Here is a 288,358-nt window from a genome sequence, read left to right on the forward strand (position 1 = left end):
CTGGAAATGATCCCAAGACCAACTCAAAACTACAAAGTTTTCCAGAGCTTATTTACATTATAAGCTATATGTCTACATGTGAGTGTACATTCATCTAAAGACATAAGTGATTCACTTTTTTAAATCTATAAATAAGATCTGAGTCCTGAAGACCTTCCTCTGGAGCCTCAGTAAATTTACTTAATCTAAATGGGTCCAGGTGCTGGGGTGATTACCCTTATCTTGTTTCCTGCTAAATCATGGAGGTTTGGGGACTTCCTTCAGACCCCCCAGTAAACTTGTTTGTGGAGGCCTTCAGACCCCCTCAATAAGTTCCTTCAGACCCCCAATAAAACTTGTTTAATCCTAAATGGGTTCCTTTGTTATCTTGTCATGCTTCAAGGCCCAGAAAAGGCCTGGGCAAAACCCTTGGTGGCCTTTTGTTACATTCTAGCCTTTGTATAAGGGCCCTCACTCTTTCAGCTTTTAATATTTAACTTAACCACTCAGTTAGTGCTGAAACAGTTGTTATGGAGGCCTGCGTTATTGAGATCTGGCCTGCCACGGTACGGGTAGAAAAAAACTAGAAAGAGCTGTTGCAGATGAGATTGGATTTGGTGCCCATGTTGAAGATGAAGATATCTGCAGGGGCCATCAACCAACATAAAGGCCTCCATATGAATTGCTTTTCTGAGACAACTAAAAGACCGGGACCACAGGCATGAGTGCTGAGTAGAGAACCACCAACTAGCTAGCTGTCAAGACTGTTACCAAGACTGTTCTCAACAAGCTGACCTGGTTACCAGTGTCGGTAGACCTTTGTCTTATTAGGAAGCTCAGGTGATTATGCTCTCATTTAAAACAGAACCAGTGGAGAGAGACTAAGGGAAGAGGAATTTTTTAATACGGCTGATCTAACATGGACTAGAGGACAAAAACTGCAGGCCCCTCCCAGGTCCTGAGTAGTTAGTAGACCCTATCCTGTTTATTCTGTCCAATGGAAGCTGCTAGAATGCTCTAGTTTCATTGTGGCTTAGAATAAGGGGAAAAATATGCCCCGCTAAGTGAGGGTCAATGGTCAGTAAGTAATTGTTCTTACTGGCCATTGGCTCTCATCCCAAACCCTACAGATCATCAAACTGGGACTCAGCTGTGACTGACTGGCTGTTCTCTGGACTTTTTAAGTGTCTGTCTCACATTATGTAACTCCAGTACAGGAGCTGCTCTCTCTCCCAGCCCATTTCAGTTTTCAATTCTTCCATGTTCGTAGGACTCCTTTGTGATCAGGATATCTGGAGTGAGGAGCCAGGGGAATATTCCTGGTTGGCAAGGAAAAGAGGGCCTTAAACATAAATCCCAGAAGGACACTGTTGATCACTTATGCACAGGGGTCTGTTAATAAGCAAAGAGTGGCTATGGACAAGAGGATTTCCTCAAAGCACCCCACAGGGAAGGACCTTGACAATTTGTAGTCATACTTGAAAGATCACTAAAAACAGCCCTCCTGTTATTTTTCTTCTAATTCAGACCTGTTGTTCTATTTGTCTTCCATATCATAGCAACCAGTACCACACCCATATTCATTTAATACCAAAACAACTGTCAACATTTATCACTATGTGCAGGACACTGGTAGATATGCTATGTGCAGTGTCACTTAGTCTTCCTGTTTTTGTTAATGATTATCTCTGTTTTACAAGAAAATAGAGGCTCAAAATGATTGAATCATGTCCACAACTATTAAGTAGAAAGAATACAGGCTGGAATCCAGGATGGTTTGACTCTAAAGCATGCATACTTTACCATTTTTGTTGTACTGCTACTTACCACAACACTGGGAGTCGAATGTGACCAATTTTGCCATTCCATTTAATTAGTCTCCAAATCCTATCCCCAAAACTTTTTTTTTTTTTGAGATGGAGTTGCGCTCTGTCGCCCAGGCTGGAGTGCAGTGGCGCAATCTCGGCTCGCTGCAACCTCCACCTCCCGGGTTCAAGTAATTCTGCCTCAGCCTCCCTAGTAGCTGGGATTACAGGTGCCCATCACCAATGCACGGCTAATTTTTGTATTTTTAGTAGAGATGGGGTTTCCCCACGTTGGCCAGGCTGGTCTCGAACTCCTGACCTCAGGTGATCCGCCCGCCTTGGCCTCCCAAGTGTTTGGATTACAGGCATGAGCCACCGTGCCTGGCCCCAAAACTTTTAAAAATCCCTTCTTTCAGAGCTGACAACATTGCCACAGCCCACGTGCTTCCTCCCTAATCTGGCTGACCATAACAGCATCCTGTCTTCATTTTTCCATCCTCCTCGCTCCAGTATATCTTCTGTACTACCTCAGGATTATCTGTGGAAGACCTGTCTCATGCCTCCTCTACCTAAAATTTTACAGTGGTTTCTCCATTACCGCAGAATAAAACTTTTTTTTCTTTTTTTTGAGACGGAGTCTTGTTCTGTCGCCCAGGCTGGAGTGCAGTGGCGCGATCTTGGCTCACTGCAACCGCCGCCTCCTGGGTTCACGCGATTCTCCTGCCTCAGCCTCCCCAAATAGCTGGGGTTACAGGCGCACACCACCACCCCCGGCTAATTTTTTGTGTATTTTTAGTAGAGGGGCTTTCACTATGTTGGCCAGACTGGTCTCGAACTCCTGACCTCGTGATCCGCCCGCCTTGGCCTCCCAAAGTGCTGAGATTACAGGTGTGAGCCACTGCGCCGGGCCAAAACTCTTAAAGTTTGTAAGCCTGCCACTCCGGGACATTCTTGGTCCTATTCCAGCTCCTCCATTCTCATTTTGGCTCCTGTCACATGAACTATTGGCCATTCTCTTTTTTGCTTCTGGGATTGTAATCTGTTAAAATCCTTTCACTCCTCTCAGTCTGGTTTTCCATGGGCAAGACAGTGGTGATTCTTCCAGTGCTTATCTTCCAGGATGTTTTAGGGTCCAGTCTCTGCAGCACTTCTTCCCCTTGCTAAATGCTTTCCTAATGTTTCCAGCATTCAATAGAAATTCCTTTGGATCCAGTCCTTTTAAAAATTTATTTTGAAATAATTTTACATTTACAGAGCTGTTGCAAAAATGGTTAAGAGTTCCTGCACAGTCTTCACCCAGCTTTCTCCAATGTTATGATCCCACATAACCATACTAGAATTACCAAAACTAATAAATTAACACTGGTAAAAATAACACTAAACTACAGCCCTTACTCAGATTTCACCAATTTTCCCACCCATGTTATTTTTCTTTCTCCTTACTCCTCTAATCTGTGACAGTTCCGCATTCATTCCTTGCTTTCATGACTTTGAGATTTTGGGGGGCGGGGGCGGGGTACAGGTATCTTGTAGAACATCCCTCACACTGGATTTAGTGAAGTTTTCTCATGGTTTAAGGCTGGGAGTTTTTGTGGAAAATGACTCGGAGGTGATGTGCCCTTAACGCATTTTTATCGGGGCACACGGCATCAATATCTCCCCTTGCCAGTAATACTAACTTTGATCTGGTTACGGTGGTGTCTGCTAGGTTTCTTCGCAGTAAAGTCAATCCTCTTAACATGCAGACACTCCTGGAAGGAGAACCAAATCCTTCCTCACTGAAGAGCAGCTACTGTGGAATGAAACTTTGGAGTTAGATCATCGTTGAATCCAGCAAGCTACAGTGCCTGGGAGAAACAGCATTTATAAAGTATCGAGGTTACCGATACTTCCCTGAAGCTACCGGAGATAACGTTATGTGCGTGTTCAGCACAGTAATGTGGCACAGGGTTCACTAAACGGCAGCATGTTTTAACAGAAGTTATTTACTCCTAGAGGACCCAGAAACGTTTGCGGCCTGCGGGAACAGGACAACACAGGGCTCTGGGAAGAGTCCCCCTTTCAGAGGTGAGAACAAGACAGAACACACAGATGTGAAGTGCCTTCTGCTAGGTAACGCGAGGCGGGGCTGAGCTCGGATTCTAAAGATTCCCAGGCCAGCCCTAACCAATTCATCTCCGAGCTTGCACGGCATCTTACCCGGAGACTCCAGAGGTACCGGACTCCAGCCCCACCCCAGGCCTGCCCGATCCCGAAGCGCATTTTGGCCCTGGGCCTCTCTCTGCCTCAGTCTGGGCGCAAAGCGGGTCTCAGCAACCGTCCCACTTGCCTTCATACCCTCCCACCACGCTCCACTCAGGGACTCCAGAACCAGCTTAGACCTCCATTGAGAGCTGAAAGCCTCTTCCGATACCGAGAACCAGCACTGAAAGCCTCTTCCGATACCGAGAACCAGCATGGTTTTTGTTTTGTTTTGTTTTAGTCAGGGTCTCTTGCTCTGTCGCCCAGGCTGGAGTGCAGTGGCGCAATCTCGGCTCACTGCAGCCTCGAACTCCTGGTCAGGCGATCCTCCTACCTCAGCCTCTGGAGTAGCTGGAACTACACGAGCGCGCCACCACGCCCGGCTAATTTTGTTTATTTTTTAGTAGAGAAGGGGTCTCTCCATGTTGCCCAGGCTGATCTCGAACTCTTGGGCTCAAGCAATCCTTCCGACTCGGCCTCCCAAAGTGCTGGAATTACAGGCGTAAGCCACCGCGTCCAGCCAGAACCAGCATCTTTTCTGCACGGCTAGAGTTGGGAATTTTCCACAGCTTAGCGCACTACTCCTTAGCTTTTCGCTTTGCCACAGTGGAAAGCAGATTTTCCAAGAATCCTGGCGGAGCCAAGATCGGCTCGCCCGCCCCCGCCTCACGCTGGCTCCTGATAGGCAGCTAGAGCTGTCCGTTTTGACAGAAACCTTTGCGCAGGCGCAGAAAGGCACAGGACTGGGCTAAGTGTTCGCTACGCGGGGCTACCGGATCGGTCGGAAATGGTGAGCGTGCGCCGGGGTCTTGTGGCTGGCGGCCGCCCACCACCCCACGCCAGGCTTTCAGTCTTCCGAGGATGAGGGGATCTCAGAGCTCCGGACAGGGAATCGGTGGTGGCTGGGCGTGGCCGGGCCCGGGCCCCAGCCGACTTGAGGGTGGAACCCGGCGGCGGAGGCCTCTAGAGCCTGACCGAGGCGGGGCCGCCGGATCCCGCTGCCCCTTGACCGGAAGCAGGAGCCCAGCCTCGGCCAGGAAGAGATGATGGGCGAGGGGTGGGCGGCGGCCCTGCAGCCTAGAGTTTTGGGGCCTTGGTGCGCGATGGCAACCTTGCCAACGTTTCCCGGGAGCTCAGTTTGTGGCAGGCTCTGCCAAGCACTTTATGTATCTTGTATTTCCTCCGCCTCCTCCCAGCTCTGTGAGGTAGATACAATCTTTAGTCCCATTTTGTTATACATATCTGTTATTCAGCGCCCCGAGAAGCCAAGTGCTTTGCCCCAGAAAATAGTGGAGATGGATTTGAACCCTAGAAGCTTGACGGCCGCCACTCTGTCGGCGTGGTTCTTTCTAGCCGCTGGGACTGGGTGCCAGAGTCAGGAACGGGCGGGGTCTGCTCTTGGGGATCCCAAAGCTTGCTTTCTACCTTGCTTGCTGCAGTTGTGGGTTCTCAACGCCATTACAGGTTTTGTGTTTGTAATCCTCACAGCTTGGGCAAAATTTGAAAAAGTTTTAAATTTTAAGCCATGTGAACATATTACTTTTTCAAAAATATTATTTAGAAATCTAGAGCTTGTAATAAAAAAATTGAAAAAAGAAACCGTGTCATCACCTAGAGGCAACCACTTACAGTAGTCATATGACTTCTAGTCTTTTTTGCTTGTTTTTGGTTTATACAGTTTAGCCCCTATTGAATGTGCAATTGTGGGTTCTGTGTTTTTCATTATTACACCACAATATCTCCACATCATTACAAACATGTAATAATGCTTCAAATATGTATAACTTCATTTTTCACATCACTTCTTAAGCTGTAAAAAAAATTGATATATAATAGTTGTACACATTTATGTTGTAGATATACATGTAATATTTTGATACATGCATATGATGTGTAATGATCAAATCAGGCTATATTTATTATAGAATATCCATCACCTTAAACATTCTTTTTTTTTTTTTTTTTTGAGATGGAGTGTCTCTCTGTCGCTCAGGCTGGAGTGCAGTGGCACCATCTTAGTTCACTGCCACCTCCGCCTCCCAGGTTCAAGTGATTCTCCCGCCTCAGCCTCCCGAGTAGCTGGGACTACAGGCGCCCACCACCACGCCCAGCTAATTTTTTGTATTTTTAGTAGAGACGGGGTTTCACCGTGTTAGTCCGCCTCAACACGGTGGTCTCGATCTCCTGACCTCGTGGTCTGCTCGCCTCAGCCTCCCAAAGTGCTGGGATTACAGGCGTGAGCCACCACGCCTGGCCCACATTTTCTTTATCCATTTACCTATTGATGGACGCTAATTCCATAATTTAGCTATTATGAATAGTGCTGCAATATGAACATGAGGATGTAGGGATGCCTTTGATGTACTAATTTCCGTTCCTTTGAATAAATACCCAGTAGTGGTATTGCTGATTTATGGTAGGTTTTTTTTTTCGTTTTTGTTGTTGTTTTTGTTTTGTTTTGTTTTGTTTTTTCGATGCCTTTGTCGAAAATCAGTTGGCCGTAAATAAGTGGATTTATTTCTGGGTCCTCTATTCTGTTCCATTGGTCTGTGTTTTATACCAATACCATGCTCTTTTGGTTACTATACCTTTCTGGTATATTTTGAAATCAGGTAGTGTGATACCTCAAGCTTTGTTCTTTTCGTCCAGGCTTCTTTTGGCTTTTCTGAGTCTTTTGTGGTTCCATACGAATTTTAGGATTGTTTACAGGTAATACTTGCACACAGTAAAAAAATAAATGATGTAAAAGGATCTAAGTGAAAAATAAAATTCCCACTCTCCTAACCCCCAGTCTCAGTCTCTCCTCCTTTAGAAACAACCATTGTCAGTTTCTTTTTTTTTTTTCTTGCAACCTTGACCCTCCTGGGCTCAAGTGATCCTCCTGCCTTAATTCCCCAAGTATCTGGGACTACTGGTGCACACCACCACACCCTGCTAATTTTTTTGTATTTTTTTTGTAGAGTTGGGGTTTTGCCGTGTTGCCCAGGCTGGTCTTGAACTCCTGGGCTCAAGTGATTCACCCACGTTGGCCTCCCAAAGTGTTAGGATTACAGGCGTGAGCCACCACACCCAGCTGTTAGTTTCTTATACATCTATACAAGCACTTAAATGGCCCCCCTTTTTCTTACTTAAACTGTAGCTTACTAGAACCTGTATTATGCTACTCCGTGGTTATACTCATAAAAGCAATACAAATTTAGATGCCTAGTTTAACTTTTTTTTTTTTTCTTTTGAAACAGAGTCTTGCCCTTTCGCCCAGGCTGGAGTGCAGTGGTGTGATCTGAGCTCACTGCAACCTCTGCCTCCCGGGTTTGAGTGATTCTCCTGCCTCAGCCTCCGGAGTAGCTGGGACTACAGGAGCATGTCACCATGCCTGGCTAATTTTTCTATTTTTGGTAGAGACAGGGTTTTTTTTCTATTTTTAGTAGAGACAGGGTTTCACCATGTTGACCAGGCTGGTCTCAAACTCATGACCTCAGGTGATCCGCCCACCTCCGCCTCCAAAAGTGCTGGGATTATGGGCGTAAACCACCATGCATGTTAACAATTTGAAGCAGTACCAGAGGATATAATATAGAAAGTTTATGTGGTCCCCATCTTACTACCCCGTGGTAACTTCTGTTGGCAGTTGGGTGTGTTTCCTTCCAGATGTGTTTGGTGCATAAGCACATTTATGTATAAGCTGTTTATTAGATGAAACTGGAATATATATATATTTATATATGTTAAGTTTACTTTAAGGCTGAAGTGGAGAGATCGCCTGAGCCCAGGAGGTCAAGGCTACAGTGAGCCGTGATTGCACCACTGCACTCCACCCTGGGTGAGAAAAAAATAAGAGAAAACAGAAGTTGACTTTAAGATATATATGTATATATCTTATTCTGCAACTTGTTCTGTTCACTTAAAAATATCACACATTTTTCTGTGTTATTATATGCAGGTCCACTTCATTCTTTTTAAGGTCTGTATTGTATCCTAGTCCCATATGTACATTTAGGTGGTGTATAGTTTTTTTATTCCAGACACTGCTGCAGTAACTGTTCTTGTCTTTTTTGCATTCATGCTAGTGGTTATGTAGGATAGATTTCTACAAGTGGCACTTTTGGCTTGCATATTTTACATTTTAGGTGGAAACTGACCTTTAGAATAATGATATAAAAATCATCTATAATTGGCCGGACACAATGGCTGACGCATACAATCCCAGCACGTTGGGAGGCCAAGGTGGGCAGATCACTTGAGGTCAGGAGTTGGAGACCAGCCTGGGCAACATGGTGAAACTCTGTCTCTACTAAAAATACGAAAAGTAGCCGGAAGCCGTGCATCTGTAATTCCAGCTGCTCAGGAGGCTGAGGCACTAGAATCGCTTGAACCCGGGAGGCGGGGGTTGCAGTGATCCGAGACCAGGCCAGTGCACTCCAGCCTGGGCAACAGAGCAAGACTCTGTCTCAAAATAAATAAATAAAATTAAAATTAAAAAATAATCACATATAATTCTCCTCGTCCAGTTTCACTGTGCCACATAACTATTTTCATCTTTGTATGTTCTCCTTCCTCTTTTGTTCACATATGCATATTTTCCAAGATAATGCATGCTGAGTTTTGGGGGGATTTTTTTCTTTTTTTGTTGTTTTAATATCCAAAAACATTTAACCTTGTTGTCATATCAGCTTTGTGATTAACTACTTAGTGACTACATAATACTCGGTGAAATAGTTGTACCATAATTGGCCAAATATCTTACCTGTGTACATTTGGGTTGCTCCCATTTCTTTTTGGTTTGTTTGTTTTAGAGATGGAGTCTCACTCTGTTGCCCAGACTGGAGTTCAGTGGCTCAATCTCAGCTCACTGCAACCTCTGCCTCCCAGGTTCAAGTGATTTTCCTGCCTCAGCCTCCTGAGTAGCTGGGATTAACAGGTGTGCACCATGACGCCCAGCTAATTTTTGTATTTTTTAGTAGAAACAGGGTTTCGCCATGTTGGCCAGGCTGGTCTCAAACTCCTGACCTCAGGTGATCCGCCTGCCTCAGCCTCCCAAAGTGCCAGGATTACAGGCATGAGCCACCATACCTGGCTGCTTCCATTTCTTAATTAGTAGAAATAGTGCTGTGATGATGCTTCTGTGAATATCTGGTTTTGTTTCATTTTAACTTACTTATTAGATTATTTCCTCAGGATAAAATTCTTAGGAAAATAATTTCTGAGGCGGAAGAACCAGTGCTTTTATGGTTCTTGCAATATATTGTCCTGTAGCTTTGTCAAGATTGTATTGCCCTTGCACCTGCCAGTTTTGTAATAACAATGCCAGCATTTAAAAATAAACCTCAGCATTGCTATAATTTTTCATTTCTGTCTCTTTTTTTTGAAATGGAATCTCACTCTGTTGCCCAGGCTGGAGGGCACGATCTCAGCTCACTACAAACTCTGCCTCCCAGGTTCAAGCAATTTTCCTGCCTCAGCCTCCTGAGTAGCTGGGATTACAGGCCCATGCCACCATGACGGCTAATTTTTGTATTTTTAGTAGAGACAGGGTTTCCCCATGTTGGCCAGGCTGGTCTCAAACTCCTGACCTCAAGTGATTCACCCACCTCAGTTTCCCAAAGTGCTGAGATTACAGGTGTGAGCACCACGCCCAGCTGAATTTTTCATTTGTTTGTGAGGAATGATGACCATAGTTTGATGTGATTGTAATTTCTCGTAGGCATATTTTCTACTAGTATTCTTTTGTGCACTACCTACTAGAGACTTGCTATTGTTCTTAGTCATTTTGTGTTTTTTTTTTTATTTTGTCTGTTATATTTGATGCAAATACTTTTCTATCCTGTTAGATTAGTTATTCTTATACAGAAGTTAAGTTTTATGTTTAGTGGTCAAATTGGTCATAGTTCTTTGTCAGTCATTTGCTTCCAGTGGTCATCCCTCCTATGCTGAGCCAATGGATCCTCCTGGATCTTTATTGTTGCTTGTTTTTCCATGTGTCAGGAATGTGCATCTGGGAACTAGAGAATTGGGGAGCCTTGTCTCCATCATCCCATTGCCCAGAGTGCATTTCTTTCTCATCATTTGATTCTTGGCTTAAAGATGACATACTTATGGCCGAGAATGGTGGCTCACGCCTGTAGTCCCAACAGTTTGGGAGGCCAAGGCAGTAGATCACTTGAGCCCAGGAGTTCAAGACCAGCCTGGGCAACATGTCGAAACCCCATCTCTACAAAAAATTAGCTGGGTTTGGCAGTACACATCAGTAGTCCCACGTGTTCGGGAGGCTGAAGTGGGAGGATCACTTGAGCCTGGGAGGTCAAGGCTGCAGTGAGCCATGATCGAACCATGGCACGCCTGGGTGACAGAGTGAAACCCTATCTCAAAAAAAAAAAGATTACATCTCCTCAGGTGTTCCTGACCACATTAGCCAGAGTAGCATCCCTTGCCCCACAGCCTAGTCCCTGTATCCTGCAAGAATCTTGTTCACTTGTTTAAGTCTCTTTCACCAGAATGTGAGCTCCCTGAGGGCAGGGACCTCCTCAGTTGTGGTCACCAGTATATTCAGCTCTTCTGTTGACCTGCAATGTGTTCTTGGGCAAAACCCTTCTCCTTTCCAAACCTGTTTCCCCATCACTAACATGGAGATCATACTAACCCATGAATGGGAGTTTCAGAAGAGAGCATGTGTCTGAAAGCAATATATGACCCATAGTAGGTGCTGAGTAGGGAAATTATACCTATGTGTCCTCCCATTCCTGATAGATGTGTGAGATGTGTGTTTACTTTTCTTTTTTCTTTCTTTCTTTTTTCTTTTTCTTTTTTTCTTTTTCTTTTTTTTGATGAGTCTTACACTCTGTTGTCCAGGCTGGAGTGCAATGGCGCGATCATGGCTCACTGCAGCCTCGACCTCCTGGGCTCAAGCAATCCTTTCACCTCAGCCTCCCAACTAGCTGGGACTACAGGCACACGACACCACGCATGGTTAATTTTTTTTATCTTTTGTAGAGACGAAGCTTCACCATGTTGCCCAGGCTGGTCTCAAACTCCTGGGCTCAAGCAGTCTACCTGCTTTGGTCCCCCAAAGTGCTGGGATTACAGGCATGAGCCACTGTGCCCAGCCCATGTTTACTTTTAAACAGCCAGATCTTAGTGTCTGGTTCTCATTGAGTTTCAGATCACCTAAACCTTAGCTCTTTTTCACACTGTGGACTGTGAGGCCATGTCCCCCTCCTGTACTTAAAAAGGTTGATTTCGTGAAACATAGTTGCAGAAATGCTTTTTATTTGTTCCTTCAGTATTTATTGAGCCTATCCTATGTGAGGTACTGGGGCTATAAAGTCTGGTCTGGTTTCCTGTTTGCAGGGTGCCTTGCGTCTGGAGGAGGAGACGAATGTGACCTAAACAGTTGCACTGCATTGTGGTCAGTGCTGCGAAGGCTGGGGGCCTCGGTGCCCAGTAGAGGGGCTGATGTCAGAGAAGCCTCCTGCGGGCTCTGGAGCTGAGTCCAAAGGGTTGGGAGGTAGTTACATCAAGCAGTGAGTGAAGGAGGGAAGCTTGTTTCCTTCAGACCGAGAGCAGCACCTGGCAGGGCAGGGGTAGGAGGCTTCCGCAGGCTGTGTTCGCCCCCTGCTGTCCCTTCTCCCCACAGCAGCCAGAGCCGTCCTTTGGAAGCATCAGGTCTTGTCACTCTTTACCTCAAAACTTGACAGTGGCTCCATGAATCACGCCCAGTGAAAACCAAGTTCAACACTTGATCTGCCAGGCCGTCTGTGGTCTGGTCCCGGATCCCAGCTGCTGTCCCTCCCCTGCTCCCTGCCCTTCAGCCACAGTGGCCCCTTTGCTTTTCCCCCTGAACATACCGGACGCTTGCCCACCCCAGGGCTTTTGTGCTTGCTCTTGGTGCTGTCTGGAACACTCCCCAGAAACCGGCATGGCTAACTCCCTCATTTCCTTCAGATGTCTACTCACTATCGCCTTGGTGAGCCTTCTCTGATGATGTATTTCACATTCCCATCACCCCTGCATTCCAGGTCCGGTTTCCCTGCTGTAGCTGACATTTATGTTTTACTTCTTTTTGCTTATTTAATGTCCTTTCCCACAAATGTCAGTTTCGTGACATGGGATTTTTGTTATATTTTGTTCACTGCATCATCACAGGCCTAGAACAATGTCTGGCACATGGAAGGTTGCCATGTAGTTACTAAATGAATAGCAGTCTTAAGAAATTTCATCTTTTTCATTTCAGCCCCATTCTCCAATCTCTGGGGGCTGTTTTGGATTTAGATTCTGACATCTCGGTTTTCACTTTCTTTCCCCTTTCTTTCCGGGTTGATTGCAGATTGAGCTGTCCTAAATTGTCATCCAAGTTATTCTTACATCTTATTCTGACAACATTGAGTGTATCAGAGCCTTGTGGCCCCTGTATCATAGACTTCTTTTGGATGCATAGATGGGGGGTTAAAATGTTTTTAAATAGAAACAATACAGTAGAATGAAAAAGGGTGTTTTGAAAAAAAGAAAATAAAACCTTTCTATAATTCCTTGCCCTTAATGTGGCTCTTTTTTCATAATCTCCTGTAACCTTGTTTTCATGTGATTGCAGTCACCAAAGCACTTTATTTTTGCATTTTGCTGTTTTCACTTAACATTATAGCACACACCTTTTGTGATGGTATAACATGGTCTAATCACCATGGTTAATATGTGTATTCCTGTTAGTGGATGTTCCATAATCTACTTGGCCTTTTCCCTAATTGTTAGGCATTTTTAGTTCTTTCTGCATTCTGCTATTGCAAATGTCACTGTACTTTGGTCCATGATGAATTTCCAGGAGGGCGAGCAGGGTAGACTGAGTACTGTCCAGTGAGTACTGTCCAGCAGTGACCACTATTGTGCCCCACTCCTCCCCTTCAGAATAGCCGTTGGCATACAGTAGGAGCTCAGTGAGTGTGTTGACTGACATTCGATCTCATACACGCATGACCCACTGCATTGTACTCTCACGTCCACAGAGCCCTGTCATTGTACCCAGGCTCCAGATCTTAGAGGCATAAGTCCATTTTCCACTTTTTTTTTTGTTTTTTTTTTTGGAAATGGAGTCCCAGTCACCCATGCTGGAGTGCAGTGGTGCGATCTCGGTTTACTGCAAGCTCCGCCCCGCGGGTTCACGCCATTCTTCTGCCTCAGCCTCCCCAGTGGCTGGGACTACAGGCGCCCGCCACTACGCCCGGCTAATTTTTTTTGTATTTTCAGGAGAGACGGAGTTTCACCGTGTTAGCCAGAATGGTTTCTATCTCCTGACCTCATGATCCGCCCATCTCGGCCTCCCAAAGTGCTGGGATTACAGGCATGAGCCGCCGCACCGGCCCCATTTGCCACTTTATAGGAGGAGCTTATTTACCCTTCCCTCCAGTGTTCGAGAGTATTCTGTCACAGGGGAGTGGGTGGCAGTGACTGGATTGTCAGCCTTGTGCCTTCCAGAAAAACAAGAATTCATTGTGCTGTCTCCACCCAGTGTTGAGGATCCCCCCCTCCCCATTTCTTTTGGTGAATGGAGCCTCTGTTTCTAACAACTCTCAGCCTTTGAGGGGCTTCTGACTGGATTCTAGACCAGTCTGGAAGGGGCCGCCTGAGAACAGGTATACCTCAGGGCTAGTTTCCATCCACAGGAAGAATTAAGCCTAGTTCAGTTAAGCGGTGTTTATCACACTTCCACTCCACAGACCTTTTTAGAGTCTCTTAAGAAATAGACATAGTACCTAATGCGTGTCCCAGAGAGGCACACCCAGGGATCTGGGGAGTCACACGTAGGCAGACTCCATCAACTGGGGGATCAGTAAAGGCTTCGCGGAGGAGATGATGTCTTAGATGGTCAAGAGGAGTTTGTTGGATTTCAGCAGAGAAGAGGCCTTGTGGGATAAAAAGATGTAGAGAGAGGGAGGTGTGCCACGGAGCTGCAGAGTGGAGGGAGGGGTAGGGCAGGAGTGGCAGGAGGCCTGGCATGGCAGAATGAGGACCCAAACTGCGACTGCCCCTCCACTTACAGATGCCATATGCAAGAGTAGCCCACCAGAGCAGTTTCTGGGTAATCAAGATTAATGAGCCCCTTCCCAAGGCACACTTCTTACAGCTGAGTGCTGTGCGTCACACTATCTCAGATGCCTGCCGCAGTCACTGAGTCTATCCTCATGTGCTGTTTGGGCCACAAATGACAAAGTGTTGTCTTCCTGTTAGATACTACTCTCTGAGTTTTCTTAAATCAACAGAGTCCCATCCCCCAGCTATGCCAAATATGTGAGTCATGGACATGTATATACATGGGAATGGTGTTTATATTCTGCTCCCCAACAGCTGAGGAGGGTGGGATAATAGTGCCTGGTGGGCAGAGCGCCAGGAGCAGCCCTGTCCTGCGTGGGGGTGTGAGCGGATGCTCTGGGCACTGGTGGTGGCCGGAGGAGCACGTCAGATCAGCCTGGGGAACTTTGAGGGTGTGCCAGGTGCCTGAGTATTACTTGTTTGTTGTTGGAAGACAAACGTATGATTCATCTGCCTGGGGTATGAGGAAGTTAATCCTGCCTATCGGCCTCTCTCCTAACCTTGGTCTTGTTTTCTGGCAGGCAGAGGTGGAGGAGACACTGAAGCGACTGCAGAGCCAGAAGGGAGTGCAGGGAATCATCGTCGTGAACACAGAAGGTACGCCCTCCCTCCCGCCATGACCCGCACCCAGGCAGGCCCAGAAGCAGCCATAACACAGCATAGCACTTGCTGTTCACTAAGCCCTTCATGAACCTGATCTAATTTTAGGCCTTTTTAATTTTTAACACCTCCAGTGTTCTTTTTTTTTTTTTTTCATTAAGGCTAGTCAGGTGAAGCAGCGGGAGTGGAGAAGGGACAAAGAAATCGGTAACTGGTTGTGAGCAATTAGTTGTAAACTGCATTCAGACCAGCCACCTCCAGCGTCCTCACAAAGGGAAAATCTGCTCAATCCCACCGCCCTGACAGATCACACTTCAGTCTTCCATGCTTACTCAGCCTCGTCCGGCACAGTTCCAGAGGATCATAATCATAGTTGTTACCCTTGGGCATCTGTTTACACTTGAGCTTTTTAAAATATTGCTTCATGGTTTACATAAACAAATTAAGTGCCACGACAATGTTCATTAGCCCAATTTTGTTGTTTCTACTTTTTAGTAAATCCATTAAGTGGATATTACATCCCCATTTGTGTTGATTCTGCTTTATTGGCTGGATAGTTCTCTAGTTAACTCCTCTGTGCCTGCAGCTCCCCTCCACCCCGACAACCCTTTCTGAGTGGTATCTGTGTAGGTAGAAGGGTACAGATACTAACTTTCCCAGACTGCACTGGACAGGAAGGGAGCTAGCATTTATCACATACCCGCTCTGTGCCAGGATTCTGGCTGGTGCTCCACATACTCTTTCTTATAGTCTTTAAGCAGGCCTGTCGTCTGCATTTTGCAATGGAGAAAACTGAGTCTAGAAATGTAATTGATCTGCCTACCATCACACAGTCGAGATTTAAATCCAAGCCCGTCTGAGTGCACTTGGGTGCTTTCTCCCGCGCCAGGCTGTAAAGAACCAGAATGGCCCCCAGGCCCTCGCGCTCCAGGCAGCAGTAAGGACAGGGACTCTGGAATCCAGCAGTTGTGAGTTTGAATTCTGCCTCATCTCCTGACTAGCTTTGTGACCTTGGCCAAGTTGCTTAAGCCTGTAAATGGGGATAATACTTATATCTACCTCATAAGTTGAAGAGTAACTAAGAATGAACAGCGTAAAGCATGTAGTACAGTATTGTCACCATCTGTTTTGAGCTGTGAGGCATTTGTTCATACAAACTCTGATTTACCTGATTGGGTTCCCCTGTTGGGTTGGGAGCATCCACATGCTTCATGCCTCTAGGCCACAGTGTTTCCCACACGTATTCATTCTTTGAAATCACCCGGGGGTCCTGTTAAACATAGCTTTCCAGGCCTCTGCACCAAAAAGTCTAATTTATTAGAGCCAAAGCAAGACCTGAGGAATCTGTGTGTTTACGAAGCACCCCAGGAGATTCTTATGATCAGACAGGTTTAGAAAATTCTGCTTTAGGGGATAGATTCTAATCAGAAGAGGCTGCAGTGAGAGCCACAGGCCTAAGATTCACAGCAGTTCTGTCTCCTTCCGAAGGCCTTCCTTTGGAGAGACTGCCTCAGATCATGTTTTCAGGGCTGTGGTCCTTAAACCCAGGGGTCCTGTGCTACCCTGGGAGTAGAGGTAGAGGCTGGGGTTCCTGTCCTCCACTTCAGTCAGAGCACACACACTAAGAACCATCAGTTCATGTTTCTACATTGGTTTTAATTTGGGAAGGGGTTTGGCCAATTTAAAAACTACCCTACTGGAGTTTACAAAAATAACATAAACCAGTTTATGTGAGACTGGGAGGAGAGGAGTCCACTGAGACACTGCTGCTGATAGAGCAGCGTGACCAGTGAAGGAAGACCAGGACCATGCCTGACTCACCTCTGTTCCCGTGTCATTCACCACAGGCTGCAGAGTCAGGTCAGTGAACGTTAAATGAACCAACCACAGTGGGTGTTGCCATCAGCCCCTTTGATTTGGTAATTCCTGAGGACTGTGTTGAGAGGAAATAATCCCAAAGGAAAAAACCTGAAATTTTTGCAAGCATGTTAGATGCCATAATCAGTAGATTAATAATTGTTATAATGGCTGGGCGTGGTGCATGGTTGCTCACACCTGTTCTCAGCACTTTGGGAGGCCATGGCAGGACGATTGCTTGAGCCAAGGGGTTCAAGACGAGCCTGGGCAATGTAGTGAGACCCCGAACTCCACAAAAAAAAAAGAAAAATTAGGCAGGTGTGGCGGCACACGCCTGTAGTCTTAGCTACTCAGGATGCTAAGACAGGAGGATTCCTTGAGCCCGGGAGTTCAAGGCTGCAGTTTGCTTCAAGGCTTCTTGCTCAAAGCTTTGATTGCACTCCAGCACAGAGCAAGACCTTGTCTCTTTAAAAAAAAAAAAAAAACAAAAAGTAACAATGAAGTGTGTAGGCCCTTCAGTGCCCAGCCCAGGGGCTGCTCCCACAGGCCAGGATTTACCAGCAGCCCTGTGGGTGGAAGTGGTACAGCAGTGCCTGTGTCTGTCACATGTCTGGTGTGCTGCCAGGCACGGTTTGTTTATGTGTTTCTTGGCTGCCTCGTAGGGTAGACATTATTGCGGCCACCTTTACAGACACACTTGGACATCCCAAGAGGTCAGGCCATGCCCGGTTGCGGGGCCCCCCAAATTCTCTAGCCCAGTGTATTCAGTGGGCTCTAATTTGTTCAGTGCTCTTAGAGAGCCTCTTATGTGTGTCTTCAGTCTAGGCCTTGTTTTGGAGAAGCAGAGTTCTCAGCAATTCCTACTTAAGCAGAATGAAAGCCATCAAGGGCAACAAAGTGGAGGTGCTGTGTCCTTGGATAGAATGTTGATTTCCAGCCGGGCGTGGTGGCTCACGCCTGTAATCTCAGCCCTTTGGGAGGCCGAGGCGGGCGTATCACCTGAGGTCAGGAGTTCGAGACCAGCCTGGCCAACATGGTGAAACCTTGTCTCTACTAAAAATACAAAAATTAGCCTGGCGTGGTGGCGGGCACCTGTAATCCCAGCTATTCGGGAGGCTGAGGCAGGAGAATCGCTTGAACCAAGGAGGCAGAGGTTGCAATGAGCCGAGATCACACCACTGCACTCCAGCCTGGACGACAAGAATGAAACTCGGTCTCAAAAAAAAAAAAAATGTTGATTTCCAAGTCAGCAGAGCCCTGGCAAGCACAGAGCTAGACAGAACGTGCTCCCCAGCCCTGTCTAGTTCTGATTAAACCATGTGGTCATTTCATTTACAGGAGGCTGGCAGCCCTTGGGACACTGTGGAGGCAGGAGCAGGCCCCCTGCTCAGGGCTGCCCCTGATCAGTTGGGTGGCCTGAGGCAACTCCTTTCCCCGCTTCAGCCCTCAACTGCCTCAAGTCCTGCGATGGTCCAGGGAATCTCTTTTGGGCACTTCTTGCTCTAAGACCTGAAAGACTTTTGTCACTAAGAGAGAAACTGTCTTCTGGGACTGGACATTTTGACTCCAAGGAGACAACCCCAGGGGCCAACAGCCCCAGCTGTGACCCCCAGGCTTCCACATGAACTCACAAAGGAGAGGCCCTCATTCTTGCCTTAAAACTGCCCCTAAAGCCAAGCCTTTTCACTGGGAAGCCCTAGCTGCTTACCTTTTGGATACTAGTGAGTGCTGCTTTTTTGTATACTCATGGGGCTGATCGCACCATAGCTGAGAACGTGGAATGCAGAATGAGCCCACCTGGCTTTGAATCTGGGCCCTACTTAACTTATCAGCTATGTGGTTTTGGGCATAAGCCACTTTCTCTGTTAAGTTTTCTCATTTGTAAAATGTGGGTCATAATTCTGCCTTCCTCTAGGGGAAGCTTTTAGAATAGTGCCTGGCATGAAATGCCTATGAATGTCTCAGTTAGTGTGTGTGTGTCTTTAACTTGCGTCCCATTCTCAGGGCCCCCACATCAGTGTCTCGTTTACATCTCACACAGTGACCCTGCGAGGCAAGGGTTTGCCCAGTTTGCAGATGAGAAACCCAAAGCTGAGAGAGGTGTGGGGAACCGCCCAAGGTCACCCAGCTGTGAATGAACGTGGTCAGAACACAGAATCTGAGTTGGTCACACTTCCCACTGATCCATGGGGCCTTTAAGCCCTCTGGAAGCTTCCATTAAAGATGATTATTTGAGGATAATTGTATTGGGATGCCTATGATCTTATCTAGGGTTTTCCTACCCATCCCCAACATTCAGCTCAGCTGCCTCTTTCTTCAGGACACCCTCACTGATCACCCCAGCCCAGAGTGGTTGCTCCTGCTCCTGCCCCTGAACCTATGACATACCCAAGTCCCAATACTTTCGAGCCATCTGCCACTGCCTTTTGACATCTCTGCCTTGGCTAGATTCAAATGGTGTTTCATAATAAAAGTCTGAGTTTAAGCAGCTTTACCGAAAACGCAAGGGAAGTTTCATTCCATTTATACTTCTCCAGACCCCCTGCCATCCTCTGCTGCTACCCACACAGGCAGAATAAAAGGCTTAAATGTGTAAGTCTCATGAAGGCAAAGATTGGTCTCTTGTGTTCACTGCTATCTGTAGTACTTAGGATGGTGTTGGCCCAGAGTTGGTGTTTGATTAAAGTATCTGTTGAATTTTTTAGATGTTTTTTATCACTTGAAGGGACTGGGTGTGGTGGAAGGGCCTGGGGGTGTATCCCAGTAGATCAGAGCCCCAAGTTAGAAATTGTGCCTCCCAGATAACCAGCTACTTCTGCAGGCTACACAGTGTTCATTTGTGAAGACAGAGGCAGGGAGCAGGTGGCCTAATAACTAGGCCGTCTCAGGTCTTCTCCAGCTCCAGCATCCAGTGAATCTGGAATTAACCTTTGTCCTTGTTTTAATTTCTTCCCGGTTTTGGTCCTTGGCCCTGTACTTCCACGTTTTCTTTTGTTTTTGGAGTGAGCCAGTAGATGTTTAGTTTCTTGTCTGTTTTACACAGCTCCCGCTTATATGGATGTGATCAGACTCCTCATGCCAATATCTGTCCAAACTAGTAAAAGTAGACCCTTTGACCACTCACTTACCAATAGCAATAAAAGCTTAATGCTGTCTCTCTAGGGACACTAGTGAGCAAATCAGACTTGCTCAAGCCCTTGGGGAGCTTACATTGTGGTGGGAGATGGAATAATGATCACTTTGTAATGGTGCAGTGTCAACCTGGAAAAACTGCGTGGTGCTGGGATGGTGCCAGTGGGGATGGGAAGTGTCACCCGAAGATGGAGACCTCAGGGACCAAAGTGGAAATCATGAGTGAATAGGGGAAGGAAAGAAAGTTCCAGGCAGAGGGATCTGTGAGAAGGTGGCTTCGTGGTGTGTAAAAAGAGGTTAGGGGTTCTGATCACCCAAACCATGCCAAGCCTTGGGACTGTGGGCCTCTTACCATTGGGGCCCAAAGGTGAGCTAAGGGGCGGGTTCCCGGCCAGGTAGCAAGAACAGCCAACCCAGGGCTCTACCTGGGCTCTGGTCCTGGCCCTCGGTGGGTGGGCTGTGTTTTAGCAAGGCCCTTGCGGGTTTAAGCAATAGTCACATCCCTTCAGATTAATGGAAATGGCATTTACTGTGTGAGTGGTGTTTATTAACATTTATTAAGTGTACTCTTGCTAAACATTCTTAAATGAATTAAGCAGTATTCAGCCCGCCCAGCAGCACTTCGAAGCACAGATATTATTTAACAGATAAGGCAGTGGAAGCTCAGGAGGTTTCATCACTTGCCCAAGGCTGCATAGCTGTGAAGGGCAGAGCTGGGTGTAAGCCTAGGTCAATTTGGAGCCCAGGACCCTATTAATCTGGTCCATAGCTGCCCAGCCTAGGACACGACTAAAGGCATTCATCAGACTGACTTGCTGGGTGGCAAGAAACTGGCCCAATCTTGTTTTCTTAGGCCCCCAGGAATGCAAGGGTGGGCAGAAAGAGTCGTGGTGGCTCCTACCCCATCGCCGCCCCATCGTGGTTAGATTATAATGGACGCATTCATTACTGCCATCCTCAGGAAGCTTCAACTGTAGAGCAAGGCTTTGCGGGGCCCTGCCATGCACATTGTGGCCATCCAGGAGCCAGCAGCAGCCCTGGTGATCTGGTCATCTTGTCCCTTACAGACAAGTGATGACTGCAACCTATTCTCCTGACTTGACTTGGCTCAAAAAGCCTCTGTGACTCACCTGCTTCTTTTGCCACCGTGTCCTCTTCTGCCCACCCTCACATTCCTGGTGCCCTAGGATGACAAGATTGAGCCAGTTTCTTTACCACTCAGCCAGTCGGCCTGATAACTGCCTTTGGCCGATCCCTAGACTGAGCAGCTGTGGGCAGGATGAGCAGGGTCCTGGGCCCCAAAGCTGGCCACTTCTATGTGAGGAGCTACTTGTGCCACATTCCTCAAGTGCCTGTCAGCTGGCGGGCTCTTGGGGTCCCATGGATGGAGTCTTCTGCTCATATGTCACAGGCAATTCACAGGCACCTGCTGGCCCAATCATGACCTGCGGTGGCTCAGTGTGAGCCGCATGCCTCACCTCTGTGACAGTAGGCACCGTCCAGTGAATAAGTCCACTTAATGGTTCATCTCAAGGAAACAGTCCCCAAACAAAAGGCTTGGTATACGGTGATGTTCACTGCCCAGTTAATTATACTGGTAACAAACCCAGCCCCTAAGTAGCCAACAGTAGGGGCTGGGGAGGTCTGTGGACCGCTCACCTAGTGGGCTCTTTGAAAGAGATAGCAGTGCTGTTTACAAAGGGTCAACATGTTCTATGTTTCTGTGCCTGTTGTACAAACATAGAAACATGCTTTAACTTGGCACGGCCATGTGGACAGTGTGTTTATAGCTGCTACCCAAGCCTCCCTTGGGTGGAAATCATGATGGTTATGTCCCAGCACAAGCTGACTTTTTCTCTTCTACTTTTTAGTGTTTAGAAGTTTGTGGCCGGGCGCGGTGGCTCACGCCTGTAATCCCAGCACTTTGGAAGGCCAAGGCGGGTGGATCATGAGGTCAGGAGTTCAAGACTAGCCTGGCCAGTATGGTGAAACCCCGTCTCTTCTAAAAATACAAAAATCAGCCAGGTGTGGTGGTGCGCGTCTGTAGTTCCAGCTACATAGGAGGCTGAGGCAGGAGAATCACTTGAACCTGGAAGGCGGAGGTTGCAGTGAGCCGAGGTTGCGCCATTGCACTCCAGCCTGGGCGACACAGCAAGACTCCATCTCAAAAAATAAAATAAATAAAAGAAGTTTGTAAGGCAGGGTGCGATGACTCACGCCTGTAATCCCAGCACTTTGGGAGGCCGAGGTGGGCAGATCACCTGAGGTCAGGAGTTCAAGACCAGCCTGGCAAACATGGTGAAACCTTGTCTCTACTAAAAATACAAAAATTAGCTAGCTGGGTGCTGTGGCACGCGCCTGTAATCCCAGATACTTGGGAAACTGAGGCAGGAGAATCACTTGAACCCGGGAGGCGGAGGTTGCAGTGAGCCACTGCACTCCAGCCTGGGCAACAGAGCAAGACTCCGTCTCAAAAAAAAAGAAATTTGTAAAAGCGCTTCCTGGTTTCAATTCTAAGCACTATGAATGAGTCTCTCCTTTTTTGGACAAAAAAATAAAAACCTGATTTTGTTAGTTTTTTAAATCTGTGTCCCTGCATGAATCAGAGCTAGTCTCTCCTTTTACTGCTGGGAACCAATCAGCCCTGGGAAAGGAACCCAGGAGTGAGCCAGCAGGCCTGCATGTGAATCCTGGCCCCACTGTGTGACTACAGACAGGTCGCCTCATCACTCAGAGCTCCTGTTGCCTCATGGGCAAATGAGATGGTGTTGCCACCCACAGAGTAGTTCTAGGGCATGGCACTGGCATGCTTCGGGTGCTCAGCACCATGCCTGTCACATAGCAAGCCCTCTGCGGATGGTGGCATTGACTGAGAACTGCTATTCCAGTTCTCCCCAATTAGGGGTGTGGGTGGGAGCTCGGCAGAAGGGGCTCCACATCCTCTCAGTCTCCGTCTGCTCTCCCCTCAGGCATTCCCATCAAGAGCACCATGGACAACCCCACCACCACCCAGTATGCCAGCCTCATGCACAGCTTCATCCTGAAGGCACGGAGCACCGTGCGTGACATCGACCCCCAGAACGATCTCACCTTCCTTCGAATTCGCTCCAAGAAAAATGAAATTATGGTTGCACCAGGTAAGGGGTCTTCTACCTCCCCATGTAGGAACAGACCTCATGGCACATTCTCTGTGGCTCATCAGGAGTCCTGGCACAGTGGTGTCTCCAGAGGATCCAAGCAGGGCCCGAGGAGTTGAAGGAATTGGGTTGTTGCCTCACTGCCTAGCCAGCCTCCAGCTGGTGTCCCATAGCAGATCCTCCCAGGGACCGGCCCCAGAGGGTAACCCCAGTCTCCTGAGATAGACAGACACGTGAGCATCATGTGTGTCTCCCCTTCCTTGATAGGAGAAAACTCAAAGGCATTTGGGACATAGAGGAGGGTGTGGCCAGGCCTGTCTGGGGCTGTCTGCAAAAGCTTCCCAGAAGAGGGGACACTGGAGCTGAATCTTAAGGGCACCAGGAAGCAGTGTGAGCAAGGCGGAGGGGCGGAAAGCCACGTTTGGAAGAATATTCAGTGATTCTTCTCCAAAATGTAAAGCAAAAGTACTGTATCATTTTATCCTTGAAAACATGTTCTCTGCCCACTTGTAAAGGCCAGGCCTGTCTTTAGGCCCCTTGCAGCCAGCTTTTCCTGCCGCACGGGAGCAGATTGCTGTGTTTCCTTTATGCGAGGTGCTTGCCTTGCATTTGGGGGCTGTGTGGTGCAACCAAGGCCTGTGTTTAGTCCTTAGGATCATTCTCAGGGTGAGGAGATGCTCATTCTGGGAGGAGCCCACAAGGATGGGAGCACAGGAGCGAGCAACAGAGCCACATCTCCTGCCCGGCCCCCTCGCTCTCACTCATGGACTGGGGTGGCAGGCAGAGCCTCCAGGGCCGTCTTTGCATTATTACTTTTTTCTCACTCTGCTTTTTCTTGGCTGAGCCACATAGTTGAGTGTGCGTGCGTCACGTGTGTGCGTGATGGTGCACTCCCGCTGCAGTGCCGCTTATCTAGGGCATCAGGATGTGAGTGGGGAGGAGTGGGAGGTGAGGCTTTGGTCCAGTTTAGAAGGGGCCACAAACACCTAACTCAGTTGCATGGACTTGATCTTGCAAGCAGAGGTTTTTAGGGCAGGAGGTGATAGGATTATGATTAGGACCTGGATAAAGGAAGGCAGTGGGGGGTCTGGGGACACTGAATGCTCTGGACTGGCAACACAGAGGGCAAGGAGGCTGGCCACAGAGTTCTGAGGTAATTTGATGGGAGGTCAGCCACTCCCTGCAGCAGACCAGCATAGGTTCTGTCACCAGGCCTGGAAGGATGGGCAGGAAAGAACTATAGAGCCAGTCACAGCAGCCCACAGGCTCCCTGGGACACTCCCTAGAGGGGTGGGGACAGAGCAGTTCAGTCACAGAGAAGAACATAAGAATAACTCCAGAGTCTTTTATTCCAAAATCACGCTTCTGTGTGTAATGCCTGATCCATCGGGGAGAAAAGACTGCAGGAGGCACAGAATCTGTTTTCCCAGCTTTGCTTCCCACAAGCATGACCCTGGGCAAGTTGCAGAACACCTGCAAATCCACATCTGTAAAGTGTCGAGTAGGGGACTGTGCTGTGCTGATGTCCTGAGCCACCCTGCCTGGTTGAGTGTGTTGACCTGGGTTGGGGGAAAAAGCCTTGGAATCAGATTTAAACTGCAGTTCCTCCCAGGATGTCATGTTGTGTGGCTGCAGAGGACAAAGCTTCACTCCCCAAAAGTCGGGCTGGGATGGGGCGCAGTGACTCACGCCTGTAATCCCAGCACTTTGGGAGGCCAAGGCAGGCGGATCACAAGGTCAGGAGTTCAAGACCAGCCTGACCAACATGGTGAAACCCCGTCTCTACTAAAAATAAAAAAATTAGCTGGGCATGGTGGCGCACACCTGTAATCCCAGGTACTTGGGACGCTGAGGCAGGAGAATCACTTGAACCCAGGAGGCGGAGCTTGCAGTGAGCTGAGATCGCGCCACTGCACTCCAGCCTGGGAAACAGAGCGAGACTCTGTCTCAAAAAAAAAAAAAAAAAAAAAAAAAAGGTTGGGCTGGGAACAATCCCCCTACTCACCCTGTGCACAGCAGACCTTGTGCTCCCCAGTGGCCCACTGGGAGTTCAGGGTATGGGGGAAGGGAGCAAATTACTTGGTCTCCAAATCAGACAAATTCTCCACAGACAGTGTCCCTTGGCATAAAGCTCCTGAGAATGTCTCCTCTGGAAGGACAGTGTCGTCTGAAAGCTCCTGGCCATTCAGGTCTCAACTTGGCAGCGGCGGCGTCTCCAATTTGGCCCTGAAGACCCACAGGCATTCAGAGCCCATGACTGTGGTTGGTGCTTGAGTCCAGAATGGGCAGCTCCCAAGTAGGGGGTTCTCCTTGGGGTTCACAGGCCTGGAGATCCCACAACCTTGTCAGTGGAGGAGGATGAGGTGGCCAGTCCCTCACCTTGGCAGCACTGCAGGGGGCGCCCGTGCTCTCAAGTCACACTGTCTCTCTCCCACACACACGCGGCGCTGTGCTGGAGGACGGTGGCGCGCTGAGCTTGTCTTACAGAGCATGCTTCTTTGGCTCAGCCTCACTGCTGCCACTCAGTCCTTCCTCGTCACCAAATGCTTACCTGCATTTTTAAGGCCATCTACTCCACTTGAGAGTAAGTTCTATGAGGGCAGGGGCTTGTAAGCACATAGTAAGCATCTAGCAAATATCCATTGATTAAATAAATGAATGACTCTGTAAACCTCCCTCCACTGCTGACACCCCACTGATATGGGTCAGAAGTGGGGTCAGCAGTGGGGATGGGGTCAGGGATGTCTGTGGGGCATAGTTTTAGGATGAAAACCAGTGATTTGACACTTTGACATACCCACTTTTACGTGGCCAAGAAAAAATAATTGGGTTTTGGTGCCAGAACTCCTGTGGTCAGGAGCCACCACGCAGAGCCTAGGAGGCCCTGGCGCTGAATTGCCTCAGGATGGCTACAGAACACAGGACCCAGGGGTGGCCACGGGCGTAGAGCAGGCCTGGCTGCTGCTGGAAGTGCCCGTTTGAGACTGTAGTTAGCACCCTACACATCATGGGCAGCCTGGAGCAGCCTGGCCCGGGAGGGAGATCCATGCCTTCCCACCTGCCTGACCTGACCCCATCCAGCTGAGGTACTGCTTCCCAGGCTGCAGACAGCAGCAGGTGTTCCAGACAGTGTGGCTCTCCACATGTGTGCCACATTCACCCCACCCTGGCCCAGAACCGCCCACGTGAACAGGCTTTTTTTTTTTTTTTTTTGAGACAGGGTCTAGCTCTGTTGCCCAGGCTGGAGTACAGTGGTACGATCATGGCTCTCTGCAGCCTCAGCCTCCCTAGTATACTGCTGGGACCACAGGCATGTGTCGCCACACCCAGCATTTTTTTTTTTTTTTTTTTTTTTTTTTTTTTGGTAGAGACAGGGTTTCACTATGTTGCCCAGGCTGGTCTCAAACTCCTAGGCTCAAGCGATTCTCCCACCTGAGCCTCCCAAAGTGCTGGGATTATATGCGTGAGCCACCATGCCCGGCCAAGACATTTTAACACAAACTTTTGTTAGCCGGACATGGTGGCACCAGTATTCCCAGCTACTCGGGAGGCTGAGGCAGGAGGATCGCTTGAGCCTGGGCAGTTGAGGCTGCAGTGAGCCATGATCACGCCACTGCACTCCAGCCTGGGCAACAGCGAGACCCAGTCTCAAAAAACAAAACAAAAAAAACAGACTTCTAGTTTTCACTTATTAACTTCACTAATATTAAAGCTGAGGTAACTAACTCAGCCTACACAACCTTCAACACACACTACCTCTCACAAAGCACTTGAAGTGGTATTATTGGATTTAGGGCTTGATAATTTGGAATAAAAGACACTGATATTACCGATTGTGCCTATTTTTATCAGTGGCTTGTTAATTATTTCTGTTTTCATTAGTGATTTTTATGTATGCAGATTGGTTAGCCATGAAACTGTTAGTCATTTCATTTCTGTTTCTTCCCTGTTGCAACAGCCCATCTTTGTGGGAAGAACCAAGCTTTAGGCTTGGCTCTGAACAGCCACAAAGTGACTTGGCTGAGGTCCTGCCATTTCGCTCATGCTCAGCAGGGGGCAGCAGACCAGGGCAGTTCAGAGTATGGGGTCAAACCCAGGTCCCTGTCCCCACTCCACCTGTGGATTTACCCTGGATTGGGCAAGCCCTTTAACTCTCTGAGGCTCCGTGTTCTCAGAGTGACTCGAGGATTCACTGAGGTGCCGTGTGAGAAGTGGGTGGCCCAGACCCGGACACAAAGAAGCCTTGATCAATGTTTGCAGTTTGATTAAGTGGGTAAATCTGCATATATAAAAATCACTAATGAAAACAAATAATTAACAAGCCACTGATAAAAATAGGCACAATCAGTAACATCAGTGTCTTTTATTCCAAATTATCAAGCCCTAAATCCAACAATACCACTTCTCCAGTTACCTCTTCAGTAAAACGAGAGGCACTCAGGCTCACCTCCAAGGACTTGGACTTGCTGTGATTTAATGGTGGACATTCCTCCTTACAGGGCCAGATCCCTGGAGCTGGAATCCAGGCTGCTTTGTCCCATTTTGAAATTTTCTTATTCAGAAGGTTCTGGAAAGCCAACAAATTGAGTTTGTGACAGAAATTGACATTAACTGGCTGGGTGTGGTTGCTCACACCTATAATCCCAACACTTTGGGAGGCTGAGACAGGAGGATCACTTGAGCCCAGGAGTTTGCAACCAGCTTGGGCAACATAGTGAGACCCCATCTGTACAAAACTTTTTTTTTTTTAATGGAGTCTCACTTTATCACCCAGGCTGGAGTGCAGTGAGGCGATCTGCAACTTCTGCCTCCCAAGTTCAGGCAGATCTCCTGCCTCAGCCTCCCAAGTAGCTGGGATTACAGGCACCTGCCACCAAGCCTGGCTAATTTTTGTATTTTTAGTAGAGATGGGGTTTCACCATGTTGGCCAGGCTGGTCTTGAATTCCTGACCTCAAGTGATCTGCCCACCTTGGCCTCCCAAAGTGCTACGTGAGCCACCACGCCTGACCTTCTACAAAAAACTTTTTAAAAATTTACCCAGGTTTGGTGGGGTGTGCCTGTAGTCCCAGCTATATGGGAGGCTGAGGCGGGAGGATCACCTGAGCCCAGGAGGTCAAGGCTGCAGCGAGTCATGATCGCACCACTGCACTCAGCCTGGGTGACAGAGCAAGACTCTGTCTCGCAGAGGGGAAAAAAAGAGAGAGAAAAAAAAGAAAATGACATTACCCAAGTCCAGTGAAGTATGTCGGAATTCCATCTTTGACACTAAGTAGCTGGGTAACCTTAAGCCAGTGGTCCTCCCACAGCCTACAACATCAGCATCACCTGGGAACTTGTTAGAGAAATGCAAACTCTTGGGCTTTGCCCCAGCCCCACTAAATGATGGTTCTGGGCGTGGAGCCCTCCAGGTGGTTGGGATGCCCGCTAGCTTGAGAACCATGGCCTTAGGCAATTCATTGGAGCTCTTTGAACTGGAGTCCCCCCACCTGGAAAACAGGGGTGAGAATCCTGCCTACCTGCTGCCACTGTCGTGGGGAGGATTAGAAGAGACGACACACTGTAGAGTGCCCGCTGCCCGGTATGGGGAGGCCCCTCTTGCAGGAGCCCCTGCAGGAATCTTAAAGGTTTATCTTCCGTTTTCCCAGCATTTGGAGATGCTGAACGTTGATGCTTTTTGTTGCTTTCTCCCCTTCCTCATTTTATGGTTAGTGATTTAATGGTTTATTTGCTTTCTTGGGTGTTTTTCTCTCATTTTACATTTAGTGATTTTTTTTCATTTTTCTCTTTTGCAGATAAAGACTATTTCCTGATTGTGATTCAGAATCCAACCGAATAAGCCACTCTCTTGACTCCCTGTGTCATTCCTTAATTTAATGCCCCCCAAGAATGTTAATGTCAATCATGTCAGTGGACTAGCACATGGCAGTCGCTTGGAACCCACTCAGACCAATCCAGTGACCGTGTGTGGGCTGGCGGCTTTTCCTCCCCCACCAACGGAACCCCTGTGTGCACCAACCTTCCCCAGAGCTCCGGAGGGCCCTCTCCTCACTTCCAGGTTTTGGAGCAAGAGCTTGCAAGAAGCCCGCACCCAGCTTCCTTCTGACCTTCAGTTCACTTTGTCGCCCTTGGAGAAAGCTGTTTTTCTTTAACTAAAAATAACCAAAATGCTTACCCGTCTGTTGTGTCTTTAAACACTAGGTTGAAAAGGCCTCACTCTTCCTGTGTAATCACACATCGGAGGCCCGGTTGCCTCCTCCAGCCCTGGGGGAGATGATGTTCATGGCGTCCGAGAGGCCTGCTGCTTCTTGTGCCTGTGGCCATACTTAGTGTAGCTTGGTGTATAATTGGTGCTCTGGTTTCTGGGCCTCTTGGCCCTAGTCCTTCTTTTACTGTTTCCCACTGCTGCCAGTGTTGAAAGATTTTTTCTACTATGCTGCACTGGGGAAGAGAGTGGTACTTACTGAGGACCCGGAATGCACCTGGCGTGTAACATACAGTAGCTCTCACCTCACGGTACCATCTGTAGACAGAGTGTTAGGGCCACCTCAGACATGGGGACTTGGGTTTAGAATGGCTTACCTACGCCCTCACAGCCAGGACACAGGTCTCAGACTCAAATAGCCTTGCTCTTCCCACACTATCTGCCCCAGAAATCCTGGAGGGCCCCCGTTCACCCAAGTGAGCCTGTCCTGGGCAAACATCTGCCCCGCAGACTTGGAATTCACCTGCACTCAGATTCCCACCCACCCCTCATCCAGCCACACTCTTGTTTTTTTCCCTCTGAAACCACATGTATTTAATTTTATTAGGGTTTTTCTTTTTATCTTTTGTTTCCTGTTACACAGGAAAAAGACTCGGCACCGTGTAGTGTGAGCCTGGAAATCCCCGTCCTTGTCCTCCCTGCCCCAGAAGTCACCACTGTCTGTGAGTTCTTCCATCTAGCAATCATACTTGCCCAGATTTTCCAGTGAGGCTTCCGCAATGCTATCGGAGGAGTGAAATACATACTCTTGGGAGTTGAGGGGTGTAGTTTATAAGAGCGTGGCAAAATTTCTTCAAAAGCTACTTTAATGAAAGATAATAGGCATTTTCCACTCTATAATATATTCGTGATTATCTTAATATAAAAATAACCCTCTCAAATAGTTTTCCCTGAATCTTCAAGTAACGTTGGTTGTCTGAGAAACACTCTGGTTTCCCCTGTCCCTGCGGACCTAGGAAGCGCCCCCTGAGAGTGGGTGACTGCAGACCCCACGTGGTGATTCTCTGCTAGGTTCCATGCTGCAGACGAACGTGGGGTGTGGCCAGCAGCATCACCCTTGTGTTCTCGGAAGCTGGGATCCAAGTCTGAGGCTCCTCCGTCCTTCTGCTTGAATTTCTCCAAGAAGGATAATGGGGAAGGAGGTCGGAGGAGGAGAGGTCAGGTTTCTAGGACGGCGATCGGGGGTCTGTCCCTGGAGGGAGGAGGCGTTCTGGCTCCAAAGCAAGGGTTCAGAATAGGGCTGAGGGCCTGTCCCTTCCACCTTCCCTTAGTCCCCCTACTACTGCCTCTTGTTTGCCTTAAAGTTCCCCATCCTAAAAGCATTCCATCAAAGTCTTGGGGAAAGTTTCTTATGAAAATAAAGATGCTCCACCTCCCAGTCCCTTGAGCACCAGGATTTTGTACATCAGGAGCCCACCATGTACATCAGGAGTTTGTAATGCAGCAAGGCAAGCATAATTCCTTGGACTCAAGATGTAAAAATCTGGCTGGGTGCGGTGGCTCCTGCCTGTAATCCCAGCACTTTGGGAGGCCAGGGCAGAAGGATTGCTTGAGCCCAGGAGTTCAAGAACAGCCTGGGCGACATGGCAAAACCTTGTCTCCACCAAAAATATGAAAATTAGCTGGGCGTGGTGGCACGCACCTGTAGTCCCAGCTGCTGGGGAAGCTGAGGTGGGAGGATTGCCTGAGGTTGATGCTGCAGCGAGCTATGCGTCCACCACTGCGCTGCAGCCTGGGTGACAAAGTGAGACCTTGTCTCAAAAAAGATGTAAAAATTCATGGCCACAGAGAAGGTTTATGGGGGGGGAAAGAGGTTAAAATTAAGTTTTGTTTTTTGTTTTGTTTTTGAGACAGAGTCTCTCTCTGTCACTCAGGCTGGAGTGCAGTGGCGCGATTTTGGCTCACTGTAACCGCCACCTCCCAGGTTCAAGTGATTCTCCTGCGTCAGCCTCCCAAGTAGCTGGGACTATAAGCGCCCACCACCATGCCTGAGCTAGTTTTTGTATTTTTTTGTAGAGATGGGGTTTCACCATGTTGGCCAGGCTGGTCTCAAACTCCTGGCCTCAGGTGATCCGCCTGCCTTGGCCTCCCAAAGTGCTGGGATTACAGGCGTGAGCCACCATGCCTGGCCAAAATTCAGATTTTTAAGAATCTAAATAATGGTATTCCACATACAAAAACCCTAGTGTTTCTGTACTCAAAAGTAGCGTGTATACTGTCAAGGTTAGAAACTGACAGCTGTCCTAGGCCTAGAGGGAAAAGCATGGGTTCTGAGTTTCAGAAGGACATTTGCCAATACAGCAAAGGTGTGCCCACACCCAGTATTTTTTTATGAAAAATTTCAAACCTACAGAGAATTGAAATAATTGTATATCTTCCATCTCAATTCTACAGTTACTCATTTTGCTATATTTCTGTATCACATAACTTTCCATTCTTCCATCTAACTTATTTTTTTATGGCTTTCTAAGTATATTGCAGGCAGTACCCGCCCCAAGCACTGCCAAGTGTGTATCATTAACTAGTTTGTTTACTGCTTTTGGAGGATGGGTAAGATTTACATAGAGTAAAATGCACAGATCTTCAAAGTGACAAATGTGACCCCTGTGTAACCTCACAGCCGTTTCAGGAAAGCTGCTGCTGCTTCCCAGTTGGCCCAGCCCACTCCCCAGAGGCCACCCTGTTCTGATTTCCTCCAAGTATGATTTCTGCCCTCTAAGGTACACCTCTCACCTGGGCTCCGTGAGCAGGGCCGGCGTTTCAGGGAAGTGGCAGCTTCTCGGGAGGTGCCGCAGCTGCCATCTCCCGTCAGCACTCATGCCTCCGCCTCAGCCCTGGCCACGGCTCCCTGGAATTCTGATCCTCCTCTGTGAGCTGGTATTGCTGTTTTTCCAAAAATTAAAAATGCTCAAAGGATTATAGGTTTTCTCCTCTTTCGTATGTTTGGCTCTGAGACACTGGATGTTGGCACGTTTTTCATTGAGAATCCTGAAAGCCACCTTTCCATACCAAATTCCCATCTGTCTCTACCAAATTACCAGAAAAAGAAAAAATGAGAAATGGAGGTCTCAGATTCTGTCATCACAGCAGGTAGAAATCAAAGTCACTGAATCCATCAAATTAGTAAGCATACCCCACTGTCAGTGAACTTCAGCTGATCAGTTATGTATTGAGAAGGCAAATAACACAATTGCAGAACATGTTCAAAATACTAGTCCTACTGCTATGGTGAACAAGCTCAATCCAATCAAAAGCACCTTTATTTTGGTCTCCCACTGTCTAAATTTACTCTCTAGGGCTTGTTCTCCCGCTGTCCCTAGGTGAGATGTAGAGCAAGCCCTGCCCTGGGCAGGTGAAGTCCCCGCCCAACACAGGAACTACTCCTTCCAGCCGCGTTTGGAGAGAGGCCGCCCCTTCCGCTGTGGGCCCGCGGGGAACCTCGCTCTCTGCAGGGGGAGAGCAGCTTATGTTTGGCCTCGGCCTTATTTTATTTGCCCACTTGGTGCTGTCAGCTCTCTTTCCCAAGTTGCTGAGAGGGGCATGAGGTGGGGAGCAGAAGTTCATCGTTCGCCGATACTGCTGTGAACTGGCTTCGGCCGTGGTGCATTTTCATGCGCTTTCACACGCATGCCCCCTGCCCTCTTCTGTTGGCAGCTCCCTCACTTTGGAGGGTGCGCTCCCTCTGGCCGGCCCTATCTTTGGCTCCTGGCTGTCGGGGTCTCCCCTCTACACACACTCTTCTGTTGAGTCGTGGTGAAGCAGAAACCCCACGCCTTCCTCCATGGGTTACGATAAGATTCATAGCCTCTCGGTGGCCTCTAAAAATGGTCCTCGAACTTCCAGCTCCTTTATAGACCACATTCCCAGCAGAAGTGTGAGCTCGCTTGGGACCACCTGGTGTCACAGTCCAGGCTGCTGCTGGTCCTGCTCCTCTCCGTGGCAGTCGGCCCAGAGACTATGCCTTGGGGGGGTCTCAGCAGAAACTAAGATGAAGGTAATTCAACTTCAACCCCCTAGTTCACAAGAAATATGTTAGTTGTTTTCCCTAAAAAAGGCTAGGTGAAATAGGGAATTTCATGATTTTTTTGTGGGGGGTGGGGGGGGGGGTACACAATCTCCCTCTTTTCACCCAGGCTGGAGTGCAGTGGCCTGATCTCAGCTCACTGCAACCTCTGCCTCCCAGGTTCAAGCAATTCTCCTGCCTCAGCCTCCCAAGGAGCTGGGATTGCAGGTGTGCGCCACCACACCTGGGTAATTTTTCTGTATTTTTAGTAGAGACAGGGTTTCACCATGTTGCTAAAGCTGGGATCCAACTCCTGGGCTCAAGCAATTCTCCTGCCTCAGCCTCCCAAAGTGCTGGGATTACAGGTGCAAGCCACCACGCCTGGCATATTTGATTTTTAAATACTACAAGTATTTGGGTAAAAATTAAATTTAAAAAGTTTGCAATAACCTAACAACAGGCTATAATATGATAAGCCAGGGGCTTCCCAGCCCTTTTCTAATGAAGTAACTGAAGAATGAGGAGCGTTATCTAGAAGTCAGGGTGAATCTGCCAGAGTCAACCAAAGACAGCCCCCTGCAAACATGAACCTGCTCTCTAGAAATGTACACAGGTTTGTGTCCCGGTGGCTCCAGGGAGAATGTGGAGCCGAGTGGAGTCAGGAGCGCAGGCAGCCAGGGAAGAACTGATGGTGGCTTGGGCAAGGGCGGTTTCATGGGGTCGGAAGGGGGGATTCTGAAGGGAGAACGCCAGGACTTGCTGGGGAGGGTTGGAAAGTAAGGAAATGAGACATCAAAGGAGACTCCTCCATGCCTGCTTGGGCAACCAGGTGCTGCCATTTACTGAGAGGAGGCTGACTGGGGACCTTTGTGGGGAAAGAGCACCAGCAATTTGGAAATGGCTTAATCTGAGCCTATTAGATACCCATGTGTTTAGAAAGAATGTCGGATGGACTGTTGAATACCCAACTCTGCCAGGCCTTGCTAGACATAAGGATATGGAGCTATCAGCCTGTTACTGGTATTTAAAGCCAAGAAGGTCAGGTGCAGTGGCTCATGCCTGTAATCCCAGCACTTTGAGAGGCCAAGGCAGGAGATTCTCTTGAGCCCAGGAGTTCGAGACCAGCCTGGGTAACATGGTGAAACCCCATTTCTACTAAAAATACAAAAAACAGCCGGGTGCGGTGGTGAGTACCTGTAGTCCCAGCTACTTGGGAGGCTGAGATGAGAGGATTGCTTGAGCCTGGCAGGTCAAGGCTGCATTGCGCCACTGCACTCCAGCCTGGCCAACAGAGTGAGACCGTGTCTCCAAAAAAAAAGGTTCTGGAGGCTGGGCACGGTGGCTCACGCCTGTAATCCCAGCATTTTGGGAGGCCGAGGAGGGCAGATCACCTGAGGTCAGGAGTTCGAGATCAGCCTGACCAACATGGAGAAACCCTGTGTCTACTAAAAATACAAAAGTAGCCAGGTGTGGTGCACATGCCTGTAATCCCAGCTACTCGGGAAGCTGAGGCAGGAGAATCGCTTGAACCTGGGAGATGGAGGTTGCTGTGAGCCAAGATCGTGCCATTGCACTCCAGCCTGGGCAACAAGAGTGAAACTCTGTCTCAAAACAAAATAAAAAAAGCTTCTGGAGCCCCAGTTATCACGTTCAAGTTCCAGATGGCAGCTGATGGAGGATGGGGATGGCAAAGGATGTACCTTTTCCCTTTAAGGTAATTTCCCAGGAGTCCCATAGGGCACTTCCTACTTAGGCCTAATTAACTGAAGTTCAGCCACCTGCCACTCCTGACTGCATGGAAGCCAGGTGCAGGGCTGCACTAAGAGACACCCAGGGCTCTCTTCGAAGGGGGACTGGGACAGCAGCTGCTGGAGTCGGCTGTCAACCGCCTCTGCCATAAAAGCCACGAGGAGAAAGGATTTTGAGGAGGGGTGAGTCACCAGAACACATTTGTTTGCTGCGGAGAGATCGTAAGCGGCCTCAGGGAGCAAGTCCATGGGGCGTGACGAGGGCTGGCGTCCTGCGCACAGTGGAAGGACTGGCCTTAGGAACAGGGACAGTGATTCCACTCAGCATAGCCAGGGAGAGGCCCAGACGGCAGGGCAAGGTCTCTGTGGAGTGAGGGCAGCAGGGAAGGTGCCTTGCAGGAGAGGAGAGAAAACATACACTTCCCTGGGGACGCGGGCAGGGAGTTTGACGAGTTTGGCAGGTGGCCCTTTTGCAGCATCTTTTTCAGCCGGGGGTACAGCAGTCACCGTACAGCTGAACTTGGCCAGGTTAAGGCGGCAGAAGAAAGAGGGAGTTAGGACTTTTGGAAGTAATTATGATGGCTGTGGAGTCTGTGCTGGGCGAGGAAGGGAAGTGACTGGATAGAGGGTGGCAGTGGAATTTTTTTTTAATTAAAATTTTTTTCCTCCCCAACCCCCCCCCCCCTTTTTTTTTTTTTTAAATAGAGACAGGGTCTGGTTATGTTGCTGATATGGTCTGGCTCTGCCCCACCCAATATCTCATCTTGAATTATAATCCCCATAATCCCCAGGTGTCAAGGGAGAGCCCAGGTGGAGGTGATTGAATCATGGGGGCGGTTCCCCCGTGCTCTTCTCGTGATAGTTCTCACAAGAGCTGATGGTTTGGTAGGTCCTCCTGCGTTCATTCTCTCTCCTGTCGCCTAGCGAAGAAGGTGCCTGCTTCCCCGTCACCTTCCTCCAGGATTGTGAGTTTCCTGAGGCCTCCCCAGCCATGCAGAACTGTGCGTCAGTTAAACCTCTTTCTTTGTAAATTACTCAGGCTCGGGCAGTTCTTCACAGCAGTGTGAGAATGGACAAATAGTTTCCCAGGCTGGTCTTGAGCTCCTGCGGCCTCCCTAAACGCTGGGATTGCAGGTGTGAGCCACCGCACCTGGCCAGAATGAAACTTTGGAAGGGGCTGATTGTTCAGATAGGCGGGGGTCAGTGTGCTCAGCCTTGCTTCTGCAGGGGAGGCACACTGGTGAGGTGCTCTCTAGGGCAGACGAGGGAGGGGGGTTCCCGGAGCAGTGACGGTGGAGACAGGTGGGACGACACAGATGGGCTTGAGAGGACTCAGGACTGCAATGGCAGGTGAGGGGGAGTCCACCTGGGCCTGGACCAGGTGATGGGATGAGAAGGGAGGGGGCGATTAGCTAGAGGCACAGGCTTGGGGAAAGAGATGACTTCCTTTGGATGTGTTGAGTTCGGAGGCAGCCTTTGTTCCAGAGACAGAGCCTGGACCTGACAGCTGGAAGCCAAACTGGAGGTGGGGATTGTATGTCACTCATAGTGGAGGCACTGGTGGGTGTGGAGAGAACCCAGGACCCCATGAGTGGCTAGAGGCTGCGAAGGCCGCAGGGAGCCAACCTCCTCAGGTGACCAGACCGCTCCGAGGGCTTGAGGTCACAGAGGGAGAAGGGTGGCAGCCCTGGCCCTCTCACTCAGGGAGGTGGAGTTAGAGCTGGAGAGGCCTGAGCACGCCCCTGGCTCAAGAGGAGGACAGATATGCGGGTGAGGCCAGGAGGAAGTGAATGGCCAGGTCTGAGGCCCTGCATGGGCTGTGGGGTTGGTGTTCTCAGCCTCCACTTTTCCAGTGAAAGCAGAGGATCTGTGGGGAGCAAGGTGGGGCAGTGTGAGCTCGAGGCCGGAGGACCCCTGAGTGGGTCTCAGTCCCTACAATCTTTGGAGTGTTCCACTTCGCTGCTTTTTTTTTTTTTTTTTTTTTTAAAGATGGAGTCTTGCTCTTGTCTCCCAGGCTGGAGTGCAATGGCACAACCTCGACTCACTAAAACCTCCGCCTCCCGGGTTCAAGCAATTCTCCTGCCTCAGTCTCCCGAGTAGCTGAGACTACAGGCACCCGCCACCATGCCCAGCTAATTTTTGTGTTTTTAGTAGATACAGGGTTTCACCATGTTGGCCAAGCTGGTCTTGAACTCCTGACCTCAGGTGATCCACTCACCTCGGCCTCCTGAAGTGCTGGGATTACAGGTGTGAGCCACCATGCCCAGCCCCACTTTGCTTTTTTGGTTGTGGTTTTTTGGTTTTGTTTTTGTTTTGATAGTCTCTATCACCCAGGCTAGAGGGCAGTGGTGCAATCTTGGCTCACTGCAACCTCCGCCTCCCGGGTTCAAGTGATTCTTCTGCCTCAGCTTCCCAAGTAGCTGGGATTGCAGGCCTGCACCATCATGCCTGGCTAATTTTTGTATTTTTAGTAGAGAAGGGGTTTCGCCGTGTTGGCCAGGCTGGTCTAGAACTCTTGACCTCAGGTGATCAGACCACCTTGGCCTCCCAAAGTGCTGGGATTACAGGCACGAGCCACCATGCTCAGCCTTCACTTTGAGTCTGTAAACGGGAACTGCCAATCCTTCCTTGGAGATAATGACCCTGACTCAGACTTCAGCCCACATGGGTCCTCCCGATATGAGGCCCATTTTTACGAGTTCATCACCTTAAACGAGGCGCCAAGTCACAGCTGTGTTGATGCAGGGCAGGTTCTTTGCCTGGCTCAGGAAGGAATTCAAGAACCAGCCGGTGGTAGAAGAAAACAGCCTGATTGATGGGGTGGCACGTTACGGCCGTGACTGCCCCCGCCATGGGCAGTGTGCGGAGAGTAGCAGCCCAGGGACAGATCTGAATCCGTGCTTATTCCCATTTTTAATGACATCCTAATTCAGGCGGCGGGTTATTCAGAAATAGCTAGAAAATGGGCGGTAACTTTTGAGTGTTGCCATGGCCAGAGGTGGTAACTTCCAGGTGTTGCCATGGCAGTGGTAAACTGCCATGGCACTGGTGGGCGTGTCTTAGGGAGAGGTGATTTCAGCACTTCTGGTTCAGCCAGTCTTCAATCTCGTCCAGAGTCAGTCCCTCCTGCCTCCGTGCTGATTGCAGGCCCTGTTTCCCCCAGGACTCCATGGCTTCCGAGTTGCTGACTGACCCTCCACCTCAGAGGTAGTTCTGACACTGTCTCAGTTTTGCAGATGAAGATGAGATTCTTCAGTTCTCCATGTGGAAAAGCAGCTGTGGACCCAGGTCTGTCTGGCCCGCCTGCCGTCGTGTGAAGGAGCTCAGGGCCTATGGTCTGTCCACACTCGCGGTCATCAGTGGCCAAGCAGGCCAGGGTTGCTCCGCCCGTGTGCCAGGCCGGCCAAGGCCAGTTCTCCACTTTTTCTCAGGCCCACGGGTCCAAGTCCGAAGCCACAGAACGGCAGGAATGAGGGGTGGGAGCAGAGCAGTGGAGGGTGCGCTTGACCGTGGCTGAGACCCCCTGAGCAGAAACGACTCCCCCAACCTCTGCTGATCCTCCTAGCACCCAGCAGCAGTGCTTGGCACAGACTCTGTCCCTGCACATGGTCTAGAGGGGGAGACAGACCTTCTAGATGGCAAATGGCATGGAGAGGTGACTGTGGGGGCCCGGGGGAGGGGTCACTTATCCAAATAATAATTACTGAGCACCCACCATGTGCCACACTCTAAGTCCTGGGGTGTAGCAGGAACCACGCATATGCAGAACTGCCCTTCAAGGGCTTGCACTTTAGTGAGAAGGAAATAAAATTTTATAATATTAAATGTAAAACCACAGTGAGATACCACTACACACCCGCCAAAATGGCGAAACGAAAATGAACACCACCAAACGGTGGCAAGGAGGCAGCGCACCTGGAACTCCCGCACATCGCTGATGGGAGCACAAAATGGAACAGCACTGAAGAGAGGCCTGGCCACTCCTCAAACACACACCTGCCCCCAAAGCCAGCATATCTCCTATTCATCCAAGTGAAACAAAAGAACATATCCCTTAAAGTATAATTAAAAATATATATATCCACACAAACATTGTCACAGAAACGTTCAGAGCAGTTTTATTCACAATCACCAAAAGCTGGAAACAGCCCAGGCATCCATCAATAGAAAAACTGCTACATCCATCCATGGGAACCTACTTGTAGTTTAAAGAAATGGCCTACTTGGGCACGGTGGCTCATGCTTGTAATCTCAGCACTTTAGGAGGCCGAAACCAGTAGATCAGGAGGTCAGGAGTTTGAGACCAGCCTGGGCAATATAGTGAAACCCTGTCTCTACTAAAAATACAAAAAAAAAATTAGCCAGGCCTGGTGGCATGCTCCTGTAATCCCAGCTACTCAGGAGACCAAGGCAGTAGAATCGCTTGAACCCAGAAGGTGGAGGTTGCAGTGAGCCAAGATCTTGCCACTGCACTTCAGCCTGGGTGACAGACTCTGTCTCAAAAAAAAAAAAAAAAAAAAAAGCCTACTGATACCTGCAACAACATGGGTAAGCCTCAAAACTTCATGTTGAATTAAACCAGAGGCACAAGAATACATGCCGTATGATTCCATCTAGAAGAATTTCTAGACCAGGCCAGAATATGGTGAGAAATGAGAATAATGATTGCCTCCGTGGGGCGTGCAGGTAGACTGGTGAGGCCCAAGGAACCTTCCAAGGGGAACGCTGTCTTTTTTTTTTTTTTTTTTTTTTGAGTCTTGCTGTGTTGCCCACAGTCAGGCTGGAGCGCAGTGGCACGATTTCGGCTCACTGCAACCTCTGCCTCCTGGGTTCAAGTGATTCTCCGACTCAGGAGGTAGCTGGGATTACAGGTGCCTGCCATCACGCCTGGCTAATTTTTTCTATCTTTAGTAGAGATGGGGTTTCACCATGTTGGCCAGGCTGGTCTTGAACTCTTGACTTCAGGTGATCTGCCCTTGGCCTCCCGAAGTGCTGGGATTACAGGCGTGAGCCACCGTGCCTGGCCATGTTCTCTATCTTGAAAGGGGTTTGGGTCACATTAGTGAGTGTACTTCTCAGACTCACCAAAGAGTACACTTGACACCTCTGCATTTCATTGTTTGTGAATTTTACCCTGAAAGAAAAAAACCAAATACTGACATGAATGTGAAAGACTGAGGAGAAAGTGAACAGATGTCTGCAACTTACTCTGAAATTCAACAAAAAGGGAAAATGGACAGAGACGTAATAAAGCAGATGGAGCCAACTGTTTTTGAGATGGAATCTCAAAATCTCTGTCACCCAGGCTAGAGTGCAGTGTGCGATCTCGGCTCACTGCAATCTCCACCTTCCAGGTTCAAGCGATTCTCCTGCCTCAGCCTCCCCAGTGGCTGGGATTACAGGCGAGCGCTGCCACACCCAGCTAATTTTTGTATTTTTAGTAGAGACGGGGTTTCGCCAGGTTGGCCACGCTGGTCTCAAATTCCTGACCTCAGGTGATCCACCTGCCTTGGCCTTTGAAAAGTGCTTGGGTTACAGGCGTGAGCCTCTGGACCTGGCAGAGCCAACTGTTAATGGCAGAATGTAACTGGGTGTAAGGGGGACCACTACCATTATTTCAAGTGTGTTTGAACGCTTTCATAATAAAATGCCCAGAGAAATTATATAGCATATTGGAAGGCCTCCCTGAGGGGACACTTGAACCAAAACTCGAGGTGAGGGTGTGAGGGACACAGAGATCCTGGGGAAGGATGTTCCAGGCAAAGGCCCTGGGGCATGAGCCTGACAGGGATTCCTAGAGTAGCCAGGCCAGAGGAGTAGCTGGGAGGCAGATCCCACGGCCTCCTGGGCCACCATCCATCAGCCCTTGGCTCTTACTCTAAGAGGGGTATGTGGGGACAGGACAGCTGTGGTCACTGTCCTGAGAGCGGACTGAAGGAGGCAAGGCCAGGGCAGGAAAACCAGCAAGGAGACAATGGCAGCAGTTCTGCAAGATGTGGTCGGGGCTCTGGCCCTGGTGGCAGTGGCGGCCGTGGTGAGCCATGGTCAGATTCTGGAGAATCTTGAAGGTGGAACAGACAGGATTTGAGGATGGATTGGGTGTGGAGCAGGAGTGGTGGAAGGGTGGTAAAGGAAAGGAAGGAGTCAAGAATGACTCTGAGGAGGCCGGACACAATGGCTCACACCTATAATCCCAGCACTTTGGGAGCCCAAGGCAGGTGTATCGCCTGAGGCCAGGAGTTCGAGACCAGCCTGGCCAACATGGTGAAACCCTGTCTCTACCAAAAATACAAAAATTAGCTGGGCATGGTGACGGGTGCCTGTAATCCCAGCCACTCGGGAGGCTGAGGCAGGAGAATCGCTTGAAGGTGGGTGGCGGAGGTTGCGGTATGCCAATATTGTGCCATTGCACTCCCCACCTAGGTGACAAGAGCAAAATTGCATCTCAAAAATAAAAAATAAATGAAAAAGGTTTTTGGCCTGAAAAGGGGAGACAAAAGATTCCAACTGGAGCACATTTTAGGGGAAGATCATGGGTTTGTTGTGCACAGGTCAAGTTTGAGATGTCTGTCAGACATTCAAGCAGACACATGAAGTAGAGGTCAGGCCACTGGATTCAGGGGCGATGGGGCAGGGGAGGGACTGGAGGGTGAGTCAGCCCTGCTGACTGTCAGGCAGGGGCAGAGCTCAGAGCTTGGGACTTGGGGCCCTCCTCCTCCACGCTGGCCTCAGCTCAGGGCTGAGTCTGACAAAAGACAGGTGTAATCACTTCCCAAGGCTGACCCAGTTCTTTGGCTGCTCTCAATGGGCCTGGTCACATTTAATCTTCTGTGGCACTGTGTGTGTGAGGTTTGTCCAGTTTGACACACAGCTCTGGATCAAAAGTCGGCAAACTAAGGCCCTCAGTTAAGTCTGTCTGTTTTGGCAAATAAAGTTTTATCCAGATCCAGCCAATCCCATTTAGGCTGTCTAAGGCCACTATAGCAGAACCAGGTGGCTGCCAGAGACCACGTGGCCTGCAAAGCCTAAAATATTTACTGTCTGGCCCTTTAAGGGAAACATTTGCCGACTCCTCTCCATCTTTCATTAAACAGGGTGTGGTTCTGTTATAGGAACACACAGCAAGCTATTGAATAAGACATTTAGGTGGTTCCCAACTTTTTGCTATTATGAAAATGTTACAATAAACATTCTTACCCTTGTTTCCCTGGGCTCCTGGGCACACACAGTGGAATTCCTGGTGTGTAGGAAAGACATGGGCATCTTCAGTTTGGGTCAATTTTGCCAAACTGCTCTCCAGTGTAGCTGAGGTCAGTTACACTCCCAGCAGCAGTGGAAAGAGCCCATCTTTCCACGTTCCTCTAAAGTTATTACCTATCAGGTGTCCTCAGCCTTCAGTAGTTACCAGTCTTTCACTGTGTGTAGATTCTCTTGGATTTCCTGGCTGTGAGTGACAGGTTTGCTCTTTTTTTGTCTTGGTGCTCTGGACCCCTGTACACTACTGAATTGTCTTTACTAGCCATTTGTTCCTGGCTTTTAAGAGAATATTTCATGTTTCACCACATAGTATAGTGTTTTACCTTTAAGTACATGTTTACTGTACGTTGGGGTTTTTTTTTTGTTTTTTTTTGTTTGTTTGTTTGAGACAAACTCTCGCTCTGTCACCAGGCTGGAGTGCGGTGGCGTGATCTCAGTTCACTGCAACCTCCGCCTCCCAGGTTCAAGTGATTCTCCTGCCTCAGCCTCCCAAGTAGCTGGGACTACAGACACGTGCCACCATACCCAGCTAATTTTTTTGTATTTTGTACAAAATACAAAATTGTATTTTGTAATTTTTGTATTTTGTATTTTTTGTATTTTTTTTTTTTTTGGTAGAGATGGGGTTTCACCATATTGCCCAGGCTGGTCTACAACTCCTGGACTCAAGTGATCTGCCTGCCTTGGCCTCCCCAAGTGCTGTGATTACAGGTGTGGGCCACCACACCTGGCCTATTTTTTGTTGTTGTTGTTGTTTTTTGTTTGTTTTCAGCATTTTTTGTTTTTCTGAGAAAGGGCCTCTGTCACTCAAACGATCCTTCCTGAGTAGTTGGGACTATAGGTGTGTGCCACCAAAGCCAGCGAATTTTCTTTTTCTTTTTTTTTTTTGAGACAGAGTCTCACTCTTGTCACGCATGCTGGAGTGCAGTGGCATGATCTTGGCTCACTGAAACCTCTGCATCCCGGATTCAAGCAATTCTTGTGCGTTGGCCTCCCAAGTAGCTGAGATTACAGAATGCACCACCACACCCAGCTAACTTCTGTATTTTTAGTAGAGACAGGGTTTTGCCATGTTGGCCAGGCTGGTCTCGAATTCCTGGCCTCAAGTGATCTGCCCACCTCAGCCTCCCAAAGTGTTGGGATTACAGGCGTGAGCCACTGTGCCTGGCCTAATTTTCTCATTTTTGTGGAGACGGGGTCTCACTATGTGGCCCAGGCTGGTCTCAAACTTCTGGGCTCAAATGATTCTCCAACCTGGGCCTCCCAAAGTGCTAGGATTACACTATTACTCCTTCTTAAATTTCTTTGAAACTCTGCTCATGGATTTTCTGTATTTATTATCTAAGTAATACAACTATGTAATAAGGCTATAAATCTGATTTTTTTTTTTTTTAAAGAAATGGATCTTATTTTGTCACCGAGGCTGGAATGCAGAGCTGCAATCACAGCTCACTGCAGCCTTGAACTCTTGGGCTCAAGCAATTCTCCAGTCTGGGCCCCCCAAAGTGCTGGGATTACAGGTATGAACCACCACACCTGGCCTGCTATGGCCCCCCTCCCAAGTTTTCTTTTTTTTTTTTTTTTTTTGATGGAGTCTCGCTCTGTCGCCCAGGCTGGAGTGCAGTGGCGCGATCTCCATTTACTGCAAGCTCCGCATCCCAGGTTCACGCCATTCTCCTACCTCAGCCTCCCGAGTAGCTGGAACTACAGGTGCCCGCCACCACGCCCAGCTAATTTTTTGTATTTTTAGTAGAGACAGGGTTTCACCATGTTAGCCAGGATGGTCTCGATCTCCTGACCTCGTGATCCGCCTGCCTTGGCCTCCCAAAGTGCTGGGATTACAGGCGTGAGCCACTGCGCCCGGCCACCAAGTTTTCTTAGTATATGTATCCTCATTTTTTGTTTGAACTAAATAATTTTTATTTATATATGACTTCATATTTAGAATAGGTTTAAATTTCCACACAGCTGGAGCTTACGCGGCTTTTGTCTGTGGCCCAAGAATATGGTTGAAACTGATTTGATATCTGTTGAGATTTGTCGTGCACCCTAGTAGTTGGGTCATTTTTGTAAATGTTCCTTGTGTGATTGAAAATAATGTGTTGGTCTCACACAGGTCTGAAATTTAAATTTTAAAAGTTAAAAAATTAACTCAGGTTTTCTATTGGGGTTCATTGATCTTGATTAGTAACTGTATTAACATCCTCTATGTCCTTTTTTTTTTGGTTGTTTGGTTTATTAGTTACTCAAAGAGGTCTTAAGTCTCCCTATGATGGAGGACTTGGCAATTTCTCCTTGTGTTCTTAATATATTTTCAGCCTCTTTTTTTTTTTTTTCGAGACAGAGTCTCACTCTGTTGCCCAGGCTGGAGGGCAGTGGCGCAATCTCAGCTCACTGCAACCTCCGCCTAGCAGGTTCAAGCAATTCTTGTGCCTCAGCCACCTGAGTAGTTGGGATGACAGGCGTGCACCACCACGCCCAGCTAGCTAATCTTTGTATTTTTAGTAGAGACAGAGTTTTGCCATGTTGGCCAGGCTGGTCTTGAATTCCCAACCTCTAGTGATCCGCCCACCTTGGCCTCCCAAAGTGCTGGGATTACTGGCATGAGCCACTGCGTCTGGCCTATTTTCAGCCTTAAAAACAAAAACCCTGGAACATAGCAGTTCAGAACTTTCCTCTCTTCACAGAGTTCCTCCTTGCATCATTTCATGTTGATCCTCTTATCCCCAGTGTCTTCTGCCTGAAGGCCTATTTTGTCTGCGTTTTCTATGGGTACATCTTTTGGTTAGTTTTTCTCTAGTACACCTTTTTCCATCGTTTTACTTTTTGGTGCCCTTAGGTTTTAAATGTCCTCTTGTAAATAGCATAGAGCTGCATCTTATTTTTTCTTGGCCAATCTGGTCATCTGTGTTTTAAGAGGTGAATGTAAACCACATTTTCTACCACTGGTTTTGTACTATATATTTACCATCCCTTTTACTTTGCTTCCTTTTTCTCCCTTCCATTATAGTTTTAATACCCATCACTACCCTTTTCTCTGCATTGGCAGTTATAGTTCCGTTTGTATTCTTTTGGTGATCCTCTTAAGTATCTGAAATACACATCTGACTTTACAAAGCCAGACAATGATCAGTCTCTTTATCCCCCTCTCAAATCGAACTTCCTAGAACACCTTAACTCTGATTGCCCTCTCAGTCTTCCATGTTCTTGTGTCTCATGCATCTTGTTTCTGTGGCCCACAAATTAATCATTATTATTCATATTGCATATTAAATGCTTGTTTAGATTCACTCACATGTTTACCAATTTGCTCACCATTTTTCCATCTAATTTCTTCCTTTTGGGTTCCATGTCCTTGTTACTAAACTACATTCTTTAAAAATTATTTCGGCGGCCAGGCGTGGTGGCTCACACCTGTAATCCCAGCACTTTGGGAGGCCGAGGCGAGTGGATCACGAGGTCAGGAGATCGAGACCATCCTGGCCAACATGGTGAAACTCCATCTCTACTAAAAATACAAAAATTAGCTGGGCGTGGTGGCAGGCGCCTGTAATCCCAGCTACTCAGGAGGCTGACTGAGGCAGGAGAATCGCTTGAACCCGGGAGGCAGAGGTTGCAGTGAGCTGAGATCGCACCACTGCACTCCAGCCTGGCAATAGAACGAGACTTCGTCCCCCTCCCCACCCCCAAAAAAATGTTGATCTTCGGTCTGCGCATTCTGCTCTGGATTTTAAGCATCATTTCTGGCAGCTCTTCTTCAGGAACTGTCTGCAGGTCTTTCAGTGTTCGCCTCTGGAGCTCTGCTCGGGCCCGCGAGTTCTCCTGGCGTTGCCATCCGTGGCCTTTTCCTTTTTATTCTCCATCACCTGTCTCTCTGGTGAGCTGCTTCCGATCAGCCTCCAGGTCCACGATTTCTCTTCTGTTGTCCTTTTCTGCCTTCTCACCTCATCCTCTGAGACCTGAATTTCGATGGCTCTACTTTTCAATTATATTATTCTTTTTCAAACCTGGGCGTTCATTTCTAGCATCTTGTTCTATCCTGTGTCTGACTATGCCTCCCGCACCTTCTCCCTTCTCTCGCCCTAAGCCCCGTGAAGGCGCCGGGCCTTTGGCTCCGGCTGTTTCCCACGGCGCCCAGAACCGCGTCAGTCTTGACACAGACTCGGTGAGGGCGGGAAGTGATGCCGTGGGGCTGCAGCCTGGCCCGCCCGCTCCATCGGCCCAGGGCGGCCCCACCGCCCTCCGGGCCTTACCTTGAGTTCGGGCCGCGGGAGAAGCTCCCGCGCTGCCCATGACGTCACGGGGCTGTGACGCGCCCAGAAGCCCCGCCCCTCGCGTCCCGGTCCGCGGACCCAGGCTCTCTGCGCCGTGACGTCACGGGTCCGGGCGGGCGGGTTGTGCGTCGGCCCAATGGGAGCGGCGCACTGGCCTCCCCTTTAAGGAATGTTGTGACCTGACGTCACCGGGCGAGTTACCTCCCGCAGCCGCAGCCGCCGTGCTCAGCGCGAGCCCCGGAGCCCTTGAGCGCGAGGCACGGAGCCCCCGGAGCCCCCAAACCGCAGACACATCCCCGCGCCCCAGAGCCCCGGCCTGCGCGCCCAGCCGGGCCCGCGCGATGCCCTCAGACCGGCCTTTCAAGCAGCGGCGAAGCTTCGGTGAGGCCCGGCAGGCGGGCTGCGAGCTCTGGGCAGGGGTGCCGGAGCGGGGGGGGGGGCGCCGGCCGACCCCGACTGCCGCAGGTGACGTCAGCCACGTGACGTCAGGCTCTGGCTGGACCCTCGGGCTGGGACCAGCTCCGGCCTGGGCGGGGGCTGCCCGCTTCCCCACCGCGATAGGTGCCAGGGGCTGTGGGGCCTGATGGCCCCGGGGGCGGGGGCTGGAGCTGGGGCGTGGCCGGGGGCCGCCCCTCGGGGACAGGCGGGGCGGACCTGGGCCGGCCCGACCCGGCCTCACGGTCTGGCCGCTGTCCGCAGCCGACCGCTGTAAGGAGGTACAGCAGATCCGCGACCAGCACCCCAGCAAAATCCCGGTGAGTCCCGCGCCCCCAGCCCTGCCCCGCCCCCGCCTCGCGCGTCCCCGACACGACCCCCTGCCCGCCCGCCCTGCTCCCAGGTGATCATCGAGCGCTACAAGGGTGAGAAGCAGCTGCCCGTCCTGGACAAGACCAAGTTTTTGGTCCCGGACCATGTCAACATGAGCGAGTTGGTCAAGATCATCCGGTGCGTGGGCAGCTGCCGCCAGGAGGTGGCTAGGGTCGGGAGGGGAGCCGGGTTCCCGCCGAGAAGGGGTGGGAGTGGGGTCAGGGGTGATGGGACTGGGCGGTGGGCCCCTGTTCTGGGGCGGCTGGAAAGGTCAAGGTCGGGGCTGCAGTCGGTGTTGGGTCAGAGGTGACAGCTGGGGTGAGAATGGGTGTGAAAGGCTGGGAATCATTCTGGGGGTCAGGGCTATGTCCGTCCCGCAGCCAAGCCCCTCACAGCTGCATACTCTCCCGCCGGCTGCAGGCGCCGCCTGCAGCTGAACCCCACGCAGGCCTTCTTCCTGCTGGTGAACCAGCACAGCATGGTGAGTGTGTCCACGCCCATCGCGGACATCTACGAGCAGGAGAAAGACGAGGACGGCTTCCTCTACATGGTCTACGCCTCCCAGGAAACCTTCGGCTTCTGAGCCAGCAGTAGGGGGGGTCGGCCTGGTAGTCGGGGGGCCCCGGTCAGGCCCTGCCCAGGGAGCTCCTGGTTCCTGAACTGAGCTGCCTCTACCATGGTGGGCTGGGCAGGCATGTGCCCCCCTAGTCAGAGGGCACCAACCCACCTACTCTGCCCCTGGGTGGATCCTGGGCCGGTCATGTTAGGGTTGTCCCTCTGGGTGCTGGCTGGTGGGATGGGGGAGGGTGGGGAGCAGCTCCCAGCACCCCTGCTGTGTGGTTCATCTTTTTTTTAGGCCCCTGCCTGTCTGCCCATCTGCCCCTCACCCACCCGAGGCTCTGCCCACTGCCTGGACCTGCCCACCCCTGAAAGACTGGCCCCTGGCTCCCCGCCCCTCGGTCTCCACGTGGTGTATGGATCTGTGGTCATTGTCCCTCTGCAGAATAAAGATTGCTCAGGCCTGCCTGGCCCTGTGCCTCCAGCCGCTTGCTTGGGAGTCGGGAGGGTGCTGGTGGGGCTGCCCGCACCATCCCCGGGCTCTGGCGCACAGACTTGTGTTCTGTGGCCGCGGTGCTCGCTCTGGAAACCCACACCTGTGTGTAGTGTTCCAGAACATTATTAGGGGCCACCCCCTCTAGGAGTGCAATGCAGATGTGGTCTCAGGGTAGACTTCATAACAAAAAACAAACATTTATTAAGTAGCCACAATCTAACAAGCCCTGCTCACCTGCCTCTTCTCCTTCCTGTCTGGGAGGGGGCTCCTTGGTGTGCAGAGCCACAAAGTGGGGGTCCAAGTTGGGGAGCTCCCAGTTCTTCCCCATAGGCCTTGCTGTCAGCCATGGGTCCCTTTTGGTACCAGAGACTTGTGACCCTGGACTCGAACCTCTTCTGCCCAAGCACTCGCCTGCTGGCAACTCTGGCCGGAGGGCTTGGCCCAGCTTCTGGCCCCACAGCCCCCTGAGGTCCATGCAGCCCTGTGCCAGCCAGGCCTACTTGAGCACGAGCATGGCCTCTGTGCCATCCTTGGCGGTCAAGTAGAGGCCATGTGTGAGGTAGTACTCCCGCCGCAGGAAGGCATAGAAGTAATCAGAGATGAGCAGGATCTGGGGGGAGAGAGAGGGAGGGTGTGAGGCGCTGCTGGGTACCTCCCCCTGAACCCAGGATCCCTGAACTGCTGGCAGGTGTTGGAAGACAGGAACACCCCTGCCTGGCTCTGGATCACAATCACTGGAGAGGCCCTGCTCAGGGCCCCCACCTCAGGGCCCATAATTGACCCTGCAAGGTCTGGCCTCTCAGAAGCTGCCTGGACTCCCCCTGCCCCCACCGATGGTCTACACCTCCATCCCAGGCTCTGGCCTCGAATGCCAGCCTGGTGCCTGTGCAACCAGAGGCCTCTGCCCCATCCTCCCACAGCCACTTCCATCCCAGCCAGGTCCACATCAAACTCCTCACCTTCCCTCTGTCAAATACACTTCTCCCACTGGGCATCCATGCCCCCATCTTCCGGCCAGGTGCCCAGGCCACAAAATTGCCCTGACACTTCTCTCATACATCGAGCCACCATGACCTGTCAATTCCCCCTAAACTCAAATCCACCCTTTCGATCCATCCCCACAGTCACTACTCTGGACAGAGCCACTGTCATCTCATCTCCTAAACAACAGCAAAGCTTGGTCCTTGGGCTCCCTGCTCTCAAACCTGTGCCCACCCCATTCTCCCTGGCAGCCAGAGGGAGCGTTTCAAAACCCACATCTGATGGTGTTACTTCCAGCCTTCAAATCCTCCAAAGGCTTCCCATGCCTTAGGGCAAAGCTCGAACTCCCTCATGCTCTGAGACCTTGCTAGGGTCCCTGTCTGCCCTCTCCCGGCTCCACCTCACCCCACGGCAGGATCTTTACTGTTTCTTCTGCCTGGAATGTTCTCTCCCCGTTCATCTAGTTGACAGCTGCTTACTCTTCAGGGCTCAGGAAGGATCACTTGCCCCCCAGATTAGGTCTTGGCCCCACTAATCTCTACTCGATAACAGACTCATCGAAAGTGTAATTTTCCATTCAGCTGACAGCCTGACTGTGCCTCCTCCCCTGGCCCGGGGCCTCCATCAGGGCAGGGTCTTCGAATGGTTCTGTCACTATGGTATTTCTGTGCCCAGCTCAGTCTGTCTGTCCCATTCTGGGCCACACACAGAAGAATCAAAGGGAGCCTAGAAGCTCAGCCCACTGTCTCTTCAAGGAGGCCCAGAAAGGAATAGGGATTTGCCAAGGGCCCTATACACCAGACCCGGAGTCTGCAATCCCAGTCAGCCCAAGCTTCCCAAGACCACTGGTCCCTGGAGCAGGTTGGGCAGGGCCCAGCCTCAGAGAAGGATGAGGGGACAGGGGCTCACACTACAGACGCCGCAGCTCTCAGGCACCTCGAGGCCTCAGAGGATTGGCACCAACCACCTGGCACAGATGGGGAGACTGAGGCACAGAGCACTTGGCTATGGTCTTGAGGCAAGACAGGTTGAGCTAAGCCTGGGATCTAGACCTCCAGACCCTGTCCTGGGCAGCTTCTCACTCACCTGAAGGTAACATAACAGCAGCTAAGGAGAGATCAGAGGCGCCTGGAGGAGTTCAGGAAGGTGTCCTGTCACCAGCAGCTCTGATGGCCTCAGGACAAGTACCTGCCATTCTATCACCACAGAAGCCCATCTGGAAGGTTGAACAATCCTCATCTTAAACAGATGGGGAAACTGAGACTCAAAGGGTTCAATGGTTGGCCTAAGGCTACACCTGGAGCACTGGACTAATGGCCATGGACCCAGAAAGGTGGTCTGCCTGGGGCCCAGATCACTGATGAGCACGAGATTGGTCACAGTGTCAGCAAAGCAGACAGAGCTCAGGCAGCCCCTGAGGCCCTGCCCCCAGCTGCCCAGCTGGCAGCTCCAGGCTGGCCCACTGGGGGGCAGTGATCACAGCAAAGGCTGACCTCATACCCTGCAGCCCTTTCTCACCCAGGCCCGAGATGCCATCTGGGCAGGAGGAGCCCAAAGCAGGGGCTGAGCTCAGAGGCTGATCCCTGAACCAGGTCAGCTGAGGGGCAGGTGCAGTCACAATCCACAACAATCAAAACGAAGCAACTCCATGTCACACAATAATCATCTGGACAAGAAGCAGGAAGAAAAAGATTAGGTTATTAGGTTGGACCATATGAAATTGCCAGTTTTGCAGATAAAAAAATGGTTGAATACTGGCAATTTCATATGATCCAACCTAATATAAAACGGAAAAAAGTACACATAGAAGAGTAAGCATGTTATTTAGAAGTACCAACAGAAATAACAGTAAGACTTTAGGTAGCTGTTCTTTTCCCCTATAAGCCTTAACTTTGCAAACTACATACATGTATTCCATTGATAAAAATAAAACTTCGGCGAGGTGCGGTGGCTCATGCCTGTAATCCCAGCACTTTGGGAGGCCGAAGCAGGCGGATCACTTGAGGTTGGGAGTTCGAGACCAGCCTGACCAACATGGAGAAACCCCGTCTCTACTAAAAATACAAAATTAGCCGGGCATGGTGGTGCATGCCTGTAATCCCAGCTACTTGGGAGGCTGAGGCAGGAGAATGGTTTGAACCTGGCAGGCGGACATGCGCCATTGCACTCCAGCCTAGGCAACAAGAGCGAAACTGTGTCTCAAAAAATAATAATAATAAATAAAGCTTCAATTAAAACAAATCAGCCAATAAATCAATAAATCAATACATCAATGGGGGGGAGATAAATCTTCCTTCCAGAAGAATTCCAAACAATGTAGGTAGTTATATCCCCCTCCCACAGAAGGAGCTTAATTCTTGTCCACTCTGCATCCCCTAAGCCTAGGGTGGTCTAGACTTGGTTATTCACTTCCTCCTGAGGAGCAGGGAAAGGGAAAAGAGTAACTTTACAGTGGAGAGACCTGGCCAACACTATCTTAACCACGTGGTGGAGGTTAACATCAGCTTGAAATCACGTGGCTAGCATGTACCCCCAATAGATGTGATGAGAAGGGCACTTTGCCTGGGGTATTCTTTCTAAAAACCCACAACCCCAGGATAATCCTAAGAAAAGCATCAGACAAACCTAAACTGGGGGACAAACCTAAATTGGGTGACATTCTACAAGATACCTGGCCAGCGCTCCTCAACTGTCAAGGTCAAGAGAAGTCAGGAAAGACTAAGAAGAAAAGCAGAAGACACTGGGGAGATGTGACCTTACATGTAACGTGGACCTTTCGATGGGGTCCTGGTAGAGAAAGAGGCTGTGACTGGAACAACAGGAAATCCAAATCCATTCTAGTGTTTCAGACTAATAGTAACGTGTCAGGGTGAGTGTCTTAGTTTTGACAAACACATCATGGTAACATATAAGATGTTAACAACTTAGGCAACTAGGTGGGGGCTTACAGGAACTGTTCTATCTCTGCAACTTTTCTATAAATCTAAAGTGATTCTAAAATAAAAAGTTTATTTAAAAAATAAATGAACTAGCTGGGAATGGTGGCTTGTGCCTGTAATTCCAGCTACTCGGGAAGCCGAGGCAAGGGGATCCCTTAAGCCCAGGAGGTCGACCTGGGCAACAGAGCAAAACTCCAGCTCTTGAAACAGGAAAAAAATTAACAGCAATGACCTATTGTATGTAACAAACTCAAAATATTTTGCTGAGTGAAAGAGAGCTTTGGCAAATGTACACAAAAGATTTGCACTTTTCCCTGTATAATAAATTTTACATAAGAAAATGATACACATGCTGAAATATTTAGCAGGAAATGTACTGATGTCTGCATTTCAATTTGAAATACACTAAAAAAGTAAGATGGACTGAGGGATGATGGAAGAAGTACCTGAAGATGTGAATGGTGGACTCCCGCTGGTGGGTATGTATATGGGTGTCCAGTGCTAAAGCTGTCAGCTCTGCTGTGTGTGTGGAAATCTGGAGGATAAAGGGGGTGGCGGGAAGAGCCCTGTGAGCGGCTTGGGCACACAGCCCCTGGGCGTCATCAGTCCTGAGTGGGCACCCTTCCCCCAGGGAGAGGACACCAGGCTGGCCGAGAGGCCTGGCCCTTTCAGAGGGAAGCCTGTAGCCAGGACAACCTCTTCTGACCTTTCTGACCAAGGAAAGACCTTGGGGCTTTCCATTTGGGCCGTGAGGAGAGCAGGGATTTCCCAGAGGCCCTAGGGTGCAGCCAACACAGCAGCTGCAGACCCAGAGCCCCTTTGCCCAGTCTGGACAGGGGCGAGTTGGGCAAGGGGCTGTGGAATTTGCATGGGCGAGTCAGTGGCTGTGTGATGTTAAGTCTGTTCCTGTCCCCTGGGCTGCATTTTCCTCATCTGGAAAATGACAGTAATAGGCTCTAGCTTGTTACCAACAATGCTGGGCTCCTCTAGTTTTTTTTTTGAGACGAAGTCTCGCTCTGTCACCCAGGCTGGAGTGCAATGGTGTGATCTCAGCTCACTGCAACCTCCGCGGTTCAAGAGATTCTCCTGCCTCAGCCTCCTGAGAAGCTGGGACTACAAGCGTGCGCCACCACGCCTGGCTAGTTTTTTCTTTTTTTGTATTTTTAGTAGAGACGGGGTTTCACCATGATAGCCAGGATGGTCTCGATCTCCCGACCTCATGATCCGCCCACCTCAGCCTCCCAGTGCTGGGATTACAGGCATGAGCCACCGCGCCCGGCCGGGCTCCTCTAGTCTTTGTGCCAGTTAGGACCCCAGAACATGTCACTCTGTGTCCTCAGGTCTCTGGATCCCACCCAATGTGGCTGAAATACTGCCTTGCCAATCCCCTTCTCAGACTTGCCCTCTTCTCTTCCTGCAGCCACCTCTCTGGACACACACACACACACACACACACAGGTGCACACACACGCACACTCACACTGCTCACACATGCTTGCACACAGGTGCACACACATACATGCACGCTTGCACTGCTCACACAGGCTCGCACTGCACTCACACACAGGTGCACACATACACGCATGCTTGCAATGCTTAGACACACATGCTCGCACACACACAGGTGCACACACACATGCTCGCACTGCTCAGACGCGCTCACATTGCACTCACAGGTACACACACATACACGCACACAGGTGCACACATACATGCAAGCTTGCAATGCTTAGACACATGCTTGCACACACAGATGCACACACATACACGCACGCTCTCACTGCTCACACGCTCGCACTGCACTCACACACACACAGATACACACACATACACGCACGCTTGCCTGCTCAGAAGTTCCCTGGCTCCCCCTGCCCTGCCCAGCAGCGCTGCAGCTCCCACCTATCCCTCAGAGGCTCATCTCCTGCCAGGAGTCTTCTCTAACCCTGCATTGTTACATGGACCCTGAAGTGAAGTCACTGCCCACTGGCCTCCCAACCAAATGGGGCTGCATTTGCTCCAGTTCTATGGCCCCAGGCCCGGCACAGGGCCAGCTCTCTCTGAGTTGTTTGCTGGTCTGTACCCTCTCAGTGCTGCCCCCAGGGACGGCTCGGTCCACATTCCTCTCTATGGCAGCCATGAGGGCTCCAGGGCCACCTCCCTCTGGGACCATGATGAAGAGCTCATGGGGCAGCTAGCTGATAAAGGGGTGACCAGGGACAGACAGGATGAATCAGAAGTAGAATGAAACCCTCAGAACATGCTCTAGTGCAGGGCAGGATGGAGAGACAGGGAAATGAATATCTTCTGAGTGTCTGCCCTGGTCCAGGCCCTTTAACAAAAAAACAATATTGTCCCTTTCCAACACCCCAGGGTAGGGCTGACAATGCCTACTTAGAGAAGGGAAGCTCAGGGGTTATGGGCCCTGCAAAAGGTCACATGGTAGGAAGTGAAGAGTTAGGGGCCAGTCCTGCCTGTCAGAGGCCCAACCCTGAGTTCTTCCACAACCCCCTAGGGTCTGCACCCACATGAACTGAGTCCTGCTCAGAACTGAGTCCTGCTCCATGCCAGGCCTGTGCTGACACCTCAGGTACCTTTACACCCTGCGGAGGCTGCTCTCCCCAGTTCACAGCTCTGTCACTCAGTGGAGAGAGACAGAGATTGACTTTTTTTGTGAAAAGCCAGGAGAGGTTGTTAATACAGTGTGTCTTGAAACTACTGGGCTCAGGACAGCAGCCTTGGCCACCACCAGGGCTGCAGATTCCTAGAGAAGCAGGTGCTATCACCCAGGCATGTCCTGGTTCCCCAGGCCTCCTGCTGCTGTTGGGGACACGGACACTGACATTTGACAGTCAGCCCATGCTGGGGGGAATGCATGTGGCCGTCACAGTTGGCAAAGTGCAGCAGCCTCTGCCCACCTGCCTGGGATCCAGGAAGCTGGGAGGCAGAGGAGGCTGGCGGCCGACTGTGGAGCTGGACAGCACTTTGGCGTAACCTGGCAACCCACAGGCCGGAGCGGACATTATGTAGGAGGAAATGGTGGAGGAGAAAACTCCACCCTCCAGCTCTGAAGATGCAAAGTAACAAGTGAAATCCCTGGACCTCAGTTTCAGGGTCTGAGAGGTCACAAGGTGAGACTGAGGATGAGGCTACAAGTAACTGTCCCTTACATGGCACTTTTCACTTACATGGCACTTTTCCCACATTCAGTCCTCACAACCGCCTTCCCAGTTTGAGGAAACTGAGGCCACCACCACCTCCCCCAGATTTCAACCTCCCCTAGCCTTGTCCCTGGTGCCCTGGATGCCAGGCTCACACCTCTTACCTCTGCTCTTCCCAGCAGAGTGAGGTTTTCAGAGCATGGATCTGATCACATTTGTCCTCAGTGCTTAAAGCCAAAGGTGCAGTCTGGACCTCTGCATAAGAGCCCTTGAAGGCCTGTGGTCTGACCACTGCTGTCTGAATTGCCCTCATTCCCTCTCAAGTGGTACAGCCAGTCCCACTGAGCTCCCAGCAGCACGGTGTTCCTCCTTTGCTCCCTCCTTCCTCCTCTCTCTCTCTCTCTCTCTCTCTTCCTCCTTCACCCCCACCCAGGTCTTGCTACCTAAAATCATAGAACCCAGTTAGATCCTACCCATCCCTCAGGACCCCACTTAGAGGCCACCTTCCCCAGGAAGCCTCCTTAACAGCCCAGCTCTGGGCTCCCAGCTCGTCAGGCTGCCCTGTCCTGCCCATGTCTTTTCCTTTCTCTCCACAGACCGAGGGCTCCTTGGAAGCACACGTCTGTCTCATTCACCCCTCGCAGAGTGCCTGGTGAATAGTAGGAACCTAATTAACATTTGCAAATAAATAAATTAGCTTCCCAGGAGTTACGGGATGTGCCTGAGGCCAGCGAGCCAGGACAGATAGGGCTGGAGTTTGGGCTTCCAGAGCCCTGGACTTCTGTGGCCTTTGTCCTGCTGTATGTAGCCTGGGCTCTTCCTGTCACTCTAGTTGTTGCGGAGGAGAATAGGCTGGGAAGGGCCTGTGAGGGACAAGCTTGGGATGCTCAGTGCTGGAAGGACAAAGGAATGAACTAAGACCTTGACAGAATGACACTAGTTGGGAAAAGCAAAATAAACACGCACATCCAGCAGGATGAGGACAAGGGCTCCAGGTTGGCCACAGGCACCGCATGTCGGGAGGAACGAGCCTTCCCACACACAGACCTGGGATCTTGCACAGCCCAGGCCACAGACAACCTGCAGGAAGAAACCTGAAATGGGTCTCGAGCCAACCCCAAATGGGGGCTACACACCACTCAGCCACTAATGACCCACCCAACACGTCTCCAAGCATTTCCTCATAGGTCCCATTTCCCAGAATGACACACCAGGCCAACTGAGAGGCAACTCCGGGAGACAGGATTGTGGTTTCATCTGTGTTGCAGTGAACAGTGAGTCCCAGGCAGGGGACAGGCAGCACGCAGGAGGCTGGTGTCAGACCTCAGGCTTCAGGCCTCACTCAAAACAGAAAGGAGAATGGCCAATGCAAGGCCAGCCCAGTATCTGAGGGTCTGCAGTACAGGGAGGGGTCAGGGCTGGCCCCTCATGGCAAATAGGCAGTGGCTTGAGGAGTAGGGTTCCAGATGATCCAGATCCTGCTTGGAAGGGTGGGTGGTTGGCCAGGTGCGGCAGCTGACACCTGTAATCCTAGCACTTTGGGAGGCTGAGGCAGGAGTTTGGCTTGAGCTCAGGAGTTCGAGCTCGTAACAACATAGCAAGACCCTGTCTCTACCAAAAATTTAAAAAGTAGCCAGGTGTGGGGGTGTGCCTGTAGTTCCAGCTACTTGGGAGGCTGAGGTGGGAGGACCTCTTGAGCCTAAGAGGTTGAGGCTGCAGTGAGCTGTGACTGTGCCACTGCACTCCAGCCTGGGCAACAGAGCAAGACCCTGTCTCAAAAAGAAAAAAAAATGAAATAAAATTAAAAAAAATTTTTTTGAGATAGCATTTTCACTCCTGTCACCCAGGATGGAGTGTAGTGGTGTGATCTCGGCCCACTGCAACCTTCGCCTACCGGGCTTAAGCGATTCTCCTGCCTCAGCCTCCTGAGTAGCTGGGATTACAGGTAGCATGCCACTGCACCCGGTTAATTTTGTATTTTTTTGTAGAGATGGAGTTTTGCCATGTTGCCCAGGCTGGTCTCGAACTCCTAAGCTCAAGCGATCTGCCCACCTCAGCCTCCCAAAGTGTTGGGATTACAGGCATGAACTACTGCAACCGGCCTACTAAAATAAAATTTAAAAAAGGAAGGGCAGGCAGACGAGAAGTCTGCTTTAGATGTAGACACAGGGCAGGAGTGGGGCTCTCAGGCCAGCTACTGGGATACAAGGGTAAGGGGGCTCTGGCTCTGACCCCCTAGGAATCCAGTAGACTAGCCAGAGGCCCAAATCAGACCAAAACAGGGATTGGCACGGGGAGGTCAGGGTGTACAGAATTGTGTTAGAGCATTGGTCATAAAATGTGGTTTCTGATGCCAGCTCATTCAATTTGTCATCAATAAGTAGTCACTGAATATTCTTCTTGGTGCTGGGGATACAGCCATGAAGAAGACAGACCCAGGGCTCGCCCTAATGGAACCCACAGTCTACTAAGAGGATGTGACAAACAAGACTGTGGATAAATACACCCCTTCACAGCTTAGTGAGTTTGGGTAAGTCTCTAACCCTTCCAAGCCTCAGTTTCCTCATTTGTATCATGAGTTAATAATAGTACTTCCTTCAAAGGGCTGTTATGAAGCGTAAATTCCTTATAACTAAAGAAAAAAAGGAAAACAACGTAAAGGGCTGTCAGTAGAGTAGTTACATAAAGTGTGGTGAGTTCACATATGCAGGACTCAAATAAAAAGGAGGTTCCTCTCTCACATATGAGCAAGGAAAGTTCACCAAGACATTTTACTAAAAGGGAAAAAAGTCCTACTTTCATCATTATGTCAATAATAAAACACACATACCCACACACAAATAAGCCTCTCTCTCCATGAGCCTATGAGTTTATGTAAATGCACACAGAATGGTTCGGAAGGCCATCTGAGCACGTGATCAGAAGATTATAGGGATCACGTGGGGCCAGCCCCTAGTAAGCTCTCCTGAAACATGAGCCGCTGTTATTTATTTTTATTTTTATTTTTTTTTTGAGACGCAGTCTCGCTCTGTCGCCCAGGCTGGAGTGCAGTGGCACGATCTTGGCTCACTGCAGCCTCCACCTTCAGGGTTCAAGCGATTCTTCTACCTCAGCCTCCCGAATAGCTGGGACTACAGGCGCGTGCCACCACATCCAGATAATTTTTGTATTTTTAGTAGAGACGGGGTTTCACCGTGTTAGCCAGGATGGTCTTGATCTCCTGACCTCATGATCCCAAAGTGCTGGGATTACAGGTGTGAGCCACCATGCCCGGCCGCATAAGCCACTATTAATTGTAATTTTAGGAGAAGATTTTCTTATGTCCTCTGTTTTTAAACAGAATGAAGGTGAGTGTGACACTTTGCCCTACTCTTTTAAAAAAGCTAAATTTAAACAAGTTCCTTTTAGTTTATATGTAATCCTTGATTAATATTTTCCATCTGCTGGTCACTGACTCACAAAATAAAAGGGTTAAAAAAAAACTGCTTCCTTTGGTTCATGGACTGTCTCTCCAGGAATCTGCTCTGGGTATTTGAAGAGCATGTTGCTCTTGCTGTTTCCCATGTCAACACACATGAGTAATGGCAACAGGACCCACAATTTACGTCCAATCCTCTCAACACCCTGGAAGCTGTGGGTCATCATCCCAGTTTTTGAGATAAGGAGACTGCAACCTAGAGAAGTTAAATCACTTGAGGAAGTGGGGGAGGCCCTCGAGAAATCCACTGGTCTCAATCCCTCCTTCGTTCTCTCACACTCAGGCGCACCCCCCACCATGGATGGTTTACTGTTGTCATTTCCTGTTACTGACTCTGAGGAACAACCATAATTAGCAAATGAACCATGCCACAGGCAGAAAAATAATAGCTCCCAGGGTAAAGGATGGGGCCTTAGTCACTGGTTTACCTGCCGGTATAACTAATAATCCACACATAATTTGTTCTGTAATAGGGTATGGCACTGAACAACTCAAACAGAGCAGGATTTAAAAAACAATCTATAAGCCAAGATGTACTCTATATTCAGCTCTTGATTTCAGCAATGATATCAAGGTTCTAGATACTTCCTTGAAATCTGTACTCATCTGGTTCCTACGAGAGCTCTGCTTTGTCTTGCCCAAGGAGGAGAGAATGAGGCAGGTGAATACCAGGCACCTTCCTAGCTCACAGCAGGATATGGAACTGAGAACATGTCCCCAAATCCCGTACGTCTCGATGGAAGACACAGAAGCAGGGGCTGGGTTTGGGCTGCGCAAGACATGCAAGGCTGAGAAAAAGATAAGTGGGACAAGGGGACCTCGTGAAAGGTCTCTATGAGGAGGTGACACTTCACTCTTAGTAAAACTCGAAATGTCTCATTTTGCACTCTAAGGCTCCCAACAGGTCCAAAGGCAAGGGTGGCATACCTTTCATGAAGAGGGGCTCTCTTACCTCAGTCAGCGCTCTGGGACAAGGACATGCCTCGAGTGACTGCCTCAGTGAGCAAGTGGCCCCATCTGATGCACCCTGTTAGTGACCTGGCAGCAGCAGCAACAAAGTCCAAAGCCAGCAGCCCCAGGAAGTACTTGGACCCCCTGCTGGGAGGCCTGTAGGTTGGTGTGGCCTGCCTGAAGGGCAACTTGGAAATACCTGCCAAAGGCGTAAAATGCATATGCCCCCTGACCCAGCAAATCCCACCACGTGGAATCTACTCTATAAACTCCAGCATGTGTGTACAAGAATATGTGGAGGGATATGCAAGGCTCTTCCATTTTATTTATTTACTATTTATTATTACTTCTTTTATTTACTAATTATTATTTTTATTATTTATTACTATTGACCAGCCTGGTCTCAAACTCCTGACCTCAAGTGATCCTCCCATCTCAGCCTCCCAAAGTGCTGGGATTACAGGCATGAGCCACCAGGCCCGGCTGCAAGGCTCTTACATTTAAAGTGACAAAATAGGCTGGGCACAGTGGCTCACACCTGTAATCGCAGCACTTTGGGAGGTCGAGGCGGGCAAATCACTTGAAGTCAGGAGTTCAAGACCAGCCTAGCTAATGTGGTGAAACCCTGTCTCTACTCTCTACCAAAAATACAAAAATTAGGCGGGCATGGTAGTGCATGCCTATAATCCTGGCTACTCAGGAGGCTGAGGTGAGAGAATTGCTTGAACCCAGGAGGTGGAGGTTGCAGTGAGCCGAGATCACGCCATTGCGCTCTATCCTGGGTGACAGAGTGAGACTCTATCTCAAAAAATAAATATATAAATAAAGTGCCAAAATAACCAAGGGCAACCTCAATGCCCATCAGCAGGGCTGTACCTAGTCCAAACCACTGGATGTTACAGAGCTATTAAAAAATTATCTCAAGACAAAATCATTAAGTGAAAAACAGCAAGCCAAAGAATGCTACTTAAAGGAGAATGCCATTTACCTACATAAACAAACAAACAAAAAACCCTCTTTATGTACCTGTGTCTATAGCTGTCTATAAATGCACAGAGGAAAGTCTGCAAAGACACATACCAAACTGATCCCAAAGGCCACGTCTGCAGAGGAGTAGAAAATGATAGGGGCTCAGGCAGATCTTTTCTTTTCATTGCATAGTCTTTTTATTTTTTATTTTTTGGTAGAGATGGGCTCTTGCTATGTTGCCCAGGCTGTTCTTGAACTCCTAGCCTCAAGTAATCCTTCTACCTTGGTCTCTCAAAGAGCTGGGATTACATGCATGAGCCACCACACTCAGCCCATTCCATATTCTTCTATTTTGTTTGACTTCTTTCCCCCAGCAATAATGAATTCATGTATTCCTTGATGATTTAAAATACATTTTAAAAAGAGATTAAGAAAAAAAAAGGTAAGAGATCATGCCAAGAGTCCAGCTGGTTTCTCTCAGCTATGAACACACTTGATCCACCTGCCTTTGGTTTCCATCCCTAACCCCAATCCCTCTTTCCAATAATTCAGTTTCTCCTGCCTTCAATGGCACCTGACCACTTGCAGACACCCCCCTGTGCTGCTTTAGAGTCCCTTCTCTCAGAAAGGCAGCCACAGAGAAGAAAGCTGTTATCTGGCAAGTTCCATGGATGCTTCATAATCACTGCAACTGTATTTCCAGACCCAAACTTAAGACTAAGACTCATGACAAGACAACAGGCTGTGGACTATTTCTGTGGAGCTTGCCAACCTCCCTAGAGGCCCAGGGCAGGCCCAATGCCCACACATGCCAGCTACCACTGGAAGGTAAGGAAAAGGAAGGAAATCCCAGAAAGGCAGGAGAACCAGGGCAACCTTCTGGATTCCTTCAGGATATGCAATTGAGCCCTGCAGAATTCTGCCTGCGTGGGTCAGAAGTAAGAGAGGCTGCGCATCCACCATCCCTAACTACAGTGTGAGAGACAGAACAGGCCCTCCGGCTGGGCCCCACCCAGGCTACAAGGCCCTCTATCTCTCTTTCTTCTGCTCACAAACCAAGACAACTGGCTGGGCTGAACATTAATCCTCCAGAAATGTCCATGCAGGAAACACCAGTCCCATCACTCACTGAAAAAGCCCTAACTCCTTTCTTTTCCTGCAGCTAACCTTGGAGGCAAGAATTACCCTGGGGATTATTCACTGGCATCATTAGTCTTTCCAGCCAGCCTGCTTCCCATCCAGGCTATTACACATAGGAAATGCCTGGCTGTGCCAATGGCAATTGAAATGGTAAACGGTACAAGTGATTCTCATAAGACTTCCACTACGAGGCCAGAGCCTGACCTGAGAGAAGGCAGCACGTGGAGGAGGGAACTTCCAAGAAGCGTGGGTGAGTCCACCTAGAGTTTGCTAGACCCACTGCCACAGCACCTCTGGAAGAGCTTATTAAAAATATAAATTCCTGACCCTGTATTCCACATTGAATCAACATTTCTGGGAGTGGGATCAGAGAACCTGGCTTTTTAAAACAGAGCCATGTACTTGGGACAGTTGCAACATAATTGCAGAGTTTAAAGCCTGTTAACAGGGAATCTGCATTTTTAACAAGCTCCCTCTGAGGATTTTGATTGAGAATCCTGCTCTGTGGAACAGAGGGACAGGCTTCCCAGCTCAGGGGAAGGCTGAGCTCCTTGCTGGTACTCCTCAGCCTGTGACCACAGCCTCCTCTCCACCGCTCCCAGCCACACAATTTATGCTCAACTCCCCAACGGCCAGATTGGCCCCCTTCTCCTCTTCCTGCCTTTGTTCTTGCTGTCCCGAGAGTCCGCAGAGCCTCTCTCCCCCTTGCCTTGCCCTCTCCCCCTCACTCTATCTACTCCCTATGGGTGCTGGAACCACAGGCACCATTACAGAAAGGGGTGCCTCAGAAATCAAGCCTTATGTGAATTTTGTTCTTGGCTCCTCCAATGACCTTCGAGAAGAGACGACCTCTGCAAGCCTCTGTCCCTCATTTGTAAAGTAGGGCTAACATGCCCTGTCTCCTAGGTTGCTGAGAATACAGCGTGGCTATGGTTCAGTGTGGTGCCCAATACATATCTGCCAGGTTCAGCCTTACGCTGCTCTTACTTCCCCGTCCTCACTGACTGGGAGCTACTTGAGGGGAGTAACTGTGCCTCCTTCACGTCTGCACCCCCGGGTATGCAGAATCCAAGGCCATCGTTGAATGCTTGAGGCTGCAAAATGAATTCCTGTCCCCAAGCTGACCCCCATGCTGTCCCTCTTACCTGCCCAACGTTGAAGGTCAGTGTGATGGCATAAAAGAAATTAGAGTTGGCACTTCCTGCATAAATCCAGAGGTGCCACAGGACAGGGAAGAGCAGGGAACAGACGATGATGATGCAGGTGAGGACAAAGATGTTTCTCAGGACTGCAAAGACAGAGGGTTACAGTTAGCCTGACGCGCTCTCTTTGGCACCCTTTCCCTGCTGCAATGGCCCCCCCGAATGGAGAGGCCCAAGGTGAGCCTCATGTAGCTCAAAGGCAGAGCACCCCCAGAGGTACTGGGGTGCCAAGAAGCAAACCCCAGACTCCTCAGTCAATGGCTCCCCATGCCCACAGCTGGTGGTAGCTCCTGGATTTCGATTATTTCCTCCCACTGTGGGCTTGGCTGGCTGAAGACCAGCTATAGTTAGAAATGCCATGAGCGCCTCGGGGCACCAAACAGGGCATTTCAGGAAGATATTCCCCTCACTTCCTAATCTTGGAGGGTCCAAGAGTATCCCTCTCCCCAAGCAGGGTGCCATCTGGCCATGCGGGATTATGGGTGGGAACCCCAGCATGAACCGTGACGATTAGAGCCCCACTGTGGGTCTCCATGGTGCCACAGTCCTGGGTCTTAGGAACACGTTTTCCATTCTCCTTAACTGGTGTCTTAGGACCCCTGCCTCGCTCTTCAAACATTCCCAACTCTCCCTTAGATGATAAAGGACCTCTTTTTGACACTGTCTCTCACTCCTTGCCCCTAAGGGAATGCCGAATCCCACCAGGAAGAAAGCTCTCCCTGAGGTCTCAGGAAGGACCTACTACTCAAGGGTGATCCAGAGGCAGGCAGGCAGGCTTCAGCCAAACGGGAGTGTAGCATGGCAGCCGGGTACAGACCTTGGTTAAAATCCTGCTCTGCATTTATTAGCAAGTTTCTCTAGACCTCAGCTTCCTCATCTGTAAAATGAGGCTACACACCTAGTATGTACTTACAAAAATTAAAAATTAGGGTGGGCATGGTGGATCATGCCTGTAATCCCAGCACTTTGGGAGGCTGAGGTAGGAAGATTGCTTGAGCCCAGGAGTTCAAGACCAGCCTGGGCAACATACTGAGACCACATCTCTAAAAAAATTTTAAAATTTAAAAATAAAAAATGTTTAAAAATAAAAATAAAATGGGGCTAAAATGCACACTTCATTTGGATTAAACAAGATGACATGTGAAAAAATGACACAGATATATCACTGGCTACATTAGTTTTCCATTGCTACTACAGCAAATTCCCACAAACTTAGTGATTTAAATAATATTCTTTATTATTAAACAGTTCTAGAGGTCAGAAGTTCCAAAATGGGTCTCACAGGCTAAAATCTCTAGAGGAGAACCCCTCGCTTGCCTTTTCCAGCACCCAGAGGCCCCCTGCATTCCTTGGTTCATGACCCCCTTCCAGCTGCAAATCCAGCAATGGTGGATTGAGGCCTTCTCACATTGCATCACTCAGACCTTCTCTTCTGCCTCCCTCTTCCATCTTTTTTTTAAAATAGACTATTTATTTTGAGATGGAATCTCACTACATTGCCCAAGCTGGAGTGGAGTGGCTGGATCATATCTCATTGAAGCCTCGAATTCCTGGGCTCCAGGGATCCTCCTGTCTCAGCCTCCTGAGTAGCTGGAACTACAGGCATGCACAAAGAAGCCCAGTAGACTTTATTTTTTAGGGAAGTTTTAGTTTCACAGCAAAATTGGGCAGAAGATTTCCCATATTCCCCCCCGCCTCCACCTCTTCCACTTTGAGGGACACTTGTGATTACACTGGGGCCACCTGGATTGTCCAGGATAATCTCCCCTCCCAAGGTCTTAAAGTCCCTTTGCCATGTAAGGCGATGTCTTCACAGGTTCTGGGGATTACAACGTGGACATCTTTGTGAGGGGAGGGCTACTACCCTGCCTACCACACTGTACTTTTTCCCCCGTTTTAACTCTCTAGGGGTTATCAGACAGGAGGATTGTCTGTTACTTTTCTTTATCTTTATCATATTTTTAAAAACTAATAAATATCATTTAAAATAATTAAAAGAATACCTTTTTAAAAAGAACTTAGCACTGTGCCTGGTTCCCAGCAGACACTTAATGAATGGAAGTTCCCTTCTCTTCTCTGATACTGACCTTCAGGAAATCCCTTCTCCCAAGTGACAGTTTTGAGAGACTTAAAGGGTGGAGAAACTCCCAAACATTTAGGCCATTTATATTAGTTGTACAACTTAGTAGAGATGCTATACTAGGGGCTCATGCATTGCAAGGGGCCTAGATGATACAGATGATTCTCAACTCCCGCTACAAAACAAAATCACGGCCGGGTATGGTGGCTCACGTCTGTAATCCCAGCACTTTGGGAGGCTGAGGCAGGTAGATCACCTGAGGTCAAGAGTTCGAAACCAGCCTGGCCAACGTGGCAAAACCCCGTCTCTACTAAAAATACAAAAATTAGCCAGGCATGGTGGCGGGTGCCTATAATCCCAGCTACTCAGGAGGCTGAGGCACGAGAATTGCTGGAAGTGGAGAGGCAGAGATTGCACCACTGCACTCCAGCCTGAGCAACAGAGCAAGACTCTGTCTCAAAACAAACAAACAAACAAACAAAACAAAATGAAATCACATGGAGAGCCCTCAGACTAGTCAAAGTCTCTAGGGTGGGGTTCAGGCATCCATATGAGGTTTTAAAAGCTTCCCAGGTAATTCCAATATGCAGTCGAGGCTGCGAACCACTGGATTACAGCTGCAGCCCCTTACAGTCTGCAACAGAGATGCCACCCAACTGTGTCAAAAGGAGAATAATCAGGACACGGTAGTTCACAGTTCTTTGTAAAGCTGAATGTTTTCAAGTTATAGTTCATTCTTTATTGAGAAATGATAGGTATCATTTTGTTGTTGTCATTAAAAAGTCCTTCATTTTATAACATGGGGAAGAATGGCTGGTAGTTGATTGTTTTAATGTCTTCAGCAAAATAAAAAGCTGGCAATCTGTCACCCGAGTTTATTGAAACATTAGTGGTCTAAGAAATCCCACAATTTGGACACTGGCCTGGAGGGCTTGCAAGATCCTCTTTTCTAATCTGAAGTTTCTCAATTCTGGGTTTTCAAAGATGAGAGGCCAAAACCCTGACTCAAGCCTCCTGAGACCTCCCAGGAACAAGGAGTCTTGCAAAGGGACGTTTTCACTGAGAATTACTATTATTATTAAACCATGTTACTACCTCAAGAAGGAGAACAAATGCTTCCCACTCCTCTAACCCAACATCACTATGTACATTTCTCAGTGGTTCTTTCTGATCCCCTGGAAATTATTTTGCTGAAAAGAACACAGACGATTCCCAAAATAAAATGTTTGCAGCCTGCCAGACCAGGTGGTTCTTGTTCTGTGCCTCCAGCCAGGGACACAGATTTCAGACAGGGTGACAGGAAGGAAACCAAGTGCAAAGAGACAAGAGAAGCTCACTGGCAGCCTCTGGGTGCTATCTCGAAGGGCTGCAAAGATACATTCCCATGCGGCTAGAGAACCATCACCAGCATGCAGTTGGCTTCTGGCCTGTGGTGACCTCTGCAGGAATGGGGAGCTGCTATTCACTCTTGCTGGCTGACAGGCCAGAAGATTAAAGCTATATATGCCAGAGCAGATGGAGCTGGAGACCTGGGGTACGGGACAGCTTGTTCCAGGCACCAGAAAGCGTCAGAGGTGACCAGGGCCTAACGAGGTGAAAGGGTTCACCCTTCATCAGACTTGCGAGGCCAGATGGAATCAGGTTCCCCACCACACTCACTGGGTGGCTTATCCAATCTCTGGCACCATGATTGATGAACTGGAACTTCAGGCAAGCCACTTTCCCTTCAGAGCCTCAGGCATTCGGAAAGAAAATCTCACCTGAAAAATCCAGTCCAATCAGAAGGGGAACAGGGGGGATTTGGGGACTTCAAAGGCCATGGTGATATTTCCTTTCTTAAACGAGGTGCCAAAACACGTGGGAATATATTTTATCATGATTCTTTATATGTATATCGATCAACATTCTTTTATCGCTATACAATAGTAATAAAAACAAAACAAACACACACACAAATCCAGCCCTTTGGTAACTGGCTCCTTCTGCTGTACCATGCAGGCTGGCATGGGCTCTGCCAGCAGGCTGTTCCCTAACACCACAATTGTGCGTCTGTATGACTCATCCAAGCTCCAGAGAGTCCAGCGTCTGGGACCTACACTCAGGGAGGGGCCACGTTCCTTTTCTCCTCTCCACTGCACAGGAAAACAGAAAGGTGAATGTGGGAGCATGCATGTTAGCGCTGACAGCTAATGTTTAAATGGAATTCCTAGCCACATTAAATATATTCAACGTAGGCTTAAACATGTCTCAACACATACATCCCACTCATAGGTCCTAAGGACCAGGGCTGATGCTGCTCCCAGCTAATAATGATTCACAGTTGTCAAGCCCCAAGCAGGTTCTCCAAGCACGTGTACTCCCTGCTGCAGGAGCAGTGAAGCAAAGGCGGACAGCTACTGTTCTCTGCAGGATCTTCAGATAACCTGAACCTGCAGACTATGTGCCCTGCCAGCCAGCAAAAGCAACTATTAGATCATTCAGGTTTCTGGAAACCCCATCCTTCTTCTTTGTGCCTCCTCACCCCAGAGGGCATAAAATAGTTTATTCATCTTGAAAAATATGTTTATTCTGATGACTCTGGCTACCAAGCCCGAAGCTCTGATCATGGAACTATGTGAGAGACTCCCCTGCATAATTATTACTCACGATACTAACTGCAGTGCTATTTACAGATATTCTTTCTCAAACTTAACACACTCATGAGTTATTTTATTTGATTAATGGAAAAATCAGACGCTCAGAAAGGTTAAATGATGTGCCGAAGAACACGTGGGGCTCGTAATGGCAATGCCAGGAATCGGAGTCAAGTGACTCTCCAGACTGCTCAGCAAATGGGATGAAAGACAGTCACTGAGGGAGAAAGAGTGCCCAGTGTGGGATGGGCAACCACAAAAATCCATTCTACATTCTTGAAATCCACTATCACAAACTGAGGCATGTCCATGTTTTGGTGGTCTCATGGTTTGTCACTGGCCACTCTGCTGAGGGGCCCCAAGCTGACTCTCAACCTGCTGGACTGGGTGACACTTGTCTGTGCAGAGAGGATGTCACCACAGAAGACACTGCTTCCTCCTCCCAGTCAGGCCAGATGGGTCACAGCCCCACTAGGCCATCACCTGCAGGAGTAGCCCTGGCTCAGCTGCCCACACCACTGTTTACCTTCACTCAGAGGCACACTCCTATAGGTAGGCTGCTTCCCACAGCTAGTCAGTTTCACTTCCTGGTTGACACCCAAAACAACAACAAAGATTCACTTCCTCTGAAGCCTGCACTCCCTAGTTCATTCTTGACACCTTGCTGGACACCCACAGCAGGCAAGGAAAGTTCAACAGCTCCCTTCCATGCCTCGTTTAGAGAATCAGGTGGTGCTGGGCCACTGACACTGCCTCTTTATTGGGGAGGTTTAAAAACCCGCTCCACAAATGTTTGCAAGGTCTTCTATGTGTCAGCTTCAGTCCTGAGTGCTGGGGACACAAAGGTGAATGAGTTGTGATATCTACCCTGACAGAGCCCCCAAACAATGAAAAGAACCCACCATAGAGGGCTAAGAGCACTGGGGGCCTAGGCAGCACAGATAGGTCACCACTAAGCCACCTCTGAAGAGGGGATGGTTAGAGCTTAGAGGGGTTGTCACAGTGGGCAGGGAAGTCTAACTTTGCCCCTCTGCCTTCTAGTAACCTTTGGGTGCAGCGCTGGGGAATGGTTCAAAGCCCAGGGCATAGAGTTCTGCTGTCTAGTATGGTAGCCTAGCTACATGTGGCTTCTGAAATTTAAATTAAAAATTCAGGTTCTCAGGCACACAAGTGGCTAGCTACCCTATTGAACTGTGCAGACAGAGGACTTCTCCATCATCGTAAAGCCCTGCTGGACAGCACTGGCTAGGGGTTCACAGATCTGGATTCCAATCCCGGCTCTTCTAATTAGAAGTCACGTGACTTTGAATGAGTGGCTCTACCTTTCTGTACCTCAGTTTTCTCATCTGCAAAACGTGGATACTTACCTCAAAGGCTGGTGTGAAGATCAAATGAGCTAATTAATGCATGTAACACTGTGAGAGCCACAGTGGCCAGGTACACAGTAAGTGCTCAAAAAATGGCAATTATTTTTATCATCACAAGTCCGCGGCACCTGGAAGCAGATATTGTGCTTCATGCCTCTGCTCCCCTCCTAGTGCTGCCAGCATAACAGGTGCCTGGTAAATGCCTATGAATTCCTTTTCCCTGCAGCAGTCTCATCCAGGCCCAGGCTGACACAAATCTATGGCAGAGGCAGGAGTACTCACATCTGTAGAGATGGTTCCACACGGGGAAGAAGGCCATGTAGAGCGCCACGTCCCCCACTGTCGGGTAGGACTTAAAGATGGCGATGACAGCGATCTGGATAAACATGAAGAAGATGGGGTGCTCCCTGGGGCAGGGCAGGGGAAAGAGAGAGAGAGAGAAAGATGAGTCAGGGACCAGGCCTACCCTAGAGACTCCTGACTCCATCCTTTGAACCAAAAATAATCCTCAGGGGACTTCAGGAAGGGGCTGGCTCTGCTATCCACAAGGCATGGGCCAGGCCCCAGTAGCAGAGCAGAAAACTGCAGGGACCCAGAAATACCCAGAGGTGGTGAGGAGGGCCTGGCAAACACTAGGGAAACAGCCCACAGAGACATTTCCCATCAACAGTCCCCCTCTGCCTCTGCCAGCTCTGGGCCTTCCCCTAGGAGCCACAGAGGAAGAAAACAAATGAAGTCAGCATTCTTTATGACTGGGCTTAAATGACTGCTTGGCAGGATAATTAGGCAGCCTCCCTTGCCAGAGGCCCCTCTGACAATTGGACGCAAGGCAGGAAGTGCCTCCTTGCTGATGCCTTTTTTCTCTAACAACATGGTCAGCAGGGTCTACAGACCCATAGTGCGATGAACTTCTTTCCAGGAAGAGAACTGTGAACTGCACAGAGCTTTTCAGTTCTTAAGGGCTGGGACTATTCTTGTTAACTTAAACTAATAGCAGTTTCAATTATTATTTTAACCTAATAATAAGTGATAGCAATGGGTATCCTCTCCTGAACTCCCTCTGTGTAAAGTCCTTTTCCTGCATCCTCTCATGTGATCCTCACCACACCTCAACCACCCCTCAAGGCAGGCAATCCTGGGCCGGGCGCAGTGGCTCACATCTGTAATCCCAGCACTTCGGGAGGCTGAGGCAGGAGGATGGCTTGAGCCCAGGAGTTTGAGACCAGCCTAGGCAACATAGTGAAATCTCATCTCTACAAAAAATTTAAAAATTAGCCGGGTGTGGTGGCGTATGGCTGTAATCTCAGCTATTCAGGAGGCTGAGGTGGGAGGGTTGCTGGTGCCAGGAGGTTGAGGCTGCAGTGAGCCATGATCAACCACTGCACTCCAGCCTGGATGACACAGTGTGAGACCTTGTCTCAAAAAGAAAAAAAAAAGTAGGCAATCCTCTCACCTGTATTTCACAGATGAGGAAACAGATTCAGAGAAGTGCACTGACTGAGTAGGTTAGTAAGCGATGGAGTTGTCTCCAGAGCTCTTAATCACGCCCAGTACCGTTCTCCTGAGTGCTGATCACACTTCCAAGCTCCGGTCAGGAGAGAGTTGGGGGACAGAGCTCAATCTCAGTGCCCCTCCGAGAGCTGACCAAGTGCTAAAGGGAAGCCAACAGGGAGAGGCTGGATCTATACCCTCCTCAGCTACATTTCAACCACATGCACATGGCCTACTTCTGCACAGTACCTAGATGCCTAGCCCATGAAGGTTTTCTTCAGAGATTAATGACCTTTTTGTCTTGCAGGTCAAAGGTCAGGGTGACTCAATGGGTGTGAATCTGAGATGTGCAGACAAACATGTCCACACCCAGAATGCTCCAGTGCTGCTGTGCAGCAAGTGCCACAGAAACGCAGCTTGGCAAAGGCATGCAGCCCTGTAGCCTCTAAGAAGCATCCAGCTATAGCTCAGTGTGAACATCTTCCTAAACACAATCCACATCACTGGCTTCAGGCTTTTCAGGTAGCTGGTAACAACGGCAACATTTCTATGAAAAGGCTGGTGAAAATGCGGTGACAAAAAAACAGACTACAGCCTCCTGCAGCACTGCACAGGGACTGGGGTGGCCTGAAGGGCCCTGTTCCTACAAAGCTGGCACTGGAAACAAATCTTGCAGGGGGCAGGAGAGCTTAGGTGGAGCTTCATACCCAGGCAGAAGAGAAGACAGCAGGGAGAGCAAGTCTCTTCATATTTTCTGTCCCCACAACTGTGTGGGCCTGGCTCAGGTCATAAAATGGTGACATTATTGCCTACCCAGGAGCAATGTGTGGCTTTGCATGCAGACAATGAAAGCTGCCGGAGAGCTGGCTGCACAGCCAGTGCGGAAAAGTGCCCTGGGCTCCCTGCTCCTCTTCACCCAGTGGCTGGGCCTAACCGGAACAAGGACAGGGAAGGTGGACCACAAACAGCTGGAGAGCTCAGCTGGGCAAGGCTGCCAGAGTTCCGGAGCCTGCCAGGCCATGGAAGGAGGGTGTTCTGTCAGAAGCCAGGCCAAGGCTGTGTCATGGGAAGGAAGCATCAGCTTTTGAGGTTTTACAGAATGGGAACCACGTGCATTGGTGCACAGACCATGGAGAATGGCAGGAAGGTTAGGACAGAGAACTTGAGATCTTGAAATCTAAATCAAACTCTTTCAGGTTCCCCAGACCATCTAGGCATATCTGTACCTGTCTGTGTCTGTTTTCCCTTATCTGAAGCTAGGATAATAGAACCATTTCCGGAGGCTACTACAAGCAATCTCTCCGGAGCTTGGCATGGTGCAGGGGGATAAGCATAGATTCTGGAGCCAGACAAACCTGAGTCTAAATCCCAGCTCCACTGCTTACTAGCTGTGTGACTGGGAAAATCATCCTACCTCTCTGAGCATCGATTTCCTCAACTATAAAATGGGAGTGATAAGAATCTAACGCCTACCTCCAGGAGTTGCTAGGTTAGGTATGATTATGTTTCAGAGGGTCTAGAAAGGCACCTGGAATGGAGCAGGCCTAACATCTGTCAGCTCTCTTAGACTGCAGAAGAGGACTCCACACATCCTTTGGAGGGAAACAGATCAGGAGATTAAACAGTTGCAGGTGGCCAGCCTCCCAACTAAACCATCCAGAGTCCCTGTGGAGGACCTGTCACTGGGCTGTTGATGGAGACATTCCACCAGATACACTTTTTCCAAACACACTCCCCTCCACAACTCCTGTTCTTTTTTTTTTTTTTTTTGAGACATGCACTTCCGCCTGTCATCCAGGCAGAAGTGCGGTGGCACAAGCAGCTCACTGAAGCCTCAAACTCCCGGGCTCAAGTCATCGTCCTGCCTCAGCCTCCCAAGCGGCTGGGACTACAGGGGCACACCACCACACCTGGCTAATTTTTGTTGTTGTTGTTGTTGTTGAGATGGAGTCTTGCTTTTTCGCCCAGGCTGGAGTGCAGTGGCACAATCTTGGCTCATTGTGACCTCTGCCTCCTGGGTTCAAGCAATTCTCCTGTCTGAGCTTCCAGAGTAGCTGGGACTATAGGCACCCGCCACCACACCCGGCAAATTTTTGTATTTTTAGTAGAGACAGGGTTTCACCATATTGGTCAGGCTGGTCTCCAACTCCTGACCTCAGGTAATCCACTGGGATTATATGCGTGAGCCACTGCACCCAGGCCGCCACCTGGCTAATTTTTAAATTTTTTGTAGATACAGGATCTTGCTATGTTGTCCAGGCTGGTCTCAAACTCCTGGCCTCAAGTGACCCTCCTGCCTCAGCCTCCTGAAGTACTGGGATTACAGGCGTGAGCCACCATGCCTGGCCACCACGTGGCTCTAGTCCAAAACAGTGAATGGGCTCAGCAGCAATGTGGACTTGAGCACCTCAGAGTGAGGCCAGGGAAAATGCTGGGGCTCCAAAGCACCCTCACTGCAGCCTGCACCCATGCGACTCTATTGCCTGCTATGGCGCTGGCAACTGCGGCAACTGAAGGCAGGTTCCTTAGGTGAGATGCTCTAAACCTGACAGCAGGTGCTCCACATTTGAAGGCCACCCTCAAGGCTACTAGAGGCAGGGGCTTCTCGGACAGCTCTGTACACACAGCAGCAGCAGGTCCAGCCACTTACTTTAGCTTTATGGCTAAGGGGATGGTGTAGAAGAAGACGTTGATCTGAAACACACATACAAAGAAGAGGCTGAAGTGCTCAAACATCTCTGCAAAGAAGTACCAGAAAAGACCAATGTTTGGAGTGAGATCTGGAACAGAAAGTCTGGAATTAAGAAAACAAAGGGAGAGAAAAAAGACGAAAGTTATAAATTGTCTGCTTTGACCTTGATTTCTCCTGAAGACTTTGGTCACTGCTGGGCAGCCAAGGACGACTTTCTCCCTATAGAGATCAGGATGGGAAGGGCTCTCTAGGTACCCTGGATACAGGTAATTAACAAAAATGAGCAGAGACATATAATGATAACCCATAACAAATATTAGCTAAGCCAAACAAATCTGAAATGAGGCAGGGATTCATCCTAGGAATGAAGAGACTCACCCCTATTTTACTGCGCAAGACAGTTTAAAATCAGGAGATACCCACTACTGTAACAAATGAGTTTTAAAACACACGATCTATTTTGGGCATTCTAAAGACCTGCCTAGAGGACCATGCTCAAAGATCCTGCTCCTCTCCATTCTTACTCCACACCCCACAGCAGGAGCCAGAAAACCGAGTGCCTGAGACCGAAGTGAGACTTCCAGCGGCTTTAGGAACAATTGGTGGGTTCTGGCTAAGATCCCCAGGGTCCTAGTCTTAATTGAGAAATTAGGGTTTAACTGGAAAACTTTTTGTCCAATTAAATCAGACAAATATTTCGCTGCAATTCTGGCTCTTCTAAAGTTTACATTTTTGATTTAAAAAAATATGAAGTTGAAACTGATCTCAATACACAATTCAAAAAGGACAACAAATAGGGCACGCAGAGGGAGAGATGAGCGATGGCTCTTGGTCAGATTTCCCTGACTGAGGCCTCCGCCCAGGTTAACTTTTGCCTCTTGCTATAACTATACCTCCTTTTCTGGGAAATGAGGTAAAGAACACAATCCGTGGCCCAGCAGAAAGAACTCTTCACCTGGCACCGCAACTCCTATCTAAGGCAGAGCATGAAGAGCTGAAGTTAGCAAGTCATTGTTATGCTCAGCCAGGATTTAACACAAATAAGCAGTCCAGAATTCCAAATAGAGTTCTGCCACTCAGATCCCTTCCACACGTGCACAGGTTTAAGAGTCTGTCACCTATTGGGCTGTGAGCTCCCCAAAGCTTAGGGAGCAACCGAGTCTTCGGCACCTACGCAGAGCCTGGCATGCAGAAGGCATTCAGAAATGTTTATAGAATTCATGAATATAAACTCAGACAAGCCTGCAATACTCGAGTCCATTTGAGTTTTCCCTCAAGGTTTGACATGTGGCAGGTGGTATTATTTTCAAACTGTCAGAGGTCCTCTTGCACTAGAGGAACACATCCATTCCTGTTTAGAATTGAGCCCAAATCTCCCAGTTAGAGGCTGGTATTTGCTTTGGATGTTCCCAGGGAGTGCTCTTTAACCCACTTATGCTGGAGGTTGCAAATTTTTTGTGTGAAAAATCAGACCTTGGCGATGACCTTGAGCAGTAGGACATAAATAACTCCCACAAGCTTAGTGTTCCAATAATAGAACACTAGGCATAAATGGGTTAATCCCACCATATCAAAGGTGTGTTTCAGAGTACAGGTTCTCAAAGTGTGTTCCCTAAACCAGCAGGCCAATAGCACTGGCATCACCTGGAAACCGGAGAAATGCAAATTCTTGATCCCTCCCCAAGACCTACTTAATCAGAACCTCTGAGGGTGGGCCCAGCAATCTGGGTTTTAATAAGTCCTGCAGGTGATTCTGATGCACCTTAAGGTTTGAGAACCGCTGCTATTTAATATAAAGGCTTCCTGTGGTCGCTCACCCTCTGAGTCCAGCTAGAGCTATGAAAACCAAATTAGCTTCCAGAGTTTTGTGGGGGGGGGGGTTTTAACTGACAACATATAGTTGTACGAATTTACGGGTGATTTTATGTGATGTTATGATTTCTGAATACAATGTAGAATAATTAAATCTAGCTAGTTAACATTTCCATCACTTCAAATATTAAACATTGTTTGTGGTGGGAACGATTGAAATTTACTCTCTTAGCAATTTTGGTATGTACAATACTCTATTATTAACTATATTCACCACACTGTGCTAGTACTCAAGAAAAGAAAAGAAAAAAACATATTCCTCCTGAGATTTTGTACCCCTTTGACCATTATCTCCCCATTCTCCCACCCTGCCGGCATCGGTAACCACCCTTCTACTCTCTGCTTCTATGAGCATTAATTGTTTTAGAGTCCATATATAAGTGAGAACACATGCGGTATTTGTCTTTCTGTGCCTAGCTCATTCCACTTAGCATCAGATTCTCCAATTCCATCCCTACTACTGTCATAAATGACAGAATTTCCTTTTTTAAGACTGAATAGTATTCCCCTGTGTATATATACCAAATTTTCTTTATCCATTTGTTTGTTGATGGACATTTAGATTGATTCCATAACTTGGCTATTATGAATAATGCTGCAATGAACATGGGAGTGCAGACAAATCTTCAACAAACTGATTTCAAAAATTTTGAGTCACCTGCAATCCCAGCACTTTGGGAGGCCAAGGCAGATGGATCATTGAGACCAGCCTGGCTAACATGGTGAAACCCTGTCTCTACTAAAAATACAAAAATTAGCTGGGCATGGTGGTGCATGCCTGTAGTCCCAGCTACTCGGGGGGCTGAGGCAGGGGAATCACTTGAAACCAGGAGGTGGAGGGTGCAGTGAGCGGAGATGGCCCCACTGCACTCCAGACTGGGCAACAGAGCGACACCCTGTCTCAAAAAAAAAAAAAAAAAAATCCTTTGAGTAAGTAGCCGGAAGTGGGATTGCTGGATCAAATGGTAATTCTATTTTTAGTTGTTTGAGGAATGTTCATACAGTTTTCCATAATGGCTGTACTAATTTACATTCTTGACAACAGTATACAAGGGTTCCCTTTTCCCCACAGCTTCTAGAATTTTCTAACGTGGTCATTACTTACATAAAGCCATAGACTGCGGGGATGAAATCCCAAGAGCTGAGAAGGAAGAAGGAGAGGCAAATGATTACCACTAGGCTTCCCACATACATCATGGCATACTCCCAAGAAAAGATCCAGAAGGCTTTGCTCTTCATTTTCACAGGTATGTACTGCCGCTGGAGAGAAGGCAAAGTGATATAAACTTAGGGATGTAAACAACAGAGGGCAGCTATTAGCTTACACTTAAAGATCCCTCCCGCAAAACCATACTATGATACACAGGTTTATAATTTTGCTTTGGTCTTTAATTAACTAAGAAGGATGTAAGTGTTAAAAAGGTATTACGGGTGCATCCTCTGACCTCAGATCTAGTAACACCATTTCTAGGTATGTATCCAGGAGACAAGTTGCAGAAGATACAAATGGAGGAACATTCATTGCACCATTGTTTGGAATATCAAGAAAAAAATCCTTCAATAGAGGAACAAATAAATTGTGGTATATTGACATATGGTATACTATTTGCCAGGTTAAATGAATATATTGTATCTATAAATGTCAACATGGCTAGATCTAAAAAATATGAGGTTAGTTATAATAGAAAATTGCCAAACAAGCCTATTATATGGAAATACTTATGTGTTCTGAGATTATACCAAATAATACTATTATTTACACACACACACACACACACACACACAATCTGTAAGTTTCATAAAACATAGATTAGAAGGACATATACTAAAGTTATGATAGTATTAGCCTCCTGGGAACCAGAGAGGAAAATATAATTGGAACCTAAGAAACTTCATATAACCTGGCATTCATATGCAAAATGAAAAGAAATAAACAAGTAAAAAAGACTTTAAAAAAACCCAAATTTGGGTTAAAAAAACTTCAACTTTATCTGCTTTCCTTTGTTTGAGACAGAGTCTTGCTGTGTCGCCAAGGTAGAGTGCAGTGGCACGATCTCGGCTCACTGCAACCTCTGCCTCCAGGTTCAAGCAATTCTCCTGCCTCAGCCTCCCAAGTAGCTGGGACTGCAGGTGCACGCCACCACACCCAGTTAATTTTTGTATTTTTAGTAGAGACGGGTTTCACCATGTTGGCCAGGATGGTCTCCATCTCTTGACCTCGTGAATCACCCACCTTGGCCTCCCAAAGTGCTGGGATTATAGGCGTGAGCCACTGCACCTGGCTTTTTTTTTTTTTTTTTTTTTTTGAGACAGAGTTTCGCTCTTGTTGCCCTGGCTGGAGTGCTACGGCGTGATCTCGGCTCACTGCAACCTCCACCTCCCGGGTTCAAGGGATTCTCCTGCCTCACCCTCCTGAGTAGCTGGGACTACAGGTGCCTGCCACCACGCCCAGCTAATTTTTATATTTTCAGTAGAGACAGGGTTTCACCATGTTGGCCAGGCTGGTCTCAAACTCCTGACCTCAGGTGATCTACCTGCCTTGGCCTCCCAAAGTGTTGGGATTACAGGCATGAGCCACTGCGCCTGGCCTCACATACTTTATTAAGTATGACAACAGCAATTATGAAACAATATAGCAAAAATCTTAATATCTGTTTAGTTTGGGCAGTAGACATATGGCTATCATTATACATTTTCTATATTTTTCCTCTCTTAAAAATGTTTTCCTCAAAAAAAAAAAAGATGCTGGGGGAAGAGAAATAATTTATTGTTGTAAGAAAAAGGAAAATAAGAATTACCAGAAAACAAAAAAACCACCCCAGTATGTGAGAAAACAGAAATGAGTTTAAACAAATCACAATCAATTCAAATGAACAAAACTGTATAACTAAAAATCATGTTGTCAGGGACTGGGCATGGTGGCTCATGCCTGTAATCCCAGCACTTTGGGAGGCCGAGGCGGGAACATCACCTGAGGCCAGGAGTTCAAAACCAGCCTGGCTAACATAGCAAAACCCCATCTCTAATGAACATACAAAAATTAGCTGGGTGTGGTGGTGTCCGCCTGTAGTCCCAGCTACTCAGGAGACTAAGGCATGAGAATCACTTGAACCCAGGATGCAGAGGCTGTAATGAGCCGAGATTGCACCACGGCTGCACTCCAGCCTGGGCAACAAAGCGAGACTCTGTCTCAAATAAAATAGCGTAACATAACATAACATAACATAACATAACATAACATAACATAACACAACAACAAAATAAAATAACATAAAATAAATCATGTTGTTAGGAAAAAAATCAGTTATGCAGCTACATGCTATTTACAAGAGATATACCTTAAAATATAAGACACAGAGGCCGGGTGCGGTGGCTCATGCCTGTAATCCCAGCACTTTGGGAGGCTGAGGCAAGCGGATCACGAGGTCAGGAGATCGAGACCATCCTGGCTAACATGGTGAAACCCCGTCTCTACTAAAAATACAAAAATTAGCCAGGTGTGGTGGCAGGTGCCTGTAGTCCCAGCTACTCAGGAGGCTGAGGCAGGAGAATGGCATGAACCCAGGAGGCAGAGCTTGCAGTGAGCCGAGATTGCACCACTGCACTCCAGCCTGGGCAACAGAGCGAGACTCCGTCTCAAAAAAAAGAGAGAGAGAAAAAAAAATATATATATATATGAGACACAGAAAAGCTGAAAATCAAAGGACTTTTTCAGATATGCCACGGAAACATTAAGCAAAAGAAAGCTAGTGTGGTTATACTATTATCAGATAAAATAAGACTTTTATGTAAAAAAGTATTGCAGAGATAAAAATAGTCCAATAATGATAAAAGGCTCCATTCATTGGAAAAATATAACAGTTCTAAATTTGAATGTAACTAATACCAGTCTCAACATATATAAAACAAAAGTGGATTAAGCTACAAAGGAAAAATAGACAAATCCATCATCAATGCATAATTGATAGATCAAGCAGACAAATTAGTAATCAAATAGAAAAAATGAAGCACATTTCACAAGTTTAATCTCATAAGATCTTACAAATCATACTTATATAGAGCAGGGCACCTAATAACTAAGTAATTCACATTCATTTCAAGCATTTTGGGGGTATTTATAAAAACATCACATACTTAAATCAGTCCATAAACCCACATTGACTTCAAGGAATCTTTATCATACAGACTCCAATCTCTGACGATAATGGAATTAATAGAAATTATTAATGAAAAGATAACCTAAAATAAATTAGAAAAAAACTTGCTGACCTCACATATGTATCACTTATTTGTTGTGAGAACACTTAACATCTATTTTCTTAGTAATTTTCAAGTATACAATATATTATTAACTATAGTCATGTTGCATAATAAATCTCTTGAATTGTATTATAAAAAATTAAAACACTTTTCCAAATAACCTAGGAGTCAAAGAGAAATGATGTCAGAAAATACCTCATATTACTATTTGTGTAACGTAGATAAAACAATACTCTGAGGGAAAAGTACAGCCTTAGAAATTTACTTTGGTAGGCCGGCGTGTTGGCTCACGCCTGTAATCCCAGCACTCTGGGAGGCCGAAGCGGGTGGATCGCGAGGTCAGGGGATCGAAACCATCCTGGCTAACGTGGTGAAACTCTGACTCAACTAAAAATACAAAAAAAATTAGCCGGGTGTGGTGGTTGGGCGCCTGTAGTCCCAGCTACTCGGGAGGCTGAGGCAGGAGAATGGCATGAACCTGGGAGGTGGAGCTTGCAGTGAGCCGAGATCACGCCACTGCACTCGAGCCTGGGTGACACAGCAAGACTCCGTCTCAAAAAAAAAAAAAAAAAAGAAATATTAAAGAAAGTTACTTTGGAATAGAAGAAAAATTGAAAATAAATAAGCTAAACACCCATTTTAAGATATTAGAAAAAACAGAATAAACCCCAAAAGAAGGAAGAAAATAATAAAGAACAGAATTTGTTAAAATAGAAAATAAAGGTACAATATAAGGAATCAACAAAACCAAATCTAGTTCTTAGAAATGACTCATGTTATTGATGGCTTTCTAATAAGAATAATTAAGAAAAAAAGACGAACAAATAAACAACATTAGAAATGTAAAAGAGAGCATAACTGTAGATGTATCAGGGAGGAGAAAATATTTAAAAACTTATGCCAATGTATTTTAAAAAAGGTGAAATGGAAACATTCTATGAAAAATATAAATAATTTAAATGATTAAAAATTCCTGTGTAACTAAAAAGAGGTGGAGATCAAAGGACATGACAATGAAATGTAATACATCCTGAACCCCATCCCTTCCCCCAAATCCTATAAAGGTCACATATAAATTGGGGAGTTTGAATTTGGAGAGAATATATTGGATAATGTTATTCTATCAAGGTTAAATTTCTAGGGGTGATAACAGTAGCATGGTTACATAAAGAATGCCTAGTTCTTTTTTTTTTATATATATATATTTTTTTATTATACTTTAAGTTTTAGGGTACATGTGCACATTGTGCAGGTTAGTTACATATGTATACATGTGCCATGCTGGTGCGCTGCACCCACTAACTCGTCATCTAGCATTAGGTATATCTCCCAATGCTATCCCTCCCTGCTCCCCCCACCCCACCACAGTCCCCAGAATGTGATATTCCCCTTCCTGTGTCCATGTGATCTCATTGTTCAATTCCCACCTATGAGTGAGAATATGCGGTGTTTGGTTTTTTGTTCTTGCAATAGTTTACTGAGAATGATGATTTCCAATTTCATCCATGTCCCTACAAAGGACATGAACTCATCATTTTTTATGGCTGCATAGTATTCCATGGTGTATATGTGCCACATTTTCTTAATCCAGTCTATCATTGTTGGACATTTGGGTTGGTTCCAAGTCTTTGCTATTGTGAATAATGCCGCAATAAACATACATGTGCATGTGTCTTTATAGCAGCATGATTTATAGTCATCTGGGTATATACCCAGTAATGGGATGGCTGGGTCAAATGGTATTTCTAGTTCTAGATCCCTGAGGAATCGCCACACTGACTTCCACAATGGTTGAACTAGTTTACAGTCCCACCAACAGTGTAAAAGTGTTCCTATTTCTCCACATCCTCTCCAGCACCTGTTGTTTCCTGACTTTTTAATGATTGCCATTCTAACTGGTGTGAGATGGTATCTCATTGTGGTTTTGATTTGCATTTCTCTCATGGCCAGTGATGATGAGCATTTTAAGAATGCCTAGTTCTTAAGAGTTACCTGCTGAATTAGGGTTGATGTGTCTTGTCTGTAACTTCCAAGCAAGTAATTCAGGGGAAAAAAGAAAAATCAATATATTTACATAGATATACATAATATGGCAAAATGATAACTGAAGAATCTTTAAAAAGGTATTTATTATAGTACTAAATTTTTCTGAAATAATGAAATAAAAAATTAGAGAAAAAACTAATTCACAAGAAAATAGAAAATTGGCCCAGGTGCGATGGCTCATGTCTGTAATCCCAGCACTTTGGGAACCAGAGGAGGGTGGATCACTTGAGCTCAGGAGTTCAAGACCAGCCTGAGCAACATGGCGAAACCCCAACTCTACAACAAATACAAAAATTAGTAGGGCATGGTGGCACATGTCTGTAGTCCCAGCTACTCCAGAGGCTGAAGTGGGAGGATAGCTTGAACCCAGGAAGGGAAGTGGAGGTTGCAGCCAATATCGTGCCACTGCACTCTAGCCTGGGCAACAGAGCGAGACTCTGTCTTAAAGAAAAAAAAAAAAAGCCACCAAGCCACTTTACGTAGATAAAAAGTTCATATGGAAAAACAAACATGCAAGAATAGCTAAGAAAACACTGATTAAAAAAATCATGAAGGGGGACTAGCCTTATCAGACACTGAAATATAAAACCTCTATAATTAAAGCAGTGCAATATTGGCTCATTAATAGAGAAGTAGACTAGTAGAATAAAACAGAAAGTCCAGCACTAGACCAAAATACATATGGCAATTTAGTATATGACAGTGGTGGCATATCACTCTGATAAAAATTGACTTTTTAATCAATGATGCTAGGACAACAAGGTAACCATTTGGAAAAGGTTGAATTAGACCTATCTCTCACACCATTCACAAGAATAAACTCCAAATAGCTGAGGGATCCAAATATATTTTTTAAATGAAATGATAAAGCACTGTACTAGAAAAAAACATGGTGAACTTGTCTTTAACTTTGATGTAGAAAAAAGCTCAACTGTGATTGTGCCACTGCACTCCAGCCTGGGGGACTGAGCAAGAGACCCTGCCTCAAACAAACAAAAAATGCCAGGGATGGTGGCTCATGCCTGTTATCCCAGCACTTTGGGAGGCTGAGGCAGGTGGATCACTTGAGTCCAGGAGTTCAAGACCAGCCTGGGCAACATAGAGAAACCCTATCTCAACAAAAAATACAAAAATTAGCCCTACGTGGTGGTGCACACCTATAGTCCCAGCTATCAGGGAGGCTGAAGTGAGAAGATCACTTGAGCCCAGGAGGTTGAGGCTTCAGTGAGCTGTGATCGTGCCACTGCACTCCAGCCTGGGCTGCAGAGTGAGACCCTGTCTCAAAAAATCAATACAAAACAAAACTACATACATACTTCAATAATTCCACTTTCTAGAAATCTATCTTGAAGATATACCTCCAACAATATGAAAATATGTATATACAAGGTTACTCGCTGAAACATTACTTGTAATTGCAAAATATTGTAAGCAATCTAAATTCCCACACACTGGAGAGAGGCTGAATAAACTATGGTATGTTCACACAGTGGCGTACTACACAGCAGAAAAAAAGAATGAGGACAATCTCTATTCTATCTATACTGATATGGAGGAATTTCCAGGAAATAATGTTAAGTGAAAAAAAGGAAAGCACAAAAGAGTATCTACAGTACGCTACCCTTCATATAAGAAAGGCATATAAGAGGTGGGCAAATCACCTGAGGTCAGCAGTTCGAGACCAGCCTGACCAACATGGTGAAACCCCATCTCTACTAAAAATACAAAACTTAACTGGGCGTGGTGGCAGGCGCCTGTAATCCCAGCTACTCGGGAGGCTGGGGCAGGAGAATCACTTGAACCCAAGAGGTGGAGGTTGCAGTGAGCCAAGATCGTGCTATTGCACTCCAGCTTGGGCGACAAGAGCGAAACTCTGTCGCTAAATAAATAAATAAAGGCATATAAGAAAATATACATATAGGCTGGGCGCAGTGGCTCACGCCTGTAATCCCAGCACTTTGGGAGGCTGAGGCGAGCGGATCACGAGGTCAGGAGATCAAGACCATCCTGGCTAACACGGTGAAACCCCGTCTCTACTAAAAATACAAAAAATTAGCTGGGCATGGTGGCGGGCGCCTGTAGTCCTAGCTACTCGGGAGGCCGAGGCAGGAGAATGGCATGAACCCAGGAGGCGGACGGAGCTTGCCGTGAGCCGAGATCACGCCACTGCACTCCAGCCTGGGAAACAGAGCAAGACTCCGTCTCAAAAAAAAAAAAAAAAAGAAAGAAAAGAAAATATACATATATACATGTATCTATTCACTGGTGTGTGAAAGGAATACAGGAAAGATAAGCCAGAAACTAAAGAGAAGACAGCCCTCCATATCCATGGGTTCCACATCTATGGATTCAATCAACTAAGGATAGGAAATATTCCAAAAAAAATTGTGTCTGTACTGAACATGTAGAGATGTTTTTCTTTCATTATTCCCTGAACAATACAGTATAAGAACTATTTACATTGTATGAAGTATTACAAGTAATCTGGAGATGACTTAAAGCATAGGAGAGGATATGCCTAGGTTATATGCAAATACTATGCCATTTTGTATTAGGGACTTGTACATCCTGAGATTTTGGTACCTGCAGGAGGTCCTGGAACCAATCCACCACAAATACCAAGGGAAGACTGTAATTACCTAGGGTGAGAGGGGAAGGACTAGAAGAACAGGATAGCAGGAATGATGACAGAGTAATACTGCTCTTTTTGTACAGCTGACTCTTAGAACCACAGTAATATTTTACATTCCCTTCACTTACCCCCTCCCCAAATAAACAATTAAAATCAACCAATATGTGGGGAGAATCCAAAATGAATATAAACCCTAACAAATGAACCTAACTATATTACAAATTAAAAACACAACCACACTGAAGGGTTACATGGTGCAAGAAAAGAACTAATCTAAGTAATTATGAAAAACAGGCCAGGCACGGTGGCTCATGCCTTAATCCCAGCACTTTGGAAGGCCAAGGTGGGTGGATCACTTGAAGTCAGGAGTTCAATACCAGCCTGGCCAACTAAAAATACAAAAATTAGCTGGGCGTGGTAGTGCTCGCCTGTAATCCAAGCTACTTGGCAGGCTGAGGCAAGAGGACTGCTTGAGCCCAGTCGGGCGACGGAGCGAGACCTTGTCTCAAAAACAAAACAAAACAAAAAAAGTTACAGTGGAGAAACCTGGCAGACACTAACGTCACCAAGTGATCAAGGTAAACATTACCATTGAGAAGATATGGCAATATCATGAACCCCTCGGTACAGTGCACTGAGGACACAATATGCATTTTTGCCAAAAACATGTAAATTCAGTCCAGTCATGAGAAAACTATGACAATCTAAACTGAGGTACATTTCACAAAAATAACTTCACAAGTCATGAATGACAAGAGAAGACTGAAGAACTGTCTCAGACTAGGACAGACTAAGGAGAGAAAACCACCAAATGCAATGTGGGACCTAAATATGATCCTGAAACAAACAAAAATAGCCTCAGTAGAAAATGCAAAATTCTAATAAGGTCTGTCATTTAGTTAATAATGGTGCATAAATATTAATTTATTTGTTCTTGATAACTGTAGTATGGTTATATAAAATGTTAACATTAGCGGAAGTGGAGTGAGGGATACAAGAAACTCTGTACTATTTTTGCAACTTTTCCGTAGGTCTAAAATTAATTCAAAATAAAAAACTTTTAAAAATGGAGATAAAACCATCTGTTACATGGTTGGTTAAAAAAATAAACACGCAATTTTAAAAATTAGAGCGTTCTACAAGGCCAGTATAAAAAAAAATCAGCCCTTTGCCTTGCCTCTAATCTTCATTAAATCAAGCTTGTTATTGTGATGTTCAAATCGTTTACATAGTTATTAAATATTTTGGCTGTTTAATCTTACTTTAAGAGATTTGTTAAAACTAATTACGATGGCTGATTTATCAATTTCTTCTAGCTGTGTCAATTGTTATTTTCTAAATTTTAAAGATATCTTATTAGTCAAATACAAGTTTGAATTCTCAAAAACAAAGCAAAATAAACAAAAGACAAGCAGAACTTCACAAAGATATACCACTAGAATTGCCAACATTAAAAAGATTGATACCATCAAATGTTAGTGAAGATGTGTGGCAACTAGACTGTCGTATTTGGTTGGGGGGGTTGTAAAATGGTGCAAAAACTTTGAAAAACTGTCTAGTGGATTCTAGCAAAGCTAAACATACACTTGCCCAATGTCCCGAAAATTCTGCTAGGTACTGCTCAAGAGAAACAAAAACGTTAAGTCCACAAAAAAACTTGTACCAGAATGTTCATAGTAGTCTATTTGTAACAGACAAAAACTGGAAATGGGCCCAAGTTTCCATCAATAGGAGAATGGGTAAACAAAACGCTGCACACACAAAAAACACCCAGCAATAAAAAAGAATACATGCAATAACATGGATAAATCTCAAAAACAAGCTGGTTGAAGGAAGCCTTATACAAAATAATCCTATTATTTCATTCCATTTATATGATGTTTTAGAATAGGCCAAACTAATCTATGGTTAAAACAATATTCAGAACAGTTGTGTCTGAGAAAATAGGAGTGGGAATTGATGGGGAAAGGACCCGAGGAAACTTTCTGTATTTTGAGAGGAGTTTGGGTTACACAGGTATTTGTATTAAGATTCATGCACTTCATGGTATGTAAATTCTACCTAAAATGAAAAAGAGTGTAAATAAATAATGAACTCCAGTTGATGCTTATGCTGAATTATTTACAAGGATATGTATGACATCTGCAATTTACTTCAAAATGTATCAAAAATAAGACTGACTGATGGATAGATGGATAGATGGATATGTGATAAAGCAAGTATGGTAAAATATTAACGGAAGAATGTAGGTTATAGGTATATGAGTGTTCGTATTTGTTTTTTCTTTGAAATTTTTCATTACAGAATGTTGGGAAAATGTAAGATTTAATACACTGTTTAGCAAGCCATACATATGTGGTAACACTTTCAAGAAAAGCCAAAGAATGATTAACAAAAAATTCACGGTAGGCCGGGCATGGTGGCTCATGCCTGTAATCCCAGCAATATGGGAGGCTGAGGTGGTGGATCGCCTGAGCCCAGGAGCTCGAGACCAGCCTGGGCAACATGGTGAAACCCCATCACTATATATTTTTAAAAATATATAAATAATAACAAATTCAGGGTAGTCATAACCTCTGAGGTAGAGGGAAGGAGTGCAGTGTAGAAGGAGGACGTACAGGGCTTCTAAAGGACTAGAAATGTTACATTACTTAAGCAGGGTAGTGGAACACAGTGTTGCTTTATTATCTTTTAAACTATGCAAATATTATAAAGCAGAAGGGCATTCAAGACAGATGGGACATCATGGGTATGGGACCTGAGGTGGGATGGAACTTGCCACACTGGAGGAACAGAGAAGGTCTGTGTGGTTTGAGATTTAGGAGTGAGGGGTAAGTGGTATAAGATAAGCATAGAGAGGTAGAGAGCAGCCAAGTCAAGCAGGAGCTAAGCCATTTTGGTAATATACATCTCATAGGCTCTTTAACAGTTGAGAAAAATGTTTCAGGTGGTGAGTGTTAGCACCTCTTTTACAATCTTGTGGCAAAGAAAGCAAGTTCCAGACCAAATTCTAGCACACCTAAAGACATCTATTAAACAGATATTCCTTAGTGAGCCAGGCCCAAAGCAGTTCACACAAACTATTCTAGGAGCTCCATGCTGTCCCAGCTCTTTCTGCCTCTAGTTATTCCAACCACCACTTATGAAAAAGGTTCACTCATGATAGAACTGACAATATCCCAGAGGCAGGGTTCTGTTGCTCTTGGAGTCACATCAGGCAACCAGAAATCCTAACCAAAGGCCAAAGGATCATTAAGGAATTACGCCTCAGGCACCATCTCCAAGGGAAGAAGTTACAGGCCCTGCTAGATTCATATTCCTTCTTCATGCAAGCATAGGAATATTTCAGGGTCTCGCTTTGTTGCCCAGGCTGGTGCAGTGACAGGATCATAGTTCACTGCATTATTTGGGCCCTAACTCCTGGGCCCAAATAATCCTCCTACCTCAGACTCCCGAGTAGCTGGAACTACAGGCACATGCTACCATGCCTGGCTAATTTTTTCATTTTTTGCAGAGATAGGGTCTTGCTCTGTAGCTCATAAGCCACCACATCTGGCCCAATTCTGCTTTTGAATACTTCAGTTTCACTAATGAGAGCCTACTTCTAATACTCATTTTGTTAATCAGTAAGACACTAATCTCACCAGTAAAAATTGGCCAGGTGCAGTGGGCCATGCCTGTAATCCCAGCACTTTGGGAGGCCAAGGTGAGTAGATCACTTGAATCCAGGAGCTTGAGACCAGCCTGGGCAACATGGCAAAACCCTGTCTCTACAAAAAATACAAAAATTAGCAAGACATGCTGGCATGTGCCTGTAGTCCCAGATACTCGGGAGGCTGAGACAGGAGGATTGCTTAAGCCTAGGAGGCAGAGGTTGCAGTGAGCTGAGATCGTGCCATTACGCTCCAGCCTGGGCAACAGAGACCCCCGTCTCAAAAAAACAAAAAAATCCAAGCTGTTTCTGACAGTCACTATGCTAACTAGTAAAGGTGTTGATCAAACTATAGAGAGTGCTGCACTGATGGCAGCCCCTGGAGAGTGCACCCTTGCAGATGTAAAGCTAGGTGACATCATGGAGTGTGGATGCTTCATTAATGTAATTCACATTCCCCTGAAGTTGAGACTGAAACTAACTGGCAAATATATACTATCAGATGGTCTATGAAGAAGTATTTTTAAATAAATTACAGACATCATAACTCCATGATAAAGACTTTAAGGATGATGGAAGTCAGCGAAGACTTTTAAGCTGGAGACAGCATTACTGTTAATAGATCTTAGGTGAGAGGAATCTGACCAACGTTATGGCCCCCTCTCTAAGCTTTACACACATAGCTCTACTCTGACTTCTCCTTGCAACTGTACTGTCCCCTAGCCATATGTGGCTATTCTAATATAAAGTATAACTTAACTAAAACTAAAACTTCAGTTCCTCAGTCCCACTAGCAAATTTCAAGTGCCTGATGGCCACATGTGGCTTGTGTCTTCTGCACTGACAATACAGACACAGAACATTTCCATGGTGACAAAAAGTTCTACTGATACCGCTGATCTAGAAGAATAAAGTTTCAAGAGAATGATAAATTTCTGGGGATGGAAAATAATTCAAGACCAGGCGTGGTGGCTCAGGCCTGTAATTCCAGCACTTTGGGAGGCCGAGGCGGGCGGGTCACTTGAGGTCAGAAGTTCGAGACCAACCTAGCCAACATGGCGAAACCCTGTCTCTACTAAAAATACAAAAATTAGCTGGACTTGGTGGTGGGCATCTGTAATCCCAGCTACTCAGGAGGCTGAGGCAGGAAAGACGCTTGAACCTGGGAGGCGGAGGTTGCAGTGAGCCGAGATCACGCCATTGCACTCCAGCTTGGGCGACAGAGAGACTCTGTCTTGAAAAAAGAAAAAAGAGAAGAGAAGAGAAGAGAGAAAAGAAAAGAAAAAAGAGAAAAGAGAAGAAAAGAATTCAACAAAGAGAAGGCATCCATAGATAAATTCAATGAAGAAAGTATTTAGGTTCTGAGTTAATTCCTTGATCATCTTGATCTTCCTCCTGAAAAAGACTGCCATTTAGCAAAGAAGGGAGGAAGAAAAAAAAGAGGAAGAAAACAGCCCAGGAGAGAAAAAAAAAATTCCCTCTAAAGTAAAAATATTGTTTTGTCTTCCCATTCCACCCTACTGATATTTAAAAAGAAGTATGCCAGGGAATAAAACAACAAGGCCATGAAAAATTGAATCAAGTAGGCTGTTAAAAGCAGTTATTGGCCAGGCACGGTGGCTCACACCTGTAATCCCAGCACTTTGGGAGGCTGAGGCGGGTAGATCACCTGAGGTTGGGAGTTCGAGACCAGCCTGACAAACATGAGAAACCCCGTCTCTACTAAAAATACAAAATTAGCCAGACGTGGTGGCACATGCCTGTAATCCCAGCTATTCGGGAGGCTAAGGCAGGAAAATTGCTTGAACCCAGGAGGTGGAGGTTGCGGTGAGCCGAGATGGTGCCATTGCACTCCAGCCTGGGCAACAAGAACGAAACTGTGTCTCAAAAAAAAAAAAAAAAGCAGTTCTCTTAGGCAAGTCCTAAACACACACTCAGGAAATGAGGTTTCACTCTTTGCAAATCCCATTAGTGGCCCCCAAGTTTCTGTTTGCTACCATTTTTCTCAGTGTTTTATTCGACCTAAAGTGCTCTCAGTGTTAGACTGGAAAATGATTTTTTTTCTTGGCAAACTTGTGATTACAAGATGTGCAATAAATTTTAAGTATAATTCCGTTTTGAAGACATGGTTTTGGAGTCAAGGTTTGCTTGGGGAACAGGGCCCTAAAACGATAAAGTAATTTGAAGTATGTACTGCATCTATTTATAAAAACTGAACTTGCACTTAATCTTGCAGGACTACTCCAGTTACACAGTGAGGCACATCTAAAATTCCTAAAAAAGAAACTCCAGCAATCCCCTGATGGCTTGTTGTTTATAAACACTAGAGCCAAACTTAATCTCGAGGTTGTAAAAGTTGATTATATAAATTGGGTCATTCTTGTCATGTCCAACCAAATCAGGGCCAGGGGAAAGAACACCCAGAGCATACAGCACCTGCTCCAAGAATTAGATTTTCCACAAGCCCAGCTGCTGAAACGACCTGCTGTGACTCTAAGACTACTTTAACCTACCACTGTCTCACCAATCAGAGATTCCCAGCTCCCAAAAACTTGACTTGTGTCAATGAGCTTTCTTTCAAAGCAATACATACTATTTCTTTTTCTAATAAAGCTCCTAACCTTCTGTTTGTTCTTTGGACATACCAAAGACCACCCAGTCTGTGTGTATAACTCAAATTGCAATTCTTGCTTCCCAAATAAAACATTAGAGATTTGTCTCTATATTTTATTTGACTTCAACAAGGTTCACACTGCAAATTTCCCAGTGAACAGATGAGATTTCATCTTACCTCTTTTGCTCCACAGCAAACGCTGACTTAAAACGTGTATGTAAAATGTATGTATGGGCTGGGTATGGTGGCTCACACCTGTAATCCCAAAACTTTGGAAGGCCAAGGCGGGCAGATCACCTGAGGTCAGGAGTTTAAGACCAGCCTGGACAACATGGTGAAACCCCGTCTCCATTAAAAATACAAAAATTAGCCAGGTGTGGTGGTAGGTGCCTGTAATCCCAGCTACTTGGGAGGCTCAGGTGGGAGAATTGCTTGAACCCGGGAGGCAGAGGTTGCAGTGAGCCAAGACTGCGCCAGTGCACTCCAGCCTGGGCAACAGAGCAAGACTCCATTATAAAATAAAATGGAATAAAATAAAATATATGTATGGCTGGGTGCGGTGGCTCACATCTGTAATCCTAGCACTTTGGGAGGCCGAGGTGGGTGGATGACTTGAGGTCAGGAGTTCAAGAACAGCCTGGCCAACATAGTGAATCCCTGTCTCTACTAAAAATACAAAAGTTAGCCAGGCGTGGTGGTGGGTGCCTGTAATCCCAGCTACTCGGGAGGCTGAGGCAGGAAAATCGCTTTAACCTGGGAGGTGGAGGTTGCAGTGAGCTGAGATTGTGCCACAGCACTCCAGCCTGGGCGACACAGCAAGACTCCATCTTAAAAAACAAACAAAAAAACAAAATGTATGTATGTATGTAAGTAGAAGGGTTACAAGAATGATGCCCTAAAAACTCTATCAATTTTTTAAACCATTTTATTACAAACACAAAATGCAGGAAACTACATTGAATATAAAGCTTAATGAATGATTGTAAGGTGAACATCCTTATAACCACTACCAAGGTCGAGAGAAAGAACTTTCCAGGCATTCCCCAAGTTCCTCCATGTTCCCTGATCCAACCACAATCCCCTCCTCCCTCCAAAGTAATCACTACCCTGGCTTTGGTAATAATCACTTCCTTGCATTTCTTTATGGTTTTCCACTTACATGTGCATCCCTTTCTATAGTTTAGGTCTTGCCTATTTTTAAAATTTTTGATACAATTTTTAAGTCTCTTAATTCATAGTTCCTCCACTCCAGCCTACTCCTACCCATATCTTTTTTTTTTTCTTGTTACAATTCATATGTTACAGAATCTGGGACATTTAACCCATATAACACCCCATAATCTGGATTTTCTAATTATGTACCTTGTTTTCAGTATTTCTTGCAAATTGCAGCTATATCCAGAGGCTTGATCAATTTTGGATTTTATCCTTTTGGCAAACTTTGGTGGTGGGTAATGTTCTTTTGTCAGGAGGCTTGGTTTTTGTTTCTGATGTTAGCAGTTATTGATGCTCAGTACCTAGACCATAAGGGGTTGTAAAATGATGCTATCCTATCATTTTGTTTTCATTTGTAAGTTGAAATAATTTTATAAAGATATATTTCTGTCACCTACTATATGGTTATCTAGTGGTACAGGAAAGGCAGGACAAATACTTATTTTTTTCCTTTTATTTATCCAGTTTTCAATACAATGAACTGATTTCTTATCAATTCTCCTAATTTAGCCAAGTAGGTTTCCTTTTTAGTAACATTATGAGTGCCTGGATTTAAATATATTTATGAGTTTTAATCTATTGCAATTCTTATCCTTACTGAAACTCAAATTATCCCTCTTTGGTCAGTGGGAGCCTCTTCAAGTTACATCCTAAGTCCTTTCAAGATGACTCCAGTAGACTTTGATAAACTTTCATGTTATCTGTTATCACAACGTTCTAGGATCATCCTATACACTTCCTGCCCTAAAACCTAGAATTAGCCATTTCCCTAAGAAACCCCAGTTTCTCTAAATGGGTAAATGGTATTTCAAGATCATAATTTGGGCACTAAGAATGTTCACTCATACTGGGTTGGTCATTGTTTCTAGACCTTTTAGTGGACAGACACACACACACACACACACACACACACACACACACACACACACACACACACCCCACACCCCTACAGGGGACCAGGCAGGTAACAAACAAGTGAAGGTGAGAGAAATGAAACAGGGACTGTGGCAATCTGAAGAGGGTACGCTCTGCCTAAAGGGGACAGATCTTACAATTCCTCAAAAGGAGCCAGAAATAAAAAATTTCCAAAATGCTGACTACTAATTTCAAAAAAGTCAAACACCAGGGTCAAATGAACCACATCTGTGGGCCAGATGTGATCCAAGGGTTATGTGCACCCTCAACCTGAAAATGCTGACTCGCAGTTACAATATTCCAGAAGTCACATTGTTGCTAATATATAAAAAATATTTAGGGAAATTAAGAATTCTCAGACTGCTTCAGAAAAACCCCAGCTACATTAAGATTATCTTCCTCTCCCCAAGTCTCTACAGCACTAGGGAGAAAAGCATTTTCTGTACAGAAACCATTTCCTTTCTCAGACACGATGTGAAAGGGAAAAAGCCAGTTATCCAAATAAACTCTTAAAGGGAGTTAACCTAACAATGTTTTTACATGTAAGTTCTTGGAATCACAAGAAGAGATCCAGGAGATATATTTTGCATGACAGATATATTAGAGGAAACAAAACTGGTAGAAAACGTTATTGAAAATGCTTGATCAAGCTCTTGCTTTCATTTTTACCCATTCCAAAAAGAAACAAAGCTAACAGCACTGCTACCTCTGCCCTAGCACCCACCTGGACATAGCAGAAATAACAGAAAGTGACTGGGGAAGAAAAAATAAGGTGTGAAAACTCTAAATATGGCCCCAGAGAAGGCTTGGGGAAGGACCCGTTATCAAGAAATAACTGATTGAGTTTGGCTCCTCTGGTGTAAGCTACCATCACATGACCTGACCCAAGCTCCAGAAAGGATAAAAAAAATCACAAGATTAACGTTTTCAGTTCAAAGACAAGAAAAGGTCAGACTGGATTAAAGCAAAACCAAAAGAGTACTCACGGGGTAATTTCCCCTAGTGTCTGCTACTGTCTTTGAAAGAAAATAAAGGCCTCAAACCATCCAAGGGAATCCAAGGCTTTAGGAATCCCAAGCAAAAGGAAGACGGGAACTAGAAACTTCCCAGACTGCACCATGAGCATCTCGGTAAGCCTCGCCTGGTCTCCCTCGAAGCCTTACAGCTTCAGTTTCTCGGTCCTGTGCACTCGGCTTTCCTTCACTGGAGCCTCCTGCCCCTGAGCATGTTAGGGCTATTTTTTTCCGCATGCTATCAAATCATAACATTTTAAACCTCTCTCTAATTTGGAAACTAGGCTCTCAGCCAAGGTCAGAGAAGGAGTTGAGTTGCCGGATGGAACCAGATGGGCTCAAACTACCATTCTCATAAGTGATTCACCAGGGAGCCAGATGCAGCATTCCCTCCCTTTGATCTTGTGTCTCATGAAGGAAAGGAAGAATAGTTTCACCTCTGGCACTGATCAGACACCAGTACTCTCTAGAAATTCCACCAGCAGAATGGAGGCATGTTTATAGTGTCAAAGGAGGAAGTACAAACTAACTTTTACAGTTCCTTTGACTTCAAAAGATGAATTATTTTCTTTTCCCCTCATCGCCCCACATACTGGTGATCATGTCCTTTCATGAACATTTGAATACTAATAATCATAGCTAACATCTATCAAGCCCTCATCAGACTCTGTTCTAAACACTTGACATGTATTAACCCTTTGCAGTAGGTACTATTATATTATCCCTGTGGAAGCAGAGAAGTTAAATAGTCACTTGCTCAGGGTCACAGAGTTAATAAGTGTCCAAATGAAGACATCAGAGCCTGTACTCTATTTCCCTCTTTTTTATTATAAATTTTTTCAAACATGCAGAAAAGTTGGAAGAGTAATACAATAATTAACCATATATCTGTCTAGATTAAATATTAATACCTTGCCTTATTTTATCTTTCTGCATGCATATATTTATTTTTGCTGAACCATGTAAAAGTTGAACACATCATGACATTTCTCCCCAAAACACTTCTGCACACAGTTGTGCAAAATAAGGACATTCTCCTATATACCATAATACTATCATCACATCCAGGTAATTAACAATTCCCAGCCGGCGCAGTGGCTCACACCTGTAATCCCAGCACTTTGGGAGTCTGAGGCGGGCGGATCACAAGGTCAGGAAATCGAGACCATCCTGGCCAACACGGTGAAACCCCGTCTTTACTAAAAATACAAAAAATTAGCCAGGCGTGGTGGCAGGTGCCTGTAGTCCCAGCTACTTGGGAGGCTGAGGCAGGAGAATTGCTTGAACCTGAGAGGCGGAGGTTGCAGTGAGCCGAGATCGCACCACTGTACTCCAGCCTAGGCGACAGAGTGAGACTCCGTCTCAAAAAAAAAAAAAAAAATCCCTAACATCTAATATCTAATCTATCTTCAAAATTTTCTAGTTGTCCCCCAAAACATCCTTTATAGCTGTTTTTTTCAACCCAAAATCCAATCAAGACTCTCCCATTGCATTCAGTTATTGTGTCTCTTTAGTCCAGAACGGTTTCTCCACTTTTTCTTTTTCATAACATTGACATTTTGAACAGACTCAGACCAGCTTTCTTAAAATACCATAGTACATTCTGGTTTGTCTTACTGCTTCCTTGTGGTGTCACTGAACTCGTTCCTCTGCTCTTTTATTCCCTAAAACCAAAAGTCAGATCTTAAGGCTTCATTAAGGGTAACTTTTTGGGTAAGAATACTTGAGTTGATAATGTGTATTTTGTACTGCATCATGCCAAGCACTATATATATCATGTCAAGTTGTTCCACTATAAGTGATAAGAGTTGGATTACTTAGCTACAGAATACGCCTTTGTAAAGATTTTTGTTTGTTTGTTTTGTTTTGTTTGTTTTTGAGACAGTCTCTTACTCTGTCACCCAGGCTGGAGTGCACTGGTGTGATCTCAGCTCACTGCAACCTCTGCCTCCCGGGTTGAAGCAATTCTCTGCCTCAGCCTCCTGAGTAGCTGGGATTACAGGCACCCGCCACCAAGCCTGGCTAATTTTTGTATTATTAGTAGAGACAGGGTTTCACCACCTTGGCCAGGCTAGTCTTGAACAACTGACCTCGTGATCCACCCGCCTCGGCCTCCCAAAGTGTTGGGATTACAGGCGTGAGCCACCATGCCCGGCCATAAATATGTATTTTTCCCTTTGCTATTAGCAAAGAATCTAGAGGGTGGGGACTAGGGAATAATGTTTTGACACAATGTTTTGTGTCAAATACATTGTTCTCTAAAAACCATTCACCCAGTGATTTTAGCATCCATGTGATATGCACAAGAGGCAGGTAGAAAACTGCCGTTCCTGGCGATGGCCCCACCCTCAAGCCTGGACCCCTGACCTAAAGTGAGAACTTCACATCCCTGTTGCCTTTTCCAAAACCACCCTGGCCTGGCCTGCCCCGCATCCTGTACTCATAAAAACCCCAGGCTCCACTGGCAGTGGAGTGGCAGAGAGGGAGAGAGAAGCAGCAGCCAGAAGTCAGAAGGAAGCAGCTTGATTTCAGATGGACACCTTGATGGCGGGACCTCGGAGAAGAGTTCAGCCAGGAATGACCAAACTGAGGGGAAGACCACCTTCCTGCTCCATCCCCTTTCCAGCTCTCCATCCCATTGACAGCCACTTTCATCAGCAATAAAATCCCCTGCATTTACCATCTCCAATTCATTTGTGCAACCTGATACCTCCTGGATGCCAAACAAGAGGTTGGGATACAGAGGGCTGTCATACTGAGATGTGAAATGCTTAAGCCATCAGAGGATGGCAAAGCTGAAAGAGCACAGTGTAACAAACAACTTCTGTGGCTCCAGGGGTCATGAGTACCCCCCTAGACATTGCTGTGGGACTGCACAGAGTTGTGCACAGAGTCTGTGCCATGGGACTGCACAGAGTTGTGCCCAGACTGGTCTTAAACTCCCGGGATCAAGTGATCCTCCTGCCTCAGCCTCCCTAAGTGCTGGGACTATAGGTGTGAGCCACTGCACCCAGCTATAGTTCCTTTTTAAAAGGCAGAGTAATTGCTTAGTTCTTTCCTTTTAATTATTTACTTTCAGAGTGAGAAACTGGTAAAATAGCCACATCTGATGATGGTCTATGTATTTTTTCTCTTCTTGCCCTTTTAGCGAGCACCACTATGGAGACATGAATTTTTTTTTTTTTTTGAGACAAGAATCTCGCACTGTGGCCCAGGCTGGAGTGCAGTGGTGCGATCTCGGCTCACTGCAACCTCTGCCTCCCAGGTTCAAGCGATTCTCGTGCCTCAGCCTCCCAAGTAGCTGGCATTACAGGCACCCACCACCATGCCTGCCTCATTTTGTATTTTCAGTAGAGAAGGAGTTTCACCATGTTGTCCAGGCTGGTCTGGAACTACTGACTTCAAGTGATCCACCTGCCTTGGCCTCCCAAAGTGCTGGGAATATAGGCGTGAGCCACCGCGCCCAGCCAAACACATGGATTTTTATCCAGTGTTTTATAATTACTTGTTGTCATCCTTTTGATGCTCAGAAATTCCCAAATTTCGGTGGTATGAGCCCCTTTCAGCTGGTACCAGTGTTTTTCTGACTTAGTCCTGTTAAGACTTTGAGGACTATTTTGCTTTTTTTTTTGTTGTAACAAGATGTCCCAGTCAAGCTGTGCTCTTACATACTACATTAGACAACCTTTCCTAGAGGGCTATGCCTACAGAGGGCTTGAAAAAAACTCAGAGAAAAAGATAATGTCAAGAGCAGATGTGTCAGCTCCTAGAGGTTATCAAATCCATTCTGATTTGGAAGTAGAAAGCATTCTGAAGCCGATCAGGGTACAGCCACTCACTCTGGTACTTACAGCTTTGCTACAACTCCCCAACAAGTGGCCATTCAGCCTCTGGCCTAAACACCATGATTCACAGGGAACTGACCTCACTTAGGACATCTCATTCTGTCACAGAACTACCTTATACTAAGCTTCTTGTACCACCCAACCATTAGTTCTAGCTTCCCTCCTTGGAGCCTATGGATCCCTGTGAAACTCAACTCTAAAGGGTCCACTTAGTAGTCTGGCAGAAACTCAGCCCTAAAGAATAATTTTAGGCTGGTTGTGGTGGCTCATGCCTGTAATCCCAGCACTTTGGGAGGCTGAGGCGGGAGGATTGCTGTAGCTCAAGAATTCAAGACCAGCCCGGGCAACAAAGTGAGACCCTGTCTCTAAAAAAAAAGCAAACAAACAAACAAAAAACAAAAAACAAAAAACAAGCCAGCCATGGTGGCACGTGACTGTGGTCCCAGCTACTCAGTAGGCTGAGGCAGAGGGACTGCTTGAACCCAGGAGGTCTAGGCTGCAGTGAGCCATGTTCACAGCACTGCACTCCAACCTAGGTGACAGAGTAAGACCCTGTTACAAAACAAAAAAGAATATTTCCTCTTCTGTTTCCACCTTCACTTTTTTTCACCTTTTTTGTTTTTTTTTTGTTTTTGAGATAGAGTCTCACTCTGTCACCCAGGCTTGAGTGCAGTGGCGCAATCTCGGCTCACTGCAACCTCCACCTTCCGCGTTCAAGCAATTCTCTTGCCTCAGCCTCCTGAGTAGCTAGGATTGCAGGCACATGTCACCATGCCTAGCTAATTTTTGTACTTTTAGTAGAGACGCGGTTTCACTATGTTGGCCAGGCTTGTCTCGAACTCCTAACCTCAGGTGATCCACCCACCTTGGCCTCCCAAAGTGCTGGGATTACAGACATGAGCCACCACACCTGGCTTCTCCTTCATATTTAAACAGGTGGTTTTGTTTCCTGGATGTGACTACACTGATCTTCAAATACCCTACCATGACCCACAAGGCCCAGGTGATATAATTTGGCTGTGTCCCCATTCAAATCTCATCTTGAATTGTTGTTCCCATAATCCCCTCATGTCATGAGAGGGACCCGGTGGGAGGTAATTGAATCACGGGGATGGTTACCCCCAATGCTGCTGTTCTCCTGATAGTGAGTGAGTTCTCACAGGATCTGATGGTTTTATAAGGGTCTTTTCCCTCTTTGCTTGGCACCTCTCCTTCCTGCCATCATGTGAAGGTGGACATGTTTGCTTCCCCTTCGGCTATATTTGTAAGTTTCCTGAGGCCTCCCCAGCCACGTGGAACTGTGAGTCAATTAAACCTCTTTCCTTTATAAATTACCAAGTCTCAATATCATACTGAATGGACAAAAGCTGGAAGCATTCCCTTTGAAAACTGGCACAAGACAAGGATGCCCTCTCTTACCACTCCTATTCAACATAGTATTAGAAGTTCTGGCCAGAGCAATCAGGCAAGAGAAAGAAATAAAGTGTATTCAAATAGGAAAAGAGGAAGTCAAATTGTCTCTGTTTGCAGATGACATGAGTGTATATTTAGAAAACCCCACCGTCTCAGCCCAAAAACTCCTTAAGCTCATAAACAACTTCAACAAAGTCTCAGGATACAAAATCAATGTGCAAAAATCACAAGCATTCCTATATACCAATTACAGACAAGCAAAGCGCCAAATCATGAGTGAACGCCCATTCACAATTGCTACAATGAGAATAAAATATCTAAGAATACAACTTACAAGGGATGTGAAGGACCTCTTCAAGGAGAACTGCAAACCACTGCTCAAGGAAATAAGAGAGGACACGAACAAATGGAAAAAAATTCCTTGCTCATGGATAGGAAGAATCAATATCATGAAAATGGTCATACTGCCCAAAGTAATTTATAGATTCAATGCTATTCCCATCAAGCTACCATTGACTTTCTTCACAGAACTAGAAAAAACTACTTTAAATTTCATATGGAACCCCAAAAGAGCCTGTGTAGCCAAGACAATCCTAAGCAAAAAGAACAAAGTTGGAGGCAACAAGCTACCTGACTTCAAACGATACTGCAAGGCTACAGCACCCAAAACAGCATGCTACTGCTACCAAAACAGAGATATAGACCAATGGAACAGAACAGAGGCCTCAGAAATAATACCACACATCTACAACCATCTGATCTTTGATAAACCTGACAAAAACAAGCAATGGGGAAAGGATTCCCTATTTAATAAATGGTGCTGGGGAAACTGGCTAGCCATATGCAGAAAACAGAAACTGGACCCCTTTGTTACACCTTATACAAAAATTAACTCCAGATGGATTAAAGACTTATACGTAAAACCATAAACCCTAGAAGAAAACCTAGGCAGTACCATTCAGGACATAGGCATGGGCAAAGACTTCATGACTAAAACACCAAAAGCAATTGCAACGAAAGCCAAAATTGACAAATGGGATCTAATTAAACTAAAGAGCTTCTGCACAGCAAAATAAACTATCATCAGAGTGAACAGGCAACCTACAGAATGGGAGAAAATTTTTGCAATCTATCCATCTGCCAAAGGTCTAATATCCAGAATCTACAAGGAACTTAAATTTACAAGAAAAAAACAGGCCAGGTGCGGTGGCTCATGCCTGTAATCTCAGCACTTTGGGAGGCTGAGGCGGGCAGATCATGAGGTCAGGAGATTGAGACCATCCTGGCTAACATGGTGAAACCCCGTCTCTACTAAAAATACAAAAAATTAGCCAGGCATGGTGGCACATGCCTGCAGTCCCAGCTACTTGGGAGGCTGAGGCAGAAGAATCGCTTGAACCTGGGAGGCAGAGGTTGCAGTGAGCTGAGATTGTGTCACCGCACTCCAGCCTGGGCAACAGAGCAAGACTCAAGTCTCAGAAAAAAAAACAAAAAAGACAAAAAAAAAAAACCAAACATCAAAAAGTGGGCAAAGGATATGAACAGACACTTCTCAAAAGAAGAGATTTATGTGGCCAAGAAACGTGAAAAAAGCTCATCATCACTGGTCATTAGAGACATGCAAATCAAAACCACAATGAGATACCATCTCACGCCAGTTGGAATGGCGATCATTAAAGTCTGGAAAAACAGACGCTGGCAAGGATGCGGAAAAATAGGAATGCTTTTACACTTTTGGTGGGAATGTAAATTAGTTCAACCATTGTGGAAGACAGTGTGGCAATTCCTCAAGGATTAGAGCCAGAAATACCATTTGACCCAGCAATCCCATTACTGGGTATATACCCAAAGGATTATAAAGCATTCTACTATAAAGACATATGCACACGTATGTTTACTGCAGCACTACTTACAATAGCAAAGACTTAGAACCAACCCAAATGCCCAGCAATGAGACTGGATAAAGAAATTGTGGCATATATACACCATGGAATACTATGCAGCCATAAAAAAGGAGTTCACGTCCTTTGCAGGGACATGGATGAAGCTGGAAACCATCATCCTTAGCAAACTAACACAGGAACCGAAAACCAAACATCACATGTTCTTACTCATAAGTGGGAGTTGAACAATGGGAACACATGGACACAGGGAGGCAAACATCACACACTGGGGCCTGTCATGGGGTGGCGGACAAGGTGTGGGAGAGCGTTAGGACAAATACCTAATGCATGTGGGGCTTAAAACCTAGATGATGGGTTCATACGTGCAGCACACCATGGCACATTACATAGGTTTGTTATACCTATGTAACAAACCTGCGCATTCAGCACGTGTATTCCAGAACTTAAAGTAAAATTAAAAAAAAAAATTATTTCATGTACCATCAGCAAAAACAAATAAATAAATAACCAAGTCTCGGGTAGTTCTTTTTCTTTCCTTTTCTTTTCTTTTTTTTTTTTTTTTTTTTTGAGACAGAGTGTCACTTCATCACCCAGGCTGGAATGCGGTGGTGCGATCTAGGCTCTCTGCAACCTCTGTCTCCCGGGTTCAAGCAATGTTCCTGCCTCAGCCTCCCGAGTAGCTGGAATTACAGGAACGCTCCCCCATGTCTGGCTAATTTTTGTAGTTTTAGTAGAGACAAGGTTTCGTCATGTTGGCCAGGCTGGTCTCAAACTCCTGACCTCAAGTGGTCCACTTGCCTCAGCCTCTCAAAGTACTGAGATTACAGGTGTGAACTACCACGCCTGGCTCAGGCAGTTCTTCATAGCAGCGTAAGAATGGACTAATACACCAGGCTACTTCATATATTTATAAAAAATATACAAATATAGTAGGAAATGGAGTTTTAATTTCTGCATAAATGGGATCCTGAAGTTCATCTCAAACTCCTTCCACTCCTGTCCCCCACATACAGACGGTTAAGCACAGCCGATTCTACCTCCTAGAATTCCCCTGCATCTAGTCTCTCATCTCTCCATCTCCTCTGACACTGGTTTGGGCCCCCAATTTACCCCTCTGACTTGATCTAGTACAATGTTGTAAGCTTTCCCAACTTCAGCTCTTCCTACTCCCATCTACCCCACAAGCTGCTGCCAAAGCAATCTTCCTGGAGCACTCACCTGCTCAGCATCCTTCAATTGCTTTATGTCTGCAGTCTGGCATAGTATCTAGCACACTATAGGTACTTAGTAAATATTGGTAGAGGAGCTGCTTGACTTCATGAGTCAGTTGTACTGTCCACTAGTGTCAGGAGGAAATTTCCTTTAGTTTTAAACAAAAGTTGTTTTATATAAAGTGGTGCATAGAGATTGGCTTAAGAAACCATTTTTATCTTCTTTTATTTACTTATTCATTTTTTGCAGGTTGGACAAGCTCAGAAACCACTTTTAAATTTCTGGTCCATCCATGTGTATGAATATACTATATTATTTATTTGATACATAGTTGTATAAAAAGTCTGGCTATATATATTCTTAGTGCTTAGACTTTCTAAAGAATAAGCCATAAATAGGAAATAAAAAAGAAAATACAAGCAGCACATTGTTATGTGGAAAAATGCTTCAACTCAGCAAGAATACAGAAAGAAAATCAAAGCAAAATAACTTCACTGTATGGTGACACATCTACCGAACTGGCAATCATAAATCAAACTTGAAAAGTCAGTGCTGGCAGATGGGGAGGTAAGTGGTCCACTTCTCTTTAGATACTGATGGTGGCACTGCAAACTGGCTCAGGCTTTCTGGTGAACAATCTGGTATAATTGCCTAATAAGAACAAAACGACTTTTCACCTTGGGTCCAATGATTTAGCTAAAGCAACATACTTGAAGAAAATAATTTCAAGCTAGGCACAGTGGCTCACACCTGTAATCCCAGCACTTCGGGAGGCCAAGGCAGAAGGATCGCTTGAACCTAGGAGTTTGAGAGCAGCCTGAGCAACATGGCAAAACCCTGTCTCTACAAAAAAATACAAAAATTAGCTGGGTGTGGTGGTGCATGCCTGCAGTCCCAGTTACTTGGGAGGGTGAGGTGAGAGGATTGCTTGCGCCCGGGAGGTTGAGGGTGCAGTGAACCGTGACTGCGGCACTGCACATCCCATCCTGGGCAACAGAGTGAGACCCTGTCTCAAAAATAAGAAAAAGAAAAAGAAAACAAAAAAAAACAAATTTCTGGCTGGGTGAAGTGGCTCATTCCTATAAACCTAGCACTTTGGGAGACCAAGGTGGGTGGGTGGATGGATTGCGTGAACCCAAGAATTCGAGACCAGTCTGGGCAACATGGCGAAACCCCATCTCTACAAAAAATTATCCGGGTGTGGTGGCACACGCCTGTAGTCCCAGTTACTCAGGAGACTAAGGTGAGAGGATCGATTGAGCCTGGGAGATGGAGGCTGCAGTGAGCTGAGATTGTGCCACGGCACTCCAGCCTGGGTGACAGAGCAAGGACCTGCTCTCAAAAAAAAAAAAAAAAATTCTACGTTATTTATATTAGTGACAATATAAATGACATATCTCAAACATAAATAAAGACATATCTCAAATTCCCCAAATAAGAAAAAGATCAAGCAAACCATGAATCATTGTCTGCATCAACACAATATTATGAAATCACTTAAAATAACATGCATATGGCCTATTTCAATAAATGGAATACACACTCAGCTTTAGCAGTGCTTGTGATTAAGAAAGGCTCTGAAATCAGACATTTCTGGCACTGTCACCTGTACACTTTCAAGAAACATTTCTCTTGTAAGAATGGATTTGGACCATGTGGGGCCTGCATGCAGTTACTTCCTCTTGAAGAAACATGTACTATTCTCATTTGAGTAGAACAAGATGATTAGAGAGCACGCTCTGGCATCAGATGGCCATGGTTCATATCTTAGCAATGTCATTCGCTGGTCCTGTGACCTTAAGTGACTTAACCTCCCAACATTCTAGTTTCAATTCATTTGTCTAATATGGCTAATACTAGACTAATATATGGCTAATAATATGACCTACTCCATAAAGTTCTTATGAGGTTAAAATGAGACGATGCCTACAGAGTGCTTAGCATGGTGCCTGACATGTAATCCATTCTCAGTAAATGTCAGCAATTTGCATTCTTAAATTAATGTTTATTGATCAGCCACTATGTTCCAAGCATTGTTTCAGATGCACATACTCCATTTAAGTCCTATAAGAATCTTACAAGGTGAGTGTTATTATAAAGAAAAGTTAAAGAAATGAGCTCAGAGGGGATCATTAGTTGAGAAAAGAAAACTGCAAGATAGTTGCGTTTGCAAATACGTAAAATAAAATGCACTTATACATCCCCAAGGATATGCATATAGTAGTGCCCCCCTTATCTGAGGTTTCACTTTTCATGGTTTCAGTTACCTGTTGTCAACTGTGGTCCTTAAATGGAAAATTCCAGAAACAAACAATTCATAAGTTTTAAATTGTACACCATTCTTAGTGTGATGAAATCTCACGCCGTCCTGCTCTGTCCCACTCGAGACATGAATCACCCCTTTGTCTAGTGTATCCCTGCCTGTTAGTCACTTAGTAGTTGTCTCAGTTATTAGACAGAAAAAACATAATATACGTAGGGTTCGGTACCAAATGCAGTTTCAGGCCTCCATTAGGGGCTTTAGAACATATCCCCTGCAGATATGGGGAGGTCTACTGTAGTTGGGACTTAATGATAATTAAGTCCACTTTGTTTAAAGTTAGTCAAGTTTCTATGTGTTCGTATTTTCAACTGGGAGCAAGCTTCCCACTGCCTTTACTAACACGTGCCCTTCCTTTCCCCCAGCAGGGACCAGGCCATGTATTAAATGTCACTTGGGTGCTGGCTTCTGACCAGCAAGCACTTACCTGGAGGAGATAGAGGAGTCCTGGGACAAACAAGGTGAGTGGGTACAGAGACTGGTATGTCGCTAAGGCAAGAAAAATAGCACTGAGGAAAGCACTGCCTGTAAAAAGAAAGAAATGTATGGAATAATCCAGCCTCATCAATCATGATTAGACTCAGCAAGTCCCTCTCAACACAAAACTTTCCATAACTGCTCAAATAATCACCTGCCAAGTGCCTCCTGGTACACAAGGTGCTATGCAAATTCACACAGTAAGAGCTTCTTGGCTTGATTTCCAATGAAAGGAAACCAAGAAAGTCAAAACCATCTACCTTTGGCAACCTGAGACACTACAGGCATAATTCTTATAAAATTTTGAGACCCAGAACGATTTTACAAAATTTCAACCCGAAGATGTATAAAGGGATCAAGTCTATTAACATCCATGTCCTATCTAATGTACCAATTTATTAAGCCTACAATTATTGCTTATGATATCCAGAGCTGGAAACCCATCCCTTTGACTGTTGCAACATTATCACTCTTTACAACAGCCCTTCCTTACCTGCTGCATCAATTTAGGTCATGTTTTGTTTTTTTTTTCAAATGAAAGTATATTAATTTTGTTAGTAATGTCCTCACTTCCTATATAAAATGGACTACTATGGAATCATTAAACATGAGGCTATTAAGAATTTGCAATGACTTAGAAAGGTGTTTATAATATCCTATTAAATGAAGTTTATAAAAGAGATATATTATCATTTATTTTATTAAAAAAAAATGCACAAACATTTTTTAAAAGATGAAAAGCCAGCAGGCAAAGCAACTCACGCCTATAATCCCAGCACTTTGAGAGGCCGAGTCAGGCAGATCAAGATCAGGAGTTCGAGACCAGCCTAGCCAACATGGTGAAACCTCGTCTCTACTAAAAATACAAACATTAGCCAGGCGTAGTGGTGGTGACCTGTAATCCCAGCTACTCAAGAGGCTGAGGCAGAAGAATTGCTTGAAACTGGGAGGCAGAGGTTGCAGTGAGCTGAGATTGTACCACAGCACTCCAGCCTGGGTGTCCAGGCAAAAGTTTGCAGTAGGGGGCGGAGCCCTCATGGAGAACCTCTGCTAGGGCAATGCGGAAGCGAAATGTGGGGTCGGAGCCCCCACACAGAGTCCCTACTGGGGCACCACCTAGTGGAGCTGAGAAGAGAGTCACTGTCCTCCAGATTCCAGAATGGTAGATCCACCAACAGCTTGCACCGTGGGCCTGGAAAAGCCACAGACACTCAACACCAGCCTGTGAAAGCAGCTGAGAGGGAGGCTATACCCTGCAAAGCCACAAGGGTGGAGCTGCCCAAGACCATGGGAACCCCCCTCTTACATCAGCATGACCCAGATGTGAGACATGGAGTCAAAGAAGATCATTTTGGAACTTTAAGATTTGTCTGCCCTGCTGGATTTCCAACTTGCATGAGGCCTGTAGCCCCTTTGGTTTGGCCAATTTCTCCTATTTGTAACGGATGTATTTACCCAATGCCTATACCCCCATTGTATCTAGGAAGTAACTAATTTGCTTTTGATTTTACAGGCTCATAGGCGGAAGGCACTTGCCTTGTCTCAGATGAGACTTTGGGCTGTGCACTTTTGGGTTAATGCTGAAATGAGTTAAGACTTTGGGGGACTGTTGGGAGGGCATGATTGGTTTTGAAATGTGAGGACATGAGATTTGGAGGGGCTGAGGCAGAATGATATGGTTTGGCTGTGTCCTCACCCAAATCTCAACTTGAATTGTATCTCCCAGAATTCCCATGTAATGTGGGAGGGACCCAGGGGAAGGTAATTGAATCATGGGAGTTGCTGGTCTTTCCCATGCTATTCTCGTAATAGTGAATGAGTCTCACAAGATCTAATGGTTTATCAGGGGTTTCCGCTTTTGCTTCTTCCTCATTCTCTCTTGCCACCACCATGTAAGAAATGCCTTTTGCCCTCCACCATGATTGTGAGACCTTCCCCAGCAATGTGGAACTATAAGTTCAATTAAACCTCTTTCTTTCGTAAATTGCCCAGTCTCAGACTACCAAAAAAATAAAATAAAATAAATAGAAGACTAAAACCTAAGGCCACAAAGTTTATAGTGGTTATCTCTGGGTAGTGGAATTATGAACAATTTTTCATTTTTGCTTCACTGCATTTTTTAAACTTTCTAAAATGAACATGCTTTGTTTTTGTCATTAGAAAAAAGCTAATTTCTTTGAAAAAATAGCTATTCCCTTTCAGATGGCTTAAGACAACAGGATACTCTAAAACTAAGGATAGAGAGCCCTAGTTTACAACAGGAGTTTCCAAGTGGCCTAGAAATCAGTAGGATGCAATTGATGGTCCAAGATATAAAGCCCAACAGGTGTCTTGTAATGATGTTTTTTAAAATGACAATACCCATGCTCACTCTCATTAGTGTGGGGTCAACTATTTACTGAAAATAACAGGTGGGGCATGGTGGTTTACAAATGTAATCCCAGCACTTTGAAAGGCAAAGGTGGGAGGACTGTTTGAACCCAGGAGTTAGAGACTAGCTTGGGCAACATAGTAAAACCCCATCTCTACAAAAATAAAAATAAAAAAATAAGCTGGGTGTGGTGTTACACACCTGTGGTCCCAGCTACTTAGGAGGCTGAGGTGGGAGGATCACTTAAGCCCTAGAGGTTGAGGCTGCAGTGAGCTAAGACTGAACCACTGCACTCCAGCCTGGGTGACAGAGTAAGACCCTGTTTCAAATAAAAAAATAAAAATAACACATCCTCTCAATGGTGTTTCATAAAAGGAGGAACTAGTCACTCCAGTCCAAGGAGTTTTACCCCTCTGCTAATCCAGCTCTAGAGACAAACAGGAAGAGATTATTGATGAGATCTTTCACCACCAAAGTGGTCTGTATACTTGAAACATCTAAAAACTACCTTGGAGGACAGAGGGTTATAAATGTGACAACGTCACAGACGAGAGAGTGGAGAGAAAAGAACTTTGTGTGCTTTATTCTTCAAACCAAGGAAACTCACCAGCTAGAACAACCCTAGTTGACAGAAAGTAGAAGGGAGGCAGAGAAAGAGAGAAGCTAGAAGTAATAAGACAGAATTCTATGGGAAGGTGGGCTGTCTCGCCATATTGACAGTGCCAGTCATGATGTCCTGTATCCAGGGTACTCATAAATATGACTGTGTAGGAACAGGATCACGCCCAGCTAAGCTGTGACACCAGCAGTGGCAAGCACACATCTGCTGAGCCACAGACTCTAAACTCAGAACCAGGTCACTCTGGGATAGGGCAGTGGCAGTAGTAGGAAAGGTGCTGTTCTGGAGCCCAACAGCTAGGGTGGGCTAGGGATTGATTCTTTGATTGGGTCAAAAATCTGAATGATGTTTTGGTGGGAAACTGGCCAAGAGAGGGAAAACACTGAAAATAACTTTTTAACTTAACCTGGTTCTCTACGGATTGGAAGCAGGCGAGAGAAGAGGCCCATGTGTCTGTTACCAGAGGACGGAGGCTAATGCTCCAACTCCATCCATTCCTATAGCATGGTGAAAACAAACACATGACTTTCTCCTCTCTCTCCCAGAGGAGACACAAAGAGTGAAATCAACACAGCCATCTCTTGCCCTAATTGCCTGAGGTTAATAATTGCTTGTCTGAAACTGACTGTTTATGAGGCCCAAGAGAGAAAAAGAGGCTCACAGCCTAGCCAAATGGACTTGTGAGTTTTAGAATACTTGCTCCTAGGATCAGGAAGAAGCAGTCTTCCTTCCATAGACTGAAGTAGTCTTTGGGAAGGAAAAATCTGTTCCTCCTGCTATTCTTTGTCAGTAACTGGCATCAACATCTAGCCAGATACCCTGGCAACCCTTCACCCTTCAGCTCCCATGTTCTTCCTTCCACCAGTCACCAAGCCCTGTGGATCCACCCCTGGAGCATTTATCCTTTCAGTTCTTGCTCTCGTCATCTCTCTCCAGCAGCTTTTCCCCCTCCTCCTTAGCGGTCTCCCAACCGCCTCCCATCCAAATCCATCTACAGAAGCACCAAAGGAACCTTCTAAAACAGTTTAGATCGTGGCAAGCCAGTCTTTAAAGACTTTCGATGGTTCCATTTCATCTATCGGGTTAAGTCTAAACTCCAACAGCAAACAAGACCCTTCACCACTGGGTCTCATTTCTCCAGTTTCACCTCTCACCACTCTTCCACACACGCCCTGTCCTCCAGCTACACTGGCCTATTCCCAATTTCTGAAAACATCATGCTGTTTCATTCTTCTGTGTCTGTTCTTAGGCTATTCCTTCTGCCCAAGCCATCCTTCTCTGCCCGCTTTCTAGTAGAAAGCATTCCTTCGATAGCCAGGTGAAAGGTCACTTTGTCTATGAGCCCAAGCAAAGGTGGTAACAACCGTTGATTATAGTTGACATTTATGGATCACTTGCTAGGTGCCAGGCACGGTACTGTATCCTCTGCATCAAGAACAGTTCCTGACTTGGACAGGCGCGGTGGCTCATGCCTGTAATCCCAGCACTTTGGGAGGCCGAGGTGGGCGGATCACGAGGTCGGGAGATCGAGACCATCCTGACTAACACGGTGAAACCCTGTTTCTACTAAAAATACAAAAAATTAGCCGGGCATGGTGGTGGGAGCCTATAGTCCCAGCTACTCAGGAGGCTGAGGCAGGAGAATGGCGTGAACCCGGGAGGCGGAGCTTGCAGTGAGCCGAGATCGCGCCACTGCACGCGACACAGCAAGACTCCGCCTAAAAAAAACAAAAACAAACAAACAAAAAAACCAAAAAAAACAGTTCCTGACTCAAAAAGGTCCTCAGGAAACATCACAACAGCCCTGTGAAAGCTCTATTTCTGCTTCTTAGAACAGCTTTACTGAGATAAAAACCACACATTCTACCCATTTTACAGGTCAAAAATCAAGACACAGAAACAGAAAGCTTCAGTAATGTGACCAAAACCACATAGCTGACTCCGGTACCCACTCTTAATCCCTGTGTTAATAAGCCTATCTCATTCAATACTGATGCTATCTTATAATAATCTGCATATGTTTCTCTCTCTCCCCATTTCTCTGTGAGTTTCTCAAGGGCAATACATTTATCTTAACTTTGGCTTTCCAGCACCTAGTACAGTTCCTGGCACACGTGATAAATGAACAAATGAAGAAATGAATGAATGAATATCATTCAGCAATACATATGAAATCCTTTTTAAAAATACAAGAATATTAAAGGAAACCAATGTTCTTGAGGAAGAAAAACTTATGAAGTGTAATACACAGAGTCATGAACACAGGCAAAGCGCAAAATAAATCTAACTCAAATAAAGCAGAGCCTGCAGAATAGTGGTTGAGGGTTTGTTGTGGCAGGGGGCTGGCACAGAGAATGCTCTCTGTGGAGTAAACTATTGCATGGCTGAGGCCTGCAGTCTGGGGGCAGAAACACAGTGCTGCAAGAGTCAGTAGGTTGGTGTGTGGGAAGTCTGAGTGTGGGATGCTGGGACAGGTGTGGACAGGGCGGACGCACAGCCAGAGCAAAAGTGAGGGCGAGTATGGAGGCAGGCAGGAGACTCAGAAAGGGCTATGTGTTTTGAAAAAAGCCAGAAGGGGTAAAAAGGAGTTAGGAAGGCAGAGGAGGAATGATATGTGCTTGGGGCAGAGTCAGAGAAGATCAAGGAAAGTGAGAAGTGACTTCAAATATTTTAAACAAACTGTGCAATAAGCAAACATTTCTGGAGTTTGCTCTATACGAAGAGTGTGATGGGTGCCAGGAAACTTGGTGACTCAGATAGTCTCTGTCCTCAGGGAGCTCCCAGTAAACAATTACAAAATACAGGAGGAAAGTACAAAGGAAGCAGACCTAGCCCATCAGGGGAAGCTGACACCTGAGTTTTGAACAATGAGTAGGTGAGGCTGGGCAGTCCAAGGCTGTGCACAGGCTGGAGGGCAAGAGAGAATGGTGTGCTGGGGTGGGGGTGTGTGTACTGTAATTAGCTCAATATAGCCAAAACAGGGCAAGAGCTGGGAGGAGTGACAGGAGAGAGAACACAAAAGGGGCTCCCGTGGATGCTAGTACCACTGTTCCTTAATCTGGGTGCTGGTTACTCAACGTTTCGTGAAAATTCACGTATCTGTACACTAATGAGTTATACATTTTTCCGTATATATGTCATACTTCAATAAAAAGTTACAATCCGGCTGGGCATGGTGGCTCACCCCTGTAATCTCAGCACTTTGGGAGGCCAAGGAGGGTGGATCACAAGGTCAGGAGTTCGAGACCAGCCTGGCCAATATGGTGAAGCCCCATCTCTACTAAAAATACAAAAATTAGCTGGGTGTGGTGGCGGGCGCATGTAGTCCCAGCTACTCGGGAGGCTGAGGCAGGAGAATCGCTTGAACCTGAGAGGTGGAGATTGCAGTGAGCCGAGATCATGCCACTGCACTCCAGCCTGGGCGACAGAGCAAGAGTCCGTCTCAAAAAAAAACAAAAACAAAAAAAAAGTTACAATCCAAAAAGTCTCAGCAAGCAGGTAGGAGTCAGATCACGGAGGGCTAAGCTTGCACAGTCATCCAAAAACATCTACCTACAGGCCCAGACAGGATACCTGAAATCATGTCTGAAATGGCAGCCTCATGTGGGCAAGAGCTAGGGCATCACGCTGGCCTAACCAGAAGGAACTGTGCCAAGAGGACTAAGAGTTTTACCCCAAAATGATATAACCTACCATTTGCTAGGGCAGCCCAGATGCACAGGCACTAGGCTTTCTATATAAGCCTTGATATTTAGCCTTATCCTAGGGATATTAGAGTAAATCAGTCAAATGCGTATGTACATTGGCTGTAGTATCAGGAAATTTCATTATCTACTCAATCTAGCTTTGAATATGTTATGTTTCCTAACTCTCTATTTGTGTCAGGGTGGGGGCCAAAAGCCTCAGCAAGACCGGGGGTAATACTTTGCCTCCAGGGACTGCACCTTACAGCGATCTGGGCCTGGGTGGGTGGCACAGCTACAGGAGTGAGCAGGAATGTAATGAGGTGGGGCCATGGGGACTGGTTCAGGACAGGGACTTCAAGTGGAGTAATCAGAGAATAAAGAGATTGGGTCACAGGTGATGACCTATATCAAGACAGGCAGAAACACACTGGAACGTAGTCAAAAGGACTCAGGTCCCACAGGACTATCAGAAAAGGAAGTTGCACCAGGGTGTGGGGCATCAAGTGAGACTGCCCAGGAGGAGGAGGAGATCCTGGGGGCAGGGCCAATGTATTACATTCCTTGCCAAGTGTGTTCTTTTAATGGGGCAGCCTCTCTCAGAGCAATCCGTACATATCAGTGATAACGATGATAATTTATTGAGCACTTACTCTGTTCCAGCCATGACTGTAAGCACTTTACTTGCCTTAAGCCATTTAGTCTTCTCAATAATTCCATGAAGTGGGTACAATTACTGTCCCCATTTTACAGATAATGAAACTGAAAGACAGAGAAGTTATTTGTCTGGGGTCACGAAACTAGTGAATGAGAGCAATAGGATTTAAACCAAATGGTTTTACTTCAGACCCCATGTTCTGACTGCATCACTGGGCCACCCTCTTGATCTCAATCAAGCACCATAAAAATAACAATAGGCAGAGCAACTAGTTATTGAGTGGATTCTGCTAAGGAAGCACGCTAAGCATTTTATATTTCTTATTTATTCCTCCGCTATCTCTAGGAGGTAGATATTCTGGGATCAAACCGAGGCTCTTGAGGCTGCAAGATTTGCTCAAGGCTACAGAGCTGGTAATTAGAATAAGCAGGCTGTGAAGTTGGGTTGACCTGACAAAAACTGAGTCCTTGAGTCCTCTATGTCTCCTTCTATTGGCAGGGCTTTGGCCTACAGGAACCTCAACTCGAAGTGATGGGATCACCAGGCCTCAGGATCATCACTCTTCCATTGTTCCTCTAAGGCTAGGCTCCAGGAAGAGAACCTCATTGAAACCTCCCAGGTCTCCCTATAAGGCCTATAAGGATGCTAACAATCATGAGGTCTCTTTTATTTTTTAATTTTTTTTACATGGTCTCGCTCTGTTGCCTAGATTGGAGTTCAGTGACACGGTCATAGTTCACTACACTCAAACTCCTGGGCTCGAGTGATCTGAGGGATCTTTTAAAAGGGAGGATACTATTAAAAATAGCAACCAATACCATCTGAGCAGTTATTACACGCCTTCATACCATTCATTCTTTATATTCACTCTATAAGGCAGACACTCTTTCATCCCCATGCTGCAGATAAGGAAACTGAGGCTTAGAATTGTTAAGTGACTTGCCCAAGGTGATAGAGCCAGGAGACAGTGGAGCTGGGATTAGCCACCAGATCTGTCTAACATGAGAGCAGCCTGGGCTCTTAATCATGCTTGAATACCTTCTGATAGCACTGATCCTTCTTTCTCCTTGGCAAGCAAGTCCTGTCACATGGCCTTTTTTGGTGGCATAAGGAAAGCTGGAAGAACCCTTAGGTGGCAAACTTCAAGAATATCTCGCTGTTGACAAACACCAATGGTGAAAAAGCAGGACCATCTATTAGCATCTGTTTGTCTGTTTTCCTTTTTAAAGCCTAATGAAGACTACTTCCCAGGGAAGGAGTTTTTAATTAGCTCACTGAAAGGCAGAGTACACTTTGCCCAAGCAACAGCCTTCAAAGCGAAAATTAAGCTGCTCCACTAAACTAATATCAACCTGCCCAAAGACCTGTGTTTCCCAGCCAACACTACAATAAGGACATCACAATACAATGGCCCGGGCCTTGTCCTGGCCTGCATCTCTCAGAGTGTCCCAGGCAACCCTGGGCTGCCACAAAGGAAGCCAGGGGAAAGCAAGCAGCAAGAGTCAAGGGGACAAAGCAAACAAGGTCACTCCCTTCTGTGGTGTATCTGCTCCATGGAAGTCTGGGGAGCATTGCTAAGTTTACTTCCACTGCCCCTATCGTCTTATCAATCAAGTTAATTTAATTTAGTTTTTAATTATGTACTCACTGAAGAAACTTTGAAAAAAAAAATATGAGGCCGGGCGTGGCGGCTCACGCCTGTAATCCCAGCACTTTGGGAGGCCAAGGCGGGTGGATCACCTGAGGTCGGGAGTACAAGACCAGCCTGACCAACATGGAGAAACCCCGTCTCTACTAAAAATGCAAAATTCGGATGTGGTGGCGCATGCCTGTAATCCCAGCTATTCGGGAAACTGAGGCAGGAGAATCACCTGAACCCGGGAGGCAGAGGTTGCAGTGAGCCGAGATCGTGCCATTGCACTCCAGCCTGGGGAACAAGAGCGAAACTCCATCTCAAAAAAAAGAAAACAAAACAAAACAAAACAAAGCTACATATCTATATGAAAAGGAAATAAAATTCACCCATGAACTTAATCTACAGGAACAAGTATTATCCTTTTGGGATCTATTTTCTAACTATTTTTGTTGCTTTAACATAGTTGAGATTCATTAAAATGCTGGGCACAGTGGCTCACACCTGTAAGCCCAGCACTTTGGAAGGCTGAGGCAGGTGGATTGCTTGAGGCTTAGAGTTCAAGACTAGCCTGGACAACAGAGCAAGATCTGGTCTTTACAAAAAACCTTTAAAATTCCGAGACTGCACCACTGCACTCCAGCCTGGGCAACAGAACAAGACTCTGTCTCAAAAAAAAAAAAAAAGAAAGAAAAAAAAAAGAAAGAAAAAAACCAACTAGGCATGGTGGTGCATGCCTGTCATCTCAGCTACATGGGAGGATGGGGTGGGAGGATCACTTGAGCCTAGGAGTGTGAAGTTACAGTGAGCTATGACTGTGCCACTGCACTTCAGCCTGAGTGGCCTGGGTGACAGAGTAAGACCCTGTCTCCAGAAAACAAAATTAGATTAAAAAAAAAAATACATACACACATACACAATTTTACATTGTTTAAAAAAACATTTATTTTCATGTAGTTTAAAATTATATTTAAATATCATGTGCATAATATTCTACTACATGGGTAAACCATATTTTACTTAACCACTCCTCTCTAAAGTATTTTCTAATTTTTCCAGTGATTATAAATAATTCTGCGATTAATAACTTTGTACCATAAAGCTTTGTGTCTTTATTTCTGCATTACTTTAGGATAGGTTCTCAAAAGTAGAATAAAAATCAAAACTACAAACATTTTATCCCCAGGTGGATAGTGTTAGATAAATAAATGAATAAAATGTTTTAAAACTCCAAACTTTTTTTTTTTTTTTTTGAGACGGAGTTCCGCTTTTGTTGCCCAGGCTGGAGTGCAATGGCGTGATCTCGGCTCACTGCAACCTCCACCTCCCGGGTTCAAGCGATTCTCCTGCCTCAGCCTCCCTAGTAGTTGGGATTACAGGTGCCCGCCACCACACCCTGCTAATTTTTGTATTTTTAGTAGAGACAGGGTCTCACCATGTTGGCCAGGCTAGTCATGAACTCCTGACCTCGGGTGATCCACCTGCCTCGGCATCCCAAAGTGCTGGGAATTACAGGCGTGAGCCACCGCGCCCGGCCAAAAAAACTCCAAACATTTTAAGACTGCCCATGGTTGTACAAATTTATCAGCCAACTTCCATGTGGGAGAATATCGATTTGATAGAACATTTGCCAGAACTGAGAATTAGCTTCTAAAATCTTTACCAATTTCCGAGGCAAAAAAAAAAAAAAAAAGCTTTCAAAAGTTTTTAAATTTCAATTTGCTTTTCTTTATTAATTATCCATGGAGTTGAATATTTTTCCATAATTTTCAGTGATTTATATTCCTTTTCTTGTGAATTTTCTCAAATATTTTCTTTTTTAGGATAAAAAGTAAATTATTCCTTCATTAATTTTATTAAATAATTTTATTAATATTATGTGGTAAAATGTGAACTGTAGAAATATAACTTGCAGAAGTTATAACTGAACTAACTATATTATATATACTGTTAGCAGAGATTACTAAAATACTCAAAGAGCTGGAGTGGTTCAGAGACCTAGCTAAAATAGAACTCTTCAAATATTTTAACAGATTAGAAATGTTGTTTGTGAGGGTCTCTATTTATAGTAGCAAATAATGGAAAACAAATGTCCAACAAAAGAGAAGCGCTGGGACCTCATAACAAATACGCAAGAGGAACTGAAGTGGACGTGCGGCAGAGTGATGAAAGACTTCCTTTCCAATTTATAGGTTTGAATTTCTTTTATTCTTACCAAATGCCTAAACTACTTCCAAAATTAAATTTAAATTTAAAGGAAATGACAAATATGCGACCAATGTCAGACATGATTCATATGAAATAAGTGATAAAAGTAAAACAAAATTATGTATATAACATTACAAAAATGTCTACGAATTCATTAAACAAAAGTCTGGAGTGATATAAAATTTTTTTTGCTCTGTGGAACCAAAAAAAAACCATGGCTGTGAAAGAGATACATATAACTTACTTACATGTTTTTCTTCCCCAAACAAAAACCTTTTCGTTGACTTACAGGTCATAAAATATATTTTTTTAATGGCATACTTTTACATTTTTACGAGCGACTCCTAGGAAAACAAATAAACGTGCACCTTCTGAGGGCATGTCTTCAGTTTCTCTATCTTTGCACTCGGCTATTTTAAAGATGACATTTCCAAAGGCCAGTACTTGGTCCCTTCTGCCAGGCTGCTGCGTATATTGTTTATTTTAATGGACACCAGACACCTTGATAAATGACAACCTATCTGAACCTGCCACTCTGGAAACAGGGATTAAGGCAGGGAGAATTCACAGACAGCAGAGTATTTACTGTTAAGAGTTATTTCTGACAGAATGACCACCACGATCTTCAGAACAAGACAATTCAGGCTATGCAATATCTAGCCATTTTAAGTAACCCAATAATAAATTAAACTAATAGGCCTACAGAAAGACCACTCATAAGCATTCCAAGAGAAACAATCTCTTATAAAGACCTAAGGCATCCTCGGGTGCCACCCCAGAAAAGGTAGGCAAACTGTAAGTAAAAGGTTCTACGTACAACTTTTTACTCTTTACTTCCTGAGTACACAAACTATTTAACAATAGTGTACAAATATAAGGACTCTTACACGCTTCTTATGGGAGTATAAATGTGGCGATACATTTCAGAAATCCGAGTGGTTGTGGTGGTTGACGCCTGTAATATCAGCACTCAAGGAGGTAGAGGTGGGAGGACAGCTTGAGCCCAGGAGTTCAAGACCAGGCTGGGCAACACAGTGAGACCCCATTATCCACAAAAAGGAAAAAAAATCAATAAATTAATTCCAGAAATTGTTAAAAAGTGGCAAATATTTCTATTTCTAGGACAAGAAAATAACTAAACATGAGTGCAAAAATTGCTGTACATTAGAAAGTTAATTGTAATATTTAAACAGCTAAAAACTGGAAAATCACCTAAATATTTAATGATACATACATTGGTTAAAGAATTTCTATATTCATAAAATGAATATGCAGCCATTAAAAATGATAGACTAGAACTGGGCGCAGTGGCTCACACCTGTAACCCCAGCACTTTGGGAGGCCAAGGCAGGCAGATCACTTGAGGTCAGGAGTTCGAGACCAGCCTGACCAACATGGTGAAACCTTGTCTCTGCTAAAAATGCAAAAATTAGCCGGGCGTGGTGGTGCGTGCCTGTAGTCCCAGCTACTTGAGAGGTTGAGGCACAAGAATCACTTGAACCCAGGAGGCAGAGGTTGCAATGAACTGAGATCATGTCACTGCACTCCAACCTGGGCGACAGAGCGAGACTGTCTCAAAAAAAAAGATAGATCAGACATTTATTGATATATGTTATATGTAGTAGGTTGTATTATTGGCCCCAATTTCCCCCCACCATGTCCAGGCCCTTTGCTGTATAACTTTGCAGTGCCTTCCTGTTGTGAACAGCATGGAAATCTCCACCCCTGGGCTCAGCCATGTGTAACTTTTTTTTTTTTTTTAGATGGACTCTCGCTCTGTCGCCCAGGCTGGAGTGCAGTGGCACAGTCTCAGCTCACCGAAACCTCTGCCTCCCAGGTTCAAGCAATTCTCTGCCTCAGCCTCCCAAGTAGCTGGGATTACGGGTGCCTGTCACCACGCCCAGCTAATTTTTGTATTTTTAGTAGAAATGAGGTTTCACCATCTTGGCTAGGCTAGTCTTGAACTCCTGACCTCATGATCCACCCACCTCAGCCTCCCAAAGTGCTGGGATTACAGGCGTGAGCCACCATGCCGGGCCATATATTACATTTTGATCAATGGGATATTAGCACATGTGATGCAACCAGGAACTTAAAAAGTGCATGCCTGACTAGGCTTGCTCACTATTGTGCTTCTGCCATTGCTATGAAAAGAAAATACCTAAGTCTGTCCCCTGGCCCAAGAGAATGACAACCATGTGGAGCAGAGCCCAACCTAGATTAGCCAACTCCAGCCAGCCACTGACGTGAAAATGAAGCCCATGTAACCAGCCAACTGACAAGCCATGTCCAACCTAGATCAGCTGACTCCTTGCTGACTTACAGATGTATGAGCTAAGTAAACACTTGTTGTTGTTTTAAGCTACTGAATTCTGGAATGGCTTATTAGTATTTTTGTGGTACTAGCTAATTGATACAAGATTTAAAAGTCTGGAGGGAAAAATGTTGGGAAAATCTGGAAATATATAACCCAAATGCTTACAGAGGAACTTTTAGTTAAAAATAATAGATTGATCACATGTGTTTATCAACTCTCCCTCCAAAAATCTCATTAAAATGAAAACAAGAGATTAAAACCATATTAAATCACAAAGAAAGTAAGAGGAGATTATAGCAAAACCAACTTTAACACAATAGTGAAAAAATACAAAGCAGATGAGAGAAGAATAAATCACTTGGTGATGTGGAAGAAATTACAGCTCAGTGGCCTACAAAGAGGATTACTAATAAAAATCAGCCAACTCACCCCACAGAACTTCTGAGAAATTCAGCACTAGAGTGCATCAGGTGCTATGGGAGGTGGGGGTATGGCATAGAGAAAAAAATCAAGTTGAAAGTTTATATACAGACCACTGAGAACAACAGGTGTTACCCCAACTATGTGCAGCCAAATGACCATTCCCGCATAACCCATCCCTCTAACTTTCTACTCTACCTGCAGAAGACCTCAGTTCTGGAGAAAGCTAACTAAGGGCACAAGTCTAGGAACTACTTTGCACAGTAATGGGCTGAGGAGAGGTGTGGGCTGAAAAGCAATGAGATTAAATAAAGTCTCCAGACTGAAACCAGCCACCTTCCCTGTTCCTGCTCTCACAACTCCAGCAGCTAGTCTTATGCACCCTCCACCCCACAAAAAAACCCTAACTCTGCTACCCCAGACAGGACTTCAGAGGATTCCTCTTTGGGAAAACTGAATAGTTTCAAAGGAAAATAAAACCTGCAGATGATGACATTTGTAAATGCCCCCGACCCAAAGAAAGAGGCCAGCCCACCGCCTGATTCCCTGTACAGTGAAAATGATCCACCAACAAGCCCTGCCCATGCACGGAGTCTCCAGTCAATATGTCAGTGCCTCATTTAAAAATTTTTTTTATTATTATTTTTTTTTTTACAGATGGCTGTCACCCAAGCTGGAGTACAGTGGCACAATCATAGCTCACTGCAGCCTCAAACTCCTAGACTCAAGCAATCCTTCTGCCTCAGCCTCCTGAGTAGCTGGGACTATAGGCAAGTACCATCACACCAGGCTAATTTCCTTTTTTTGTAGAGACGAGGTCTCACTATGTTGTCCAGGCTGGTCTTGAACTCCTGGCCTCAAGCAATCCTCCCACCTCAGCCTCCCAAAATGCTGGGATTATGGGTGTGAGTCATTGTGCCAGGCCATGTCTCACTCTTAAATAGAAACAGCAAGGATTACCATACATATAAGAAAATCATATGGAAGAAATCCTCCCAAAACAAACAATTAAAAAAAATACCAGGAAGACAAAGAGACTATGCTTGGAACAAATAGAAACTGAAAATATGTATGTATAATCAGAGATGTAATAGAGGATACTGTGGTGATAAAATAAAAATAGGATGCCTCAAAGAAACAACCAGAGACCAGATAAAAATGTATAAAAATGTAATAAATAAAAGTTAAAACTCGATAGAGGAGCTGGAAGATAAAAACAAGGAAATGTCCCAGAAAAAGTAAGAGAAAGTAAGTAAAAATGATGGGAAAAACAATAGAAAATAAAATATGCATACTTGATCAATCAAGAAAATCCAACATCCAATAAACATCCAAAACAAGAGGACAGAGAAAACAGAGGTAGAATTTGGAAAAGTTGTTCAGGAACACCCTCTAGAACTAAAGACACTAGTTTCCATATTGAAAGGGCCTACCAAGTGCTCAGCATAATGAATTTAAAAAGACGCATGTCCAGACATAGCATCATAAAATTTCAAAACGCTCAGGATAAAAAGAAGACACTTAATTTTTCTTCTCCTTTTTTTTTTTTTGAGACAGAGTCTTGCTCTGTTGCCCAGGTTGGAGTGCAGTGGCGCGATCTCGACTCACTGCAAGCTCCGCCTCCTGGGTTCATGCCATTCTCCTGCCTCAGCCTTCTGAGTAGCTGGGACTACAGGTGCCAGCCACCATGTCCGGCTAATTTTATATATATATATATATATATATATATATATATATATTTTTTTTTTTTTTTTTTTTTTAGTAGAGACGGGGTTTCACCGTGTTTTCTTCTCCTTTTCTTGAGGCAGGGTCTTGCTCTGTTGCCCAGGCTACAGTGCAGTGTCACTATCTTGGCTCAATGTAGCCTTAACCTCCTGGGCTCAAGTGACCCTCCTGCCTCAGCCACCCAAGTAGCTAGGACTATAGGCGCGTGCCACCACACCTGGCTAATTTTGCTTATTTTTTGTAAAGATGAGGTCTCACTACGTTGCCCAGGCTGGTCTCAAATTCCTAGGCTCAAGAGATCCTCCTGCTTCAGCCTCCCAAAGTGCTAGGATTACAGGCTTGAGCCACTGTGCTCAATATTTAAGATATTAAATATTTCAGGAAAAAAAAACTGGGTTATATCCATGACCATAAAACTGCTCAATAGCTACCAAGATACTAGAAGACAATGAAGCAATGCCTTCAAAATTCTAAAGGAAAAGTTATTCGAGTTTAAAATTCTTAATCCTACCCAACTATTAATTTGGTGCTAAACCAGAATAAAGATATTTTTTAGACATAGAATAACTCAAAATATATATCTCATATACCCTTTTTTTTTTTTTGAGATGGAGTCTCACTCTGTCGCCCAGGCTGGAGTGCAGTGGCACGATCTTGGCTCACTGCAACCTCTGCCTCCCAGGTTCAAGCAATTCTCTGCCTCAGCCTCCCAAGTAGCTGGGATTACAGGTGCCCACCACCACGCCCAGCTAATTTTTTGTTTTTAGTAGAGATGGGGTTTCACCATCTTGACCAGGCTGGTCTTGAACTCCTGACCTCGTGATCTACCCGCCTCGGCCTCCCAAAGTGCTGGGATTACAGGTGTGAGCCACTGCGCCCAGCCTTCATACACCCTTTCTTAGACAACTACTGAGAAAGTACTTCAGAAAAACAGAAAAAAATCAATAAAAAAGAGAAGGAACTCCAGGAGAGGAGGGATACAGAACAGGAGATTTATGAAGTTAAGTTCCAGTATGACAGCTTTATACCAGGCCCAGAGAACAACCAGGACAGACTGGGGTAGGATAAAAGATGTGTGAGAAAAATCTCCAGAAAAACAATAAAACCTATAAACTATTTGATGTGTTTAAGTGTTGTTAAAAGGAAAAAAAAAAAAAAGAAGAACATTGTTAGGTACTTGACAGATCTAGTGGAGCAACCAGGGAATAAAACAGTGATTGGCACCCACGAACTAAGCAAAAAACCAAACAAGCAATAAAAGACAATTATTAACCCCAGGAAAAATAAAAGGTAGTACATGGAAGAAAAAAGTAGTCATAGTTACTACTTTGCCCAGCAGTGGAATAACACATACAGTGTTGTAAAATATAGGTGCTGATACTGATTCAATAAAAACTATGATGTTGACCAGGTGTGGTGGTTCATGCTTATAGTCCTGGCACTTTGGGAGGCCAAGGAGGGTGGATCGCTTAAGTCCAGGAATTCGACAGCAGCCTGGGCAACATGGCAAAACCCTGTCTCTATAAAAAATACAAAAATTAGCCAGGCATGATGGAGGGTGCTTGTAGTCCTAGCTACTCAGGAGGCTGAAGTGGGAGGATCACCTGAGCTGGGGAGGTCAAGGCTTCCGTGAGCCATGACTGCCACTGCACTCTAGCCCTGAGTGACAGAGTGAGACCCCGTCTCAAAAACAAAACAAGAAAAAACAAAACAAACAAACAAGAAACCATGGTGTAACTACTACAGGAAAATCAGGCAAAGGGGAAAAGGGGATATTGGTACCAAAGAGCTAAATTTTTTTTTTTTTTTGAGATGGAGTCTTGCTCTGTCACCCAGGCTGGAATGCAGTGGCGAGATCTCAGCTCACTGCAACCTCCACCTACCTGGCTCAAACCATTCCCCTGCCTCAGCCTCCTGAGTAGCTGGGATTACAGGCGCACACCACCACACCCGGCTAATTTTTTTCCTATTTTTAGTAGCGATGGGGTTTCACCATGTTGGCAAGACTGGTCAAACTCCTGATCTCAGGCAATCCAACCGCCTTGGCCTCCAAGTGCTGGGATTATAGGAGTGAGCCACTGCACCTGGCCCCAAAGAGCTAAATCTTTATCACTGTCCATGATGGGAGTGCAACAAATAATGTCTAAAATTTATAATTCAGGAAATATAATATAAGGTCTTATTTAGAAATATGGAATACTAGCAAAAGCCAGAAAGTAGTTGCTTCAAAGAAGTTGAACTAGGGGTGGGAAGAAAGAGGAAGGCTGCTATTCTAATCATAAGCCTTTTAGAACCTTTTTTAATTTTTTTTAAGAGATAAGGTCTTACTCTGTCACCCAGGCTGGAGTGCAGTGGCATGATCACAGCTCACTGCAGCCTCAAACTTGCAAGCTCAAGCAATCCTCCTGCCTCAGCCTCCCAAGTAGTTGGGACTACAGGTACATGACACTGTGCCAGGCTAATTTTTTTATGTTTTGCAGAGACAAGCTCTTGCTATGTTCCCCAGGCTGGTCTTAATCTTCTGGGCTCAAGTGATCTTCCTGCCTCGGCTTCCCAAAGTGCTGAGATTACAGGTATGAGCCACCACACCTGGCCTAGAACTTTTTTTTAAAGCTATGTTAACAGTGACTGTCTGAGAAGTTAAGTTTTCAAGATGTTTTAATTTTTTTCTCTTGCCATGACTACATTTTCTAAATAATCTTGTATTACTTGTGTAATTTTTAAAAATGTTTTTAAGTGTTGCATTAAAAAAAAACAAAACAAAACCACAGCACAAGTGTTGCAAAATCTTGCATAAATCAGGGACTGACCTTTGTACTCTCCTTTCAGGGCCTTACCTTTTATCGTAGTCAAAATGAAGAAAGCAATGAGGGTGTTGTTGATGGCACAGGTAGACTTGGCAACACAAGACAAAATCGTGTAAGGATTTAAGAGATAGCTGGGGAAGAACAAACATATTTGGCATTAGTAATCCTGACAAAGGAGCCCTCGCCATTACAGCAAGGAAGTTCCAAGAGATTTATTAAAAGCTTACACAAAGGAAGGCAGCTTCTCAGAAATGAGTTCCCCCAAATAAAAGAGAATAGAGTGGGGGGTGAGGCTGATAAGTAAAAGGTACTGAACATGGACTGCCTATTCTGTTCTATAGGGTATATGGAAAACTGTTGTATTTAATCATCACAGAGATCCTGTAACTCGCAATAACATCATTCCAGTTTTGCAGATGAGGAAACATTTGCAGGTGACATTCAAGAAGCAGCTGAGTCTCAATGGTAAAGCGACTTGCCCAAAATCTCACAAACTAATAAATACATCCAAAATCAGGTCTTTCTAGCTCTATAAATGTTCTTTTTACTATTTCAGATTTCAAAAAATGATAAAATTCTACCAATTCCCACAGAGCCACATATCTCAAGAATAGCTACATTTACCTCTGAGAACCAGGAAAGTACATTTTCCTCAGTCAGGCTCCTAAGCCCTGACACAGGTCATGCCAATCCAAGAGTTAAAGCAGCTTAGATGTAGCCTTCTTGGCAGTTAAACAGAATCCACTGAGCCAGACCCCAAGGACAGAATAAATATCTACTGAGCTCAACAAGTCAAGTGTTACAGAACTTCAAAGGACATCTGGACCCTCACTAGGAAGGAGTTAATAAGCTGAAACACCTAGTGTTTTCCTGAGATGGGAAGGAATGAACTGAGAAAATGAATTCGAAATGCTTGTGAGTAGGGAAATCTTAGATAGCCATAACAAATTGTTTGTATTTATTTCTATCCTGCTTCCACAAAGGATTTGAGGCAGCTAAAATGAGAACAAGCCGGGAGCAGTGGCTCACGCCTGTAATCCCAGCACTTTGGGAGGCCGACACAGGCAGATCACCTGAGGTCGGGAGTTTGAGACCAGCCTGACCAACATGGAGAAACCCTGCCTCTACTAAAAATACAAAATTGGCCAGGCGTGGTGGCACATGCCTGTAATCCCAGCTACTCGGGAGCCTGAGGCAGGAGAATCGCTTGAACCCGGGAGGCTGAGGTTGCAGTGAACCGAGATGACGCCATTGCACTCCAGCCTGGGCAACAAGAGTGAAACTCAGTCTCAAAAAAAAAAAAAGAGAACAGATAATAAAAAATAGGCTGGGCATGGTGGCTCACTCACACCTGTAATCCCAGCACTTTGGGAGGCCAAGGTGGGTGGATCACTTGAGCTCGAGTTCGAGACCAGCCTAGCCAACATGGCGAGACTCTGTCTCTACTAAAAAAAAAAAACACAAAAAAACCCTTAGCCAGGCATGGTAGTACACACCTGTAGTCCCAGATACTTGGGAGGCTGAGGTGGGAGAATCACTTCAGTCCAGGAGGTAGAGGCTGCAGTGAGCCGTGACTGTACCAGTGTACTCCAGCCTGGGTGACAGAGTGAGACTCCATCTCAAAACAACAAAGAACAGATAATAAAAAATAATAGCAAAGTACAAATAGAAATAAAGAATCAGCCAGGAGCAATAACTCATGCCTGTAATCCCAGCACTTTGGGAGGCCGAGGTGGGTGGATCATTTGAGGTCAGGAGTTCAAGACCAGCCTGGCCAACATGGTGAAACCCCGTCTCTGCTAAAAGTACAAAAAAATATCCAGGCGTGGTGGCGGCTACCTGTAGTCCCAGCTACTCGGGAGGCTGAGGCAGGAGAATTGCTTGAACCCAGGAGGTAGAGGTTGCAGTGAGCCGAGATTGCACCACTGCACTCCAGCCTGGGCAACAGAGCAAGACTCCGTCTCATATAAATAAATAAATAATCAAGAGCAAGGAAAACATAAATAAAAGGAGACAGTGAAGGCAATGGAAGGACCACCAAATGGATATTCTACAGCACTATAGTAATCAGCTACAAATTCGGCTCTGAGTTTCCTGGCAGAGAAAGTGAAAAGGTAGACTAGTTACATAATTCTGGTTATCAGATAGGAAGAAACATGCCAGTGTCTCAGGAAGAGATGATGATTATTATTCACAAATAAAGACCTTAAATCCAATACCTCCCACGACTGTGAGATTAGCAGTTCTACAGCCAAAGGCCTAGAAATTGCTGGCGGTTTTTTTCAGCAATTACAGACAGGCTTGTTACATAATCTTTAAAGAAACAGCTGCTGCTATTACAAAGCTACCCCCAGGACACATATAAGTCCATAAGAGATTCATAAAGTTGCTAAATTTCTGGTTCTATTAAGGTAGATCCCACCAATATTTCTGAAATACATAGATTAGAACTGATAGTCCAAAACTATTTGGTGGGAAGAAAAAAAAGCCATTTCTAAATAGCAGGTGACGTTCAAGAAGCAGCTGCATAGACATCTAATAGGGAATAGGAAATCCACACACAAGGCAGAAGGTTGAGTAAACTAGTCTCACAAGGCCCCTTCTAATTCTGAAGTTCTAAGGGCGTGTTTTTCCACGAGGAAACTTGTTTGTCTTGTTTACTGTATATCCCTAGAAACTGGTATATTATTAATATTCAATGACTATTAGTGGATTGAATAATTATTCACATTTGCCTATCTCAGGAAGATAAATGGGAATAACCCAAAAGAGTACAACTTAATGGTAGCACTGGGTACTCCCTAGAGAATTCTTTCATAGAGCCTCAGTAAGTTCCAGTCTTCCACATGGGTCACCCAGCTGGAATGCATCTGTTTGGCACTTCAGTTTTATAAGCTACAAATGGGGGACTATACTGTACACGAAACATAAGAGCTGCTTGAAATGGCAGCCACATAAAAACCAAACTTTTATTCAATCCATACATCACAATTGAAGAACTTTAGAAACACTGGTTATAAGTAGGCTGGAACCCAGATCAGCATGGAGTCAAAAAGCATTTGTGAAGGGTTTGATTGTACACAGCCCTGTGTGAGTCTTTGTCCCAAGAGAGACAGAATGGCTCTGTCTCTTTTGCTGGCCAGAACAACAGAGCCCAGTTGTGCAACAGAACTACAGCAAATACTTGATGACTAAGATTGCAAATCTCCAAAAATACAACAAACAACATGGGAAAGTCTCATCAGATTTTCCTCGCATTTGTTGGCACTAAGCCTGTTTTGTCAGGGAATACTTACAACAGGGCCACTTTCAAAGGGATGTAACGCATTTCCATAGGGGTCCGGATGAGTTCGGCCACATCTGGGGCATACTGGTCCAGTTCTAGGAGGAGTTTCTGCTTTTTAAACTAGAAAAAAAAAAAAAAAGGAAAAGATAAAACACATGAAACAATTCACTTCCCATTGTTTTTATGCTGAAGACAAAAGTCCTTTCCAAGGCCCACATGGCCCTGCCTGGTCTGGCCCTACCTCTCCAGGCTCATCTCACACTCGGCCCTCCCCATCCCCTTTCTGGGTTCCAGCACCATGAACATGCTGTGTCCCTCCTTTTCCCACAACTTTGCATTTGACCTGGAATAATTTCTTCTTCTCTTTCCCTAGTTAACTCCCACACGGTCCTTATATCTCAGTTAAATCATCATTTCCTTAGGAAGGCACACTTTCCCTCACCATCCCACACCCAGGTAAAATCCCCCTGTTATATATGTTCTTTCACATATGTTCACAGTTAGTAACTTTTTCACTTATTTATATGATTGACTAATGTCTGTCTCCCTCATTAGACTAAGAGTTCCATGAGGGCAGGGACCATGTTTATTTGCTTACCATGTATGCCTAACACCTGGCACAGTGGACAAACAATAAATATCTGTTGAATGGCTAAATGAATGACTTGCTGGCAAAGCAAAGTTCATAGCCATTTGAAGAGTTATCATCAGTGGCCTAAAGACTCCAAAGTTCCATCCATGAAGAAGTATTGTCAAGCAAGGTAGAATGATCCCAAATGTCACAGGATCTTGGGTTATGTTTTACTTCCACAGAGGAGGTGTAGAATGGCCATGATGATCAAGAGGAGGAAAGCTGGGTGTGGGTGGGCAGCTGGATAGTTAATAGGGAGTGGGATGGGGGTGGAAAGCTCTTGCCTTCCGCTGGTGTGTCCTAACAAGTTCATGGGTGTGTTCCAGAGTGAAAGAAAGGTAGGCAATCTTATAAGCAAACATGGGTCAGAATATAGATGAGAAAGCCTCTCAAACCAAAATCGGTGGCCCTGTTGATTTAATGATCAAAGAATCTCATTTAGACAATATAAAATCAATGCTGCTATCTATTAGAAAACAGTATTTCAGAGGAGCCAAGATAGCTGTGCTTAACTGTGAAGGATTAAAAATTTAATGATGTAAAAAGCAGATCACACTAGAAAATATACTGCATTGTGACATTTACATGAAGTTAAAAGCATGTAAAATAATACTATGTGTTGGGGGCCAGGCATGGTGGCTCATGCCTGTAATCCCAGCACTTTGGGAGGCCGAGGCAGGCAGATCACAAGGTCAGGAGATCGAGACCATCCTGGCTAACATGGTGAAACCCCGTCTCTACTAAAAATACAAAAAATTAGCCGGGCGTGGTGGCGGGCACCTGTAGTCCCAGCTACTCGGGAGGCTGAGGCAGGAGAATGGCGTGAACCCGGGAGGCGGAGCTTGCAGTGAGCCGAGATTATACCACCGCACTCCAGCCTGGGCGACAGAGCAAGACTCCGTCTCAAAAAAAATAAAAATAAAAAATAATACTATGTGTTATTTAGTAACATATATAATAAAAGTCAAGGCCATGTGTGTGGATGATAACCACTAGATTCAGAACAGTGGTACTGGGTAGGAGGAGAAATAGGGAGATGAAAGTATGAGAGAGAGAGAGCTGTAGGAGTAAATTTTTTTCAGCCCAAAAATAGGTTCAAAAGTATGTACTATGCTTTATCTATTTTTGCATGTCTTAGGTCTTTCAAAATTAAAAAAAAATTAACCAAAAAATATTTTTAGAAGACCATCTTTCAGTTTAAACTTGCACAGGTTTAGGTAGAGGCTTAATCTGAAAACCTGCAACAAACTTCAAAAACCTCCCTTTGATCATCTCTGTTCTTCTCACAGTTGGCAGAGTCCAAGTTAAGCGGTGGGAATGATCAGTAAGATTTATGGTGCCATTCACAGCTGGGGTTGTTTAATTAAAAGGACAAAATATAAACCAAGGTGCTTTTATCACAGAGAAGGGGGCTGGCTCAGCAATCAAGTGCTTAGTGAGGACAGCTGCAGCAGTGGTAGAAGGAAGGAGGCCTCACTAGCTAAGAGGTCTAGAGTTCTGCAGCAAAAACAAGGCCACCTGGAGTGGGTGAGAGCCACAAAGAAGGCTGTGAGAAAGGAACAGAGTTCATCCAGGGGCAGCCAGACAGACAGGTGGGAATGCAGACCTCATTCCCCAGGCTGGAAGCCAGCCAGCAGGGCTGCACTGAGAGAAAGAGGCAACTACCCGGGATGTGTACATCCTGGGCAAAGGTGACACTGTGCCAGCAATGGAAGTACTTCCTTATAACCACAATCTTCTCAAATACTTTAAAACAGAAAGATCTTCTGAAAGGAGTCTCCAGGTGGGAAGGCACACAGATCAGCAATCCCCACATTCTCAGCTTTCTAGTCTCCCTCAATTTCAGCAGCACAGGCGCTATTATGGCTCTCCTCATAGGCCCAATATCAGCTCTCCTAAGTGTAGACAAAATCCCTTTTAAAAATCCCTATTGCATCCAGCTAGAGACAGGAAAGTGGCTAAAATCAATGGAAATTTTTAAAATTATACACACATGTGTGCACGCACACACACACACACACACACACCTTAAGAAAATATAAGTATAAAATGAAGTTAGGGTATATATTAAAATCTGATGATCAATATTTCTAGATACATTCATTAGTCTTGACAATGATAAGATTTAAAACAATGACAGGAGAGATTAAAAGTGATGTGAAGGGTAGTGACCTGGATATCTTACCTTTGTGATCACTAATCAGCTTGTAGACAGATGGTATGCTTTTCCATATGTAAGTTATATTAAAAAATCAAAATGTTTTAATTTTTAAAAATCTCCAGGGTAGAGTCTTCCTTTCCTTCCACCCACTCCTCTATACAGCCCTTTCCTTGTCCCTTGAAAGATAGGTTTTGCAAGGACATAATTCCCCTACTTCAAATAAAGGGCTTTTTTTTTTTGGAGACAGAGTCTTGCTCTGTCACCAGGATGGAGTGCAGTGTTGCGATCTCAGCTCAATGCAACCTCCGCCTCCCAGGTTCAAGTGATTCTCTTGCCTCAGCCACCCGAGTAGGTGGGATTACAGGCGCCCACCACCACGCCCGGCTAATTTTTGTATTTTTAGTAGAGACGGGCTTTCACTACGTTGAAACTCCTGACCAGGCTGGAGTTTCACCAGGCTGGTCTTGAACTCCTGACCTCGTGATCTGCCTGCCTCAGCCTCCCAAAGTGTTGGGATTACAGGCGTGAGCCACAGCGCCCGGCTATAAAGGGCTTTTTCTAATCATTGAAGCTGCATCTACGTTCATTTGCATCCCCAAAAACTATGGTGGGGTCGGGGAGAGGAAACACTCCACCCCTGTCCCTACTCCTCTCCAACTGTTAGCCTCAGCACATTCCAAATTCAGGAGCCTAGCCTCCAAATTTACAACCCTCTAATCATATTAAGGGGACACAGGTTTTTATCATCCATTATCAAACCACCTGCAGCTCTCTTAACATAAATTCTGAGTTCCAAACAAGAAGCACCATCTCAGCAAAGGACAGACTAGATTAACACTGTTTTTGTCAAGTGAGATAGATGTAAAATGTCATGATAACCAACTGGTCACCATCAGCATTCAGTCCGCAGGCTAACAGCTGGAGAGGGGGTGGGGGTGCAGTCCCCTCTCTGCCCTATAGTTCTCCCAGATGCATCTGTGTGTAGACATAGTTTCATTACCAAGGATAAAAAGACTCAAATCCCACCAAGATTTAAATACTTCCCAGACTATGCGATATGAATCCTTCTGACAAAGGGAAGAAGATTTAGAGGAAGACATGCTGCTATCCTACCTAAATCAACAGTAGTATGTTAGTATCATCAAAATCTGCCATTTAAAATGAGTTAATTTTTGACAGAGCATACATAAAACTTCTATTCTGATGAAGAAACCTAATGTTCTAATAGTCTGAACTCTAAAAGTGGAAAAACAAAAACATTCCAAATTTTACTTCAGTCTTGGTAATAACAGAATGTCTTGGTGCACTAAAAACCAGGGTATTGACAACACCGTTTGGCTTTCTCTCTCCCTCTTTAAATCATGCAAAGAAAAAAACCCAAAAATCTCTATATATTTCCAAATAAACTCAGAAATAACAAACAAATTATTGGTGCTCTAAATTAAAGGCATCTCTCCTATTGACATTGAAGCCTGACTTTGTTAGGCAATTAACTGAAACCTAGTTTCATTGCTTCCTCATAAACTAACCCTACCATTAAAAACTGTTTTGTTTTGAGACAGTGTTTCACTCTGTCACTCAGGCGGGAGTGCAGTGGCATGACCACAGCTCACTGCAGCCTTGACCTCCCATGCTCAAGCCATCCTCCTGTCTCAGTCTCCAGAGTAGCTGGGCCTACAGGCACATACCACCACTCCTGGCTAATTTTTTAAAGAATTTTTTGTAGAGACAGGGTCCCACTATGTTGCCCAGGCTGGTCTTAAGCAAAAAATTGTTTTAACTAGGGAGTGTGAGAGGTTTTTTGATGAGAATTGAGCAGGAAAAAAAAAATACATATGGCATTAGCATCTAATCAACTTTCATTAAAACACAGTTCAGTTTTACATTTTGGTTATAAAGATCTGGGTAACTGTGGTCTTAGATGAAAGCTACCAATCCTGCCTCAGCTATTCATATCTATATCACACATATATATATCTCATATATATATATGCACACACACATATATCTCATATATATATATTACATATATATATATATATGCACACACACAAGTTTATTTTTTCCCTAGTCTTTTTTTTTTTTTTTTTTTTGGAGATTCACTTTCAAAAAGTTTCACTCTGTTGCCCAGGCTGGAGTACAGTGGCGCGATCTTGGCTCACTCCAATCTCCACCACCCGGGTTCAATTGATTCTTATGCCTCAGCCTCCCAAGTAGCTGGGATTACAGGTGCACGCCATCACACTTGGCTAATTTTTGTATTATTGGTAGAGACTGTCTACCTACCCAACCTATTTCGGAGAAGAGAATAGTCACTGCTAATTCATCTCTGAATTCCTCAGCTTATGAAACCCATGCCCAATTATTTCATCTACGGCCCTCAAGAGAATCCTGTTAAAGCATTTCATCTCAGCCCCTAAAGTTTTCAAGATATGCTCCATTAGTTTAAGATATATACTCCCTGGTCTTGGTGATACTAAGTCCCTAAAATATAGTTCTTAATTTTAGAGGAAGAGTCAAAGACCACACACCAATAACAGCTATGAACTCTTGGAAACAATGATATACGCACACACACATATAATTCTTCATACCATTTCCACGGTTTTATAGGCCCATTAAGGCTATAAATGAACCCCAAGTTAAGAACCCTCAGTCTAGATATTTTTAAAAATCTCTCTGAAGTCTAAAATTCTAGAATTCACCAGCTTCATCTGTCACTGATGACCAGTGACACAGAAAAGCACACTGCTATTTCTGGTTTTATTAGTAACAAAAGCTAAAATGAACCACAAACAGACAATGCCAATGAGATGCAGCCTTACTTCACCCCAGCCTAAATCTTCTCTCTCAGTGGCTCCCAGCCAATCAAGGAGTGTTGTAGCCATTTAACTACATGGGTAGTACACATGGTTAATCTGTTAACTTTCTCAGACCCCAGGAAAAGAAGAATGGTCCCACTATGCAATTCTCCTTGGCTATTACATATGGATTAAGACTGAAGTTTATATCAGGCATTTAATACATGCCAAATTTTCCAATTAAGATTACTTTCTGCAGGGAGACAGAAATGACATTGAGAATCCAATTTTACCTCAGATAGGCATAACAGTGACTTAAAAGCTGTATTTATCTTCCTATGCAAAAAAAAAAAAAAAAAAAAAAAAGACTGGTGAAAGACTAGAAGATTTTTAAGGGTCCTCATTAACGACAGGTAATATAACTGTTGTTCAGCACTACTCCAGAAGTCTGAACTTGCACAGGTATGTGGATATTAATAGTTATTAATAAGCTACATAGATGAAGCTGGCCCTTCTTTATCTGTTAGTAAAGCTGTCTTGTGGGTTTGGGGTTGATCATTCCAGAGCTGGCTGAACAGGCCAGAAGTTTCACCATCACTTCCTAGCACTTTAAAGCAGCTGGATCCTTAAGTATAAGATCTTTGTAATAACAAAGACCAGAAGGTTACCAAATTCCACCAGCTTTGCTCCACCCACAAACTACTTACCACAACTTTATTGAAGTCCTGGATTGCAAAATACAGGGCAATAGCAGTGAGTGCATCAGTTATCTGTCAAAAGAAAGAGAAATAATAGGAAATGGAACACAGTAAGTGTAAGAGTACTAGAGTGCTACTAGGGCTTGGAGTTTTGAGATAGTGATGGACTACCAAGTACTGGACTCTTACAATCAGGTAGAACTTCAACCCTCACTTTGACTACCCAAAGATAAGGCCCATTCAGGCAGGGTGAACTGGAAATCCCTGAGGATCAGGACCCATCTAGGTTCACTTCAGTTTAGTGGCCCATATCTGCTCTAGAATTGCAAGATACTTATGTTTTTTGTAAAATGGAAATAATACCCACTGCTTTGCATGCCTGATGTATGTCAAGTGCCTAGCACACAGTAGGTCCTCAATAAATAGAGTTTGTTATAATTACTAAGGAAGACCTCAGTGGGCTTCCTGGGTATTTCTTGACTCAAATTTTCAATCCCAGACAAGTGTTTCAAATTGCTATGCTCTCAAAACATAGACCTGTCATCCCAATTCTGAAGCTTCTCGTCCCTGAAAGCCTCAAGCCTGTGTCCTCTTCTTCCATAATGACTCACAGAATCTCTTGGCAAAATGCTTAGGACAAATTCAGAATGCCCTCCACGCCGGCTTCACAATTAAAGCCAATCATAGAATCTCAGAGCTAGAAAATTCAAGACTATATATAGTCCAGAAACCAAATTCTAAAAAAAGTAAGTATTTGGAACTGGTTACACATCAGAAACTATTCCTCACACTTCCATAATACTGCCACAGTTCCATGAATTCAAAGTAAAGACATAAGTTTTTGCTTTTATTTTCTGAGAAACTCCTGAGTTCCTATGTTTTTTGTTTTTTGTTTTTTTCTTAAACACAAGATGACAAGCTGGGCACTGTGTCATGTGTCCATAGTCCCAGCAGCTGAGGAGGCTGAAATGGGAGGACCACTTAAGTCCAGGAGTCCAAGACCAGCCTGGGCAACACAGTGAGACCCCATCTCAAAAAAAAAAAAGAGAGAGAGAGAGAGAGACAATAAACCATAAAATTTAAAAATATATACATATCAATTTTATATGGAAGGTTACTTACCATAAACACCAATTCGGCATAGTCAATTAGGAAATGAAAGAGGTATATTATTAATGGAGTCTGCAGAAAAAAAACAGACATGTAAAAAAAATTAAGTTAAACCTTACTATTATCAGTTTCCAGAGTAGAGAGTGGGGAGAAAACTATTATGTCAGCAAACTATTATGCTAGTATTCTCCTTCCTGGAATACTGTTCTACGCCAGCTGGCCGGTGTGCTTATAGGGGAGAATAATTTAGCACTGCCGGACCATTTTGTGCTGCTGGGACTATCTGTTGAATTGAGTAAAGGAAGTAAAATCTGATGTGTTAAATAACCATTAAAGAATAGTCAACACACTGGCCAGGTGCGGTGGCTCACGCCTGTAATCCCAGCACTTTGGGAGGCTGAGGCGGGCAGATCACCAGGTCAGGAGATGGAGACCATCCTGGCTAACACGGTGAAACCCCCGTCTCTACTAAAAATACAAAAAAATTAGCCGGGCGTGGTGGTGGGCGCCTGTAGTCCCAACTACTAGGGAGGCTGAGGCAGAAGAATGGCGTGAACCCGGGAAGCAGAGCTTGTAGTGAGCCGAGATCGCGCCACTGCACTCCAGCGTGGGCAACAGAGCGAGACTCCGTCTCAAAAATAAATAAATAAATAAAAAATATATAGTCAAGACACTAAAGGTAAGAGGTGAATTGTAGTTCTAAGACATATATAATAGCCGAGGGGAATTCCACAACAGACCAAGATTGCTGATTCCATTTCACTCACAAAATGAGCTTCTTCTGTTCTCTGATAAGTTTGTATAATATTTTTTTCTTTATTTATTTTCTTGAGACTAGTTCAGAAAAGATTAATGTTATTTCTTCCTCAAAGATTTGGGAAAATTCACTCACTGTGAAGCCATCTCTGCCTGGATTTTCTTTGAGAGAAGATTTTAAATCACAGATTCGATTTATTTCATAGATAAAACATTCAGATTTGCTGTTTTTACTTTGTCAATTTAGGTAAGTTGTGTTTTTCCAGGAACTTGTCCATTTCATCTAAATTTTCAAGCTTACTGACAAAATTGTTCATAGTATTTCATTTTTTATTGTTTAAGGCAATAAAGTTTCCTATGAGTATGGCTTTAGTTGTATCACACGAGTTTTGATACGTTGGATTTTTTTGAGATGGAGTCTCGCTCTGTCACCCAGGCTGGAGTGCAGTGGTACGATCTTGGCTCAGAGCAACCTCCGCCTCCTGGGTTCAAGTGATTCTCCTGCCTCAGCCTCCCAAGTAGCTGGGATTACAGGCGCCTGCCACCACGCCCAGCTAATTTTTGTATTTTTAGTAGAGACTGGGTTTCACTATGTTGGCCAGGCTGGTCTGGAACTCCTAACCTCAAGTGATCCACCTGGCTCAGACTCCCGAACTGCTGGCATTACAGGCAGGAGCCACTGTGCCCAGCCATTTTCTTCAATATCATTTAGTTGAAAATATATTCTAACTTCCAGTAACATTTCTTCTTTGAGACTACTTTAAAATGTACCATGTTCAATTTCCAAATACTTAGGAGTTTTCTTTTCTTTTTTTTTTTTTTTTTGAGACAGACTCTCGCACTGTTGCCAGGGCTGGTGTGCAGTGGCTGGATCTCGCTTGCTGCAAGATCCTCCACCTCCAGGGTTCAGATGATTCTCCTGCCTCAGCCTCCCCAGTAGCTAGGATTACAGGTGCCTGCCACCACACCCGGCTAATTTTTTTTGTTATTTATATATTTATTTTGAGGCGGAGTTTCGCTCTTGTTGCTCATGCTGGAGTGCAATGGCACGATCTCAGCTCATCGCAACCTCCGCCTCCCGGGTTCAAGCGATTCTCCTGCCTCAGCCACCATGTTTGGCTAATTTTGTATTTTTAGTAGAGATGGGGTTTCTCCATGTTGGTCAGGCTAGTCTCGAACTCCCGACCTCAGGTGATCCACCCACCTCGGCCTCCCAAAGTGCTGAGATTACAAGTGTGAGCCACCGTGCCCGGCTATTTTTTGTTTGTTTGAGACAGAGTCTTGCTCTGTTGCTAGAGTGCAGTGGCACAATCTCGGCTCACTGTAACCTCCACTTCCCGGGTTCAAGCGATTCTCCTGCCTCAGCCGCCCAAGTAGCTGGGATTACAGCCACGCGCCACCGCACCTGGCTAATTTTTGTATTTTTAGTACAGACGGGGTTTCACCATCTCGGCCAGGCTGGTCTCAAACTCCTGACTTTGTGATCCACCCGCCTCGGCCTCCCAAAGTGCTGGGATTACAAGCGTGAGCCACCATGCCCGGCCTAATTTTTTTTTGTATTTTTAGTATTTTTTGTATTTTTAGTTTCACTATGTTGGCCAGGCTGGTCTCGATCTCCTGACCTCATGATCTGCCTGCCTCGGCCTCCCATTCTTTTTATATTTTTATAATTTCTTTCTGGCTTAACTCTACTGTGGTAATAGAAAATACACTATATGACTGCAATCATTTAAAATGCGTTGTGACTTGCTTAACGGTCCATTATATGGTCAACTTTGGTAAGTGCTGCAGGTACATTCGAATATGCATATTAACACCTATGGTTGCATCATTCTATGTATGACATGTAGGCTCAGTTTGCTAATGATTTGTTCAAATCTTCTACATCCTTATTGATTTTTTTGGTCTGTTTGTTCTTTCACTGACTGAAAGAGGTATGTTAAAAATCTCCCAGTCAGGCACAGTGGCTCATGCCTGTAATCTCAGCACTTTGTGGGGCTGAGGTGGGAGGATCACTTAAGCCTAGGCATTTGAGAACAGCCTGGACAACATAGTGGAACCCTGCCTCTACAAAATATTTAAAAAATTAGCCGGGTGAGGTAGCATGCACCTGTAATCCAAGCTACTTGGGAGGCTGAGTTGGGAGAATTGCTTGAGCCCAGGGAGGCTGAGGCTGCAGTGAGCCTTGTTTGTACCACTGCACTCCAGCCTGGGCAACAAAGTGAGACCCTGTCTCAAAAAAAAAAAAATCCCCCACTGTGACTGCCATTTTTGCTTTATATATTTTGGAGCTATGTAATTAGATGCAGTTCTATGTAGAATTACTATATCTTCTGGGTGCAGTGATCTTTTTATCATTATAAAATAATCCTCTTCATCTCTAGTAAGGTTTCTTGTCTTAAAATATTCTTGATCTGATAGTATAGTTACATCAGCCTCTTTGGGCTGTCGGCATAATACAGTTTTTTCTGTCATTTTACTTTCCAGCTTTCTGTGTCCTTATATGCAAAATTTTTTGTTTTTGTTTTTGGGGTTTTTTCCTGAAACAAAGTCTCACTCTGTCGTCCAGGCAGGAGTGCAGTGGCACGATCATGACTCACTGAAGCCTTGACCTCCCAGACTCAGGTGACCCCCCTACCTTACCCTCCTGAGTAGGTGAGACTACAGATGTGCGCCACCACACCCAGATAATTTTTGTATTTTTTGTAGAGACAGAGTTTTGCCATGTTGCCCAAGCTGGTCTTGAACTCCTGGGCTCAAGTAATCCGCCTGCCTCAGCTTCTCAAAGTGTTAGGATTACAGGCATGAGCCACTGCACCTGACCTAAGATGTGACTGATTGATTGACTGATTGACTGATTTAGAGATGGAGTCTCACTCTGTCCCCAGGCTGGAGTGCAGTGGCGCGATCTCAGCTCACTGCAACCTCCGCCTCCCGGGTTCAAGTAATTCTCCTGCCTCAGCCTCCCGAGTAGCTGGGACTACAGGCACGTGCCACCACACCCAGCTAATTTTTAATATTTTTAGTAGAGATGGGGTTTCACTGTCTTAGTCAGGATGGTCTCGAACTCCTGACCTCGTGATCCGCGCGCCTTGGCCTCCCGAAGTGCTGGGATTACAGGTGTGAGCCACCGCGCCCGGTCTGTTTTATTTTGAACTTATGTTCAAAATTACATGTTTTTCTTTGACCTTCTCCTACTTGGGTTTATAGAGCTTCCTGAATAAAAATCTTGGTAAATGTCGAAAAAAATTTCATCCATAATCTCCTCAAATACTGATTCTGCCTCGTTCTGTCTCTTCTCCCATTCTAGAACTCCACTGATGTATAATTTGGGCTGTTTTACTAAGTTTCAGATCTCTTACTTTTTTTTTTTTTTTCTGTGTTTTCTATCCTTTTCTCTCCAAGTTTGAATCTAGGTATTTTCAACAGACTTTATCTTCCATATTGCTAATCTTCTCTTTAGCTTTGTGTAATCTGCTGCTAAATTCATCTATACATTTTTTTTTTTTTTGAGACGGAGTCTCGCTCTGTCACCCAGGTTGAAGTGCAGTGGCGTGATCTCGGCTCACTGCAACTTCCGCCTCCCAGGTTCAAGTGCCCAGGTTCAAGCGATTCTCCCATCTCAGCCTCCCGAGTAGCTGGGATTACAGGCGTATGCCACCACGCCTGCCTAATTTTTATATTTTTAGTAGAAACAGGGTTTCACCATGTTGGCTAGGCTGGTCTTGAACTCCTGACCTTAAGTGATCTGCCCACCTTGGCCTCCCAAAGTGCTGGTATTACAGGCATAAGCCACTGCGCCCGGCCCATCTATTACATTCTTTTTTTTTTTTTTTTTTTTTTTGAGACGGAGTCTCGCTCTGTCACCCAGGCTGGAGTGCAGTGGCGCGATCTCGGCTCACTGCAAGCTCCGCCTCCCAGGTTCACGCCATTCTCCTGCCTCAGCCTCCCAAGTAGCAGGGACTACAGGCGCCCACCACCATGCCTGGCTACTTTTTTGTATTTTTGGTAGAGACAGGGTTTCACCATGTTGGCCAGGATGGTCTCAATCTCTTGACCTCGTGATCCGCCCGCCTCGGCCTCCCAAAGTGCTGGGATTACAGGCATGAGCCACCGCGCCTGGCCTTACATTCTTAATTTATTATGTTTTCTATTTCTAGAATTTCCATTTGATTCATTTTTTACATACCCTGGTGAAATTATTCTGTTATTTATTTCTTGAACATATTAATCATTGATCATAGCTATTTTTCTTTTTTGGGAGGGGGGAAAGGGTCTCACTTTGTCACCCAGGCTGGAGTGCAACGGCACAATCTCAGCTCACTGCAACCTCCAACTCCTGGGCTCAAGTGATCCTTCCACCTCAGCCTCCCAAGTAGCTGGAACTACAGGCACACACCACCACACCCAGCTACTTTTTGTATTTTTGGTAGATACAGGGTTTCACCATGTTGGCCAGGCTGGTTGAATTCCTGGCCTCAAGTGATCTGCCCATCTTGGCCTTCCAAAGTGCTGGGATTACAAGCGTGAGCCACTGCATCCAGCTGATCACAGCTATTTTAAAGTCCAAGTCGTTTGATAACTTCAATATCTAAATCACCTGTAAATCTGTTTTTATTGTCTATTTTTTTCTGTCTCTTATTATGCTTGGTAATTTTTTTCCTTTTCTTTTTTTCTTTTCTTTTTTCTTTTTTTTTTTTTGAGAAGGAGTCTCATTCTGTCATCCAGTCGGGAATGCAGTGGCGTGATCTTGGCTCACTGCAACCTCTGTCTCCCAGGATCAAGTGATTCTCCTGCCTCAGCCTCCCGAGTAGCTGGGACTACAGGCATGCACCACCATGCCTGGCTAATTTTTGTATTTTTAGTAGAGACAGCGTTTCACTATGTTGCTTAGGTTGGTTTTGAACTCCTGACCTCAGGTGATCCGCCAGCCTCGGCCTCCCAAAGTGCTGGGATTACAGCTGTGAGCCACCATGCCCAGCCAATGGTTGGTAATTTTTTATTGAATGACAGACATTGTGTATGACAAACTACAGCAGCTTGGATGAAGGTATTTTCTTCTGGAAAAGATTTCTTTAAGCTGGTAATTACAATATAGTTGTTTCACTTTAGGGATTGAGCTAATTTGAAGCTGGATTTAGTCTTTGTAAAACTAGTCTATATTGGTCTACCCTTACTCCTAGAGTGTAGTCCTTCAGAAGTTCCAGCCTAAAGGCAAGTCCTTTACCAGAGCCTTGTCATTTTGGTTGGTCCTGCACTCCAATTTGTATTTCCCCAGCACCCTGAGACTGCCAATAGCTCTGCTTAGCTTCTTGGTCTCTAGCCAGCCAATTTCTGTTCTGCTTCTCCACCTGTGTCACTTACAAATTGGTAAATGCTTCAAGGACAAAGCAGCTCAGACTGTTCGTATTACTTTTTGTACTTTCCCCTCTGGGATCTTAATCCCTGGAGTCCTGCTTATCTTGGTACTTTCCAATGCCTTCCAGCAGATGTGGGTTTTTTTTTTTCCTTTTTTCATATTCATCCTGCTTTTCTTGTTGTTCGTGGCAGGTAGGTTGGTCTGCTACTGCAAGCCCGTTCACCAATCCACCAGAACCAGAAGGGAAGTGCATGACCTGGTTTTAGTGAGCCCATGCTGATGACTGAGGAGCACCTCTTCCCATCACTAAACCATATGCACGAATGTGTCCTATAACATTGAGAGGTTATTGACAGACTTTTTAGTGAGAACAAGTTAGCATGGTAGCAAGAACAAAGACTTTGGAGTCAGATTCGCATTTAAATCCAGGTTCCAGACAGCTCCGGTGGCTCACACCTGCAATCACAACACTTTAGGAGGCCGAGGTGGGAGCATCACTTGAGGCCAGGAGGTTGAGACCAGCCTGGGCAACAAAGTGAGACCCCCCATCTCTACAAAAAAAAAAAAAAAATTAGCTGGGCATGGTAGCATGCATCTGTAGTCCCAGCTATTTGGTTTGTTTTTATTTTCGTTTTTTGAGTCATGATTTTACTCTGTTGCCCAGGCTGGGGTGCAGAGGTATAATCATGGCTCACTGCAGCTTAGACCTTCCAGGATCAAGCAATCCTCCTACCTCAGCCTCCTGAGTAACTACAACTACAGGCACATGCCACCACAACCAGCTAATTTTTTTTTCCCCCTGGGGGTAGAAACAGAGTCTCACTATGTTGCCCAGGCTGGTCTTAAACTCCTAGGCTCAAGCAATAGTCCCACCTTGGCCTCCCAAAGTGCTAGGATTACAGATATGAGCCACCGTGCCTGGCCTCAATTTGACAAATTTTGACCTATGTATACATCCATAAAACCATTACAGTCAAGAAAGTGAACATATCCATCATTCCCAAGTTTATCAATTTTAATGCTCATCCCAAGGAACCATCTTTGTTTCAGTGATTTTCACTATTAGTTTTGTTTTCTACCCTTTGTTTCTACTCAGATCTTTATTATTTCTTTTAATCTGCTTACTTTGAGTATAATTTTATCTTTTCCTAGTTTCTTAAGGTAGAAGCTGTGGTCATTGACTTGAGGTCTTCTTTTCTAATATAAGCATTTGGTGCTAAAAGTCTCTCCCTAAGAACTACTTAGTGACATCCCACATATTTTGATGGGTTGTGTTTCATTTTCATTCATTTCAAAATACTTTCTAATTTCCTTTATGATTTATTCTTTGATCTATGGGTTAATTAAGAATATGTTACTCAGTTTCTAAATATTTGGGGATTCTCTAGATATCTTTCTGGTATTTTTTATTTAATTCAATTGTGGTCAGAGAATATATTTTGTATAACTTGAATCCTTTTAAATTTACTGAGCCTTGTTTTATAGACCAGAATGTGGTCTATCTTGCAAATGTTCCGTGTACATTTGAAAAAAATTATGTGTTTTGCTGTTGTTGGATGGAGTGTTCTATAAATGACAACTAGGTCAAGTTGGGTTTTTTTTTTTTTTGAGATGAAGTCTAGGTTTGTTGCCCAGGTTGGAATGCAGTGGCACTATCTCCGCTCACTACAACGTCTGCCTCCCAGGTTCAAGCTATTCTCCTGCCTCAGCCTCCCAAGTAGCTGGGATTACAGGTGCATAACACCACACCCAGCTAATTTTTCTATTTTTAGCAGAGACGGGGTTTCACCATGTTGGTCAGGCTGGTCTCAAACTCCTGGCCTCAATCTACCCGCCTTGGCCTCCCAAAGTGCTGGGATTACAGGCGTGAGCCACCATGTCTGGCCCAAGTTGGTTGTTATTCAAGTCTTTTATACCTTTGCTGATTTTATGTCTGCTTGTTCTACCAATCATTGAGAAAGGGATATTGAAATCTCTGTAATTGTGGATCTATTTCTCCTTGTAGTTCTATCAGTCTTCATATATTTTGAAGCTCTGTAATTTGATACGTAAGCATTTAGTATCGCTCTTTTATCATTATGAAATGTATTTTATCCCTGGTGATACCCTTGGCTCTGAAATTTGTTTCTTTTTTTACTAACTTATTGTCTGTTTCTCTCAGAAGTATAAGCACCATGAAGCCAGGCACTGTGTCTTGTTTTGTATCCCTAACACCTAGCAGAGTAGCTGGCACTTAGTGAATATTTACAAATCTTTACTAAAGGAAGGACAGAAGGGAGGGAAGGATTGTAATGCATATGCTGATAGAGGTAGGCACCAGGAATAAGTGATAAGAAGGGGACAGCACCTGTTTTGAAGACAATATATCATAATGAGTAAAATAAACACAGAGGCAATTTCAAGAGTGTGACACGAGCCAGGAAAAGGATAAGCATAAGATTCTTTGGAAGACTAAGGTGATGAGAGACACCTTTCTTTTTTTTTTTTTTGAGATGGAGTCTTGCTCTGTCACTCAGGCTGGAGTGCAGTGGCACCATCTCGGCTCACTGCAAGCTCCGCCTCCCGTGTTCACGCCATTCTCCTGCCTCAGCCTCCTGAGTAGCTGGGACTACAGCCGCCTGCCACCACGCCTTGCTAATTTTTTGTATTTTTAGTAGAGACGGGGTTTCGCCACATTGGCCAGGCTGGTCTCGAACTCCCGACCTTGTGATCCGCCCGCCTAGGCTTCCCAAAGTGCTGGGATTACAGGCGTGAGCCACCGCGCCCGGCCCTGTATGCTTACTAAGAGTCTCTTGGCCGGGCACAGTGGCTCACGCCTGTAATCCTAGCACTTTGGGAGGCCGAGGCAGGTGGATCACCTGAGATCAGGAGTTCGAGAGCAGCCTGGCCAAGGTGGCAAAACCCCGTCTCTACTAAAAATTCAAAAATTAGCCAGGCGGGGTGGCACACGCCTATAACTCCAGCTACTTGGGATGCTGAGGCAGGACAATCACTTGAATCCAGGGTGGGGGAAGGGGGAGGGGGTTGCAGAGGTTGCAATGAGCCGAGTTGGCACCACTTCACTCCACCTGGGCAAAAGAGCAAAACTCTGTCTCAAAAAAAAAAAACAAAAGTCTCTGAAGTTGTTCCTAACCTGTTTCTGCCAGTAGTTCTTGTTATTGCAGTTTGATTAGATATTAACAGAGATAATAAAATTGAAATGCAAAAGACAGTTGTTATTTCTATGAGGACCAAGTTGAATGCTTTTGAAAGATTAGACAGAAGAGCCAAAAAACAAACAAAAAAAACTGTTCTCAAAGTACATATGAGAGAGATAACTATAAAAATTAAGGCCAGCCAGGAACGGTGACTCACACCTGTAATCCCAGCACTTTGGGAGGCCGAGCAGGCGGATCACCAGGTCAGGAGTTCGAGATCAGCCTGGCCAATATGGTGAAACCCCGTCTCCACTAAAAATACAAAAATTAGCCAGGCATGGTGGCACGTGCCTGTGGTCCCAGCTTCTCGGGAGGCTGAGGCAGAGGAGTCGCTTGAACCCGGGAGGCAGAGGTTGCAGTGAGCTGAGATTGCACCATTGCACTCCATCCTGGGTGACAGAGCGAGACTCCGTCTCAAAAAAAAAAAAAAAATTAAGGCCAAGCACAGTGGCTCATGCCTGTAATCCCAACACTTTCGGAGGCCAAGGCAGGAGGATTACTTGAGTGCAGCAGTTCAAGACCAGCCTGGGCAACATAGCAAGACCCCATCTCTACAAAGAAATTTTTAAAAATTAGCCAGCTGTGGTGGTACATGTCTGTAGTCCTAGCTACTCAGGAGGCTGAGGTGGGAGGATTGCTTGAGCCCAGGAGGTTGAGGCTACAGTAAGCCGTGATCATGCCACCACATTCCAGCCTCGGTGACAGAGCAAGACCCTGTCTTTAAAAAAAAAAAATTAGAAGGTACATTGTCAAATTAGAAAACTTCTTTAAAATGATATGGCCAATAAGAACGGAAAGGGCAGTGGGACGCGGTGGCTCACGCCTGTAATCCCAGCACTTTGGGAGGCCAAGGCAGGCGGATCACAAAGTCAGGAGTTTGAGAGCATCCTGGCTAATATGGTGAAACCCCGTGTCTACTAAAAACACACAAAAAAATTAGCCAGGCGTAGTCACGGGCACCTGTGGTCCCAGCTACTCCGGAGGCTGAGGCAGGAGAATGGCGTGAACCCGGGAGGCAGAGCTTGCAGTGAGCCAAGATCGTGCCACTGCATTCCAGCCTGGGTGACAGAGCGAGACTCTGTCTCAAAAAAATAAAAAAGAATGGAAAGGGCAGTGGAAAGAAATGTGATGGATGTGGTGAGGAGGGTCTTCAGGGCTTTGTATGCCCCTCTAAGGTATCTGGATTTTATCCTGAGGTCAATGGTGAACATTCAAAGGTGCCGAGCAAGACGGTGACAGAAACAGATTCACATTTTAGAAAGATGGCTCTGACTACAGAATAGAGTGAATGAGCAAGACTGAATGCAAAAAGACCGTCAGGAAGCTGTTGCTGTAAACAAGAGATAATCTGGACCTAATTAAGAGTGTTTTCACTATTCCTTTTTCTTTTTTTTTTTTTTGAGATGGAGTCTCACCCTGTGGCCCAGGCTGGAGTGCAATGGTGCAGTCTCGGCTCACTGCAAACTCTGCCTCCTGGGTTCAAACAATTCTCCTGCCTCAGCCTCCCAAGTAGCTGGGATTACAGGCACCTGCCACCATGCCCAGCTATTTTTTGTATGTTTAGTAGAGCTGGGGGTTTACCACGTTGGCCAGGCTGGTCTTGAACTCCTGACCTCGTGATCCGCTTGCGTTGGCCTCCCAAAGTGCTGGGATTACAGGTGTAAGCCACCGCGCCTGGCCTGTTTATAATATTTTTTTTTTTTTTTTTTTTGAGACGGAGTCTTGCTCTGTCACCCAGGCTGGAGTGCAGTGGCGCGATCTCGGCTCACTGCAAACTCCACCTCCCGGGTTCGCGCCATTCTCCTGCTTCAGCCTCCCTAGTAGCTGGGACTACAGGCGCCCACTACCGCGCCCAGCTAATCTTTTGTATTTTCAGTAGAGACGGGGTTTCACCGTGTTAGCCAGGATGGTTTCGATTTCCTGACCTCGTGATCCGCCCACTTTGGCCTCCCAAAGTGCTGGGATTATAGGCATGAGCCACTGCACCCAGCCTGTTTTTACTATTCTTAAGAGCTAATTTTAAATCAAAATTAGCTGGGCATGGGGGTGCACACTTGTGGTCCCTACTACTCAGGAGGCTCAAGTAGGAGGATCACTTGAGCCCAGGAGGTCAAGGCTGCAGTGAACCGTGATTGTGTCACTGCACTCTAGCCTGGGTGACAGAATAAGACCCTGCCAAAAAAAAAAAAAGCTAATTTTATGGGTTAAGTAAGCTTTTGTGGGCTTTCTAAGGAAACAACATTACTGCCATAGTTTTCATGGGAAATCATATTCCAAACAACAAATTACATGCTAATTAGCATACAACCTATTTGCGGACTAAGGACTGTTTGCAACTTATTTGCCATTACAAATGGTAACTTCTACAGAAGCCTCATCTGCTTCCCCAGTTACAATCTTAATCTGGATCATTTCCACTGCAATTGCAAAATCTCTTTCTTATGCAGAGGACATCTAAAAATGGGCTGTTTCTAAATATGATGGTCAAGAATACATCTTTTTAAATGTTTGTACAAAACAGAGGTTAGGCTTTGGTATCTGTGACTGTAAACTACTCTTGGTACCCAGAAAAGAAAATAAGAACACTTACTTCATGAAATACTGCTCCAGAATACGGAGATACTCCCAAGTCCAACAGTGAAAGGCCTTCAACCACTGAAAAATTAGATATACAAGTTCACTCAGACTAAGCAGGCAGCTATAGACCAAATTGTTAGATACCCCCAGAACCAAAAAGGGCCTTAGCGTTTATCTAACCCCCTTTACCTCATCCCCAGCAAGTGGCTTTAAGTCTTGAACATTTCTGATGACAGGAAACTCTCTTTCATGGACAGCATCCTTTTTCATTGCGGGCAGCACTTGTTATAAGACAGTTTTATGTTAAACTATCCGCTTCCTTCTAGTTCCTTGTAACTCTTACCAACTCTCAAAAATGTCTCATTTATGCCTAATCTTCCCCATTCCAAAGCACAATAAGATAACAAATTAGAAGCTGGTGAGAAATGTTGCCATAGTGTGAGGAAATGGGCAGTCACTCTCATATGCTGCTCATTTGAGTGACATTTGTATTAACTTTTTGACAGGGCAATATGTGCTTTCTAAGTGTGTGCCTTCTGACCCAGATATGATACTTCCTAGGGCAGTTTATCCTATGGAAATAACTTGACAAGTACCCAAAGAGGTATGTTCCTTACACTGTTCAGAGTACTGAACAATTAGAAATAATCTGAATGTCCATTAATGAAAATTTATTTCAATGAATTATGATATATATCTCTATATAATGGAATGCTTTATACTTAAAATTATACTGTGTTATAAATAATAAATAAATAAGTGGAAGAGAAAGGAGAGCTTTTCCCTACAGAGAATTCTAAGGATCAAATGTAGAAGGAACAAAGAGACAGAAAATCACCACTTGGCATACTCCATCCATAGTAATAATCACAAAAGGCAAGAATCATCAATGGATGCTAAAATTAGTGGGCAAAAATATGAGAAACAGAATATTTGCAAGGGGAAAAATAATAATTTTACATGGGTGGTGGCTCATGCCTGTAATCCCAGCACTTTGGGAGGCCAAGGCAGGTGGATCACCTGAGGTCAGGAGTTCAAGACCAGCCTGGCCAACACGGCAAAACCCTGTCTCCATTAAAAATACAAAAATTAGCCAGGCATGGTAGCATGCACCTGTAATCCCAGCTACTTGGGAGGGTGAGGCAGGAGAATCGCTTGAACCTGGGAGGCGGAGGTTGCAATGAGCCAAGATTGTGCCACTGCACTCCAGCCTGGGCAACAGAGTGAAACTCCTTCTCAAAAAGCAAACAAACAAAAAAGCATAACCTCAGTCTAACTGTGAGAAGACATCAGGCAGACCCAAATGGAGACATAAAATAACTGGCAAGTACTCTTAAAAATATTAAGCCTATGTACAACTACTAGGTATCCATAAAAATTAAATTTAAAAAATTTTAAATGTTAAGTCTGAGGAAGTATCCCAGATTAGAAGAGACTAAGGCAACAAAACAACTAAGTGCAAAGTGGAATCACAGGTTGGATATTGGACTAGAAATGGACATTAGTGGGGCAAAGTGATAAAATTCTAATAAGGCCTGTAATTAGTTAATAGCATTGTATCAATGTTAATTTTCTGGTTTAGGTCATTGCACTATGGTGATGTAGAATGTTAACATTAGAAAAAGATGAATGAAAGGTAAACAGGAACTCTTGTAACTTTTTTGAAAATCTAAAATTATTTTAAAATTAAGAGTTAAAATTAAAAAGTATACTAGAGATCTATATTTAATGAAGAAAAGCAGCCCATAAAATATTCTTAAATGAAAAGTAGGTCAAAAGACAGCATATAAAATATAATAGGTTTTTTTGGTGATTTTTTTTTAAATGACTATTTTAGCAATTTCTCTTGGCTTTTACTTATTTTCCTTTGCAAATTTTCTGGGGGTTGAGGGGGTACATGTCCAGGTTTGTTACATGGGTAAATTGCATGTCATAGAGGTTTGGAGTGCAGATAATCTCATCGCCCAGGTAATAAGCACAGTACCTGACAGGTAGCTTTTCCATCTTCACCCTCCTCCCACCCTCCACCCTCAAGTAGGCCCAGGTATCTACTGCTACTTTCTTTGTGTCCATGTGTACTCAGTGTTTAGCTTCCACTTATAAGTGAGAATATGCTGTATTTGGTTTTCTGTTCTTGCATTAATTTGCTTAGGATAATGTCTCCAGCTCCATCCATGTTGGTGCAAAGGACATGAGCTCATTCTTTTTTTTTTTTTTTATGCTGCATAGTGTTCCATGGTGTATATGTACCACATTTTCTTTATCCAGTCCACCACTGATGGGCATTCAGGTTAATTCCATGTCTTTGCTATTGTGAATACTGCTGTGATGAACATACACATGCATGCATCTTTAGGGCAGAACAATTTCTATTCCTTTAGGTATATACCTAGTAATGGGATTGCTGGGTCGAATTGCAGTTCTGTTTTAGGATCTTTGAGAAATCTTCAAACTGCTTTCCACGGTGGCTGAATTAATTTATATTCCCACCAGCCGTGTATAAGTGTTTCCTTTTCTCCACAACCTTGCCAGCATCTATTATTTTTTGACTTTTTAATAATGGTCATTCTGACTGGTATGAGATAGTATCTCATTGTGGTTTTGAGATAGTATCTCATTGTGGTTTTGATTTGCATTTCTCTAATGACTAATTATGTTGAGCATTTTTTCATATGCTTGTTGGCCACATGCATGTCTTCTTTTGAGACGTGTCTGTTCATGTCCTGTGCCCCCCGTCAACTGTTTTTCCAAGACAGGGTCTCGCTCTATTGCCCAGGTTGAAGTACAGTGGCATGATCAGGGCTCACTGCAGCCTTGACCTCTCAGGCTCAATCGATCCTCCCACCTCAGCCTCTCGAGCAATTGGGACTTCAGGTGTGCATCACTATGCCTGGCTAATTTTTGTATTTTTTGTAGAGATGGGGTTTCACCATGTTACTCAGGCTGGTCTCAAACTCCTGGGCTCAAGCAATCTTCCTGCCTCAGCCTCCCAAAGTGCTGGAATTACAGTGGTGCTGGAATTACAGGTATGAGCCACCATACCCAGCCCTTTGCCTTTTTTTTTGAGACAGAGTCTCGGTCTGTCACCCAGGCTGGAATGCAGTGGCGTGATCTTGGCTCACTGCAACCTCTGCCTCCTGGGTTCAAGCAATTCTCCTGCCTCAGCCACCCAGTAGCTAGGATTACAGGTGCCTGCCACCAGACCAGCTAATTTTTGTATTTTTAGTGGAGTCGGGGTTTTACTATGTTGGCCAGGCTAGTCTGGAACTCCTGACCTCAAGTGATCTGCCTGCCTCAGCTTTTCAAAATTGCACATTTTTAAATAGGTTTGTTTGTAGAGTTTTATCTTAAACTTTTATAAGCATTCATTTAATTATTTGAAAGAGAGAGAATGAACATGTACTCAATGAGAAATGCCTGGAAAAATAAATATTTAAATGTTCACAATGACCATTTCTAGGTGATAAGATTACAGAAGATGCTTGATTTTTTTCATCTTCATTTTCTGAATCTTTAGCAATGAGGATGTATTATTTTACAATTATTCAAAAGAAATAGTTTTTGTTTTTGTTTTGGAGACAGGGTCTCGCTCTGTCATCCAGACTGGAGTACAGGAATTACAAACGTGGCTCACTGCAGCCTCAACCTCCTGGGCACAAGCGATCATCCCACCTCAGCCTCCCAAGTAGCTGAGAACACAGGCCAACGCCACTACACCCAGCTAAATTTTTTTTTGGTAGAGACAGTGTCTTGCCATGTTGCTCAGGCTGGTCTTGAACTCCTGGGCTCAAGCCATCTTCCCACCTTGACCTCCCAAAGTGGTGGGATTACAGGCGTGAGTCACTGCACCTAGCTACTTTTTATTTTTGAATCATGTGACTGAGTTACCTATTAAAAAGTAGGTAGGCAGGGATTCAAGGAGTTCAAGATCAGCCTGGGCAACATAAGGAGTCCCTGTCTCTATAAAAAAACAAAAATTAGCTGGGGCATGGTGATGTGTGCCTGTGGTCCCAGCTACTTGGGAGGCTGAAGTGGGAAGATCAATTGAGCCCAGGAGGTCAAAGCTGCAGCGAGTCATGATCATGCTACTGCACTCCAGCCTGTATCAGAGGGAAACCCTGTATCAAATAAACAAAAACAGAAAGAAAAGAAAAGAAAAAAGACCACTACATATTTGTAAGGAGTGGGCTATAATTACGACTTTAAACTTTATAGGACTACCCTAAAGAAGGTAGGGTAGTCCTATAATCAATTTTATAATTCATGGTGGCCATAAAATAAAACAAAGCATATTGCTCAAGACCGTTGTAACTGGTCCTTATACTGCAACCAAAAGGAAATCTCAAGGAGCTGCATAAAGAGGTTGCTGTGTAATAGCTATTAAATCCTTCACTAACAGCTTTACTGGAGACCCAAGGAGATGATTCATCAGGTCAAATCACAAGGCATTTCTCAATCTTAGCCAATGGCATCCTACCACAGAGCAGTAAAAAAGCAACTCTACAGGGCACCAGTATGAGGCCGTCCAGGCACATCACTCTCCACTTGTCTGGTTTAATCCAGATGGAAATTTTTGAGACACAGCTTGAGGACAGACTGCACAACTTTTAGGCAATTGCCTAAAATGTAATTCATCTCAGATATGCTTTTGCTAGACATTGTATATCAGTGGATTTGTTAGTGTATTCTCTGGCAAATGCCTGGAGTGTGGCTCTGCTATATTGATGATTAAATATGGCATCATATTACTTAATTGATAACTGATCTGGGCAAAGGGTCAGACTATGTAAAACATGTAAAACATTTTTTTGTCTTTCTTTTTTGAGACTCACTCTGTTGCCCAGGCCGGAGTGTAATGGCTTGATCATAGCTCATTGCAGCCTCAACCTTCCAGGCTCAAGTGATTCTCCCACCCCAGCCTCCCAAGTAGCTGGGACTATAGGTGCATGCCACCACACCCAGCTAATTTTTAAATTTTTTTTGTAGAAACGGGCTCTTGCTATATTGCCCAGGCTGGTAAAAACATTTTTAAAAACCCTACCATTTACTACAATATTAAAAAGTTGGCCGGGCACAGTGGCTCACGCCTGTAATCCCAGCACTTTGGGAGGCCCAGGCGGGTGGATCACCTGAGGTCAAGCATTCAAGACCAGCCTGGCCAACATGGTGAAACCCTGTCTTTACTAAAAATACAAAAATTAGCCTATTTGGGAGGCTGAGGTAGAAGAATCGCTTGAACCTGGGAGGTGGAGGTTGCAGTGAGACGAGATTGTGCCATTGCACTCCAGCCTGGGCAACAAAAGTAAAACTCCATCTCAAAGCATAAAAAATAAAAAAACCAACAAAAAAAAGTATATGGCTGGGCATGGTGGCTCATGCCTGTAATCCCAGCACTTTGAGAGGCCAAGGAGGGTATATCGCTTGAGCTCAGGAATTCGAGACTGGCCTGGAAACATGGTGAAACCCTGTCTCTACCAAAAATACAAAAAATTAGCCAGGCATGGTGGAGAGTGCAGCTACTCAGCAGGCTGAGGTGGGAGGATCACCTGAGCCCAAGAGTTCAAGGCTGCAGTAAGCTGTGATTGTGCCACTATACTCCAGCCTGGGCGACAGAGCCAGACCCCGTCTCAAAAAAAAAAAAAAAAAAAGTATAGGAAGAACATAAACTCAGAATATTTTTTGTTTGTTTGTCTTTGAGACAGAGTCTCACACTCTGTCGCCCACGCTAGAGTGCAGTGGCATGATCTTGGCTCACTGCAACCTTCACCTCCCGGGTTCAAGCAATTCTCCTGCCTCAGCCTCCTGAGTTGCTGGGATTACAGATGCACACCACCATGTATGGCCAATTTTTTTGTATTTTTAGTAGAGGCAGGGTTTTACCATGTTGGCCAGGCTGATCTCACACTCCTGACTTCATGATCTGCCCGCCTCAGCCTCCCAAAGTGCTGGGATTACAGGCGGGAGCCACCACGCCTGGCCCAGAATATTTTTAATGGAATACATTTAGTTTTAATGATAAACTTATTACTATCCTTACTTTTCTAATTTTGGTGCACACGATTAAAAACTGTGACCTGGTCTGCAGTGCATTTGGAAACATCTAAGGTACATAGATGTTTCATCTATGTACATCTAAGGCACATAAAACATACTGGTACAAGAGTACCAATATCCTCTTTAAAATAGTGAATCTACTCTCCATAGAAAAGAATAATCAGGGCTGTCAAATTCTAATATATATAAAAATGTTCCAATAGGCTGAGCACGGTAGTTCATGCCTGTAATCTCAATACTTTGGGAGGCCGAAGTGGGTGGATCACCTGAGGTCAGGAGTTCAAGACCAGCCTGACCAATATGGTGAAACCCCGTCTCTACTAAGAATATAAAAATTAGCCAGGCATGGTGGCTTGCACTTGTAGTCTCAGCTCCTCGGGAGGCTGAGACAGGAGAACTGCTTGAACCCAGAATGCGGAGGTTGTAGTGAGCCAAGATCGTGCCACTGTACTCCAGCCCGGGCGATAGAACAAGACTCCATTTCAAAAAAAAAAGTTCCAATAATATCATGCTGAAAACACTTTAAAGTCAGTTTCACAAAGTGCCTATTAGGGGGAAAAAACAAAAAGACAATAAAGATACCCATAGAACTCAACTTTATGCCTTTCTTTTTCCTGGAGTATCCTCCAAAAATAAAACCTGTGAAAATACACCAGAGCATCCAAGTAACATTTCTCACTTCATGGGACTATTATCTAACAACTAATATAAGAGCTAAATAATTAGGGCCAACTATTGTAAAATGTAAGTTTTTTTTTTTTGATAAAGACTCTCAACTCTTAACTGATAACTAACCCATGAAGCAAGCTTATTTATTTTATTTATTTATTTATTTATTTATTTATTTATTTATTTTTAGAGACAGGGGCCTTAATCTTTTGCCCAGGCTAGAATGCAGTGGCACAATCAGCTCACTGCAGCCTTAACCTCCCGGGCTCAAGCTCAGCCTCCCACGTAGCTGGGACTACCGGAGTGCACCACTGCACCTGACTAATTCTTATTTTTTGTAGAGATGGGGTCCTGCTATGTTGCTCAGGCTGGTCTCAAACTCCCGGCCTCAAGCGATCTACCCACCCTGGCCTCCCAAAGTGCTAAGATTACAGGCATGAGCCACTATGCCTGGCCAATAATTCTTAGTTACCTTGGTATACTTTTCCTATGGGTGATAATAAAAGCATATCATCCTGTATAAGACAAATATTATTTTTCAGTTTCCCGTATCAATAAGGACATAAGCTTGTTCAAAAGCAGTAGTGTCCCTATACTTCTAGCTGAGGGCCTAAGAAGCAGCATCACTCCAGCTGCAATGAACACACCTAGCATTCAGAACTTTGTTTCTAAATAACATTCTCTAATAAAAGGAGCCAGGGCCCTTGAAGAAGTGGTCAATTCCAGGGCTGAACTAAGCAAGATAAACCTGTATCATCTTATAGTTCTAGAATGTAATAAAGTGCTTTAAAAAAAAAAGTGAGATAGAGGTATGGCAAAAGGACAAAGGGGTCAAGATGAAAGCGGTCCCAATGGCCAAAACTAGAATAATCCAAACAACAGAATGAATATAGTATACAGAGTCCAGAGTATAAAATATCCAAATCTATACTGACATAAATAATTAAATAAATGCAAAGAAATGACAACTCTTCCTTACAGAAGAATTTTAATTATTAAATAAAAATGAATGAGAGAAACAGAAAAGTCACCATTGAAACACCTGAGTAATGACTGTTGCAGGCAAGATTAACCTATGAATGCAAAAATTAGTAGGCAAAAATTTAAAAACAGGATATTTGTAGAGCTCCAAAGAATAGCCCCTAAAATGCTGATTAATTACAAAGGGAAACAGTCACTTTATGGTGGAGAAATCTGGCAGACACTACATTAACCAAGGGATTATGGCTGACATCACCAGTATTAGGGCATTTCAATATGCACCCCTGATCCAATGCACTGAGAGGACCATATCATCTCAGGGGTATTCTTCCCCAAAATCCATTACCTCCGTCAAACCACAAGAAAACATTAGACAAAACCAAATTGAGGGACATTCTACAAAATACCTGACCAGAGCTCTTCAAAGTGTCAAGGTCATAAAAGATGAGGAAAAGCTAAGGAACTATCACAGATAAACGACTAAGGAGATATAACAACTAAACGCAATATGTGGCCAGGCGCGGTGGCTCATGCCTGTAATCCCAGCATTTTGGGAGGTCGAGGCAGGTGGATCACCTGAGGTCAGGAATTCGATACCAGCCTGGCCAACATGGTGAAACCCCGTCTCCACTAAAAATACAAAGATTAGCTGGCATGGTGGCAGGGACCTATAATCCCAGCTACTCAGGAGGCTAAGGCAGGAGAATCTCCTGAATCTGGGAGGTGGAGGTTGCAGTGAGCCAAGATCGCGCCACTGCACTCCAGCCTGGGTAACAAGGGCAAGACTCTGTCTCAAAAAAAAAAAAAAAAAAGGGGGGGGCGGGCGCTCTGGCTCACACCCGTAATCCCAGCACTTTGGAGGCTGAAGTGGGCAAATCATGAGGTCAGGAGATCGAAACCATCCTGGCTAACACGGTGAAACCCCATCTCTACTAAAAATATAAGAAATTAGCCAGGCGAGGTGGCGGGCACCTGTAGTCCCAGCTACTCGGGAGGCTGAGGCAGGAGAATGGCGTGAAACCGGAAGGCGGAGCTTGCAGTGAACCAAGATCGTGTCACTGCACTCCAGCCTGGGCGACAGAGCGAGACTCTGACTCAAAAAAATAAATAAATAAATAAATAAATAAATAAATTTAAAAAATAAAAATAAAAATGCAATATGGAATATTAGATCATAGAACAGAAAAAAAATTAGTGAAAGAATGGTAAAACCTTTTTTTTTTTTTTTTTACACAGGGTCTTGCTCTGGTGCCAGGCTACATACAGTGCAGTGGCATGATCATAGCTCAATGCAGCTTCCTCATCCCAGGCTCAAGCAATCCTCCCACTTCAGCTTCCCAAGTAGCTGGGACCACAGGTGTGCGCCACCAAACCAGCTAACTCTTTTTTAATTTTATGTAGAGAGAAGTCTCCCTATGTTGCCCAGACTGGTCATAAATTCCAGAGCTCAAGGCATCCCCTCGCCTCAGCCTCCCAAAGTGCTGAGATTATAGGCATAGCCACTGTGCCCAGCAAAAATGGTAAAATCTTAACAACTATGGTTTAGTTAATAGTATTGTACCAATGTTATCATCTTAGTTTTGATCACTGTACTATGACTATGTAGGATATTAACATTGGGGGAAGCTGGGTGAAGGGTATACAGATCTCTCTGCAATATTTTTGCAAGTATTCTGTAAGTTTAAAATGATTTCAAGTAAAAAGCTAAAAAACAGGCTGGTGCAGTGACTCATGCCTGTAATCCCAGCACTTTGGGAGGCAGAGGCAGGTAGATCACTTGAGGTCAGGAATTCAAGACCAGCCTGACCAACATGGTGAAACCCTATCTCTACCAAAAATACAAAAATTAGCTGGGTGTGGTGGCACACACCTGTAATCCCAGCTACTCAGGAGGCTGAGGCAAGAGAATTGCTTGAACCCAGGAGGTGGAGGTTGCAGTAGGCCAAGATCACACCACTGCACTCCAGCCTGGGCAACAGAGTGAGACTCTGGCTGGAAAAAAAAAAAAAAGTAAAAAACAAAAAACAGTGGTATCTAGTCTCTGGATCCAGCTGCCTATTTGCAGGAAATATAGATGATAGAGGAATATGTTAAATTGTATCATGATATATAATCAGGAAAATTCAAACTATGGGAGATCTGTCTGGATTCTTCAATAGATAAACACTATGGAAGAGAAAGGGAACCTGGGACCCTAAAAATTAAGAGAGATTGAAAACACAAACAAAAACTTTTTTCTTAGGGGCAAGACTAAGCCTAACGGCAAATGAACTAGGGATGTTCATTTGAGTAATAAAACTTTTAAAAATACAAAGATGTCATTACATATAAAAGTCAGGATAATAGTTACTTATGAAAAGAGTGAGGGGATTGTGACGAAGGGGGGCTTCTGAAGTGAGTGGCAAAGTTCTGATTCTTGACTTGGATGACAGTTACAAAAATGTTCACCTTACAATAATTCACCATGCAATACATTGTTATGTGTGTCTTACAAATTCTGTTTAATTTTGTAATAACGGCTTTTTTTTTTTTTTTTTGAGACACAAAGTCTTGCTCTGTTGCCCAGGCTGGAGTGCAGTGGCATGATCTCAGCTCACTGCAACCTCCACCTCCTGAGTTCAAGTGATTCTCCTGCCTCAGCCTCCTGAGTAGCTGGGACTACAGGCTCCCGCCACCACACCCAGCTAATTTTTGTATTTTTAGTAGAGACAAGGTTTCACCATGTTGCCTAGGCTGGTCTCGAACTCAAGCTCAAGCAATCTACCCACCTCCCACCTTAGCCTCCCAAAGTGCTGGGATTACAGGTGTGAGCCACCTCGCCTGGCCATAAAGGCTTTTTTAAGTAGTGGTATCAGAAGTGCTCTTCCTGACCCTGATTCTTTTATTTTTGAGACAAGGTCTTGTTCTGTCACCCAGGCTGGAGTGCAGTGGTGCAACCTTGGCTCACTGCAGCCTCCACCTCCTGGGCTCAAGCCACCCTCCCACCTCAGTCTCCCAGGTAGCTGGGACTACAGGCACACGCCACCATACCCACCTAATTTTTGTATTTCTTTTTTGTAGAGGTGGGGTTTCACCATGTTATCCAGGCTGGTCTCAAATTCCTAAGCTCAAGTGATCTGCCCACCTCAGCCTGCCAAAGTGCTGGGATTACAGGCTTGAGCCACCATGCCCAGCAACCCTGATTCTCATAGCTGTAGTAGGGGTGGGTTTCTAGATAAGTACTAATAGCTTAGGCTCTACCCTGAACTCAAAAAGCTAAGCCTATACGAACTGTCAATCTTTGGGTGAAAGCCTCAGGAAAGACTAAAACATGGCAGAAAGTTTCTAACATTATTCCTGACAGATATCTAAACAAGATGATACTGGTGGAACAGCCATACCTAAAGATTGCTAGCTCTTCATACAAAATATTATTAGCGAGGTCACCTTGGGCAAATGACTTAATCTCTCCATGCCTCAATTTTCTCATCTATAAAATGGGGTTGATAACAGTTTGCCATTTTAGAGATCAAATTAGTGCATTAACACACCTAAAGTGCTTAGAACAATACCAGGCATGTAAAAAGCATTATATCATTGTTAATTTCTTTCTTTTCTTCTTCCTTTTTTTTTTTGAGACGGAGTTTTGCTCGTTGCCCAGGCTGGAGTGCAATGGCGCGATCTCGGCTCACCGCAACCTCTGCCCCCTGGGTTCAAGTGATTCTCCTGCCTCAACCTCCCAAGTAGCTGGGATTACAGTCATGCACCACCACGTCCGGCTAATTTTGTATTTTTTTAGTAGAGACAGGGTTTCTCCATGTCGGTCAGGCTAGTCCCGAACTCCTGACCTCAGGTGATCCACCCACCTCGGCCTCCCAAGTGCTGGGATTACAGGCGTTAGCCACCGTGCCCAGCCTGTTAATTTCTTATTAATTTTTTAGAAGCTCCTGCTTTTGTTAAACAGGAAATTCATTCCTTAAAAATTTATTTATTGGCCGGGCGCAGTGGCTCACACCTGTAATCCACCACTTTGGGAGGCCAAGGCAGGTGGATCACCTGAGATCAGGAGTTTGAGACCAGACTGACTAACATGGTGAAACCCCATCTCTACTAAAAACACAAAATTAGCCGGGTGTGGTGGCTCATGCCTGTAATCTCAGCTACTCAGGAGGCTAAGACAGGAGAATGAATCGTTTGAACCTGAGAGGCAGAGGTTTCAGTGAGCTGAGATCGTGCCATTGCACTCCAGCCAGGGCAACAAGAGTGAAACTCCTTCTCAAAAAAAAAAAATTTTTTCTTTTTTTATAAGGCAGAGTCTCACTCTGTCACCTAGGATGGAATGCAGTGGCACGATCTCGGCTCACTGCACCCTCCACCTCTGCCTCCCGGGCCCATGCAATCCTCCTGCCTTAGCGTCCCGAGTAGCTGAGACTACAGGTATGGGCCAAACATGTCCAGCTAATTTTTGTATTTTTTTGTAGAGACAGAGTTTTGCTATGTTGCCCAGGCTGGTCTCAAACTCCTGGGCTCAAGTGATCCTCCCGCCTCGGCCTCCCAAAGTGCTGGGATTACAGGCATGAGCCACAAAACCCGGCCTGGAAATTTATATGTATTTTAGTTACACTATCAAATAAACCGATGGATTTGTAGAAATAGGTAACAGAAAAGATATTTTTCCTGTTGAAATGGATATGTTATTTGTGCCTGCCCAACATCAATCTTCCCTTCTTTTGGTAACAGCACCCTAATTTTTCCTATGGGATACCCCCCTTGTGTACATTTTGGGTGAGACTGCCTCCTTTCCAAAGAGGTAGATACATGACCCAGGCAGACTACAGTAATTGACCCAAGAATTGGTATATGACCCAAATCAGTTCAATGTGACTTAATTCCAGAGCTTTCGTTGCACTTATTCAAAAAAAAAGAGGTCAGGCATGGTGGCTCATGCCTATAATCCCAGCACTTTGGGAGGCCAAGGCAGAAGGATCGCTTGAGGCCAGGAGCTTAAGACCAGCCTAGGCAATATATTGAGACCCCATCTCTACAAAAAACAATAAAAAACAATTAGCAAAGTGTGGGAGCATGCACCAATCCCAGCTGTTTGGGAGGCTGAGTCAAGAGGATCTCTTGAGCCCAGAAGGATGAGGCTGCAGAGAATTATGATTATGCCGCTGCACTCCAGCCTGGGAGACAGAGTGGGACCCTGTCTCTTAAAAAAAAAAAAAAAAAAAAAATCAGTCCATACTATAGCCAATCAAAATCTATTTGGATTTGGATCCAGGGCCCCTTTACCCAAAGAACTGATCATTCAAAAATTTAAAATGTCAGCCCGGCGTGGTGGCTCACGCCTGTCATCCCAGCACTTTGGAAGGCCGAGGCGGGTGGATCACGAGGTCAGGAGATCGAGACCATCCTGGCTAACACGGTGAAACCCCGTCTCTACTAAAAATACAAAAAATTAACCGGGTGTGGTGGCGGTTGCCTGTAGTCCCAGCTACTCGGGAGGCTGAGGCAGGAGAATGGCGTAAACCCGGGAGGCGGAGCTTGCAGTGAGCTGAGATTGCACCACTGCACTCCAGCCTGGGTGACAGAGCGAGACTCCGTCTCAAAAAAAAAAAAAAAAAAAAATTAAAATGTCATGTGAAACCAGAAGGAGTCCTACACTTTACTATTTTTAAATGCCTGCCTTTTAGGGTTTATATAATCAGCTGGTTTAAAAAATATCCCATTTAAGGTACCCTTTGAAGAAAAGTAATGCTTACAGATGTTGTACCTTCCCTCCCAAATGGTACAAATAATCATGCTGATTTAGTCAGATCCAGATGATGGGTGGTTAACAAATCTCTCTCTCTTTCTAGTCCTGACACTGGCCTCAAGCTCCAGACCTAAACCTGTCAGTATTGTACTATCACATTATACACACATGAAACACTACTATGTCCTTTCTGATTCATCTATTTCAGCCCATGTCAGCACTATTTTTCCTAATATCTCAACTCAAAACCTTAGAATTCACCTTTTTGGCTTTCATTATTGTGTTGAGCTTCAACATGGATTATCTCGTTGAACAGGATACATAATTTCCTATTTTACAGATGGAAACACTGACGTTAGAATTCATACAGCTTGGCCGGGCGTGGTGGCTCACGCCTGTAATCCCAGCACTTTGGGAGGCCAAGGCGGGCGGATCACGAGGTCAGGAGATCGAGACCAGCCTGGCTAATATGGTGAAACCTCGTGTCTACTAAAAATACAAAAATTAGCCAGGCATGGTGGCATGTGCCTGTAGTCCCAGCTACTTGGGAGGCTGAGGCAGAAGAATCGCTTGAACCTGGGAGGCAGAGGTTGCAGTGAGCCAAGATCACGCCACTACACTCCAGCCTGGGCAACAGACTGAGACTCCATCTCAAAAACAACAACAACAAAAAAAGCTTGGCGCAGTGGCTCATGCCTGTAATCCCAGCACTTTCACAGGTCAAGGCGGGCGGCTCACGTGAGGTCAGGAGTTTAAGACCAGACTGGCCAACATGGTGAAACTCATCTCTACTAAAAATACAAAAATTAGCTGGGCATGGTGGCGGGCACCTGTAATCCCAGCACTTTCACAGGTCAAGGCGGGCGGCTCACCTGAGGTCAGGAGTTTAAGACCAGACTGGCCAACATGGTGAAACTCATCTCTACTAAAAATACAAAAATTAGCTGGGCATGGTGGCGGGCACCTGTAATCCCAGCTACCCAAGAGGTTGAGACGAGATAACAGCCTGAACCTGGGAGGCGGAGGTTGCAGTGAGCCGAGATCGCGCCATTGCACTCCAGCCTGGGCAACAAGAGCAAAATTCTGTCTCAAAAAAAAAAAGAATTCATACAGCTTATAAGTTGAAGAACTAGAGAAAGAGTCAAACCTTTTCTGAGATTCCAGACCCTGCGCTCTTAATTACCAAACAACACTGTCTCATCTTTGGATCCTTCACCTGTCCATCCTGTAAGTAACCTCCTGTAAGTAACCAGATCCTATGCTTTCTTCTCTTCCACATTTATTCAACAGTAACTACACACCTACTGTATGCCAGACATAAAAGAATTCAGGAATGAATAAAACAGAATCCTTCAAGGAGCTCATAATATAGTGGAAAAGGCCAGGTGTGGTAGCTTATGCCTGTAATCCCAGCACTTTGGGAGACCCAGATGGGCGGATCACTTGAGCCCAGGAGTTTGAGACCAGCCTAAGCAACATGGTGAAACCCCATCTCTATAAAAAATACAAAAAAAAAAAAATAATAACAAGTAGGGTTGGTGGTACATGCCTGTAGTCCCAGCTACCAACTACTTGGGAAGCTGAGGAGGGAGGATGTCCTGAGCCCGAGAGGTCAAGGCTGCAGTGACCCATTATCACTGCACTCCAGCCTGAGTGTCAGAGTGAGACCCTGTCTCTTGAAGAAAAAAAAAAAAAAAAAGAGGCCGGGCATGGTGGCTCACACTTGTAATCCCAGCACTTTGGGAGGCCAAGGAAGGCAGATCACCTGAGGTCGGGAGTTCAAGACCAGGCTGACCAACATGGAGAACCCCTGTCTCTACTAAAAATACAAAATTAGCCAGGCATGGTGGTGCATGCCTGTAATCCCAGCTGCCCAGGAGGCTGAGGCAGAAGAATTGCTTGAACCCAGGGGGCGGAGGTTATGGTGAGCCGAGATCGCACCATTGCACTCCAGCTAGGGCAACGAGAGTGAAACTCCATCTCAAAAAAAAAAAAGAGAGAGAGAAAATGTGGAAAAACCGGATATAAACAGGTAATTATGAGATAAGAAATGCTCTTAGTAGGGTGTAGAGGAAGAAGGGCCTAATACTGCCTCAGGTTTTCAGTTATCCAGAAGAAAACAGGAACCAAATGGCTTCGATTCATTTCAACAGAAAAATAATATGCAGAGGTAACAAATCCAAGCTCTTACAATCTCAGACATGAATTATTACTATCTTTATTACCATTCCCCAACTAGGAAACCTGGGCAAATTAACTTCTCTAAATTTCAGTTCCCTCATCTGTAAAAGGGGGAAAATAACACCATCTATCACATAGAAATAAATGTGAGGACTAAATGAGAAAAGGTATATGTTACCATTTTTAGAAACCTTAACTCTATTCATAAAACACCCATTCATTATGCCGTTCCCCATACCAACATTCTATGGGATAACATCAAAACGTTAGCCTTGGCCAGGTGCCATGGCTCACGCCTGAAATCCCAGCACTTTGGGAGGCCAAGTGAGGCTGCTTGAGTCCAGGAGTTCCAGACCATCCTGGGCAACATAGAAAGACCCTGTCTCTAAACAAAAAACAAAAACAAAAACAAAAAAACTTTAGTATTTAAAGGACACAAAGGGGACTTCTGGGGTGCTGATACTGTTTCTTGAACTAGGTGCTGGCTACATGAGTGAATACAGTTTTTAAAAATTCATTGAACTCTACACTTACTTAATATGCATTGTATGTATACTGTACTTCAGTAAAAAAAAAAAAAAAAAAAAAAGTTGTTTTTTTTTTTAATCATCAAACTCTGGCCTAAACCTAGCTTTCACCCCATTACTCCCCTGCTTTGGACATTTCACATCCTTGAACGTTTCTTCATCCTATTTACTTTCTGCTACCTGGAACTCTCCTTTTCTCTAATCTCCCTTTCAAAACCCTACATCCTTCAAGAGTCAGCTCAAATCCCACATTCTGGAAAACTGGAAAGGTAGGGGATAGTTTATTCAGGGTCAGAATACTAAGGAAGGAACTGGGTGGACACATAAAGTATACTTTTCATAAATTATTATAATGATTTGTCTCCCTCACTAGCCTGTGCAGCTACTTCAGGCCAACTTCGGTTTCTCGCTGTAGGCGTTAGTATAAAACAATGTTCGGTGAAGAACTTAGTAAGGAACAGTAACAAAAATTGCCCTGCAAGTCCCAGACTGAGAAGAGACGTCTAAAGCACACGCACACTCTCCTCGCTTAAGCAAAATTGGTCCCCTCATCCCGGACCCCCTCACACATAACCTTTTACCCCAGGGAGCACCCCTCGCGATCCCGCCCCAAATCCCAAACTCCTCTGCAAGCCGCGCTCCACAAGCACCTCCTCCTCTTATTCCAACCCTTCCCACAGACCACACTCCTCGGCTCAGGACACTGAATGGGACACGCCCCCTCAGATCCCCACCACTAGGTGGTCCGGCCCCCAGGGCCCAAACCTCACGACACTGTCCCCACGCCCCGGTCCCCACGCCCCCTCCCCTCACCAGCCCCGCCCTCAGGCCCCGCCCTCTCCAAGGACCCCACGAGACAGTCAGTTCTCTAGGAACCGCGCGCTGGCGGTCACTGCCCCCGCCTCCCATTCACAGAGGCCGCGGGAGGGCAGGCGGGGCCTGACAGTCTGCTCGAGCCAGTGGCCTCACCTCTCTTCCAAGAGCTCAGTGGGGACACCACCTCCACCCGCTCGGAAATGAACTCGGCCAGACTGGAGCGGAACAAGGCCGCCCGCACTGTCACAGCCACCACCAGCACCAGGACCAAGGGAGCCGCCATGATAACTGGGGCGGGCGCGCGGGCGGGGAGGGAAGGCGAGGCGGAGGAGCCTCGCGCGCTGTGCGCCACGCTGTGTAGTTCCGCGGGTGGGCGCGCGCCGCCGCTGGCGCCGGAGCGGCCAGACGTGGGGACTACGGCTCCCAGAAAGCCTTGCGGCGAGGCGGGCCGGAGCGACGGAAAGCGGGCGCCTCAAGCTGCGTGTGCAGAAGGTGGGGCGAAACCTTCTACGATCGCAGGTGTTTTGTGAAGCCGCGCCGCTATAGCGGGGCTGAAACGCTGCTGAAAGTAGAAGCGGAAGTAGTCGCCTTCCTGGGATTGTGAGAGACTTTTAAACAGATGTTAAATTCACTCTTGCGTGTATGTTTTCAATGCCAAAATGTTTATTTTTATTTTTATTTTTTTTGAGATGGAGTCTCGCTCTGTCGTCCGGCTGGAGTGCAGTGGCGCGATGTTGGCTCACTGCAACCTCCGCCTCCTGGGTAGCTGGGATGACAGGCGCCCACCACCACGCGCGGCTATTTTTTTTTTTTTTTTTTTTTTTTGTATTTTTAGTAGAGATGGGGTTTCACCATGTTGGCCAGGTTGGTCTCGAACTCCTGACCTCAGGTGATCCGCCCGCCTCGGCTTCCCAAAATGCTGGAATTACAGGCGTGAGCCACCGCGCCCTGCCCAAAATGTTTATGTTTTTTGTTTTTGAGACAGGGTCTCAGTGCCGTCGCCCAGGCTGGAGTGCAGTGGCGCAATCTCAGCTCACTGCAGCCTGGACCTCCCGGGCTCCAGAGTAGCTGGGACCACAGGTGCGCACCACCACACCCGGCTAAGTTTTTGTACTTTTAGTAGAGACGGGGTTTCGCCATGTTGCCCAGGCTGGTACCTTTTATGTTTTTAAAGAGTGTTAAATGTGTATTTTTTAAAAAATTTATTCTGGCAGTTGTTTGTTAAACGCCAACTATTTTCCAGGCACTATGTTAGGTTCTACAGATACGTTTTGGAGTAGTAGACTGATTTATTAGCTAGTTCAACAAGTCGCTTAACCCTTCTGTGCTGAAAAATGTGCTGATTATAGGCTAACTAGGGACAGTTGAGGAAGGCTTAGAAATTTTTTTTTTGTTTTGGAAACGGAGTTTCGCTCTTATTGCCCGGGTTGGAGTGCAATGGCGCGATCTCAGCTCACTGCAACCTCCGACTCCCAGGTTCAAGCGATTCTCCTGCCTCAGCCTCCCGAGTAGCTGGGATTACAGGCATGCGCCATCACGCCCGGCTAATTTTTTGTAATTTTAGTAGAGACAGGGTTTCTCTATGTTGGTCAGGCTGGTCTCGAACTCCAGACTTCAGGCGATCCACCTGCCTGCCTCGGCCTCCCAAAGTGCTGGGATTACAGGCTTGTGTCATCGTGCCTGGCCGGAAGGCTTAGAAATTTTGCCAGTCGCTTTTAAACACAGCCATTTTTGAAAATTAAGACATATAAACCTACAGTTAAATAACTTATATTGAAAACAACGGAATACATATTCAACACGTCGCTTTCTAATTATTTTACTACACTTTTTTTATATGTGCTTTTGAGATTATTTACCACCGCTGTATCAGTACAGCAAATACTATCTCTTTCTCTTCCCAAATGGTGGTGTTCAGTTTCCTCAGGTTGATAGATTGAAAATCCCCCCCAATGCGAGTGTTTACACCACAGGAATCAGCAAACACTACAAATCAGGGGTTTGGGGTTTGGAGAGCCCATTGATAAGCATTAAGCAGCACACTTCATTAATTAATGTATAGTAAGTGCTTAAATATTAGCAATAATAATATTAAATGTGCAAGGAAATTTCATATTTGTGAAGAAAAGGAAACAGGCTGGACGCAGTGGCTCACGCCTGTAATCCCAGCACTTTGGAAGGCCGAAGCAGCCGGATCACTTGAGGTCAGGAGTTTGAAACCAGCCTGCCCAACATGGTGAAACCTCGTCTCTATTAAAATTACAAAAATTAGCCAGGCATGGTGGCCTGTGCCTGCAGTCCCAGCTACTCAGGAGGCTGAGGCAAGAGAATCACTTGAACCTGGGAGGCGGAGGCTACAGCGAGCCAAGATAGCGCCATTGCACTCCAGCCTGGGCGACAGAGCCAGACTCTGTCTCAAAAAAAGAAAGAGAGAGAAGAAAGAAAACGAAACAGTGTATGACTGAGAATAACTGCTGGTGTAATAATAAGGGTGGTAACACTAGACAAGGTGATCAGGGAAGACTCTAGAAAGAGGTGATATTTGAGCTGAGACCTAAAGGATGAGAAATTAATCAGAGCCTCCAAGCAGAAGGAGCGGACTGAGTGGGGAAAGAGCAAGGTATGTTTGAGGATCAGAAAGAAAACAAGTATGGCTCAAGTGGAGAGAATAGAAGAAGCTGTGGATGGAGAGACGGGGGGCAATCAGGTAGGGGACCTATTGGCCATGGTTGAGAATTTGGGCTTTATTCAAAGTGCAATCCATATGCCATTGGAGAATTTTAAACCAGAAATGATGTGAACAGGTGTACATTTTTCAAACATCTCTATATTCCCACAAGCCCTCTATTGGGTGTTGGGGAATATTGCAGTGACAAAATTGCACCATCTGCCTTTGCCCTTATGTAACTTGGAAAGCAGTTGAAGAGATAAAATAGTTAAAGAATAACATAAGTAAAATCACAAACCATAACTCCAGCCTGGGCGACAGAGCAAGACTCCGTCTCAAAAAAAAAAAAAAAAAAATCACAAACCTTAATGAGAGAAAGAAAAGGGGGAGTGGGCCAGGCGCAGTGGCTCACGCCTGTAATCTCAGCACTTTGAGAGGCCATGGCGGGAGGATTGCTTGAGCCCAGGAGTTTGAGACCAGCCTGGGCAACATGGTGAAACCTGTCTCTACAGAAAACATAAGAATTACCCAGGCATGGTGGCGCATGCAAGTAGTCTCAGCTACTGGGAAGGCTGAGGTGGGAGAATCACTTGAGCCTGGGAGGTTGAAGCTGCAGTGAGCCAAGATCACGCCGCTGCTCTCAGGCCTGTATGACAAAGCAAGACCTTGCCTCAAAAAAAAAAAAAAGAAAAAAGAAAAAAAATGGCCGGGCGCAGTGGCTCACACCTGTAATCTCAGCACTTTGGGAGGCTGAGGCAGGCAGATCACTTGAGGTCAGGAGTTCGAGACCAGCCTGGCCAACATGGTGAAACCCCGTCTCTACTAAAAATACAAAAAAATTAGCTGGGCGAGGTGGCGGGCACCTGTAATCCCAGCTACTTGGGAGGCTGAGACAGGAGAGTCACTTCGACCCGAGGATCGGCGGTTGCAGTGAGCCGAGATTGCACCACTGCACTCCAGCCTGGGCGACAGAGCAAGACTGTCTCAAAAAAAAAGGAAAAAGAAAAAGAAAAAAACGGGAGTGGGATTCTAAAAGAATGCAAAAATCAACCCTGGGGCTGATAGCTTTCTGGACCAGTGAAAGGGGTAGGGTCTCCTTTGGGGGAGGGGATCATGAAGAAATTAGAGGGGCACTCATCCTTTGAGCCCCTGCTGTGTGCCAAGTAGTGTACCATATGCTTAACACACATGAGCTTATTTAGTCTGCACAGCCTTCCTTCTTAAAGATGTGGGTTTTGGTATCCCCTTTTACATAAAAGGAGATATATGTATTGCATCATCTTACAGTGAAGTGTATTACATCATAAAAAGTGGAAGTTATTGTAACACTAACCTCATAGTGAAGATTGAGCAAGGTTATACAATGTAAAATGCTTAGCACATACCCAGTGCTCAGTAAAGGTTACTTAGCTGTTATATTATTTACATCATTCTAACAGATGACTTAAAAATTTATCTTAGGGTGAGGATTGTCTTTGGGAAAAACAGTGATTAGCCATTGTAGACAGATGTGACCCAAACCAGTGGTTCTCAAAATGAGTGTGCATGAAGTATGAATACAACTAGTGGTTCTCAATAAAAAAACACAAGACCCAAATACAGAAGCTAGAATTATAAAACTCATAAAAGAAAACATAGGAGTAAACTTTTATGACCTTTAATTAGGCAATGGTTTCTTAGATAACAACACCAAAAGCACAGGCAACAAAAGGAGAAATAAGTAAATTGAGCTTTATCAAAATTTAAAACTTCTGTGTTCCAAAGGACACCATCAAGAAATGAAAACTGCTGGGCACGGTGGCTCATGTCTGTAATCCCAGCACTTTGGGAGGCCGAGGTGGGCAGATCACTTGAGGTCAGGAGTTTGAGACCAGCCTGGCCAACATGGTGAAACCCCGTCTCTACTAAAAATATAAAAGTTAGCCAGGAATGGTGGCAGGCACCTGCAATCCCAGCTATCGGGAGGCTGAGACAGGAGAATTGCTTGAACCCAGGAGCTAATGTTGCATTGAGCCGAGGTGGTGCCACTGCACTCCAGTCTGGGCACCAGAGCAGGACTCTGTCTCAAAAAAAAAAAAAAAATTTAAAGACTGGGCGCGGTGGCTCACGCCTGTAATCCCAGCACTTTGGAAGGCCGAGGCCGGTGGATCACAAGGTCAGGAGTTCAAGACCAGCCTGGCCAAGATGGTGAAACCCCCATCTCTATTAAAAATACAACAGTTAGCCAGTCGCAGTGGCAGGCACCCGTAATCCCAGCTACTTGGGAGGCTGAGGTGGGAGAATCGCTTCAACCTGGGGGGTGGAGGTTGCGGTGAGCTGAGATCATGCCACTGTACTCTAGCCTGGGCAACAGAGTGAGACTCCATCTGAAAGAAAAAAAAAATTTAAAAAAGAGAAATGAAAACTGGCTCAGGCCTGTAGTCCCAGCACTTTGGGAGGCTGAGGTGGGAGGATTACTTGAGCCCAGGAGTTCAAGTCCAGCCTGAGCAACATGATAAGACCCCCATCTCTACAAAAAATTTAAAAAAAAAAAAGCCAGGCACAGTGGTTCACACCTGTAATCCCAGCACTTTGAGAGACCAAGGTGGGTGGATTGCTTGAGCTCAGGATTTGGAGACCAACCTGGGCAACATGGCGAAACTCCATCTCTATTTAAAAAAAAGAAAAAATAAATACAAAAATGAGCCAGGCATGATGGCATGTACCTGTAGTCCCAGCTACTCGGGAGGCTGAGGTGGGAGGACTGCTTGAGCCTAGGAGGCGGAGGTTGCAGTGAGCCAAGATTGTGCCACTGTACTCCAGCCTGAGCAACAGAGTGAGACCCCTTCAAAAAAGAAAAAAGAAAACCCACAGAATGGGAGAAAATTATCTGCAAATTATATATTTGAGTAGGGACTTACCCAGAATGTTTAAAGAACTGTTACAACTCAGTAATAAAAAGACAGTAATAAAAGACAAATACCCAAATGGAGAAAGGAATTGAATAGACATATCACCAAAGAAGATGCACAAATGGCCAATAAGCATGTAAAAAGATGCTCGACATTATTAGTTATTAGGGAAATGCGTATCAAAACCACAATGCGATACCATTTCAAACTCAATAGGATAGCTATAATAAAAGACTGACAGTAGACCAGGCGCGATGGCTCATGCCTGTAATCCTAGCACTTTTGGGAGGCCAAGGCAGGCAGTTCATTTGAGGTCAGGAGTTCAAGACCAGCCTGGCCAACATGTTGAAACCCCGTCTCTACTAAAAATACAAAAATTAGCTAGGCATGGTAGCACACGCCTGTAAGCCCAGCTACTAAGGAGGCTGAGGCAGGAGAATTGCTTGAACCCAGGGGGCAGAGGTTTCAGTGAGCCGAGATCACGCCACTGCACTCCAGCCTGGGTGACAGAGCAAGACTCCATCTCAAAAAATAAAATAAAAATAAAACTGACAGTAACAAGTGTTGACAAGGAAGTGGAGAAATTAGAGCTTTTATACATGGCAGGTGGGAACAAAAAATATTGTATCCACTTTGGAAAACAGGTTGGTATTTCATCAAGGTGTTAAACAGAATTGCCTTATGACCCACCAACTCAACACCTAGCTATATATCTGAGAGAAATGTAAACGTATGTCCACAAAAAAATTATGCACAAATGTTCATAGCTCATTCATAAAACCAAGAAGTAGAAATAACCCAAATGAATGGATAAGCAAGATGTGGTATACCTACAATGGAATATAACTGGACAATAAAGAAAAATGAAGTAGTTATCCATGCTACAACATAGATGAACCTTGAAGACATTATGCTGAATGAAATAAGCCAGTCACAAAAGACCACATGCTATGTAATTCCATTTATATTAAATGTCCATGGGTGGGCGTGGTGGCGCATGCCTGTAATCCCAGCACTTTGAGAAACTGAGGCGGGAGGATTGCTTGAGCCCCAAAGTTTGATACCAGCCTGAGCAATATAGGGGAGACTCCGTCTCTATAAAAAAGTAAAACATGGCCGGGTGCGGTGGCTCACCCCTATAATCCCAGCACTTTGGGAGGCCAAGGTGGGTGCGTCACCTGAGGTCAGGAGTTCGAGACCAGCCTGACCAACATGGCAAAACCTCATCTCTACTAAAAATACAAAAATTAGCCGGGTGTGGTGGCATGTGCCTGTAATCCCAGCTACTCAGGAGACTGAGGCAGGAGAATCGCTTTGAACCCAGGAGACAGAGGTTGCAGTGAGCGAGACTACGCCACTGCACTCCAGCCTGGGCAACAGAGCAAGAATCCGCCTCAAAAAAAAAAAAAAAAGTAAAACATTAGCCAGGAATGGTGGCAGGCACCTGTGGTCCTAGCTACTTAGGAGGCTGAGACAGGAGGATCACTTGAGCCTAGGAGGTAGAGGCTGCAGTGAGCCATGTTTGTGGCCACTGCCCTCCAGCCTGGGTGACAGTGAGACTCTTCCTCAAAAAATATTAAAAAAGAGAGAAATGTCCAGAAGAGTCAAATTTATAGAGGCAGAAAGTAGATTAGTGCTTGCCTAGGGCTGGGGGTGGTGACTGGGGGAGTAGGGAATGGGAAATGACTGCCAATAGGTACGGAGTTTCAGCTGGGTGCGGTGGCTCATGCCTGTAATCCCAGCACTTTGGGAGGCTGAGGGCGGGGGTGGATCACCTGAGGTCAGGAGTTCAAGAGCAGCCTGACCAACATGGAGAAATGCTATCTCTACTAAAAATACAAAATTATCTGGGTGTGGTGGCGCATACCTGTAATCCCAGCTACTCGGGAGGCTGAGGCAGGAGAATTGCTTCAACCCGGGAGGCAGAAGTTGCGGTGAGCTGAGATCACGCCATTTGCACTGCAGCCTGGACAACAAGAGTGAAACCTCGTCTTAAAAAAAAAAAAAATAGTAAGCATCAGAATCACGGGGGAGATGTATTTTTTATTTTATTTATTTTTATTTTTCATAAATAGAGATGGGATCTTGCTATGTTGCCCAGGCTGGTCTTGAACGCCTGGGCTCAAGCGATCCTCCTGCCTCAGTCTCCCAAAGTGCTGGGATTACTGGCATGACCAGCCTAGATTTTTGAAGTGTAAATTTTCTAGTTCTGACCTAGAGACTAGGCCTGGTGTGGAGCCCAGGAATCTACATTCTTAATCTCTCCAGGTAATTCTAATGTTTGTGATTCAGAAGCCATACCTTGGGAAAAAAAATAATAACCCTGAAGGCGTAGGTGTCCAGTAGCTTACACAAAAAAAGATGAATATAGTAATGATAACTAGCAAATATTGAGTGCTTACTAGGTGCTAAGTACTATTTTAAGTGCTTTACACATATTATCTCATTTAGTACATGTACCGTTACAAGTGCTATTATTTCTCCATCACCAATGAGGAAACAGAGGCACAAAGAGGTTTAGTAACTTGCCTAAGGTCACATGGCTAGTAAGTGGCAGAACCAGGATCTGTCTGTTAGCTCTAGGTACTGTGGTCAAGCTGCTCTGCCTGAGAAAATGAGAAGAATTTGGGTTGGGTTGTGTTGGGTTGTGTTGGGTTGGGTTGCGTTGGGTTGGGTTGGGTTGTGTTGGGTTGGATTGGGGTGCTTTCTTGTTGTAGCTGAGAAGGAAGGGTAGGGAATAGAAAGGAAGGAGATAATAAAGGAGCAATCATGGTGTTTTGTTTTGTTTTTTTCCTGTGACACCAGAGATTCCTGTGATATGTGGGTTACCTAGAGAGGAAGAAATTGAGGTGCTAAGATACTAAGTAACCACTGGAATGAGTGAATTGCAATCAGTTTTTAATGACCTTGCATCTTTCCATTCAAGAATCAGCATTCTTGGAAAAAGCGCAAGATTGATTAAGATTAGGTCTTGTGCCCAATCTTAATCAGCCAGAAAAGTGTATCTGTGAGAAGTCAGATGATGAATTTACCATATTCGCCTGAGGACAGCACACCCTAAAGGCAATTGGATGAAGTCAGTTCGAGGAAGGCAAAAGGGTACAGTTCTGTGCTGCATAAAGACATTTTGGTCAACGTTGGACTGCATATACCACAGTGGTCCCCTACGATTATAGTGGAGCTGAAAAATTCCTCTTGCCTACTGATGTTGTAGCCGTCATAACATCGTGGCTTAATTTATTATCTTTTCTATGTTTCCATATGTTTAGATACACAAATACTTACCACTGTGTTACAATTGCCTGTAGTATCCAGTATAGTAACATGCTGTACAGGTTTGTGGCCTGCAAGCAATAGGCTATACCATATAGCTTAGGTGCGTAGTAGGCTTTACCATCTAGGTTTGTGAACCCGCTAATAATAATAGTGATGACAAAGACAGACCCAGGCCTCCCTATACTGTGGTTTATAGTCTAGCAGGGAGTCATACAAAATAGAAGTAAGCAAACAAAATAATTAGGGACTGTGACCACACCAAAATAAGTAGGGATTGTGGGGGCAAAAGACCAGGAAGAATGATAATGAATAATGGAGGACCTACTGTATATTGGATGGTCAAGAAAAGCCTTTCTGAAGAGGTGATATTTCAGCTGACACCCAAAGGATGGGAAGGAGCCATTGATGTAAAGAGTTGGCAGTGGTATGTATTGGAAGGAGGGGATGGAGGTTACAAACAGCTTGCAATGAGGGAGGCCAATGTAGTCGGAGTGATACGAGCAAGATGTGAGACTGGAGAAGCAGGCAAGGGCCAGATGGCCTTGGTGGACTATGGTGCTAAGTTGGATTTTTATTCTAAGAGAAATGGGAAGTGCACGGAAGGGTTTCAAGTTGAGTTGGAACATAATCATCATTTAAAGTTTAAAAATATGCCTCTGGCCAGGCACGGTGGCTCACGCCTGTAATCCCAGCACTTTGGGAGGCCCAGGTGGGTAGATCACGAGGTCAGGAGTTCAAGACCAGCCTGGCCAACATGGTGAAACACCATCTCTACTAAAAATACAAAAATTAGCCGGGCGTGGTGGCAGGCGCCTGCAATCCCAGCTACTTGGGAGGCTGAGGCAGGAGAATCGCTTGAAACTGGAAGGTGGAGGTTGCAGTGAGCCAAAATCACGCCACTGCACTCTAGCCTGGGTAAACAGTGTGAAACTCTGTCTCAAAAAAAAAAAGAAAAGAAAAGAAAAGAAAATATGCCTCTAAGGCTGGGCATGGTGATTCATGCCTGTAATCACAGCACTTTTGGAGGCTGAGGCAGGAGGATTGCTTCAGCCCAGGGGTTTGAGACCAGCCTGGCCAATATTTCAAAACCACATCTCTACCAAAAAACAAAAAAACAAAAAAAACCCAAAAAAAAATAGCCAGGTGTGGTGGTGCACACCTGTGGTCCCAGCTACTTGGGAGGCTTAAGTGGGAGGATCACTTGAGCCTGGAGGGTCGAGGCTGCAGTGAGCCATGATCGTGCCACACTGTACTCCAGCCTGGGCGACAGAGTGAGACCCTGTCTCAAAAAAATTTTTTAAAAAGACACAGCAAATGCCTGATCTGTGTGACTGCAGATTTTTTACCAGAAGACAATAAACTACATAAAAATTTAAAAACAAAGAGTAACAACCATATGGGTGGGTGTGGAAGTCAGTAGCATGTACGAAAAGGTCATTAAAGGCTTCTTTGAGGTCACAAAAGTAAAAAGGGCCTGATCCAGTTCATTGTACAGATTGGGAAAAATAAAGCCCAGAGGAGCAGTGCCAGGCCCAGGATCACACAGCAAGTCAATAGTGGCACTTGGCCCAGAAACCAGGGTTCTCACTATCGGCCTTCTATACTAACGGCCTCCTGGTCCTGGGCTGGGGTCTCCCGTGAGGCCCACTGGGAGACCCATATACCAGCTCCCTCCTCAATCTGAGACCCAAGTATTGTAAGGGCCCAAAAGAAGGATTTGGATTTACATAACGCCCTGAGGACAGATTTCTGAAACCCTTCCTTCCTGTCCCCTACTCACAAATACCCACTATTGTAAAAGCTATCCTGTAGCAACAAGACCAAAATGTAAACTTGGCCTAAAACTGGAAAGCTGTAGATAGGCTCTTGCACCTCCAACTTTCTTTCTCTGAATCCCTCTCACTCCCCAGGAGCCACACTCCCTACAACTGTGCATCCAGGCCTCTCATCCCCATCCCCCAAATATACACACATTTCTCTGCTCTGAGAAAGGAGATAGGTTTGCTTGTTGCTTCCTGGTATCCATTCCCCCTTTCCCTGACATCCATTAGAAACTCAAAGATGGCTGGGCGCGGTGGCTCATGCCTGTAATCCCAGCACTTTGGGAGGCCGAGGTGGGCGGATCATGAGGTCAAGAGATGGAGACCATCCTGCTCTTGAGGTCTCCATCATGAGGTCAAGAGATGGTGAAACCCTGTCTCTACTAAAAATACAAAAATTAGCTGGGCGTGGTGGCATGCGCCTGTAGTCCCAGCTACTCGGGAGGCTGAGGCAGGAAAATTTCTTGAATCCGGGAGGTGGAGGTTGCAGTGGGCCGAGATTGTGCCACTGCACTCCAGCCTGGCGACAGAGCGAGACTCCGCCTCAAAAAAAAAAAAAAAAAGGAACTCAAAGATTTGCTGAATGAATGAATGAATGTGTAAATGAATGAATGAATGAATATCTCTAATTCCTTTCTTAAAACTCTTCATTGGCTTTCCATTGCACTTAATTTAAGAACCATAATTCTGAGGCCGGGCACGGTGGCTCACGCCTGTAATCCCAGCACTTTGGGAGGCTGAGGCGGGTGGATCGCTTGAGGTCAGGAGTTCAAGATCAGGCTCAGGGCTTAGACATCCCAATGATAACTGAGACTTTGAGCTTTGACTCAGAGGGAAGCACAAGGGCGAGTTCCAGATGACACCCTAAGGCTCATCTTAGGGTGGAAGTCTAAAGTGGTACAGCACTTTGGGAGAGTAATTTGACAGCATCTGTTAAATTTGAAATGTACATACCTATCAATCTTGCAGTTGACTTCTCTGAAAACTATTCTGTATATCCAAGGATAGTCACTGTAGCATTCATTGTGGCAGCTAACATGGTGAAGCCCTGTCTCTACTGAAAATACAAAAATTAGCTGGGCCTGGTGGCATGCTTGCAATCCTGGTGGCACTCGGGAGGCTGAGGCATGAGAATCACTTGAACCCAGGAGGCACAGGTTGCAGTGAGCTGAGATCGTGCCACTGTACTCCAGCCTGGGTGACAGAGCGAGACTCTGTCTCAAAAGAAACAAAAAGAAAGCATATACTCCAAGCATTATCTATTACAGTTGCCTTAGTCATTTACTTCACACTCCTACGGGCCTCAGAATACTTTGCAACAATCTTTACTATCTCCGACGGAGTGTACAGCTCAACATTCTTTATAGCCACAGGGTTTTATAGACTTCACATCATCATTGGCTCAACTTTCCTGCTGCCTTCTACGCCAACTACAATTTCACTTTATTCACCGTTTTGGATTTGAAGCTGCTGCTTGATACTGACATTTTGTAGATGTAGTATGGCTATGCCGGTACGTTTCTGCCTATTGATGAAGATCATGTTCTTTTAGTATTAAACAGTACAGTTGACTTCCAATCAATTAGTTTATATATAGGAATCCTGTGTAGCCTGCAATGGGGTTGTGGGGAGCAAGGCAGAAGCAGCCACTCCAGAGAGGATTTACATTTATTTCTTCCAGGCATCTGAGAGATCATTTCAGAGTGGGTCGCTTTTTATATTAATTTCTCAGCTTCGAGATTCCCAGCCATGCAGGTGATGCAAATGTGAACGCCAGACTCATGGAGGGTAGGCATGTGGTTTCAAATTCTCAGGAGATTATTTTCCCTCTTACCCAAAGACCAGGTCAAGATGGACACATCCTTTTTGTCTCCCTTCGCTAGTAGGTGTTTGTTTTTCCCCTAGTTTGTTCTTTCACTGTGGGTGTAGCCCTTCAAGGGTCCTAGATTTATCAAGGGTCTCAGTTGCAACCTCTAATTTCATATAAGCCCAAAGCTTCAACTCCCCAAATGTTTGTTTAAAAACACAAGCTATTGCAGATTCAGTTGTGCCTTTTAAAGGATGTTTGTTGTTTTTATTTCCAGCATCTCCTTGGGTTGTGTAGCAGGAAGTTCCTGATATTGTCAGAAAAGGAAGTCCAACTCAGTATTTAGTACAACTGTCTGTTTACTTGTCTATTTTCTCCATGAGTGTCAAGCTCTGGGAGGTCAGGAACTAAGGCTGACTCATCTCTGGGACAAAACACCAGGCCCAAGATCTGGCACAAAGTAAATGCTCAGTGCATTTGTTGATACTGAACCTCCACTTGGTCACTTCTAATGATGGGGAGCTCACTTTCTCCCAAGGTGGCCTCTTTCCTTTAGAGAGGGTGTGTGACCTGAGTGACCACCGGGCTAATGGGGGACAGCCTGCCCCTCATTTATGTACAGCCTTCCCAATGCTTAGCTTGTCCATCCAGATTCTGCAGAAGGGGGCTCAAGGCCTAGACATCCCAATGATAACTGAGACTTTGAGCTTTGACTCAGAGGGAAGCACACGGGCCAGTTCCAGATGACACCCTAAGGCTCATCTTAGGGTGGAAGTCTAAAGTGGTACAGCATTTTGGGAGAGTAATTTGACAGCATCTGTTAAATTTGAAATGTACATACCTATCAATCTTGCAGTTCACTTCTCTGAAACTATTCTGTATATCCAAGGATAGTCACTGTAGCATTATTTGTGGCAGCAAACAATTGGAAACCACCCAAATGTCTGTCAATAAGAATAACTAAATAAATTCTCTAAAGTCAAGTCATACAGTGGAAAACTGTGAGCCTTTTATTTTTGTTTTTTTGAGACAGGGTCTCACTCTGTCGCCCAGACTAGACTGCAGTGGCGCCATCACGGCTTGCTGCAGCTTCAACCTTCTGGGCTCAAAGGATCTTCCCACCTTAGCCTCCCAAGTAGCTGGGACTACAGGTGCACACTACCACACTTGGCTAATTACTTTTTATTTTTGTAGAGACGAGGTCTCACTATATTGCCCAGGCTGGTCTCAAACTCCTGGGCTCAAGAGATCCTCCAACCTAGGCCTCCCAAAGTGTTGGGATTACATGCGTGAGCCACCACACCTGGCCTACGTTTTTTTTTGGTTTTTTTTTTTGAGATGGAGTCTCGCTCTTGTCACCCAGGCTGGAGTGCTGTGGCGCGATCCCGGCTCATTGCAACCTCTGCCTCCCGGGTTCAAGTGATTCTCCTGCCTCAGCCTCCTGAGTAGCTGGGATTGCAGGCGCCTGCCACCACGCCCAGCTAATTTTTTTACTTTTAGTAGAGATGGGGTTTCGCTATGTTGGCCAGTCTTGTCTCAAACTCCTGACTTCAGGTGATCCAGCTGCCTCAGCCTCCCAAAGTGCTGGGATTACAGGTGTGAGCCACTATGCCCGGCATGTTTTTTTTTTTAAATAAGGTAGATCTATGTATATTGACATAAGTGGAATTCCAAGACATGTTGCTGTGAGTCTGTAAGACAGAGTGTATAATATCAAGAAAACAGACAAACCTATAAGCAGTGTAAATTGGTACATCATGTAGGCTATTTGGTAATATCAGTCACCTTTTTTTTTTTTTTTTTGAGATGGAGTCTTGCTCTGTCACCCAGGCTGGAGTGCAGTGGCGTGATCTTGGCTCACTTTAACCTCCACTCCCGGGTTCAAGCAATTCTCCTGCCTCAGCCTCCCGAGTAGCTGGGAATATAGGTGTGTGCCACCACGGCCAGCTAATTTTTGTATTTTTAATAGAGAAGGGGTTTCGCCATGTTGGCCAGGCTGGTCATGAACTCCTGACCTCAGGTGATCCATCTGCCTTGGCCTCCCAAAGTGCTGGGATTATAGGTGTGAGTCACCGTGCCCAGCCTAAGTCAACTTTTAAAATGCTATTTAAACTTTTAAAATAACCTCAACTGACTAATCCCCACTAATAGATATTTATATTACAAGTAAATATGCAAAATAATGGGTAAAAATATTAATTGCCACATTGTAATAACAAAATATTGGAAACAAACTTTTTCTCCTTATGAGACTGGATATATAGAGTGCATCTATTTGATGGGATACTATGCAGGTTTGAAATAGAATGAGGCTGCTCTCCATATCGATATGGAAAGGTCTGCAAGATAGAGTATGAAGTGATGAAAAAACAAGGTGCAGAATAGTGTCTCTATGTTTATGAAAAATACATGTATTATATGTTGGATTTTATTATTTTATTATTAATTTTTTGAGACAGCATCTCACATCTCACTCTGTCACCCAGGCTGGAGTGCAGTGGTGCAATCATGGCTCACTGCAGCCTCAACCTCCTGGGCTCAAGCAATCCTCCCACCTGAGCCTCCTGAGTAGCTGGGACCACAGGGCTACACCACCACGCCCAGCTAATTTTTGTATTTTTTGTAACAATAGGGTTTTACCATGTTGCCCAGGCTGGTCTTGAACTCCTGGGCTCAAGTGATGCTCTCGCTTCAGCCTCCCAAAGTGCTAGGATTACAGGCATGAGTCAACATGCCCACTCTGCATCGGATTTGAAATGCATAGAATTCCTCTGGAAGGAATCACAGGGAACTGGAATTGGTTACCTCCAGGAAGGAGACCAATAATTGGGAACTGGGAAGGGAAGGACACCTGCAAACACTGTACTCCCTATTGAAGCTTTGTAATTTTGAACTATTTCCTTACAATTAAGTAAGGAAGTAAAAAATGTTAAACCATAATTGTAAAACTGGAAGCAAAACAAGCTGTACAAAACAAAACACTTTCTATATGTACATACACATGTTGTGTAGAAAAAGAAAAGAAGGATACACTTCAGACTGGTGGCAGTGGCAGAAGTTTTCTGGGACTGGATAACAAAGGGTGGTCAAGGGTGACCTTGACTTTATCTTTTTGTTGTTGTTGGGTTTTTTTGTTTGTTTGTCTGTTTTGAGACGGAGTCTTGCTCTGTCTCCAGGCTGGAGTGCAGTGGCACGATCTCGGCTCACTGCAACCTCCGCTTCCCGGGTTCAAGCGATTCCCCTACCTCAGCCTCCCAAGTAGCTGGGACTACAGGCGTGTGCCACTAAGCCCGGCTACATTTTTGCATTTTAGTAGAGATAGAGTTTCACCATGTTGGCCAGGATGGTCTTGATCTCCTGACTTCCTGATCCACCCGACTCAGCCTCCCAAAGTGCTGGGATTACAGGCGTGAGCCACCGCGCCCGGCCTGTTGTTGTTGTTGTTGTTGTTGTTTTTTAACATACAGGGTCTTGCTTTGCTTTTTTTGTTTGTTTGCTTTGGGGTTTTGTGTTTGTTTGTTTTGGAGTTTTTTGTTTATTTGTTTTGAGATGTCATCCAGGCTGCAGTACAGTGGTGCAATCATGGCTCACTGCAGCCTGAACCTTCCAGGCTCCAGCAATCCTCCTACCTCAGCCTCTGGAATAGCTGGGACTACAAATGCATGTCATCACATGTAGCTTTTATTTTTATTTTTATTTTTTGTAGACACAGGGGTCTCATCATGTTGCTCAGGCTGGTCTTGAATTCCTGGGCTCAAGCAGTCTTCCTGCCTCAGCCTCCCATAGAGCTGGGATCACAGGTATGAACCACCATGCCTAGCCTTGCTTAGATTTTTATATAATATTTCTGTTAATTATTACTTTTTTTTTTTGAGATGGCGTCTAGCTCTGTTGCCCAGGCTGGAGTGCAGTGGCACGATCTCGACTTGTTGCAACCTCTGCCTCCTGGGTTCAAGTGATTCTCCTGCCTCAGCCTCCCGAGTAGCTGAGATCACAGGCACCTGCCACTACACCCAGCTAATATTTGTATTTTTAGTAGAGATGGGGTTTTGCCATGTTGGCCAGGCAGCTGGCTGGTTTCAAACTCCTGACCTCAAGTGATTTGCCCACCTCGGCCTCCCAGACTTCTGGGATTACAGGCGTGAGCCACCGTGCCCAGCCTGTTACATCATTTAAAATCCATTTTAATCTTTAAAAGTAGGCTTCAGGTGGATGGAACACAACCACAGCCTGGCAAAGGAATGAGGCTGACTCTCCTCCTTCTGAGGGAAGTATTCATGTTGTGCTCTTTGTCCTACTGCCTTCCCCAAGGACAGCCTGGCTCAGTGGAGGCACCGGGGCTACTCCTGGCATCATTCCAGAGAGCCTCTCTTGTCACCTCTTACCCACTTGGCTCCCTGTCACCAGTGTTCTGGGCTGGGCTGAGAAGCAGCACAGATTAACTATTGGGTTGTATCTCCAGAAGCCCCATCGATGTCAGGTTGGGCAGAGCCAGCCCAGGAAACATGGAACATCTGCCTCTGGCCTCTCACCTCTTTGTTCTCCTATGAAGCCCGGCTTTTTTTTTCTTTTTTTGAGACGGAGTCTGCTCTGTTGCCCAGGCTGGAGTGCAGTGGCGCGGTCTCAGCTCACTGCAAGCTCCGCCTCCCAGGTTCACCCCATTCTCCTGCTTCAGTCTCCCGAGTAGCTGGGACTACAGGCGCCCGCCACCATGCCCAGCTAATTTTTTGTATTTTTAGTAGAGATGGGGTTTCACTGTGTTAGCCAGGCTGGTCTCGATCTCCTGACCTCGTGATCCACCCGCCTCAGCCTCCCAAAGTGCTGGGATTACAGGTGTGAGCCACCGTGCCCGGCTTGCCCTTTTTTTTTTTTTTTTTTTTTTCTTTTTTATTGATCATTCTTGGGTGTTTCTCGCAGAGGGGGATTTGGCAGGGTCACAGGACAATAGTGGAGGGAAGGTCAGCAGATAAACAAGTGAACAAAGTTCTCTGGTTTTCCTAGGCAGAGGACCCTGCGGCCTTCCGCAGTGTTTGTGTCCCTGGGTACTTGAGATTAAGGAGTGGTGATGACTCTTAACGAACATGCTGCCTTCAAGCATCTGTTTAACAAAGCACATCTTGCACCGCCCTTAATCCATTCAACCCTGAGTGGATACAGCACATGTTTCAGAGAGCACAGGGTTGGGGGTAAGGTCACAGATCAACAGGATCCCAAGGCAGAAGAATTTTTCTTAGTACAGAACAAAATGAAAAGTCTCCCATGTCTACCTCTTTCTACACAGACACGGCAACCATCCGATTTCTCAATCTTTTCCCCACCTTTCCCCCCTTTCTATTCCACAAAACCGCCATTGTCTTCATGGCCCGTTCTCAATGAGCTGTTGAGTACACCTCCCAGATGGGGTGGTGGCCGGGCAGAGGAGCTCCTCACTTCCCAGTAGGGGCGGCCGGGCAGAAGCGCTCCTCACCTCCCGGACGGGGCGGCTGGCCGGGCGGGGGGCTGACCCCCCCCACCTCCCTCCTGGACGGGGCGGCTGGCCGGGCGGGGGGCTGACCCCCCACCTCCCTCCCGGACAGGGCAGCTGGCCGGGCAGAGGGGCTCCTCACTTCCCAGTAGGGGCGGCCGGGCAGAGGTGCCCCTCACTTCCCCGACGGGGCGGCTGGCCCGGCGGGGGGCTGACCCCCCCACCTCCCTCCCGGAGGCGGCGGCTGGCCGGGCAGAGGGGCTCCTCACTTCCCTGTAGGGGCGGCCGGGCAGAGGCGCCCCTCACCTCCCGGACAGGGCGGCTGGCCGGGCGGGGGGCTGACCCCCCCACCTCCCTCCCGGACGGGGCGGCTGGCCGGGCGGGGGGCTGACCCCCCACCTCCCTCCCGGACGGGGCGGCTGGCCGGGCGGGGGGCTGACCCCCCACCTCCCTCCCGGACGGGGCGGCTGGCCGGGCGGGGGGCTGACCCCCCCCACCTCCCTCCCGGACGGGGCAGCTGGCCGGGCGGGGGGCTGACCCCCCCACCTCCCTCCCGGACGGGGCGGCTGGCCGGGCGGGGGGCTGACCCCCCCACCTCCCTCCCGGACGGGGCGGCTGGCCGGGCGGGGGGCTGACCCCCCACCTCCCTCCCGGACGGGGCGGCTGGCTGGGCGGGGGGCTGACCCCCCCACCTCCCTCCCGGACGGGGCGGCTGGCCGGGCGGGGGGCTGACCCCCCCACCTCCCTCCCGGACGGGGCGGCTGGCCAGGCAGAGGGGCTCCTCACTTCCCAGAAGGGGCGGCCGGGCAGAGGCGCCCCTCACCTCCCGGATGGGGCGGCTGGCCAGGCGGGGGGCTAACCCCCCCACCTCCCTCCCGGACGGGGCGGCTGGCCGGGCTGGGGGCTGACCCCCCCACCTCCCTCCCAGACAGAGCGGCTGGCCGGGCAGAGGGGCTCCTCACTTCCCAGTAGGGGCGGCCGGGCAGAGGCGCCCCCCCCACCTCCTGGACAGGGCGGCTGGCCGGGCAGGGGGCTGATCCCCCCACCTCCCTCCCGGACGGGGCGGCTGGCCGGGCGGGGGGCTGACCCCCCCACCTCCCTCCCGGATGGGGCGGCTGGCCGGGAGGGGGGCTGACCCCCCCACCTCCCTCCCGGACGGGGCGGCTGGCCGGGCAGAGGGGCTCCTCACTTCCCAGTAGGGGCGGCCGGGCAGAGGCACCCCTCGCCTCCCGGACGGGGCGGCTGGCCAGGCGGGGGGCTGACCCCCCCACCTCCCTCCCGGACGAGGCGGCTGGCCGGGCAGAGGGGCTCCTCACTTCCCGGTAGGGGCAGCCGGGCAGAGGTGCCCCTCACCTCCCGGACGGGGCGGCTGGCCAGGCGGGGGGCTGACCCCCCCACCTCCCTCCCAGATGAGGAGGGAGGACGCTCCTCACTTCTCAGACGGGGTGGCTGCCGGGCGGAGGGGCTCCTCACTTCTCAGACGGGGCGGTTGCCAGGCAGAGGGTCTCCTCACTTCTCAGACAGGGCGGCCGGGCAGAGACACTCCTCACATCCCGGACGGGGCGGCAGGGCAGAGGTGCTCCCCACATCTCAGACGATGGGCGGCCGGGCAGAGACGCTCCTCACTTCCCAGATGTGATGGCGGCCGGGAAGAGGCGCTCCTCACTTCCTAGATGGGATGGCGGCCGGGCAGAGACGCTCCTCACTTCCCAGATGTGATGGCGGCCGGGAAGAGGCGCTCCTCACTTCCTAGATGGGATGGCGGCCGGGCAGAGACGCTCCTCACTTTCCAGACTGGGCAGCCAGGCAGAGGGGCTCCTCACATCCCAGACGATGGGCAGTCAGGCGGAGACGCTCCTCACTTCCCAGACGGGGTGGCTGCCAGGCAGAGGCTGCAATCTCGGCACTTAGGGAGGCCAAGGCAGGCGGCTGGGAGGTGGTTGTAGCGAGCCGAGATCACGCCACTGCACTCCAGCCTGGGCGCCATTGAGCACTGAGTTAACGAGACTCCGTCTGCAATCCCGGCACCTCGGGAGGCCGAGGCTGGCGGATCACTCGCGGTTAGGAGCTGGAGACCAGCCCAGCTGACACATCGAAACCCCGTCTCCACCAAAAAAATTCGAAAACCAGTCAGGCGTGGCGGCGCACGCCTGCAATCGCAGGCACTCGGCAGGCTGAGGCAGGAGAATCGGGCAGGGAGGTTGCAGTGAGCTGAGATGGCAGCAGTACCGTCCAGCTTCGGCTCGGCATCAGAGGGAGACTGTGGAAAGAGGGGAGAGGGGAGAGGGGAGAGGGGGGAGGGGGGAGGGGAGAGGGGAGAGGGGAGAGGGAGCTCTATCTACCACACAGTCCTTCTCTGAATATCCCTTTTTTTTTTTTTTATAGATTTTGGCAGTTACTTGGAATATTCTTTCCCTTTGATACTCCACTACCTTTTTCCTCATACCCCAATTTACATTTCTGTCTCATCTCATTCAGTGGAGAGGAGGCATCTGAAAAACCCATCAACTAGGTGTGCAGGGATTTAATGTTCCTACATTAATTGTATTTTAGGAGGCATCTAAAAAGGACGATGCTTAACCATGAGGAAACACACAATATTGATGGAATTCCTAGCACCGGTGGAGAAGAGATCCTGAGGCAGAAAGGCCTTGCTATCACTCTTCAGTCATGTTGATAGGCAATGCTACAAAGGGCTTAAGAACGTGGCACTGAGGCTGGGCACCGTGGCTCATGCCTGTAATCCTAACACTTTGGGAGGCCCAGGCAGGAGGATTGCTTGAGCCCAGGAGCTCAAGACCAACATGGGCAATATAGGGAGACCCCGTCTCTATACACAACAACAACAACAAAAATTAGCCAGGCATGGTGGTGCATGCATGTAGTCCCAGCTAATGGGGAGGCAGAGGTGGAAGGATTGCTTGAGCCCAGGAGGTTGAGGCTTCAGTGAGCTGTGATTGCACCACCGCACTCCAGCCTGGGCAACAGAGTGAGACCTCATCTTAAAAAAAAAAAAAAGGCCGGGCCCGGTGGCTCACGCCTGTAATCCCAGCACTTTGGGAGGCCAAGGTGGGCAGATCACAAGGTCAGGAGATCGAGACCATCCTGGCTAACATGGTGAAACCCCGTCTCTACTAAAAATACAAAAAAATTAGCTGGGCGTGGCGGCGTGCACCTGTAGTCCCAGCTGCTGCAGAGGCTGAGACAGGAGAATGGCATGAACCCAGGGCCAAGACCGCACCACTGCACTCCAGCCTGGGTGACAAAAAAAAAAAAAAAAGAATGTGGGCACTGGAGCCAGGCTGCAGGCTGACAGATTCGTATCTGTCACTTAGCAGTTGTTGAACCTTTGACAAATAACCTGTCTGTGCCTCAGTTTCCAAATCTGCAAGATGGAGATAAGAGTAGCTCCTTTATAGGACTGTTGTGAGGCTGTAATGAGATATTACATGAAAAGCCTGTAGTCCCAGCTACTCAAGAGGCTGAGGCCAGAGTACCACTTGAGCCCAGGAGTTCAAGTCCAGCCTGGGCAACATAGTGAGACCCTCATCTCTAATTAAAGAAAAAAAAAGAGATTTAATCTCTCTGTAATCCCCATCACTTTGGGAGTCTGAGACAGTTGGATCTCTGGAGCCTGGGAGTTTGAGACCAGCCTGGGCAACATGGTGAAACCCCATCTCTACTAAAAATACAAAAATTAGCCAGGCATGGTGGCTTATGCCCATAGTCCCATATACTCAGCAGGCTGAGGAACAAAGAATTGCTCGGGCCCAGGAGGCAGAGGTTGCAGTGAGCCGAGATTGCACTTGGGTAACACAGCAAGACTCTTTCTCAAAAAAAAAAAAAAAAAAAAAAATCGGCCGGGCACGGTGGCTCACACCTATAATCCCAGCACTTTGGGAGGCCGAGGCGGGCGGATCACGAGGTCAGGAGATTGAGACCATCCTGGCTAACACGGTGAAACCCCGTTTCTACTAAAAATGCAAAAAAAATTAGCAGGTCGTGGTGGCGGCCGGCGCCTGCAGTCCCAGCTACTCCGGAGGCTGAGGCAGAATGGCGTGAACCCGAGAGGCGGAGCTTGCAGTGAGCCGAGATCGCGCCACTGCACTCCAGCCTGGGCGACAGAGCGAGACTCCGTCTCAAAAAAAAAAAAAAAAAAAAAAAAAAAAAAAAAAATCAAAGGGCCTCCGATCTATGCCAACCACTCCTTAAGATCCCTTTGGTTCTCACCAATCTCTCATATCCCACCACTGCCTTTCAGTGGCCTTCACTCACCAAACCTGTTACTCTTCATCAAAAACTGTACCCCTAGGCCCTTTCCCTCAGGCCTCGCTTTTTTTCTTTTTTCCTCTCACCTCTCCATCCTGTCCCTGTTACCCTGTTATCTCAGTTCCATATCTCAAAAGCCTAGAAAGGCAGACAAGACAGAGCTCTCCTTAAAAAGTGATGGGCAGGCCAGCTGTGGTGGCTTACGCCTATAATCCTAGCACTTTGGGAGATCAAGGCAGGAAGATCACTTGAGACCAGGAATTGGGCAACATAGTGAGACGCGGTCTGTACACAAAATTTTAAAAATTAGCTGGGCATGGAGGTGTGTGCTGTAGTCCCAGCTACTCAGGAGGCTGAGGCAGGAAGATTGCTTGAGCCCAGGAGTTCGAGGCTGCAGTGAGCCACAATTACACCACTGCACTCTAGCCTGGGTGTCAGAGACCCCATCTCTAAAAAATAAAAAAAGTGAAGGCCAGGTGCAGTGGCTCACACCCGTAATCCCAGCACTTCAGGAGGCCAAAGTGGGAGGACTGCTTGAGCCCAGGAATTCAAGACCAGCCTGAGCAACAAAGAGAGAGAGAGAGAGAGAGAGAGAGAGAGAAAGGAAGGGAGGGAGGGGGAGAGAGAGAGAGAGAAAGAAAGAAAGAGAGAGAGAGAAAGAAAAATAAATTAGCCAGGCATGGTGGCACAGGCTTGGATAATTTTTAAAAAACTATTTGTATAGAAGGGGTCCCACTATGTTGTCCAGGCTGGTCTTGAATTCCTGGCCTCAAACAATCCTCCTACCTTGGCTTCCCAAAGTTCTGGGATTACAGGCATGAAGCCTGCGTGTATCGATTTTCTATTGCTGTGTAACAAACAAAACCTCCACAGACCTAGGGGCTCATGACAGCACCTGTTTATTAGCTCACAATTCTCTAAGTCAGAAGTCTAGGCACAGCTCATCTGGGTTCTCTGCTTGGGATCCCACAAGTCTGAAATCAAGGTGTTGGCCAGGTGTGTTCTCATACGGAGGCTTGACTAGAGAAAGATCAACTTCCAAGCTCCCTCTGGATGTTGGAAGAATTCATTTTCTTGTGACCATGTTAGCAAGGCCCTGTTTTCTCACTTTCTGTTGGCAGGGGACCACTCTCAACTCTCAGCTTGTAGAGGTCCCTCTTGGGTCCTTCTCTTGTGGCCCTCTCCACACACGGCATTTGGTCCTTCATGGGAGCACCAGCTGCTCGAAAAAATGATTCTGTTAGGTAAAAATACTATACATTTTTGAAACATGCACCAATTATTTAGCTCTGTGATTGTGGGCAATTTCTTCAAGCAGCCTGAGCCTCAATTTCCTTATTTGTAAAGCTGGGAAAACAACGATGCCCATCTTGGAGGGTTACAGGCACATAGAAAAACAATCAATAAATATAAGCTGCTGTTTACATTTGTTCTTTTTTTTTAAATTTTTAAATTTTATTTATTTATTTTTTTTGAGACAGAGTCTTGCTCTGTCATCCAGGCTGGAGTGCAGTGGCGTGATCTCGGCTCACTACAACCTCTGCCTCCCAGGTTCAAGTGATTGTCCTGCCTCAGCCTCCCAAGTAGCTGGGATTACAGGTGCACACCACCACGCCCAGCTAATTTTTGTGTTTTTAGTAGAGACGGGTTTTCACCATGTTGGCCAGGCTAGTCTCGAACTCCTGACCCCAGGGCATCCACTGCCTCCCAAAGTGCTGGGATTCCAGGTTTGAGCCACCACACCAAGCCTACGTTAGTTCTAACGAATAGACAGGGTCTAGACACAGTGAGATTAGATGAGTGAGGGACAGGGTTCCCTACATGGAGAAAACTGCAAGAGCCAAATCTTGGAAGCAGGAAAGCTGGTGGTTTATTTGTGAAGGGGGTGTGTGTGTGTGTGTGTGTACAGAGAACGCTGAAAGAGTAGGTGAACACAGTTTTGCTTATCCCTCCAGTCAGAATTTACTGGATGCTTACTGTGTACCCAGTACCATGAAAGGGTGCCCGGCCAGCAGTGTGAATTCAGCCTGGAAGTGGGAGGGAGCCAAGGAAGAGCTCTGAGTTGGAGAGGGAAGTGGTCTGAGCTTCGGGAAATTTATCTGCTCCTAGCAGAGTGGTTGACTCAGCAGGAGGGAACCCCCTTCTCTTCTGCACCCTCTCCTCCCTAGCCTCAAAGCCTGCTAAGGACCCAGTTCCCAAGCAGAGACCCAGGAGGGAGTTGCAGAATCTGGCCCTGTCTGGACAAGACAGACAGGGTGCGACTCCAGATGCCAGTTCCTTTCTTTCTGCTCCTGAATGGCCCCAAAGCTATCCCTTCTCACCACAATGGTCAAGGAGGGATACAGCAATTTCTCTTTTAAATGTTACACGTAGGGCTGGGCACGGTGGCCTCTAATCCCAGCACTTCAGGAGGCCGAGGTAGGAGGATTGCTTGAGCCCAGGAGTTGGAGACCAGCCTGGGCAACATAGGAAGACCCCTGTCTCTAAAAAAAAAATTAGAAAAATAAAGTTCTAAATGTGGGAAATCATGCTGGGCACTCAACTACAGCAGCTCACTTGGGTACTTGTCCACACTCACAAATATAGCCCTGGGACCCCAAAGTCACTGTCCCACCCTCACACCATGGGCAGATGGACTCAAACTAAGCCAGGCTTTTGGCTTTCTGCCACTTGCCTCTTCTCTCTGAAGTGAATCCTGTCCTGATCATCACCTCCTTGCTGACAGGGCCATTAAGCGCAGTTCACACAAACAAACCACGATGCCTTGAGGTTGAGACTGGGAGGTATGTTAAGGGAGCATGGAGCCAGCCATTCTGCAGATGGGGAAACTGAGGCAAAGAAAAAGGAAGTGACTTGCCCAGGCTCAGGCAGTGAGCCCAGGACAGACCAAGACTGAAATCTGACAATCAGCCCAGGGTTTATACACACACACACACACACACACACACACACCCCACAATTTGAGTTACGCTCAAATTCAGACATCGTGGGTTGAACAACAAAGTTTTTTTTTTTTTTTTTGCCAGAGTCTTGCTCTGTTGCCCAGGCTGGAGTGCAGTGGTGCCATCTCAGCTTACTGCAACCTCCACCTCTTGGGTTCAAGTGATTCGCCTGCCTTAGCCTCCCGAGTAGCTGGGATTAAAAGCACCTGCCATCACTCCTGGCTAATTTTTGTATTTTTAGTTTCACCATGTTGGCCAAGCTGGTCTTGAACTCCTGAGCTCAAGTTGTGTGCCGGCCTTAGCCTCCCAAAGTGCTGGGATTACAGGTGGAAGCCACCACACCTGGGCCACAACAAAGCTTTTTGAATAGAAGTTCTTGGAATATGGCCTCTTGTTAATGTGTAGGCCCATCTGTTGGGGGAATTTGGGGATTATGCCTGCTCTAGCTGGCTTTACCAATTAAATGTTTTCCCCTCTCTGTCTCAGTTTTTTCACCGGTAAGATAGGAAGAATTTATTATCTATGTCAGAGGGATTCCTCTCAGCCTCACTCTCTATCTCAGGGCGGGGGGCAGGGGAGGGTGGGAAAGGAAGGGAGTGGTGAGCCAGTTCTCCAGCTAAGCACACAGACTGGCCCATACCCGCAAGTACACACAAGGTCCCTTGAGCAACACACCCAGGCTGACACATCACTTTAAGGGGGCAAGGAGGGGGGCAGGCAATGGGAGTGGCAAGCCAGTGGGGAGCCCCCAGGTGAGGGCAAGCCCGAGGAATAGAAGGGTGGCCTCTTTTTTTTTATTTTTATTTTTGAGATGGAGTCTTGCTCTGTTGCACAGGCTGGAGTTCAGTGGCGCGATCTCTGCTCACTGGCAACCTCTGCCGCCCGGATTCAAGCAATTCTCCTGCCTCAGCCTCCCAAGTAGCTGGGACCACAAGTGCATGCCACCACGCCTGGCTAGTTTTTTGGTATTTTTTAGTAGAGACAGGGTTTCACTATGTTGGCCAGGCTGGTCTCGAACTCCTGACCTCAGGTGATCTGCCTGGCTCGGCCTCCCAAAGTGCTGGGATTATAGGCGTGAGCCACTGCGCCCGGCCTGAAGGGTGGCCTCTTGACCTCCAGTCCTGCAGCCCATGAAATTGGGCAGGTACTCACACCTGGGCATGGGTTAGATGGGCGTGGGTCCCTAGTAACTCTGAGTATGAGCTCATGTGCATGTGTGTATATGTTTATATATGGATGCCTTCATTGTATGCACAGATACCCATGATTATCCATGTGTGTGCATAGGAATGGCACCCTCTGTCTGATTGGAAATGAGACTCCAGAGTTACCCCAGCATGATGTTCACTGCCTTTTTTTTTTTTTTTTTTTGAGACAGTGTCTCCCTATGTTGCCTAGGCTGAAGTGCAACCACCCAGGCTCAATTGATCCTCCCACCTCAGCCTCCTGAGTAGCTGGGTCTTCAGGTGCAGGCCACCACACCTAGCTAAATTTTGTATTTTTAATAGAGACAGGATTTTGCCATGTTGGCCAGGCTGGTATCGAACTCCTGGGCTTAAGCAATCCTCCTGCCTTGGCCTCCCAAAGTGCTATGATTACTGGCCTGCACTGCCGCGCCCAGCTCTGCTGCCTCTTTTTACAGCCTGCCAGCCCAGACCAGAGTCTCAGAATACTAAGCCCACTTTCTGGGGCCAGGGTCAGTAGATAGCTTTGCTGCTGTATGATTCTAAGCAAGTATCTTGACCTGCATGTGCCTCAGTGCACCTCAGTTTCCTCACCTATAAAATGAGGGGTTTGGATGAGTTGATGTCTGAGGCCTCCTCCAGCCCAGGTAATAAATCTTTGTAGTGGACAGGAGGAATGGGTCCTAGGGGTTTCAGGAGGGGACTTCCATGGGTACCTCTGACTCTACAGAGAAATGGAAGACTGAGATCTGACTTAGCAGCCTAGAAAGACTTAGCAGCCTAGAAATGGGGTTCAGCTAATTCTGGGAACAGAGTCCGGTCACTTAAGGTACCAGAGTGTAGCCAAGAGCCCCCTTTTCTGGGCTTGGGGAACCAGAACCATGTGTTCAACAGACCATTGCCACACAGGGTAGAGAGTGCAGGTGTATACTCCTGAACCAGCCACCCTTCTTTTTTTTTTTTTTTTTTTGAGATGGAGTCTCACTCTGTCGCCCAGGCTGGAGTGCAGTGGCACGATCTCTGCTCACTGCAAGCTCCGCCTCCCGGGTTCACGCCATTCTCCTGCCTCAGCCTCCTGAGTAGCTGGGACTACAGGCGCCCGCCACCACGCCTGGCTAATTTTTTGTATTTTTAGTAGAGGCGGGGTTTCACCGTGTTAGCCAGAATGGTTTCAATCTCCTGACCTCGTGATCCGCCCGCCTCAGCCTCCCAAAGTGCTGGGGTTACAGGCGTGAGCCACCGCGCCCAGCCCCCAGCCACCCTTCTTAAGCTTCAAGCTATAACTACTGAGCCTGTGATGAAAGTCTACTCTATGCCAGACCCCCACAAGCTGGGTGCGGGCAGTATAGGGACAAAGACTCTGCCCTTGGGATGCCAACCATTCACTTGAGAAGACACATACACATACAATGAGTCATCATCACTTACTGTTTATGGAACAAATAAATGTCCATCAAGGTAGCCATCAACTCGTGGGTAGGGACAAGGAAGGCTACCTAGAGGAAGAAAGGGTGAGTAGAATCTCTCCCTCTCTCTCTCTCTCTTTTTTAAGAGACAGGGTCTGGCTCTGTCATCCAAGCTGGAATGCAGTGGCTTGATCATAGCTCATTGTAACCTAAACCCAAGTGATCTTCTTATTTCAGCCTCCCTAAGCAGCTGGGACTACAGGTGCATGGCATCTGGCTAATTTTCTCATTTTTTGCAGATAAGTGGTCTCGCTATATTGGCCAGGCTGGTCTCAAACTCCTGGCCCCAAGCAATCCTCCTGCCTTGGCCTCCCAAAGTGCTGGGATTATGGGTGTGAGCCACCACACCTGGCCAAGTAGAATCTTGAAGACAGGAAAGATCTGGATTTCAGAAAGTTCTGAAGAAGGCATTCCAGGCAGGGGAAACAGCTTGAGCAAAAGGGTGGAGGTGGGAGAGTGCTGTAGAGTCAACAAGGAGTTTAACTTTAGCACAAGATGCGTGTAGGAGAAGGGGAGGTGAAGCTGGAGAGAACTGGGGCCGGAGCATGGGGGGCATGAGTTCTGTGTTAGGAGTGTGGGGCTTTAGGAGCCACATCAGGTTTTAGAACAAACAAGTGGCTTGACAGGAGAGACGTGTTAGGGATTATTTAATTAAAGTCAGCAAGTAGGTCTGAAAGGGTATGAGGTTAGCAGGAAGTGGCTGTGATGGGCAGAGGCTCAGAGTTGCATGGAATGAGGACACTTTGGGTATAACACTCCAAGGGCCACAATGCCACTCCCCTCTCCACCCCTCAACCTTGGGTTATTTTTTTCTGGCTTCTTCCCCTGTCGCTAGGGTTAAGGAGTCCCTTGGGGGTTTCAGATGAGGCTGGGATAGAGTTTTATCACTAGAGTGCCGGGTGCGGTGGCTCACGCCTGTAATCCCAGCACTTTGGGAGGCCGAGGCAGGCAGATCACAAGGTCAGGAGACCGAGACCATCCTGGCTAACACTAAACATACAAAAATACAAAAAATACAAAAAATTAGCCAGGCGTGGTGGCAGGCGCCTGTAGTCCCAGCTACTCGGGAGGCTGAGGCAGGAGAATGGCGTGAACCCGGGAGGCGGAGCTTGCAGTGAGCCGAGATCGCGCCACTGCACTGCAGCCTGGGCAACAGAGCAAGACTCTGTCTCAAAAAAAAAAAAAAAAAGTTTTATCACTAGAGCATTAACCTCTGGCCTAGGTCACCTCCGGCCTCCTTTTGGGCTAGGTGGGCAGTTCTCGGACCCTCTCCCACCAGCCCTGCTCTGCTGACCTAGAACCTCTGGCCCTGGAGATTCTGATATGTGTATTTGTGGTCTCTTCTCGGGCATCTCCCAGGCCACTGGGAGAGCTGGGGCCTAGAGCGTGGGGTGGGTGGGATCCTGAGGGCAGAGAGTGTGGAAGAATCTTACAATGGCAGCTCTAGAGGGAAGCCTGGATATGTTTGTTTGACAAACTGCGACCCAGAGAGGTAACATGACTTGAGGTCACACAGCAAGTCTAGGGCACAGTCAGGACTGAAAGCCAGGACTCTGGGGAGGCTGAAGCGCCCTGAGGTTTAGACCATCTGCTTCATGTAGAGAATGGAGAGGGTCAGGGCTGGGAGCTGTGGGTTCAAATCCTGGCTCTGCCATTGACTGTACTTTTGTGACCTAAGAAAGTCACTTGAGCTCTCTGAGTCTGTTTCCTCAACTGTAAAACGGGACAATATCTACCTTTTGGGTTGTTGTGAAGATAAAAAAACACACCCATAGCACAGGTCGTGGCACACAGTAAGTGTGCCAATACATGTCAGCTAGTGGTATGGTGGTGCAATAGTAGGTGCCTAATAAATGTTGAATGCGTTGTTGAACATGAGTTCACACGCTAACAGTGAGATTGTGAGACTCAGCTTTCCCACGTGTAAATCAGGACTCATAATCAGTCCCTGTCCTGCCACTTCTTTACAGCCCCGGTAGCAACATAGATTAAATAAGGTATGTAAACGTTCAAGTGCCGAGCCGTCTCAGGTCAATGTTTACTCAGCCCAGGGCAATTCCTCTCCAAGTCCTACTCTGCGAAATTTCACGTCAGCTTCACTAACTTCTCTACATTCCCAGGTGCTCCCCGGGAACCGGGGGTTGGGGATGTCCCTCTTTTCTCAAGCCCGCCGAGCTGAGGAAAAACGGGGTGGGAAAGCAGAAAGTGTGTAAGGCTGAGGAGGTGAGCCAGAGGAGGGAGGGAGAGCAGGAATAAGGGCAGTGGGGAGAATGGAGGTGCACGGACGTGGTGTGGGTCAAGAACAGGGTCTGCATCGGGGGACTTGGATATAGGATGCAGTGAAAGGATTTGGGGAGCAGTGGGAGAGGTGAGGGCGCTGCGATCCGGGAAGAATCAGGAAAATAAGGAGCCGGTAGGAGGGAGTGGAGATCCTCCTCGCGGAGAGCTCGCCGCGGCGCAGGGCTCCCAGCTCCCCGCAGCTGCCTCCCCGAACACTCACCCTCCCGGTTCCGAGAACGTTTCCCGGCCCGAGCGCCCGGCCCGCAAACCGGGAGGGGAGGGGAGGGGAGGGGCAGGGGGGCATCCGCAGCCCGGGATTGGCCGCCGCCCCGCCAGCCGGTGACGCGAGGCGGGCGGGCCCCTTTGTGACGTCACAATCAGCTGTTTGAACGTTCCAATTTGTGCCGTGAGCCCCGCCGCAGCGGCCGCACAGACTCAAAGCCCCGCGGGCGAGCTCAGCAGCCCGGAGCGACCGCGGCCCCGCCGCCTCCCCCGCGAGTCCCGGCGATGCGGCCCGGCCTGTGAGCGGCCGGCGACCCTGGGACGCCCCGCCGCACAACTACCTCAACGCCGCGCCGCCCCCCTCCCGCCCCCAGGTGAGTCCCGACCCGGGTGGGCCTGGGGGCTCCCCTGCCACGGACACGCCCTGCGCCCCCCGCGCCCGGGCCTTTGTCTGTCTCCGCCGGCGGCCGCCGGGGCCGCGTTCCCGGCTCCCGATTGGTTGCCGCACGCCCGGTAGACCATGACGTCGTTCTATTTGCATATGACATTGAGACGTCACCAAGGCCGGCACCGCCCCCACAGGCTCGGGTCGCTTGTCCTCCCGTGACCCGGTAGCCGCTGTGTCGGGGCTGGGCCCTGGGTGAGACGCTGCAATCCAAAGGGGGCTGCAGGGGGATCGGCGATTTCCTAGGCTTATCCAGGGGCTGGGGTCAGGCCTCTGATCCCCTACTTTCTCTTTGCAACCTGAGAAGGAGTCAGACGGCGCTGCTGGGCCTAGGTTGAGGGGGTCGTCAGGAGTTCAGGGCTGCATGGGACTCCAGGTGGTTGGGACAGCACCAGATGGTGGTGGGATCCCCTCCCTCCGGCTCCAGACTCCGCCCCCAGGGACTAACAGAATAACATCCTCCTAATCCCTGATTTGTGTGCAGCGCCTTAGCTGATGTCACTCCCAGACCCAAAATGAAGGGTCTTAGACCCCAGCGCATGGAAGGGGCAACAGGCCCAGAGAGGAGGATTAGCTCTCTCGAGGTCACATAACCAATTAGAGTCATGCTCACTGAGTGACAGATGGATTATTAGCCAGGGGCAAAGACATAATAGGGGCTCAGTACAAGTGGTAAGATACACATCCTCCTTCCACTGGGGACCCGATCTTGGGCTCAGCCTTATCACGGTTTGATAGGCTCCTAGGTGTCCTTACTCCTGGACCTTTTTCCAGGGAATCTCTGGAGATTGGTTCACCTTTTGTGGTCCTGACCCCTTCTGTCCTCACTGTACCTTGAAGTCCTAGAGTCCAATAAAATCGCTGCCTCCCAGCTGTTTGGATCACAGAGAGGTGAGTCATTGGCTGCCTCGGGGTGTCTCCAGGGCTGATGTTGGGGTGGAGGGTGGGGTGAGGGTTCCCTCTATTGGCCCTTTACCTTCTCAACTTCCTAGGTCGTCAGCTAGGAAGGGCCTGACCTGGCCTAGTGCAGACAATTGCAGGTGTTTTGCTGCTCCCTCGTCACCTCTGCCCACAGAGAGTATAGGAGAAGGGATAGGATAAGGAGAGTTTCCGACTTAACAAGTGGATGGGCCTAGAGGCTGAACCAGGAACTCCATTCCTGCTGGGAGTTTGCTCAAGGATGGGCTGGGGGTAGGGGTGGCTTAGGGCACAAATGCTATTCTGGGCAGAGCTGCTGTAGTTATTAAAGGGAATGGTTCTCCCTGGAGCAGAACCGGGAATGTGAGAACCAGGAAGCTGGCAGGGCTGGGAAAGGAAATCTGGGAGGCTCCCCAAGTGGTCAGGAGAGGGGGCAGGCACTGGCTGGCTGGTGCTGCTTTCACTCCTGGCTGTCACCGACTTGCTGTGTGACCTCAGGCAGGGAGCTTTTCCCCTGAGCCTCCGTCCCCTAAACCTATCTGAAATTTGGGGAGGCACAGTGCAGGCTCTGGTACACAGTGGGTCTTCAGTAAATGCATGCTAAATCTTGGTGCCAGTAACCCCAGACCCTTTTGTAGCTAGGCGAGGGGTGGTGTGGCTAGGTCAAGGTCTTTTCCACCTCCCTGTACCCCTGCATCATTGTATTCTTGGGGATTGTTTGCTGAGTCTTTCCTGACTGTGTACACTCTGGACTGGATGCACAGTAACGTGGGACTAGGTCTGCCCTGCCACTATCTAGCCATGTATTTTTGGATAGATTTATGTGTTCTTTCTGATCATCAGATTTTAAAATGGGCTGGGTGAATATGATGGTCCCTGAAACAGCTCTTAACTTCTCTTTCATATTCCATGAAGTAGTAGGTTCTTGGAAGGAGGATGTGCCTCATCAAGGCCTCGATATTCCCTTCCTTCAAGAGGGGCCAAACTTTCTGGGCTTTTGGTAATGGAGTCACTAGCTCCCTGTGGCTACAGATGGGTTGGGATACGTGAATTGTGCTGGGTGGACACTAGTTGGGGGTGGCCCCACCTTCTTAATCCCTGTAGATCTCCCACCCCCATCCCACCAGGGAAGCCAGCATCTTAAGCCTACTGTGAGTCTGCAGATGTGGAAATATTCTCAGGGTATGGAAGTGAGGTGATTCTGCAGCAAGTGTGAAAACATTTCTAGGGAATGGGGGAGGTAGCAATAAGCATGGCAATACTGCAGGTGGATTAGCAGAAAGAGGAGAAATGCCTTCAGGGAAGTCTGGACATGCCCCCAGGAAGTTCTACAGGAAGTGTGGAAACACCCTTAGAGAATGATGACAAGTGTCTCAGCAGCAAAACCGTTGAGCATCTTTAGGGAACAGGTGTGGAGAGTCAGTCAGGCTTCAGGTACTGGGGGAGTATGGCCAGCAGCCCCCAGCCAAGCTCTAGTCCTGAGGTAGGCTGGCATGGGGAGGGGGTAGATCTAGAGCTACCACCTTGGTGTTTCCATTTCTGCAGTAGGGGGCCTCCCTCTTCATCTTCACCCAGGGAAGGATTGGTTAAGGGCTTACCTCGGTCTGGGTCCAACCCTCAGTGCTCATCCTTAAGGGCCCCTGGAAACTGACAGCTCCCTCCCTCCATCATCACCTCCCACTGACCTGCTGTCTCCCTGAGCCCAAGCAACCTGATCTTCCTCCTACCCCTGGATGCTGCCCTTGAACAGGAGCCTGGGAAAAGGGGGTCAGAGGGGGGAGGGCCTGCCGGCATGCCATCTTTACACCTCATATGACAGACACAACCGAGGTGTGCCAAATCACATGGTAAGATGGTAGCAGTTCTATGGGATTTCTGCTGGCCAGTGCTTTTCAAACCACACAGGCTCCAGGAGTGGTTCTTAATCTCTGGGGTCAAAGATTGCTGTTTAGGAAATCATGATGAAAACCAAGGTCCTTTTTCCCAGAAAAATACACATGGACCATGACCCCTGGCCACCAAATTGAAAATATCAAATTCAGACAGACACCCAGAAAAGGCAATAGAATATAGTGATTCTGGGTGCTGCCTCTGGAATCTGATTGTGTGGATTCAATCCCACCTTTGTCTCCTACTAGCTCTGAGACTTTGGGACAGTTAACTTCTCTGAGCCTCAATTTCTTAACTGTAAAGTAAGGACAGTAATTATCCACTTCCTGTAGTTGTTGTGAGGATTACATGAGGTAATATAGGTAAAGCTGCTTAGCATAGTGCCTGGAACATAAATGTTAGCTATATCATTATTATTATTTTGAGACCGAGTTTCGCTCTGTCACCCAGGCTGGAGTGCAGTGGCACCTCGCAGGTTCCAGTGATTCTCCTGCCTCAGCCTGGGATTACAGGCACCTGCCACCACGCCCAGCTAATTTTTGTATTATTAGTAGAGATGGGGTTCACCACGTTGGCCAGGCTGGTCTTGAACTCCTGGCCTCAAGTGATTCACCCACTTCTGCCTCCCAAAGTGCTGGGATTACAGGCGTGAGCCACTGTGCCCGGCCTAGCTATATTATAATGATAACAAGCAGACAATATGGGCAATTTCCTCCCTGCCTGGAGAACTCCTATTTACTCCTCAGAGTCCAGCTTGGATGTCCAATTCTCTGGAGACCTTCCCTGGCAGAGCTGTGTCATGTGTCACTCTATGTTCCTAAAGCACCCTGTAATAATAACTAATTTATTAGTTTGTTGAGTGCTTACCATATGCCCAGACAGTTCTAAGCACTTTATAAGTGTTTAGCTCATTTAGTTCTTCCTCCCCCATCTTTTTTTCTCATTCAATAACTTTGGTATAGCTCATTTAATTCTTATTAGAGCCTGGAGGAGGATACTATTATTAGCTTATTTAATTCTTATAAGAGCCCGGAGGAAGGTACTATTATCATTGTCTTTTGACAGATGAGAAAACTAAGGCACAGATAAGTTAAATAACTTTCTAAAATCATACAGAAGATAAAAAAAAACCCTGGATTTGAATGCAGAAAGCACATCTCCCCAAAGCGTCCGCACACATCCCCGTTGTGTGTACCCTTCTCCCTGCTCTGGGGGTGATATCTTCTGGCCTCTGCCCCAGGCCAGGAGTGGGGTGAACCTCAATCAGTGGTGACTTTCACGTCCTTCTGATTCCCAGGTTTTTGCACTGCCATAGGGCGCCCCCGTGAGGCGCTTCGCCCCCCACCATGTTCCAGCGCCTCACCAGCCTCTTCTTCAGCACCCCCTCGCCCCCCGAAGACCCCGACTGCCCCCGCGCCTTCGTGTCGGAGGAGGATGAAGTGGATGGCTGGCTCATCATTGACCTGCCGGGTGAGGCCTGGGTCTGTCTCCTGGGCCTGTGAAGTCATTCTAAGGGCAGATGGCCTAGCAGCGGAGGGGAAGGGCGCTGCTGGGGGACGGGGGAGTCCCCCAAGCCTACTGGAGGTGGGGTCACGGGGCCCCTTCCCATGAAAGCCGGGCTCTCTCCTGGCGGCCCAGGAGAGGCCGCACGTCAGGTCCCCTAGGGCAGCAGGGCGAGACTCCTGGCCCGTGGGTGCCCCGGGGCGCTGCGGACGGGCTGCGGGTCTGACTAACGATGCCCTTTCTCTCCCCGCCCTCTTGTCCGGTGTGTGTGTGTGTGTGTGTGTCCCGCCTCGCTGCTCCCCTCCTCTGCACGGCTCCCATCCCGCGCCCCGTAGACAGCTTCGCGGCTCCACCAAGCCCCGGGGCCGCCTCTGCCCCCGCGGGCCGCCCTCCGCCCGCGCCCTCCTTGATGGACGAGAGCTGGTTTGTTACCCCTCCCGCCTGTTTTACGGCAGAGGGGCCTGGACTCGGTCCCGCCCGCCTCCAGAGCAGTCCCCTGGAGGACCTCCTCATCGAGCACCCCAGCATGTCCGTTTACGTCACCGGCAGCACCATAGTGCTAGAGCCCGGGCCCCCTTCCCCGCTCCCGGACGCGGCCCTGCCTGACGGCGACCTCAGCGAAGGGTGAGCGGGCCGGGGGCGGAGCCTGGAGGCCCAGGGAGACGGATCTTGGAGGCCAGGGTCCAGGCTAGGAGGCTGGGGTAGTGGGGCCAGGAGCCCGCCCCGCGCTCGAGGGGGTAGCGGCCTTGGGAGGGTTGCCTTTGAGACGAAGTGGGGGGCCGGTGGGCCTCCGGGCGAGGCTAGAAGCGGGCCTGAGGACGGAGGGGCGGGGCTTGAGAGGGAGGGGCGCGGCCAAGAGGCTGGGGCCGGGGTTGGAGGCTTGAGGAGCGTGGCTGGAGCGCCTAGGGAGTGGGACTTAAACAGAAAGGCAAGGGTGGAATAGGGGGTGGGGGTCCAGTCTTCCCCGAGGTCCAGTTTACCTGTTAAGGGCTAGAACCGAGGAGACACCTCCGGGTTGGTACCCACAAGAAGGGCGTCGGGCACCCCAATCTGAACAGACACAGAACTGAGCCGAAGCAAGGGTGGGAGATGGCAGCGCCCTCTAGCCCCCCCGCCCAGCTTACCCGGCTTGACCGAGCCTGGCTCTGTCCTCACAGGGAATTGACGCCCGCCCGCCGCGAGCCGCGGGCCGCGCGCCACGCCGCTCCTCTCCCAGCGCGGGCGGCGCTGCTGGAGAAGGCGGGCCAGGTGCGGCGGCTGCAGCGGGCCCGGCAGCGGGCAGAGCGCCACGCGCTGAGCGCCAAGGCGGTGCAGCGGCAGAACCGAGCCCGCGAGAGCCGTCCGCGCCGGTCCAAGAACCAGAGCAGCTTCATCTACCAGCCGTGCCAGCGCCAGTTCAACTACTGAGCGTCCACCGGCCGCGCCACGAACCCCTTGCCGATCCCGATCCCTGTCGGGCTCCTCCGACTCCTCGGGCTGGACACCGAAACCTCCCTTCTTAAAGCGTGTGAGGTTGGGTGATAGCCGTTCCTTCCCCGACACCCTCAATTTCCCCATCTCTGATCCTCTAATCTGCCTCTGAACCCATTCACCCTTCACCCTCACTCCTGGTCCCCATACCAAGCATCTAATCATCCATGCCCCCTACTCCTGGCCCCTCCATCCTTTCTTCTCTGGTCCCCATCCCTGTCTCTCCCTTTCACCCTTGCCCTCCAGTCCTCTACCTCTGGCCTGCCCCTATTTCTGAAAGCTTCTTCCAGTCCCTGATCTGGCTCATTCCCCACCTTCAACTCCCACCTTACATGACTCACACTATCCCATGGTTGGCATTACACTCACTCCTGTTCCCTTATTCTTCATTCCCAGTAATTCCCTACCAAATGGTGGGGACCCTGAGCCCAGCTCTGACCAGGTAGAGCCTGTGCAGCCTGGGCTGCTGTCATTGACCTCCAGTAAGGGCTCAGGGTTTTGCTTTTAGTCTCCCCTTCCTTCTGCCTTGGGGGCGGTACTCTGTGGAGCTGCTTAGGCCTGGAAAGGTACAGTATGTAGAAGAGGACTGTGAGACGTGAGTTAGAGGGAGAAGATGGAGGGAATCTAGGGAACAAGGCAGCCTATTGGAGATGCGGACAGGACAGACACGTTGAGAAGCTGCAGGAAGCAGGGCACCAAGGGAGTGTGCACTGTGCTTGCTCAGAGAGGCCAAACCCTGCTCCCAGGCTGAAGCCTGGAGTCTGTCCCCACTTCCCTTTTCTATAATCCACCCTTCTGCAGGCTCTGAAATCTGAAGGGCTTAGTTAGTACCTTGCCACTCTACCCCCGACACGTCACCCGAGTAGAAGCTGGGCAAGGCCCTACCATCCTGGCCGTCTGTTCACAAGCCCAAGGTGCTAGAACTAGCTTAGGAGACATGCAGGCCACAGGGCTTCTAGGCAGGGAAAGGGCACACACCCTAGGTCAGCGTGCAGAGCAGTGATGCTGGAGGACACACCATGGGGTGAAGCCATCCCAAGGCTGACAGCTCAGTCTTCACCTTGCCTCTGGCCTTGTATTTCACACCCTGCTCAGTATGGCTAGCCAGCAGTCCTGAGTAGGAGTCCAGGACTCCCACTGTCTCAATCTGCAAATTGTTCCTATCCAGGTTCAGGGCCTTCAGGGGGCCTCTTTTCATTTTCTCCCACAGGCCTCTCTTTCTTTCTAGGTTGCTGGGGAGAAATGGGTACACCCTATGATCCCCCGCCCCTTCTCCTCCAGTAAATACCTGGAAGAGGGAACCTGAATCCCTGGGGGAGACAGAAGGGGCAGGGGCCACCAGCCTCCCCTTCTTGTGGTAAGACTGAATTTTGGGCTCAGACACCAGCAACAGCCTCTTGGGATGCCCCGAGTTGCTTCCCATTTCCTCTTTCTAGCCGTCCTTTTCTAGTGTGTGCTCACTCTTCCTAGGAACTTTTAAGACTTCTTGGTACATATGAACATAGGTCCTCCCCTCACCCCAACTCTAGGTTTCCAGGCCTCACAGCCAAGCTGAAGCTTGGAGAAAACTCTGCATTCCCATGAGGGCAAAGGCAGCTGCCCTCCCTGACCCTATAGCCCCAGGCCTCATGGGGGGTATGTGGGGAAGGGATGGGGTATCCCCATGGATGCTGGGATGAGGACAGAGGAAGACCTGATGGGGTCTCCTATTCCAGGGAATAAGCCAAATTAACACTAAAAACAGATCAAAGCTCCCACGCCAGTCCACTAGGGCCCCAGTAGTTGACAGCCTTGCTCCTCTCCCAAGTTCTCCTTCAGAACCTAGTTGCTTTTATTCTTCCAGCTACCACTTGGGCACTTCACAGCCAGCCTAGGGTCTTCGGCACCTCCAAGAGCTGAATCTCCCTCCAACCCTTCTTGCCTACTCCTCACTGCCAGCTGGGACCTAGGCTCAGTCCTGTGTGATGCCCATGATCCTTCTGGTGGGGGAAGAGTTTAAGTTATAGGGCATTTGGCTCAAATTTTAAAAGGCCTTTTGTTTACCTATATTTCTGGAGGCTCCTGTATTCTAGAACCCAATCTCTCACCTGCTTGGTTGCAAGGCTCATATTTTTTTGTACCTTTCCTATAGATTCTGTAGCATTTGAGTGTGGCAATATTTTAATTGTGTATAGATTTCTAAGAACCAACACTACTCAGTCTCCTGCTAGTCTGACTCCTGAAGCATCAGCCCTTGTCATACTGTATTGACTGTGTACGTGCCTTTCACCTTGAGCATGCTTCAGGATTTTTTTTTAAACCACAGAACTTGAATACATGAGGGAACCAGAGTTCAAAGTCCTATGCAACCTTAGGAGGGGGTCAGAGAGTCTGTTTTGATTGATGTTTTCTGAGGCCCTAGAGGAGTTTGTATCAATTTGTGAGTATTAATGTCAGTACTACCAGCACTTTGCCAAAACTGTCAGAGGGACCCGTTTCTAGAGTGAGTCCCAGTTACATCAAACAGTGACTTCCAGTTATTCCCCAGTAAGTCTGAGTGGTTCCTTCAAGCTGGGTGTCTTTCCAGCCTTTGCCAGTCTAGCCCCAGCAGGGCACCGTGTATGAATGCAGTTTGGTGCTGTTTTAGAGTATGCCTGCTCCCCAGCCCCCTGCCTGGAACCCTCTGAGCAACTTGCTCTGACCTATAATGTCTTAGGTGCAACACGGACCCCACCAGAGCTCTTGGATACCCCCCTAGATCCATGTGGCTTTATGTGAGGGGACTGAATGCAGACACACCATAGCCTCCTTCTACTACTTTCCCTCTCGCCCTGCCACCTAGTTCCACATGGAACTAACAAGTTGAGTGCATCCCTGTTGGGTGTTTTGTGTTGAGACTGGCTGAAATGAGGAGACTTTGACCATGTGACGTGTCAACAGACTCAAGGAAACAACCACCTCAACTGGGTCATGTGGCATGCCTGTGTATGTGTGTAACAGAATTCTGATTGTTAGACTGTAATGCTATTCCTCTATGGGAGAAAAAAATTAATATAAAGAAAAACAAATAAAAATATATTTAAAGCACATGATCCTTTCTGCCTGAGTTGAGCTCAAGTATGAGAAGCATCTTGTAATCTTAAGCACAGTAGTGGCATAGGATATTATGATAAAGCTGGCTTTGGTTCTGGTGTGTGTGTCATATGGGAGAGGAAGAGGGGAGATAAGCTTACTGGGAACAGAGCCAGACAATGGGGTCTGACTCATAAATGACTACTTTTAGAGGATCCTTACAATGCAAGACACATACATGAAGACAGCTGAAATAGAGATGAGAATAACAGCATGACAGAATGACCAAAGTCATCCTTTTGGTCTCAGGTACTGGGTTAGAGCAAGGGCAAGTAGCCACTGGAGGGGAAAGGATGAAGTCTAATCCTGGGGGAGATGCAGCAGAAGGCTGAAGCCCAGGCTGAGACAAGGCCAGGGCCCCAAGCATCAGAGTCTCCTAAAGTTGCAGGTAGGGTGGGGCAGAAGCAGCTGGCTTTGGAGACTACACACATTTTGAAGAAGGACAGCCAGAGTGAAATGTAGTGGACATCTCTGAAATATATAACACAAAATGACCCCTTTAATTTGGGAGCTGCTCTGTCTAACCACAGAACTAAAGGTGGAAACCTGACCTAAACTGGACTAGATTTTTTTTTTTTGAGACGGAGTTTCACTCATTGCCCAGGCTGGAGTGCAACAGCGCAATCTCGGCTCACCGCAACCTCCGCCTACTGGGTTCTAGCGATTCTCCTGCCTCAGCCTCCCCAGTAGCTGGGATTACACGCGCCACCATGCCCAGCTAATTTTGTATTTTTAGTAGAGACAGGGTTTCTCCATGTTGGTCAGGCTGGTCTCGGACTCCCAACCTCAGGTGATCCGCCCGCCTAGGCCTTCCAAAGTGCTGGGATTACAGGTGTAAGCCACCATGCCTGGCCCTGGACTAGATTCTTGATGCTGGCACAATCTTACAGGCCAGTTTGGGCTTACCTCCTGCAAGGAGGAGATGTCAGCACAATTGTTTTGGAGCAATCCACCATGCAAATGGAGGAGCAGATATGTGACATGGTGAAAAAGTGCCATCTCAGCTGCTGACAGCTTCCTGTCCCTAGAAAATCCTGGGTGGCCATTGATCTCTAAGTTGGTTTTGTTATTTGCATCAAAAGAAATCTGAGCAATATATATCAAAATACCTGGCACAGTGCTGAACAGGGCTAGTTTCTTCAAAGCCAAGAATGAGGTGAGGGAGCAAGTATGTACATTTTCCTCAACTTGCCAGGCGGGCATCTCAGGTTCAATGAGGACTAGATAGGAATTCCATTCACAAGGCTGTGTCTGCTTAGTTAAGGTCCAAAGAAAGAGCTGATCACCCAAAAATCCCTTACCAATAACATAACTTTATGTTCTATGACAATGACATTTATTTAACACGTTATTTCACATTGTACAAATCCTTAGATTCTCTTTATTTACTGGTCCATTTCTACAACAAATACATCCAAAACACTATATAATAAAATTATTTACAACATTTCCAAATGAGAAGATTGCTTTTGCCCCCACTACTGCTATTCACACACAGTACTTCCACGGCACAATACATCATTAGGAGATCTAAAAATGCTCACCCTGTACTCTAGGCTGCTTAGGAAATGTGAAAACTAGTAACATTTATAATGGCATTAGCTCCTTTCAATACAAGACAACATTTTAGAAACCTGGAACTTCAACTCGCAACACCAAAAGGGCTCAACAGTCCTGCTTTCCCCATTGCACTTTATGAAACAGGTTGCAGGGACTAGGAAAAGGGCCACATTATTAAAATTACTAACTGTACAGAAATTGATTTAAAAAAGTCACAGCTCAAAATTGCTCTTTGTAAAAGTCACACACATTTACAAGTATCAAGTCGCAGTCCTGCTTGTTTACTTGGATTTTCTTCGCTTGGATTGCACCGCACTGGTTATGTCTGTGGGGGAAAGAAAGGACATGTTCAGTGGAAGTAACTCTTTACAGCAGTGCCCTTTAGACAGTCCACAACAAGCAGGGCAGACCTAAGGGGAGCCCTACTCAACTCGGAATCTGTCTAAGGGGTGCTCTGAATGGAGAGAGTCACAGGCTTTGCTTGATGACTTACGTGGGAAGAGGGTGTGGTCCTGCATTGGGCAGAATTGGAATGTGACAGAGGTGGTGGCGATGAAGCACACTGACTAGAGAAAGTGCAGGGTGGAGAGAGCCTTTGTAGCTGGGCAATTCACCCACTGTTTCCCTCACCAGTTCTCATCATAAAACGAAGTGTAATAGACAGACTGACAATGCTTTTGGTGAGAAATCAACGAGTAATGCCATAAGCAAATGAGTAAATTGTGTTAGAATGCAAAAAAAAACCTGCCTTGGGATCCCTTTTGGAGCCAAGCTATTGTTTCACAGTAAGGAACCATTTTTGTCATGCTATAGTCAAGGTCTAAACAACATGACCATGGGCCTTGGTCAGTGAGGGTCTACTATGGCCCAGCCAGTTATATCAAGATTGTGGAAGGCTGGGCGTGGTGGCTCACGCCTGTAATCCCAGCATTTTGGGAGGCCGAGGTGGGAGGATTGCCTGAGGTGAGGAGTTTGAGACTAGTTTGGCCAACATGGCGAACCCCATCTCTACTAAAAATACACGAAAAACTAGCCGGGCGTGGTGGCGTGTGCCTTAATCCCAGCTACTCAGGAGGCTGAGGCAGGGGAATTGCTTGAACTATGGAGGTGAAGGTTCCAGTAAGCCGAGATCCCACCACTGTACTGTAGCCTGGGAGACAGCGAGACTCCGTCTCAAAAAAAAAAAAAAAAAAAAAAAAAAAAGACTGTGGATACATACAGTCATGAATGCAATTCAGAATAAGCAACGGCCTGCTCTGAGCCCAAGTGAGCCTGAAGGCTTCATGGAGGAGGTGGGAACTGAGTGATTTACACACAGAATGACAGTGACATACAGGGAAATGACTATGTTTTGATTCCTTTAGTTTCTCTTGTACTATCAGTGTTTTAACTTAATCTTATGCCAGACTTAAACTGTGTTTCTTAAAAACGTTTTGGCCAGGTGTGATGGCTCACCCCTGTAATCCCAACACTTTGGAAGACTGAGGCAGGAGGCTCACTTGAGCCCAGAAGTTTTGAGGCCAGCCTGGGCAAGATGGTGAGAACCCATCTCTACAAAAAGAAAAGAATTAGCTGGGTGTGGTGGCACATGCCTGTAGTCCCAGCTACTCAGGAGACCAAGGTGGGAGGATCACTTGAGCCCAGGAGTTCATGGCTGAAGGAGTTCAAGGCTGCAGTGAGCTATGTTCATGCCACTGTACTCCAGCCTGGGTGACAGAGACCCCATCTCTATTTAAAAAAAAAAAAAAATTCTACACAAAGTTATGGCAGAGTACAGTGAATAGCCTGAAGCTCTCCAAATGTAAACACTTCTTTAGAATCTCATATTGACTTCAAAAGGTCACCTTTATTTCATATTCTGGTTTTAATATGAAAATAATGTTCTAAAATTACTTCTCATCAAGGAGAAAAAAAATGCTTCTAATATATCAATACAAAAGATGAATCAGATTTACCCATTTCTGGTAACTAGGCTGAATTTTCTGATACTGCATGTTAGGTTGTATTCAAGGCAAATTTTCCTTTGTCTTTTGTATCATAACATTTTGTGAACCCAGACTCTAATAAATATGTAGATTGTAAGGAAAAATTTCACTACTCTGTTAGCTAAGGTGACTGCTAAGAAGTGAGGCCTAGGCCAGGCGTGGTGGCTCATGCTTGTAATCCCAGCACTTTGGGAGTCTGAGGCGGGTGGATCACCTGAGGTCAAGAGTTCAAGAGCAGCCTGACCAACGTGGAGAAACCCCTCTCTACTAAATAAAGAAAATTAGCCAGGTGTGGTGGTGCATGCCTGTAATCCCAGTTACTCGGGAGGCTAAGGCAGGAGAATTGCTTGAGCCTGGGAGGTGGAGGTTGTGGTGAGCCGAGATTGCGCCATTGCACTCCAGCTTGGGCAACAAGATTGAGACTCTGTCTCAAAAAAAATAAAATAAAAAAATAAAAAGAAGTGCGGTCTAGATGAATTTCCAAGAGGTGCCCAGTACAGTAATTTCATTCAAGCCTCTGTTGGTGGAAATTTCAGTATGTTTGTCTTCTCAAAGGTCATGTTTTTTTTTTGTGCCATGTGGTAGAATCAGTCTTTCTGATTTACTCATTAGTCTTTTACTAATCAGAAGACAGTTAATCTGCCAGGATGTTAATAATGGTGTTATTTTAATTCATGTAAATTAAGAGTCTCACACAGCCCACATAACTCCCTAAAATCAACTCTTCAGGTCCAAATCTCAAGCGTTATTTTCACTGCAGCAAATTTGTCATTTGCAGTAAAAATAGGCAGGGTTTTTGTCTTGACAGTGTTCATCCTCAGCAAAACATTCATTAACTAGGTCAACTTTGGAAGCTTTTCCCTTGTTGTGATATGAAGGATCAAGTGGTATGTCTGAGAAACATATGTGGCTGGGAAAAGAAGTGGGTAGTGGGGTGTGGGGGAGAAGCAACCTCAGGCTCCCCCTCCTTCCTTGCTTGTTCCCATTTGTCACTGCTCTGAAGCACCCAATGAACTGGTAGGTTGCCTCTGAGCGTGAATCAATGAGTGGGGTCAGGAATAAACAAATGACTTGTGCTAGAAACTGCAAAAAAACCCACAAACACACCATTAAAAACCCTCATCTTTTGGATACTGTGGTTGGTGGGGAGAAGGATGTACTTTCATACTTCCATGAGGAAAAAAATAAATTTTAAACTGAGTTTGAAGTCTCTATCACCTTCCCTGGATAAATCCAGTCAATCTGAGACATAGAGCAAACCTCAGACTCAACATGTCTAAAACCAAACTTGGGATTTTCACCTCCAACAGTGAGGTCCTTTGCCACTGTTCCCCATCATGTCTGAAAAAAATCTGTCTGAAAAAAACATCTTTTGATGAGTTTTTTTGTTTTGGTAGTTGATTTTCTACTCCCTCCAAAATGTTACCACTTTTACTACTCTAATGAATAGGCAAATCACCTTTTTTTTTTTTTTGAGATGGAGTCTTGCAAATTACTTTTTTTTTTGAGACAGTCTCGGATTGTCGCCCAGGCTGGAGTGCAGTGGTGCGATCTGAACTCACTGCAACCTCCACCCCCTGGGTTCAAGCAATTCTCCTGCCTCAGCCTCCCTAGTAGGTGGGATTACAGGCATGCACCACCACGCCCAGCTAATGCTTGTATTTTTAGTAGAGATGGGGTTTGGCCATGTTGGCCAGGCTGATCTCAAATTCCTCACCTCAACTGATCTGCCCGCCTCAGCCTCCCAGAATGTTAGGATTACAGAAGTGAGCCACTGAGCCTGGCCACAAATTACTTTAAGGTAAGAAATTCTAGGTAAGTGATGTAGAGGCTAATGATCCAGTCAGGGTGTACCTCAGACTGTGATTGGCATGCTGTTCCTAAAGGCTGCCTGGCCTGACTGTGAACCTACCTTCAGTTTTTTAACTATCAGGGATTTTACAAAATTAGTGTCTCTTAACAGATAGACAAATAGTTCAAACTCTAGCAGTGTAGTCAAATCATTTATATCCATGTCTTAGAACCAACTGGGTGGTAAAGAACTGGGTCAATAATAGTCTTTTAGGTGACTGTCCAACTATGTCACTGGGGGAACATTTAAATTTGTAACCTAATAAAGGGATTTGTTTTTCAGCCTGGTTGCCTCATTTTGACCTTAAGCAAATTTGACCAAATCTACAGTACAAGGCTCTACTTAATCCTCTAGTATGTGACCTCTACCATCCAAGGAGCTTTAGAAATGGACTTTGACCTTGCTCACATCATTGTGCCTTTCACTGTACTATTTCTATCCGAGACGTCTAAGTAATTGTAAAAAATTCTGGAAATCGGCGAGATGCGGTGGCTCACACCTGTAATCCCAGAACTTTGATTAGCAGAGGTGGGCAGATCACTTGAGGTCAGGAGTTCAAGACCAGCCTGGCCAACAAGGCGAAACCCCATCTCTTCTAAAAATACAAAAATTAGCCGGGAGTGGTGGTGCATGCCTGTAGTCCCAGCTATTCGGGAGGCTGAGCCAGGATAATCACTTGAACCCAGGAGGCAGAGGTTGCAGTGAGCCGAGATCAAGTCACTGCACTCCAGCCTGGGTGACAGAGCAAGACTCTGTCTCAAAACAAACAAAAACATTCTGGAAATTTTCCTTCACAATTTGCATGGTTGGTTTCAAAATGAAGCTACTACAGTTTCAGGTGGTTACTCTTCAGGGTTTTCTCCCACGACATTATAAATGTATGTTCACTTGCATATCTACAGTAATACTTCTGTTTTAATTCAGTATATCTTTATACCCTGTGTTTTTTTAGACAGTTTCTTCACTGGCTGTGGGTAGGGTGGGGCTATCACCTACTTTGTTGTCAGAGGGACACCCAGGGCTGCTGATAATTACAGATTGCTCTGAACTTTCCTTAAATTAACATATTTTCCTGGTTCCAAATTTAAAGCTTTGAACTTCATATTTTTAACTACCTTTTAAAAAAAAATTACCTTTTTCCCAGTTGAAAATATAACAACAACTATTCTAAATGGAGGAGTAAATAATGATAAAGCAAGCTAGAAAAATCATTTGTGTTTTTGTGGCAAATTCATCATGTCAGGAAGGAGAACTACTCATTTGCATGTTTGTAAACAACACATCTGATCAGGTGCAATTTTAAAAAGTGATTTGTGGTAGCTAATTTTTGTGTAATTATAAGTGACCCAACCAACAAAAACAATGGACCAAAGAATGACCAAAAACCATGTGGGCCTTCCTGGACTTGCCCAGAAATCATCCATCCCACCTGCTCTGATCTGGCAGTCTGGCAGGCCTTGGCCAGCATGATGTAAGCAAACTCGGCTCTCGCAGCAGGAGCATGATTAATGTCACTGGTTCTCCAACAATACAAACAGCAACACTTTTAATTACAAACTGCTCATAGTGTTTCTCAGCTTCAGAGATTTTCATGAAAAACACAGAATGTCTCTGATTTTGTTTGCATATGATATATATGACCAAACTCTTATTAAATGCAAAAAGAAGCCCTCTTTCCCCCTCAAAACTTTACACAGTGCTGATTCTGCAGGAAGATACTTCACTCATATTTCAGGTACCCAGCACTGCATATGTCCCCACATTTGAGGTGCATCCATTTTAGAAACCAGCTTGATATTTGGTGATCACATTCTGGGTATGGGTTTAAATACAATCACAGTAAATTATTTTATAACTTGGTTCACATTTTTGGATACAATATACAGGCCAAAAATATGCATAATTATTCTTTAATTTGGCTCCAAGAGCTTTAATACTGAAAAACCAAAAGAGCTACAGTACTCATTTCTGATTTAAAAGGTAACTGTGATACTACAATATATATTTTTTGGTTTTTGTCCCACGTTCCTGGCTCACAGCTCCTATAACTCTTGTAATTTCCTAAGTGAGCCATCTTTTGTTAAAATATTTGGCGTTTTGCCCATGGTTCCTGAAACAGCTCTGAGGTTGAGTTGATCACAAATGGCCAACTCTTTTATCAATCATGCCTATGTAATGAAGCCCCACTAAAAACCCAAAAGGGACCTACCTCCCCTTCCCCTTCTTCCTCTATACACACACACAAAAAAAAAACAAAAAAAACCCCCGCAAAACCCACAAAAGGACTGAATTCAGGGGCTTCCCAGAAGGTGAACAAGAACACATCTACCTGCTAAGAGGGTGGTGCACCAACTCCACAGGGATGGAAGCTTCTACACTTGGGATCCATCCAGACCTTGCCCTATGTATCTCTTCATCTGGCTGTTCATTTCTATCCTTTAAAACAGTGGTCCCCAACCTTTTTGGCATGGACTGGGGGTTGCGGGGGAGACGGTTTCAGGATGAAACTGTTCCACCTCAGATTATCAGGCATTATAGATTCTTATAAGGACCACACAACCTAGATCCCTCACATGCACAGTTTACAGTAGGGTTCACACTCCTATGAGAATCTAATGTCACCTCTGATTTGACAGGAGATGGAGCTCAGGCAGTAATGCTCGCTTGCCCACCACTCACCTCCTGCTGTGCGGCCCAGTTCCTAACAGGCCACAGACCACTACCAACCAGTCCATGGCCCGGGGATTGGGGACCACTGCTTTAAAATATCAGGGCATAGTGGCTCACGCCTGTAATCCCAGCACTTTGGGAGCCGAAGGTGGGAGGATCACTTGAGCCCAGGAGTTCTAGACCAGCCTGGGCAACATGGTGAGTCCTGTTTCTACAAAAAATAAAGAATTTAGCTAGCCATGGTGGTATGTGCCTGCAGTCTCAATTACTCAGGAGGCTAAGGCAGGAGGCTTGCTTGAGCCCAAGAGTTTGAGGCTGCAGTGAGTGATGATAGTGCCATTGCACTCTAGCCTGGGTGACACAGTGAGACCCTGTCTCAAAAAAAAAAAAAAAAAAAAGCTGGCTGGGCATGGTGGCTCATGCCTGTAATCCCAGCACTTTGGGAGACCGAGGCAGGTGGATCATTTGAGGTTAGGAGTTCGAGACCAGCCTGGCCAACATGGTGAAACCCTATCTCTACTAAAAATATAAAAATTAGCTGGGTGTGGTGGTACGTGCCTGTAATCCCAGCTACTTGGGAGGCTGAGGCACAAGAATTGCTTGAACCTGGGAGGCGGAGGTTGCAATGAGCCAAGATCACACCATTGCACTCCAGCCTGGGCGATGGAGTGAGACTCCGTCTAAAAATAAATAAATAAATAAATAAATAAAATAAAAGTAAAAATTAAAAAAAAACTTTCATATGGGAGGCCAATGTGGGAGGATCACTTGAGGCTAGGAGCTCAAGATCAGCCTAGGCACACAGGGAGACCCCATCTCTACAAAAAAATTAAAAAATTAGCCCGGCATGGTGATGCACACCTGTAGTTCCAGCTACTTGGGAAGCTGAGGCAGAAGGATCATTTAAACTCAGGAGTTCAAGGTTGCAGTGAGCCATGATCATGCCACTGTACTCTAGCCTGGGTGACACAGTGAGAACCTGTCTCAAATGAAAAAAAAAAAAAAATGCCAAGCACAGTGGCTCACACCAGTAATTCCAGCACTTTGGGAGGCCGAGGCAGGTGAATCACTTGAGGTCAGGACTTCGAGACCAGCCTGGCCAACATGGTGAAACCCCATCTCTACTAAAAAAAATACACACACACCCACACACACAAATTAGCCAGGAATGGTGGTGCAAGCCTCTGTAATGCCAGCAACCTGGGATGTTGAGGCATAAGAATTGCTTGAACCTGGGAGGTGGAGGTTGCAGTGAGCTGAGATTGTGCCACTGCACTCTGGCCTGGGCGACAGAGTGAGACTTTGTCACAAAACAAAACAAAGCAAGAAAAAAAGAAAGAAAAAGCTGTATAATAAACTGGTAAACATGTTTCCCTGAGTTCTATGAGCCACTCTAGCAAATTAACTGGACCTGGTTACGAGGGGTTCGTGGAAACTCCAATTTTTAGCCAGCTAGTCAGAAGCACAGGTAAAACAACCTGGGGCTTGCACCTGGCATTGGAAGTGGGCAGCAGTCTTGTGGGACTGAGCCCTCAAACCTGTGGATCTGATACTATCTCCAGGCAGATAGTGTCAGAATTGAAGTGGAGGACACCCAGCTGGTGTCTGAGGCAGAACTGATGGCTTGCTTGATGTGTGGGGAAAAAAACACCTTACATCTGGTGTCAGAAGCGTGTTGTAAGAGTATAGCAGGAGAAACTGAGTCTGTTTTTCTACTCATACACAGTAACTTAACCAGGGACAGTTAGAGAATGATGGCGTGAGGTCTTGCGACTGATGCGGATATCTATACATGACTGTGATTCCAGGGACAGGCCAGAGCTATGCCATTCTTTAGGGAGACACTTAGCACCCCTCCATGCAAGATCACAAAGCCTGAGAGTCATTATGGCCTCTTCTAAGCCAACTGCTAAGCCTCAGAGCAAGGATGTGCCAGGCTTTCCAACATCACCACCGCCACGGTGGGACAATGTTCAGTTTAAGTGTACAGGCTTATTCCCCATCCCCAACACTCCTTAAAAACAGGTTCTAGCTTTCCATCTCTTCTTGGCTGGTAGTTCTCTACAGAGCGGTTCTAGTTTGAGCATCTCTTCTTAACTGTCCCAGTTGCTTCTTAGATTCTTTCTGGTGCCCTGTAAATAACCCTTTAGTACCTTGAGGCTCTGGGCTGAGGTCAAGGTTCCAAAAATCTGGTGTGTGACATCTCTAAAGGCCAATACCTTTTCCCCGCTTTAAAGGTAATTACATACCATATTCTATAGCCTAGAAGATCTTACTCTTTTGGGAAAGTGAAAGGCTACAAGAACATGCAGAACTGAGGGGAAGCAGATTTTCCCACAGAACTCTAGGCATGTTCCCTTTTATGCTTTAAGTGTAGTACTTCAATATACTGAAAAGTGTACTCCCTTCCAAACTAGTTTCTGCCTAGAGATGATTCCCAGAGAGGAGGAATGAAGTTATTGGCTTCATATCTCCACCTAAAATGAGGATACCTAAGAGACCCTGACTGTGGTGTATACACTATTCCTGGAAAAGAAAGAAGGCCTCTCTCACCTTTGCCCCTTAACTCTCCAGCAGGCTGAGTATGGTGATGGTACTTTGTACACCTCAATTTTAACTGTATATGACCTCTGGCCTATTCCCAGAGGCTCTTGTGAGGCATCGTGACATTCTTGCCTAGAGACATAACCTGCCAACAGCAGCTGAGTCCTCAGATCCGTGTCTAGTGTCTAGTGTGGGTGCACCAGAATCTGCCTGGTCTTTAGGCTGGCATCCCAATGATACCTGACCGTTTCTCAGCAGTCCTGCTGATAATCAGGTACTCAGCCAGGATCCCAGCTCTTACCTTACCCAAACTGAACTACTCAAGCTCAGCACATTTCCTAAGAGAATGATCTGGTTACTGCCTCCTCATTCTTCAGGTCTCAGCTTAAATGTCATGTCATTTTTTTCTAGAAAGCCTTCTCTGACCTGGCAGAAGAGCAAGGTATCTCAGCTATATGCTCTTATAGTGCCATGTAATTTTGCTATCATAGCATTTAACATTTAACACAGAGTATTAGAATTCGTCTTTCAATGTGGTAAAGACAAGAGACTTTTTTTTTTTTTTTTTTTGAGATGGAGTCTCACTCTGTTGCCCAGGCTGGAACGCAATGACGCGATCTTGGCTCACTGCAACCTCCGCCTCCTGGATTCAAGCAATTCTCCTGCCTCAGTCTCTTGAATAGCTGGGATTACAGGCGCCCACCACCACACCCAGCTAATTTTTGTATTTTAAGTAGAGAGGGGGTTTCACCATGTTGGTCAGGCTGGTCTCGAACTCCTGACCTCAGGTGATTTACCTGCCTCGGCCTCCCAAAGTGCTGGGATTACAGGCGTGAGCCACTGCACGTGGCTGAGGCTCTGTCTTTTCACTATTATAACCTCAGGGCCTGACATGTAGTAAATATTTAATACATATTTGATAGATGGTTATTCATTTGATAATTACTGATTGGTACATCTCTGTATTTGGCACCATACTAGGCACCAGAGATACAGTAGTTAGCAAAATCAGACATAATCTCCTGCCCTAACCAAGTATACATACTAATTACCTATGTCACAAACTGGCATAGTTATAGCTGTGGTATTATGAAGAAGAACCTGGTGCTGTGATTCCCCATAGCAGTGACAACTGCGCTAAGATAAGTAGGAAGGGTGGGACGTTAAGGAGAAGAGAGGTGGGCAGAGAGAAGAGCACTCCCTGCAGTAGCTGCAACATATGCACAGGCTTGTGATCAGAGGAATGAGGACGGCATGTCCGACTTGCTAAGGGAAGTGGGATGAGGCTGGGAGATGACAGGGCCGAGACCACACAGAAGCTTGTGGGGTAGGTTGAAGCTTTTGGACTTTAATCCTAATTACAATGGTAAATCATTGAAGGGTTTTAAGCTAGTGGGTAGTAGTGAAGATGGAAAAGGGCCACCTGAGATAAAATGGGCAGTTTTTTGTGACGAATTTGATATAAGGGTGAGGGAGAGAGGTATCAAGGAGGACTTGTCTAATGGATAGATGGTGGTGCCATTTATTGAGATGGGGTACAATGGCAGAGGACCTCACTGTTGGAGGTGAAAAATCACAAGTTTGGTTTTAGATATGTTGAGTCTGAGGTTCCAGTAAGGATGTGCATGCAGTTGTCTAAGATCTCTAGGGGTCTGTACTAGAAATAGAAATACAAATTTACAAGTCATCTGTGAAAGGCTGTTACTAAAGAAGAGGGGCATGACTGAGACCCATTAGGGAGAAAATACGAATTTGAAGAGAAAAGGTGACTCAGGATCAAAGTCTGAGGAAGGTCACCATCTAATGGCTGGGAAGGGAGACTGAGGAGGAGCAGCTGGAGAGGTGGTAGCAGAAGACAACAGAGAGTTCTTGGTCACAGAACCCAAGGGAAAAGTTAATTTAAAAAGGAGATAGTAGTCAACAGAGAACACTCACAGGGTAAGGTTCTTAAGAAGGTCAGAGGAGATGGGATCAAAGGCATAGATGGAGAAACTGGCCTTAGACTTGAGGAAGGACAGCTGCTCTATTATAGAAAGCACAAAGGAGGATACTGGTAGATTTATTTCTTGGTAGTGGGAAGCTGAGGGAATTCTATTTTCTCTGTGAAGAGGTCAGGGTCTCTACCGAGAGAGGGGGAGAAAGTGTGGACCACAGGTTTAAAAAGAATAGAGTGGGAAAGATAGTTGACCATGGAAACATGGAAAGATAGCTGGGCCATATTCAGGACCTATCTGAAGTGGGTGATCATGAATTTAAAGTGGAATCAGCTGGGCATGGTGGCTCAGCCTGTAATCCCAGCACTTTAGGAAGCTGAGATGGGCAGATCACTTGAGGTTAGGAGTTCGAGACCAGCCTGGCCAACATGATGAATCCCTGTCTCTACTAAAAATAGAAACATTAGCCAGGTGAGGTGGCACGCACCTGTAATCCCAGCTACTCAGGACGCTGAGGCAGGAGAATCACTTGAACCTGGGAGGCGGAGGTTACAGTAAGCTGAGATCACGCCACTGCACTCCAGCCTGGGCAACAGAATGAGACTCCATCTCAAAAAAAAAAAAAAAAGTGGACTCAAGGCCAGGTGTGGTGGCTCATGCCTGCAATTCCAGCTTTGGAAGGCTGAGGCAGGAGAATTACTTGAGCCCAGGAATTCAAGGCTGCAGTGAGCTGTGATTGTGCCACTGCACTCCAGCCCAGGCAATAAAGTGAGACCCTGTTTCAAAACAAACAAACAAACAAAAACCAACAACAACAACAAAAAACCCAAAACCCAAAAACCAGTGGAATAAATCTGCCCTGTTATGTTCTTTTTTCCAGCAGTGCTTGTTGCTCTTGAGTACACACACAGAAAACATACAGTTAAATGAACAAATAAAGGAAGGACCAAACAGGTAGTAGAAGACAAAGACACTTGACAGACTTCAGGAACAGAAGCAAAGATGAAGGACAAAGTCTTCTACTGCTGTGGTAAGAACTCTATTCCTCTATTTGACCCACAAATAGCACCCACATCCCACTGCTAACCTTTAGTAGAGCTGGAGGCTGAAGCAGGTCGAGAAGATCGTTTACGATGTCCATTTTCCACACTTTCAGAAGCCACAGTTGGCTCTTCGGTTCGGGAGTTTCTTCGGCTTGGGATTTTGGACTTTTCAACTATCTCTTTGGGCTCACTGCTGACAGAGGGAAGCAAAAAGTTTCCAAGCAGGTGAGGGAACCAGGCCACACAAAAAACGGGCTCTTCAGATAGTTTCATTCGTAAAGTAGGAGACTAAGAACTATATAGTTATTCTGGAGAGAAAGCAGTTCAACCTGGGGTCATAAGCACTATTGCCTTCTATGTTACTGGGGGTTTAAAAGTGAGTCTAGCTTATTACATTAGTAAAAATAAAATAGTAAAGCATAATGTTGGTGAAACTGTAGAAAAACTGGTAAAAGACATAAAAAAATTGGAACAAAACTCCCCTAATTCCTCACCCATTTTCTTTTCTTTTCTTTTCTTTTTTTTTTTTTCCAGACAGAGTGTCACTCTGTCGCCCAGGCTGGAGTGCAGTGGTGCTCTCAGCTCACTGCGACCCCTGCCTCCTGGGTTCAGGCAATTCACCTGCCTCAGCCTCCCGAGTAGCTGGGACTACAGCCATGTGCCACCACGCCCTGCTAATTTTTGTCTTTTTAGTAGAGATGGGGGTTTCACCACACTGGCCAGGATGGTCTTAAACTCCTGACCTCAAGTGATCCACCCACCTCGGCCTCCCAAAGTGCTGGGATTACAGGCCTGAGCCATTGCACCAGGCCCCTCACCCATTTTCCTAAGGTAATAGTTCCCTTCAAAAATTAAAACATTTTGGATTTTGTAATTTTTTAGAATCATGAAAATGGTCTTTAATATAAGATGTCTGAAAATTGCTATTAACTCAAAATAGTATATAAACCTAGGAAATTATTAACATATATTGGCATTTACTAATGATCCCGGTAGAGTCAGATAACAGCATATTAGAAGCCACAGTATGGGGATAATTCACAATACTCTGCTAGGTATATTGATTGTCCACACCCCAACCCCCTTTTCTTAGTATATGAAGATTTAAAATTGGTAATACTCACTGTTATTGAGGATACAGGAACAAAAACATTTACATACGCTCCTAACTGGAGTGTAAATTGTATAACCCAGTGGTTCTTAAAAGGAGGCAATTTTGCTTCTTAGGGGACATTTAGCAACATCTGGAGACATTTTTGATTGTCACAACGTGGGGAGAGGGGTGCTACCGGAATCTTTTGGGTACAGGCCAGGGATGCCACTAAACGTAAGCCCCACACAACAAACAGTTATCTGGCCCCAAAGGTCAATAATGTTGAGGCTGAGAAACTCTGGTGTAACCCTTGACTCAGCAATCCCACTTCTAGGTGCCTAAGGAAACAAATCTTTTTACAGAGCTCCACACATAAGGAAGTTAAAACATTTTATTTGTACTAGTGAAAACAGAAGACCTAAATACCTAACGATAGTAGATTAGTTAGCTAAATCATGGCACATCCATATGGAGTCATGAAAAATCATGTTGTAGATTATTTAATGACAAAACGATTTATGACACATTACCAAGTGGGAAAAACTTACCAACACAATGAACAGTATAATTCCATTTTCATTGTTGTATGTGTTGAGTATATATGTAACTACATATGAATAAATATGAGCTATATACACATAAATCTTTTGTTGTTGTTGTTTGTTTTTGAGATGGAGTCTTGCTCTGTGCCCCAGGCTGGAGTGCAGTGGCAGGATCTCAGCCCAGTGCAAACTCTGCCTCCTGTGTTCAAGCAATTCTCCTGTCTCAGCCTCCTGAGTAGCTGGGATTACAGGCATGCGCCACCACGCCTGGCTAATTTTTGTATTTTTAGTAAAGATGGGGTTTCACCATGTTGGCCAGGCTGGTCTCGAACTCCTGACCTCAAATGATCCACCTGCCTTGGCCTCCCAAAGTGCTGGGATTACAGGTGTGAGCCACAACGCCCAGCCCTATACACATAAATCTGACACAATATATTTGGGTGCACACTGTGTGAAAAAGACTAGAAGCAGATGAACTAAAATATATGTACAGTGAATATTGTTGAGTTGTAGGAATACTAGTTTACTGGTGAGTTATTTTCTTCTTTGTAATTCTCTGATCTGAATTTCTGGTTTTCTTTAATAATTTTTTACACTTTCATGGTTCAAAAACGCATGTTAAAATGATCAGAAAAAAAATTCTTTAGAAAATTAAATTTGCTTGCAAGACATGTAACAAATAAAAATAATGCAACAAAACAAAACAATACTGGTCAAAAGGCTGCCTCTTCTGGGAAGTCTTCCATGATCTCATTTCCCAAGTAGAGCTGTCTCTTTTGTCTCTTGGGTTCACAGTCTTTATCTGGCATTCTAGAGCATCCATCAGATTGTACATCGTGTTCTATTTTAATGTTTTGTGTCTTCAACTAGACTGTCAACCTCTTAAGGACACAGACCATAACCTGACTGTCAACTATCCCTACCCTTCCACTGTTCACTCCTGCCAGAGGACCCTTTGCTAGTAGCACCGTGGTTGGGAACTGGGACACACCATTCACTCCCATAGCTTTATGTATAACAGCTGCCCGACACCCAACCATAAGCCAAGGTAAGTCAAGGAGAGGTGAGGCTGGAGCTGGGGTGGAATTACAAGTCAGGGGGATTTATACCTCCGTTGAGAGGTGGTGAAGATGGCTTTCTGGCTAGGAGCTCAGAAAATGGTCAAAGCTTCTGAGGAAAGAAAGTTCTTTTTTTAAAAAAAATTTTTGTTTTTTTTTTGAGACAGGATGTCACTCTGTCCCCCAGGCTGGGGTGTGGGTAGTGCAATCATGGCTCATTGCAGCCCTGACCTCCCAGGCTCAAGTGATCCTCCCACCTTAGCCTCCTAAGTAGCTGGGACTACAGGCAAGTGCCACCATGACCAGCTAATTTTTTATTAATTTTTTATTTTTTATTTTTTTTTCATAGAGACAGGGTCTCCCTATGTTGCCCAGGCTGGGCAACTCCTAAGCTCAAGCAATCCTCCCTCCTTGGTCTCCCAAAATGCTGGGGTTACAGGCATGAGCCACTGTACCTGGCTAGATGATTCCTAATGAAAGTGCCTCTTTCTCCTGGCAAAACAAAAGCCACAGCAAGACTATCCTGTTTTTTATGGTCAATGCTCAGGTATCTCTGGAAACAAATACCCCAAATGTATTTTTGGTCTGATTAGCTTCTTTCTCTAGACAAATAGCTGGTGCATGCTTGAGAAATGCAGATGAATTCAAACATTAGCCCAATCCAAATAAAATCAGACAGGCAGAGTGGTATAGTAGGAGTAGCAATGAATTTGGAATGAGATGAACAGGGGTGAAGTCTTAGCTATGCATTTATTGACTATGCTATTTAATGCTCTATGTTCTAGACTTTTTTTTTTTTTTTTTTTTTTTTTAAGATAGAGTCTTACTCTGTTGCTCATGTTGGAGTGCAGTGAGCACGACCATGGCTCACTGCAACCTCGACCTCCCTGGGCTCAGGTGATCCTCCCATCTCAGCCTCCTAAGTAGCTGGGACTACAGGCACATACCACTATGCCCAGCTAATTTTTTGTATAGACAGGGTTTCACTATGTTACCCAGGCTGGTCTCAAACACCTGGGCTCAAGCCATCTGCCTACCTCGGCCTCCCAGAGTGTTGGGAGTACAGGTGTGAGCCACTGAGCCCGGCCGTTCTAGACTCTTTTTTCTTTTCTTTTCTTTTAGACAGAATTTCACTCTGTCGCCCAGGCTGGAGTGCAGTGGCATGATCTCGGCTCACTGCAACCTCCGCCTCCCAGGTTTAAGTGACTCTCCTGCCTCAGCCTCCCAAGTAGCTGGGATTATAGGCATGTGCCACCATGCCTGGCTAATTTTTGTAGTTTTAGTAGAGACGGGGTCTTACCATTTTGGCCAGGTTGGTATCGAACTCCTGACCTCAAATGATCTGCCTGCCTCGGCCTCCCAAAGTGCTGGGATTACAGGCGTGAGCCACTGCACCCAGCCTCATTCTAGATTCTTGATCTATAAATCCCACCTTGTCTGTTGCAATACATAGGTTAAATATCAGGGCTCTGAAGTCAGAAAGCTTGGGTTTGAATCTAACCTTCACCATTTACTAATTCTGTGACCTTGGGCAATTTAGTTAACCTTTCTGAACTTTAGATTTCTCATCTATAAGACAGAATTTACTTTCCTAATAGATACTGTGAAAATTAGATGAGATAACACATCTAGGGCACTTGTAGCTCAATCTATTAAGGATGCATGGCATGGAACAACATTCAAATAAATGGTGGCTATTAACCTCCTCACAGGGATGATATGAAGATTAAATGAAAAAAATATTGTGAAAGTGTCTTATGAAGTTGCTGTACAATTATGAGAAGTTCTTTAAAATATTATCCAGTGCATTCCTACACTAAAAGAGACAAGACTGTGTGTGGTGGCTCACACCTGTAATCCCAGAGGCTGAGACAGGTGGATCACTTGAGGTCACGAGTTCAAGACCAGCCTGGCCAATGTGGTGAAACCCCGTCTCTACTAAAAATACAAAAATTAGCTAGGTGTGGTGATGCATACCTGTAATCCCAGCTACTTGTGAGGCTGAGGCAGGAGAATTGCATCAACCCCAGAGGTGGAGGTTGCAGTGTGCCGAGATCGTGCAACTGCACACCAGCCTGGGTGATAGAGCAAGACTCTGTCTCCAAAAAAAGGCATGACTTTTGGAAAATGGTAATATTCCTCTCCACAGAGCTAATGAAGTTGAAGCCATAGATGTATTTCATTTTGTAGGGTTATGTGGAGCAGCACAGTGTAACAGAAAAAAGCATAGGTTTTGGGTCAGATCCTGCCTGGCTTTCTCCTTCTTTTGCTTTCAGGGTCAAACAACTGTTCTTTAGAAGACAGCTGCAAGGACTATTATTAATATTAATATCAATGGTAACAACAGCTCCCATATATTGAACATTTACTATTTCCTCATTATGCAGAACATGTTATCTCACTCAGCTTTGAAAACAACCATAAAAGGTAGAAACTTGGCCTCCAGCTTTTATTAAGAGAAATGTTACCTCTGAGGGATTAGGACTCATGACAGCTCTCTACGTTAGCAGTAAAAACAGACTGGTGCAAGAGTGAAGGAAAAGGACAAGGTGAAGAGAGGTTTAAAGACTGAGACAGCTGATACCTTTCAAAGAGGCTTATGCTGTGTTCATGCTACGTCTGCAGAAATGATCATCTTACCTTTGTCCAGAGACTACGGCAGCATTTACCTCCAGCTCTGCAAAAAAATATAAAGGATAGAAATGAAATGTGGGAGCTGCCACAGAGAGAAGCTAGGAGTCTACAAGAATTCTCTATGCCCTATTTAGGCTAAAGTGTCCCTGTGCCCAGCAGGATTCTCACCCTACATGGTATGGAGACAAAGCTGGCACAGATACAACTTGGTTTGTTTGGGACATAAGACACTTGGTCTATTTTTATTTCTACTCCACACGGTGAAATAATCTGTTTGGATTAATAGAACTAAGTTCACCCTTCCTTGTTCATATTTCATCCAGTTACAACCAGGTTAGCAAAATAAGTCTCTTCCTCTCATGTGGAAGAGACCGTTTTCATTTTAAAACATCTCCATCCACCTTCTTGGCACTTTTTTAAAAAAAGCAATCTTCAAATATGTCTTGAACATCTATTAAGGATGCATTCTTCTCCAAAGGACTTCCTCACTGAGTTTTAGAGGGCACAGTGCTTTGCTTTCAGATATTGCCTTTACACCCCATTCTATTCCTTTCTTTCTCAACCTCCCAGCAATGCCCTCCAAGCAAGGAAAATCTTAGTAATCTGTCTAGCAGGGTTTTGCATCAATGAGCACACTCTGGGTTTACCATGCACTTCTTCCTCAGCACCAGCAGAAAAACATTTGCTTTCTCTATTATGTGCCTTTAGGTAGTTCCATCTTTTCCAAAAGCCTTCCCTGATGTACCAGATAGCAGTGATCTATCCTGCCTCTGGCCTCCCACAGCCCTATTCCTGTTCCCCCATTGAGGGAATTCAGCACCTCATTACTCAGTGTACATGTCTAACCTACTCTACTAATCACATGGTAACCTTAAAGGCAATGAAGTCAGAGTGCCTGGTTCAAAATTTTGACTTCAATGCTTATTAGCCATGTGACCTTGGGTAAATTATCTGACATCTCTGTGCTCAATCCCTTATCTAAAAAATGGGAATAATCACATTACCCACTTCAAAGTTAAGAAGATGAAATAATGCACGTAGAAATTTTAGTATGGCACCTGACACTTAGTCATAACTCAATGTTATTAGCTATTATTATTGCTATGAAGATCAGATTGATGCAGCCTTTCATGTAAGGAGGTTGGACTACTCTGCCTTTAATGCAAGGTGCTAGTAGAAGGGAATCTTTGATGGGAGGCTGAGGCAGAGGAATCCCTTGAACCCAGGAGGCAGAGACTTCAGTGAACCGAGATCATGCCACTGCACTCCAGCCGGGCGACAGAGCAAGACTCCGTCTCAAAAAAAAAAAAAAAAAAAAAAAAGAAGGGAATCTTTGCTTCTCATTGCTGTTTAGCCTCCTGTATTTGTACCCACAAAGCCTGAAAACCCATCCACAAAAAATAGATACCAATTCACTGAGTCTCTGCTACTTTGCTGGCTTGGCTGGAACGTATAAACTCAGGTAATGTGTGCTCAAAAATGAAAATGACTCAAGTCAAAAGAAGTGCTCACCCTCATTGTTTTTTATTTTTTTGAGACAGGGTCTCACTCTGTCCCCCAGGCTGGGGTGCAGTGGCACTCACTGCAACCCCCACCTCCAGGGTTCAAGCGATTCTCCTGCCACAGCCTCCCGAGTAGCTGGGACTATAGGCACGCGGTACCAGGCCAGCTAATTTTTGTATTTTTAGTAGAAACAGGGTTTCGCCATGTTGGCCAGGCTTGTCTTGAACTCCTGGCCTCAAGTGATCTGCCCGCCTCGGCCTCCCAAAGTGCTGAGATTACAGGCATGAGCCACCGCACCTGGCCTATTTTTATTTTTGGGGGGATGGTCTCACTCTGTCTCCCAGGCTGGAGTGCGATGGGATCACAGCTCACTGCAGCCTCAACCTCTTGGGGTCAGGTGATCCTCCTACCTCAGCCTCCCAAGTAGTATGCATGCCAAGCCCAACTAATTTTTAAAAATTTTTTGTAGAGATGTGGTTTTACTATGTTGCCCAAGGTAGTCTTGAACCCCTCGGCTCAATCAATCCTCCCATCTCAGCCTCCTAAAGTGCTGGGGTTAGAGGCATGAACCATTACACCCGGCCTAGTTTGCTCTTCTTTTTTTTTTTGAGACAGAGTTTTGCTCTTGTTGCCCAGGGTGGAGTTCAATGGCGCAATCTCCGGCTCACCGCAACCTCTGTGTCCCAGGTTCAAGCGATTCTCCTGCCTCAGCCTCCCAAGTAGCTGGGATTACAGGCATGTGCCACCACAGCCAGCTAATTTTGTATTTGTAGTAGAGACGGGGTTTCTCCATGTTGGTCTGGGTGGTCTCAAACTCCCAACCTCAGGTGATCTGACCGCCTCGGCCTCCCAAAGTGCTGGGATTACAGGTGTGAGCCACCGCGCCTGGCCTAGTTTGCTCTTTTAAAACAAGAAAAAGTTTGATGCTTTTGAGAATCTTAACACTATCACTGCTGATTCACAAGTAGAGATCAAGAAGGTTTGATGAAGGTAATCAGTGGCTCTGAGGGATGTTAAGGATAAGGAGATTCATTTACGCCAGACTTCAAAATGGAAGAGGATTCTTCAGCCAATTACTGTGAGAAGGGGGAAAAATGATGTGGTAAATCCTATTTTCTAGAGTAGGGTTGGGGCAGGAAATGGAATTCCCTTTCCCTTTACAGTTACTCCTTTTCTTACCAAAAATGAGTTTTGCTGTATGACCCCTCCTTTAAATAACATGCTCCATTCCTACCCTTCTCAAATATCCAACACAATGTCAGGTATCATGTGGGCAATTGGCAGCAAAGAAAGAATCTGGGTGGCTGGGCTGGAAGTAGTGGCTCATGCCTGTAATCCCAGCACTTTGGGAGGACGAGGCAGGTGGATCATGAGGTCAGGAGATCGAGACCATCCTGGCTAACATGGTGAAACCCTGTCTCTACAAAATATACAAAAAATTAGCCAGGCGTGGTGGCGGGCACCTATAGTCCCAGCTACTTGGGAGGCTGAGGCAGGAGAATGGTGTGAACCCAGGAGGCAGAGCTTGCAGTGAGCCGAGATTGCGCCACTGCACTCCAGCCTGCGTGACAAAGCAAACTCCATCTCAAAAAAAAAAAAAAAAAAGAAAAAGAAAAAGAAAAAAAGACTCTAGGTGGCTGAAATGTTTTTTGCTCGCACACTATTTTCAGAGGCCTGATTTTATTCAGAGTGTGCAGTAGAAAGTCCTATTGGTCACACAGGATGTAGCATTCTGAAGTAGGTTTTAAAATAATCACAAACTATACCTTACTTTTACTGGCTCAGATTCACAAAATTAAGCATGGCTACTATTGCTTTTTCTTACTAACTTTGTCAAGTGTGTGAATTGTAGTTTCAATGAGATTCTTACCTCTGTAGGGACCAGTCATACTTTTTTTTTTTTAACTCCTCAATGATCTACAGTGACAAAGAATCAGGCGAAACTAAACTGTACCATATCTGCGATATTTATCTGCCTCCACAGTCTATAAAAGCAAAACAAGGGCTGTTGCTGCCATCATCCTCATGTATTCTGAGCTGGCCCTGATCCCACAGCAGTTATTTGTCAGATTACCATGGGATCCTACTTCCAGAAATATCATCCCTTGTGCTATTTACAATATATTGGTCATGGGGAGAAACTTAATGCCACCCAGAGACGACTGAAATGACTCTGCCTCCCTGGAGGAATGGCTATCACATTGTGGCAGAGACTCAATGAACAAGACTCCACTACTGTCATGATAATAAAATTACAAAGTGCATTAATGCTTGCCAGCCCAGTAAGTCACCATATGCCAGCTATTCAGCTGCCAACCATGGGTGCCAGGGTCACAGAACAGGGAAAACTCTGCAACAGAAACCCATGGCTGGGTGGCAGACAGACAATGGGCACGGAGATGCCCTTCTTGAGTTCCCTAGCTGACACTATGAATGCATGAGAGAGCAAGCTGGTCGGGGGGAAAATAATCTCAAGTAGAACTGCACAAGCTTTGTCACTCAACCAAAGTCTGCTCTGAAGCAAACAGATAAAATAGTTCCTGCCACTTCCGGGCATAAGAACACACGACATTGAGGACAGCAGTAGTTCCTTCACATGTAACCCATCCCACTCCAAGAAGTTTTTCCAAAGTACGCCTTACCTGGTCTGGCAACAGAGGCCTGCAGTGCTGTGGTTGAAGTTTCCTTTGAGACTAAATTCTGCGACGGGGCTAAGGCAAGGAAAAAAAAATTACAGACATTTTACTTTCTTTTCTAAACAAAAAGAAAGCATTAACCTAATCAAGGGCTAAGTAACTGCTGAAACAATGTACTCTTAGAGAGCAGTACTCAAAATTGGCCTCAAAATTACAAGTACATTTTAAAACTTACTACAAAAATTAATTACCATAACACCCAGTACCAATGACTACCATTTAGGGGTATAGGCTCTTCCTTTTTCTATGTATAATAATAAGGGGAAGAGATGGCTATAAGAACATAGCACTCATATTTTCTGCTTCTTGGGGTCAGGTCCTGACCACTACTTGAAAAAGCCCCAAAGCATATCTTAGTAGGCAACCCAAACCATAGAGGTACAATTATACCATTCCCCTCAGCATTTAAAAAATCTAGCCTCACTCCCTAAAGACTATACTCTATGAGAGTGGAAATGGTCACATAATTTTGTACTTTTCTATAGCACTTAGCAAAAGTGATGGGCATAAAGCAGGCATTCAATTCATACATAATAAATAAATAAATTTGATATGTTATTTACTTATCTAACAAATAGTTGCAAAGAACTTACTAGGGGCAAGGCACTCTGCCAGGTACCCTGAGAGACCAAACTATATCCTCTTGCACATCAGGAACTCAGTCTAGTATTAAAGATAAGATACATACATGTAGTGCACTTGAGTGCACTCTGATGTCATATGAAGGAGTCACAAAGTATAAAATACTACAAAAGTCCAAAGCAAGGGGTAGCAATTCTAGGTTGAGAAATCTGAAGGTACATTAAAGGGAGAAACATCAGAATCAGGCTTCAAAGGACACAGAGAACTTAGGCCCTTAAGGAATGGAATAAAATATGTAATGCCCTCTAGAAGGGAACCATCCTGGAAGATAAAGATTATGGCATGGATATGCCACAGTCACATCTTGACACCTCAGTCTAAAATCCTAGATAAACTCTGCAACAACATGTTTTACTCTCTTGTGGAAACTGTGAATTTTGTATATTTCCCTCCCTGCTTAGCAAAGCAGTAAATTATGCATTTGTGTTTAAGAATTTATTTTGGATGCTTATCTGATAAAGCTTAAAACTATATCTTAACTTCTACTTTTAACTTTAGTGTTCATTTCTCAAATTTCCTTTTCTTTTTCTCCTGAGACAGAGCCTTGCTCTGTCGCCCGGGCTGTAGTGCAATGGCAGGATCTCGGTTCACCACAACCTCCGCCTCCTGGGCTCAAGCAATCCTCCCACCTCAGCCTTCTGAGTAGCTGGGACCACAGGTGCATGCCACCATGCCCGGCTAATTTTTACATATTTTTTTTTGTAGAGACAGGGTTTCGCCTCATTGCCCGGCATGGTCTCAAACTCCTGGGCTCAAGTGATCCACCAGCCTCGGCCCCTCAACATGCTGAGATTACAGGCATGAGCCACCATGCCTGGCCAATTTCTCATATTTTCAAAGTAAAAGCACAGAAGCCCCTTGAAAAAGAACAGAAACAATCACTTATAAGCAAAGTGAGTGTTCTTAACTAAAATTGAGAACTTTTCCCAAGTGCTGGTTCATCTCCTCAAGGCCCACATATTTCTCTAGTATAATATATGATCCAGATAAAAATAATTTCTAATTACTTCATCATTTTTCTCTTGATACCAGAGGGAAAAGTCTCCTGAAAGAAGGAGAAATGGAAATACTTAATAGTGAAGGATATACTTAATTTACACCAGGTTCCCTTTTAATTCTTAGGGTTCATGTACACCAACAGAACTAGAACAATATACAATAAGCACCCAGTCTTGTGAAGACTGTCTCTTGTAAGAGCAGCAGACTTCTTGAAGGCCTTTATCCTGCCCCCATCTCTCTAACACTGAGGTGAAGAGGCAGACAGAAGGGGAATTAACCTTTCCAGAGCTCTGCGTGAGGCACTGTGTTGGCCACTTGACAAATCTTCTCATTGAGTCCTCTCTCAGAATCCTAAATTCTGGGAGGTAGAATGTACGATCTCCATTTTACAAGTGAAATACATGGCTTAGGAGAGGTTAAGGAACGTATCAACTGTAACTGGTAACCAGTGGGCTAGAATTTGAACTCTGATCTTACCCTGAAGTTTGTGTTCTTTCTGCCTCTCCTCCTGGGTGCTTACCACTCAGTGGTAGGCACTCGAAGCATTTTAGCTGCATAAATAAGATAGGCACTTAATTAGCTGGCCTAGGATATCGTAAAGGTCTTTCCCAGCTCTAGCAGTGTGTGACTGACTCCACTCTGGGGAAATAGAGCTTCTTCACTTAAGCCTCACAGGAGGAGGAACATGTCAGGGAAGGGAAGAAGGGAAGGAGGGGCGGTTGTAAGGACACCTATGCTTCCATCATTAGCCCATCTTAACAGTACATAGGAAATAGCCTGAACTAGATACACAAATGGAATGTACCAGTCAACAAAGAGATTACATCAAAAAGAAACTGGGAATAACAATTTTTACCATTTATTGAATAATAATTATATGCTAGGTTCTGTGCTAAGAATGTTATATGTACTACCTTATTGAATTCTTACAACTATTATTGTTCCATATTACAAAGGAGGAAACCAAAGTCTGGAGTGGTCAAGTAACTTGCCCAAGCCCATATAGCTGGTAAATGCTGGTGTTATAATACCAACCCAAGCCTACTGGCTCTTGACCACTTTGTTTCTACTGTGTCCATTATCATGAAACCCAGTTTTCTTCCAGCTCTCCTCTAGAGTAGCCCAGACAAAAAAAGAATGGTTCCTGAGATAGAGTACAGTGAGAATGGGGCTATGAGGACCCATTGTTCTGAAATAGTCATGAGCAAATTTTCACCCTGGTAAAGAGAATCTGCAGAAGCTGCTGTTCACACTTAAGGCACAGTGTTAAATGAGAGGTTCACAGTATAGACTCTGAACAAACACTGAACGTCTTTGAGCTTCAATCTTCTCACCCATACAATGGGGTTAAGAATATCTGACACAGTTGGTATAAAGATGATGCAAGACAACATATGTAAAAATGCTTCCTTATAAATTGAAAAACTTATATAAATGAAAGGTATCATTATTTCAGGAACTCTTTGTTTTGAGAGCCTTAGCTCTCTGTTTTGTTTTTTTCAGACAGAGTCTCGCTCTGTTGCCCAGGCTGGAGTGCAGTGGCGTGATCTCAGCTCACTGCAACCTCTGCTCCCAGGTTCAAGCGATTCTCATGCCTCAGCCTCCTGAGTAGCTGGGATTACAGGTGTGTGCCATCATGCCTGGCTAATTTTTGAATTTTTAGTACAGATGCAGTTTCACCATGTTGGCCAGGCTGGTCTCGAATTCCTGACCTCAACTGATCCACTCACCTCGGCCTCCCAAAGTGCTGGGATTACAGGCGTGAGCCACCGCACCTGGCCCTTAGCTCTCTTTAATGAATGCAAACTTAACATGGGATTTAAAAGCATATTTTCCAACGTACTTTCAATAAATAAAACTACTGCTATTGCCATTTAGCCCATTCTCTTTCCTCCAAGTAAAAAAGGAGTCATGCTTTCTCTTGTGGGATTAGGTCATCAAAAAACTGACACAAAGAGATGATGAAGCCCCAAGTACATACCTATGCTGGGTAGAAGTTCTGGATGGGATCCCACCTTCTCCTCCACTAGGCCACCCGCAAGTGACTCAGATGCTATGCCACCATGATTGCTTTTTGTGGTCGGTACGGCGGAGATGAGCTCGGAGGGTACCAGAGTGGTTACTATCGAGCGTACACTGGTGGGGAGAGCACCGCCAGGTAAGCTGGGTCCTGCTGAGGCAGTGCCCGGGCCCACAGGGCTAGAGGTCATTTTTAGCAGAGTGGGTGCTGGGGGCGTTGGGGTTTTACTGTCCAGCTCTGTGGATAACTGCTCTGTTCCCATGAGCCCCGGAGCTGTGGTGTCTAGCCCTTGGCCTTCAGTCTCTCCATCTGCACCATATTGTTCTTCCCCTTTCTCAAGAGAGCCTGTAACTTTCTTACATGCCTTGGTCAACAAAATTTGGCCAATTTTGTCCACTTTTCCTTTGCCCTTACTAGACGAGACTGGGCTTCGCCGGTTGACAGAGGACCCTGGACTATTGGTCAAAAGGGGAGAAACCATTGTGGTTGACTGCGAAGAGGGAAGAGTGTTCTGATCTGCTGAGGTGTTCACCTGAGGGCTAGCCTCATCTGGATTCAATTCTTTCACTTGCTGCACAGGGGGATGAGAAGGGACAACTGGAGAAGATGTACAAGGAGGGGAAGGAAGCTGAACAGGGGTGGCTCGTGAGCTAAGGACCAAAGGTCGACCTGTCTGGATGTTTGGAGCAGGACTACTGGAGAGGGCATTAGGCGGTACAGGAGCAGAAGAAAATTTTATGTTCTGAGGTATGTGTAAAGGGCCAACAACTGCAACAGAGGGAGGCATCAGGCCAGAGTTGGTTGTCAGTGGGGCTGCAGGAATTGTGCTTGGCTGTGATCCTTTCATAACCTGAATTATTGAGGATGAATTGATAAAGACAGGTGTAATGAACTGAGGCCGGGCATTAGACTGAGCAGCTGACTGTCCCTCAGAAACCATAACCTTGCTACCCGCATTGGGCATTGTGACAACTGTTGACATCAATGCAGACTGCAAGTGAGTTGGCAAAGCTGCTGATGTGTTAGCTGAAGTTGTGATGGGATTGGAAGTGACAAATACAGTTATTTGATTTGGGGGCAAGGGAGTGGAAATGGAGGAAGAGCTAACAGGTCTTGACATTACTGGAGGGATGCTTGGTGCAACGTTAGAACTGACCTCACTCAATTCGGGATGCACAAGGGATGAACACGGCTCATTACTGTGAGGTAAGTTTAGGGAATTAGAGGGTTCTTTAGAAGAAGACAGATCCTGCAGTGTGGGAATGACAGATGCTTTTTTGAGGTCCTCCCCAGAAACTACTGGAGGTGTTACTTCCAGATCTGTAAGCCCAGGGGGTTTAATTGTCACATTGGGAGCTCCAGAGTTGTCAAGAAGTTGACTTAACGATGTTGGTGCTTCCCTCATAGCAGGAGACACCAAATTTTTGTTCTCTTCGACACTGGGAAGTTTGTTAGGATCCGAAGGCTGCCCATCCTTTTTGGATTGATCTTCAGGGACAACCATTTTAACTTCTTGGGCAGGGACTGCTTTTAGTTCAATGTTTACCTGTTCCTTCCTACTCTGGGAATTCTGGCAATCACTGTCCTGAGGCACATTCAAGCTCTCCTTGTTATCCTCAACAACACCCCCAACTGCAGCCACAGACACAGTAGAATTCTGAGGATTCAGCCCACTGTTGTTAGGAAAGCTCCCAGGTACAGGGGGATTGGCCAGAGGAGTGGGACTGACCAATACATTTCTCGGCAACTCCACATTCTGCAATAGGGCTGCATTTGTCTGAGAGGCCAGAGTAAGTTTAGGGGCTTTTGAATTTTGCCTCCCAGGGCTTGGAGTGGTTTTCCTACTGGACCCAGGACTAGACCTGCGACTGTTGCTTGGACTTGCCCGTTTTGTTGCTCCAGAATTAGACTGCTTTCCAGAATTCACTACCACAGAATCTAATTTGTGAGTTTGTGGGGTAGCAAAATTGGAAGGATTCATGGTAAGATTTGAAGGTGCTTGCCCGATGGCCTTCAAAGTTGTTGGATTTAGGCCTTGTTGATCAAAGCCCCTGTTTAAATTTGGCCTAGGAGGTAAAGGAATATTAATCTGTGGAGGGAAGAGTCCTGCTATGGAGGCATTGAGTCTTTCTGGTGACAGACTGATTTCTGAAGGTTCTGTGCTGGGAGGGCGGTTGTTGGGTGTCTGAGGATAATAGGGTCTGGGGCTGGCTCTGTTTGGTGTTTTGGGCCTAGATGTCTGGGTTGGCGCAGCCACATTTGGAAAGTGGTGGCCGTGAGAGCTGGGCAGGGAATTTACAGGGGGTTGCTGGGGAGTTGCACCTTGAGTTGCTGAAAGGGGCGATGGTCCAGGTTTTGGCCCTGTCATCATTAACTGATTCTGGGGAAGTACTACATGTGAAGGCATGTTGTTTGGGCCTCCTGGGACAGATGGTGCTTCACTGCCACTTGCTTCAGGGAGTGAGGCCATCTCCGCCAGTGGCGAGCTGGAAGGATTCTGCGGGCTCTCCTGATAGACCATTTTCCTTGAATTGCTTCCCAAAGGAGTATTCACAGGCATTGGCATTCTTTGTTTATCAGGTGATGGTGGCACGGAGGCAGGTCCTTGCAGACTGACCATGACAGGCACACTGCCACTCTGTTGCATGGGCATTCTCTGGGAGTCGGGGTTCAGGGGGCCCCTTGGAGGATGGACATTTTGAGAGACTGGAAGCCTAACTGATTTGGGATCCTGCTGCATCATGAGCATCATCATCATTTGTTGCTGCTGCTGCTGCTGCTGCTGAGACTGTGGCTGACTGGGAGGTGGTGGCTGCTGCTGCTGAGGCAGTTGTGGCTGTGGCTGCTGCTGTGGTGGCTGTGGTGGGGGTGCCACATGCTGCATGAGTTGAGGAGGCATCTGCTGAAGTGGCCTCTGTTCAACTGGTTGAGAAGGATAACCTAAAACAAGCCCCCCAAATTAGGGAAGTTAGATTTTTCAGCAAGAAAATGTTGCTACCTTTAGAGTATAGCCAAGCAATACTCATCTAGGTGGCACAGACTATGCACAAACAGCTCAGGCATGCCCACTCCTGGGGCAGGGGGCAGTCCCTCATTACTTGACATAAGCAAAAGGGGCACAGTGCTTAAGGAAGCAAAAAGCAAAGCATCAAAAAACCTGGAGCTCCTGTGTGTGTAGGGTCTGAATGAGCCATGACTGTACTAAGAGCCTGATTTTCTGTGCTATGCACTGAAAATGGCTGTGTCTATACCAGCCAAACATTCAGATGAAATGAGAAAAACTCCATCAACATCAAGTGCCTGGCCACCCAAGATTCAGGTCTCATGTAGTCATAATCAATATTTCAATGTACTTGTGAATGAAGTAAAGCATTTAGGATTCACTTCTTCTGTTAGCACAGGAATAATTTTTTTAAGATGTGGTTTTGTTGAAAATAACAGCACGGAAGACAGCCTTTTTATTCTTTCAACAGAAGTAAAATATAAAATTCTAGGATTCAGTTCCTTAAGAAAGAGGAATTTAAAATTATTCCAATTCATTGGCTCCATACACTACGCCGCATCCTTCAGGCTTAATCCTTTGGGGGAAACCGACTGAATTAAAATTGCCCTTCAGGTGTAAATCAGTTTAATAAACAGTAGGAGCTAATGGAAGCTGATATACACATTGAAAATAAAATTAGGGCACTGAAGTTTTTATGGATATTAATTTGCACTTACTTTCTTACATGCAAATCTCTATTTGGAGAAATATTTTCCATGAATCCACAGTTGGAGAATAAGTAAGGCAGAAGCATAGCCCTCAGGAATAAAAAATAATTTTGGGAAAAGAACCCTGAAGGACAATGTCTTCTAGATATGCAGAGGGCAACATCTCAAATTATTCTCTTTTTTTGTGAAGATTTTACTTGGCATTTTAGAACCAAAACCTTACAATCAGAAAAGATAAAAAGATACGCAAACCAAGAATAACGGTGGTTCTGTGGGAAAAAGTGGGCATACAGCTGGGCATATATGGGATACAATTCCAGTTTCACAAATTAGATTTATTCCATTGTTGCATGAAGAGTACATTAGGGAGGTTTTAAGAAGGTGTAGGAATAAGAACAACTGGCTCTGGCAGTCAAAAGAAATGCTGACTCAACATTTTCATAGAGCAGCTACCAAATTTTGTGGGTCAGACTCAATACTCAATTAATGTCTTCTGGCCAAAGATTTCCATTGTATCAACGAATACAATGTGTAGAATCCAGTTTTGAAGATTTTTTTAAAAATCCTTTTTTATTTTAGGCCCGAGTAACTTCTTCACCTTTATAAAGCCAATAACATGACATTTCTATGGTTCAACTGTCCTTTCGACTACATAGTCAAATACAGTGGGTTCCTATTTTTCACATTCAGTCTGGGGTTCCCACATTAAGAAAATTGTAATTGCTACAAAAGCCTGTTGATATCAGGGTTATGACATGGATGCCTTTTATAAAATCAGCCCACCAGACAGTAAATACCAAAGAGGACAGCACAGACAATATAGCAGCCTCTCAAAAGTAACAGTTAAGGGCATGGCTGCTACAGAGTCCAGAAGCTGGAGGCAGCAGTCCAAAAGGCACTAATGATAAGACAGATTGGGGCTGACGTGACAGAATGGTGAAGAGGGAAAGCCAGGACACACATAGTGCCCATAACACAATCACAAACTGAATTTATTACTCAGGGAATGCAAACTCCTATGCCTTTAGGGGCCAGGCAGGTAGTAGAGAATAGAAGTGGACTGGTCTAAGATAGCAGGAGTCCTGTCAACAGTGCCAAATTGCAGAGCAGATGCCCTATTTAAAGGCATTTCAATTCGGACTTTTGTTTAAGACACTGCATAGCAACTCAAACCCATTATAGGCCAAATTCAGCCTGCAGGCCCCCAGTTTGCAGAAAGAAGGCAATAAATGTATACAAAGACCCCTGGGATTCATATAAGAAGAGTTCAGATGTGTCTGAGGCAAGAAGGCATGTTCTTGCTCTCAATGCCTTCTGGACATACTCCCCAAAGACTGATGACCTCCCAGTCTCAGCTATGCTGCTGCATCTCACTGACGGGAAGTGTGATATGCCCAAATAATTTGTAATAAATAACACAAAGTATTGATATCATGATGGATTTAGCTTTTTGTTTGGATTCAATTTTAAAATATATAAATTAGGGGTAGATTAAAGGTTACTCCTAAAATAATGTCACTCTCATTTTCATGCCAAAAAGGAGTTGAAATAACTAGTGAGGAAGAAACAAAACATACCCTCTATACACACAGGGGAGAGTGGCCTAAGTGTGAAGGGTTGTGCATCTTCAACCGTGTCATAGGGGAATAAAGTTACAAGTCATTGCTCAGGCCAAGATAACCAGGTATAGAGATATTGTGGCAGCTGGCCTTGGTTCTATAATATCTAGGTTTGAATGAATTAATTTTAGGAGCTTTTCCATCTTTGACATAATTTTTCAACATTTAAAGGATAGTATTATTTTATAATCAGAGAGGATACAACAAAGGGGGCTTCCAATATTGGTCCTATTTATTATAAATTATTAACCTATGTGGTAGATACATGGGTGTCTCTTTTATTCTTTATATCTTCTTTATATTTTAAAAACTCATTAATGAAACTTCTATAAAAAAGATCATCTTGTTTTAAACCCTGGTAGTTCCCTGCTTTGAGAAGCCCCAGGAAGAAACGCTGCAGGAAAGGCAGGCAAGCAGGATTAAAGTGAAATCATCTCTCCATTTAATCTTATCCTGTTCTGATGCCAACTAGAATCTTGACATTGACAAGAATAAAGAGGCACTTCACATTTCATGGTTTTTTTTTTTTTTTTTGAGACAGGGTCCCAGGCTGGAGTGCAGTGGCATGATCATGGCTCACTGCAACTTCGACTTCCTGGGCTCAGGTGATGCTCCCACCTCAGCCTCCTGAGTAGCTGGGACTATAGGTGCGTGTCACCACACCTGGCTAATTTTTAAAAAATTTTTAGTAGAGACAAGGTTTCACCATGTTGCCCAGGCTGGTCTTGAACACTTGGGCTCAAGCGATCTGCTCATCTTGGCCTCCCAAAGTGCTGTGATTACAGGTGGATGAGCCATCATGCCCAACCACATTTCAGTCCGATTTTATGAGGACTTAAAATAACAAAGACAAATTTGAATAGAATGTGTGTGTGTATGTGCCTTCAAAAGTTATATTTGAAATTTTTACTTAATATCAAGGCAAAGCTTCCAAATACCAGACACATTAAATCACTGAAGTAGACTAGTTAGCAGATAAAATAAAATACTATTGTTTCCTCGAAGACATGGAAGCCTTGTAATGCCACATGCACATGTAATAAGTATATAATCTAGCTAACATTTTATCACCTGGTGGCCGGTTTGAAAATTCTGGCAGTTTAGGGCCTGAGTTATCCAAGTTAATTCCTTGTTCTCCAGGCAACGGTGGCTGATCAGCCTCTTCCAGACCAGCTGGGCGAGTATCTGGGGTGCTAAAAAAAAAAAAAAAAAAAAAAAAAGTGACATATTTTAGAATAAGTTGTATAGAAAATACACAAAACTAGCTTAACCCTTCCCCTATTTCTGAAGAACTAAAATGTTTGCATTACCATTATTCATATCTCTCTAGTCTAGATAAAATATTAAATATTGGCATAAAAATAATCTGGCAATTTCATTAAATGTTAAAATCCACTTAATCTAACAGCACTGTATTTACTCAGAATGCTTTCCACAAATTCCTGATGCAATAATTTTCACGTAATCACCCATTCCTTAGCTGTTTTAAGACCTGATCATAGGGCTATCAATGTTACAAGGTACTGTTCCTGTGAAACCACACTATCTTCAATGTAGCGATCAAATTCAACTAGGGGGTCTGATTCTTTCTTTTTTGTGGATATAACAGTGGGGGCTCAATTCATAACACCTTGCAAAAGGTTGTATAGGTTGGCTGATGGTATTCAGAGAACAAAGAAAGATTGAGACTACCACAACAAAGATTTTGCTGCAGAATGAGAATTTGCAGACATCTCTATTTGCTTTGAGATGCCTTTGCTTTTACCTGGGTGTAGCTTAAAATTTTTAGTGGGGAAGAAAAAAATGAAGAAATTGTAGCTACTAACACCCACATTCTCAAAGAACAAGACTGCTCACGGGCCTCATTTTGTTTGTAATCTCAGTACTAATTGTACTTTTCTTTTCTATCTTTAGTTTCCCTTTGCCCTGATTTTGTTCACCCACTTTTAGGTAGTGTTTTGTCTCATTATACTCTGTACAGTTTCATAAGCCACCAAAATCCACTTTAAAAGCCCCCCAGCAAATGGAAATTTAGAACCTGAAGCAGATCGTCAGCACATCCAGACCTATAACAATTTGCTCCTTGTAAGACTTCTCTCTCACTTTAAATTACAGGCAAGGATTCAGTGGTAACCTTTACTTTCAGAAAATTGTAGAGCTAAGAAATCTCAGATATCTGGTCCAGCCCGATCATGTTATGAATGAGAAAACTAAGGCCCAAAAAGGTGTATGAAACAGGCCCAAGATTCTACAGTGAAGTAGTGGTAGAGCTAGAAGCAGGTACTTTTCCTGTAAACCCACTGTCTCCCTTTCCTGGGAGTCCTGATGCTGTGTAAGGTCCCTTTCACAATTTGTAGACCTAAGTAACCAATTTCCCTAAGGGCTGGTGAAGATGGCAAAAAATACACACTAGAGGCAACTGAATAACCTTGCAATTTTACTCCCAGACTACCGAGAGAATAAAATATTTATTAAATAATTATTCCCATAGGTTGATGCTAGTAAAGAATTTAACTGAGAAAGAGCTATCAGAAAAATTAGATAATTAAGTTTGAATTCAGGAAAATATAGGTTATCATTAATAATACACCATGATTAGCTTTTAAAGCATAAGATTCAAGAAGAGGCAAGTGAGCATGATATAATACAGTACAAAGAATGTTGTGGGAAGGCTGGGATAAAGGTAGTTGGTTTAATTTTGAATATTTAAGCTGGTTGAAATAAAGTTTCTTGATTCTTTTTCTATAATTCTAACAATTTATTTCAATTAACCTGTTTTACATTCATTAGCCATTATTTCCTCATTTATTATTTTTTTTATGATTAAAGGCACAAAATATAGCTCAGTGAATATTCCTTCTGGAAACATTTTATCAAACCCAGAAACACAAATTAATACTTAGCTTCAGGAAATGAAATATAAATTGTTAATTGCCTTTCCTGCTATGATCTTGCAAAATAACTCACCTGGAGAACGTTTACTGAAAGGGTAACTGATTTAAAAGGTCCAATCATCTTAGCGTGGGGTTTTAAGCTTCTAGGGATGATAAAGAGCCTTTAAAGGAAAGGCACCTGTGCAAAAAAACCATTTCTATTTGAGAGACAGCAGTAGTTTTAATTTCCAAAACACATTTGGCCTCTCTGGTTCCCCAATAGCCATCATAAGCCTAAAGTCAGTGCTTTGTGGAGTTGCCATATGGTAGCACTGGTTACTTTTCAGGCTCTGATTGCCAAAACCCCCCGACACTGTAAAATTAAGAGATATACCAGCCAATTGCAACATATGAATCTTGTTTGGATCCTTATTTGAACAAATTGTAAGAAAAAAATTTGAGATAATCAGGGAAGTTTGAACACTGGATATGAGAGTACTAAGGAAGTATTAGTTTTCTAGGTGCGCTAACAATATTGTGCGGGCATATTAAAAAGTGTCCTTATCTTTTAGAGACACACACTGAAATATTTACCCAGCGAATTTGCTTTGAAATACTCAAAAGGGTAATGGAAGAGAGTACAGATGAAGGCAAGACAGACTATGAGTTGATAATTATTGAAGCAGGGGGATTTCATTATACTATTCTAGTTTTATATTCTGTAAAATTTTCCATCAAAAAAGTTATCCACACAGAAAACAAATGAATAAAATTTGAGGCAAAACCATCACAACCTACTTTAGATCTTGCTGACTATTTTTCTTCTTCCGAGGGGGTTTCTTCTTCTTCGGTTTATTTGTGTTGGTATTATTTTGCTTATTGTTTACCCCAAAATGGCCTGCAGATATGTCACTCTGCAATAAGTTGACCAACAATGGGCTCGTTAGCGTGACATCCTTATTGACTGGGAAGCCTGGATTTTGACCACAGGACATCTGATTTCCATTGGGAGCTCCACTGAAAGGTGCATTGAAAGACATCCCATGGCCTGAGAAGTGGTTTCCCGAAGCACTGTTTCCCTGCATGGCCTGCACATGAGGGGGGACCATGTTGGTTTGTTGCATGCTAACATCAGGCATCATCTGAGATAAACTGACATCGTTATTTGCTGTAGTAGCAGGATCACCATGCTGCTGGGCCATGTGTGGGCTGGGCCCTGGTGGCCGCAGGACCTGTCCCTGAATGCCCATAACCTGAGATGGACTGTTGTTCACAGGCCCTTGCTGGGGCAGCATCTGTCCTGACATCTGTCCCGTAAACTGCACCATATTTCCTTGCATGTTCGGAGTTGGTCCCCTCATTATCTGGGCTGGTCCCGGCATGACATTGGACTGGTTCTGAGTGTTAAACTGCTGCTTATTCCCCTGCATTTGATTGGTCATAATCTGCTCTATCATTGGGTTCTGTTGGAGCAAAACCTGCCCCTGAGGCCCCATCATCTGGTTATGTGGCGCCATCATTTGTGGGCCCTGCTGGGAAAGCATCTGCTTGGGTGGGGTCATCCTTTGGGGCGAGGGCCCAAGATTTTGGCTCGGAGGGTTCACCATCATCTGGCCCTGTGGCATAAGCTGGGCCCTTGAAAGGATCATAGGGTTCTGAGGGTTCAAGGTTCCTTGTTGCTGGACCATCTGGCCCTGGGAGGGCATGATTTGCTGGTGCATGCCCATCAGCTGAGATGGTGGGCCCTGCTGGGGCTGGCCTTGCATGTTGCTGAGGTTCACTTGAGGAACCCCAGAACTACCAGCCTGCTGATTGTTCATGTTGCCATGAATTCCCATGAGGCTGGGCTGCATCATATTTGGCGGCCCGTGGGACACCTGCATCTGGTTTTGAGGAGGACCAGCTCCTTGACCACCTTAAAAAACAAAAAAAAAGTCACAGTTTCAGAAATAAATATTTTTATCTTATTGGTATTAAGATACTCAAGTTACATTACTCAGAAAGACATCCATCACCCTTATATCCACTGACCAACATAAATATGCTGTTGACATATTTCCTGTGAGTTTTCTAAACTACAAAGACGTGGCTGTGGGATAACTGCTTACATTCCCAATGACCATATAATAGAGAAGGAGAAACAGTTTCTACATTCCTATATGGTATCTTAAAGATTTAACATTTCAAAGATCAAGAAAGTTTACTTTCTTTCAGATTAAATGATGAGAAAGGCAGCATCTCATTGTTTTAAAATGACTTGTAGTGGCCAGGCTCGGGTGGTTCATGCCTGTAATCCCAGCACTTTGGAAGGCTGAGGCAGGCGGATTGCTTGAGCCTGGGAGGTGGAGGTTGAAGTGAGCCAAGATCATGCCATTGCACTCCAGCCTGGTGACAGAGTGAAACCCCGTCTCAAAAAATTAAATTAAATTAAATTCAAAAAGCACTATGGGCTACTGAAATAACTCTGCTATAAGAATGTGAAGTGTCCTCTTAGGAAAACCTCAACAATGATGAGAAGACATTTAAAAATGCTTCTTGGAAAACTGTAATAATAATGACTCTCAAAAGCTATGTGTGTGATATGTGGATGCTGCACTTCAAAGAAAATAACACCAAGGACAGGTGTCCTCTGCCCTGATGTGGTAAAAAGCAGTTAATCTTGATCTGGAAGCTGAGCCTCTGGTGGGAGCCAACTGACTAGATGACCCATCTGGAAGCTGCAAATAGAGGAATAATAAAACCTCAGTGACCCTCTCCTGCGCAGTCCCTGGTGAATCATGTGGCACATGTTTTAGTCTTCTCAGCTATTTCTAACTTAGACAAAAGTTGCTACCCGCCTTGCTGTAGTGCTTATTTATTTACTGGGTCTTTGGGATTTTCCTATAGCTACTTACGTTATCTCCCCGTTTAACTGAATAACTCTGTAGTTAATTTTGTCCCTTTTATTTTTCACTTTTTTTGTTGTTTTGTTTTTGAGACAGAATCTGGCTCTGGTGCAACCTCGGCTCATTGCAACCTCCACCTCCTGGGTTCAAGTGATTTTCATGCCTCAGCCTCCCCAGTAGCTGAAACTAGAAGCGCACAACAACACACCCGGCTAATTTTTGTATTTTTAGTAGAGACAGGGTTTCAGCATGTTGGTCAGGCTGGTCTCGAACTGCTGACCTCAGGTGATCCACCCGCCTTGGCCTCCCAAAGTGCTGGGATTACAGGCTGAGCCACCGCACTTGGCCTTATTTTTCACTTTTAAATGGGGACTAGAAAATCCCCTACAATGAAGTTATGAAGCCAGTCCATACTCCAACTATGAAGGCAGGGGGCAAACTACCTTGTTCACACTATCCAGACTTCTCCTGAACTCTAAGGAAGATTTTCCAAACCAGCCTTATAAACTCAAAGTGGAACTCGATGACCATTGTATATGCTTGTATACAATAAATATACTGTGTATATTCATTCAACTGACAATTATTCATTAAGTACCTGATACATAGAAGGCACTTTGGTGCTGAGGTAACATCAATAAACAAGACAGACCAAATCCCTGCATCCTTGGAGCCTACAGTCTAACTGGCAAGAGACACAATTAACAAACAGACAAGTATTTTTTCAGGAAGCAGTAAAAGCTAACAAGAGAAAGTAGGGTGAGAGAAGAGAAAGTAAGAGATAAGAGTAGAGCTACTTTAGATAGGATAAATGGGGAAACCAAAACATGTACACGTGGGCCGGGCACAGTGGCTCAGGCCTGTAATCCCACCACTTTAGAAGGCCAAGGTGGGTGAATTACCTGAGGTCAGGAGTTCGAGACCAGCCTGGCCAACATGGTGACACCCCATCTCTACTAAAAATTAAAAAAATAGCAGGGCATGTAATCCCAGCTACTTGGGAAGCTGAAACAGAAAAACGCTTGAACCTGGGAGGCAGAGGCCGCAGTGAGCCGAGACTGCGCCACTGCACTCCAGCTTGGGCACAAGAGCAAAAACTCCATCTCAAAAAAAAAAAAAAAACACACACACAAAGAAAACAAACAAAAAACATGTACATGTGGAAGGTACCATATAAAAACACAAAATAGCTGTGATAGGGTACAAGAATGAGAAATGACTTTGTCATTGTTTTAAAACATACTTTTTTTTTTTGAGATGAAGTCTCTCTCTGTCGCCCAGGCTGGAGTGCAGTGGCGTGATCTCAGCTCACTGCAACAACCTCTGCCTCCCAGGTTCAAGTGATCCTCCCGCCTCAGCCTCTTAAGTAGCTGGGATTACAAGTGTCCGCCACCACACCCGGCTAGTTTTTTTGTATTTTTAGTAGAGACAGGGTTTTACCACGTTGGTCAGGATGGTCTCAAACTCATGATCTCAAGTGATCCGCCTGCCTCGGCCTCTCAAAGTGCTAGGATTACAGGCGTGAGCCACCGCACCTGGCCTGTTTTAAAACTTCCTATAAAAAAACATGAATTTGCCGGGTACAGTGGCTCATGCCTGTAATCCCAGCACTTTGGGAGGCCGAGGCAGGTGGATCATGAGGTCAGGAGTTCAAAGACCAGCCTGGCCAACATGGTGAAACCCCGTCTCTACTAAAAATACAAAAACTAGCCAGGCATGGTGGCGGGCACCTGTAATCCCAGCTACTCAGGAGGCTGAGGCAGAGAATTGCTTGAACCTGGGAGGTGGAGGCTGCAGTGAGCCGATATTGAGCCACTGCACTCCAGCCTGAGCGATGGAGCAAGACTCTGTCTCAAAAAACAAAACAAAATAAAAAAAAAACAAACATGAATTCATATAACTCAGGAATGCAGTTTTGCATTAGCAGATAGAGAAATTCAAGCAGTTTGCACTACCCTTCTGTTACCCTGCCAGAAATAGTGTGAACTTTTTTTGTAAAAGTCAGATTTTTGTCTCATTCCTTAGTGATTTACAATTAAAGTTGGAGTCACATTACTAAATTAACTCCAGGAGGGATGGGAATTCAGAAACTAGTTGCACTATCTCAGTCCAAACTGCTTCAATGAGAAAGGGTAAGAGGATTAGTCATGTGGTCCTTAAGCAACCAGAAACATGAAGTTTGAGCTTATACATTACTGCTTTGCAAATACTTTTTAGCCATTCCCCTGTATCTTATTTCCTCTCCAAAATTTCTTTTTTGCAGTACACTGTTGGTAGTAAACGTGAACTGATGAAGTTTGAAAAATATCACACTGTAAACCAGAATTCAGACACTCAGCATAAACAAAGCTTAACATGTACCACGTAGAGATTTAAAAAGTTGCAGTCGTCCAAACATGCCTCCATGCCTTTGTGTCTGTGGTTTTCATTTGCCAGAAATGCCTTTTTGCCTTTTACTACCTGAGCAAGCTCTAACTCAGGGGTCAGCAAACTATGGCCCTCTGCTGGTCTGTAAATAAACAAGTGTTTGGAATGCTACCATGCTTGTTTGTTTATGTATTGTCTATGGCTACTTTCTGTGCTATCATAACAAAGTTGAGTAGCTCCAACAAGAGACTATATAACCTGAAAAGCCAAGAATATTTACTATCTGCCCCTTCAGAGAAAAAAAATACTGCTGATTCCTGCTCTAACTCAAGTTCCATCTCCTCTTAGATGTTTCTGAGTTCCTGTGACATTTTACCTACTTTTGATATATTGACAAAAGTTACTGCCCTGAAAGAATAATTATTTATGGGCTTGAAATTAAGGGGAGAGACCAAGACTTACTACTTATCTGTATACTCCTGTTGTCTATCAAGTCTACGACACAATGCTCAATAAATGCTGGCTAAACAAATCACAGAAAACAAACCTGCATGCTGGACATTTTGATTTGCTTGCAGCTGAGGGGCTCCTGAATTCCCAGGGGTGGTTGCTGTGGTCGAAGGCACCTGACCTTGCATAAAGTTCGGATTGGCCTGTCCTGCTGAGAAGCCAGGTGGGAGGCGTTTAGGCATTCCTTAATAGAAAACAATGAGTAAGGCAGTTACCTAGCAAATTTATACTCTTGCTTAGATATGGAATGAATAAGGAAGGATGAGCTGCATGAAGTCTCCACTGGCTTAGCTCTCTCTGTCACACTGGTAGGATCTTTAATAATAAGGTTGGGAAAGATGGTTAAAAAAATCAACACAATCTCTTACATGAGGCATTGTCAAAATGAAAAATAAATACTAAAAAACTTACACTTAGAACATGCCAAGGAAAAGATGGCAATCTGCTCCCTAAATGTGATCTGAGGCCACGCCACAGCAAGGTTTGAGGGCTCACTTTTCTCTGTAATTAACAATGGACCCCAAAACTTTAGTTATTTTAACACAGGCACCAAAGGAATATGCTAAATTCTCTCATTTCAAACAAATTGATGTGAAATAGTATAAAACAAAGAGATGGGTCCTGATATTAAGGATAGATTGATTATTTTTCCTTTGAGGGAAACTGATGACAATCTCCTTTGCAGAAAATTTCCCCCCATTATTGCGCTTGCCTCTTTGGAAGAGACAGGAGATTAGAAACAGTTCATGGGAGCTTCAAAGTGATGCTGTATTAAATCATTATGCTTTCCCCTCATAAGGTTTGCTGTGATTCTGACAGGTTTGGTACCAAAAACCATACTCTAATGGAATCTTTCTCAAGTATCAGTTCCTTTTTGGAAGGGCTAATTTTAGAAAACTTGTAATAAGGAGAATCTCAGAACCCACTTATCATTTACAACACAGGCCTTGATGTGGCCAGATCATCTAGGTGAGCATATCATCTGCTCTATGAAAGCATCAAGACCTAAACTCACTTAAAAATTTATTACATTCATTCATTTATTTATTTACTTTTATTTTTATTTTTTGAGATGGAGTCTCGCTCTGTTGCCCAGGCTGGAGTGTGGTGGAGCAATCTCAGCGCACTGCAACCTCCTCCTCCCAGGTTCAAGCAATCCTCCCTGCCTCAGCCTCCCAAGTAGCTGGGATTACAGGTGTGCACCACCACACCCAGCTAATTTTTGTATTTTTAGTAGAGACGGGGTTTCACCATGTTGGCCAGGCTGGTCTCGAACTCCTGACCTCAGGTTATCCGCCCGCCTTGGCCTCCCAAAGTGCTGGGATTACAGGCGTGAGCCACTGCGCCTAGCCATTTATTTTTTTAAGGGCCAAATTTTCAATGTCCTGAAAAACTCTTAGTGGACAAATATGCATTTGTCCTTTCTTTAACAGTGACAAGTCCCATTTGCATGCTCCCACTGTAATTAAATCAGTAATCACATTTGCAGGAGGGACTACCCAGCTTCCACTGATCCGGGGTAGATACCCAGAACAGTGAAATTTGGAGCTGAAACATCCTTGCATTTTCTAAGAACTTCTTACGATTCAAATATTAGAGCCTGCATGTCAGCAAAATTAATTACAAGAGAGTAAAAGGCTGATGAGCAACTTAACTTCATCATAAACCATGGGAACATGCCTTTGCTATGTTGCACTAAAGATGCAAGGGGTTTTTTCTGGGTAGGCAATGGGTGTCTTTTGGTGGGGAGTATGTTTATCAGATGACAGTATTACTGATACTCTATACCTTACTGAAAAGCTCCAAGCACATTCATGTGCACTAGATCAATGATTAATAAGAATAAATAATAAACATGGAGATGGATAAGTTTTACTGTAATCGCTTTACCTCTCACACATTAAGCTCCATTGCTTTTTCTTCATACAAGAGGCACCTTACAAAATAAATAAATAAATCTCCTTTAGGTATAACTGGTGGAATTCCCTCTCTAAGGAGCAGGCATTGGCATTATAAAACTATAAAAGTCAATGATTTCTGAACTTATTCCCCTTTAATACTTTAACCAAACTTAACAAGTACCATGCTTACTATTTTATTAACTAGGATTATCAAAATTGATAACTAAAAGGGCCTTTTCTTCAATGAGACCCTGTTCTTTTTATTTTGCTCTATTGCATAATCTTAATTTTTCAGCAACTGAGAAGTTTAAATTGTTAACAAAATGCATTTTTCTTCTGGACATTTTAATTTACTAGTACAAGATCAAGCAAAAATAATTTGAAAAACAAAATGAACATCTCTACATTGAATTTTACCTGAATTTTAGTCCAGAGAGCTAGCTTAAATTTAACCGGTAAGATGCTGCATAATGTATCAAGTTAACTTTAAGTTATATCAAGTGTCACCACCATATCCACAAAACCAAATAATTACATCCTTACTTCACTCCCTCCATTAACTCTAAAAACTGAAGTTCTACTAAGATCTAGCTCCAGCAAATTTACCAACACAAATAGCTACAGTGTTCCTCACCTCCTAGGCCTGGATGTAAACTCTGTGGCCCCTGGTTTGGTGGTTGCTGCTGCATCACCATGAAGTTAGGTGGCACATTTCCCTGTTGAACCATAGGATTCCGACCCGGAGAGCTGACAGGCTGCTGAAATCCCTGGGGAAGTGGGTTATTTTGAGGTGGCCTTGGTCCCATCTGCTGCTGAGTTTGGTTAACCGTTGGGGAGGATGCAGGGGATCCCTGCTGGAAGGAGGAGGGTGAGGAGGCAGGAGACTTGTTGGTGAGGTGGGGCTGCTGCAGGGGAGTTGGGACCCTAGAGGGCCCTCCCTGCAAACTCTTCATCTGAGGAGCTGTGAACTGGCCTGGGTTGCTCATCTGAGGAAAGTTTGTGTGGGCTTGTGAGGCTTGCTGGCTGCCAAAGGGATATGGAGGGGGAGGGTGGGAAGGCGTCTGTACCGTGGCTAAGGATGGTCTTGCCTGGAGTTGCTGTTGCATTGGGCCGGGCAAGGGAGCCTTCTTCCACCCTTGGTTTGCAGTCATTGTGCCCAGAGAACCCTGGGCTGGAGGAGGTTGAAGGGCTCCAGAAGGCAGCTGGTTCCAGCCTGGAGGAACAGGCACCTGAGTTGGGGCAGTAAACTGGGGTCGAATTCCCTGTGGCTGTTGCTGCTGATGTTGCTGTGGGGGTCTTGCCTGCAACTGTTGTTGTTGCTGCTGTTGCTGTTGCTGTTGCTGTTGTTGCTGCTGCTGCTGCTGCTGCTGCTGCTGTTGTTGTTGTTGTTGCTGCTGCTGCTGCAGCTGGGGAAAATTAGCTGGGTTCATTTGTCTGTTCACAGAGACAGGCTGCATTGGGTGATGTGGGGGAGCTAAAGATCCTGAGGGATGACTTTGCTGCTGTATATGGAGCCCAGAGAGGAGTGGATCCATTGCATCTGTTTAAAGATAGTCAACAAAGCAATAATTAACCTACTGCAATCTAGATCTTAGAGCAGTGGCCTTTGTAATTCTGGATATACGGAGTAAAATCTGCTGGTACTATTCAATAAAATAAATGCTTGTGAATACCTTCTATGTATGAAGCAACATACCAAGATGATGAATTCTGTCTTAAAAAGAGCTTGGTCAGTAGTGGACATTAAGAGCGAAGTGTAAAACATGGAGACCAGTATTTACCAAATCATATTCTGGAGAACTATGTTAATTAGCATTATAAGAAAACAAAACAATTAGGTTTGGGAAACACTGAACCTAACAAACTTAGATGCGTTTCTTCACTGTAGGACTTTCAGTGCCTCCAATATGTTACTTTTGAATCTCCAGGAGGGAGGGTAAAGAATGATGCATTTACCAAATTTACTTGACTACAGAATTCTATGTAATGAGCATCTTGCAGGACTACGCAGGCCAAGGCACGCTTTTAGAAATGTTGGGGTATAATTGATAAGAAAACAATGAGAAATTCTGAAAAGAAAATAATGACATTTAGTTTGAAGAAATCAGGTCAGATTTTGTAAAGAAGGTTGACATTGTGAGTTTGGAAATTAGAAATTCGGCATCAGAGATAACTGAATTTTATAATGATCTGTGCAGAAAGTTTCAGACTCTTCATCCTCAAGGATTGGAAGTCATTACCTGACTGAGAAGCAGGGCGAGGAGTCCTGGGCTGCAGCTCTGGATTGGGGCCTGGTGCCATCATGGAAGATGACACATTTCCACCCGGGGGTATCATAACAGTGGCAGGGTTGTTCATCCTTATTATTCCTAGAAAAAAGATCCCTAGAATAGAGTACTGGAATTGGCACAATTTTTGTTTTTTAATGAGTTATTTCAAGAATATGAAAAGATATGGAAAATTCGTTTTTTTTTTTTTTGACAGGGTCTCGCTCTGTTGCCCAGTCTGCCAAGTGGCACAATCACAGCTCACTGCCATCTCGACTTCCCGGGCCCAAGTGATCCTTCTGAGTCAGCCTCCCAAATAGCTGGGACCATGGGCACATGCCACTGGGACCACAGGCACACACCATTGTGCCCAGCTAATCATTCTATATTTTATAGAGATGGGGTCGCTATGTTGCCTAGGCTGGTCTCAAATTCCTGGGCTCAAGCGATCCTCCAGCCCAGCCCTCCCAAAGTGCTGGGACTACAGGCGTGAGCTACTGCACTCGGCCTGGAAGTTTCTACACCCACCATCTACCTTTTTTAAATTTAAAAAATTTGCTCTTATGTCCTTCAGATATATATGTAGATACAGCAGAAGCCCCCTACTCCTTCCATTCCACTTCCTCCCTCTTATTGCAATTGCAGTTAACAGCTCTGTTCTTGTTTATTGACCTTTTCTGTATCTGCAGGTAAACTGCACTTTTTCTGTAGATAAACATTTTTTGTATGCTTTTAATCTTTGTATAAATGGCACCTTACTATATGCATTCTTTGTCAGCTTCCTTTTTCACTTAATGCATTTTTTGAGATTCATCTCTCTTGACTGTTATAAGGGTTCCATTGTATAGAAGCATATATCCACCCTTCTGCTGATGAATACTAAGGTTTTATTTTTCCTTTATTCTTATAATTTTGCAATGTTGTGTATTTGTCATGAATTCTTGTGGATACATGAGAGTGTCTTTACACTATATACTTAGAATTGCTAGGTTTTAAAGTCTAAGCATCTTTAATTTTACTAGATATTGGTAAACTGCTCTCAAAAGTGGTTATACCAATTTATACTCAAACTAGCAGTTTGAGAACTCCTCTTTCTCCATATCTGAAAATTTCTGATACTGCTAAACTTTTCAGAATTTATCATCTATGCTCCTAAGTGAGAATAGGTCAGGCATGGTAGCTCATGCCTGTAATCCCAGAGCTTTTGGAGGCCAAGGTGGGAGGACTGCTTGAGGCCAGGAGTTTGAGACCAGCCTGGGCAACATAGCAAGACCCCATCTCTACAAAAAATAAAAAAATCAGCCAGTGTGGTGGCAAGCGCCTGGATTCCTAGCTATTTAGGAAGCTAAGGCAGGAGGATCACTTGAGCCCAGGAGTTTGAGGCTGCAGTGAGCTATGATCATGCCACTGTTCTCCAGCCTAGGCAACAGGGCAAGAGCCTGTCTTCAAGAAAAAAAAGTGACAACGCCTATACTTATTCTCTTTTCCTTTCCTTGGCTACTGAATTCTCTGTCATGGAGCATCTTGCAGGACTAAGTTGGCCAAAGCACACTTTTAGGAATGTTGAGGTATGAATAAGAGAACAATGAAAAATTCTAAAAAGAAAATGATGACATTTAGCTTGAAGGGCAGATTTTGTGACATTTTGATTTTTGGCATCGAGGTGAAAATAACCTCAAAATGAGTTGGAAAGCATCTTTCTTCTTTTTCTGTGCTCTGGAAGAATGTGTGTATCTGTTCTTTAAATGTCTGAGAAAACTTTCCTGTAAAACCATCTGGGCCTATAGGTCATACTAATTGATTTACAGGGAAACAGATTTTTATTTCAATTTCTTAAATGGCTATAGACTTTTCAAGTTTTCAATGTCTGTCAATTTTTATTAAATTATAATTTTGCCAACACTAAAATTTATTAGCATAGTTAATTGTGGAATATATTTTTTCTATTCTTTTTTAAAAATGATACATAATTCATATACTATAATATTCACCTTTTAAAATTTGTACTTTTTTCATTCTTTACATTGTTTGTGCCCTCTTTTTTTCCTTGGTGGTCTTAGCACATTCATCAGTTTTAGCTGTCCTTTCAAAGAAACATCTTTTGGGCCAGGCACGGTGGCTGACACCTGTAATCCCAGCACTTTGGGAGGCTGAGGCAGGTAGATCACTTGAGATCAGGGGTTCGAGATCAGCCTGGCCAACATGGTAAAACCCCTGTCTCTAGTAAAAATACAAAAATTAGCTGGGCGTGGTGGTGGGCGCCTGTAATCCCAGCTACTCAGGAGGCTGAGGCAGGAGAATCTTTTGCTTTTGCTGTTCTGTTGTTTTTTTGATTCATATTTTACTTATCTCTATTCTTATCTGTATTATTTCCCTCATAACTTACAGCTCTGCTCAATTCTTAAGTCAGACACTTAGCTTGTTAATTTTCAGTTGGTGTTCTTTCTTAATATAAATTTCTGAAGGCTTAACATTTTTTTGAAGTGTTGTATTGGCTACATCTCACACATTTCAATATATATTATTCTCATAATTCCATTCTAAATATTGTCTAATTTCCATCAGGATTGCTTTTTTAAATCACTAAGTATTTATAATGCATTTTTACGTTTCCAAAAATATGAGATATTTTGGTTATGCTTTTTTTTTTTGCCACTGAGTTAACCTAACAGCACTATGGTCAGAGAACGGAATCTATGTGATATTAATATTTGGTATTTACTGAAACTTGCTCTTGGAATAATCCTTGGTCAGTTTGTATAAATTTTCCATTTATGCTTGGAAATATTAAGAATTCTTGAATTATGACTGCATGGTTTTGTTTTGTTTTTTTTTCTCCGAGATGGAGTCTCACTCTGTTGCCGAGGCTGGAGTGCAGTGGCGCAATCTTGACTCACCACAACCTCTGCCTCCTGGGTTCAAGCGATTCTCCTGCCTCAGCCTCCCGAGTAGATAGGACTACAGGCACACGCCACCATGCCTGGCTAATTTTTGTATTTTTAGTAGAGACGGGGTTTCACTATGTTGGCCAGGCTGGTCTTGAACTCCTGACCTTGTGATCTGCCTGTCTCGGCCTCTCAAAGTGCTGGGATTACAGGCGTGAGCTACCGTGCCCGGCTGACTGCATGGTTTCTATATAAGTCCATTATATAAAAAGTATTTTGTTATTCAAGCTTTCCTTTATCCTTACTAATTTTTTACAAACTTGGCCATCAATTACTCACAGAGGTGTATTAAATCTCCCCTAAGGTTTGCTGTTTACATGCAATTCTTAAATGTCTTGAGGCTAGGTTGTTAAATACATAAGAGTTTAGCAACTTCCTGGTGAATTTTTCCTTTTACATTATATAGTGGCCCTATATACCTTCAGTGATGCTGTTTATTTTAATGTCTGCTTTATCTGATAAAAATATTATTATGCTTTTCTTGGTTAATAATCACCTTGTTAATCTTTCTATCTTTCTAACTTTGAACCTTCTGAGTCCTTATATTTTATGTGTTTCCTGTAACAGCACATAGGTAAACCTGAGAATACTATTCTGATTAATCATTTCCTTTTTATCAGTGTTCATAATCCATTTATCTTTATTGTTTACTAGTATATTTTGATTTATTTTATCATTTTATGATTTCTATTTACCCTTTTTTTCTATTCTGTTTTCCTATTTTCCTGAATTTTACTGGATTAATTTTTTTCATCATGGTCATCCTCTTTAATCCTCCACTACTAGTTTAGAAGTTATATATTCCATTCATATTATTTTACTGGTATCTTTAAAATGTCAACAGACATACCTGACTTAAAGTTTAAAGACATATATGATCATCATTATTACTAAATAAGTCAATGCTTATTTAGATTTACCCCATGCTTATCAATTATTTAGCTCACCATTCCTTCTTAGATCTTATTTCTTCCATCTTAGGTTCAATTTTCTTCTTCCTGAAGTACATCCTTGAGCAGTTCAATTAGCAAGGGTCTGTTAATGGTAAATTCTCTTAGTCTCTTTGAAAAGCTCTTTATTTCATACTACTCTTGATAGTATAGCTATGTTTAAAATTCTAGGCTGCCAATTATATCCTCAGCACTTTGAAAAAATTATTCCAATGTTTCCTGGCCTCCAATGCTGCTGTTGAGAAATCAAGAAAAGCTGATAGTCTTTCCTTTGTAAATAATACGTCTTTTCTTTTGGGTTGCTTTTAACATTCTGTTTTTCAATGTTCTGTAGTTTTACAATATTGTGTCTAGATGTAGTTTTATTTTTATTTTGTAGTGCTCAGGATTACTGGGCTTCTGAATCTGAGGACTTACGTCTTTCATCCATTCTGGAAAAAATTTTAGCCATTCTCTCTTTGTCATCCCTCCTCAATTTCTTTATCTTCTTCAGGAACTCTTTTCAAACATATGTTAAACCTTCTCATTTTATTCTTCTTGTCTCTTGATCTCTTTCATATTTCCATCTCTTTTTCTCTGCGCATCCTGAGTGATTTATTCAAATTCACCTTCCAATCCAGCTATTTCTAATTTGCTGAATAAGTTATCCACTTTGATGATTTTTAAATTTCTGTAAGTTCTGTTCCCCCCATCTCTCCTTATGTTTTGATAGTGTCTTGTTTTCTTATGATTCTCATAATTGTTAATACTCTGATATTCCTATTACCTAAAATTTTAGAGGGAGGGAATCTAATCCTAAATTGTATAAATTCAGAATATAAGCTCATTTATATCAGGCTTTAACTAGGAGAAGTATGCAATGACTTGGGTTGAGAAAATACGCCCCTCCACAGCTTCAACAGTTATCACCAGTCTAGACCTACCTAATGTTAATGACTTAGCCTGGCTATTAATGGGTATTCACTAACATATCAAATGTCCAAAATGCAAGAGGGTAGAGAAGACAATTCCACAACACCCATTCTCCCACCTAACGTCTAGAGCCCCAGCGAACATAGACAAATTTCCCATTAATTTCCCTATGCCAGAGAGTGACATTTTCCTAATCTATCTTTCACTGAAAATTCTGGCTTCATGAAGAATTCTGAATTCTAACTTGCTTCTTCCTGTTGACCCAAGGCTTTATCTTCTATCCCTTCCCGGCCATTAAAACCCAAATGCTTTGGACCCTGCAGAATCTCATTTGTTTACTGCCGTTTAAATATTCACCTTTGACATTTTTTTTTTTTTTTTTTTTTTGCCCTAGGGAGTTCCTCTACTTTCTTTCCCCACCCCTCTGCTTCCAAGCCCAGCTACGTTTTTTTTGTTTGTTTTTTGAGAGGGAGTCTTGCTATGTCACCCAGGCTGGAGTGCAGTGGCGCGATCTCGGCTCACTGCAAGCTCCGCCTCCCAGGTTCATGCCATTCTCCTGCCTCAGCCTCCTGAGCAGCTGGGACTACAGGCGCCCGCCATCACAGCCGGCTAATTTTTTGTATTTTTAGTAGAGACAGGGTTTCACCATGTTAGCCAGGATGGTCTCCTTCTCCTGACCTCGTGATCTGCTCACCTTGGCCTCCCAAAGTGCTGGGATTACGGGTGTCAGCCACAGCGCCCGGCTGCCCAGCTACGTATTAAATGTTATAGGCCGGACGCGGTGGCTCATGCCTGTAATTCCAGCACTTTGGGAGGCTGAGACGCGTGGATCACTTGAGGTCAGGAGTTCGAGACCAGCCTGGCCAAGATGGTGAAACTACTAAAAAATACAAAAATTAGCCAGACATGGTGGTGGGCACCTGTAATCCCAGCTACTAGGGAGGGTGAGGCAGAGAACTGCTTGAACTTGGGAGGCAGAGCTCGCAGTGAGCCAAGATCGCGCAACTGCACTCCAGCTTGGGTGACAGAGTGAGACTCTGTCTCAAAAAAAAAAAAAAAAAGTTATATTTTAAGTTTTGTAGTTGGAGAGGACAGTTAGGCTAATGTTTATCTGTTGAAACTGGATCTGTTTCTGAGGAATCACACCTGGTTTTTTAAAGATGGTAGTTAGACAGTTAAGAAAGCTCTCATGAGGGCTTGGTGCGGTGGCTCACGCCTGTAATCTCAGCACTTTGTGAGGCCCAGGTGGGTGGATCACCTCAGAGCAAGAGTTCAAGACCAGCCTGGCCAACATGGTGAAACTCCATCTCTACTAAAAATACAAAAATTAGCCAATTAGCTGGGCATAGTGGCACCTGCCTGTAATCCTAGTCACTCGTGAGGCTGAGGTGAGACATCGCTTGAAGCCAGGAGGTGGAGGTTGCAGTGAGCTGAGATCATGCCACAGTACTCCAGCCTGGGTGATGGAGTGAGACTGCTTCACAAGAAAAAAAAAAAAAAGAGAAAGCTCTCATGAGATAAGAAACAGGTTTTTGGCCGGGCGCGATGGCTCACACCTGTAATCCCAGCACTTTGGGAGGCCGAGGCAGGTGGATCACAAGGTCAGGAGATTGAGACCATCCTGGCTAACACGGTGAACCCTCGTCTCTACTAAAAATACAAAAAAAAAAAAAATTAGCCAGGCATGGTGGCATGGGAGGCTGAGGCAGGAGAATGGCGTGAACCTGGGAGGCAGAGCTTGCAGTGAGCCGAGCCGAGATCGTGCCACTGCATTCCAGCCTAGGCGACAGAGCGAGAGTCCGTCTCAAAAAAAAAAAAAAAAGAAACAGGTTTTCTTGGTCCATAATGAGCTTCCTAATCCCAGAAAATTTCAAGTATATGCTGACTACATGTTCAATAGTGACACTATAACATGCATTCCAGTACTAGATGGGAATCTGCACAAGATCCAAGGTTCTCACCTAGGGGAAATTTTGTCCCCTGGGGGACATTTGGTAATGTCTGGAGACATTTTAAGTGGCACAAATGCAGGGAAGTAGTGGTGCTACTGGCATCTGGTGGGTAGAAGCCAGGGATGCTACTAAACATCCCATAACACACAGGACAGCCTCCCACAGCAAAAAATTATTGGCCCCAAACATCAATAGTGTTGAAGTTGAGAAACTTGAATTAAATGACTACTATAGTATCCCCACAAATATTGGAATTCTATAAGGCTATGAAAAAAAACAGGCTATGGATTTAGTTTTAGTTGCAAAAGACTCTTGCTTATAGGCTAACTTTCTGTTGCCCATGCTAAGAGAAGAAAGCAGTACTAAGAATAATTGAAAAACCAACTGTTGTAGATACACAATTCTAAAGTTACTTATTATTGTTTTAGAGGGGATTTAAGGTCTCTTTCCCTAGAAAAATTTAGCTGTTCAGTTTAACCTAATATTAAACTTTGTTTGCATCCTTCAAGTCTCAATAGACAACAGAGAAAAGCAATCCTAAAATATGCTTGGCAGTAAAGAGAGATATCTTGGGGGTTAAGATGTTACTGTTACTACAGGTCATTACTAATTGATTATTCCTGAAACTTTATACTATATACATTATCACAATCTGAGTCCTTCATTAAATACCAATCTAATCTGATTTCAACCTAAAGCTTCTCAGTTTCCTAGGTTGATAATCAACTATAGCACTATAATTGGCTGGGTACGGTGGCTCAGTTCATGCCTGTAATCCCAGCACTTTGGGAGGCTGAGGTGGGCAGATCACTTGAGCCCAGGAGTTCAACCAGCCTGGTCAACATGGCAAAACCCTGTCTCTACAAAAAACAATACAAAACAAAACAAAAATAAGCCGGGTGTGGTAGTGCACGCCTGTAGTCCCAGCTACTGCAGGGCTGAGACAGGAGGAACACTTGACCCTGTCTCAAAAAAAACAGCACTATAATTTACATGCACTTCTTAGAGATACTTAGTAAACATGCTTGCTATTTGCCAGATACTAGCCCAAGAGAGCTTTTAATTAGGGTACTAATAACAGTTAAGTGGAGTCTTAACATTTTAAGCCTAGAAGGGATCTCTAGCATTGTTTCCAGAACATAATTAAAGATGTTTATAGGCAACTAGAGTCAGTACATATTAAGTCCTTTGGCCAAGAATTGAGATTAGAACCCAGATTTCCTGATGCTCATCCCAGGTTTATTCATTCTTTCATTAACTATATCTAACTTGGCTAGGCTTTTCCCACTCTGCTTTTGGCCCATGTCCTTCCAGTAGTGGCAACAGTGTCATCTATCATTTCTCATAAAGCTACCTTAACACCAAATGCTCAGACTTCTGTGGGGAACTACATCTATGTACACAATACCAGGCTGGATATTTTACATCTATTTTATGGTATTCCACAACAGCCCAACAGCACAGGTCCTGACATATATATTTTCCTAAGTCCTAACAAGAACTTAGGAAATGTTTGCTACACTGCTCAGGGCTCTTCTACCTTCAAGCATGAGCTCAAAAGATGGTAGGTATTATTATTTCATTTTATATGTGAAGAAAGTATTGCTTGGGGAAGTACAGTAACTAGCTTGAGGTAACCTGTAAATGGTAGTACCAGAATAAAAACCTAGTTCCAATTCTATGATCAATGCATTAGCTACAGTTCAGAATAGCATTTTTTTTGTTTTGTTTTGAGATAGAGTCTCACTCTGTTGCCCAGGTTGGAGTGCAGGGTGCGATCTCGGCTCACTGCAACCTCCACCTCCCAGGTTCAACTGGTTCTCCTGCCTCAGCTTCCCAAGTAGCTAGGATTACAGGCGCCTGCCACCACATCTAGCTAATTTTTGTATTTTTAGTAGAGATGGGGTTTCACCATCTTGGCCAGGCTGGTCTCGAACCCCTGACCTCAGGTGATCCACCTGCCTCGGCCTCCCAAAGTGCTGAGACTACAGGCATGACCAATCGTGCCCGGCCAAGACTAGCATCTTATAAATTGAGCTCCTCTATACTGCTGCATTTCTCCAACAGCTACTCTGGTAGAGTGGGAGGGGAATGACTGGGTAAGCAGGTTCGTACTCCGCTTCAACCACAGCAGCTGGGCTTTTCTGTTTTATTTGAATAAAGGGTCCTGCAGCTGAAAAAATTTGAAAGCCACTAGTGCAGTGAAAAAAGCACTGAACTCGGAGTTAGAAGATCTGTGATACTAGTTTATCGCTCCTTGACCCTGGGCAAATCACTTCCTTTATGTGAGTTCCACAGCTTCCTCCGCTTTAAATGACAGCCAACTCAATTCTAATATTCTGAGATTCAATCTCAGAATATTGAGTTCAATCTCTGAAGAAGAAATTTCAGGATTACTAGAAAAGGAAGCAATTTATAACTCTCAAATTCTAAATACATAAAAACACATATTCTCTCAGATACATCTTCAGATTCCACATAAGCACACAAGAACTCAATTCACAGATATTCTCCGCCTCAGAGAAAGTGGGAGTTGGAAAGCTACATTCTCCATTGTACTATTAAAATAATGAGGGTAGAAAATGTCTCACTCATTTCTATTTCCAACAGCACAGGTCATGTCACACAACAGGAAGTCAATAAATGTTTGCTGCATGGCTCAGTGTTCATCAACCTTTAAGCACGAGATCAAAAGATTGCAAAGATGCTTCATGCTGTGACCTCTAGCCTCCGGGAAGGACTCATGTCTAGCTTTCCTGATTCAGCAAATAGAGATGTAAGTATGCCATGAACCCCCACCTATCTTGCAGGGCTCAAATGATCAAATAAGCCAAAAAAGGAAACTAGTAAAATGTCATACAATTGAGTGGGAGGTCTTACCTGGACCACTTGCCATAGGAAATCCCGCCTCCATCCTAACTGAATTTCCAGCTCCCATGGGTCCATTCATTCTCACATCTTGGCTTCGGTTCTGAGCCAAAGCCAGGTTAATAGCACCTTCCCCTGAAAATGACAGTCAAGTGATAAAAAGGAAATCATTAGAATGAAATGCAAATTTTGTTTATAGACAGCTATATAAGTGCTTTAGTTTTCTGTGCTTTTGAAGAATTATGGTTAGTTTACCACCAGAAAAATGGTGGGTTCAATGTAGATGGGTCTTTCTTCAACCCATCTAAGCAGGTTTCATGAAGCACAAGGAGATATAACCAATTCTTACTTGTAATAGGGAAGCAGGGTGACCATGAATGATGCTTAGTATCAACAGAGATCCTGGAACTCTGAATATTTATTTTCAACCATCTTACCAATTGTGTGTGTGGGGGGGGTGTGTGTGTGTGTAATGGAAGAAAATGTTCTCAAAAACTCTCAAAATCCTAGACTTCCTTTTGGTAATTTATGATCAGAAGGTAGACACTAAATATAAGTAGGTTTAATGAAGAAAGAACCTATACTGGTGTGGGGACACAAACACTTGTGAACAAAATACCAATTCCATTCAATAACTGCAATATAAACATATTTCCAGCAGGAAAAAAATCATGCAATGAAGAGGAGATAGGTTGCTACAAATCTACTTTCTGAGACACCTAATGACAGGACCAATACTTTTATAGGTTTTTGTTTTCTGAGATGGGGTCTCACTTTGTCACCCAGGCTGCAGTGCAGTGGCACAGTCATATAGCTCACCACTACCTTAAATTCCTGGGCCCAAGGGGTCCTCCTGCCTCAGCCTCCTGAGTTGCTGGGACCACAGGCACACATCACTATATCCGGCTATGTATAGGATTTTTTTTTTTTTTTTTTGAGATGGAGTCTTGCTCTGTCACTCAGGCTAGAGTGCAGTGGTGTGATCTTGGCTCACTGCAACCTTCATCTCCTGGGTTCAAGGGATTCTCCTACCTCAGCCTTCCGAGTAGCTGGGATTACAGGCGCCCACCATCACGCCCAGCTAATTTTTGCATTTTTAGTAGAGACGGGGTTTCACCACGTTGGCCAGGCTGGTCTCGAACTCCTGACTTCACGTGATCCACCCACCTCGGCCTCCCAAAGTGCTGGGATTACAGGCGTGAGCCACGGTGCCCAGCCTTCATAGGATTTTTAATTTTATCTTATTTGAGCTTCACAGTACCCTCATAGGTAATGTTACTAGAAGTGTTCCAATTAAGTAGACTCTAAACTTAGAGGCAACTTAAATCTTACTTGGTCCAATGATAAAAAGGTCTCTGAAACAAGCAACAGAATGTTTCTTGCACTTAATCCAAAATTTTGACTATTGTTATTGTAAGAGAGCACCACCTTGTGGAGAGTTAAAATATAGCTAGTCTGTGGCTGCTGAGCTGAAAGGCTGCACTCACCCAAGTCCTTCTAAACTGTAGGGTTCTGATTCACAGGGTCTGATGGTAAAACAGAAAGTTAATGAGGTATGGCAGTTTCCTCTGTTCTGTCACTGATCTAGGTCAGCCTTCCTTTTTTTTTTTTTTTGAGATGGAGTCTCGCTCTGTCGCCAGGCTGAAGCGCAGTGGTGCGATCTCGGCTCACTGCCATCTCCACCTCCTAGGTTCAAGCGATTCTCCTGCCTCAGCCTCCCGAGTAGCTGGGATTACAGGCACGTGCCAATACAAGCAGCTAATTTTTGTATTTTTAGTAGAGATGGGGTTTCACCATGTTTACCAGGATGGTCTTGATCTTTTGACCTTGTGATCCGCCCAAAGTGCTGGGATTACAGGCGTGAGCCACCATGCCTGGCTAGGTCAGCTTTCTATGTCTCTTTTAACCAGGGAGGTTCACTGGTCACAGGGAACAAACAGCCTACCAAAAAGGAAGCAATCACTGGGAGCTACCAGATGCTATAGCTTGCCTCTAGAAGTCAGGCGTAAAAAGAGAAACAGAATACAGGTCATGAGGGTTTCCATTAAAGGAAGGGAACTATTAATATACAAAATTTGTTAAGACATTCTAAGTAGAAAGAATATTGTTCTGGAAAAGGACATCAGTTCGTATCATTCCTTAAAAACAGGTCCATTGCTTCCCACTAGTTTAGAAATAAAGGCCAAACTTCTTTTTTTTTTTTGGGTCGGAGTGTCTCACTGTTGCCTGGGCTGCAGTGCAATGGCGCGATCTCGGATCACTGTAACGTCTGCCTCCGGGTTCAAGCAATTCTCCTACCTCAGCCTCCCGAGTAGCTGGGATTACAGGTGCTTGCCACCACGCCCGGCTAATTTTTGTATTTTTAGTAGAAACGGGGTTTCACCATGTTGGCCAGACTGGTCTCAAATTCCTGACCTCAGACAATCCGCCTGTCTTGGCCTCCCAAAGTGCTGGAATTACAGGCATGAGCCACCGTGCCAGGCCAGGCCAAACTTCTTAACAGCCTATACAAGGCCTTAAATTATCTACCTAGCCAAGTGTTGTTCAACAGAAATATAATATGAGCCACATATGCAATTTAAAATTTTCTAGAAGCCACAGTAAGAAACAGATGAAATTATCATTTATTTTACTTAATACATTCAATGTATTATTTCAACATGTAATTAATGTAAAAATTATTATTATTTTTTGAAACAGGGTCTCACTCTGGTTGCTCAGGCTGGAGTGCAGTGGTGAGATCACAGTTCACTGCAGCATTGACCTAACTGGGCTTAAGTGATCCTTCCCACATCAGCTTCCCAAGCAGCTGGGACTACAGGAGTATGCCAACATGCCTGGCTAATTTTTTTATTTTAAATTTTAAATTTTTTGTAGAGACAGGGTGTCACTATATTGCTCAGGCTGGTCTCAAACTCCTGTGCTCAAGCAATCCTCCTGGCCTCAGCCTTCCAAAGTGCTGGGATTACAGGTGTGAGCCACTCAGCCCGGCCAATGTAAGAATTATTGAGATATTTTACATTCCTTTGGGGAATACCAAATCTTCAAAATGTAATATGTATTTTATACTTACAGCGCATGTCAGTTTTAACTAGCCACATTTTCAGTGCCCAAAAGCAACATACAGTCTGTGGCTACCAATATTGGACTGCCCATATTTAGCCCTGTCTACCTCTTTAAACTCATCTCATGCTATTTTTCTCCTTCAATAGCAAGGATTCAGCCCGTGTTTCCTTTTAGTTTCTTAGGCACACAAGGCTGCTTCTCACCCCAAGGCCTTTGCTCATGCGGTTTCCTCTGCCTAGAACAGTTCTCTGCACTCTTCGCATCGCTAGCTTCTCAATTTTCATGTAATCTTAAGTGTCACATGCCCAAAAAGGCCTCTACCAACCATCTTATCCAAGGTTAGGTAACTTTTATCAGAACATCTTGTTATTTCTGCAGAGCACATTCCATGTAATCATTCACTCACTCGTTTTCTTGCTTGCCTCCCCCATCACCATACAGGGTTAATTACAAGTCTGTCCTTGTTCCTTCACATCTGTTGTTCCAGCATAATTAATAGCATTCTCTTTCACTTTCAGAAATGTCCTAATTTAGGCTAGGCATGGTGACTCATGTTTGTTAATCCCAGCACTTTGGGAGGCCAAGGTGGGAGGATTGCTTCAGACCAGGAGTTCAAGACTAGCGACATGGTGAGACCCCGTCTCTATGAAAAATTAGTCAGGTCCGTGGTGGCACGCACCTGTGGTCCTAGCTACTCAGGAGGCTGAGATGGGAGGATTGCTTAAGCCCAGGAGGCCGAGGCTACAGTGAGTTGTGTTTGTACCACTGCCCTCCAACCTAGGCAACACAGTGAGACTTTGTCTCAAAAAAAAAAAAAAAGTGTCCTAATTTAGATGATAAATTATATGACTATCTATAATACATCATTTATACATAAAATAGTGCCTGGTACGTGGCAGATGCTCATTAGCTATTTATTAAATATAAATGGTCATCTTATAACCTTATAAAGAATTATAAGCATTTTTCTATATGACAAATTAATTCCTGGAAAACCTCACATTTATCAAATCTCATACTGACAATAACAGGGTTAGGGCAAACTGAAAACCTGTGAGACTTTGTAACCAGAGCTCTAATAAAAACAATAACTGGTGGAGGCAAAATGCCAGAAAAAAATGCAGCAGAAATGCCTGGTTAAAGGTGCTGAGATAATGCAGATGTAGTGGAGTTCTGAGCCAGCGGGGCTGCCATTACGGTGGGCACAGGAAGAAATGCAACCTGTCATGAACTGAGAGCCACACAAGGCTGGGGGATGCACGTCAGGAAGGCACACGAATATACACTCTCATTCTTAATTTTAATAGAGCTGAAAAGACTCCCACACATGCAACAGCTGAGTGAAAAGCTTTTTCTTGTTGATAATTATAATTCTATTTCTACTATTCCAGCTCCTCTTACCTAAGAAAAAAAATCACATATTAATAAACAGAATTTCCACATTATACTGCTATCATTCCCCTATTTACCAACTACATATATGCTAATTTGTGTCAAAGAGAACACTAACGGCTCCCAAACTTGCCAATTAGGGGTCCACAAACTACGTCCTGTGGGCCAAATGCAGCCCACTGCATGTTTATTTAAATAAAGTGTTATTGAAATCCTGCCATGTTTACTTGTTTACATATCGCCTATGGCTGTTTTTGCCCTATAAGATGGAACTGAGTACTTGTTGAGTTGAGATCTTATGGCCTGCAAAGCCAAAAATATTTATTCTTGGCCCTTTACAGAAAAAGTTAGCAGACTACTCTTTAGATCACCATGAATTTACAGAGGGGGCACAAAATGTCCTCAAAAAAGATGTTTCCCCAATTCCCTGGCCAAAACTTAAAAAAGGAAGGGTACAGGAAGTATTTGTCAATGGAGAACGGACTGTTGGGAGAACCTGTCCCTCAAGCCTTGCAGCAGACACGATAGTGGCAACATTGCTTCATTCCTTCTTTTTTGTTGTTGTTGTTTTGAGACAAAATTTTGCTCTTGTCGCCCAGGCTGGAGTGCAGTGGCGTGACCTCGGCTCACCGCAACCTCCACCCAGGAAAATTTTGCTCTTGTCACCCAGGCTGGAGTGCAGTGGCGTGATCTCGGCTCACCGCAACCTCCACCCAGGAAAATTTTGCTCTTGTCACCCAGGCTGCAGTGCAGTGGCATGATCTCGGCTCACCACAACCTCCACCTCCTGGGTTCAAGCAATTCTCCTGCCTTAGCCTCCCGAGTAGCTGGGACTATAGGCACGCCCCACCACGCTCGGCTAATTTTTATATTTTTAGTAGAAATGGGGTTTCACCATGTTGGCCAGGCTGGTCTCAAACTCCTCCCCTCAAGTGATCCACCCACCTTGGCCTCCCAAAGTGTTGGGATTACAGGTGTGAGCCACCGTGGCTGGCCAACATTCTTCTTACAACTTACAAAATCAACAGCCCAGTTCCACAAAAGCAATAGCTGCTGCCATCACTTTCACTCCTGCTGAATTCCCAGGAGCGTGGGAACAGAGATCATCTGGGACACACATGTAGCCTAAAAGTTAAAGAACTCTTTCTGTATTGTGATAATCATTGTCATATGTGAATTTCATAATTTCTTAAAATATGTTATCTATTTGCTTCCTTGCTAGTACTCATGTTTAAATTTATGGCTATAATGTTAAGGGAGAACCAGCATTATATCGTTTTAGGAAGTAGGTCTGCTTAAGAAATAAAACTGGTACTTCTTTCTCCAGTGAAAAACACTATCAATTAAGGTTTTGAAGCCTTTAAATAGGTAACAGAGACCACAAAACGTGGGGTTTTAAAGAAACCACTTATGTATTCCTTAAAGTATAAACAGCCCACATATTGTTATTTTATCCAATAGTTGTTCGACTTCCACTTTTCCTAATAGTTCATCCTACAGATTGCTGTGAATTAATTGTACTTTTCTGGATCCTTTTAGATAGTTCCACATTTTTCAAATTAAAGTGGTATTGCTTAAGCCACTATTCTCTCATTTATCAAATGGTGAAATTTATCCCATTTCTCAATCTACATATAACCCTTTCTAAATAATTTGTTTGTTGGTATTGCCCCTTTGAGGGCACAGCAACCTACAATGCTAGACTGCATAAAATGTGTCTCACTCCTATAAACAAAATGACCTCGGCTGCTCAGGTTTCATGGAGCAATTAGGTTCTACGTAAGCACAGGGCCAGGAGGACCTGGACTAAAGTGGAAGGGAAAGCTGGAATTGCTGGTTGTCACCTGGTTGTATCAACACAGGAGGGGAACAGAGGGTTCTAGTTCACTGAGCTTCCAAAGAGCTCCCCCACACATGGTAGGTACTTACATCTCTCACAGGTTTGTCTTCCTTACTAAAGTCATAAGCTCTTCCGAGTTTGTAACAGTAAGGACAATATTTATCATTGTATTCCAAATGCTAAAGCTTATACTCTATGGGGATAAAACAATAATCAAATAATTGCTCTATGAAAGTGTGAGATAAATGATCTGAGGGAGAGAAACAAACTTTTGTGAGAGCACATAGCAAAGGACTCTGACTTGCCAAAGGAGTTCAGAAAATACATCCTCAAGATTTAAGCTGATACTTGAAGGCTGAGCAGGCATGAACTAGGGGAAGGGGGGCTGGTAGGGAATAGTATTTCATTTAGAGAAGACATCAATGCAAAGGACCTGTGGCAGGAGGAAGAGAAAGCTGAGAAGCTAGAACACAGGGGGCAAGGGAGGAAAGTTACACAAGATAAGGTTGGATGAGGAAGGTAGAGGTGAGACCATGCAAAGCCTGAGGTCATGGTAAGGAGTTTGGTCTTCATTCTTTGAATAATACCAAGAGATAGCAGGATTTTAATCTAGGGGTGTAGGGTTATAGGGGTGTAGGTGTGTGTGTGTGTGTGTCTGTGCGTGCGTGCACGTGCTCATCCAATTCTCATTTTGAAAAAGATCATTCTGGTAAAAATATTGAAAATGAACACTGCGGGCCGGCATGATGGCCTGCAATCCCAGCACTTTGGGAGGCCGAAGAGGGTGGATCACCTGAGGTCAGAAGTTTGAGACCAACCTGGCCAAGACGGTGAAACCCCATCTCTACTAAAAATACAAAAATTAGCTGGGCATGGTGGTACATGCCTGTAATCCCAGCTACTCAGGAGGCTGAGGCAGGAGAATCACTTGAACCTGGGAGGTGGAGGTTGCAGTGAGCTGAGATCACGCCACTACACTCCATCCTGGGACTCTGTCTCAAAAAAAAAAAAAAAAAAGAAAAGAAAAGAAAATGAATGCTGCTACAAAAGGAAAGGACTGTTGAAGGCTTCATAATCTGTTAGACGAATAAAGAAAATACTAAAGTTTATTTGGTGGAAGGAAGGAAGCAAATTAAATTATATGTTAAGCTGGGTACAGTGGTATAGGTGTAGTCCCAGCTACTCAGGAGGCTGAGATGGGAGGATCATCTGAGGCCAAGAGTTTGAGTCCAGCCTGGGCAACACAGAAAGACACTGTCTCTAAAAATAACAACAATAACAAAGAAAACCACACAACTAAATAAATAAATAAGACAAATCAATTCCTGGTCAGGATGCCAATAAAATCAAAGTCTGAAAGACTGATGGTCAAAATTAGCCAAAGGAATGGAGTCCAAGGCTACAGATGCTAAAGACCATCAGGACCCAGCAATAACCTCAGTCAGTCCCTCTTCATCCTAAGGTGCTGCAAAGCAAAGTACAAGTTACATGAGTTGCTTGGCATTCTGAAACACAAGAGCAGAGGAACAGACAAAGCAGCACAGAAAATCATGCTATATTCTACTGTTGTAATGATTCTGGTCTAGATGGGCACATGGCAAAGTAAAAGACCTTCAATCTGAACGGAGAGAATCCCTAAATCCCGAAGCTGCTGGTTGTTGCTCTGAGCAAGGATCCGTAGCCGCTCTGCTGCTTCCCGGGGGATGTTGAATGTCACACGCACGCTGTTCCAGGGCTCCACCTTCTGTACTTTTAGCTTGCTGGACTCTTGATTGTGAAAGAAAAAGAATTATATTAATAATCTTTTAGCCACCAGAGGAGATGGAATTAAAAAACAAACCAAAAGAGCAAAAGAATAAGGTGGAGCACCAGCTTGGAATAGCTAACAGAGCATATGCTTTAGAGCCACAGACTCAAATCTAATCCTAGCTTTGCCACTTAGCACCTGGGTGACCATGAACGAGCTATTTAACCTTTCTGAAACTTATCTTTTTCTTTTCTAAAACTATGAAAAAACTACTTTATATGATTTTTGGGTACAAATTAGATAATATATGCAAAAAATCTAGCATAGTACCTGGCACACCACAGGCAATGAATGGAAAGCCGTAAGATGGAGAAAGGACCATAAGAAAGAAGAGAGAGGTTAAGTTTAAATTAATAGAATAGGCTCATGCCTATAATCCCAGCACTTCGGGAGGCCGAGGCGGGTGGATCACGAGGTCAGGAGTTCAAGACTAGCCCAGCCAACATAATGAAACCCCGTCTCTACTAAAAATATAAAAATTTGCTGGGCATGGTGGCATGCACCTGTAGTCCCAGCTACTCGGGAGGCTGAGGCAGGAGAATTGCTTGAACCCGGGAGGCGGAAGTTGTGGTGAGCCAAGACTGCGCCACTGCACTCCAGCCTGGGCAACAAAGTGAGACTCCGCCTCAAAAAAAAAAAAAAAAAAAAAAAGGTAAAGGACAGTTCTCCAGAAAAGATACACAAATGGCCAATAAGCACATGAAAAAATGCTTGACATAACTAATCATTAGAGAAGTGCAAATCATAATGATAAGATACCACCTCACCACCATTACCATGGCTACTATCAAAACCACAGAAAATAAACAATGGTGAAGATACGGAGAAATAGAACCTGCGGGGCACGGTAGCTCACACCTATAATCCCAATAATCCCAGCACTTTGGGAGGCTGAAGCTGGTGGATCACTTGAGGTCAGGAGTTCGAGATCAGCCTGGCCAACATGGCAAAACCCCGTCTCTACTAAAAATACAAAAATTAGCCAGGCATGGTGGTGCACGCCTGTAGTCCCAGCTACTCAGGAGGCTGAAGCCAGAGAATCGCTTGAACCCAGGAGGCGGAGGTTGCTGTGAGCCCAGAATGCACTACTGCACTCCAGCCTGGGTGACAGAACAAGACTCCGTCTCAAAAAAAAAAAAAAAGAAACTGGAACCCTTGCGCACTGTCAGTGGGAATGTAAAAGGATACAAGCTGCTGCGGAAAACGACAGTTTCTCAAAAAAAATTAAAAATAGAATTACCACATGATGCAGCAATTCTACTTCGGAGTACATACTCAAATGAACTGAAAGCAGAGTCTCAAAGAGATATTTGTACACCATATTCATAGCAGCATTACCCACAATAGCTAAGATATGGAAGCAACCCAATGTCTACTGACAGATGAATGAATCAGTAAAATGTGGTATATACATACAATGGAATATTATTATATTATTATTTGAGATGGAATCTTGCTCTGTCACCAGGCTGGAGTGCAATGGCATGATCTTGGCTCACTGCAACCTCTGCCTCCCGGGTTCGAGCAATTCTCCTGCCTCAGCATCCTGAGCTGGGACTACAGGTGCATGCCACCACGCCCAGCTAATTTTTGTATTTTTAGTAGACACAGGGTTTCACCATGTTGGCCAGGATGGTCTTGATCTCCTGACCTCATGATCGCCCGCCTCGGCCTCCCGAAGTGCTGGGATTACAGGCGTGAGCCACTGCGCCCAGCCACAATGGAATATTATTAAGCCTTAAAAAGGAAGGATATCCTGCCACATGAATGGGCTTTGAGCATCTTACGCTAAGCAAAATAAGCCAGTCACAAAAAGGCAAAATTCCACTTATATCAAGGAAGTAGAGTAGTCCAAAATCATAGAAACAGATAGTAGAAGGGTGGTTTCCAGGGACTAGGAGCAAGGAGGAAATGGGGAGTTGTTATTCAATGGTTAGAGATGTTCAATTTTTTTTTTTTTTTTGAGACGGAGTCTCAATCTGTCGCCAGGCTGGAGTGCAGTGGCGCAATCTTGGCTCGCTGCAACCTCTGCCTCCCGGCTTCTAGCAATTCTCCTGCCTCAGCCTCCCGAGTAGCTGGGACTATAGACACCCGCCACCATGCCCGGCTAATTTTTGTATTTTTAGTAGAGACGGGGTTTCACCATGTTGGCCAGGATGGTCTTGATCTCTTGACCTTGTGATCCACCTGCCTCGGCCTCCCAAAGTGCTGGGATTACAGGCATGAGCCACCACACCCAGCCAGAGATGTTTAATTTTACAAGATGAAAAGAGTTACATCCTGGCTAACATGGTGAAACCCCATCTGTACTAAAAAATACAAAAAATTAGCCTGGTGTGGTGGCGGGCGCCGGTAGTCCCAGCTACTTGGGAGGCTGAAGCAGGAGAATGGCGTGAACCCGGGAGATGGAGCTTGCAGAGAGCCGAGATCGCACCACTGCACTCCAGCCTGGGTGACAGAGCAAGACTCCGTTTCAAAAAAAAAAAAAAAAAGACAAGACAAGACTTAGGGCGACACATGGTGGTGATTGTTGCACAACATTATGAGTACATTTAATTTCCACTAAACTGTATACTTAATAATGGTTAACATGGTAAATTTTATGTTACGTGTATTATACAATAAAAAATACTTTTTAAAAAAGTTAAGTAATTGAGGAGGTATTATTAATTGTAGTTACATTTTACAGATTGGAAAGCAAATCCCAGGCACAGTTAGCTGATAAAAAAGTTATTTGGCTGCGTGCAGTGGCGCATGTCCGTAATCCCAGCACTTTGGGAGGCCGAGGCGGGCAGATCACTTGAGCTCAGGAGTTTGAGATCACCCTGGGCAACATAGTGAGACCTCATCTCTACAAAAAATAAACAGAAAATTAGCTGGGTGCAGTGGCGTGCGCCTGTAGTCCCAGCTACTTGGGAAGCTGAGGTGGGAGAATTGCTTGAGCCTGGGAGATCAAGGCTGCAGTGAGCTGAGATCATGCCACTGCATTCCAGCCTGGGTGATGGGGTGAGACACTGCCTCAAAAAATAAATAAAAAATAAAAAAAGTTATTCAACAACCTCAGGCAAAACAATTTTCTCTTTTGTTATTAACTCAGCTAAACTGAATCTTCTGTATCCTTCATTCAGTTATACATTCTAATATTAAGATAATGGTCATTCAACACCTGTGAAAAGAAGGAAAAAAGAGATAACGGTCATAGAGGAATATGCTTTCTCAAAATGAGAAATATCTAAGGATAGAGGAAAGTGCCTACATGTTGCCTAAAGCCCCTTCCAGCTCTTAAACCATTGTACATTGAATGTTAACTTTTCCAGACATGGAGTTCACTTGTTCTAATGTGGAAAAAAAAAACAGGGAAAACTTGCTAAAAGGAATGAGATAACACAATCATAGGAATTTAGAAAAGATTAGACAATATTTAGTCCAAGACTATTTTACAGGAGAGGAAACCAAGGCCCAGAAAGGCTAAGTGATTTGCTCAGAATCCTGTGGCTAACTAGTAGCATCAGAGATGACATTAAAACCCAGCTCTGATTCTCAGGGCAATTTCCTTTCCATTACATGTAGGCCTCCAAACAGCAAAAGGCAGGAAGTTTGGGGATCCTGGTTCCACCAATCATAGACACTGCAGGACTTCTTCCCACTCTGAAGTATGTTGGAATCTTGTACATATTCTACACAAACATCAAATTTGCTTATGGTATTAACACTTGTAATATGCTTGCAGAAAAATCCATATTCATAACAGTTATATCTTATCAAAATCTTTTTAAACTTCCATATTTGAGAGATTTGACTTAAAATATTTTTTGGACCAAGAATATAATCTGATAGCACCATAAATCTAGAGTTGGTTATTTTTTATTTATTTTTATTTTTTTGAGACAGAGTCTCGCTCTGTCACTCAGGCTGGAGTGCAGTGGCATGATCTCGGCTCACTGCAACCTCTACCTCCCAGGTTCAAGCAATGCCTCAGCCACCCGAGTAGCTGGGATTACAGGCACCTGCCAGCACGCCTGGCTAATTTTTGTATTTTTAGTAGACGAGGTTTCACCATGTTGGCCGGGCTTGTCTCAAACTCCTGGCCTCAAGTGATCCGCCCACCTCGACCTCCCAAAGTGCTGGGATTACAGGCATGAGCCACTGCGCCCACCTTTATTTATTATTTATTTTTTTTAGACAGGGTCTCACTCTGTCACACAGGCTGGAGTGCAGGGGCACTATTAGAGCTCACTGCAGCTTTGACCTCCCTGGGCTCAAGTGATCCTCCCACCTCAGCCTCTCGAGTAGCTGGGACTACAGGTGCATGCCAACATACCCAGCTAATTTTTGTATTTTCTGTAGAGATGAGGTCTCTCTATATTGTCCAGGCTGGTCTTGAACTCCTGGGTTCAAGTGATCCACCCAACTCAATCTCCCAAAGTGCTGGGATTACAGGCATGAACTACTGTGCCTGGCCTAGGTTTGGTAATTTATTTGAAAGCCATAAATAAATTGAATTAGCAATATGTAAACAACAGAAAAATGTGGTAATTAATGAAGAGCAATGAACAATTTCAGGCCCAGCAAGACCTTTATAATATATAACTATGATTATGGTTACAATGATGTTGATAACTACATGAAAAATTCTTAATTGTATGCTAAATAACGCATAACTATGGAGAACCTTGTACAACACAGTGAAAAGCAGTTGAAAAAACAACAGCTTCCGTCCAGATAACAAATCTCAAAAGATAAAACCCCCAAGCCTTAAAAGAAAGCTAATTAGCTCTTGATCAATTTAGGATTTGTGATAAAAGGAATAAATCTAGGCTTTTCACTATGTCCGAAGGGATTAGATAATTGTGCTAACTAGAATAGAGAACGTCTAAATCAAGGTTCAAAACCACAAATGCCCGTAAGATATGGACAGGTAATCTAAATGTGTGAAGAAGCCAGATGGGAACTGTGGTGAAGTGGGGCTGCTCTCAGAAGCAGCTGCTACTTCGTACCATCTGGGAGACAGGGAGAACTCAATGTTATCAGATCTTCCTATTTTTAAAGACAAATGTAAAAATCCCGATTTTCATGCAATATAACTCAATTTTTAAAGCACTGGCAATGAAACTCAAACACTGAAAACAAACTAAATCTCAAACACTAACGTGGGCCAAATAACAAATGCCTGCAGACTGGATCCAGCAAGCTGTCAGCTAGTGACTTCTGACATAAAAGTTAAAGGAATAAATTTAAAGTATATTATAAGCAGATTCATGGAATAATAAGTTTTCTAAGCTTTAAGGGTCCTTAAAGATTCAGTTTAACCTTTTCAATTTACAGGTAAGGAAAATGAAAACCAGAGAGTTAAAAACAAATAAATTTGGGTCTTGAGAATTACTTTTATCCACTCGAGAAGATTATTCAACAATTACCATAATAAGCAATACTTTATGTTCAGTTCTTCTATGTACTTAAAAAGAAAGAAAACATGTATATTTTTAAAATCCTAAAATTCCACCTCTGTGCTTAAATTCAGCCTTTTGACCCAATTTAACAAACTTGCTTTGTAAAACTCAAGATAACCATGGAAGGGCAAACATTTCAAAAACAGTAACAGGAAGAAAAAATAATTAAAGCAAATTACCCATGTGTAACAAATTGGGCACGTTTTTCAATATTGCATCTAATTTCCATTTGAAGTCTTTATCATCTATATTTCCTTTGAAGGCCACAAAAATTGTGGAATCCTCCAAAATACTATCACTTTTTGTGTCATCATCTTCTAGTCCAGAGTCAAAATCCATCTCTGAGTCTTCCATTGTTGATGAACACAAGGAAGTATAGATGTCTTCTAAGTTTGGAAGGTCATCCAAAACCATGGTGAATATTATTCCAGAAGCATATGCCAAGAGGACAATAAGAAAACTTCTGAAAAGAGAAGATGCAAAAGAGCATTACAATGCATAGTTATGCATTCAACAATGTATAATTCATAGTTCTATGAAAATTATAATTTATTTGACAATAAGAAAATACTATAAAAATTAAGAAATTACAGAGAAGATAAGCTATTTTAATTATGACATTCTAAAACAATTAGTTCTTACAGTTACCAAAAATAAAAATACACTAGTCTTAAATTTAACATTCTTTTTATTATGTTATATGCTACTTTTTTATAAGCTAGAATGTCAGGAGAAGGGAACAAAGGATCACAAGAAAATAAAACAAGTACATACTTTTTGAGAATTATAGGCCTTTGGTTGACCCCACAGAGCAAGGGGCTCCCCAAGACTCCCCCTACTTCTGTCTTGACAAAAGCTTAAAAGGAGCCAAGGTTTCTAAAGCCTTCTTCTTTCTCCAAACTACAAAGCACAACCAGACCTGACTAATAGCAACTGGATGATTACCTAAAATTCTGAAGTCTTTCATGAACCATTTTAAACAACTTTTAAAGGGTTATTAACAGTGGAATGGCTGAAAATAATGATTCTGAAATAAACACTTAAAAATTCTTATATGAAAGGGCTGGGCGCAGTGGCTCACACCTGTAATCCCAGCACTTTGGGAGGTCAAGGTGGGCAGATCACTTGAGGTCAGGAGTTTGAGACCAGCCTGGCCAACATAATGAAACCCTGCCACTACTAAAACACAAAAATAAGCTGGACGTGGTGGTGTATGCCTGTAATCCCAGCTACTAGGGAGGCTGAGGCAGGAGAATTGCTTGAATCCAGGAGGGTGGAGGTTGAAGGGAGCCGAGGTTGCGTCACTGCACTCCAGCCTGGGCAACAGAGCAAGACTCCGTCTCAAAAAAAAAGGGGGTTGATATGGACAGGTAATCTTTATGGAGGTAAAGAACTGTGTTCCAGACAGAATTAAATTGCTTCCTAAATTTTAGATATAAAGAAGTTACATTTTCTGCTATCTTCAGGTATGCTGCTTACCAAAGAGTACATGTATTAAAGATCACACAGTGTGGCCATTTCCTCTGTTAGTTTGGGGATTGAAGATCACATACTTAACCCAAAAGTAAATGAATGAACATTAATTTTCAGCATTTGCGGTAAGCAAAAATGGCATGGAAACCTAAGAACCTCCCACAAATGTTCTAATAAAATAATTCCTTATAATTTTAACTATAATACAACATTGATTGATTGATTGATTGAGACAGAGTCTCACTTTTTTGCCCAGGCTGCACTGCGGTGGCACAATCTCGGCTCACTGCAACCTCCACCTCCCAGGTTCAAGCAATTCTCCTGCCTCAGCCTCCCGAGTAGCTGGGACTACAGGCAAGCACCATCATACCTGGCTAATCTTTTGTAGTTTTAGTAGAGATAGGGTTTTGCCATGTTGCCCAGGCTGGTCTTGAACTTCTGAGCTCAGGCAAGCCATTCACCTTGGCCTCCCAAAGTGCTAGAATTACAGGCATGAGCCACCTTTTATTTATTTATGGCACTTATTTATTTATGGCACATGTCCAGCCTTTATTTATGGCACTTATTTATATTATTAAAGTATTACGAATTATTACTTTATACTTGTAACTATAATTACAAGTTTCTTAAAAAAAAGATGGATAAGAAAATTAATCCCCTAAAAAGCAACTATATTAGGTTGGTAGGATCATTGATAAATTTTATTTTCCTATTTTCCAAATATGCTGCAAATCATTAGGAAATACAAAACTGCTGTAATATGGTTATATTCCTTGCATAAATGAAAAAAAGTAACTCAAACACCGTTTAACTTTTTTTTTTTTTAATTTATTTTTTTGAGACATGGTCTTTCTCTGTTGCTGGAATGTAGTGGCAAAAACATGGCTCACTGCAGCCTCAACCTCCTGGGCTCAAGTGATCCTCTCGCCTCAGCTTCCCAAGCAGCTGGGGTTACAGGCGTGTACCACCGTGCCCAGCTAATTTTTAAAATTTTTTGTAGAGATTGGATCTTGCCATATTGCCCAGGCTGGTCTCAAACTCTTAGGCTCAGGTGATCCTCCCACCTTGGCCTCCCAAAGTGCTGGGATTACAGGCATGAGCTACCATGTCCAACCAATTTTTCTTTTTTAAATAGTGAGGCTGGTGGATGGCTTGAGGGCAGCAATTTAAGACCAGCCTGGGCAACACTGTGAGACCTTGTCTCTACAAAAAATAAAAAAATTAACTGGGTGTGGTGGTGCATGCCTACAGCCCCAGCTACTCAGGAGGCTGAGGTGGGAGGATCCCTCAAACCCAGGAGTTCGAGGCAGCAGTGAGCTACGATAGTGCCACTGCATTCCAGTATGGGTGATAGCAACATTTTTGTCTCTAAAAATAAAAATAAAATAGGCTGGGCACGGTGGCTCACGCCTGTAATCCCAGCACTTTAGGCGGCTGAGGTGGGCAGATCACCTGAGGTCAGGATTTCAAGACCAGCCTGGTCAACATGGTGAAACCCCGTCTTTACTGAAAATAGAAAAATTAGCTGGGCATGGTAGCAGGCGCCTATAATCCCAGCTACTTGGGAGGCTGAGGCAGGAGAATCACTTGAACCCTGGAGGTGGAGGCTGCAGTGAGCTGAGATCGCACCACTGCACTCCAGCCTAGGGGACAAGAGCAAGACTTCATCTCAAAAATAAATAAATAAAATAAAATAAAAAAATTACTACTGACTAAACTTCAACAGCAAAGGCTTTCCAAAAACCAACCTAAGCAATCCTTGGGGGAAAAATTCTTCTGTTATAAGTAAATATGGCAAAAATACTTCCAAATATGAGCAGAGCACCTTGTGTTCTGGCAATTATATCCTTTTCTAGTGCTATGACTGTTACAATGAAACTGATTTGGGTGGTTAAGAAACAACAGCAGGGTCAGTGGCTCATACCTGTATCCCTAGCACTTTGGGAGGCAGAGGCAGGAGTGCTGTTTGAGCCCAGGAGCTCCAGACCAGGCTAGGTAACAGCGAGACCATGTCTCAAATTTTTTAAAAATTAAAAAAAAAAAAAAAAAGATACAACAGCAGTCAGAAAATCTCAAATTAATACCACTGCCCTTATTTGATTGCCATCTGCATTTTACAGATTTTTAATAAACTTTAGAGGTAATTAAACAAAACTAATGAAGATTTTTAGGGCTTAAAAGTTGCTGCTTAGCAGGAAAAATGATGACTGCCTAAAAAACTATGACTATTTAGCAGCTATTCCAAAGTTGGAACAACTGCAAGAAAACATCTTAAAATCTAAGAAACATTTTCCAAAAGAATCTTTAACCAGAAAGGAGACTAACTAAAAAGCCTGGACTTTGATAGTCTCCCTAAACAGGTCGTTGGTCATGACATGAGGACTATGTATCTAGATCTGGAAAATCTTCTACTGGCAGATACAGGAATTGTCAGTTTAACAATACTATGGGCAATACACAGTACTTAAAAAAAAAAAAAAAACAGAGAGAAATTGAAAGTCAGTCTATGAAAAATTGCTGGCTTTCCCTCCAGAAAAAATAATTTTTAAAGAAACTTGTTTGGTTGGTAGGCTATTTATTACTGCCTCAATTTCAGAACTTGTTAATTGGTATATTCAGAGATTTAATTTTTTCCTGGTTCAGTCTTCCTGGTTCAGCTGAGAGTGTATGTGTCCAGGAATTTATCCATTTCTTCTAGATTTTCTAGTTTATGTACATAGAGGTGTTTATAGTATTCTCTGATGGTTGTTTGTATTTCTGTGGGGTCAGTGGTGATAGCCCCCTTATCATTTCTGATTGTGCTTATTTAATTCTTTTTTCTTCTTTATTAGTCCTGCTAGCGATCTATTATAGCTAGTGATCTATCAATTTTTTTCAAAAAACCAGCTTCTGGATTCACTGCTTTTTTGAAGGGTTTTTCACATCTCTATCTCCTTCAGTTCAGCTCTATTCTTGGTTATTTCTTGATCTTTTGCTAGCTTTGGGGTTTATTTGCTCTTCATTTTCCAGTTCTTTTAGTTGAGATGTTAGGTTGTTAACTTGAGATCTCTCTAGCTTTTTGATGTGGGCATTTAGTGCTATAAATTTCCCACTTAACACTGTTTAACACTGTCCCAGAGATTCTGGTATGTTGTCTCTTTGTTCTCATTAGTTTCAAAGAACTTCTTCATTTCTGCCTTAATTTCATTATTTACCCAAAAGTCATTCACGAGCAGGCTGTTCAATTTCCATATAGTTGTGTGGTTATGAGTGAACTTCTTAATCTTGAGTTCTAATTTGATTGTGCTGTGATCTGAGAGACTGTTATGACTAAATAGGATTCCCTATTTAATAAATGGTGCTGAAAGAACTGGCTAGCCATATGCAGAAAATTGAAACTGGACCCCTTCCTTACGCCATCCTTACAAAAATTAACTCAAAATGGATTAAAGACTTAAATGTAAAACCCAAAACTAAAAAACTTCAGAAGAAAATCTAGGCAATACCATTCAGGACATGGGCATGGGCAAAGATTTCATGATAAAAACGCCAAAAGCAACTGCAACAAAAAAATTGAAAGTGGGATCTAATTAAAATAAAGAGCTTCTGCACAGCAAAAGAAACTATCTTCGGAGTGAACAGACAACCTACAGAATGGGACAAAATTTTTGCAATCTACCCATCTGACAAAGGTCTAATATCCAGAGCCCACAAGAAACTTAAATTTATGAAAAAAAAAAAAACCAACCCCATTAAAAAGTGCGCTTTCAGGTCTCCCCTGCCTCCAATCTTATTGTCCTCCAATCTGTCTCCAGACAGCAGCCACAGGGATCTTTTTAAAACACAAAATAGGCCAGGTGTGGTGGTTCAGGCCTGTAATCCCAGCACTTTGGGAGGCTGAGGTTGGAGGATCATTTGAGCCCAGGATTTTGAGACCACTCCTGCCAACACAGTAAGACCCCGACTCTATAAAAAAAATTTAAAAATTAACCAGGTGTGGTGATGCACACCTGTAGTCCCAGCTACATGGGAGGCTAGGGTGGCAGAACTGCTTGAGCCTGGGAAGTCAAGGCTACAGTGAGCTATGATTGTGCCACTACACTCCAGCCTGGGTAAGAGAGCAAGTTCCCGCTCTTAAAAAAAAAAAAAAAATTAAAAGAGATCAATTTTGGAGATGGCTTAATAGGCCTAGGAAACAAGTTATTGAGGAAAAACCTCAAAACAAACTTTGCCATTTACAAATTAACCTGTATTTGATGCAGGACCGGCAAGCCTCCAAAGTGGGGCTTAGCCTTGAAGCGTTCTTGGCTTCGCCCAGGAAAGAACTTAAGGGTGAGCCAGGGTAGGGTAGAAGAAAACAGCTCTATTGAAGCTGCAGTGTTACAACTCTGTGACTGCTCCTGCAGAGCAGGACTACCCCATAGGCAGTGTGCTGAGACTAGCAGCTCAGAGCAGTTTTGCAATTATATTTATACCTAATTTTTTTTTTTTTTGGAGACAGTCTTGCTCTGTCACCTAGGCTGGAGTGCAGTGGTGTGATCTCAGCTCACAGCAACCACCGCCTTCCAGGTTCAAGCAATTTTCCTGCCTCAGCTTCCCAATTAGCTGAGACTACAGGCAGATGCCACCACGCTTGACTAATTTTTTGTATTTTAGTAGAGATGGAGTTTCACCGTGTTGCCCAGGCTGGTCTCGAACTCCTGAGCTCAAGCAATCCGCCCACCTTGGCCTCCTACTGTACCTGGCCAGCAGTTATATTTATATCTACTTTCATGTATTTCATTTATTTTAATTTTTTTGAGATGGAGTCTAGCTCTGTCTCGCCCAGGCTGGAGCGCAGTGACACATTTTAGTAGAGATGGGGTTTCACCGTGTTGCCCAGGCTGGTCTTGAACTCCTGACCTCAGGTGATCCACCCGCCTCGGCCTCCCAAAGTGTTGGGATTACAGGCGTGAGCCATCGTGCCTGGCCTATACCTACTTTTAAGCATGTAGATTAACAGGTGGTTTATGCAGAAATCGCTAGCAGAAGTATGGTAACTTTTGGGTAGTCAGGTCATTGCCATGGAGAGGGGTGGTAAGTCTTGGGTGTTGTCATGGTAATGGTAAACTGACATGGCACACTGGTGGATGTGTCTTATGGAAAGCTGCTCCTGCCCCATCCCTGTTTTAGCTAGTCATCAATTTGGTCTGGTGTTCAAGCCCTGCCTCTGGAGTCGATTTCCACCTCCTACCTCATATTTAGGCTTAACTGAAGGACATGTAGGTTTTAAAGTTGAAGATTAAATAAACAGCCTGTAATTCCAGCACTTTGAGAGGCCGAAGCAGGCGGATCACCTGAGGTCAGGAGTTCAAGACCAGCCTGACCAACATGGAGAAACCCCGTCTCTACTAAAAATACAAAATTAGCCGGGCATGGTGGCACATGCCTGTAATCCCAGCTACTGGGAGGCTAAGGCAGGAGAATCACTTGAACCTGGGAGGCCGAGGTTGCGGTGAACATAGCGCCATTGCATTCCAGCCTGGGTAACAAGAGTGAAACTCCGTCTCAAAAATAAATAAATAAATAAATCTCTTTAGCAGGTTGATGTTTTGCCTTGGTGTGCCAATGAATTGCTAGATTATGTGTCAAGTTCAAAGCATCTGAAAATTTCAAGTTACAACTTACAAAAAAGTATATACTATAGGTTACGTGGAAGCCTGATATTAGGAAATCAACAATTCATCTTAAGTGCTGTATGAAGCAGCATCTAGAAAGCTTTATTCAACAAACTTTGAGGGAACTATGGTAGTAGTAATGAGAAAAGTTAAGTAAATAGCAGTGATCAAATGCAATTTCTTCAAGTTTCAATCTATGGAAGTCAACCAATGACAACAATGGTATCTTTCTTACTCATCTAACAAATAATTTACCTTTAGAAAAATATAAGCATAAAAAGGTTATTGTAAAGCCCTACAAGGAGGAAATCCAACAGTTTTTCTGATTACTGAGGCATCAAATGCCTGACATTGTATTTACAGGTATCTTGATATTGTGTCACAGATTTATCAGCAGTTCCCCAAGTTCCTACTCCAACTTTGCGTAAAGGCTTACTATGGCTAGGTGTGGTGATTCACACCTGTAATCCCAGCACTTTGGGAAGCCGAGGTGGGCAGACGGCTTGAGCTCAGGCTTTTGAGACCAGCCTGGGGAACATGGTGAAACCCCATTTCTACAGAAAATACAAATATTAGCTGGGCCTGGTGGTGTGTGCCTGTAGTCCCAGCAACTCATGAGGCTGAGGTGAGACAATCCCTTGAGCCTGAGGGGAGTGAGGGGAAGGGTGGAGGTTGTGGTGAGCCGAAATTGTGCTACTGCACTATTGCTGCTCTGAGCAACAGAGTGAGACTCTGTCTCAAAAAAATTAAAAATGACTATAAATACTCGGTAAATGTCAAAGTGTTATAGTCACACACAGCATAACAATAAAATAATATTCTTTACGGCAATTATTCCTGCCTTAAATGGAAGAATATTCACTGAAAAACATTAATGTAAAAACAAAATTTAAGAAAGGCCGGGCGGGCACAGTGGCTCACACCTGTAATCCCAGTACTTTCGGAGGCCAAGGCGGGTGGATCACTTGAGGTCAGGAGTTCGAGACCAGCCTGGCCAACGTGGCAAATCCCATTTCTACTAAAAAAAAAAAAAAATTAAGAATAACTCTAAATTACACATATATTCACAGCAACATTATTCACAATAGCCAAAAACTCAAATGTCCATTAACAGGTGAATGGATAAACGAAGTGTGGTAGATACATATAGATAGAATATTATTTAGATATAATAAGGAATGAAGTGCTGATACATGCTACAATGGAGATAAACCTCAAAAACTATATGCTAAGTAACAGAAGTCAGACATAAAAGGTCATATATTGCATAACTCCATTTATTTATTTTATTATTTATTTATTTATTTAATTATTTTGAGATGGAGTCTCGCTGTGTTGCCCAGGCTGGAATGCAGTGGTGTGACCTCGGCTCACTGTAAGCTCCGCCTCCCAGGTTCATGCCATTCTCCTGCCTCAACCTCCCGAGCAGCTGAGACCACAGGCACCCACCACTACGCCCAGCTAATTTTTTTGCATTTTTAGTAAAGATAGGGTTTCACCGTGTTAGCCAGGATGGTCTCGATCTCCTGACCTCGTGATGTACCCGCCTCGGCCTCCCAAAGTGCTGGGACCACAGGTGTGAGCCACCGCGCCTGGCCTATTATTATTTTTGAGACGGAGTCTGGCTCTGTCACCCAGGCAGGAGTGCAGTGGCGTGATCTTGGCTCACTGCAACCTCTGCCTCCCAGGTTCAAGTGATTCTCCTGCCTCAGCCTTCCAAGTAGCTGGGATTACAGGCACGCACCACCATGCCTGGCTAATTTTGTTTGTTTTTAGGAGAGATGAGGTTTCACCATATTGGCCAGGCTAGTCTCAAACTCCTGACCTCAAGTGATACACCCGCCTCAGCCTCCCAAAGTGTTGGGATATCAGCCGTGAGCCACCACACCCGGCCTAATTTGTATGAAATATCTAGAATAGGTAAATTCACAGAGACAGACAGACGGATTAGTGGTTGTGAGCGGGAGGTATAGGGGATGGGGAATGGGACATCTTAATGGTTATGAAGTTTCATTTTGGAGTGACAGACATGTTTTGGAACTAGATAGAAGTGGTGGTTGTAGTACAATGTGAATCTACTAAATGCCACTGAACTGTTCACTTTAAAATGGCTAATTTATGTTACATGCATTTCAACCTGATGCATTTTTAACAACTCAGAACTCAGCCCACTCCATACAGAAAGTAGCACATTTAATTTCTTCTCGAAACATGCTTTTAGAAAAGTATTTTCCCTAGGTAATTTTTCTTGTATCTTTTTACTGCTTTAAAATGTCAATTGTGCACCCATCATGAGTATTCTCTAAGTAGGGAGCAGCAGTCTTTGTCAGTCAGATAAAGATTTACATAGAAGAGTAGCTGCTTGTGGCAACAGCTCTACAGTGCTTGCTTCCTTCTTTGTTCCTAATAGCACTCCTTCTTTCCTCCTAGGATCTGGGAGTGAAGGACTGGTCGTACCTCAATGCACTGCTCACCCTGGCAGAAATGACGGCCTTCTGCTCCTGGCACAAAGCTCTTAAGTCTCAGAATGAAAGAAAAAAAAAACTTTCTAGATACAAAAACTACTTCTCAGTAACTTGCAAATGTCAGTGTCTTTAAGGAAAACCAGCAATAAACTCTTAAATTACATTTAATGTAAACAATGACTGCTTGCCAGAGTAGTCACTTCAACAAACTGAGATAAAAATCTAAGGATGTTAGGGCACCAAGGCACATACACAAACCCCTGTCATAATACTGTACATGAAGGAAATTCTCAAAAGAAGAAGGAGAGAGGGCAGGGAGATGATGCAAAAAATGTTCTAATATTAGCAACTTCTCATGTGGGCTTATGAAGCACTTCTGAAGAGTCCCCTGTGCCAATTTAAACCCATTATGACATAGCTCCCAGCGGGGGACTGCCAGGATCTGTTATTGGAGTGCTATACAAAAGCTAGGAGGGAGGGAAACAGAAATTTCAAGATAAAAACAGTCTAATTTTTGCTGGGCTTTAGCTCACCTCAGATCTAAATACAGCATCAAACTAGAGTTATGTTGAGTTTGCAACTTTCAACATATATTTCTGCTTTTAATCAAAGGTATTTATTTGAAGTACAATATCCTATTATCATTTTAATCAACATAAATTCTAAAAATAAGTATTGTTTACTGGTCTTTCATTGTCTTCTACAGTGAAACCTAAGATTCTCATTTATAAAAAAGATGAGAAACTACATAGTTTGTAGTAAAAACCAGATTTAAAAACAGAAGAATAGCATCTGTATTTTATTAAATGTCTCCAAGAATAATAAATGCATTCTAGACAGTTTTTCCAAAAGAGAGACAGTATCAGAAAAAAAAAAAAAGAATAAGCATTAAGTTGGCTTTATTAACTCTCTTGCATAAGGTTTCACTCACCAAAATCTCTTTCTTAATTTTTATCATTTATCCAGGTCATCTTCTAAGTCCAAAGAAGCTGGCATTTTTAGGGCTTGGATTTCAAGGTAGCAGCCCAGCAGCCAAATCAAAATTCTAAAAACAAACAACAACAACAACAACAAAAAGAGAGAGAGAGAAATAAAATAAAACCACAGTATTATATAGAAATTAAAGACATAACCTATCTTTTCAACAAAAGTCAATGTAAATATCACAAGTTATCAAGTCAGCATTGGCATCTTTAGAGAATGTTAAAATAGGGTTTTCATTAAGTCTACAAAGATTATCTTTTCTGATTTTTTTTTTTTTTTTGAGACAGGGTCTCACTCTGTCACCCAGGCTGGAGTGCAGTAACAGATCATAGCTCACTGCAGCTCAACCTCCTAGGCTCAAGCAATCCTCCCACCTCAGGCTCCCAAGTAGCTGGGACCACAGGCGCATGCCACCACATCTGGATAATTTTTTTGTATTTTTTTTGGTAGAGACGGGGTTTCACCATGTTGCCCAGGCTAGTCTCGAACTTCTGGGCTCAAGCGATCCACCCGCCTGAGCCTCCCAAAGTGCTGAGATTACAAGCATGAGCCACTGCTCCCAGCCTTTTTTGAGATTTTAGGCCACTCATCAGCAAGCATTCAAAGATTGTAGAAGCAAAACTCACAGACTTATACAAGCTTCACTTAAGAATCATAAAACTGTCACTTTAAGCCTTAGAGCCCTCTCCATACCTTCATTCTTAATTCTGTCAAGATTAATTAACATCAGGTCACACTATCTGCATATGCTTAGAGCCCAAAACAAAATATTTTGTACACATACAAAATACAAGACCCGCTTTTCTAACAGGATTTCAAATTTAGCTTTTTAAACTTCACAAAGTTTTAGGTATAAGTTTTTTTCCTATTTTATCCATAATATCTATACATTATATTTTTCATTAAATTTTCAGTTTAAGTCTTGAAATATTTACTGTAGATATAAAACTTATGCATGGAACTTGCATGGTGGTGCATGCCGGTGGTCCCAGCTATTCAGGTGACTAAAGCAGGAGGATCACTTGAGGTCAAGAGTTTGAGGTTACAGTGAGTATGATCATGCCACTGCAATCCAGTCTGGGCAAGAAAGCTAGATCCTGTCTCCAAAAAAAAGTAATAATAAAGCCATAAGAGAAAAGATTGATAAGTTCAAATGCAAAAAAAAATCAATTCTGCAAAGCAAAAAACATTGTAAGTCAAAAAAACAACAAACTAAGAAAAAAATATTTGCAATCATATCAGTGATAAAAGAACAAATCTCCCTATATAGAATGATATAGAAAAAAATATGCATAGGTATGTGTATGTATATGTGCTTATACAGACACATAAAATAAAAAGATCAATTTGGACAAATGTATAAAAATGGACACAGAATATGATCAGAAAATTCACAGAAAAAGAAATACAAACGAACATTCAACATATGAAAAGATGTTTACCCTCACACAAAAGAAGCAAAAAACAATTTTCCACTCATCAGATTAGCAAAACACCAAAAATTTGATAATTTACTGTTCCCAGCAAGGTTATGGTGAAACAGGCACTCTTATTCATTGCTGGCGGTAGTGCAAACTGGTACACCAGCAATTAGGTAATGTCTTTCAAAATCACAATTACAAGCTGGGTGTGCTGGCACACACCTGTAATCCTGGGTACTTGAGAGGCTAAGACAGGAGGACTACTTGAGGCCAGGAGTTCAAGGCTGTGGTGAGCTATAATAGCATCTGTAAATAGCCACTGCACTCAAGTCTGGGCAACACAGTGAAACTTCATCTCTTAAAAAAAATTACAATTGCATAAACTATTAACCTAGCAATTCCACTTCTGGATAGCAATCCTACAGATACACTTATCATCATATAAGATGACATATGTATAGTGTTATGCACTACAGCACTGCTTGTAATAGAAAAGTTAGGAAATTACCCAGATGTCCATCAATGGGACTGATTTAAATTATAGAACATCCATCAAAATGAAATGCAAAAAAAAAAAAAAAAAGAAACACAGCAAGAAGGAAAATGCTGTCTGTGTACTGACACAAAAAGATCTCCAAGATATATTTTTGAGAGAAAAAAAACAGAGTAAACCATTGAGTACCTTGTGCTACTTTTTTTGGGGAAAGGGGAGAAAAAATATTTTATACATGCTAGTGCTAAAATACTCTAGAAAGAAACATAAGACCAATAAAAATGGTTATCTTACAAGGTGAATTTAAAAAATGATGTTATACCAGAGGGAAGGAAGCACTCATACTAATGAGGAGTGTGTTACAAGAACACAGGAGCCAGTTTTAAGGGTTTTCCACTGGGCAAATTTGAGACAATTTGAGTACCAAAAGAGAATAATGACTAAAATTGATATCATGAATAAGAATCCATGAATCTCCAGCAATAACTCAGAGAGTGAAAAACTTTAAAAAAAAACACTTCTTCCCATCATTGGAGGTAACTATGACATTAATGACTTATTCTGAAGATTGATAATTAAAGAGAAAGAAATAAGCAATTTACAGCCTTTTTAGAAGGGTTCATCCTCGGTAGAGTGGCAAAGCTCTCTTACAGAAGACTACCAGTTAATAAATGTAGAAGCAAAGAAAGAATTTCAAAATCACCATTTTGCAACCCCAAATGAAATAAATGATTCAGGCAAGGATGATCACAGGTTGCTAAAAATCATTTTTGCATGATCGAAAATTGTTGGAAAACAGGTTACCACAGTGCCAAAGGATCATTCCAGAGATTACTTCCGAATTGCAAAGGGGAAAAACTGAGTACCATTATAATGGGAAGATGTGACAGTCAGTCACCAGCTTAACCTAGTGATCAAACTCAGCAACAATCAAGAGTGAGACTCTTCATTTATGCCTCTTGATGTGATGTAACTTTAAATACACAGACTAAGTTATGATGTATTATTACCAAAAGTGCCTAACCTAGGTCTAAACAAGTCTTCAACGTAATTTCTCCTTCACAGGAATTCAAGAGATAGAGCAACAAGAAAAATCACAAGAAAACGTAATCTGACAGAACTAGAATATGGAACTTGCTACAATAAAACTGGTCTGGTCTCTTCAAAAAGCCAAAATCTTGGGGGAAAAAATAGGGGAAGGATAGAGTTCTAGATTAAAAGAGACTGAAAGTCACAACAACCAACTGCAATGCAGAAATGTTACTCAGATCTGGTTTGAAGAAAACAGTTTGAAATAATTTTTTAGGCAGCTGGGGGAAACTGAATGTGAACTGAGTAGAAGGTATTAGGGCATTATTTTTAATTTTCTTGGGTGTGGTAATGTTATTTGTAATTAGGTAGAGAATGTTCTTTATTCTTAGAAGATGCATGCTAAAGCACAGGGTTATAAAGTGTCATTATGTCTGCAGCTTGTTTTCAAATTATTCAGCAAAGGTAGATATTACAAATATGGCAAAATGTTAACACTTGTTTAAACTACATGGTCTTCATGGTATTATTGTTTCAACTTTTCTATATGTTTGAATTTTTTTTTTTTTTTTTTTGAGACAGAGTCTTGCTCTGTCACCTAGGCTAGAGTGCGGTGGCATGATCACAGCTCACAGCAGCTTCAAACTCCTGGGCTCAAGTAACCTCCCACCTCAGCCCCAGAGTAGCTGGGACTACAGGTGCACAACCACCATGCCCAGCTAATTTTTTGATTATTTGTAGAGATAGGGTCTCCCTATGTTGCCCAGGCTTATCTCAAACTCCTAGGCTCAAGCAATCCTCCTGCCTCGGCCTCCCAAAGTGCTGGGATTATAGGTGTGAGCCACCGCACACGACCTGAAATATTTCATATTAAAAAAGTTAGAACCAGGTATAGCGGCTCATGCTTGTAATCCCATCACTCTGGGGGTGCTGAGGAGGGCCGATTGCTTGAGCTCAGGAATTTGAGATCAGCCTGGGCAACATGGTGAAATCCTGCCTCTACAAAAAAATACAAAAAATTAGCTAGGTGTGGTAGTGTGTGCCTGTAGTCCCAGCTACTCAGAAGGCTGAGGTGAGAGAATCACTTGAGCCCGGGAGGCAGAGATTGCAGCGAGCTGTGATTGTGCCACTGAGCTCCAGCCTGAGCCTATAAGTTCGAGACCAGCCCAGGCAACACAGTGAGATATTGTTTCAACTAAAAAAAATAAATAAAAAATTGACTGGGTTTTGTAGCTACTCAGGAGACTGAATTGGGAGGATCACTTGAGCTGAGGAGACTGAGGCTGCAGTGTGCCATGATCAGCATTCCAGCATGCTGGAATTCCACTGCTTTCCAGCCTGGGCAAAAAAGCTAGCATCCCGTCTCAAATTAAAAAAAAAAAGGTTGGAAGAAAAAGACCATAAAGGTCCATGGGAGCTGAGGGTGAGATCGAGACTTCTCACTATGTATCTTTTTGAATAATGTTTTTCTTTTGAACCATGTGAATATATTACCTATTGAAAACAAAAGTTAGCTATAAATAAAACCTCTTAAACGCTTAGTATCAATATTTCTACTCTTACCCCATCTCAGATACGCAACAACAAAAATGTCTCCTGCTTTTTATCTCCTTTTTTGAAGGGGGCTCCTCTGGCTACATTTCCCCATGAGTCATTTGACTCATGATAAGAACCTGGACCATCAGCCAGCACGGCCAAGGAGTAATTGTGCCACCTCTTCCCAAAGCCCAGGCAGCATAGCTCACAGCTCCGGGAAAGACTCCTTCCCTCTGCTTGAGGAGAGGAGAGGGAAGAGTAAAAGAGGATTTTGTCTTGCAACTTGGATACCAGCTCAGCCACAGTAGGAGAGGGCAGAGTCCTGAAGTCCCCATTCTAGACCCTAGCTCCTGGATGACATTTCTAGACATACCCTGGGCCAGAAGGGAACCCACTGCCTTGAAAGGAAGGACTCAGCCCTGGCAGCATTCATCACCTGCTGACTAAAGACCCATGAGGCCCCAAATAATCAGCACTGATAGCCAGGTGGTATTTGCCGTGGGGCCATGAGTGAGACTGAGACATGCTGTCTTCAAGTATGACCCAGCACATTCCCAGCTGTGGTGGCTACAGGGAGAGACTCCTTCTGCTTGAGAAAAGAAAGAGGAGTAAAGGGGCCGGGTATGGTGGTTCATGCCTATAATCCCAGCACTTTGGGAGGCCGAGGTGGGTAGATAACCTGAGGTCAGGAGTCCGAGACCAGCCTGGCCAACATGGTAAAACCCCATCTCTACTAAAAATGCAAAAATTAGCTGGGCGTGGTGGTGCATGCCTGTAGTCCCAGCCACTCGGGAGGCTGAGACAGAAGAACTGCTTGAACCTGAACCTGGGAGGCGGCAGCTGCAGTGAGCCAAGATCACACCATTGTACTCCAGCCTGGGAGACAGAGCTTCCAGCTTAGGTACCAGAGACACTAAGCTACAAGACAAAGTTCCCTTTACTATTTGGGCTATGAAGAACACTAAGCAGGCTCTCGGGGTCCCCAATTCCAGGCCTTGGTTCTTGGATGGCATTTTCATTCTTTTTTCTTTTGTTTCCTCTGACTGCGTATTTTCAAAGAGGCTCTGGGCCTGCCCTGGGCCAGACAAGAGCCCACTGTCCTGAAGGGAGAGTCCTAGGCCTGGCAGCATTCATCACAACCTAACTCAAGAGCCTTCGGGCCTTGAGTGAACACTGGCAGTAGCCAGGTGGTGCTTGCCACAGGTCTGGGGTGGTGGCGGCCGTAGGGAAAGATGCCTCTGTTTGCAGAAAGAGGATGAAAAAACGGGAAGGACTTTGTCTTGTTACTTGGGTGCCAGCTCAGCTGCAGCAGAACAAAGCACTAGATAGATTCCTAAGGTTTCTGACTTCAGGCCCTGGCTTCCAAACACCTCTGGACCCACCCAGGGCTGGAGAGAACTTGCTGCCCTGAAGGGAAGGACACAGCATGGCTGGCTTTGCCACTTGCTGACTGTAAAGCCCTAGGGCCTTGAGTGAAGAACACAGGTGGTAGCCAGGTGGTAGTTACTACAGGCCTTGGGCGAGAGACCCAGTGCTGTGCTGGCTTTAGGTCTGACCCAGTGTAGTTTCAGTGGTGGGGTGGCCACAGGGGTGCTTGTGTAACCTCTCCCCTAGCTCCAGGTAGCTCAGCATAGACAAATTCCAGTTGTTTGGGAGAGAGTAAGAGGAGAGAACAAGACTCTCTCCCTGGTAATCCAGAGAATTATTCTGGATTTTACCTGAAACCACCAAGGTGGTACCTCTATGAGTCTGCAAGAGCCACAGTTTTACTACACTTGGGGTGCCACCTAATGTAGATACAAATGCAGTGACAAGAGACCTGGATCACAACACTCAAGTCCCTTTGAATACTCAGAAAGCCTTCGCAAGAAAGATGGGTAAAAACAAGCCCAGACTGTAAAGACTATAATAAATACCTAACTCTCCAATGCCTAGACACCAACAAACATCCACAAACATCAAGGTAATCCAAGAAAACATGACCTCACCAAATGAACTAAATATGGTACCAGAGACTAATTCCAGAGAGACAGAGATATGTGACCTTTCAGACAGAGAATTCAAAACAGCTGTTTTGAGGAAACTCAATGAAATTCAAGATAGCACACAGAAGGAATTCAGAATCCTATCAGATAAATTTAACAAAGGGACTGAAATAATTTAAAAAATCAAGCAGAAATTCTGGATTGAAAATGCAACTGACATACTAAAGAATGCATCAGTCTCTTACCAGCAGAATTGATCAAGAAGAAGAAAAAAATGGTGAGCTTGAAGACAGCCTCTTTGAAAATACAAAGTCAGAGGAGACAAAAGAATGAAGCACATCTACAAGATCTATTAATACAAAATAGCCTCAAAAGGGCAAATCTAAGAGTTACTGGCCTTAAAGAGGAGGTAGAGTGAAAGAGAGGGGCAGAAAGTTTATTCAAATGAATAATAACAGAGAATTTCCCAAACCTAGAGAAAGATATCAATATTCAAGTATAAGAAAGTTACAGAACACAAGCCAGTTTAACCCAAAGAGTACTACTTCAAGACATTTAATAACCAAACTCCCAAAGGTCAACGATAAAGAAAGGATCCTAAAAGCAGCAAGACAATAGAAACAAATAACAATTTTAAAAAATACAATGGAGCTCCAATACATCTGGCAGCAGACTTTTTAGTGGAAACCCTATAGGCCAGGAGAGAGTGGTATGACATATTCCAAGTGCGAAAGGAAAAAAAATTTACCCTAGAATAGTATATCCAGTGAAAATATCCTACAAACATGAAGGAGAAATAAAGACTTTCCCAAACAAAAGCTGAGGGATTTCATCAACATCAGACCTGTCCTACAAGAAACGCTAAAGGGAATTCTTCAATCTGAAAGCAAAGGACGTTAATGAGCAATAAAAATCATCTGAAGGTACAAAACTCAC

General features: G+C 45.1%; 5 protein-coding genes across 16 annotated transcripts in view; 3 read left to right on the forward strand and 2 right to left on the reverse strand.

Moving 5' to 3' along the window:
• Positions 1-3,191: 3,191 nt before the first annotated feature.
• DYNLRB1 (dynein light chain roadblock-type 1) lies at positions 3,192-29,000 on the forward strand. Of its 2 annotated transcripts, XM_003831823.6 has the most exons (4): positions 3,192-4,815; positions 14,624-14,699; positions 22,661-22,828; positions 28,622-29,000. In XM_003831823.6, the coding sequence occupies exons 1-4, from the start codon at positions 4,813-4,815 to the stop codon at positions 28,663-28,665; spliced, it is 291 nt and encodes a 96-aa protein (XP_003831871.1). In that variant the 5' UTR covers positions 3,192-4,812; the 3' UTR covers positions 28,666-29,000. The 2 variants fall into 2 exon arrangements, with proteins under 2 accessions (XP_003831871.1, XP_008955449.1); XM_008957201.5 differs by lacking the exon at positions 28,622-29,000 and having other exon boundaries at positions 4,679-4,815; positions 22,661-25,444.
• Positions 29,001-45,763: 16,763 nt separating this feature from the next.
• MAP1LC3A (microtubule associated protein 1 light chain 3 alpha) lies at positions 45,764-48,210 on the forward strand. 2 transcript variants are annotated; one of them, XM_003831822.6, is made up of 4 exons: positions 45,764-46,754; positions 47,073-47,128; positions 47,212-47,318; positions 47,601-48,210. In XM_003831822.6, exons 1-4 carry the CDS (start codon positions 46,715-46,717, stop codon positions 47,761-47,763), a joined length of 366 nt encoding a protein of 121 aa, XP_003831870.1. In that variant the 5' UTR covers positions 45,764-46,714; the 3' UTR covers positions 47,764-48,210. The 2 variants fall into 2 exon arrangements, with proteins under 2 accessions (XP_003831870.1, XP_063456870.1); XM_063600800.1 differs by having other exon boundaries at positions 46,493-46,754; positions 47,212-48,210.
• A 196-nt stretch (positions 48,211-48,406) lies between these two features.
• PIGU (phosphatidylinositol glycan anchor biosynthesis class U) lies at positions 48,407-163,082 on the reverse strand. 2 transcript variants are annotated; one of them, XM_003831824.4, is made up of 12 exons: positions 162,838-163,082; positions 145,736-145,800; positions 133,846-133,905; positions 132,733-132,795; positions 126,443-126,552; positions 123,177-123,277; positions 104,656-104,753; positions 76,293-76,447; positions 73,274-73,417; positions 69,415-69,539; positions 62,996-63,138; positions 48,407-48,844 (listed from the first exon to the last, which is right to left on the reverse strand). In XM_003831824.4, the coding sequence occupies exons 1-12, from the start codon at positions 162,965-162,967 to the stop codon at positions 48,731-48,733; spliced, it is 1,308 nt and encodes a 435-aa protein (XP_003831872.1). In that variant the 5' UTR covers positions 162,968-163,082; the 3' UTR covers positions 48,407-48,730. The 2 variants fall into 2 exon arrangements, with proteins under 2 accessions (XP_003831872.1, XP_034803546.1); XM_034947655.3 differs by lacking the exon at positions 133,846-133,905 and having other exon boundaries at positions 132,733-132,750; positions 162,838-163,006.
• Positions 163,083-193,121: 30,039 nt separating this feature from the next.
• Positions 193,122-202,267, forward strand: TP53INP2 (tumor protein p53 inducible nuclear protein 2). Of its 4 annotated transcripts, none has more exons than XM_003831828.5 (5): positions 193,122-193,347; positions 194,193-194,309; positions 197,524-197,696; positions 198,065-198,353; positions 198,887-202,267. In XM_003831828.5, the coding sequence occupies exons 3-5, from the start codon at positions 197,573-197,575 to the stop codon at positions 199,134-199,136; spliced, it is 663 nt and encodes a 220-aa protein (XP_003831876.1). In that variant the 5' UTR covers positions 193,122-193,347; positions 194,193-194,309; positions 197,524-197,572; the 3' UTR covers positions 199,137-202,267. The 4 variants fall into 4 exon arrangements, with proteins under 4 accessions (XP_003831876.1, XP_008955455.1, XP_008955453.1 ...); XM_008957207.5 differs by having other exon boundaries at positions 193,127-193,347; positions 197,542-197,696; XM_008957205.4 differs by lacking the exon at positions 193,122-193,347 and adding an exon at positions 193,548-193,613.
• Positions 202,268-203,603: 1,336 nt separating this feature from the next.
• The window catches only part of NCOA6 (nuclear receptor coactivator 6), a 110,481-nt gene continuing 25,726 nt past the window's right edge, over positions 203,604-288,358 (reverse strand). The window contains exons 2-15 of one of the 6 annotated variants that reach the window (XM_034947060.3): positions 280,906-281,019; positions 270,580-270,863; positions 264,755-264,910; positions 256,858-256,980; positions 247,192-247,320; positions 245,586-246,491; positions 243,088-243,234; positions 238,087-239,203; positions 235,487-235,608; positions 229,047-232,025; positions 225,371-225,439; positions 221,232-221,268; positions 215,943-216,088; positions 203,604-204,195 (exon numbers count right to left, since the gene is read on the reverse strand). In XM_034947060.3, the coding sequence (XP_034802951.1) occupies positions 204,152-204,195; positions 215,943-216,088; positions 221,232-221,268; positions 225,371-225,439; positions 229,047-232,025; positions 235,487-235,608; positions 238,087-239,203; positions 243,088-243,234; positions 245,586-246,491; positions 247,192-247,320; positions 256,858-256,980; positions 264,755-264,910; positions 270,580-270,814 (6,210 nt within the window). In that variant the 5' untranslated portion in view covers positions 270,815-270,863; positions 280,906-281,019 and the 3' untranslated portion in view covers positions 203,604-204,151. Of the gene's footprint in view, positions 204,196-215,942; positions 216,092-221,231; positions 221,269-225,370; positions 225,440-227,542; positions 227,617-229,046; positions 232,026-235,486; positions 235,609-238,086; positions 239,204-243,087; positions 243,235-245,585; positions 246,492-247,191; positions 247,321-256,857; positions 256,981-264,754; positions 264,911-270,579; positions 270,864-280,905; positions 281,020-288,358 lie in introns of those variants that run through there. The other 5 variants (XM_034947062.3, XM_034947061.3, XM_034947059.3 and 2 more) reach the window with 5 other exon arrangements.

The sequence above is a fragment of the Pan paniscus genome, chromosome 21 (genome assembly GCF_029289425.2).
Source record: "Pan paniscus chromosome 21, NHGRI_mPanPan1-v2.0_pri, whole genome shotgun sequence".
NCBI lineage: Eukaryota > Metazoa > Chordata > Mammalia > Primates > Hominidae > Pan > Pan paniscus.

What these genes read in the sequence shown, in the direction of transcription:
- TP53INP2 (XM_003831828.5), top strand. Translation starts at nt 197,573, where the DNA reads ATGTTCCAGCGCCTCACCAGCCTCTTCTTCAGCACCCCCTCGCCCCCC. An exon ending in GCTCATCATTGACCTGCCGG is followed by an intron (nt 197,697 to 198,064) that starts GTGAGGCCTGGG and finishes CGCGCCCCGTAG; the next exon opens with ACAGCTTCGCGGCTCCACCA. An exon ending in GACGGCGACCTCAGCGAAGG is followed by an intron (nt 198,354 to 198,886) that starts GTGAGCGGGCCG and finishes CTGTCCTCACAG; the next exon opens with GGAATTGACGCCCGCCCGCC.
- PIGU (XM_003831824.4), bottom strand. Translation starts at nt 162,967, where the DNA reads ATGGCGGCTCCCTTGGTCCTGGTGCTGGTGGTGGCTGTGACAGTGCGG. An exon ending in CTGGAGCAGTATTTCATGAA is followed by an intron (nt 133,906 to 145,735) that starts GTAAGTGTTCTT and finishes TTTTTTCTGCAG; the next exon opens with ACTCCATTAATAATATACCT. An exon ending in CATTTTGACTACGATAAAAG is followed by an intron (nt 104,754 to 123,176) that starts GTAAGGCCCTGA and finishes TTCTTTTTACAG; the next exon opens with GCAGTGCTTTCCTCAGTGCT.
- DYNLRB1 (XM_008957201.5), top strand. An exon ending in CATCGTCGTGAACACAGAAG is followed by an intron (nt 14,700 to 22,660) that starts GTACGCCCTCCC and finishes CTCTCCCCTCAG; the next exon opens with GCATTCCCATCAAGAGCACC.
- MAP1LC3A (XM_063600800.1), top strand. Translation starts at nt 46,715, where the DNA reads ATGCCCTCAGACCGGCCTTTCAAGCAGCGGCGAAGCTTCG. An exon ending in CAAGCAGCGGCGAAGCTTCG is followed by an intron (nt 46,755 to 47,072) that starts GTGAGGCCCGGC and finishes CGCTGTCCGCAG; the next exon opens with CCGACCGCTGTAAGGAGGTA. An exon ending in AGCACCCCAGCAAAATCCCG is followed by an intron (nt 47,129 to 47,211) that starts GTGAGTCCCGCG and finishes CCCTGCTCCCAG; the next exon opens with GTGATCATCGAGCGCTACAA.